Source organism: Arvicola amphibius, chromosome 2, assembly GCF_903992535.2.
Source record: "Arvicola amphibius chromosome 2, mArvAmp1.2, whole genome shotgun sequence".
Classification (NCBI taxonomy): domain Eukaryota; kingdom Metazoa; phylum Chordata; class Mammalia; order Rodentia; family Cricetidae; genus Arvicola; species Arvicola amphibius.
Window position 1 is genome coordinate 33,727,408 of NC_052048.2, and position 288,358 is coordinate 34,015,765.

General features: G+C 48.0%; 2 protein-coding genes and 1 non-coding gene across 3 annotated transcripts; all 3 read right to left on the minus strand.

Annotated features, from left to right (window-relative positions):
• Window positions 1–8,977: 8,977 nt before the first annotated feature.
• On the minus strand, window positions 8,978–21,983 carry Slc6a1 (solute carrier family 6 member 1). Its single transcript, XM_038319787.1, has 14 exons — window positions 21,746–21,983; window positions 21,306–21,437; window positions 21,094–21,194; window positions 20,022–20,131; window positions 18,896–19,028; window positions 16,197–16,331; window positions 15,941–16,044; window positions 15,360–15,484; window positions 13,556–13,668; window positions 13,210–13,341; window positions 12,181–12,283; window positions 10,124–10,224; window positions 9,542–9,709; window positions 8,978–9,082 (listed from the first exon to the last, which is right to left on the minus strand). Exons 1-14 carry the CDS (start codon window positions 21,981–21,983, stop codon window positions 8,978–8,980), a joined length of 1,800 nt encoding a protein of 599 aa, XP_038175715.1.
• A 53,069-nt stretch (window positions 21,984–75,052) lies between these two features.
• On the minus strand, window positions 75,053–198,002 carry Slc6a11 (solute carrier family 6 member 11). Its single transcript, XM_038319605.1, has 14 exons — window positions 197,759–198,002; window positions 194,559–194,693; window positions 194,298–194,438; window positions 191,650–191,740; window positions 165,128–165,260; window positions 130,030–130,164; window positions 97,318–97,421; window positions 92,822–92,946; window positions 85,620–85,732; window positions 82,966–83,103; window positions 78,780–78,882; window positions 77,846–77,946; window positions 76,943–77,113; window positions 75,053–75,205 (listed from the first exon to the last, which is right to left on the minus strand). The coding sequence occupies exons 1-14, from the start codon at window positions 198,000–198,002 to the stop codon at window positions 75,053–75,055; spliced, it is 1,887 nt and encodes a 628-aa protein (XP_038175533.1).
• A 7,764-nt stretch (window positions 198,003–205,766) lies between these two features.
• Window positions 205,767–205,839, minus strand: Trnak-cuu. Its single transcript has one exon. It is a non-coding gene; the product is annotated as a tRNA-Lys (tRNA).
• Between the last annotated feature and the right edge of the window lie 82,519 nt (window positions 205,840–288,358).

A 288,358-nucleotide genomic window follows, 5' to 3' on the forward strand; every position in this document is an offset into this window, starting at 1 on the left:
ACCCATCTATCTACCACACATCCATCCAGCTACCACACGTCTATCCACTCACCAACCATCTACTGTCCGTCCATCCATCCATCCACCCATGAACTACCAACTCACCATCCATCCATCCATCCATCCATCCACCACCCATCCATCCACCATTCATCCATATATCTATCCACCCACAAACTACCAACCTATCATCCATGCATCCATCATCTATCCATTTGTTGAGCTCCTTCCGTGTGTCAGGCATTCTGTGGATATTTAGGCCATGGTAGTAATTTTAAAAAGTTCTTATCCCTCCCCCCGAACCTCAACCTCCTTTATTGTATGTTGGCAGAGACAGGAAAAGAAAGATTATTAAGAAAAGTATTAGAGCTAGGCACTGGTGGCACACACCCTTAATCCCAGCACTCGGGAGGCAGAGGCAGGTGGATCTCTGTGAGCTTGAGGCCAGCTTGTTCTGTGATGTTTTTGCTCTTTTGACTTTTTGGGGGGTCCCGCCACCCAGTTCCCAATAAATCACACATGGAGGCTCATTCTTAGTTATGAATGCCCAACCTTAGCTTAACTTGTTTCTTGTCAACTTTTCTTAACTTAAATTATTAAGTTTACTTAAATTATTAAGTTTACCAGATTACTTTTTGCCTGTAGGCTTTTATCTTTCTCTATTTCTGTATACCTTTCTTTCCTCCTTACTCCATGACTGGCTGGGTGACTGGGTGACCAGCCCCTGACATCCTCTATTCCTTGTTCTTATTTCCTCCCAGGTTTCTCCTTCTATTTATACTTCCTGCCTGCTGGCTCCACCTATCCTTGCTCCTGCCTCGCTATTGTCTGTTCATCTCTTTATTAGGACCATCAGGCATTTTAGACAGGCACAGTAACACAGCTTCACAAAGTCAAACAAATGCAGCAGAAACAAAAGTCACACACCTGAAAACAATATTGCCTAATACCAGCCTGGTCTTTAGAGCTAGGTATAGGACAGTTGGGAATACACAAAGAAATGGTCTTGAAAAGCAGAAAACAAACCAACAAAAGAAAATAGGAAAAATAAAGGGGGTAGGGAATAAAGGCATTAGCCACCAACCCGACAACCTGATTTCTAGCCCCAGACCCCACATGGTGGAAGGAGAAGGCTTCTACAAGCTATTCTCTGTCCTCTGATCATGCATTGAGGGGTATACATGCCCCCAAATAAACAAGTAAACACATAAATATAATTTAACAACTTAAAAATAAAGAAAATACAAAGTGGAAAGTAGTGAGTTGGCACATATCTTTAATCCCAGCACATGGAAGGCTGAAGCAGGAGGATTTTGTGTTTGAGGTTTGAGGCCGGCCTTGGCTACATAGTATGAATCTATATCAACAAACTACAAAGAAAACTCAGGGAGATGAGAGAGTGAGAGTGAGTGCAATTGTTTTGGTTTCAGTGATCGTGGGAGGTGTCTGTGAATGAGATGACTTTGAACAAAGAGCAAATGAAGGGAAGGGGGCAGCTGTGGCTATCAAGGGCAAAGAAGATCAAGAGGGAGAATCGGCAAGTGCCAAGGCTCACAACCCCACTGATGTGGAAAGCAAACGTCTTACTGCCCCCGTGACTTTGTTCCATGCCCCTTTGACTCTCTTGCCATCCTTCTGCTTGGGGTGGGTGAGGAACCATAGTTGTTCTTCTGCAGCTAAGTCATCCCTTGGCTCCCAGATTAGGTGGTTATTTCTGTAAGTCACTCTGAAATTTCTGTCTAAATCAAGGCCTCCTTGGTTACCCTGCATCCTCCAAGCATAGAGAACCCTGAGTGTATGGGTATGGAAAGCTAATGGGATAAAGAGATGGTTTATTTGCAAAGTCACATGAACAAAGGTCTGAGTGATATGCATGGAATAGAGAAAGACAGAAGTCAGACCAGTCTGTGGGACAGAGGAGGGAAATGGATTTGTATTCTAGATGCGGCTTGAGAAGTCACTAGAGGCTGAAATAGGGGCACAACATGAGCCAGTCTATTTTAAACTTACTCTAGTGCTATTGCACATGTTCTATAGTGGATGTGATGGTTTGAATGAGAATGACCCCCACAGACTCATTTGTTTGTATAGGTGGTCCCCAGTTAGTGGAACTGTTTGGGAAGAATCAAGAGATGTGGCCTTGTTGGAATAGGTATGCCCTGGTTGAAGGAAGTGTGTTACTGGGTGGTGGGCTTTGAAGTTTTAAAACCTGCCCCAGCCCAGTCTCTCTTTCTCTGAATGCAACTTGTAGATCAGATGTGAACTCCCAGCAACTGCTCCATGGCCACATCTGACTGCCACCATGTTCCCTGTCATGATGGTCACAGATTCATCCTCTGGAACCATAAGCAAGCCTCTAATTAAATTCTTTATTTTAAAATTTGCCTTGGTCATGGTGTTTCTTCACAGTAATAGATCAGTAACTAGGACAGTGGTCAAGTCTAGAGAGAGTATGTGAACCAAGAAGTCTTTTGTTTGGGGTCCAAAGGAGCAATGATGACTGTCTGGGCCATATTGAGGTGGTGTTCTTAACCTCTGCCCTGAGCAGTCAAATAGACCTGCCTTGGATGGTCTCAGTCCATCTCATACATTCGGTACCTTTTCATGCGCCTCTGCTCCCCTACATGAAGGATTAATACTCAAAATGAGAGCAAGTAGGCACAACCATGGGAAGACCCATGCTTGGAAGGATGCTAAGATTACTTGATAAGCTGGTGGCCTGATCTGTGGCCTTTGCTGTTTGCCTGCCCCAGTGTCATGGGAACCCATCAGAGATGACCACTCAGCAGACAGAATTTATAGCCAATTGAAAGTCTTTTTTCTGGGTGACTGGGACGACACTCAGGTATTCTAGATCCAAGTGTAGCTCCAAGTGTTTAGAGTAAGGGCTTTGCTACAGGAGGTTTTGCACAAGCAAGCAGCTAAATAGAAGCTAAGTGATTAGCTGGAGGGGGAGGTTTCACAAGCGGACAATTTAATTAAGTAAGATAAATTAGCTAGGTTATCTTGACCTTGGGCTCCTAGAATAGAGTTGGGCAATTTTCCACAGAATCCTCCATTAATTCTAGTTAAACTTGAAATGCCCTCAGCAAGAATACAAGATGGAGGAACTTCTGCAACTATCTTTCCCTGTCCTGTTGGCAGAGGCTGCTTATTTGCTCCCAGCTGCCCAGACTCAAAATCACCACACAGAAACTGTATTAATGAAATCACTGTTTGGCCTATTAGCTCTAGCTTCTTATTGGCTAGTTCTTACATCTTAAATTAACCCATTTCTATTATTTTATATTTTACCATGAGGCTCATGGTTTACCGGCAAAATTCTGGTGCATCTGTCTCCTGCGGCAGCTCCATGGTATCTCCCTGACTCTGCCTACTCTCTCCTCCTCTATCTGCTTGGAATTCCTACTTTGCCCTATTTTGCTAAGCCAATGGAAGAAACACCTTTATTCATTAACCTATAAAAGCAACACGTAGACAGAAGGGCTTCCCACAGCACTACCCCACCAGCATCCAAGTTCTGACTTCTCTAGAAACTGGGCTCTCTTCTGACTCTTAGTTCATGTGTGTGGGTACTACTGATCCATTCCATTGCTTAAGAGGTGGCCAGATGGCCATTCAAACATTCTGTCTGCTCGGTCATATTTAACAAATGATATCTAGGATAGATGTGTATCCCAAATGGGCCTCAGAGCTGAGACACATAACTTAGGGACAAGATATACACTACAAGTAGTATGTAAACCTGCTCTTTCATCATTAACCATACAGATAGTCTGATAATCTTATAATTGGGGGGCAGGAGGCAGAGAGAGAGAGAGAGAGAGAGAGACTGAGGATGAGGAGATCGAGAGAGAGAGAGAGAGAGATGAGGAGAGAGAGAGAGAGAGAGAGAGAGAGAGAGAGAGAGAGGGAGGGAGGGAGAGACTGAGACTCTGATTTCTGATGTCACCCTTTGAGCCCCTGAATCCAGCTATGCCTGAGGTCATCTCTTTTGCTTTAGACAGTTTGCATGAAAGGTTCTGTCAGTTTCTTAGCAAGTAGCAAACTCCCTGTGAGCATTTCAGAAGAGGGGCCTGTTGCTTTTCTCCATGTTTTTTTTTTTTAAATCTTATCTTCATATTTAATGTTCAAGTAAACGGCCATCAGCAGTACCCAAGTGCTTGCATTCAGTCATTCAGACCAAATCCCAGGCCCAGTGAATGACTCTCTGCAGCAGCCAGGCTCCCCTATGGGACATCAATGCACACTCCAGGCTCCCCTAGGGGACATCAAAGTACACTGCATTCTCCTGAAATAATTCAAGCCTCCAATAGGATTTAGAAACCTTTGAAGGGTCTTCCCAACCCAGAGCCCTCCAACCTCTTTCCACCACCCCTCCCCCAGAAGTTGAAAGGAGAGAAGCTGCCAGAGTCAACCCAGACCACCGTGGTCAGGGAGACCCAGTTGAGGAAAGTCACTATGATCCTGCTTAAAGGCTGCAACTGATTTCCTCTGAAGTCTGAGCTGGTCTCACTGTGACTGGAGGGAAGTCAGAAACACTACAGTCAGCTGCAGACAAGCCCCAGGGTGGGGCAGGGGTGCCGGAAGCCCTCCCCTAAGTAGGTTGTTTCCTTAATTTAGTCCTTTCTTTGCTCTTCAAAAGGGAAATTCCATTCTCTTCTGAAGTGCCCACAAGGCTTGCCTCTCCATCACTTTGGAGAAGAACCAGGAGTAGCATCAAAAAGTCCTGATGCATTTCATGGAGATGGGGAGAGGGAGCTGAATTGACAGGTTAGTGCTCCATGGCCTTAGGCAGCCACCAGCCTCACCTCAGCCTGGCAGGTAACTGGTGCTCACAATTATTTGTGGAGAGACAAAACAACTCAGTGCAATGTGTGTCCCTAAACTGGATCCTAAAGTCACTATCAGGTACACTTTAGGGATGGTCAGGGAAGCCGGGTGTGAGCTAGGGATTAGACAATCTCATTATGGCCATGCATAGTTCCCTGCATGCCCTTGGTTTTAAGAGGGAAACCCAAACATCAGCAAGTCATTCTCAAATGGCTTAGCAATTGGTCACCTCATCCATGCCATGTTGCATGAGCTGGGGCTGCCTACCCAGAACGCCTCTGCCCACACTCTAGAGGGTGCCAGGCGGGAGCCCAGGCTTCTTTTCTGTCACCTGTTCTGGTATATAACAGCTCTGGCTCTCACCAGTGCCAGGCAACTCTGTCTGCTGTCTGTGAGTGACAGGAGGCTAGGTCTTCCTGTGTGGGTCAGCTCTCTGTGCTGGTGTGGAGCCCATGAGACCCCACCTGAAACCACATCCAAGAACGAAGGGGGAAAGTGCCTAGTGACTTCTAGCTCCTAAGGGGGCCGGCCTCAGACCAGCGCCATTTCATCCCACCTGTTGTGAGGGTGCTCACGGTGGGTAATCAAAGCCCCTCACCTCAGAGTGACCTGGAATAAGACAGGCAGGAACAGGACAGCAGAGGATAGGAAGGGGGATACGGAGGGAGGGAGGAGAGGAGAAGAGAGGAGCTTCCTAGGCAAAGGGAGGTGAATCCACAGGTGCAGGTGGGAGTAGGCAGGGGTCAGAGGTCAATTTGAAGGCACCAATTCTCTCATTTCATCATGTAGGTTTTGGAAACTGAATTCTGCATCTCATCAGCCCAATTCATGCGTCTTTGAGGGTCATCTTTTAGGGTTCAAAGCAGGTTCTTGGTTCCAATGGAGAGAAACCTTTCGTGGCTCTCAGAGACCGGGATGACAGAGGGCTGGATGCACTTGCCTGCCTTGTATGGTTTTTTGAGCCTCGTTCTGCACCCACCCATAGAGTGCAGTGACGTTATACGTTGGTGGGGCAGCTGGAGGCAGTATGCCAAGAGGTGACAAGGACTGTGGAGAATAGTCCCTCTGGTCACTCGAGCCCCCCCCCCCCCCATTTGAAGCTCTTATTTCCCAACCCTTCTCACAATTATCCAAGGACTATATCCCTTAGTAAGCCTCTTGTTCCGTGTTAGTCATAGACATTTCTCAGCCCAGACTGATTTGATTGACAGAAGGAGGGAAGAAGAAGGAAGCAGGGGTGGGGTGGAGTAGAGTCAGAGAATATGGCAAGCCTACAGCTGTTGCGCCTGCGCCCTGGGTGAAGCATGGCTGGGAGTCCAGTCTAGCTATTCTATTTTTTTTTTTTTTTGGTTTTTCGAGACAGGGTTTCCCTGTAGTTTCTAGAGCCTGTCCTGGAACTAGCTCTTGTAGACCAGGCTGGCCTCGAACTCAGAGATCTGCCTGCCTCTGCCTCCCGAGTGCTGGGATTAAAGGCGTGCGCCACCGCCGCCCGGCGCAGTCTAGCTATTCTTGCAACATCTCTGCCAAACTCACAGTTTTTTTCTAAATGCGATTTAAAAATTACAAGAAAGAAAGGAAGGAAGGAAGGAAGGAAGGAAGGAAGGAAGGAAGGAAGGAAGGAAAAGAAAGAAAGAATACACAAATTAAAAACAGAAAAAGAAAAGAGAACTATCTCCCAGAGTCTCTAGCATTTGAACTCTTGGTGCCCAGCTGGTAGTGCTGCTTGGGGAAGTTTAGGTGGTACAAACTTACTGGAGGAGGTGCTCACTGGGGGATGGCTCGCTGGAGGAGGTGCTCACTGGGGGATGGGCTTTGGGAGTAAACAGCCTTGCCTACTACAGTTTGCACCCTCTGCTTTGTGATTGTGGTTCAAGATGTCAGCCTTAGCTTCCCACTCCTGCACCCTGCCTGCTGCTTCCCCACCATGCTGGACTCGTATTCCTCTGAAACCATAAGTCCCATAACCCTTTTCTTCTGAAGTTGTCTTGGTCATGGCCACAGCGAAAGAAAAGTAACTAATACAGTGAATATCATAGAACCTTTATTATTTTTCTTCTAAATTCTTAGAAACTTACACAACGCCCGTGCTCTAGTTGTGATATCATTTATAGACATTTAAAACACATCTTCATGTATAAATATTTTACATTTGGTCCATAGAACAGATAATTTTACTAAATAATACTGTAAATTTTTTTAAAACAGGCTCTGTATATAGTCTGAATAGTCATATATTACATATACTTTTTATATAGAGATAAATTTACTTGGTGTCTGAGAATAAATCCTTATTGCAAAAAAGCATATATGATAATACAATTATCTTTTTCCCTCTGGGCAAAAACTAAAAAAGAAAAGTTACACATAGTCACAGTTCTCACAGTAATTGTACGATCTTTAATGTTGTGCTCTATAAGGTAAGTTTGGGTGGAAATCGGGGGATTTCTTGCCAAACATCTCAGAGGTGCTTACACACATGAAATATACTGCATTTATCTCAGAAAGACTCGTTCTCAGTTTCACATCTAAGAACAACAAGCAGCAAGAAGGAAATGTCCTGCCCTCATCCTAAAGGGCTTCATACACAGGCGGGGGAGGGACGGGGACACAAGACACAGTGGAGGGTCCTTGCATGCCACACCCTGGACTCCGAGGACAGACACCTGTTCAAGCAGAGTCTCCACCGGGCAGGCAGACTCCTTAATCACGTGACCCCTTTACAGGTGTCCTCGAGCTGGTCGATTGCCTACACAGTATCACACGGGACGCTAAATGCCACATGTGAGGAGGGGTGTGCATGTGTGTGCTTTTCTATGTGCACACGTGTTTGCATTCTCTACAGTGTGCTTAATGTTCTGAGGGAGACAGCTTATTGCAAGAAACTGGTGTGCTGGTCACTTTTGGATGAGAATGACAAGAGATTCAAAGAAAAACCCACGGTCACAGTTATTCACCAGAGTTATTAAGGGTTAGTCATAAACACAGTTTGTGAGCTATCGAGCTAAGGCGCTACAGGACAAGACATACGATTTGCTACATGGGAGCCCATCCTCTCGGCAGAGGGGAGAGGCTGAGCTGCTGGAGCTTTCCAGAAACTGTCTCCACTGGCTTCACCTACACAGAGCCCAAGGCCAGAAGGGGCGTGTGACCTTTCCCTTTGGAGCAGATTAACAAGGGAAGCTCAGTGTTGGGGTAGGGTGGGCAGAGCCTCTGGATAAACCCTCCTCCATCAGCGGTCATCGGCATCTGAGGAGTTTTCAGAAAGGTGAGGAGGGACGGCAGAACTGAGTGGCAGTGACAATCGAAGAGGGAAACCAGGGCCAGCTGGATCCGTCCTGATTTAGACAGAACCTTCACCTTGGTTTCCTTGGCCATTGTTTGTGCAAAACTGGGCAGCTCAGAAGGACCACAGTTCCCACTTGGGGAAAGTCCTGGAATGGTGACCAAAAAAAAAAAAAAAAAAGGGCAATTGTGCTTGTGGCTTTTTTTCTAAAATTCTCCTCAGCACACAGGGCCCTTCTGGGTAGGCTGCTGCTGTTAATGTCACCTGGGGAGGTGGGACAAAAGACACTGAGCTGCCCGGGTCACAGGGTCACAGGGACAGAGGACCCTCTCCGCATGGCTCCGAGGTGTCTGTCTAGGGGTGGATCTGTGAAGCTGCCTCGGGAAGGAGAAATTGAGAAGGAAAGAGACTGGCTCCCAGGGGGCACGAACAAAATGCCGTAGCCCTGGTCCATGACAAGTTCAGAGCCAAGGTGGACAGGAATGTCTGGATAACAGTCTATGGTTGGGGCATAGGACAACAGTCTGAATATGACTACAAGCCAGGAGTGTGTGACCTCAGCTGTCACCCTCTCTGGTAGCATAAAAATGAGCTACTGTGGCAGTTACAAAGGCCAGCCACCTGCTCCTGTTGTGGGGCCTGAGGGAAAAGTCACCAGGCCTCTGTGGAAGCCCCCAGGGGTGGATGGCCATGCAGGGTCCACCCAGGGCAGACTGTCCCCCATCTCCCCTCTCTGCATGGTGATGGTGTCTGGACCCGCCCCTTGAGGTAGGTGGAGACAGAGAGTATCTTCAGTCTTCAAGGGGTGTGGGTACTGCCAGGCCAGGGTGCCAGTGCTGGGGTGATGAGGGAGCTGCACCCCTAGATGTAGGCCTCCTTGCTGGCTGAGCTGCCAGCCTGCGGCTGCTCAGGACCATTCTCGGGGCGCACAATGTCTTCACTGGGCTGGATCATGACCTGGAGGCGCTGCGGGCAGGGTGGTGGTAAGGCTCCGTGCAGTGGGGACCAGCCCCTTCCACCTCTCTTCCTTCACTAAACCCAGCTCCAGTCTCCTCACTAGAGAGCCAAAAGTCCCACACCGGTGGAGGATATCTGGCTAGAACACCGTGCTCTCTTCTGCATGACCCAGAAGCTCCACACTGGTCCCCTGACGCCACACTGACCTCCCTCCAGCTTACCTCAGGGCATTTTGATCCCTTAACCTTTGTACAAACTTCCCAACCTATGCTCCTAAGAATATTCTTTCTGCTTCTACCACTTAGTCTGGCTTATCTTCAGGCTTCCAGGGGGCCACCCTAATCCTCCTCCACCCAGGCAGGTTCCCAGTGACTCAGAGGTGTACTCTGTCACTCTAAATGACATTGACTTGCTGACTTGAGTTTTCCCAAGTAGAGCCTGAGCCCCCCAAGTTGCAGAAGGGCTTACCTGCTTTAGAGAGCCCTTTAGGGTGAGGAACATGTAAGCCATGTACCCGGGGATGAGCACCATGGAGGACAGGGCCATGAGCCAGCCCACACCCTGGCCCCACTTGGGGAACACATAGCTCCCCATGGTAAGCGGTGTCATCTGGACAGCGCTGAAGAGAAACACGCCCTGTGGATGGGGAAGGGCATGACAGTCAGTCCCTAGGGCTGGACCCAGCAAGGCCCTACATCCACCCTAGCTATCCTGACACTGTAGGCGAGGCATTAAGGCAGAATCCCCTTTCTGGAAAAACCCTGGAGAGGGAACCCCTGCCTGCAGACTAGCAGTTAGTGTACTGAAGACCTCTCCAGGACACCATGAACTTATACAGGGCGCAATGGCTCAGTCCTTATCTCAAGGACCCGGGGTGCCCCTGCCAGGGCTCTCAGGACCTCAGTGTCCCTCCAGGAGGGAATGAGACTTTCTGAGGAAGAGAAGCTTCTGTGCGTTAGGAACCTGGACTCCTGGTTAGCCTGAGCTGGGTGAGCTCGGTTCTCTCTTGGTGACTCAGGGCGATGGTGGCTAGTCAAGCCCCATCCTTACCGCCACAATGATGGGTGTGAAAAAGGACCAGCACAGCTTCCACCAGATGCAGGGTCTGGAGCCCACCATCTCCTGGATGTTGTCGTAGAATCGGTTGACACCTGTGACATGGGAGTAAGAGCAGAAGTCAGGGGAGAGCTTCCAGGACCCTGTGGTCTAGGACCCCATTAGACCACCTCTTTCAGGTGTGGCCGTGAGCAAACCCCTCACTTCTTTAAACCCCAGTGTCCTTGTTTCTTATGTGGGACACATGCTTTGGTTTTATTCAATTGTATAGCACTGCAATATGAAATAGGAGGATACACAAAGACAGGCCTGACTGTTGCCCCACCCACAGACACCTGCTCCAACGATGCCCTCAGTGGCTTTGCCGGGGCACATTTACCCATGGTGGTCTTACTGTGAGAAACTGATTGTGAAGAAAGTCCAAATTTAGTAAATCAATGATAATAAAAATCCAGAGCCCTCAGAAGGGAGCAGGTCCCTGCTCACTGTGGAAATCCAAAGAGCAGAAAGACCCATCAGGAGGGAAGAGGGCAGAGTGTGGGGAGAGGGTGATGGGGGCAGGTGGAGGAGGGGGGGGGACAGTGCTGGGCTCTTCCAGAAGGCACATCCTGCTGAGAGAGTTGGCATTTGGGAAGGACATTCTTCGATTTCTGGGCTCCTAGACAGTCATTTGGAGAATTTTGGTCCCGCAAGAAACAAATAACTTAGATTTTTCCCTTTGTGTTTTGTCTTAAAATAGTTCACAGCTGGAATCATACATAGTCTTGCAGTCATTAAGCCCATGGCTTAAAAATTGTATAGTTTTTCAGATAAAATTTCTTTTTCTTTTTTTCCATATTTATTTATTTTGTTTGTGAGTCGTGAGGCACAGGTGGAGGTCAGAGGACAACTTGGGGGAGTCTCTTATCTCATCCCACAGGTGGGTTCCTGGGCTTGAACTCAGGTGGCCAGACTTGGTGGCAAGTGTTTTGAGGCATCTTGCCAGCCCGCTAATAAAATTTCGGACCAATCTTTTTATCCTCCAATTTATGAAATCATGATGACTTGCATTTTATTTTTTAAGATTTATTTATTTTTATCATATGTGTATTAGCGTTCGTCTACATGTATGCTGCACCATACTCGTGCCGTGTCCATACAGGCCAGAAGAAGAAACTGGGTTCCTGGAACAGGAGGTTGTGAGACTGCATGAGGGGAGGGTGCGGGAACTGAACCCAGATCCTCTGTAAGAGCAGCAAGTGCTTTGAACCTCTGAGCCATCTCTGCAGCCCCTGGCTTGCATTTTAAATGAGTGTATGCAGCTGTCCCAGTCACACTTCTAAACAGGGTAGCTAGCACCTGTGTTAACTAAGCTTGTGGAAGTGTTACAAAGGCAAAATAGAGGGTTAGTAGTCAACATATCATTAATGAACAATGATTGGATGGATGGATGATGGATGATGGATGGATGATGGATGATGGATGGATGATGGATGGTGAATGGATGGATGGATGGATGATGGGTGGATGGATGATGGATGGATGGATAGATGATGGATGGATGATGGATGATGGATGATGGATGGTGGGTGGATGGATGGATGGATGGATGGATAATGGATGGATGATGGATGGATGGATGATGGATGATGGATGAATGGATGATGGATGGATGGATGATGGGTGGATGATGGATGGATGGATGGATGGATGATGGGTGGATGGATGATGGATGAATGGATGATGGATGGATGGATGGATGATGGGTGGATGATGGAAGGATGGATGATGGATGATGGATGATGGGTGGATGGATGATGGGTGGATGATGGAAGGATGGATGATGGATGATGGATGATGGGTGGATGGATGATGGGTGGATGATGGAAGGATGGATGATGGGTGGATGGATGATGGGTGGATGATGGAAGGATGGATGATGGATGATGGATGATGGGTGGATGGATGATGGATGGATGGATGATGGGTGGATGATGGGTGGATGGTTGATGGATGGATGATGGGTGGATGGATGATGGGTGGATAAATCAATGAAGAGGGCTGGTTCTCACCATAAAACCAGGAAATGGAGACACACTCAAAGAAAACCAGGAACAGCAGGCTCATGCCACTGGCAGAGTAATAATCAAAAAGCTTGAAGACATAAATGCCCCCCTGAAAGAGACAAAGGGATGAAGTGCAGACATAGTTCCATCTCCGTACACACACACACACACACACACACACACACACACACACACACACACACCGCCCCAAGAGCCCAGAGAGGCAGGGATTAGGCACTGCAGCAAGGCAGCTTGAGGGCAAAGTAAAGCAAGCACCTAGGGTCTGTGGCTGCTCACTGTCTAGGTGGAAGGGGAAGATGCCCCATTGGACTTTCGGTATGTCTGGAAAGCAGCTGAGCCATCACCAGCATGCATCAGTGATTCTTCTTTCCTGCTTTAACCCTCTCCTGACTCACTCAACACAATAGGCAGAGCTATGCTTCAAATCAAATCTAATCGCAAAGCCTACTAGGTCTGGTTTGACAACCCTGTCCACCTTCCCACTGTCTGCCTCCACCACAAGAGCCTCCTCTTGTCCCTCCAGCTCCCCAGATGCATTCCTACTGCAGGGCCTTTGTGCCCATTCATCCTGTTTTCCTAAGATTCCCCTCCCCAACCCAGCACTGACCCTGCCTCATCTCTTAAGACTCAGCTCAAGGGTAACTTGTTTAGAGAGACCTCTCCCAGCTACCTTGTCTGAGGTAGACCCCCACCCCGACCCCTGCTGGCCACTCTTGATCCTACTATCCATTTCTCTTCTGCTCAGAAAGAAGCTAATGTCTGTTAGTTATGACTCATAAAAAACAACCCCCTAGAAAGCCAACATGACAACGTCCATCACGATAACAGCTGAATCCAGGGTTCATGCTATCCCACAGCAGGTGTGCACAGCATTTCTCTCTGAGATTAACAGAAGGGAGTTGGCACAGGTCCCTGTTAAAGTTCCACTTCCAACTTAACTCTGACTCCTTTCTGTGATCATTTGCAAGCTCATTCTCCCAAAATCTGAGGTATGTCAGATGCTGGTCAGCTTACCTGGGTGATGTTAGAGAGGCCAATCAGGTAGGACACGACACACACAGCAGCAATGAAGAGTTCACGGCGATTGCGGAGGAGCCTGGGGTACTCGTCCACCAGGGCGGTGATGAAGCCCTCCACGGTACAGAACTTGTTGGGGGAAGGATAAGGTCAGCCGCCTGCGGCATCCAGCCTCTACCCACCCACCCATTCAAAACCTGGCCTTGTAAGGGAAGACAGAAGGCCTATAGCCAGTCAGCAGGGCTAGGACTGTCTGGGGTCAGGCCCTCCAGGCACTGAGGGGGCTAACCAAGACCAGGCTGGTCCTGATGGGGAGTCCTTGTGGTGCTGTTGGGGGGCTCACCTGGCTGTCAATGCCCAGCATCAGCAGCATGGAGAAAAAGAGGATAGCCCAGAGGGGAGAGATGGGCAGCTGTGTCACAGCCTCGGGGTATGCCAAAAATGCCAGTCCAGGGCCTTATGAGGGCAAAACGGAGGGAAGAAAGAGAGACTGAGTGCCACCAGCACACCCAGCACACTGGGACACCTGGCACATCTGGCACACCTGACAATCCAGCACACACACCCAGCACACCCAGCACATTGGGACACCTGGCACACCTGGTAATCCAGCACACACACACAGCACACACACACACACACACAGCACACCTAGCACACTGGGACACCTGGCACACCTGGTAATCCAGCACACACACACACACACACACACACACAGCACACACAGCACACTGGGACACCTGGCACACCTGACAATCCAGCACACACACACACACACATACATACATACACAGCACACACAGCACACTGGGACACCTGGCACACCTGACAATCCAGCACACACACCCAGCACACACGCACAAACACACACAAACACACACAGCACACTGGGACACCTGGCACACCTGACAATCCAGCACACACACCCAGCACACACGCACAAACACACACAAACACACACAGCACACTGGGACACCTGGCACACCTGACAATCCAGCACACACACACACATACACACACACACACAGCACACTGGGACACCTGGCACACCTGACAATCCAGCACACACACACACACACAGCACACTGGGACACCTGGCACACCTGACAATCCAGCACACACACACACACACAGCACACTGGGACACCTGGCACACCTGACAATCCAGCACACACACAGCATATCAGGCACACGCCCTACACCATCATTTGCTCATTGTGATCTCAGCTCATCCTTTGGGTAACCCTTGTGTGTGCACTGTTCTCCCTTAGGAAGCAATGAGAGTCAGCACTGAGAGGGAAGATGGACAGGTGGTACAGAGCTGTGGACGACCTTCAGCGAGAGACCATGGGACCTGGCCAGTGGCAGGGACAGTGTGGGTGTGGAGAGGCTGAATGGAGACACATGAAGGAGGCAGGTGGAGGGCAGACGCTAGATGCATGAGCTTGTGGAGCATGGGAGAGGCTAGGAGGAGGCTGGGGCCGTGGGGAGTGGGGGAGGCTAGGAGGAGGCTGAGGCTGTGGAGAGTGGGGGAGGGTAGGAGGAGGCTGGGGCTTTTGTTTTGCGTAGGACAGCTGAACCCTTCATGAGGTGGGAAGCTATAGGGTGAAGCAGATGTGTGATGTCTGTCTGGGACCTGGGGGAGTGTAGGTCTGGAGACCTCGGAGGGGATGTCTGAGACTTCAGGAGCAACCTCCTGTGAGGTTACTGCGATCTTCCTAGGTGTGGTTCTGGGGTAGAGGGGAAGCCAAAGACTGGGAGTTCTAGGAAAGTGAGCATGGAGGAGGGGAGTTCCCTGTAGGTGAGACAGGAACCTCAGCAGAGAGCATGACCAACCCACTTCCCCAAGGGACAAGCCACATCGCCTCCCTGAACCTCAGGGGCTTTTGCCAGGTACACACTCCCTCCTGCTGTGGCTTGTCTTAGGCAAAAGGGAAAAGGCGCTGAGGGTCTTCCTGGCTTTGGCACTGGTGACCATGGGAGCAGAGTGGGTACAACCTACATAGTGCCAATGTTTTTAGATCAATGACCAAGTCTAGCCTGAAGAGCTTTGTATCCTGGAGGTGACCACGTCCCTGGTGGACCCGCAGGCATCCTCGTGACAACACACGCCGTCACGGCAAGCCCGGCCTTCCCCAAGGGCTAACCTGAAGCAGCCACATCAGCAATGGATCTCTTGGTGACGTGAGCCATGAAGCCCACGATGGAGAAGATGACGAAGCCGGCGAACATGCTGGTGCAGGAGTTGATGCAGCAAACGATGATGGAGTCCCTGAAGGGCAGGAGGGCCCGTGAGGTACGTGGTGGGGAAGCCCGTGAGGTGGGGGGGCTGACTACAGGATGATGGGACCAGAGGGCAGTGACCTCTGAGGGAAGGGAAGAAGGTTCTAGAAGAGAAACTACAAGGTCTGGTGGTCCTAGAAGGGCAATTTCAGAGCAAGACAGGAAGGACAGGGTAGGAAGGAAGCGGCCACCTAAGAGGGCAAGGAGGGACCTAATATGCAAAGAGCCAGGGCAAGTATGAAATACAGAAGGTATGGCCTCGGGTCTTGGGTTCCACAAGAAACGGCCTCCAATGTGTGACAAGAGTTCCCGGAGACAGGCCTGAATTACTAGGTTAGGCAAGGAGGCAGAGAGGTTGGGCCGTAGCCTCAATGTGCCTCTCTCCCAGGAAGGCGCAATGATGGGCGTGGTCAGGAAGGAAGCGTCTGGACCCGCCCCCTCACACCTGTACACATTGTTGTGGAAAGAGTTGTAGCTTCCGAGAGCGATCAGGGACCCCAGGCCCAGCCCGTAGGAGAAGAAGATCTGGGTGGCTGCGTCGAGCCACACCTGTGGGCAGAGGATCAGAACGTCAGAACCGATGAAGTACAGAATCACCATCGCTGCTCGCCTACCCAGGAGTTCTCAGCTCAGGTACTTAAGGGCTGCAGTGTGCTCTTGATCCCGCGGACCAGGTGGGGTCGGTGGGGCGAGGCGCTCACCTCCGAATCCGATAACTTGCGGAAATTGGGCGTGATGTAGAAGAGGATGCCCTCCTTGGCCCCAGGCAGCGTCACTCCGCGGAAGAACAGGATGATGAGCATGATGTAGGGGTACGTGGCAGAGAAGTAGACCACCTAGGAGCAAAACAGCACCAGATCGATAGATTCCTCCTCTGGGAGCCTCAACCTATCCGGATTCCTAGCCTGCGAGGCGTACCCGCCTTTCTGAAGCCCCTCCATGGAGTCTGCACCACTATCTCAGTGCCGGCTACCTGATTCCTGTCTTCTCTTCTTCCTCCCTCTGTCCCTCCTCCTCCTCTTAGGTGTACGAGGCTAGTACCTGTCTGTGGCTAAGAGTGAGATACCACCCTTCTGTGAGAGACACTTCTCCACCCTCCACCTCCTGCCAGAGGCCACACCCCATGCTTGGAATTCCCTGTGAAGCTCAGGGCTGGCTTCGAACTCACAGTGATCCCCCTGCCTCCTCGTTCTCAGTGTTTGGGTTACAGGAGTGAGCTCTAATTTTTAATCTTGTTGTTTGGGTTTTTTGTTTGCTTGTGTGATTGTTTTTCTTTGAGACAAGATCACATTATGTAGTCCTGGCTGGCCTGGAATTCTGAGAACCACCTACCTCTGCCACTGGAGTGCTGAGATTAGGGATGTGTGCCACCATATCCAGCCCCCTACCTCTATTTTTTTACTTTTTATTTCTACATTATCCAAGTTACACATATGATAGCAGGGAAAGTTTAAAGTCCATGTGGACACACACACAAGGTTCCATAGACAGCTCCTAGCAGTTACGCGAGGGACAGGTCACACATGGTTGACATCTCTGTTTTTCCAATGCTTAGAGCATTCAGTGGACTCTGTAGATGTCGGACAATTATGTAACATTGCAGTTCTTCACTTTTTCTGTGTGGCTGACCACATGTCCTTGCAAAAAGGGCTCAAATGACTGTGTCACCTCTTCGACGTGTGTGAAGCTAAAACACCTTCCAGCTCAGTTCCTAAAAACTGCCTCACTGTCTCAGGAAGAAGATGATCTTTAGTTACAGAAGGTCCTTTGGGCAGTGCCAGCCCCCTCTATGGCTTTCCAGCTATACAGGGATCTAAACACAACACTGAATCCGTCTATATACAATTTTTTTAATTTGAAAAAGTGTTATTTCATGCTTGGGGAAACTTCCAGACATGCAATTACTAAATCTAAATCAACTTTTCCTAGCTTGCAACTTACATTGCTTTAGAAACTTCTGGAAATGGAACTGCAGCTAGCAGGGCATGGTGGCCTCTATGCTGAGCAGAGATGTTTAAACTTTGTCTTCTGTCTAAGAAACTGGTTTGTGCACTGAGCTCTTTGCAATCTTGATTGCCCCCAAGTCTGATGTGATTCCCGCATTGGGGATGGTGAGTATGGGTAGATTCTGAGTTACCTTCGTCCCTCTTATTGGACTCTGAGATCCCTCAGTATTAGAAAAAGTAGCCACAAACCATGAAAACAAAAAAAAAAAAACCAACTTAAAAAAGAGCACCCATCATCACTAGAACCAGCAGGCTGTGTAACTTTGGGTAATTTCTTACCTTCTCTGAGCCTTGTTTTTGTTTGTCTAGCAAATGGGTGTGATTTTCAAACCCAGTGAGCAAAGGGACTGGTTGAATGAGGACACAGGCCATGCCTAATATATTTCCTGTCTGTACTTCTCTATTCTCCATGCTTAGCAGGAGGCTGAGCACACAGTAGGTGTTCAATAGAAACTTGCTGAAGGACAGACAGATGGGTCAACATCCCCAATTGATACAGTAAGGAGGCTCCCTACTCTATGTCCCTGATAAGTAACCAGAATTCTGAGCACCCCTCCCCACCACCAATGGTTATAACTGCTGTTAAACACGGAGTTTCCACATAGAAGGTATTGGCCGGCATTCTGCATAGATGGTCCCACAGCTACTAATGGATGAGGGGACGGAAGCTCAGAGGGGTCTTGGGACTTGTCCCACTCCACACAGCTGTTCCCTGGGGAGCTGAGGTTCTAACTCTTCTCCGAAGCCCTGAACAAAGCCCCCACTCTTCTGCTTCCTGGAGGTACCTGGAAGCACCTGAAAACCTGCCTCCTGGAGATAGATGATGAGTCTCCTGACTCCAGCACAGGATTTGAGGACCTGGTGAGTCCCAGGGCCTACAAGACTGCAGCACAAGTGTGCACCACCTCTGCTCCCTTTAGACCAAAATCAGGAGTAAGTCAGCTAGCCCTGTCTCCACATTCTCCAACAGGACTCGAGACCAGCTGTCCTCCTGAGCCAGCATCCAGATGGCTCCAGCCAGATGACCCAGCCTGATCCCCGTCTGCACTTGTGTAAATGAGAAGGACAGGACAAACACCCTCCACAATGTTGGAGATCCTGACAGGTGCCGATGAACCACCGGGTATGTGTTATTTCACAGGAGAAAAATGAGTTTCAGGGGGACAGACTGACACACCCATGGTCACAGAGCTAGCGATGGCTCCATCAAGCCCAGTGGCATCTATGACTCTGGTACTGGCTCGTCTCATTTCACAAGACTGTACTGAGGCACAGAGAGCTAAAGTTAGATGGAGCTTGTAGATGAGCCCTGGTCCAGCACACCTCCTCCTGTAGAACTGTCCCCTCTCCTGTGTGTCCCCATTATGCACACACACACACACACACTTTCCTACCTTTCCAGTCCAACCAACACCTTTCCAGATGCAGAAATACACAAGCACCCAGGCAATGGCCAGCGTGATGGCTAGTGGCCAGCGGATCTGTCCTGGTTTGTCCAGCCCATCCGTCATCTGGTGCATGTTGCGCCTGGGGACAGAGGAAGGAGGAAAGGGTCACACGAGGCCAGCAGGAGGTGAGTGACCAGGGCTCCGACACAGATCACACCTTCCCCAGGGGTTCTGGTGACACCAAAACCTTGTAATTTGGACAGGGACCTTGGAGCCATGACACTCACCCTGGAGACTGTCCAGCAGGAGCAGGACGACTTGGGTCAACTGTGATTCCTGGGCTACTGCTCCTTCACCTCTACTCTGCTCTACCCAGGTTCATGGGATCCTCCTCAATCCCAAGTAGGACCATGTGGTCACTCTCCTGCCTGAGACCTTGTAGCACACAGGTCTTGTCTGGAGAACAGATGACTGAGCCCTCTCAAGCTCCACAGCTTGTCCTTGCTTCTCAGCACGGTCCCTCACTGGCACCTTCTGCAGCTGCTCCCCTCACTGAGTCAGCACACACACGCCTTCTTTTGTCCCCCTGACTCCCCCATTCCACCTGTTATAGTGAGCAGCAACATCCTCCTGCGGGCTGGTCCAGGGCATCTCCCCTACCCTGTATATCCTCCTACCAGTACAGATCATCTGAGGTTGTCAATGCCTCTTGGCATGCTCAGGTCTTTAATTACCCTGGCACACAACAGGTGTTCAGGAAACATTCAGGGATGAATAGCTGAAGGAAAAGCCACATTACCTGCTGCCACGCTCTGGCACAATCTCCCCAGCCCTTTGCTGACATACACTAGCACACCCTCCCCAGTCCCCCGCTAACACCCACTGGCACACCCTCCCCAGCTCCCTGCAGACACCCACTGGCACACCCTCCCCAGCTCCCTGCTGACACCCACAGACACACCCTCCCCAGCTCCCTGCTGACACCCACAGACACACCCTCCCCAGGCCCCTGCTGCCACAACTGACACAACCTCCCCAGCCCCCTGCTGACACCCACTGCCACACCCTCCACAGCCCCCTGCAGACACCCACTGGCACACCCTCCCCAGCCCTGTGCCCAGTCCCCACTCACTCCCAGAACTCCACCACAGCGCTAGTCATGTTGGTGGTATTGACCAGGCTATAGTTGGAGAAGCAGCGGTCAGTGTTCCAGGGGTTGTCACACTGTTTCCATGGTAGGGTCTGTAAGGGCAGAGTCACAGACAGATCCCACTAAGCCCCTGGGGCCGGCCAGAGGGGACTCCCCTCCCCCTGCCCACCCACATCACCCCTTGTACCTGTGCACAGCCATTCCCCCCCTTCCTAACAGCTTTCAGAGGCAGGTGGACAAGATCACGCCACCCAAATGTGACCCCCCCACACCAAGAACAAGCTTCCAGGCTACACTGTGTCCACGGGGTGACCAGAGCAGACTGGGTCTGTCCCATGTGTAGCCTGGCTCTAGGCTCTTCACACAGGACTTATGGGGGTGAGTTTCCCTTTCTATATCCTTCCTCTTCCTAGTCAGACACAGACCATGTAAAATTCGCTGCTGTTCCTTGCACAGTTCAGCAGCATGAAACAACATGAAGCACACACAATTGTGCAGCACCACTTTCTAGAAACGCCATCTCCTCTGCTCACTAATTCCCCATCCTCCCGGCTCCCTCATGATGCCTCTGCCTCTTGGAGTCTGACCACTTGAAGGACCGCATGCCGGTAGAATCACACAGCATCTGTTCTCTGTGATGACCTTATTGTCTTACAAAACATGCTGCTCTAATAATATGGCATAGGCCCCAGAGTTTCTGAGACTGCTTTTGCTTCTTTGGACTCAGAGACAGAACTGCTGGATCACGTTTATAAACGAGAGCAGTGAGGGCTCAGAGAAGTGACAGCTCATTCATTCCTGAAGATGCACAGCTGGCAGAGAGTAGAGTCAGCATTCAGACCCATGCCTGAATCTGAGTCCATACAAAATGTGCCAGCGGATCCAACCGTGGGATGCCTGAGTGCTAGACTGAGGTTGTTAGTGTGGCTGGCCACGGATGATGCTATAGGAGACACGCCATACCCCTCATTTAAGGACTGACCCATGGAGCACACTGGGGACTCCCACAGCCTACGTAGGCCTTGAGCACTGTGATCAGCCTACAGCCACTCACTGTGGTGAAGGAGTTGTACAGGTAATAGATGGCCCAAGAGATGATGACAATGTAGTAGATGTTCAGCCAGAAGGACAGCACAGCCGCAGCGAGGCCCACGCCTGGGGTGGAACACACACAGCACATGCTCAGATATGGATTCAAGGCTTCCTCTTCCCTGAGGACCTTGGTTGAGGCCACTCCACCTGCCCAGCACCACCCCCCACACTCACCCTTGAACATGGGAGCCAGCTTCCACACGCCCAGGCCCCCAATGGAGGTGTACTGGCCTAGAGAGCATTCCAGAAGGAAGAGAGGAACACCCGCAAAGATGAGCGTCAGGAAATATGGGATCAAGAAGGCCCCTGGAGAAGAGACATAATTATGGCCCTGAGTCTCCCCCAGCAGCTTTAGGCTCCCACACACCATTCCCTTGTGTCCCACCCAGAAAGTATCACCCAGGGCCAAAGACATTCCTTCATTCCAAGTGCACCCCAGCCCTGCAAGAAACAGATGCTTCTGACATCACTGCCACAGACAACTGTAACTGGGGACTCTTAATTAGAGGACAAGAGGTGATAAACAGGATCTGTTCTAAAAGCTCCTCCCTTCCCTAAAGGCAGACCCAAAAGATGCAAAGACCTGGCCCCAAGGTCACCAGGCGGCCACCTACCACCACCATTTTTCCCGCAGAGGTAAGGGAACCTCCACACGTTGCCCAGCCCTATGGCGTAGCCCACGCAGGACATGAGGAAGTCGAAGCGACCCTTCCATGTGTCCCGGTCAGGGAGGTCCCCGGCCTTCTTCTGCACCTTGACCACCAAGGTTTTGGGCTTGTCGCTGGTCACAGGGGCCTCGCTGACCTCAGTAGAGATCTGCCCATCAGCCACCTTGCTGTTGTCAGACGCCATGTCTCGAAACACGAACTTGGCAGCAGGGGTCCTGGTTGGTGGGCGTGTGAAGTCAGCTCCGGTCCACGTGGACAGCAGCTTTGCAGCCTGGGGACATTGTAGGAGGACAGAGCGGGTTACAAAGAAAGGGCAGGGGACCCTGAAGGTGCTTTGAGTTCTAATCACCATCCACTTTACCATGTCGGGGCTGTGCAGCTTTATCTAATTGCTTTGATCTCTCTGTGCTCTGTTCTAGCTTTTTAAAGCAAGGACAGCAGCGCACCTCTCAATGGACTGTTGAGAGGGAGTGCAAAAGAAGCCATGTTTGGTGGAACACTAGACTGAGGGTGGAGGGTCACGATGAGGGCAGCCTGCGATATACAGTGAAGATCAAAAAAGCAAACAGAAAGAAAAAGAAACTTGTTTGTAACCAACTGAGTACATAGTGCTTAGTACTACGACAACACTCCAGTGTTAGTGTGGTGTGTGTGTGTGTGTGTTTGTGTGTGTGTGCAGGTATACATGTGCGTGTATGTGTGTTCCTTTGTGGGGCAGATGTCAACCTTGGGTCCATTTTTCCTGAGACAGTGTGTGTCTCTTGCTTGGGATTGAACTCAGGGATTCAGGCTGGTTCTGAGTCCAAGTACTTTACTGAGTCATCTCCATGATTGCTCTGAGCTTCAGTTTCCCCATCTGTAGAATGGGGCCCATCTCCTGTGCTCCAGAGGGTTGCTTATCTTACCTGATGGCTCTCTGCAGTGGGTCCTCTCCTGAAGGCTCCCTCTGCAGAGCCTGCAGAATAGAGTTGGGAGACAGTCAGGGAGGTGAATGGGCAGGCTAGGCCAAAGGGCTCTGGACTGTTGGCAGGGAGCAACAGGCAAGGGGGAAGCAGCTGAGACGCAGGCTGTGCGTGTGACTGCAGGGCGTCCCCAGCAGGGTGACCACAGTGAGTCCATGCAGCTCAAAACTGGCCCATAGATGCAGAGACATGCAGGGTAGGCTGTGTTAGGAGGACAGCTGTGGCGATGGGCAGGGTGTTCCATAATTTAATTGGGGGAAAAGAGGAATCAGGGTATGTCAATGCTCAGGGCCTCCTGAGTGTCAGGAACTGGGCTGTTAATTTCTTTTCTTTTTTTAATATACAAAATTACAGTTTACTCCAGCTGATACCTTTCTCCATCCTCCATATAAACTTGCAGAAGTGTTATAAAAATGATGCCAGAGCACAGGGAAGCAAACTGTATTTTTTTTTTTTAGTGTGAGGAAGTAGGCCTATTTAAGGTTCTGCCCCCTAAGCATACCAACAGACATCTATGGAATTTATTTTCTTCTTTGTGTGCTAACATTTTTTTCTAGAACATTCTATAGAAGCTGTCTAACAAAATGATGCCAACTAAACTTATGGAACCCACAGAACAAACTGGATCACAGGAAGGAAGTGCTGCTCTATGGCTCCCACATAGGAAATGAGCAAAAGCCGTGGGTAGGTAGCATGGGCGTTGTGCCTAGGGCCTGCCCCAGATGCCCTGTGTGCAGTGCGTGGCCTTCAACCCCTCACATGCAGCCTGTTACCCAGCACCACTGTGTCCTCCTCATGGGAACACTTCACGATCACCCCTGCTTCTCCTCAAGGTGGCCTGCTCAGTTTGAGCCTCCTGCATAGTGATAGGCTTGTTCTGAATTTTTATCTCCATTCTGGCCGGGTCTGGCCACATCAGGGAAGCTGTGGCCTCAGGTAGAGGCAGCCTGCACCTTCCAGGATAGAGAGAGCAGGAGGTTGAAGATGAGGCCTGCTCCAGCGTCAAGATATGCAGACAACTCGGGTGGGACAAACAAATAAGCTCGCTTTTTTTGTGACCACAGTGTCCTCAGTTGTCCCACTATCCCAGTAAGCTCCAGCTGCCATATTTATCTTGAATGATCATATCAACCTCAGGCCAGGTCTGACCATGTGATCTAAGCTAGCCAATCAGATTCCTTCCCTGGGATCTGAGCCATCCAGAGCTGCCCAGCCTAAACTCATGTGTGGCAGAGAGAGCCAGCTGTTGAGGAAAAGGGTATCTTGCTGATGTTCTAGTCTGCACTTCCAGGGTCTTTGTAAAGCCCAGCTACTCTACTCTGGGATGCCACAGTGTCCCTACTATGGCTTTTAATGAAGTGTCAGGTTGGTTGTGAGGCTTGGCTCCCACCAATGTCACCGTTGCTGGAGTGGTTGTCACAAAGGTGAATTCCACCTTCTCGGCCTCTCTCCGGCTGTGTCTCAGGAAGATTCAACAAGATTGCCACAGACTTCCAGTTTCCATAAGGCTGTTGTCATTATCCAACAGTGGCCTGTGGCATTCTGTGACTGCAGCACCGATGGGCAAGGATGGTTCTCATGGTCATATGTGGCTCAAAGACTCCTTGGCCCCTTGGGTCCTCAGGGAAGGCAATCCACAAGTCCTCAAGTCCACCCCAAGGGTCCCAGTCAGGGCTACTTGGAAGAGCTGGCCCTGAGAGAGCCAGGCTGCCATTTCTGTTTTCCGGAAATGTGTATCTGGATTCATGCAAACACCTGCAGCATCTGAGAAAGAGCTGCAGAGCCAAGAGCCGTGATTTCATGTCTGTGTCTGAACATAAACAAAGGAGGCTGGTGTGATGGAACTGGTGCCCGCGGGAGGACTCGGGATGCAGAGACTGACTTGCCTATTACAGAAGCCACCTTATTCCTGACTTTGACCTTGGCGCCCTCCAGGATCTGCCCATGCTGGGAGAGCTGCCTCGCCTCTCTGACCCCATCTGGATAAATGGGGGAGGGGGCAGAGATGAGAACAGAAAGGCCAGGCACAGAGACATGCAGGATAACTCCGGTACTGGCTGACAGGGGCTCAGGAAATCTCAGGCACTAGGTGGGATTCAACCTTTCACCTGGAGATAATCTGCACCCAGTACTCCCGACTGCACCCATGTGAGAATACACCAACAGGGGTAACACAGGGACGGAGGGCCAGGCACTCTGAGACTCTGGTCCCTCAGAGTCTCAGCACTTCAGAAGCCAGGTATCAGTCCTAGCGGGGAACACCAGCTGTAAACATGTGAATCTCTTTGCTGTGTGGGTCTTTATGTCAGTCGGAACAGGAAGAGGTCCAGCTCATCCCCGGCAGAGGCTGAGAGGGGAGCTGGGCTGGAGGAATGAGCACAGGGACTGGTTGTGAGGCAAACAGAAGACTCACTGAGAGGACGGAGTTAGTAAAAGAGACCAGAAGGGTGGTGAGCGATTCATTGATGGCCCAAGCCGCTTCAGTGTGGTTCTGGGACCAAGTCCTGAAGTCATTGACAAAAACACAGCTAAGCAGAAAGAGTTCTGTGGGTCCCTCTGCCGGAGACACTTTGCCAGGAAGGAGGGAGGAGGTGGAAGCCCTAGATCAGATGTGGCAAATGGGTCAGAAGTGGCCCTTGGGCTTGTTCTATTCGGCCAAAACAACAAAATTCATTTTGAATTATTAGTTGGAAACGTGACACTCTGGGACACAGTGTTTGAAGCAGTGCAAAGATCCCAAGGCTGGAAGGAGCTCTTGGTGTTAGCAGAGAGGCCAAGAAGGGCATGGGTCCAGGCAGAGGGCTGATGGGTCACGTCGCACAAGGTCTCAGAGGCTGCAGTTCAAATGATTTTTTTTATTATAAATGGGTGGGGCTCTCAGTCTGAGAGTCCAGGAGAGACATGGGGACTTGGTCTTGGCCACTAGGGCACTGGGCCTGCTGGTGGCCCAGAGATAGGCAGCCCAGTGCTGAACCAGTGGTCAGCTGTGTAAGAGGGGCATGCAGGGACACCCTGATGGACAATCTCCCTCTGTCTCCTGGCTTCAGAGGGCCCGGTGTGGGAGGAAGAAGGCAGAGGCCGGGAAGCCAGGGCTGGAGAGTCAGGGGTGCCATTGTCCCAGCTCATGAGTTGTGGGTCGGAGGAGGCAGAGCAACCAACTTGGCTTGAATGCTGCTCCGGCTTGCCTCTCTCCCTGCTTCCCTTTCCTTCCTCCCCTTTCCCCCCTTCTCTCACCCCTCCTCCTTTCTCCCTCCCTGGCTGGGCTCACTGCTGCTTCATCTTGCTCCCTCTCTTCTGCTCAGTAATTACTGGAATGGCAGAGGCTTGCAGCAGCTGTAATAGCCCCCACTTGCTTTTATCTCTTTCAGAACTGTGATGGTTCAAGAAAGAAATTAATATTGGGTTTGGCTTCATTCCAAGAGGAAACAATGCATTTTATTATCTGATTGAGAGAGAAATGCTAGGCCCACCCTTGGGACATCTGCTGTGTACTCAAGTCCCCATGCGTGGATCCTGTCACTGAAGTGCTGCATATATTAGGCACCTACTGTATTCCAGGCATGTCAGAGGAGTTCTAGTGCCCAGACTTACTGCTGCTACTTAGGTTGGATTACTATACGCCCCAGAGAGAGAAGGAAACTGAAAACTGCCAGCCTAGGGCTGCAGCCAGGGGGTTCTCAGGGGGCGGTTCCAGCCTTGCTCCACACAGTGCAGCTCTGGTAGCAGCAGTGTCCACTGGGACAAGGGAGTGTGACACAGGTGTGCTGGGCCTGGAAGCTGTGAAGGAGGGAACCCAGATTTTGTGGGGCTGGCTTCCCATCTGATCTCTGCAGGGTTCTTAATTGGGATATTTGGCTTGGGCTAGTTTGGGGCTTCAAGAATGTGGTGAGAATTGAAGACAGGACACACAGGATGTGCCAATAAGGGGCAGTTCCAGCAAAGAGATGATCAGCCATATACACATTCTCATAGAGAGCAACTCGCAACAACAGCAAGCCCAGGGGAGAGAGGTCAGAGGGATGTGTGGTCCTGGAGGACCACAAGTGTTCAGGGAAAACAGGCTGCTTCGGGCAAGATTGATGGGACTGTCCAGCTGCCCTAGTACTGGATGCTAGGCTTTCCCAGCATCCTCTGGGGAGTTTCAGGAAGCCACTTCTTTTCTCAGAGCTCAACGGAAAACCCTCATGGAGTGTTGTGGTTTCCAGCTTCGTGTCTGACCCAGAAAAGAGTAAGACACCGAAGCTACATGACCAATAGTCCCGTCTTGCAGTCGTGACGCCATATCTCAAGGAGGTCAAATGAGATGCCCCAGATCACCCACAACTTAACCTGGGCCCTGAAGTCAGAGCCGGGCCTACGCCTCCCTTAACTTGTGCATCTCGGGCCCAAGCCTGGGTAAATTCTCTGTGACTTTAGACTCTGGCTACAGAGTCCATCGCAGTTGGTATGGCCACAGTGGGAGGGCTGTGGCTGCTATGAGATGAAATTGCCCATGCAAGAGGAAGAGGAAGCTGAGGCTCTGGTCCTTCCAGGGAGAAGGCAGCTGAAGGTACCCTAATACCCTGGTGAGAACAACATCAAATGTACAATCTGTGCTGCTCTGAATAACTATTAAGCTATCAATTAGCAACAATCCCACTCCACAGAAGAGTAAACAGAGGCACAGAGGCAAAGCAACTTGTCAAGCTCTCCTAGCCAGAAGCTGGGTGTTGAGATTTGAATGAGAGGTAATGTGACAGCCTGGCCAGTACTCCTCATTCAGCTGTAAGACCCTGGCTCTCAGCTCAGGAACTCACCAGCCATGGGGAGGAGCACTGAGCTCACACCTCACTAGCTGGGTAGCCTCAAGCCAACAGCTTGCCCTCTGTGCCTTAGTTGTCTTCTGTGTGCAAGCAGAGGGACAAGGCTCTGCTTCCCAGTGACCTTAGCTTCCTCATTCCGATTTCATCCGTTTTCTCTCTCCATCACACCATCGGCATCCTGCCAAACCCCATTCTGATGCCTAATTATCTGGTGTCTGGTGGTGCACCTCATTTTGTTGAGGCAATTTTCAATCTAATCTGCCCAGCATCGAATGAGCCAGGTCCCATGCTGGGTACTGGGGGATGAGATTCGAGATGGAGTCTGCAACCTCCTTATGGAGCTCCCAGGACATTTGAGAGATGAACACAGATAGACCAGCACCACGGATTCCTTCCTGGGCATAGACAGTTGCTGTACAGGACCTGTGTGCAGGAAGGTGTGTTTATCCTACAGTGGGACTCCAGATCCAACCCATTGAAGCTTCCTGTGTCTTTAATATGTCTGTATATCTCCTATACCATGTCATTTGACCCCCATCACATGCCCATTGCACAGATATGGAAATGGAGGCCCAGATAAGGAAAACCAGCAAAAGTCCAGGAGAGGGTGGTTAGATTGGTTGCTCAAGCACCTAAGCATGAATCTCTGTGGGGACACAGGACCACCAGCACACAGGGGATTTGACACCACTGCCTGTGAGGGAGGTGCCAGATCTGTACAGATGGGACTTGGTGTCCCCTACAACTTTACACACAGCACCTGATGCATGTGTGTTCTCCTGACTTCCATCCTTAAGGTCAAGGACAGCGTATATCCTCAAGCCGGTGCTGGGCTGCCAAGTGTTTAAGAAGGGGCTTTCAGGAAACAAGGCAAAAGGCTGCATGGGTGGCAGCTGCTGCTATCCCTGGTATAAACACTTCCATGCCAGACCACTGGAGCCAGTTGGAGGAACCCCCAAGAAGTGGCAGGACTGTAGGGCTCTGTCTCTAGTTCTGTAGATAGCATTTCAGATGCTGTTTCGTATGCAGCCAGGATCCTACCCAGTGACCTCATGCTGGAGCCTTCTGATGCTTCCTATAAAGAAAGCCCTGAACCACCCCCCTCGCTGGCTCTCAGCATGCTCTGTAGCCCCCAAGTGTGCCAGCTTAGGATGCTTACTGCTCTCCCCACCCACCCCAGCATCAGCATCCCAGATCTAGAGAGGGCAGGGAGGCATGGAGGGTGGATGTGAAAGAGGAAGGAATGGAGAGGGTGGGATTAGGAAGATAAGGGGAAGGTGAGAAGGAAAAATAAGAGGAGGCAGAAGGCTGGGAGGTGATGGCTAGGAAAAAGAACAGAGGAAGGTGAGGAGGAAGGGGGAGGATGGGGAGAGGGAAAGGGGAGGGGGTGGTAGAATGGACTCCTGTTCTGCAGACCCAGACTGTATCCCTTCCTAAGTACTCAGGGAAGGAGGGAGCACACACTCACCAGACACAATCTGAGATTGGAGGAGCCCAAGGTCATTCATGAGAAATGATCTGAATTCAAATTTGGCCTCAGGACACGGGTCATTGATTTCTTTTGTGGATCCTAACTAGGTTCGGGGTGCTAAACCCCCTACACAGACTTCCATGCAGGCAGCTGCCTGCCCATCCAGTCCTGCACTGGACACAAGGCAACCTCACAGAGGAGAGCCAGGGGTGCTAGCCCCTCTCCTTTCCTGACCTCCTGTGGTGGCAAAGGCGGGTTCTTTGGAGGGCCTCTGTTCCAAGGCTGCCTCTGCAAAGACTCGGAGCTCAGCCCACCGGAAGGATTAACTGGGACCAGGAAAAGAATGACAGAGTGACCACTTGGCACTCTCTCACATGGCTCTCTGCCTTGTAAAAACACTGTGAGAGCCCATGGGGTTAAATAACCATTCTGCCTTTTCCAGAATGTTGGAAACTCCCACAGGAGTTAACAGAATGCAAATTTGGGGGAGTGGGGACTCTTGCCAGGGCTAGTTGAATTAATCACATCCCTAGTAAGTCACACGTAGAAGTGGGGCCAGGAGGAGGCCTGTCTGGGTGGCACAGAATAGCTCAGCAGTGAAGGTAACCAGGTTACCTTCAAGGTTCCTGGCCAAGCATCCATACTGGGGACACCCTCCCCAAAAGTATCACAGGCTTTATCCAGCCCTCTCAGAGGCTAATGGTCAGCAACAAGGTCACTGATTGCCCAAGAACCAGTGTTCTTTGGGATAAATATGTTTGTCTTATATGATGTCTGCTTAGAACTTCCAGATTTGAATTTGTATCCCCTGAAGAGGGGGCTGAGCCCCAACATACTGTCACCTTGTCCCTAACTCCCTTAGTCACGGTTGTGACCACTTGGCCCCAATGGCCTTTGGTTTGCAGTCATAAGGTACACAGTGTCACCATGGCTCCTCAGTGGAGTGCTTCTCTGGGTGTAGTCGAAGGGTGAGGGTAGAGGTGGCCCTTTCTAGGGGTGTCAGTGATGGAGTGGTGATGGAGTTCAGAAAAGCACGCAAGGCATTCTGCTTTCTATCGGGAAACAACAAATCCCATTCCTCTTTTCATAAGATCTCAGACAGGGTAAAAATACCCAGAGCAATGGTTCTCAACCTTCCTAATGTTGCATCCTTTAATATGGTTCCTCACATTCTGGTGGTCCTCAGCCATAAAATTATTTTGTTGCTATTTCATAACTGTAACTTTGCTACTGTTATGAATCCTAATGTAAATACGTGTGCTTTCTGATGGCCTTAGGCAACTGCCCTGAAAGGGTTGCTCCACCTTCTTCCCCAGGGGTCCAGGCCCACGGGTTAAGAAACACTGGCCTAGAGTACTTTACAAGGATGAGAGGGGGCTGTATTCTTAGAACTGACAAAGGGTAGGGTTCCGGGTCTAAGGCTGATTTTATGTTTATAAAGATGCACAGAGGCTCACTTTCACGTCTGCTGCTCACTCCTCTCCTTGGCTTTCCAGAGAGATTCCACACGATAACTCCCCACTCTCTCACACAAAGTGAAAAGGAAGAATCCCACAAGACGGTATAGAGACTGAACAAATTCCATAGTCTCCACCCTATGTATAGCTTCTGCTTGGGGTCAAAGGGTGATCAGATGTTTGTCACAAACTAAGATGGGAAGAGCAGAGCAGGACCCTGGTGCTTGGAGCAGGGCAACCTGCTTCTGAGTCACAGTCCAAGGGGAAAGGTTAGTAGCATAAGCTCTCCATGCAAACAGAGCGTCTCATTTAAGGACTCATGCTTGGAGAGTACAGTGAGGTGAGTGAGTACCTAGGACACAAGACATGCTTGACGGCTGACATCGCTTACGTTTTGAGGGAACCAGACAGAGGACTGATGTTGGGAGTTCTCAGCTACATGTAACAGATTACAGCAGCCGAGGAAATCCCAGGGAGAGGTTGATCATTTCAAACTCTTCTAGTGAACTCCTCAAAAATTAGAAGGTTGCCAAAAATCCTGACTAAATGTGAACCGTACTCAGCCACTGAGGGTGTCCCTTGTCCCTCTTCTGACTGCATTCGAAGGTTTGGGGAACCTGTTAGCCAACACTGTTGGCTGTGTGTAGGGGACACACAAGCAGGACACAACCTCATCTTCAGGACTGGGTCTGCCCAGACAGGTTCAGGAACAGGAACAAAATGGTCGCCTGCTTCCATCTCCATTGGCGCTTGCAATTCTCCCTCAGGGATGGCTGCATGCCCAAATCCAGCTCTCTCTCTCTTTCCCCTTCCAAGAAGGAATGGGGTGACAGCCAGCTCACATCCCTATCAGCATGCAAGCGATACACTCTGGGGTTCCTCAAGGTGTTACCCTCACATTCTCTGATCCAGGAGAGAAATGTATTTTACCAGCTGTCCGGGCGAGAGACATCAATGGTGCGGGTGAGAATATTTTCCAAAGAGGCCCATGGCCTGTGGTCATTTACACAGCTGGCAGAAGGAACCCGTCTCCTCCAGTGCGGTGTGCTTACAGGTTTTTAGGGATGCAGCACACACAGCATGCAGAGCATTGTGCCTGTTTCTGAGGATGGAGGCGTTTGTGTGTCTCCTGATGGATGTCCTAGCCTGGGGACAAGCATCTTGTGCCCCTGTACTGCCTTCAGCAACTTTCATTCTTGAAACTTCACGGGTGGCAGCAGCGACCCCTGCCCCTCATCTTTCTCCTTGGGCTAATGACAGATGGTGGCTGCTATAGAGGGAGCCAGTTGGGACTAGCTGGTGGCTTCAGCTACCATACCGTACATCGTCTTGTAATCTCCTGTGAGGCGGGGAATGGCATTCCTCCCATTTTCCAGCTGAGGATGCTGAGGCTCAAAGATGCATGACTTGCCCAGAGGCATGGAACAAAAGGGATGTGGGGGGGGGGGAGGATATTTGACTTTGCCTTCAAAGCTGATGCTCTGGCTCTGGCAATGTGCAGTGTCCTCTTCCTTTGGACTGACCTGTTCCAGGAGGTCCAGCAGAATCTGTACGTTCACTGTCCTCGTCACTGAGGAGGAACCAGAGCTCTGCAGGGCCCTGAGACAACCCCTCCTGAGACCCCAGCAGTTGGCTTCCACCCCCTAGGCTAGGCTTTCCCTGCAGCAATGAGAGGCACAGGGCCAGCTCTGCCGTTCCCTCTGCTCTACCTAATTCTATGGCAGGGAAGTGCCCCTTTCCGAGTGGGTTGAGAAAGGAAGGAACTCGACAGCAGTGAGCGTCTCGACAGTGACTCCATCCCTGCGCACCCATACATCCTGTTGGGGAGCCTAATGCTTCGACATAGTCCCCTCTGCTTTCTCACAGGCTCACTCACTCCAGAAGCTCCCGAATCAGCATTCCACACACATCACTCTCCTTGTGCAACGCCATTATCTCCCGAGGACACATGCTCCGTTGTCACGGCAACCAGAGTCCTTCCTCCAACTCTATTTAATAATTTCTCAACAGTCAAGCTGGGCCGGCTTGGGGCAGGGGAAAGAGCAGCGAGGCTGGGTGAGAAGTTCTGGGTCCTAGCATCTGTTGGGCCTAGGACAACTGTCTAGGCCTCAGTTTACCCATCTGTAACACAGGGCTGCCTGCAGTGGGTGTGCTTGTGCCTCCAGACACTGAACCATCTCTCCGATCCCCCAGCATTAGAGCTGGTTGGTTGGATTACACAGTTCCACCAGCAGTCATCATAGACCCCTCTCTTCCCATTCTGTGGATGGGCAAACTGAGGCAGAACAGTCTGGGTAAGTTCCGTGTTCTCCTCAGAAAACAGTGACATACTATCTAGGAAGCTGAATCAGTAGGACATGAAGAATGGCCTGTCTGCTGACTGCCTCTCTACCCACTTAGCCCTTAGCGCCTATTGCTATGGTCCCCAGCTGTGTGACTTCTGGCTGTCACTCACGGAACCATACAGATGATGGAGAAGGAAAGGGAATGATTATCTTGGTCCCTGAAGAGATACAGTTTCCACAATGAGAAGCTCTTCTTTCCCAGAACCTGGCACACAGTAGGTGCACAACATTCTATCTGGTGTGACCGAATGCCCACACCTGTCCTAATCAGTATCTAGCTTATTTAGGTCCCCGGAGGCCTCCAGGAGAGTCTCCCAAAGCTGCCATGGATTGATGTTCCGGAAACATTTGAGGACCCCAAGCCTAGGAAGGACACTGGCTGCCTCTGGGACCTGGTGAGCCTCCACGGCTGCAGAGGGGTGTTCTGCCCTGGCCCAGGTCGATGGCATCCTTTTTGAGCAGGCTGCTGGCAGCTCTGCACTGCCATTGAACTCTCTCGGCTTGGTGTTTCCATTGAATGCCATAGCAAAGGAGAGGTACCACATCTGCTCTGTCATTACTGCCATTCAGTGCCATTTGGAGAAAGAGCGCTCGTCTTACCCAGCCATTAGTCTCAGGAGGGTGTCATGGAAAAATTCAGGGGGTGGGGAGGAAGTGGGATGGGCAGCTTCCCTCCCCCAACGGAGCCTGGAGCCTGAGGAACGGGCAGCAGCAAAAGGATGACTATCCTGCTCAGCAGTCCTGAGGAGACCTGCAGCCTAAAGCCAGGCGGGAGGTGACTTTCCGCTTCCTTCTCAGGTATGCTAGCTCAGGTCTCATGGAGTCCCAGCTCTGCCATTGTCTGTGAACTAACTTGGGACACCCCTTCAATTCTGGTATCTCTGTTCCTTATGGAGGATCTTGGTACTGTGGCTGGCTCTGTATCATGTCACAGAGTCAGTATTAGAGGGATGACCCCATGTGTCATCTGCACTTTCTTTCTGAGAAAACCTGTTAAATGGCACACACCTGCCTTTAAACCCCATTTTTACAAACATACATATGTAAGACTGCTTCTCGCCTTTCTTCATGAATACTGTTTCTCGGTTTGTTTTTTTTTTTTTTACTTTTTTATTTTTTGCAAAGGTGGGAGGTGTTACGGTTTCCTATTTTTTCAAATTACACGCGAGTCCTTGGTCTCAAGCTCTGGAAGCAGTCACAGTAATTGCAAAGCATGAGCCCCATCTCCTCACAGCACCTCATGTCGCCTCTGCACAGCCTTCTCTCTGCTCGGGTGCTTTTCAAAGAAGTGAACAACATGGAAAAGCACGGGCTTTGGCGTCAGCAAAACTCCATCCGAACATAGCTGATAAGCAGGGCACCCACTCTCCGGGCCCCTGCCTCAGAGCTGGGGAGAGCATCCACCCCAGCACCAACATTGCAGTGGGTGAAGTGAGGGACTCAGCCTTGCCCAGGGCCTGGAGGTGGGGCACGCGGGCAGCAGTCAGATGACCTGTCAGGTTCTTTAGTTCACCTTACAACAGCTAGGGGACTGGAGAAGTCCTCTACTGCACCCAGAGGCAAGTGTCCCAAACAGGTAAGATGTCACAGCCATTAGCGCAGCAAGTGTTCAACATCAATTCTAAGCAGGTGATCTATTCTGTACCTATCCCCCATCTGTGTTAAGCACACTGGGAGCCTCGTGATGCTCCGACAGTGGTCTTCAGATAACCTGGCTTACACAGGAATGTCGCTCCACATCCCTCCTGGCTTCTGAGACCACAGACCCCTCTGTATAACCTAATAGAGGCTGGAGGGTTCGTGTCACCCCAGTTCCTTCAAATGAGCATGCCTGTGTCATGCAGGCCTGTTTGAGAACACACATCTCTCCCTCTTCCATATCTGGCTACTGCTGAGACCAAAGGATCACACTTTTGAACCCTAAACTCTGACCATGACCAAGACAATGACAGTTTTTGGTCAGAGCCCAGATAAGGCTCAAATAAGTAGATAGACAGTCCTTTACTCTGCAGTCTCTGGACTGAGCCCATCCTTGACATCTGCCACCTTAACCCGTGCTGTGGGTTCCTCTTCCTGCCAGTATGGTGCTACCCAGGCTCCCTCTCAGGAAGAAGGGCTCAGTAAAGAGGACCTGTGTTGACTGGGAAGCCAAGGTACAGACAAGGGCTTGGAGTCCTCTGAGCCTCAGTTTCCCCAAAAGATGAGGATAGTAATGGTAATAGTATCTTTGGAGTGGCTGGCTCAACTAAGAAAATGCTTTGAAAACTGAAATTCTACATATTAGATGAGTAAATATTCTCTCCCCGAGCCAAGAGAACTCATTTAGGTCAAGGTCAATCGGATTTAGGTTTATGAGAACAGCTATCTGAAAATAAGATTTTCTTTGGTTGATGGAAGACTCTCCTCCAGGATTCTTCTCTAATCTTTTCCTGGGTTACTTCCCCATCCCACCAGCAAGGGTGTGGTTTACAAACTATAAAGTGCTGCTCTGATAACCAGGAGTCCTGTGGTCAGCACCAGTTTGCAGACATTGGCTCCAAATGTCTACACTCCTCTCATGGCAACTGCGTGCTCTCTCTGCTCTTCTCCAGTAGGAAGGCCAGGGAGGCAACCTGCTGCCAGTGCCTCCCAGGGCATCTTTGACCTTGAACGTCCCTCTGTCTAGGGCTCAGCTAGCTCAAGAGCTGGTGCAAGACACTGGCCTTGCAGACATCAGGCAGCTGACAGGTGAGCAGTGTGGCAGGTCACTGTCTCAAACAGACACCAATTTCTGCCTTTCCCACCTTGCTTGTGTGTCAGGATTACACCCAGCCCCAGAAGCCCAGGGCCCCTTTGCCAGCTGAGGGGCCCAGCACCCTAATGCGCTCCGTTCCACCCAAGTTCCTATCTCCCCCACCTCCCGAGTGCCACCACCAATCATTCTCCAAGACCTGGTCTCCTTGTAATTTCCAATTTGTGAGAAATATAAAAATAGAAGGCTATTCGCTGCAGGCAGCTCACATCGAATCGGATGCCCCTTTCTGTGTCATGTCAGATCACTGGAAACGGAACTGATGGCTTCCTTGGGCTGCTCTCAATGGCTTCCTGAGCAGGGAGGTGGTGGGAACAAAAGATGAGAAACCCAGAAGTTTGGGAAAGGTGGCAGCCAGGTGCATGTCACCAATACCAGCTTTAAGTGACGTACTGGCCACAGCTTCCTTTGAATAGGATGGTGACCTCAGCTAGAATCTCAGTTCTGCATTATAACAGCAGAGGTCTCCAAACTTCAGCTTCCCCCACGGGCAAGAGCCATTAGGCAGATGCCCAGCCTAGAGATGAGGGGGCTCAGGTGCTGGAGGCAGACCCTGAGGTTTCTCTAGCAGGCTATGCCTGGGCTCCACAGCAGGAGGTATCTTCTGCAGGGGAGCTGACGGCTGAGTTTGGACTCAGGGTCATTTACTGTCCTCCTCTGTTACTCCCTCTGCACAGGGACAGTTATACACACCTCACAGGGGCTTGAGAAAATTAAACGCTTCCAGAAAAGTGCAGCGCGGCCACATTCCCTGGCATTTTGTCAGTGTGGCAGGCAAGGACAGCTGTCACTGTAGCTGCAATACTGTCCTGGGGATAAGGGTTCTTGAAACGGTGCCTTTGTTTATAGCCGAATTCCAGGTCACAGCTTGTGTTCACACCTACCCCTACCGCCCTGTACCTGGAAGGGTCTCTGCTCTGAGTGGGTTTCATTGGCCTTCCTTCCACAGCCGAGGGCTCAGGGTTGGTCTGGAGTTAACGACAGTGGGTGTCTAAGAAGTTCACAGACATCTCTCCCAGGAAGCCTTATTTTGAGATTCAAATATGGCCACCCAGCTTCTTTACTCTCAGGGGCCAAGTTCCCTTCCACTACTTCACAATGGCTTTCAGAGAATAGGGCAAAGCTGAGGAGAGAGAGGGGGGAAGGAAGGAAAGAAGGAAGGAAGGAAGGAAGGAAGGAAGGAAGAAAAGAAAAATAAGAAGGAAGAAAAGAAGGAAGGAAAATAAAAAAAGAAAAAGAAAAGGAAATTTAAAAAATCACCAAATTCTTGGAGCAGTGGCTGCTCAGTGACCTCACCACTGAGGGAGGAACTGCTTTCTTTAGCTCTGTGTGTGTGTGTGTGTGTGTGTGAGTGTGTGTAGGGGGGCTGCTTTTTGCAGTTGAAGTCATTTCAAGGTCATTTGAAGTCATTTTAAGGTCATTTCCATCCCAGCAAGGGCTGACCAGGTGAAGAATTGGTGACATTGTACAGCTGAGTGGAAGGGACAGCTCTTATTTAGGCAAAGACAGGCCTGTTGCCACATTTCCATTTCAGGACCAGGCAAGGTGACAAAGGCGCTCTCATTGGGTTTGGCTTCAGGAATTTATCTGAGGGAGAAGGAAGCTGGGTGAACACAGCTTGGGACCAAGGGGCTATCTGGCAAGCCATGGAACAGGACACAGGGAAAGGCATGGCTTCCAGCCTACTCGCATGGTCATGGGGAGCCTTTGGGATGCGGAGGGCTGCAAATTGTAGCCAAGGCTGGATTTGCTAAGATCGACCCTTGGCCGGGCATCAGACATCAACATAAGCAAGAGGCAGGGAGGAAAAGACAACTCTGAGTTCCAAGTGACCTGAGCAATCTCTCACAGCCTGTCCTAGGGACAGGATTTCTACAAGAGGGCAATTTATTTAATGTTGCTTTGGACCTGCCCCTTGCAGGAAAGGAAGAGAAGCAACCATTTTTCTGACAGCAGGTCCGGAGGAACTGTCTCAGTCCACCATGAAATCCTACTGTCAGCGACCTACACTTGAATATCCCATTTTACAGATGTGAAGATGTGAGGCCAGAGAAGCACAATAAGGCAGCCTAGGCTCGGGAATCAGAAGAGCAGGGCCAAATCTTTGCTGCGCCTTCTCCTCTCTGTGTGACCTTGGGCAAGTCACTTCCCCCTTTTGTCTCATTCTCCCTTGATTCTAAAGTGGGGCTTAGGGCAGTCCCCCCTTTTTTATGAGGTTAGGGTAGAAATTACAAGCTTGGCACACCAAAAGGCTTCAACATTCCATTTCTTCTTTCCAAGGGGGACTAGAACTTGGCCAAGGTCACCCAGCCAAGCAATGGCAGTGTTCAGCCCAAACTGAACCCTCACCCAGGGCGCATTCATTCGTTCCTGGCTGTGGATTCGAAGGAAGCATTTTACAGCCTTCCTGCCTCACCGACACAGGCAGATAAGGGCAGGTCCCTGCTAGCTGGACCATTAGGCAATCACCTTCCTCTCAGGTGGGCTTTATTCTGGAACACATTGAGTTCCTTCTCAGTGGATGAATTCACAGCCTTAGCTCCTGAGGTACCAGGAATATCAAATACTGTTCTGACAGAAGTGTGGAGGTTCTCTATCTTTCCTTAGCCTCATCTTTCCCCTCTGAGCTGCCTGTTCCTTGGCCTCTGAACCCCTCATTAGAGCCTCATTCCAGAGACCTTACTTCTCTATGAATGTGGGTCCAAGGAAGGAGGGTTCCACTGGGGAGTGACCATTACTGCTTTCTCCTTCGGTGGTAGCTGCCTGTCTTCTGTGCCTTCCTCGGGGAACCCCACTCTACAGAGGCTCTGGGGACAGGCCGGCCTGTGTCTTGCTGCCTGGGACTCACTGTTTGTCCTCTGTCACTGGCCACCAAGCCAGCACTTGGCTAGAGACAGAGCGCTTTCTTTGTTTGCCGCCTGCCTGGCGATTCCTTTCTGAAGCTCAAGGGAGGCTCAGCCATTTTGCCCTCCTGTTCTGGGGAAAACTCCCCCGTTTCTCCTCTCTCAGCAGGGAGGCAACCTTCCAGGGCCACTTTCTCACCTTCTCCTTTGCTTTGATGAGGGTCAGAGGATGCTTTGACTTGGACCTGCTAGGTCTGGTTCAGTCTCCCCAGAACTGGGGTGGGGGGAAGACTGCAGGACACTTTGAATTCCCACAGACCTCTTTTGTTTTGCAATTTGGAAGTTGGGGTATGCGGGCTCCACTATTTCCACCAAAGTTCACAACAACAGATATATAGAAATATAGGCAGGACCCAGAACATCATTTTTTTCTCTTGCCCAACACACACCCCGCATGCCATAGAAAAACTGGGGCTAGCATCAAGTTCCACTCAGCTGGACATAGCCCCTTCCCTGATGTGGTCACAATCCCGTTCACCCTGATCTTCATGGCCAGGAGGTTCAGTCCATGGACCTTATGTATCTTGGTCTTAACAACTGGCTTTCAAAAATCCAATTTTCTCCTTGAGACTCGGGTCTGATTTGAAAGGACATTGGCTCTGTACAGAGCTGGCCATTCTGAGTCTCTTGTTGGAAGCCCAGAGCAATCACAGAACTGGACCTCTGTGGATGTCACCCATGGGAACGGGGATGAGTGCGTACAGAGGGATTGGGCATGGAGAACCTATGGTCATTCACAAAAAGGAAGGTTTGCCACCCAAACCGCTGTAAGTCCTGGCCCGACCCACCTCTTGCACCGGGCAACTCTTCGGTGATCAGGGCAGCAGCGCCAGCTTGCGCGCGCTCGGCTCAGGCTGTTGTGCACTTTCTTGAAGCTAGGGTTTCCAGAGAGCTTGAGGTGCCCCAGAATGGAAAGGAGATGTCCCTATCCTCAGGTGGTCCCTAGCCTCTACATCCTTCCCGCCCCAGAGAGAATGAAGCATGCGGAAACTGGGGACGTGGCGCACGTTAGTTTAGCTCCCTCCTGGGTACCCCGTCGTCGACTGGGAAATCAACCAGGACATCGACGGCACCCAGCCTCTTGTGACCCTCCCGCATTCCTGCTGCAGCCGGCGCACGTCGGGGGCGAGGACGGGGGTCGCTGCAGCCTAGGAACCCACCCTCTACCCAGCGCCCCGACGCCAGTTCCCCTCCTACCTGCAGCCGGGGCTGCGCGGGCCGCTCCGGGCTCGGCCGCGCTAGGACGCGGGCGCCTGGGCTCCTGGGCTCGCACAGCTCGCCTGCAACCTCTCAGCTCACTAGGGCTTCGAGGGCGGGCGGAGGGGCGGGGCTATAGGGCACGCCCATTGGGCGGGGCTTGTCCGCGCCGTCTTGCCCGCCCCTACTCTGCTGACTCCACCTCGCCTTTTCCACCTTTTCCGCTTCTGCACCTCTCTCCCACTTACCTCTGTTCTACTCTCCTCCTCCTTCTACCCTGCACCCCTCCCCCCTCTGCCTTCGCCTCCCTCTACCAGCCCCCTCCTGCCTCTGCCTGGCTCCCCTACTTCCTCTGCTAGCACCCTCTTTCTCTCTGCCCCGCTCCTCTCTATCCTCGGCCCCCCTTCTCTCTGTCCCCTCCTTTCTTCCTCTCTCTCTGACCTCCTTCTCTCTCCCAGCCCTGCTCCCTCTCCATCTTCTTGTTGGCCTCCATCCTCCTTCAGTCTCCTGGCCTCAAAGGTTTGCTTCAGTTTGTCTCTTGGTTTCTCTGGCTCTGTCAGACCTTCTCTCTTGGGGGTACTGTGAGAACTGGTTTAGGACTCTTGACCTCTCCCTTCTTGCCTTGTCTGTTGCTGCCTTCTGTAGGAAACAAAGTTTCCACCTGGAGATACTAGGCTGGGAAAGACGGGTGGGCAGGGGTGTGTCATGAAGGTGTGTGTGTGTGTGTGTGTGTGTGTATGTGTGTGTGTGTGCATGTTTGTGTGTACAGAGGACTACAATCTGCGTGTGTGTGTGCATGTGTGTGTACAGCAGACTACAATCTGTATGTACAGCAGATTGCAATCTGCGCATGTGTGTTCATGTGTGTGTACAGCAGACTAATCTCTGTGTGGTGTGTGTGCGTGTACAGCAGACTAGTCTCTGTGTGTGTGCGCGCGTATATGCATGTGTGTGTGTACAGCAGACTACAATCTCTCTGTGTGTGTCTACACAGCAGACTATGATCTCTGTGTGCGTGTGTGTGTACAGCAGACTACAGTCTCTGTGTGTACGTGCGTGTATGCAAGACTACAATCTGTGTGTGTATATGCGCACCTGTGCGCTCACATGTGTGCGTGTACAGCAGACCACAATCTGGAAACCCCAGGGTTGGCTAAGACGCCTAGGTGCTCTGCTTCAAGCTCTTGAGGTGTGAGGGGTTGGTTGTCTAGAACATCCCTGCTTCTGTTCAGCCCCAGCACAGTGCCAGCTGCCTCTCTCCCCAAGACCAGACCTCCTGGCTCCTTCCATAGAGCCTTTGGGGGAATGGCCATGCCTGCATTTTCCACAGTCCCCCAAAACTCCAGGAAGAACTCCTTCTCTGCTGCTATGATACCCTCCCCGCTTCTGTCCCCAAGTTTGGCATTTAGTATTTGATTTTCCGTTCACTATTTTCATCCATCCTGGGGTCTCCAGCTTCAACTCCCAAAGGCCACCCAAACTCACTTTCTCCACGCCTCCACAAGAATGGAGGCTTAGTGCTCTCTGGAACCCCCTGACTGGTTACCAGGTGATGTCTGTACTTCAAACAAATCTTTCACGAGTTCCTTTAGTGCAACATATGCTGCTCCAGGCTTAGGGACACAACGGTAGACATAGACCATAGCTCTTATGGGGCCAGTGAGAGAAACAGGCTTTCCTGGAAAAAAACATTTGAGAGCCTAGGATGACAAAATCTGCCAGGACCATCATGAGAGTCTGTAGTGGTATAGTATTTGTATTTTGATAAATAAATCTTGCCTGAAGACTAGAGGCAAAGCTAAAGCCACTAGAGGTCAGGTAATGGTGACACACACCTTTAATCCTAGGATTTGGGAGACAGAGGCAGATGGATCTCTGTGAGTTCAAGGCTACTCTGGCCTACACAAAATCAGTGCAGAAACAAATCCAGGTGGTGGTGGCGGTGGTGGTGGCCTACACCTTTAACCCCAGTACTAGTAGAAATATAAAATGGGAGGAGAGAGAGGCTTAGTTTGCAGTCTCCTAGCTTTGGTAGAGGTAAGACTTCTCTGGTGGCTTGGCTGCTTTGCTGGTTTTTGGGCTGAACCGCAATTTCTGTCTCTGTGTTTTTATTATTTGTGCTGCAAGAGTCCTAGCCGAGGTTGGGATGAAGTTACATCCATTCAGGAAAGTGCCACTGGGGAGAGGGCATGATTAAATGTACAAAGCTGTCAGGGGAAATCCGGGTGTGGAAGCAAGGGGAAGGCTTGCTTTTGCAAGCCTGCTAACCCTTCCTATGTCTTCCTGTCTCAGGACCTCAGTTTTTACTGTGGGACCTTCTCCCAACTCCTCACCCTCATAAGACTGGATCGAGAGCCCACTTCCGCAAGTGGGAATGTGACCAGAGCCCTGCCAGTCAGGACATATCGCCTCAAAGCTAGGGCATGTGACAGATGTTAGGCTAATGACACCTCCATCTGGGACTTTTACCAAAAGTCTTGATCATCGACAGGTTTCTAAATCTGGACTGACTGACACACCTGGAAAAATCCTACCTGAATGTACGGGAACATAGAGGAAAACGGAAATGAGGCCAACAGAGCCCCAGTGAATGTAGTTCAAGCCCTCTGATCCAGCCGTGCCTCAAGGCAGAATGATTCTCTGAATAATCAAGATACTTTTTAAAAGGTTGATTCATTTTTATTTTGTGTATCTGTGTGGGTATGCTCGTGTGTGTGTATACCTGCTACCTGCAGACTTCAGAAGAGGATCTTGCATCCCTTGGAACTGGAGTTACAGATGGTTGTGAACCACCACGTGGGCACTGGGCATCTAATCCAGGTCCTCCAGAAAGCACAGCTAGTGCTCCTAACCACTGAACCATCTCATCTCTCCAGCCCCTCATTGGCTTTTATGTCCATCTTTCCACATCTCTACATCTGTTTGACCTCCCACTGAAAGCTGCCCCTGGCAGTCAAGACGGTTTCTTAGGCTTGCCTCTCGGATGGATATTAAATATTAAAATGTTCTTATAGCACCCTCCCCTCCACCTCAGCCCCTTGCCTCCCAGCCCAGCTGCATCGTTCAAGGCACGGCCTCCAAGCAGATGGTAGTGAACCACAAACTTGGCGTGATAGAGTTCTGAGTACTATCCCTGAAGCATGAAGAATGTGTGTGTGGGGGGGGGGGGCTACAGGAAAGGCAGGACCCCCAGCCCCTTATGAAACACCCAAGAGAATCTGTCAGGTACCTCACAGGCGTTTCATGAGTTCGTGGCAGCCTCTATAACACCTCATTTCCAAAATGTCAGCTGCCAGCCCCTGGCAGTGCTGGTAAGAATGTTCATGGAACAGGGTGAGCCTCAGGCTGGTGCTGGGCAGAGGTTAAAGCCTCTCAGGAGCAGGGCAAGCATGTATGAAAATCCTGCATCTCCATCTGTGGTGGGCAACAGTATAGAACACGTTGGATGTCTTTCTACTTTGACCTTGTGTTCATTTTCTCAGAGACCTATTTCTGGCAAGTAATATTGGTCTTTTACTTACAATGTGATTCGAAGTTTCCTTTTGAGATACACTTATTTAATCTAAAAAAGGAAATATTTAAGTAAATAAAAATAGACATGGCACACAGATTTTTGCCCAGCTCTTGTGGCTGGCTTGCCAATGACTTCAGTTTGTGTGGCCTAATTTAGAGAACTGCTTCCTTCGTCTGTGTATTCATCGGCTCAACAAATATTTATTGAACACCTACTGGGTGTGAGGCACTGGGGGAGGACTAAACCAAGAGACCTTAGAGTTGGGGAGATTCCTTTCAGAAATCCAGGGTCTGCGTGGACCGTTCACCCACACACGACACTAAAATAAAACATGAGACTTGATCCTGAGAGCACTGGGGAGCCATTGAATGACCTGGAGTTGAAACGTAAGGGAGAATTTAAGAAAGCTGAAACTGCCTGGTGTACAGGATGGAGTGAGGAAGAGAAGATATCCCAAAGCAGCTTTGCAATAGATGCTAGCTAGGGTTGGAGGGGCTGGCACCTTGCTGAGTTCCTAGAGCATAGTAGGTACTCAAGAAATAGCTGGATGTTTCTATTATGAACATCCTCTCTTTCTTAACTTAGGGAATTCACTGAGCCTCAGGCCCATGGATTATCAAACCAGAAGCAGTTTGTGAATTCTAGTCAGACCCTTGGATGGACTAGTTGAGTCCCCAAGAGGGAGCAGCAGCTTTTCATAAGACTCCAGTTATCTAGTGGCAAAACCAGAAAGTCTTGAGTACTAGCTACATTTCCAAGCACTTATCCCTGGCTAACTGCTGACACAGGGGCACACAGAGGCACACAGAGAGGTCAAGTGCTTGGCTCAGAGGCACACAGTGGGAGAGTTGCTGTGCTGGGATCCCACCTTAGGTCTGCCTGTCTCTAGGGCTAGTAACGCTTCCTCTTGTCCCTGGATTTTCTTGTAAACCTGACAGCCACTAAATGAGACCTGAAGTGGGAGTCAGAATGAGCTGTCACTCACCTGCTGTGTCACCTTGGACAAGTCCTTCCCCTCTCTGAGCCCATTTCCTCCCCTGTAAACAGAAGTAAGTCCAAGTCACTAGGCTACAGCATGTGGATGTGTGCTCAGGGGTCTGCTGGCCTTGCTTTTGTCCAGGCCTGCCGCTCACGACCCTATCTGCTGCTCAAGCTGACTTTGTCTCCATGACAACATCCAATTCCATCTCCCAGGCTCGCTGAAAGTGTGGCAAAATGGAGAATCTCCTTCCAATCCAATAAAATCACTGCTGTGTGCAAACAGGCCTTTGTCGGTTGTGTTTGATTTCCAGAGGGCGGGGATTACCTTACCCATAACCCCGCTCTGGGAACAGGATTTCTCTCCATCAGTGAGCAGTCCCCACAGTTACATGTGTTAGTACCTGAAGGCACGAGACACCAGAGTAGGGGGTATCTCATTTAAGAGACCAGGGTCTGAGTGGTTGACTCATCCACCACATTAGAGAAGTGAGACTTGGTCCTAACCACACAGCGAGGCCCCGAATGCTCAGGAGCTGAAAAGTAAGGTAGGATAACTGAGAAAAGTACAGGACAAGAGGCTACCTTGTCATCTTGTCCTCGAGTTACACTGGGGCACTGGCTGTGGCCCCACCGCAGAACATTTAAATATTTGTGCCTCTCTCAACTGCAGGGATCAGTAGGTGGACATTCCAGCATGCCAAGGTGACCAAAGGAGCAAATCTACAAGGATGGGTTGGGCAGCACCTCAGCACAAAGCATTGTGGTACTCTGCTGGCTGGAGCTCGCTGACCTTAGGCAAGGGGCCTAACCTTCCTGACCCTCAGTTTTCTCATGTATAAAACAGGAATGAGACTAGGATTTTTCTCACAAGTCACCAGGAGGGATCCAGAGAATGTCCTGGTTTGTGGCACATGGTTGGTCCCTATTTACCTAAACACTCTGCTGATGTTGACAAGTTCTGGCCTCCCAGGGGGGACCAAGGTGACGCCTGAAGTGCTACCACCTCCAAGGAGTCTGCCTGATTTTCCCGGAACTGTACTGATTTCCCCTATGCTAGAATTCCCAGACACAGCTCATTCCTGTTTTCTTTAGTACTCATTACTCTCCTCTGGGTGGGGAAAGAGACTGTGGTTCCTTGGAGCCCTAACACAGTGAGACCAGTGTTGTGGACCCTTATGCCACCTCCTGGGGCAAGGCAGCTGGGACCCTTGGGTTCCCTCCATACGGACTGCCTGAATCTGGTCTATGTATTAACTTCAAGGTCTTTAGAAAGATAGTTCCAGGCTCTTGCATGTGTGGTTTCTCTACTGAAGACACTGTTTCTGCATTGTGTTCTCCCCAGGAGCTCTCCTGTACGGTTGAGCTAGATGTGCCAGGTTCAGTCCCATCTCTTCCTCACTAGACGCTGAGCTCTGGGACAGAACTGAACTAGCAAGGTGGAAGGACTGGATTCTCATGCCCAGGAGACCATCCGGGAGCCACCCAGCCTTGGGTAAGCCCTACCTATGTGGAATAGGCACATCAGCTATTTACTGAGCAATCACTTAGTGCCGGAACATTGAAAGTCAATTGAGCTGTCTTAGTTAGGGTTTCTATTGTTATGCAGAGATCATGACCATGGCAACTCCTATAAAGGAAAACATTTAATTAGGCCTGGATTACAGTTCAGAGGTTTAGTCCATTATCATCATGGCAGGAAGCATGGTGGCATGCAGGCAGACATGGTGCTGGAGAAGGAACTGTGAGTTCTACATCTTGATCTGTAGGCAGCAGGAAGAAATCTTCTTCAGACAAGATTTTATTGGGCATGGCTTGAGCATCTGAGACTTCAAAGTCCCCCCTCCCAGTGACATACTTCCTCCAGAAAGCCACACACACTCCAACAAAGCCAAACCTTCTAATAGTGCCACTCCCAATGAGCCTATGGGGGTCATTTTTATCCTGTAAATACTTCAGCACAAGGGGAAACCAAGTACTTTATAGATCAAGCTAAGAGAAAAGGTGACCTGCCTAAAGTCACATGATTCATATGCCCTCCTTTGACCTTCCTGGAGCTGGTTATTCTATAGAGGGCCACTGTTTGGAAATGTCACTCATTTCTTGGTGTCTCTGTTTCATGGTCTGTGAAATAGGAATGAGATGAAGACTCTGGCAAAGGACTGAGGTACATTGCAGGGGAGATTGGCACACACTGGCTCCTGTTGACTCACAGAGAACAGGCATGGTGGAGAAGTTCCTGTGGGGAGACTGTTCCAGTAGCCACCCTGACAGGGTTGTGTTTGAGTCCTAACAAGCCAAGGAAGTAGGAATGATTCCTGTCCTCATTTTAGCCAAGGTATATTAAGGGAAGGTACTTTACCTGGGTGCACTGCTAGACATGTGGGAGTTGAGTGGGGTGCCTACCCATTCTGCTAATGCATCCTGAGTGGGTTCCTCATGTCTAGTGCCATGTCTAGGCAGAGAATGTGTGAGAAGATCATGCGCATGTTCGTGTGTGTAGCGTGAACCAGGAGAGGTAAGAAACTACGTGGTTCCTCCATCGCAGGGACCATCTCCACAGAATCTGAGTGTAGACCATTGTATTAGTTCTGTTGCTGTGACCGAATACACAACAAAAGCAACTTAAGAGTAGGAGGGGTGGGTTTTAGCTTGCAGTTAGGGGATGCAAGGATGTCACAGCGGTAGGAATGTAGCAGCTGGTCGCACTGTAGACCTCAGTCTAAGAAATGATACAGCCGCGTTTAGAGTGGATCGTTCCATTAACCTAATCTAGAGCTTCTCACAGATGTGCTAGAGGCTCGTCTCCTTTTTATCCAAGATCCTATGAAGTTGACAGTGAATGTTAACCGTCATACCCACACACCCGAATGGAGAGCCCAGGATTGTACCCAGTCACCTGCGGGTATACATGCATTCAACCCACACAGGACTGAGAGGTGCCCCCTTGCTGCCATTGTGTACAGCGGGCTGAGCTTCTTAGACTCTCTCTGCAGTCCAAGACATATAAAATAGGTATGCAAATCAGACGTTGACTAACAAATCCTAAAGAGATTTATGTTAAAGCAGTTCTTTGTTACACATAAGGCAAAAGCAAATCTGCATGCTAACGAGGTGAATTTGTTTATTTTTTTCCATAAAGATTAAATCTTGTCTGAATAATTGAAACCGCTGAGAATGCCCTAGCAGAAAAACGGTGTAAAAGACAGAAGTGTGTTTAAGGCCATTTCTGAAATCATTGGAAATTCTGTCCCAATCACAAGCCCGAAGTCACTGAACCAAATTTTGTGAGACTCAAGTCAGCAACTCAAATGGCAGTTTTAAAAATCAGACATTCTGTGCTGGAGAGATGGCTCAGTGGGTAAGAATGTTTTCTCTGTAAGATGAGGACCCAAGTCGGAATCTCCAACATCCACGGGAAAACAAAAAGGAGTATGGATTCATATGCCTATAGCCCCAGCATTGGGAGGTGGAGATATGCAGGGCCCAAGAGGCGCTTGGGCATTTGTGTGGCTACTCTCACAGACGTTGACCAAGAACTGCAGGGTTTGGGGAACATGGAAACGCTCCCAGATGCCCAGGTGACAATAATGGTAGGAGCAGGGCAGGCCAAACCACCTAGGACAGGTCAGGCTCAGGTTATGAATGACATGCTGTGTCCTTGCCAATGGAGACTAGGCTGTGCGTGCCTTAGCAGCCCGTGTGACAGCACCTGAGATGGTGGTTTCCAGGGAGGGAAGGGTGATTCTGCCTCCTGGATGCGGTCCACAGCCACCCGCCATCACTTGTCTTCCATGGCTTTTAGGTGAGACAGCTCATCATGGCGAGGTGTGTGCTGCGGAGTAAAGTTGCTCACTTCATGGCAGGGGGAAGGAGAGAGGAGAGGAAAGATAGGGGAAGGGAGAGTGAGAAGGAGAGAGGAGAGTGAGGGGAAGAGGAAAAGAGAGAGAGGGAGGGAAGGAGGGAGGTAGAGAAGAGAAGGGAACTGAGGGGAGGAAAGGGAAAGGGAAGGGAAGGCATGGAAAGGGAGGGGAAAGGAGGGAAGGGCAGAACCAGTGCACCACCCAATGATCCTCTCCCAGGGGACACTCCGCCCCAAGGGATGAAAGACCTTCTACTATAGGTCCACCTCTTAAAGCCTGCAGCACCGCCACAAAGCTCCCAGCTGGTCACCCAGCTTTAGCAAACAGTGGATCCAAACTACACCATGTTAGCACAAAGACAGCTGAGGAGTGAACTGGTCCATGCCTGCCACACCTCAGCCCTGTTCGCTTTCTACAGTCTCTGCCTTCCTCGAGTAGCAGGCTGTGGGGCACTGGGGTGAGAATTCAGACTTGGGAGTCTGGTTTGTTTCAGGGCCTTCCTAGGGGGACCTGCACTCCTCACTCTGTCAACATAGACACGGTCCTGACTGACCAGGTGAGATGATGACAGGAGGAAACCTGGTATGAAGAGGATGGGCACCAGGGATGTGGCCCCTAGCTCCCGTGTCTCAGGAAATCTGGAGGCAGCCAGCACTTCCCGCTCTCATTAGCTATTAGAGTGACAGCTAATCACAGCCTCCTTATTTATGAGATAAACCATGCGTTCAGCACATTTCTTCAAAGCGGAAGCTATTGACGGTCCTAGAATAGCTCCTGAGAGGGAAAGCCTACGGTTAATGGAGCCTTTAGGAACAATGTGCAATCAACAGGGCTGGGGCCAGTCACGTGGGCCTCCTGGTAGGGGGGCGAAGGGTCTGGGCTGGGGCGGCATCAGGAGAAGAGCAGCCATGTTTGTAGGGGAGAAGACCCCAGCACCCCAGATTTTGGAGGGATGGGGCTGGAGAGGTGTTGGCAGATGGAGAAGTGGGGAGGAGGAACCTTGCACCTGCTCATCCCCCTACACTGCTGCTGCTTCTCCCACCCCCACCCCTTGTTCCCTCTTCAGAGCTCTTTAATGCCCTTTCCTTCCCCTCTTCCCTTCTCCTTCATCTTCCCTCTTTAGGGGTCTCAGTTATTTATTACATAGATAGGAGTACAATGTTGAAGACAGACCTTGCTCTTTTTTGTGTGTTTGTGTGGTATAAGTGTGCTCATGCACGTGTGTGCACATGTGGAGGACAGAGGTTTCTGTGCTGTGACTTCTTCTACTGCTCTCTGCTTTTTTTTTTTGAGTCAGGGTCTCTCACTCAGTCTTCCTGTCTTTGCCTCCACCAGCACCAGAGTTAGACTCATGCCACCACACCCTGCTGGTGCTGGGGATCTGGACTCACGTCCCTATATTTGCTCAGCAACACTTTTCTTGCTGACCTGTCTCCCTGTGTTTTCTCCCCGTGGCCCTTCCTTTTGATCAGCACCCTTAATCTTTGTCCCCCTACTCCCTTCCCACAGATAGCCACCAGGAAGCTTTGCTGCATGCCCTTCTGGAATGTTCTTTCCATTTGCATATATCTCTATATTCCTAGAAACATGAAGGTTCCAACCTAAGGGAGGATGGGATAGTTTATCTTCTTGATCAACTTGACTGGACAGAAAGTCACCTAGGAGACAGGGCAGTTCCTTTGGGAATTTCCAGAAAGGCTTAACTAAGGAAGGAAAATCCACCTGGATACAGGTTGCACTGGACCATGAGCTGGGGTCTTCTGTTGAATGAGAGAAACACAGTTGCCTGAGCACCAGCCTTCACCTCTCTCCTTCCTGTGAATGCAATGCGACCAGCTGCTGCACACTCATGCAGCCATACCCCCCACCATGATTGTTGTACCCTTACACCACAAGCCTGAACAAACCCCTCAGTTCTTAAATTGCATTGTAGGGGCCCCCATTTGTTGTCCCAGCACTAAGAAAAGTCACCGATACAGGAATCGCTTGTTTTGGTTCACACTTCCAGAAGCTTCAGCCTGCCATTGTGGTAGAGCACATTGCATCCTTGTGTCCTTGTGACCAGGAAGGAGAGAGAGAGAGAGACAGAGAGAGAGAGAGAGAGAGAGAGAGAGAGAGAGAGAGAGAGAGAGAGAGAGAGAGAGAGAGAGAGAGAGACAGAGACAGAGAGAGAGACAGAGAGAGAGAGCCAGAGGAAGAAAGAAAAGAAGGAAGGAAGGAAGAAAAAGTAAGTAAGTAAGTAAGAAAGAAAGAAAAAATAAGAAGGAAGGAAGGACTTGGATTTTCTCCTTTTTCCTCCTTTATCTCATTCTGGTCCCCAGTCCATGGATGATGTTATTGTCCCACTCTAGCTGATCCCTCTGGAAACATCTGACACATCTAGAGTCATCTCTCCTGCCACCCCCCCCCCCCCGACCCTGTCCTGAAAGGCCCCGGGACTGCCTGCCAAAGCGCTTGATCCACCTGCAGCTGCCTCTCGCTCTGGAGCTCTGGACAAGTCTTTGTTGAGGTCTCACCATGAAGCTCCAGGGAAATTGGGATCTGTGAATACCAGACAGCCAGTCCAATCCGAGCTCCCCCGGGGCCTACTAAGCAGAGCTGGAGCCAGAGCTGATATGGAGACAAGTGTCCAGCCTGGGACTCTGGCCAAACCCCACAGATGGCCGCTGGCCGCAGAATCAGGCACTGGAGGGAGGCCCAGCTGCAAAAAGCTCACTCTATCTCCATGCAGGACAGAGCAGGGGTTTGGAGACCTCTCCAAAGGGGCTGAAGCAGGAGACACAGGCTTGAGAGCATCTTCCCTGGGAGTTCAGTTTGAAACTGGAAAGACTCCATCTCTGAAGTGGATGTCAGAGAAGGAGGCAGGGGTGGGGGTTCAAGGTGAAATAAATGCCATAAACTCTTCTCTGTCATGTCATAGATCCCCTCCCCTCTCCCAACCCTTTTCCTCCAGGTCCAAGGCACGCCCTGGATGTGCCAACCCACTCCTACCTCAGTGCTTTTGCACAGGCAGCCCCTACTCCATGAGATCCCTTCTCATTGCTCAGATCTTAGCATCCTTGTCCCTGGCCTTCTCTGATCACCCTTCATAAAACTGCCAACCAACCCCAGTCATTCTGTTCCACCATGGCTGGCGTCTAGAAGGGCAACCGAGTAACAGTCTGTGCTGTCTTAGTGGGGACTACGGTTCAGCAGGAAAGAAAAGAATCTCTGTGCCGTGAAGGCCATTGTTCTGGGGTTGGTAGGTTAGTGACTCTAGAGATGGCAGACAGGAGTCTGTAGGCTTGAGAAGGGGGAGGCTTCCCGGAGGAGTTCAGGTGGTCAGGAGTGAGTCAGGGGTGTGGGAAGGGGAAGGGGAAGGGTTCTGGTAGGTAACTCATCTCACACAAAAGGTTTAAGGAGAAGGGCGGGTGCCAGGAAGTTGAGGCAGGAGTATGGAGAGTGGGAAGCACCAGACTAGGGGCTTCTCAAGTAATGTGCTTGGAGCTGAAAGTGTGTGTGTGTGTGTGTGTGTGTGTGTGTGTGTGTGTGTGTGTGCATGCGCACACACATGTGTGTAAAAATCATGACAACCAACTGCTTTGGGTGGCCAATTTTGGAGACATGTCAGGGTTAGAAGGGAAGGCACAAGAGACCCTGTTCCAGGCACAAGCCCTTCCCCAGAGGCCAGGGAGGAAAACTAACCTGAGTTAACTGGGCCGCCTCTCCAGATTTTTTGCCTGGAGCTACTGTCTTGCCTTGGCCCCAGGCCTGGCCCCTCCCAGGCTGTGTGTGGAGAGGTTTCACAGAATAGGGCACCTACGTGGCCTGGTCTCATCCCACGTAGATTGCAGTCTCCTCACCTGTCCACAGGGAAAACTGCCTCCTGGGTGTATTATTGATGGACACAGACCAAGAAGAGGGAAGAGCTGCTGCTGGTTTGGAGTCCAGAGCGCCTGGAGAATCCATCCTCAAGTCTTCTCTAGAATGGATCTACCTACTCCCTTAGAGACTGCCCCCTGGAGCCTCCTCCCTCAGAGCAGGGGTCTCCCACAGAGCCACTTTTGAGGCCTGGACAGGGCCTATGCTGGACTCGGCAGCCAAAGACACAGTGCTCTGCAGCCACAACGCCAGGCCAGGTGGAGCCAGAGAAGTGTGGAAGCAGACAGATGGTCTCAAATGAAGGCCAAATGAAGCTGCTAAATGGCCCGCCGGGAGTGAGTGTCCGGCTTCCCATCTGTGAGGTGTTTTCTTCCCTGTGAAAGGGTCTGTACAGTTGGGGCTGTGCTGTGCTGGAGTGTGCCCTTTGTGACTTCACATACACACTTGCTCATGAACTCTCTGCCTGCCCAATTCTTGTTGAAAGACCAAGGCTTGGGGACAGTGCTGGCTGCACATCCATGCTAAATATCCACTCACAACAACTGCTGAAGGTGCATATGGTCTTGCTTGCGGCTCCCTTCCTAACCTGCAAAGCCTACACAGGGTGTGGGTGCAGGTAACACCATAGTGCCTCCTCCAGAACCCAGGACAAGAGGGGCCCACTGGATCATGGGGATGTCAAGAGCAAGAGGTCACCTCAAGGGAGATGGGAAAGGAGAGGGATAGAGAGAGAGATTTGGGTACATACTGTCTGTTCCTTCTGTCCCGGTCTCCAGGCACCTCCCTGGGCACACTGTGACATCCCCTTTACTGGGATTTTGCCCAACCATTCCGTTCCCAGGAATGCCCAGGCCTCTCTTCCTGGCTGGAGCAAACTCCCATCTATGCTTCAAAGCCCAGCCCGATGGCCACTCTGAGCTCTCTAACCAGCCCGTCTGCATTCCACTCAACCCTGAAAATATTTCCTCCGAATGTTTATCGCCTTTCCTGAGTCTATTGGGGGTACACACCCACCACCCCATCCACTCCTAGCCTGATTGAGAGCCCCGTAAAGGCCACATTCATCCTATATGCCCAGCCGCAGGCAACAGACACTCTGTACGACTTTCACATCTGCAAAGGGGCGCTGCCAATAGAGTCGGCTTCCTGGGCAGTGGCGGTGGGTCATGCGAGAGGACAACTGTCCAGGCGTCTTCCATTCTTTCCCGCTTCACCTTCTCTTCTGTGCTCCTTCCTTCCTTCCCTTGTCTCTTGGGCGGACGTGTGTGTGCAGCTCTGGGTCAGGGAGCAAGTGTTCTCAGCATCTGCAGTTGCTTTGCCGTCTCAGTCCCCTTTGGAGCTGGGCAAGAGCTCCCTCATGACATGCCATTGTTTTCGGCTTCTTGCTTTCTGTCCTGCTGGGTCAGAGCAGGAGGCCTGGCCCACTGCTGCGGGCTGGAGGAAGATGAGAAGGCCTCTGTGAGGCCCAGGCCTCTCGAAGCTGCACTGCAAAAGCCCCGGTCACTGGCCCCGCCTGGACACCCCGCCTGGCTGGCCTTTCAAGTCTGTGATTACACAAGCTCTCCTGGGCTATTCTGGCCCATGCTGGGAGTGTGAGGAGGGATATGGAGGGTGGCTGAGACGTTCAGTTTTCTACCAGGCCCAGCTGCCTGTGTGCTGGGTCCCTGAGTCCCCCTGGTCTCTTCCCCGCTCCTACCCCCTGACATCCCTATGCATGTAGATGGTTAAGACTTATCTGTGAGATGGGCGGCAGTGGTAGAACATGCCTTTAATCCCAGAACTCAGGAGGCAGAGGCAGGCTGATCTCTGTGAGTTTGAGACCAGCCTGGTCTACAAGTTCCAGGACTGGCTCCAAAGCTACACAGAGAAACCCAGTCTCAAAAAACAAAAACAAACAAAGAAAAAGAAAAGAAAAAAATACTTATCTGTGAAAGCAGTAAAGAGGCTCATCCATCCATCTATCCATTCACTTATTCTTCAATTTCCGCATTCATTCAGTCACATCGTTAGTTCATTAATTCCTTTCTTCGTCCATTCACTCTCCCCATTCATTCACTCCCTCATTGACACATTCATTTCTTCACCCATCGTTCACTGACTCATTCCTCCATTTACCCATCCATCCACTCATTCCCGCATTCATTCATCTACATGTTACTCTCTCCTCTCTTTACCTGGTTCCCCAGTGCACACAGGTCCCTCCTGTCTCATCGCCTCTAAGTCTAGACAAAAATGCTGCCATGTCTGGTGCCCCTTTTCTGACCCCTGTTGAATGGTGCCCCTTCACACTCCCAGCACCTTGTCTGCCTTTATACTCCTCTGTATAGTGCATCACCCTTCATTCTAAAGATGGGGTCTTACTGTGTAGCCGTGACTGGCCTAGAACTCACAGAGAGAGAGACTGGGCTCTGCCTCCTGAAGTGCTGGGATTAAAGGTAGGCAGCATGCCTGGCCATGTGGCAACCTTGGGGATGCTATATAATCTCTGTGCCTCAGTCTCCCAGTCTGTAAAATACACAACCTCCCAGGCTGTCCTGAAGACTGTCCAGGGAGTGCTGCATGCTGGCCATGCAGCTCACAGACATGGCTATGACCAACATGCATGCACCAAAAGCTCCAAGCTGGCATCAGGTAAGTAACAGGGCTCAGGCTGAGCAGTGTGACACATGCATCTGCAGAACCCTTGTGCTCCATGCATGGACTTTCTCCTGACTCTGGGGTCAGCTGAATGCTTTGGAGACACTACCCCCCCAAAAAAAATAAAAAACCAGGATTGACCCATAAGGGACAGGAGTTGAAGGGTCAGTCCCCAGCTCCAGAACTCTCTGTGTGGTAGCAGTGAAACCTGCTCAATGCTTCTGGGATCCAGACCCAGCTGCCCACACACTCAGCCCTGGCCTGGTTCCTGTGGTTCCTGTCTTCACTTTCCCCCAGCCCTGACCGGAGCTTTGGGTGTCTCCAACCAAAAATGCTGCTTGTCTTCACTTCACTTCAGGCTCTGTTTCTGGGATGAACCCGAGGCAGATTGATTCTTGGAGTGGAGCCTTCCTTCAACACCCCCTCTTTCCCAGTCCAGCCATGCCTTTCCTTCCCAGCAATTTCCTCTGTGGTCCTCCCGTGGTGTCTTTGGAGTGCTCCTTTAAAATCCTGCTTCTGCTGTATTCAACCACCTGGGACAGTGTGGGAAAAGAAGAAGTAATTGAGGTAGTGATGGCTTTTCTGCCCTCCAAATAGAATTGTGCTATATCAGGGTGTTTATTACATGAATCAAATTGCCTTGAGAAGACATGGCTCCTGCACATTTTTGAATGGGTCTTGTGTAGAACCACAGGTTAGGGTACCTTAACCCAGGGGTTCAGAAAGAGCCCTGCCAGTCCCTGCAGTAGCTTCCAGACTTGTGTTCACTCCTCCATTTATCACACTTTAAGAGGTCTCATCCCAGTATCAGCATTCAAGGGCACAGTAGGGAATGACACAGATGTGACCTTGGGACACTAAGGCCATCCATAGTCTAAAGCAGTCTCAGGAATTGGGGCTCTGTGGAGTTGGGGACCTTTTGGGTTAAGGTATCTGACTGCCTTTCCCTAAAGAGCCCTTAACATTGCTCCAAGTGGAGTCAGCATTGGGTACAGTTCGTAACTTTGGTTGGTGGCAGTGCTATCTTGGTGATGGCTATAGAGGTCTTTTTAGACTCTCTGGTCTTCCAGTTACCCAGTGGTTGAGGCTGTAGAATTGAGAGAGGCTGTGTGTGAATCTGTGCCTAGCCATGGAGAGCCTATATCTCTCAGAGAGGGTCAAGGCTGAGGTACCTGAGTTTTAGAGGCCTCTGAGCCAGCTGTTTGGCTGAATCTCTTTAGAGGTAGAGCGTCTAAGAGGGGGAATAAACTGGATGGAGAGAGAGATGGAGAGGGAGCTACAGTCCCACGATGAGAATCAGAGAGCAGCACAGAGTCCTTGGGTTGGAAACAAGAGGTCTTGAGGGACAAGTTAAATTCTAAGTTTTACTCTGAAAGCCGGAAGCTCCTAGCTACAGCTTGTCTAGTTGTCTAGGCAGCAGAAAAAGAAGCCCTAGTGTGGTGCTGGGCCATACCTAAGAGCCCTCTTTGGATGCAGATAAGCCAGGGGAAGAGAGCGCTCTGACTGTGTACTCACTGTGCTTCAGGGGCTAGGTTACTTCTGGGATTTTATTTAATCTTCCCTAGAATTATGTGAGACAGCATGCCAGGCAGGTCATGGTGGGAACAAAAAACACTCAGGTGGTAAAGTGGAGGTGCGTTTAAATATGTGGTTGGGGGAATCGATGAGGTGGGATGCACATCTGAGGCTGGCACCTGTGAGCCTAGCTGGACCCAGAGAAGGAGATGACACTACCAGAATATAGTGGGAATGGGGGTAGATCTAGAAACAGGAAGACTTAATGTCAAACCCAACAGAGCTAGGGTCTCCGAAAGATGTAGTCAGCGTAAAAGTGTTCAAATCTCTGGGATGGGGATTGCAGCAAGATGGGTAGATAGCTTTGAACTTGGGAATCATTCTTCTCTCAACCTCCCGACTCTTGCCAAGGTCCCATCAGCTAAGCCTAGTTGTATGTGTGAAAGGACAAGGGACCCTGAAGGTATGGCTCTCACCAGCTTTCTGAGCCATAGTTCGCAGAGACTCTCAGAAGGGAGAAGGTGTCACCTTGACCTCTTCAAATCCTGACTGAAATGTTTCTATTATCTGAAGGGCTGGACTTGAAGGTCCAGGGGAAATGAAAAATGAAAATGACAGCCTTTTGTCAAAAACCATTGTGAGGGGCTGGAGAGATGGTTCCGTGGTTTAGAGCACTGACTACTTTTCCAGAGGACCCGGGTTCAACTCCCAGCACCCACAACAATGGCAGCTCACAACTAAGGATCTGACACCCTCATACAGACATACCTACAGGCAAAACACCAGTAAATTAAAAATAAATAAAAAAACCAAAAAATTAAGAATTTCAAGATAAGAATAGGCATTGATTGTCACACGCCGTTGGGGCTGGCTGGTTCCCCAGACATGAGACTGAGGGTGGAATGGACCATCAGGCATCTCACCAAAGGTTCTTGCACCTGCACACAGCCCTGCCATTTCTCACTGTGGAGCCCCATAATTGCCACATTAATGACAAGCAAAATAGACTCAACACAACTAACATCGGTGGTGGAAGCAAGGTGAGGCTGGCTCTAGCTATGTTCCTTGTTGGGGTTTGTCTGAAGTGCTGATCCTGCACTATGCTCTCCAAACCTTGAGTCTCGCACATGCTGAAGTGGGTAAGGACACTTAACACCATCTGCCCCCTTCCTTAGTGTTGGTCTGAGAAGGACGGCATGAGCTCTGGAGTCTCTGGAATGTGCTGAAGAGAGTCTAGATATGGAGCCCTGCCAGGATGATGTGCCTGCCAGCTTACCCCAGAACCATCCACCACAGTGACCTCTTAGCTACACTTGCACAGGTTCCATTGAGCATTGGATAGACACCCCACAATTATACTATCATTGAGTCGGTCTAGCAATGCAGTATACAGACCAGCAAACAGGCTACGAGGGAAATGACAGCTGAGAAACTTAGAGTTCATGCCCTCCTGAGCAGTGGGCCCTCCATTCACAGGCAGGGGTCAGATGGGCAACCTCCCAGGCCTCTCAGCTCATCGATTGGTATAGCTGTGGGGCATGTTCTGGCTCTCAGAGCTCCCTGACACATTAGGAGACAGCCTGAGAAGCAACCACCAGCCAAGCCACTTACTGACTCCTGGTCCTCAGAAATGATTAGTTAATGAGTTGATAAGTGGTCGGGGTAATTTGTTGTACAGAATGTGATAAATTCACTCCACTATCTGTGTCCTGGAGTTGCTCCCCAAAAATACCGTTGAACCTTGAGTCTTTATTTTTAGAGACGACTTTTAGGGAAATCAAGACTTTGTCTTTGCCTAGGACTAACTGCCAATCCCATCAAATGGTGAAGGCAGGATCTGAATCCAGAACAATGAAATGTCTGCCCCAAAGCCTGGCTGGTTTTGTGTCTGCCCCTCCTGACTCCATGTTGTTGGTACCTTGGTTAGGTTTAGGTTCCTAAGCCCAGAGACTCCTCACTTGTGATGCTCTCTTCACTGTGGCTTCATTAACCAGAACTCTCCTGCTTAGACAGAGGCATGATCTCTTTAGTGTGAGGGTAAAGGAAGGCTGCCTTTGCATCCGTCTCGTGGGACCCTGGATCTGGGTGGAAGGCTGCCTTTGCATCCATCTCACGGGACCCTGGATCTGGGTGGAAGGCTGCCTTTGCATCCGTCTCGCGGGAACCTGGATCTGGCAGCCCTTGCCTGCTTGGATCTGAGTGGTGACAGGGAGAAGTGTGACAGATGATTCTTATCGATTCCCAGAGCCCTCTGGGTACTTGCCAGACCTGTGTGACTTAGAATTGAGGTGTCTTTTTTACTTTGACAACCCAGGCAGCTGACATCTTTGGGAATGGGAAGAGGGCTGAGGGGACAGGGTGGGGAGGGGCACGCTCTGACAATTTCAGATTCAACCCCCCTCCTTTTGGGAAGAATGACTGATTCCCTAGGCTGTCTTGCCAGCAGGTGTTCAGTAAATACACATCAAAGGGCCAGACTGGAAAACTGCCAATGCTGCATTTTACACAGAATAACATGTCCTGGGCTCTCACAGCAGGGACCCCCTCCCTAAAATGCACACATTTCCTGCCCTCCCCTCTTCCTCTGACCTGGTGACCCCAACCTCCCAACTTTGTATTACAGTTGATGTTCATTTCACCCCCACACCTCCCATCCGCTCAACATTGGTTTAGAAATCTTGGCCCATTTACTTTCTGATTATGCTAATTATCTAGGCTCTCTTTTTTTTTGTTTAAAGGAGACAATTATTACCTTCGGTTTGACAGTTTCTGACATCATTAGCAGTCACAGCTGCCAGAACCACAGCGGTATTAGTCACCTGAATTGCTCCAGAAAAACAATTCCTGTCTTCAGTCTGGGTCCCAGTGCTGTGCTATATGGGGACAAGAGGTGGCAGGGACAGGGGGCTTAGCAATCTCCGCAGTGAGCAGGAATCACTGGGGGAGCAGAGGGTGCCATATGCACAGGCTTTGGCTGCTACAGTTGGAGCAAGAGGTCACAAGAGAGCGGGTGGCTGTGACCACCACCCTGGAAAGCAGAGAGCCATGGAGGCAGGAGACACACAAGCTCACAGGAGGCCATGGCACTCCCTGTTTGGTCCCAAGAAGAGTGGGGACCTAGGCCAAGGCCAACCACCATGCCTATGGACCTCATTTCTCTGCCCATGTTGCTTCCATCATGCCTAGAAGCCATCTTTCCCTCTTTCCTTGGTTCCTGGGTTCTCAAGGCTAAGTATCTCCACAATTATAGACTATTTCTGTCCAGTTAGATGTAAACATCTCCCTTCTCTTCCTCCCTGTCCTGATTCTTTCTGAGATAACATAGTCCAGACTGTCCTAGCATTCACAGTCTTCCTGCCTCTGCCTCCTGAGTCCTGGGATCACAGGTGTGCACTACCATACCTGGCAAAATATCTTAACTCTTGACAAATATCTTTCTTTTTCCTAGTGTCACCTGTGACATTAATAACCCACAGAGGGAGTTCATACCTCTATAACTGATAGCCTCTCTTTCTGTCTTTGAGGGACTGGGAGGAGCCTTCCTCGATTGTCTGCTGTGAGTACGGGGTGCATGTGGAGCAGGATGTGGGAGATGCCCCGGGAGACTGCCTTCCACCTCACAGAACCAACTCAGAGAGCAGATGGCTACCACTTGATTGACAGCAATGAAGGGAGGCAGGACTCTGGGGAGCCCTGTGTCTCTGGACCCCATCTCAGTCATGGCTGTGATTAGTTTGGAACCAGATTCTCTAAGCTGAGGATTTGGCTGAAAACATTCAGCTTGCATTGTCCCCTGGCATCTGTAGAGTCCCCATGAGAGGGTTGCATTGTCCCTTGGTGTCTGCAGAGTCCCCATAGAAGGACTCACTATTCTGCTTCGAAGGTGATGAGATCAAGATGTGGCAACCTCAAGTTTCTTTCTCAGGCTTGCAGATCACAGACCTTAGCCTTGAGCTCCAGCAGCTCCACGAACTCTGTCTTCACTGCCTTGTCTATCACGTGGGTCCAGGAAGATGGCTCAGTAGTCAAGGGCTTGCTGGGCAAACGTGGATGCATGGAAATAGTGGGTGGGCATGGCGAAGACCAGGAATCTCCGGAGCAAGCCAGCTAGCTAGACTGCATGAATCAACAAGCCCTTGGTTCAAGTGAGAGAGCCTGTGTCATAAGGTATATAAGGTGGAGCGCAATCAGGAAGACTTGTTGCCAGTCCCTAGCCTCCATAAGCATGCACAGGCAACTGCACACACATGCCGCTCCCTCAGGGTGGTACCCAGGCCAGGATGCCTAGCAGGTGCAGGGTGCTCTCAGCTACTCACATAGGAGCACCTGACACCTTCTCCAGCTTGGGGGACTCAGGGTCTAGGACCTTCTTTAAAACCCATCAGAGACAGAAGGAATGAACTGAGCCATGCATCTTTAGGTGGGGTCCTGGCACGGAGTTCAGTTTTGGCCTATCATGGGGTTATCTGACTCTGTTGGTAAGCTCTCTTGGGGTCTGGAGCCCAAGCACCATCTTCCCTGCTAACCCCAGTGCTCAGTCACTCAAGCGCTCAGCTGATACACAGTGGGTGGCTTCCCATGTCATCCTAAGGGCTATCACTGTGAGCTCAACAATGAGGCTTCATGATAAACCTACAATAGGTCCAGGAGGTGAGGTTTTTCTCTCTCAGATGGCAAGTTTAGCCACTTGTTCCTCTATCACACATCTAGGAGGACCAGAGCCAGGATCCTAGGGAGGTCTGGCTGACTCTGAAGCAATTACCCAGGAAAATATGGCAGTTTCTAGCGGCTGTCAGCAAGCACAGGTGAAGGTCTTTACAGACTTTGTAAAAGCCCATATTGTGAACAAGGAAACAGGCTCAGAAAAAATGAAGCCAGTCCAGAAGCCACATAGCCCAGAGTGGGGGACATCCCCAAAACCTGCTTTTTATTTTACCCACTGCACTATGTCTCTGTCACCTGTAGTCCCCACACCAAATAATGTCAGGATGGGGATGGGGGTGGGGATAAGCCTGCTCAAACAGCCCCGTGCTGCAATGGCTTTCTCTGCAGCCCCTCAGGCCTCGCCAACCTTCCTCTGCCCACACTGGCAAGAGACCTGGATAAAACGGGGCAAGCAGGGGCAGAGTGAATTCAAGATGACATCCTGTGGCCGCGGGCCTGTGGGCAGCAGGGACTGGAAGTGGGTTGGCGTCCAGGGCAGTGATGACCCACTTTGGGGCTTGTTCCCTGTCTGAGTCTTCCTCGGGCTCCTCCCAGCTCCCACATGGACCTGGTGAGGGGCTTGTCTATCCCATCCCCCCTGTCACAGAGGAGCTGAGTACAGTGGTAGTCCCATCTCTTTCTGTCTCTGCCAGCGGGGAAGCACGTGCCTGGTCTCATCAGCTGTGTCAAAGAGACCTGTCCGAGAGATTCCAGTATGCCTGTCTGAGCAGGCACAAGGAGCTGCTCTGTCAGCCATTGGGGGGTGTGAGGGGGATGACTAGGAGCCAATGACAAGCCAGTGATTTGTTTTTGTTGTTTAAACACGCAGAAGGACATACCTCCAAGACAAGGACAACATGCCTGCCACTGGTTAAAACTTTGCTGTGCTCCAGGAGCCTGTTCTCTCTGGCAATGGCCACAGGGACTGGAGTTACATTCAATTTTCCCATAAAATATGAGGCTCAGAGAACATAAGAGACTTGGCCAAGGTCACACAGTGAGTCTGCTGGACTATAAACCTAGAACTTTCTGCTTCTGGGACCTAGTTTCTTGCTGTGTCTTAGAGAGAGGCTCAATCTCTTCTGAAGTGATGGTCCCCTAGCTTAAAAAGCTCCTCGGAAAAGAGGAATTCCCTGGGAGATTGGAACTAGTGGCAGGTTGGCCTACACAGCGGGAGCCTACTCTGAAGGAAGAAGCCACATTCTGAAGGTGGAAGGTAAATTCCAGGGAGGGATCCTTAGTAACGAGGTTAGGTGTCTTTCTATCCTGGGAGGGGGTGGTGATATGTTTCCTAGGCTGGGAAAAGAACACTAGACATTCTGAAACCCAAGGGAGTGGTTGTGTCCTGGAGACCCTGGACATCTTGAAAAACACTCTAGACCGAGTTTTCCAGGAGGCCCCAGATGACAGCCTGTGGTGACACGCGCTTAGGGAAGACGAGGGAGACATTCCCATGGCTGTCTGGAAGGTTCAGCCCTGGGGCCAGTGTTTCTGGCCATTGTGTCCCTACACCAACCTCCTGGGAGCTTGGTGATGCCTGTAGACCCCCTGCGTTCTGACTCCTGGATGCATTGCTAGACTGACCTGTTGCCCAAGGCAGAAATCAGCTTCTCCTCGACTCTCCTGCCTGCTCAGGTCCCGAGTGTCTGCAGCACCTGTCTCCTCCCTCATCCCCACGCCCCATTCTCTCTCTCCATGGCTTTGCTGCACTCCAGCACGGTTCTGTCTGCCTCTGTCCTTCCTCCAGGAAGGTGAGGCTCATCAGCTGCGGTCACCTGCTGTGAGTAAACACCCCAGCTTCACCACTTCAATCCCAGAACACTTCCATGTCATGGCTCCCTGCACACGTCAGTGGGCCCATGTCTGCCGTGCAGATCTTTGGGCTTGTACTCCACAGGGCAAGAGGCTGGGATATGGTGTGTGGTTAAATGCATCCGCCTTTCACAAGACTGTGTTCTGGGAGTTGCTGGAGAGTTTAAAATGATCTCAAATCCATGCTTCCTGGTGGGTCCTCACGCCCATCCTGGCACACGACCATTGCTGGGGCCTTTGAAAGGGATGATGAGAAGGGGCACCCTAACAATGACAGCATGAATGGCATGTGGAGAAATGGCAGAGGGTCCTTGTGACAGCCCCCAGCTACAGCCACACACATACACACACACACATACACACATCACACACACATGCACACTCACACACAGAGTCTGGAAGGCCTTTGTCCAAGAAGCCAGAGAGAGAGGCTGAGGAGAAAGAAAGCTACCAGAGGTCAGGCTACGAGGTCCCTGGTGCACCCAGCAAACTTGTAGGCCCTCTTTGCAGACTGAACACATTTGCTGAAGTCCTGGCCCCAGAGAATCAACAATGGTTGGCACCTGGCATCTGCTCCTGGGCTCCCAGCTGCTGCCACTCCTGGGTAATTGTATTGTCTCTAGGCCCCTTCAGAGGCCTGGTTTTCAGGTTCACTAAGAAGGGCCTGCATTCCTTAGCTGGGCTGGGGATGGCAGCACCTTCTGTGGGAAGATCACAACAATAAAAAGAGTTCGCAGACAGAATGAGCCCCAAAACTGTACAAGACAACTAGTGTGGATATACATAGCAAACAAGTATGTGATATGTGTGCAAGCAAGCCTGTGCACATGTATATATACATATATGTGCATGTGTATGCACATTGTATACATATATCTAACATGTACACATATGCCAATTCTCACACACATTCCACATCCCAACTTTCTCTTCAGTTTGAGTCTGTAGTAAGTTCTCTCACACCATCTTCCTCCTGGCAGCCCCCCTGACAGTCATCTCCTGTGACACAGGTCAGACAATGTCACAGCAACCTTTGGACTCAGCAGAGGACCTGTCACTAGCAAAGCATAGTCTCCAATGGGACCCAGAGGTTTAGAGCTATCTCTGCCCCCATACCCCTGTAGGGGCTTCCATAACCATCCTTGGCAAATCTGGGTCATATTTACAGCCACTGAGGTGAGGCCCTGGGCACCTGCTCTCGACTCCCAACTTGACAGATAAGGAAACTGAGGCTGGGGAAGGTGATGGCGAGGAATCTCCCCCACTTCCTAGACTGTTGTCAGAGAAGGGCTCCTGATCAGGTTCATTACTGGGTGTCCTTGGTCCACCTTCAGGTGATCTACACAGCCCCAGGCCATGGTATATTCCTTCCTTTCTGCCATTCTTCCACTCGGACACAGCAGTTCCCCAGAGACTAGCTCCGGACACTTTGGGGGAGCACCTTCTGGTTGGGCAGAGACTCCAAGCTGAGGTCCTGCCTCTAGAGAGCCCTAGTGTACTGTCAGTACTGATGAGGGCCCCCACCTTCTGTGACAAAGGTAGTCAAGGAGGGGAACCTTCAGGGTCAGTGTCTGGAGCACCGATAAGATGGTGCTTTGGGTACCCTGCACAGGGTACCTGAAGCTAGGGAAATCTGGTTCCAGGGTGCTGGGTCTCCCTGTTTTGTGGGGCTGAGCCAACAGTCATTAATGGAGTCTGTATATGCAGAGGGGAGCCCTTGTTAGTTCTGCTGGAGCATGTCTAGGGTCTGCATCGGGGAAACTGAAGGAAAGGAAGTTAGGGGAGGAGAAAGCTGCTGACTCCAGCCCTTCCTATAGTCAGCATCAGCCAACCCCAGCTGTTGCTAGGCAATAATTTATTCTGTAGTTTGATCCCACCCTTCAGACAACCATATTTTGCCTTTTCTTTATCTTATCAAGGGTCCTGTGCATTCTGCATCTGAGAACCCTCGCAGATAAAACCATTGCCCCTACATGAAGCCACTGGCCATTCTATGCCTAGTGACCAGGAGGGCCACACACAAACACACACACACACACACACACACACGCACGAACGCACACATGCACATGCATGCACACACATGTGCATACATGGACTTTACTTCAGAGAGGGACATGCTGACATCAAACCATTCCTACTCAGGTGGAGCCAGGTGAAGGGGCTTGCCTGAAGCAATGATGTCTCTGCTCCACTCCACACTCCACAGTGTGGCAATGTCTTCCTGGGCCCAGGAATTAAGGGTCCCAATGAGGTTCTCCCAGGGGTTGTCAGCTCTGACAATGCAGTGTTAGGATGTGTTCCCTCACAGCCTAGTGAGCTTGGGCAAGTCTCTGCTTATCATGGGGACTCTGATTCTCATTGTGTCTGACTTGGGGATAGCTTTCCCAGGCCTCTAATTGAAGAACAGAGCCAGCTGCTGCAGCCTCCCTCAGCTCATCCTCCACTGGTACCCTCAGCAATGAGCAGCTGTTGCCTAGCAACAAAAGTAGAGGGTAGGGGTCTGAAGAATCCTGGGATCTGTGTAAACCTCCTGCCTGAATCCCACATACCGGACATGGGCTTTGGAGACAGCGTACCAGTCACAGAGCTGACGCCCAGTGCCAGGAAATGGAGGGGGTCCTGCCCACCCTCGCTGGAGTGCTGTAAGGGGGTCCTGCCCACCCTCGCTGGAGTGCTGTAAGGCCGAGTCTGGCTTCTGATCATTGGTCTCTGTGTGCAGCAGAGCATTGTGTCATCTTGCCAGGCTCATGAACTGGGAAAGTTGTGAGGATACTAGATCCAAAGGCACCCGAGTGCCTTGACCTTGGAGCCCCTTCCTCCCACCACGTACCTACCTAAAAATAAAGGGAATGGTTCAGAAGTCCATTCTGTACCCCCAGATGTGAGATCTGGAACAAGGCTAGACATTAACATGAAAACTGAGATTTGGCTGGAAAAGAAGCACTTTGTATGCCTCTCCTTCTTAAATAATACAACCCTGAGAAGAAGGAACTGAGAACAGGGTGAAGGTGACCTGCCCAATATTACACAGCCAGGATGTATCAGAGTCAAGATTTGTAAACCAGGTCTCTGCGACTCCAGACCCTAAACTTTATAATACATCTCCCAGGTTCCTCCCTTAGGAAATTTAATGAGTGTGTGAGTGGTTGTACATGCATGTCTTCGTATGTGTGTCTGAATGTGTGCGTGGGTGTGCATGGGTGTGCATCCATGCATGCGTGTAAGTGTACCCCAATGCTAGGCGTAGAAAGCCAGCAGCTCCATACCAGGGACCGAAATTTGAGGGAGAGCAAGGTGTTAGATGTGGGGCCTTGTTGTAGCAGGAGGAAGAAGGAAAACTTGGTGGTTATACAATAGAAAGGGATCAGGTTGACAAGGACTGCCCAGGGCTCTTTGCCCTGGCCACTCTGTTCTGTCTCAGGATATTAAGGAAGGGCTCCTTGGTGTTCCTCTATCCTTCCTCAAGACAGAGGTGTTAGGGGTTCTGAAATGCCCGGATGACAGCCTAGGAGTGAGATGCATTCTGTTCGCAGGTGGAGCTGTGTTGCTGTGTGTTTGCAGCAAACCCCACAGGGTCGGCCCTTGCAGCCCTCTTAGGTCTGGTGAGCAGATAGGAAAGACCCATAACTGCCAAGAGGAAAAAGGCTGGGAGTAGTGGGAGAGAAGACTATGGGGAGTGGATAGAAGACGGAAGGCAGGGGAGAGAGAGGACAGGGAAGGGTGTTCACAGCTGGCAAGGAAAGGAGGGTGGCAGAGGAGGGGGCAAGGAGAGGGGATGGGAGCTAGGCATACAGGGTAACAGCAGCAGAGGGAGGGGAGAGGGTACCTTCATACCTCACGACCCACGAGCCCTGCCAAGTAGAAGGGACCAGCAATTGCTCCACCTCCCCACTCTGTCACCCAGATAGTACCTTACAAGGCAGACCTGGCCCCAGCCAAGACCTGTTAACACCAATCTCTAAGGAAAGAGCCCGAGGCTGATTTTATAATCAGGCCTCAGGGTTTGCCAAGAACTAGCATACCCACCAAAGACCTAGGATTCAGCTCCAAACCCCAAACCAGCTCCACCAGCCTCATTGTCCTCAGCTGCAAAGTGGGCACAAAAGGATCTGAAAACATGACTTTGGGGAAACTGTTCAGTCAGTACAGGGCTGGCAGAGCAGCATGAAGCCAGAGCTGGATCCCCAGAATCCATGGGAGAGTGGACCGAGGGTGGTAGTGTGCACCGGGGGGTCCAGTAATGGGAGGTGGAAACAGGTAGATCTGGGTCTCAAAGGTTGGATAGAGAGCAACGGAGGAAGAGGTTGGTCTGTAGCTTCCATACACATACATCCATGCACGCATGTACTCATGCACCTCACCCAACATAGGAACATGTGCATTCACATGTACACATGCAAAAGTGACCATGGGGTTTGCAAAGGACCATGTACTTGAGGTCTATGCCATTGTTCTGCAGAGGGAAGGAGAGATGTTTAAGGTTCAGCCCAATGAGCCAGGTGGCCTCAAGCACAGCCAGACATGTGAGTGGAGGGGTGTGTCTGCACATGTGTGTGTGTGTGTGTGTGTGTGTGTGTGTGTGACAGGAACAAAGGATAGAAGTTCTTCTTTCCCTGTCCAATAGCTCCCTGGATCTTAAAAACCCAGCATGCAAATCTCTCACTCTGTTCCCCATGCTCCTGCTCTGGAATCTAGAGGGTTTGGCAGACGGAGGAGACAGACTCTGGAGAGAAGTGACCCAATGAAGTATATTAGGAAGTAGATGTGTGCGAGGTGCCCTATACTATGTGTTATGTCCCTTCCTTGTCTCTTCAGGTGGCCCTTGGGTGACAGTGGGCCATGGTGGCAGAATGGGAGTGAGCACATCCCACTGAGGCTGGGGAGGGGGCTGGCCCCGGTGCCAGCTCGCTTGCTAGGCTTGCAGTAATCAAGGCTCAATCAGCGCTCATCAATGTGTTCTTGAAATAGACCCAACTGGATGGGGGAAGCGAGCAGCGTCTCGGTTTGTATAGCAGCAATCAGAGGGAGGCAATTTTAGATCCTTAGGAACAGCAGCTTTGCCCACACACGCAGGGACTCAGCCGAGCTGCGGTGCTGCTGTGGAACCTGCTGCACTCATGGGGATAAAAATGCCCCATTGGGGCTGCAGCTGCCCTGGCCAGGAGTGGGTATGGGAACATGAGTCCAGCTGCACCATGTTCTTCTGCACCTTGGTGGAGGTCCTACTGTGTGCTGGGAACAAGGGCGGCTGCTTTGTGTGAAGTGGGTACAGTTTTGCAGACCTGATGAAGATGCAAGAGGTAGGTGTCTGGTCCAAGGTCATTTAGCTAGGATCCTGTCTGTGTGACACCTGTACTGGGGCCCCTCAGTCTCTAGGAGACCTTGACGTTAGCTACTATAAACCACCATACTAATGGAGTGCCCAGGCCGTATAAAACTCTGAGAACAACGGCCTCCAGATTGCAGATGCAGCAAAGTGAGGTCCCAGGAGGTGAGCAGATTTGCTCAAGAGTTTGAATTCAGCCATGGCATGTGAAGTCAGCGGGCACTGACCTTCTAAGGTCCAGCTCCTGCCATTACGAAGACATGCTCCCTTTGGGCTATGGGTCCTGAGAACTGCTCAGCAGCCCCTCTCTCAACTGATCCTCATAGATGCCTCACTTCCAAACACCAAGAGATGCTAATCCAGTTTCAAGCCACATCCGGAATCTGTGTTCCCTTCGCTGCTCCTGCAGCTGACGCGATCCTTTTATTTTTTTCTCTTCTGGTTCTAGCAGTCAACTTACCCGAGTCCCCCAACAGCTGGGAGACACATCAACACATCCACACATAAACCAGAGTCTATGAGATGGTTCAACAGGTAAAGACATTTGACACAAAGTCTGAAGACCTGAGTTTGATCCTCAGAGTCAGGAAAGAGAGAACCAACTCCTGCAAGTTGCCCCCTGATGCCCACCACACACACGGGGCCTCGCACGTGCTGCTCCATCACAATCACATACAAAAGCAAATAAAGTGAAGAAAAATGAATGGATGAATGCAGACACACATGCCACAAACAAAATCATAACTTCTACTTCTCTCTCTCTCTCTCTCTCTCTCTCTCTCTCTCTCTCTCTCTCTCTCTCTCTTTTAATGCTCAACCTTCGCATGGCTCCTGGCTCCCTCATTTCACAGTTTTAGGAGTCTGCTAGGCTCTCCTTCTCTGCCCACCACCTCTCCCAGCTTGCCACTCACCATTTCCCCTAAGCACTTTGCTTCATCTGCTCTGGTCTCCTTGCAATCCTGGGAATGCTACTTACAAGTTCCTACCACAGGGCCTTTGCTCATGTTGTTTTCTCTTCCAGTAATGCTCTTTCCTATATGGTCATGGTTCTCTGTCTGTCTCTGTCTCTTTCAGGAAGACCCTCCCTGGATAGTCTACTTAGATTCTACCTACTCCCCCATACATAACCCCTTCTCTGCTCCCTGACCTTCCTATGCCCCTCCCCACTTGAGTCTCATGCTAATCACTTGCTTCTGCTCCTTCATTTGTACCTTATATGATGCTCATGATCCTGTCTCTGTCTACCAGGATGAAGTTGGTACAAAGTGGGCCCAAAAGTGACAAAGGTTGGATGTGAGTAGCAGCTGGATGGTGGATCTGAGATGGAGAGCAACAGACTGGGTTGGGAGCAGAGGCTACAAGGGTTGAATATACCTGAGAAATGAATTGGGAAAAGACATAAGAGAATACGACTGCAAGGCAATTGGTGATGCCAGCCTAAACCTCAGTTTACCCATCTATTCAATAGGCTAGTTACCCAATGCCCTCTGTGAGTGCGGGGGGGGGGGGGGCGGATGTTCACTTCATTTGCAAATGAAACAGGAAGGCCATCAACACTGGGCTAGCCATTGTGAGGGGTTCATCCCCCTCTTCTCCATTAACTGTGAGAAGTCACAATCTAGAAACAGCTACAATGTCCATAAATGCTGTCATCAGAGGAGGGGTCCTGCCCATGGCACAAAGTACAGGACCTGCTCAGTTGCTGGTTCCCCAGCATCTTAGGGTAGAAGTGAACTTCCTGGCTGAGGAGTTTGGTAAGGGTGAGCAGCCACCCTCCTGGCTCTCCCCAGCCCCCCACCCCCACTTCCTCTCGCCATCTCTTCCAACCACATGTCTGTCATTTTCTTTTCCTCAGAACGTGCATTTGTAACCAACTTCTCAGTGGCCAAGGAAGGATTTTTAAAAATAGCATCATTGATTTCGTGTTTTGGAATAAAAAAGCAATAGATGAGCTTTGTTTAGAAAAAATAATTAGATGGTACAGAAAAGAAAGCAAAAAAGGGAAATTGGCCTAAATCCTCTCCCTAGAAACTTCCATCATCCTTATTTGGTGTCCCACCCCACCCCCACCCCAGTCCTGTCCTCTGTGGCTGTCCAGATGGCATGGGGGCCTGACTTCGGGGCAGATGGAGCAGGGCCGGCCAGCAGGTGTGGTGAAGAGAGCCACAGGCCACCCTGGGCCCCACAGCCTAGCCGTCACTGCACAGACATCTCCCCACAGTCTGCCCAAAGTCATATCAACAATCGCCCTTCCTCCTATGGCACAAATGACAGCTAAGGTTCGCATCAGCTTTCTTCAGAGGGGCATCGTGACTTTGTCCAAGGCATAGCAAATTTGGAAATGAGGAAACCAGGTCTGGGACGGCAACTGGGCCCTTCTGAAGACAGTTGCATAGAAAGACTCAAGATGGATCAGAAGCCTGCACTCAGCTCCTTTGTGTAGTTGTGGAAACTGAACGAGACTAATAAAGTCACTTGTCCAAGGTCACACAGTCAGAGGAGAAGGTGACTGTTGTCAGGGTGGGGGTGGGGCAAGAGGATGATGAATTACACTTTCCCCCCCAAGGTCAGCCTTTCTGTTCCTGCAGCTGGGTACCTAGATAAGCTCTTGGGACATCCCCCACAGTCCTCTCAGTCTCCAGTGCACGTCCTACCTCCAGGTCCCACCACCAGGGTCTGAGGTTAATAGCAGCGCCCCCTAGTGGTTGGTTTGCTGCTGCTTGCCCTAGAAGGGATGGGAGGGCAATAAGGGGAGGGGACCCCCATTCCCCCCTTTCCTTAAGACCGTATCTGGCAGCTTGCTCCTTGGGGGTCAACCCATGTCTTCCTGCAGGCCTGTGGGTGGCTACAATACTTAGTAATGCCCCTGAACCCTGCTGGCCCCCAACCTCTCCTATTTTCCTGCCCCTCCCAAGGCTCCTGTCATTTGTCCCTCCCCCTTCCAATGCCCCCTCCCACATTCACTACTCAATGATGCAACCATCCTCTAGGAAACCCTTTCTTCAGGTCTTGGGGCACACGTCTCCTACCTTCAATGTCCCTTGGCAGTCTCCACAATGTCCCCATCCCTCCCAGTAAGTTCTGGTGACCTTCCATCATTTGGGGGAATGTGAGCCTTTGAGAGATGCATCATGTTAGCAGGTGGGTTTCAGCCTCGGACACCTATATGCTCTTGGTGACCAAGCATGCTCTTGGGTAACTCAGTGGTGCTGGTGGCTGTGGCACCTTCTGGAGCTCACAAAGGTTAATTTTGTGTGTGAGTTTAGCTGGACTAAGAAGGTGCCCAGGTGGCTGGTGGAACATGGCTTATCTGTGTGTGTCTGTGAGGATGGCAGTCCTTGCCTATGTGAGTGGACTCCATGCCCCTTGCAGAGGGCCTAGAGAGATGAGCCAGGTGGAGAAGGCGTGGACTTGCTCACTCTGCAGGGCCTGAGGACCCACACCAGCAGCTTCCCCCGGTCTCCAGCTCAAAGATGGCAGGTGCACTGCTGCACCTCCAGGATTCCCAACAGAATAGCCCTTTCTCAACAGCAAAGCAGAAAAGCTCCCTTCTCCCTGCTGAGTGACCATTGGCCAGACCGATGGCTCACCCGACTACTAACAGCCACGCTCCACCCCAGGGACTGCGAGAAGGGCTACGCGGGGCCTCTGGGGAAGTGTGGGCTAGCTACATGTCCTCCCTGAGTCTCACTGCTACACCGTTACAGATAACCGTGGGCAGGCTCACTCATTACACAGCACAGTCTTGCTGGAGAGGCCAGGGAGGCAGTTCCTCCCCAGAAAATCCCCATCCAGAAGGCTGTGGACACCATTCCTTTTGACTAAAAGCAGGAAGATTTGAGAAAGGGGGTTACCCTTAAATACTATTCCAAGGTTCTGGAATCAAAACCAGCAGGTGTTCCGGGACTGCCTCCTGGGTGAGTAGAAGGATCCAAGGAGACTGGACTTAAGCAGATCTCGTGTTCTGATGCTTGGACCCCTCCACCATCCACAGGAAACGTCTCAGGATTGACAGGGTCTGTGGCTTCACTTTCAGGCCTCCCTTCCCAGATTTTGGCTATTGGCATTGTGTCACAGAGCCAGGCTGCAGAGCACACTTGGCCAGGGGTCACTAGCTCACACAGCTGCCTGCGGGTGTGGCAGGCAAATTCACTCTTTTTTTTTTTTTTTTTTTTTTTTTTTTTTTTTTTTTTGGTTTTTCGAGACAGGGTTTCTCTGCAGCTTTTTTTAGAGCCTGTCCTGGAACTAGCTCTTGTAGAGCAGGCTGGCCTCGAACTCACAGAGATCCGCCTGCCTCTGCCTCCCGAGTGCTGGGATTAAAGGCGTGCGCCACCACCGCCCGGCTGCAAATTCACTCTTAAGTCATGTAGGTTCACAAGTCTGCAGATCAAATTTCTTGGGAAGGGAGGAGACATACATTTTTATGGGAACCTCTTACTGACTTGCTGCTGACATCCGATAAAACGAATATTCAGGCTGTCTGCCGGCAGAAGAGCCCTCGGCGGTGGGGGGTTACCCATATGCCTCAGCCAGGAGAGTGACAAGTGGCAGATTCTGTGAATTCTAAGTGGTGTGACTGGGAGGCAAATCGCTTGACTTCTCTGTGCATTGGTTTTCCTTACCTGTAGAACAGGCAGGTGGCTGCGAGAGTTAAAGAGAGGTCTGCTGAGCATTCGGTCCACATGGAGCTCCTGGGAAGCAGCCACCGTGTATGGCAGTCCGGTGACTACAGGGAGGGGGCAAAGGCATCAAAGGAGGCGGGGCTTGAAACACCACTGCTCTCCATGTTATCTGGTCTGTAATGCTGAGCGCAGATCACAGTCTCTAATTACAGAACCAAGACGGTTATGAAGGCATTCCCTGTGGATACCCAAAGACGGGAGGAAAACCCAATAAAGACTGCCTGCTGGGAACAGCCACGTGGGAGTTGATCCACATCTTTTAATTTTTAAAAAGAAGCAGACAGACAATCTTGTGCTCTTTGGGTTGCCAATAAAAAGTTTGTTATGCAAAACAGTCCAACCCTTTTCTTTTTTTTTAATAATTCTGTAAATATCTCAGAAAGGATATATTGTATCACTTCTAATGAATATCAAAAAAGTTGTCACAATGACATGTCCCCTTGCTCCCTCTTGCCCTCCCCTCCTCCCTACAGTTACCCAAATACTAGTATGAAATTACAAAACAAAACAAAACAACAAAAAAAAGACAACCCCCAAACCACAAGCCTCCCTCTGCCCTGCGCCATGAGTAGTGTTAAGAGTGTCAAGTGTTAAGGGCCACAAGTAGAACACGTGTGTCTGTGATGAAAGACATCAGGGATCTGTCTGTCCATCTGTCCATGAGGGAGTTGGTGGTGAGGAGCAATAGCAGCAATGGGCAGCCTCCCTCTCGGGGGGTGGGGTGGGGGTACAGCAGTCGAGGACCAACTCCACAGGTCATCTTCAGTATGATGCTGACCTTCCCAGAAGGAATATGTGGCCTGTTTGTGAGCAACTGGCGGGGGGTGGTTGTGCCCTGGATGAGTCCCCAATTAGCTGGGGGATGCTGGGCTGTCATCCCAGGCTTTAGGTGGAAGGTGGGAGAGGGGGGCGCTGGGCAGAACAGATAAGAGTCTGGAAGTTTGGGGTAAATAGAGAATTCCGGTCTTTAACAGGACACTGGGGCCTTAGTGTGAAGAAATATCACCTTTCCACCAGATCTAGGAAATTACAGGAAGAAGGAAAGGATGTCCCTCCCCCTACATGCCATTCCCCAACAGCTGCACAGACAAAGCAGCTGGAAAACTCAGCAGATGAGGAAGAGAGAGAGGTCAGTCCAAGAGGTCTGAACCAGGCAGGAGGGCACAGCACCAGCCTCCCCCTGGGGACCATGTTTGCTCTCCTTTTCTAAGAGCCTGAGGGACAAATGCCCAGTTCCTCCCTCTGATGAGTGTGAACAAAGGCTCCTCACACCTGGGCAGGTCGAATGCCTCTAGGATAATATGTCTGCCCATAGGATCTGCAGTGAATGGCAGGAAGGTAGAGAAGAGGGCAGGGGACAGGAGGGAGAGAAGGGGCCATGGGTGGAATCCAGCCCTGGGCCTCATTGTAGGTCCCTCTCCCCCGCCCCCCGCAGAGATAGATCTTAAGCCACAAATCCTGGCCAGGCAGCTGCAAGAAGAGGTGCTTGCCTTCTGATCATCCCTACCGAGGAAGGAGGGACAGACTGATAACCAAGAAAGCAGGATGGGTGGTGGGACCACCTGCCATAGGGGCTGGGGATGGGCTGGCCTCCAGGGATCAGGGCTAAGCCATACCATCAGTTGTTAGGGAAACACATTTCCCTAATATATCTTGTGATAGGTTTGACTTAAGAGAAGTGGGAGAGAGGTAGGGGGAGCTAGGATAGGTTGGTGGGGGGGGTTCATAGCAAAGACTGACAGAGAAGAGGCCTGCAAGTCAAGTCTATTCAGGCAAAGGTCAAAGCAGTCACTGCAAGGCAGTGAGTCAGGGGAAGACTCCGTTCTATTGCCTCCTGTAATCTGGGGGATGGAGAAACTGAGGCTCAGGGAGAGAAGAGAGTAGCCGCAGTCACCGGATGAGACTGTCATCAACTCCCGATTGCTCAGGAGCCCTGAGAATGATGGGATGTTTGCTTTGCCGTCTTACAGCTTTGACATGTGGAAGGTCTTGCCATTGGAAAAGGGAAGACCAAAAGAAAATAACAAAACACAACAAACTGTCGCTAGGGTGCAGAGGAGGGGGCCAGGAAAGGTCCGACACAAAGTCTGGGATTACTGAAAACCAGAGGCAAATGGGCACCACCCCATCACTCACTTGCCCACAGCATGGATGTTGACAGTATAATACAAGGACTCTAGGAGACATGGGTTGAACCACCCTAGGCCAGGATCTGCTAGTCACTGTACAGAATTATCTTGGTAAGGTGGATACAGCCATGATCACAGGAGTGAGGCGGGGGTACAGGGCACACAGTGGCCGGCTGGGAGTTAACTGGTTAATAGTCCTTTGCAGAAGAGCAAGCCCCTAACATTAGGTGAAGTACAAGATTCAGGATTCATTTACAAGCAGGGAAGGAATGGGGGAGAAGGATCCAGTGGCTGGTGGGACTCAGAAGTGTGTCTCCTTCTCTGTGATGGCAGAGATGGTGCCGTCGCCCTTGACCTTGGCCTCACAGTCATTAACGGTCACCGTCCGTGGGCTGGCCCCAAGCTTGCCCCGCATTTTCAGATCGGCGCTGGGGACTGTCAACTTCTGTAATTTCTAGATGGTTGGAGAGAAGGCTGTGTGAGCAATGCAGCTGGGGCCCGGGGTCGGTCCACCTCTGCGTCCCCAGCTGTACAGATGTTCCTTGGTGCTATGGAGCCACCAGACTGAGGGCTGGGCCCTGGCTCTGCCTTGCTCCTCAGTTCTTGGTGAGGAATTACCTCCTTGAGCTCCCATCACCAGAAATGGGGATGGCTGAGGTCCCACCCTGGGCAGTAGGTGAGAAGTAGGGAGATGGACATACTTAGCCCCTGCAGCCTGGCTGTGGGAGGTCAAGACTAGAGAGTCAGAATCAGGGCCCCATTCCTGCATTGGCGACAGGGGAGCTGCGCTTTGAAGTGGGCTGATGACCGTGCCAGCCCGTCTCCTGATCTCTGGCTGCACCCCTCTATCTGTGGGCCAGGATGGCAGGCACTGTCCAGAGGCTGAGCTTCTGATGTGAATGTTGGTTAATCAGAGTTCTACTCTACCTTGCACTGAGTTTGTCACCACAGCACTGCAGTGAGGGGAAACTCCAGGCACTGAGTATTTCAAGCTAGGCTTAGAGGCAGGCGCCATCCCCAGTTCAGCCTCCATGTGCAGCCTCAATCTCTCAGAATATTGAGCAAGGGCCCTACCTCGGCCCTACCTTTGCTCTGCCCATGGACCAGGACCAGGAAGCCCTCCTGAGCATGGGCCCTTACTTGAAAAAAGTGGCAAGGACTTTGGGATGGCTTAGTACTCAAGGGCAAGGTTGAGCCTCTTCTTTCAGGTGGAAGGCACACTGTCCAGGTAGGATTAACACAAAGACTCATGGGAACTGATTAACCATGCTCCTGTGTGCCAGGCTCAGCATGTGAATGGAGAGGTGGCAGTCCCAAGGTCCCAAGGCCCGAGGCTGGGCCAGATCAGAGGCTCACTCTATAACAAGCCCTGCTGTCTGGGTGGGCAGGGTATGAGCTGGGGTGACAGGAAGAAGCCAGGAAAAGGCTCACAACTGTCAGGAGGTTATTGGAGGGCTGAGTCAGGGGTCCTGAGGGTTAGATTTTAAAGTCCCAGGTCAGTTCCCTCTGGACAGTCTGGTCTCAATATCGTGACCAACTGCCCTTGACTAACATCTCGTATAAGCCACAAATGGGACCTTCTCCATCCATCAGCCTCTGCTGGAGCCCAGGCCCCTACAGGCAGGGAGCTGGAGGATTGCATTTTGGATGGTACTTGCATGCTGTAGGAAATCTTACAGCTAGTGGTAACCTACCCACTGGGGCGTGGCCTCTTATACTATATATGCTGATGTAGAGCCTGCATCTGCCCTCTTTTCCAGTCTCTCCCTCTGTTCCGGTTGTGGATTTCGGTTTCTGATCTCCGTTCCAGCAGAGGATTCCGATTTGTGAGTTACCCCTAAATAAATAGCCATCTATTTCTCAATTCTAAGCTAGAGTGGGATTTCTTTTAAGCTACTGTCTTCACTTGTGTCTCCCTGTGGCCTGTCAGAGCTGACATTTGGGCAAACCTCAGCTCAAATCCTGATTTAAATGCTTTCCCTGTAGGAACCCCCAGACTTCTCACACCTATCAACTAAGGGGTGCTGTCAACCTGTCTAGCAGGTGGGGAGGCTTTGGTAGAATTTACAGAATCTCACAGAGGAGCTTCTGGTATGTTTTAAGGATGAACATCTGCCAAAGAGGAGCTTGCCATAATTCCCCTTCTATCCAGCCCCGGCCTCTACCCCTGCTTAATCTACCACCTGCTCACCTCGGGAAGGGTGCCCTCTGTCTTCCACACCTTGATGCAGATCCAGAGCGGGATGCATAGCATGGAGGACAGAGCCATGAGCCAACCAATGCCGTAACCCCAAGCCGGGTATGTGTACACATTGTTGTACTTGAGAGGTTTGTACTTGACCAGAAAGAAGATGAAGATGCCCTGTGGAGAGGCAAACGGAAGTTCTTGGTGGTGCCTCTCAGCCCTGCCCTGCTCCAAAGGCCCAGGTACCTCAACTGTCCACAGTGAGCCTGAAGTAGAACCATGGGTGGAGGATGATTCAACTGACAGAGCACGGCCTTGGGGTGTCTTCCAATGCTGTGATATTTGTCTGTTCTCCCAGGATCCTTTTTTCTCAGCTTTTTTTTTCTACTCAGAGTTTATTTTAGGGCCATCTTGAATCTGTTCTTCCGGCCCCTTCAATTGGGAAGATAAGCTCAAATGCCCCGAGAACCAAGTACAGGACAAAGCATAATGCATGAGACCATTTTTCTATGTTTAAGTCTCCTTCTCACCAAGATTGGTCTGTGATCTGGTTCCAGGGACATAGCCTAAACTGTGACATTCTCCTCATCTCTGCCACCTTCTCAGTAACAAATCTCCTCACTCATGTTTGCATATCCCTGGTCCCAAGGCAGGTGGACTAGTGTCAGGTCGGTGTACCTGGAACCTAAGACCCTGATGGGGAGAAACAGGTTCAGGGTCCCTCAAGAGTGAGACCCTGCCTTGGCAGGCCCAGAGTCTCACCTGAGACATCAGCTCCACACAGTGTCAGGTGGCAAGGCTCTGGGCTATGTGACCCTCCTCAGGGCCAGCCTCAGCTGAGCCGGCTGGAGCGGAAGAGTGGCTAGTGAGGAAATCAAGGGGCTGGAGGTGGCTTTCTGCAGACCTTACCGCACAGATCCCAGGGGTCACAACTTTCCAGCACCACTTGATGAGTGACAGTGGCCGGTAGCCAATCATGTCCTCGATGTTGTCATAGAACCGGTTGCTTCCTGTCCGGAGGAAAGCAGACAGGCATAGTATTTCAGAGGTGAAGTGAACCTCCCTTCCCTAGCATGAGACGTAGAGTGCTTGGGCATGAGTGTCGATGGAGTCCCTGCATGGAGATCTAGGTCACTTGGGTGGCATTATCAGGTGTGAGAAGTGAGAAGTCCCACTGTGCTCTGGGAAATAGGGCCCTACCAAGGTCCTTAGGTCAGTGGCAGAGGTGGGTCTCTCTGTTCCTGGCTAGAGATATGATAGCTTTCTCCAATACATACTCCCACCATGAGAGGCCTTCGCCAGGACTGGAAGAAATGAAACCACCCTATCTTAGACCTGAACTCCAGAACCACGAGTTCTGCTGGCCTCTACTTCTTAAGTAGTTCATGTCAGGAATTTCTTTGTAGTGGTGCAAAACCAATTAACCCAACGGGCAAGGTGAGGCGAAGACATGGGTGATCCACAGGGTACTGAACTCTTGAGGTGAGGGCCTTCCAGGCTGCTTGTGTGACTAATGGATACTGCTCACAGGCTACATTCTTTTTGCCCTTGAGAAAGCAGCTCTCATCCTCATTTGTGCAAGGAACAGAAGGGGAAATGAATGAGGGTGTGGCTCATGCTAGTGGCTCTGCCTGGAGTCTCTCTCTGGGACACAAATTTCACAAAAGGGGAAACTGAGCCTAAGGGTAGGACTAGCCAGAGATCAGGGTGTCTGGGTCCTGAACATTCTATGCCAGTATAAAAACAAGAAGGTCTTGTGACAATGAGAAGGGACCTGAGTCCCCAGGGAAAGTGCCCAGACAGATACAGCTTACCAGGTTCCAGGGGTCCAGCCTCCACTTACCATACACCCAGCCGATGCAAACACACTCAAAGATGGCCACAAAAAGCAAGCACATGCCACTGGCAGCATAGGAGTCAAAAAGCTGGAAGATGTACATGCCTCCCTGTGGGTAAGAGGACAGACACACAGACAGACATGCAGGTGAACAGGGTTAGTAGCCAGCCCCCATGGGGTCCTTGCTCTGCTTTGGCAGCTGCCAACCATCAGTTTGCTCATCTCTAGTCTGAGCACTACACTCTCTGCATCTGGGTGTCGCAAGGACCTGTCCTGCAGAGACGGCAGGGCTGTAGTTGGCCGGTGGCATCAGAGGCTCCACTGAAACCAGAGTGGAGGGCAGACGGCTTCAACACCTCTCCCCAGATGGTGTTGATTGGTGTGGGATTCCCCTGTGCATGCTGCGAATGTGTTTTCTTTCCATTGGTTAATAAAGCAGCTGCTTTAGGCCTATGGCAGCGTAGAATAGAGCAAGGCGGGAATTCCAAGCAGAGATAGAGGAGAAAAGTAGGTGGAGTTGAGGAGATGCCATGTAGCTACCAAAGGAGACAGACACTAGAACTTTACCTGGTAGGCCACAGCCTTGTGGCAATACACAGAATAATGAAAATGGGTTAATTTAGGATATAAGAATTAATCAGGAATATGCCTAAGTCATTGGCTAGGTGTTGATGGTGCTCCTCAACTCCAGCAGTCTCCAGGCAGGCCTTTCTGCTGATAGTCTTACTGTCTCCCATCTTTTCAGAGGCCTAAACGTATCCTGGGCTCCCTCCAACCTACCCCACCATCCCACCCACTTTCTCTGAGAAGCCCTCCCTCCTCAGCCTTGCTCTTTCTTTAGGCTTCTAGATTTCATTGTTGGAACTCACAATTTAATCCTAAAAATAACCTGTCAGCCACTGAGAGCTCTGAGCTCTGTCTGGGAGGCCCCCACTTTGGCCCTTATTGTGCCTTGAGCCCTCAGCACAGGGCCCAGTGCACAGCAGATCCCCCAGCAGATGTAAATAAAATCACCTGGAGCATGGACTCTGTGGCATGCTACTGGCTGACTTGCCCAGAGCTCAGAAATGGACACACAGTAGGGGCATAGCTCATCTTTGGGATGAATTACTGATGATGGATTGCCGTTGGACCCACTCTATAACACATGGTTGGCCCTTCGATGGCTGACCTTAATGTCAACTTGACCAGAATCAGGATCAACCTGAGAGATCCACTTGCTTCTGGGCATGTCTGTGGGGACTGACCAAAGTGAAAAAAATCTGCCCACAGAGTGGTCAGATTAGAGGACCAGATAGAAAGAGATTTGAGGAAAAACATGTCTTCGCGCATTGCTGAATGAGTATCTCTATCATGGCCGCCATCACCATCCACGGATCCCAGCTTCTCTAGCCTTCCAACACAGACACAATGCTAATGATTTTCAAGTGATCTTCCTGGATCTTCTAGTCCCAGTTTACAACCATTGGGGTATCCAGCTTCATGGGCCAAGTAACTACCAGGTTCCCCTCTCTAGGGAGAAGTCCCAACCATGTAAACCATCCTAGGGAACCCCTTTTTATATTCTGTTCCCGTAGAGAGCCCTAACAGATCTCTGGCATTCTCCCTCAAACAGTACAATATCACTCTTCACATACTGTATGATGTTAGGCATTACGAATAATCCAGAGATGGTTGGCCGGCAGGAGGTATGCTGGTCCTATGAAAACAGGAGGGACCCAGGAAGCAGCAGATGGTTGCTTGTGGGGGTTCTGGCGTGAAGGGGCAACCATCAGATCCTCTGAGGATGAAGTTCGGTGGAATCATTGCCACTCAAAGTCTTCTTCATGAGGATTTGGGGGTGCTGAGAGCATGGGAGGGGCAGGGTGGTAATGCGGGAAGTCCTGCATATGTGTTGCTTTTATTGGTTAATGAATAAAGAAGCTGCTTTGGCCTGTGTTAGAACAGAGTAGAGCTAGGTGGGGAAACTAAACTGAATGGGAGGAAGAAGGCAGAGTCAGTGAAATGTCATGTAGCCACCACCAGAGGAGAAAGGCCTTAGAACCTTGACGGTGGGCCATGACCTCGTGGTGATGCACAGATTAATAGAGATGGGTTGATTTAAGATGTAAGAGTTAGCTAAAAATATGCTTAAGCTATTGGCCAAACAGTATTACAATTAATACAGATTTCTGTGTGATTATTTCAGGAGTTTGGGTGGCCAGGGATGAACGAGCAGCCTAAGTCAACAGAGAGGGAGAGGAGCAGCCAGGACTGGATTTGGGTAGAAATGACATTTGTAAGGAAAACCATCCTGATATATGAATGGTACTCAAAGAACCAACATGCAGGGAAATCAGCGTGAAAGAGCATAGAGGGGTCAGGCTGGGGAAGTCGGGGCAGTGGGCTAAAAAACCAGAGAGCAGTGGCAGGGCCTCTGGTGTCTACTGAGGGGTCTCTCTTGGAACAAGAGTCCCCCAAGGCACCTCCCTTGGGCTGTCTTCTGTGATGCATATTCCATAGCTTGAGACCATGTGTTCCCTCATTTGTCACCTCCAGAGATTGAGGTAAAGTAGCTGAGTAGAGGAGCTGAGAACTAAATGGCAGGGCCCATAGTCCTAGCCACAGGTCACACTGCTGTGGTGGAAGATAAGAAGCGGCTAGCCTGGATTTTCCTTAGACTCAAGCTTTAACCAAGTGTAAATGAGAGAGAGGGTAGGGGCTCTGACAGGCAATTACCAGAACAACTGAGGCTGGCATGGCTCACTGGGCCTACTGTGAACTTCTTCAGCACAATGGCTTAAAGATACCCCTCTGTGGGGGTGGAGGACTGGCATGTGAAGCCCAAATGCCTACTGATTAATAGTCTCCATTGGCTGGAGCACTGGCTCCCTGATGACCCGCTGGGAGTCACCGTGCACCCTTGAAGAGAGCTCTGCATACTGGGGGCAACCATGGCAGGCTGTGCTGGGAGTCAGCGATCTCCACACCAGCACCTTCCCACTAGCTTCTTCAAGGTGTCAGGTTAATCCCCTCCCCAATTTATATGCAACAAATGACTCCATTCTGTGTAATTAACCAGTGCTTAATGAGGCCCTACTCACTGTAGCCTGGCCTCCCCACACAGAGAAGCATGAAGCAGAACCACTGTAGGGAAAGCAGGAACCAGACCCTCACCCCATTCATTTGCTCAAACAGTGACTGCCACTCTCATTAACGTGATAATGAGTAAGAACAGCAATTATCCAGTCACTCACACTGAACACAAGATGCCTCCAGCATCCCCTGGCTGAACAGGGGAGGTTCCTGTTCTCCTGGACCTTTGGGCCTGGGGGATGACAGGGCAGATGAAAGGCTGATTGGGGATCTTTATAACAGCCAGAAGGAAAAGGAGTGAGCTGGGAACACAGTGACCCAGGATGGGGGAGATGACAGGAAGCCTGGTGGGAAGGAAAGCCAGGGAACTTCCCTGAGACTATGGTCTTGTAGGAAGATGTGGAAGAGGCTTCTGGAGATGGCTGGCCTCTGTTTCACCCCATCTGCCTGATGGATTCTAGTTCCCCACTTCTCCCTGCTTCTCTCACAACCTCTGTGTCTCTCAGCAATGGATCTCCCCATCCCCCTTTCCCTGCATTAATTATCTTTGTGCATTGTGGGGAGAGAGACACCTAGTCTCACCTTCCAAAGATACTTGACCCAAGACAGGGACAGAAAGGCTGTGGGGGTGGAATGAGCACATGGTTTAGAAGACCTCCTCACTTCAGGGCCAGGGAGAAGCCCACCTTACCTACGGGGACAGGAAAAAGGAGGAACACACAGGAGGCTGGGGATGAAACACACAGCAAATGTCGCCCAGGTGCCTATTCTGAGAGACGTTCCAGAAAAGCCAGTATTGAACTTGATGTCATGACATGGAGCTGGTTTTGGGCCTGGGAGCTGACATTGTGCTATTCACTGGAGGGTCACCCAAGGGATGAGCAGGGAAACACTGTCTGGCCTGACAGGTGCCCATGTGAGTTGTCCTGTCTAGCAGCAGCCGCCTGTAGCACTAACACAGTGGGGATCTTGTACACAGAGTTTGTATTCACTCTCACAGTGTCCCAAAAGGAAGAGCAGGCTCCCAAGTAGTGGAGAAGGTTCTGGATCTGCCCGCAGCCACAGGGTCTGAGGTCTGGGAGCTGGAGTGTGATGGAGCACAGGTGACATCACTTACCTCTGTCAGCATCACCAGGCCTAGGAAATAGGAGATGATGGACAGGGCCAGGATGAGCAGTTCTCGCCGGTAGCCCCGCCGGAAGACCTTGGGGTACATGTCTACCACGGCAGTTACGAGGCTCTCCACGCACACAAACTAGAGGGAGAGACACAATGTGCGAAGCCCGTGTAAAGGCCAGTCTTGACACCCTGGGTCCACATACCAAGGGCTTCCTTCTCACTGGCCTGCCCTGCACCTTCACATTCCATCCCACAGAGGCAACAGCAAACCCAGCCCTGACTAGTCCCAGTAGGTTCACTGAATGGACCAGGACAAAGATGCTGAGAGAGAGAAGCTACTGCCCAGGGTCACTCAGCACACCATCCAGACTGCGAACCGGCTCCTGCCCCCTCAGAGTTTGTGAGTTACAGAAGACCCAGCCTTTGCCCCGAGGTGGGAGTCTCAGAACTGTCCTGGGAGTTTGGTAATCTGCTCTCGCAGCAGTCTCTCTCTTTGCCATTGTCTTTGATTCTAGGACTCTGCCAGTCCCCGCCCTATGATTGGTGGAAAGCCACACATAGTTCTGTCACCTTTTGGTGGCAGAGCCCAGCTGTGAACCACCTGCTTCTGATGTGGTCTCCTACCTTTGTGCTATGGAGTGCACGTTTGTTAGTTACCATGTTGGGGGACCCTGAACCCCTATTCATCTCATTGACATCTATCTTCCCAGACAAGGTATTTCCATTATACAAAAAGGGTTGGGGCCCAGAGATGGGAGGTCAAAGGCACACAGCTGGGAGCTATTCGGAACTGATGCTCAACCCTGGTCCTCTGCACTGCCTCCACAACAAGGGCTGGTACTGCCAACCTTTCCGCCAGGGTCCTGTGGGTGGGAGATGGGAGTCAAAGAAGGCTGCTTACCCAGGAAGCTAAGGATGTGGACATGTAAGAGGCAAGCAGACATGGGTATCTGCCCCAGCAAGTCACTCAGCTCCTCTAAGCCTTGGCTTCTACCTTTAAACCCAGAGGGGCACGAGCAGAGTCCATGCTTCAGTCCCACCTCCTCCGTCAGGCAGCATCCTGTGTCTCCCTGTCACACACCAGCTGCAGAGCCCTGATTTCCAAAAGCCTTTGCGACAACAATGAAAGGGGAAGCTATCAGCAGAAACAGCCGGCGTGTCTGCAGCACAGCTTAGCGGATTCTGGGGAAGGATTCTGGCTCCAGAGAGAAATTGAATGTGGCTGGATTGACAGACACGCAGTCCATGGCTTGTATATTCAGTGACTCTTGCAAGGTCGTGAGTGGGAGCAGTGCTCACTGGGCTAACCTGGGCACCACCCTCCCTCCTAAGGCTGGAGGATCAGGGCCGCTTCCCTTGTCAACTGTAGCGTAGGATTGTCAGGATGCCCTACTGAGAGCCACCAACGTGGCTGTAAGCAGTTCTCTGGGCTCAGCAGCAGGCAGGGGGGGTTGTATTCTAGGCCTGTGGTAAGAGAGGCCATAGGCTTCGAGCTGGGAGGCCAAGGGGAGGGTGAGATTGGGCTTAGAGAGAAGCAGGGAGGGTGGGCAAGCTGGTGTAGGGGATGAGAATACAGGAGCACTCAATTCACTCCTAGAGCAAATGTACCTGCTCCAAAGACAACAGTGGCAGAGGGAGGGAGGGAAGGAGGGAAGGAGGGAAGGAGGGAGGGAGGAAGGAGGGAGGAAGGGAAGGAGGGATGGAGGGAAGGAGGGAGAGACGGACAGAGGTCGCTAGGACCTGGTGGGCATACAGCAGCTGGGTGAAGGGGATGAAGCACCCAGAGGATCACAAGAACAGGTCACGGAGACCTTGTCACAAGGCCAGAGGATGGAAACTGACTCTTCTGTGTTCCAAGTGCTCCATGGCTTGGTTAGAATGGGGACCCTTGTCCATAATTAGCTACAGTCCACCCTCTTTAGGACTTGTTTCTGCTTTTCCTGGAACTTCTGGCTGGGAGTCACTTATCAGAATGGAAGGACTTAGAGCATCATTTTAAAAACTTAATTGGGGGCCAGATGTGGTGGTATATGTCTTTAGTCCCAGCACTCTGGAGGCAGAGATGAACAGATCTACATGTGTTTGAGGCTAGCCTGGTCTACATAGCGAGTTCTAGGACAGTCAGAGCTACACAGAGAAACCCTGTCTTGAAAAACAAACAACACCTCCCAACGAAAAAATCGAATTGGGATCTGGGGACTTGAGTTCCATCCCCGGGACCCACATGGTTGATGAAGAGAAGTGATCTTCACAAGTTGATCTCTGACCTCTGCATGTGTACTGTAGCAGGTGTACACACACACACACACACACACACACACAATAAATACATGCAACAAATTAAAACAAAATGAAGCTAAAAGCAAACCCCAAACACTTAAATAGGATATTTGCGGTAAAATAGACAACAAGGAGTGGAGGGGCACCGAATAGACTAGACATGTCTATGACTAGAGTCTACCAATAAAGTGGCAAGGCTGCTTAGTGGCCTGATGTGGGAGGCCAGGAAAGGGCCCAGGGTCTAGAAGCTCTAGCACCTGGCCTGTCTAGTCCCTGTTCTTCTGTTCCTCCCTTCCCATCCCTTCCTCCTTCCCAATCTGCCTCTCCCCCCCTCCCCGTCCCACTATCTCCTTCCCTCTTTCTGCACCTCACCTGACTGTCCAGGCCCAGGAAGATGAGCATCATGAAGAACAAGGTGGCCCACAATGGGGAGAGGGGCATCATCGTGACAGCTTTGGGGTAGGCAATGAAAGCCAGTCCAGGACCTGGAGGGGAGGGAAAGAGGTCACTCTTCCAGTGTTTCCATCTACAGGGACATGGCAGCGTTGCAGGCCACTGGACCCAGGTCCCACTCGGATCTCCTGTCTGGACTGTGCTGATGGTGCAGTGTTAATATGTGCCTACAGAAAAGGGTGTCACTGTGCAGAGGGCAGGAATATCTGACCCACAGATCTGTGTCTACTGCCAGCTACTTTCACATTGTTCAAATATTCTCCCCGGGACCAGACAGCAGCTGAGCAAGAGTGGAACAGTCTCCCTACAAGTGGTTCTGAGAATAGTGAGACGCTGCCAAGCAAACAGAACAACCCATATACCATAAGAGCCCAGTGTAAGTGTGCATCGCAGATTCTGAAAACACATCCACATTACAGCCACCATCAGGATACAGAGCATTCCTGTTGCCTCTAGCTGCTCACCACCTCCACCCCTCCTCCATCAGCATCCTGGGCAACCACTGGTAGGGCTTTTTGTTTTTGGTTTTTGGTTTTTCAAGATAGGGTTTCTCTAGCTTTGGAGCCTGTCCTGGAACTAGCTCTTGTAGACCAGGCTGGCCTCAAACTCACAGAGATCCGCTTGTCTCTGCTTCCCGAGTGCTGGGATTAAAGGCATGCGCTATCACCGCCTGGCAGATTTTTTTAACGAGATTAATTTTAAGAGGTGTGTGTGTGTGTGTGTGTGTGTGTGTGTGTGTGTGTGTAAGTATGTATGTGTAAGTGTGTGTGTGTGTGTGTGTGTGTGTATCTGAAAGGCTGGAGGCCAGTAGGGGGTGTTAGATACCCTAAAGCTGGAGGCACAGGCAATTTTGCTAGCTGAGGAATAGTTCGTGTCCCTAACCTCTAAGCCACCTCTCCAACTTTTTTTTTTTTTTTTTTTTTTTTTTTTTTTTTTTTTAGATTTTGGTTGTTTGTGCTGCTTAGGATGGAATTGCTGGGGGTGGCAACTGCACACTTCACCTAAGAAATGCTGATTTCAAATGAAGCCATGCCATTTTGTCATCTTAGAACAGCGTTTGAGGCTCCATGTTCTTGCCAGCACTTGGTACTGTGATTCTTTCAGGTTCAACAGTGGCTTTGTCCAGTCACGTTGGCTTTAATCTGTGTTTCTGGGCACCTTTGGTGCTCATTATTCCCACAAATGTCCCCCTTTATTGGTCCATTTCCTTTTCATTGGGTTGGAGCAGGATTGTTGTTGTTGTTAGATGGGAGGAAAGTAGGCATTGAGGACATTTCCTCTCAGACTATTATTTTTTAAAAATATTTATTTTTATTCTGCACACAGGTGTTTTGCCTTCATGTCTGAGTGCAATGCCTACAGAGGCCAGTAGAGGGTGATGGATCTTCCAGAGCTGGAGTTACACAAGGGTTGTAATTAACCGCATGGGTGCTAGGAATTGAATTAGGGTCTTCTGCAAAGCAGTCAGTGCTCTAACCCATTGTGCCACCTCTCCAACCCTTTGGACTTTAATTTTTTTCAAGTATTTCATTTTTCCCAACTACTTACTGCTAGCAAATAAAAACGGAGGAATTTGTGTTTATAATAGTTTATGCTTGATCTCAGTGAAATCCAGCAATTCTCACAAAAAAAAAAAAATTCACAGAAGTGTCACGTGTCCTTCTCAGAGAAACACCAGGGTGGGCTGCTGATGTGACCCCATCCTTTAGGTAGGCTGGTGTTGGCATCATCTCCAGGGTGAAGCAGTGGCTTTCCTCTCCCAGGGGAGTAGCCCCTCTGGGTTACACAGGACCCTGCTCCTCTATCGGAGCTTTGCTTCTACAGTCATTGCTATGATGGTGCTCGCCTGAGGATGGATCTTCCTCTTTCCTTCCACACCCGTTCAGCAGGAGTCTGCAAAGTCACTCACAAGGTGATTTGTTCGTGCCCCTGTGGGCTCTTCAGTGTTCAGTCTTTTTCTCTGGGTTATGACACAGTAATGATCATTATTTCCTTTGCTGTTCAAGTTGTCCCAGCACAGGTCACTGCAGGCTCTTTCAGGTAGGTTCTGCGTCCTTGTGATACATCCCCAGGCTTCTCTGGAGTGCAGCCTTATCTTCTGGCTTCACTGTGTCTTGGTCTAGCCCTGGACCCGACTGCCTCTTCAAGGGGCCCTGACTGCAGACAGTGATGTTTAGTAAACCCAGGTCTGAACATGGGGTTGTCTGTTAACTGGAGTGTTATTGCAGATGACTCCCTCAGCAATTCCTCTCTTCTGTTCAAGTCTACATGTTTCTATCCACACATGGAAACGGGGAGTCTAAGCATACATGTCCCATGACTTCCAGTACAGTACATTCTAGTACCTGCTCCTCGGAAGAAAATAGCAACCTTGGGATTTACACACATTTATCAGTTTAGTCCACCCCAAAACACATATTCCAGTCAGCAGAATCTCTAGCTCGGATTCCTGTTCTGAACAAATATATACAGTTATTGTTTTGTTTTTTCATATTGAGCCTCCAGTACCCTCGCGGCACACCGTGTCTGTTCTCTGTGTTCCTTAGCACCCAGTGTGGCTACAGGACTCCCTGTAACTCCACAGCACAGTGAGGTCACTGTTACTAGCTTGTATTCCATTTTGTATCCCACCCTACTGTGGATGGGGTGTGAGAACATCACCCAGGGTCAAGGCCAATAAGGGAGACATTCTGGGAAGTATTATCCTTTCCTTCCTCAGCCTATCCTTGCCCTTCCATCCCTCCTCTCATTCTTTTCTGCCCTTCATGACAGCAGCCATTCTCTTTGATTTCCAGCCCTCTCTGTGCCTCTTTTTCATGGTTGACCATACACATTTTCTTGCACCTTTGTCTTTCCCCAGTGAGGGATATAGAAGAACACCCATATTTACTTTTTAAACTGTTAAATACATACCTTTTGGGGGAGCAAAGCCTCACTATGTTCGCCCAGGCTGGCATGGCCATCCTTCTGCCTCAGGCTTCCAAAGGTGAACCACCATGACCAGCTCTCTACACATAACATTTTAAAAATACCCTTTAACTGATATTTTCCTCATTACTTTTTTAAATTTAAGATCATTTGTGTGTGTGTGTGTGTGTCTGTGTGCACATATAGATGCGCTTATGTGAATTTATGTGACCACATGAGTTCAGCACTCATGGAGGCCAGAAGGGGGCATCAGATACTCTGGAGCTACTGGTACAGGTAGTTATGAGCTGCCTGGTGTGGGTACTGGAAATCAAACCTGGGTCCTCTGCAAGGACAGCAAGCACTCCTAACTGCTGAGCTATCTCTCCATCCCCTCCTGATAAGTTTTAAATATACATACATGGTATTATATTTTGTTAACATCATTTTTCTTGTATCCATGGAGATATTAGTTTTTTGCTAATCTATGAATACAGTGCATACTATTAATGGAGTTCCTAACAGTAAACCAACCTTGCATTATTCCTACAATGTTTCTTTTTGGTCAAGACACATAAATCAGTTTATTTCCATGTTTCCCCACAGTGTTTACTGCAGTGAGTTTTCTCTACTGGTTTGTTTCTATCCTTGTTATCTTGTATCTTCCTCTGGTTCAGTGTCAGGCACCATCACACCTAGGTGTCATATCCAAATGTGCTTGTCAGGGTAGCAGTGTTGGAAGGTAGGTTTTTAGGAGGCAATTAAGTCGTGAAGAGGTGAATAGGTCAAGAGGGATTAATATCTGCCTGGGCAGCTGGATTAGTTCTTTTGAGAATGGAGTGATTCTCACAGGCAAATGTTAGAGAGGATCAACTCCTTTGTACCCCGCCTCTTTCGGTGCTGCACCTGTCTATCTCTCTATGGGTTCTTGCTATGTGATGCCTCCATCATGTGGTGGAGCTGCGTAAGATATCACAACACCAGATCTTCCTTTCTCCAGAAACTATTATCAGCTTAAAAAAAAAAAAACCACTCTTTAGAAATTACCCAATCTTAGGTATTCTGTTATAGGAAAAAAAAATGACAACAACTGGAGAGTGTGGACTTGGAAGTTTTTATATTTCACAGCTGATATGTGGAGGAGCGTGATTCTTTACTAATTCGTGGGAAATTCCTATCCACCTTTTGTAGTAATGCTGTAAACCTTTCCCCCCTCTCTCTCTCTCTCTCTCTCTCTCTCTCTCTCTCTCTCTCTCCCTCTCCCCCCACTCATCTATCTATCTATCTATCTATCTATCTATCTATCTTTCTTTCTATCTATCTATCTATCTATCTATCTATCTATCTATCTAATCTATTATCTATCTACACTATATACACAATATACTTACATAGTATATTCATACACATAGGTGTGTGTATAATGTGTTAAGCATCTGCTTAAGTTTATGAGCATCATAGAAGTGCAGCAACTCTCAGGGGCCAGAAGACATATCAGATTTCCTGCATCTGACTGTGTGCACACATGTGTGCACGCCTGTATGTATCTCTCTCTGTGTGGGAGTATTGTATATGTATGGTACGTGCACGTGTGCATGTGTATGTGGAAGCCTGAAATGGATGCTGGGTGTCTTTGCTTCCACTTTCATCTTTAGGGTCCCTCACTGAACCTGAAACTCACAGATCTGGCTAGGCCTTCCAGCCAGGGAGCTTCATGGATCCGTGTGTCTTCTCTCTCCTCCATCCAAGGCTGCAGTTATAGGCTAGCTCCTCCACACTCAGCTTTTTTCACTCTTGGGGTCTTGTGCTTGGGTGGTAAGTGATTTACCAACTGAGCCATCCCAAAACATTTTAAGTAAAAAATTACTTTTTTAAAAGATACAGAACTATTCACTTTTCCCGTTTCTTCTGTGTCAGTCTGAGCTCACTGCCTTTTAAAAATATATTCACCCATATAACCTGTGGGATCAAATCCAGGCTGAAGCTATTCACAGTGGTCCCCAGTGTTCATTATAGTGCTGGGGTCTGTAGATCTGCCTCTTCCTTCACTGTTCAAAAAGAATTAAAACTTTTTTCTACTATTGGGTGTGCACATATGTATGTTGTGTGTGTGAGAATACATGTAGTGGTCAGAGGACATCTTTGTGGAGTTAGTTCTTGTCTATCTTTATGTGGGTTCTAGTGATGAAACTCAGGTCTTCAGATTGTGTGGCTAGTGCCTTTATCCACTGAGCTGCATTTGACTCTGTGTGCCAGAACTTTTTTTTTAAAACTTTTTCAAGCTTTATACAGCTGTATGTGGCCCTGGACATTGCGTATCAAGTGTAGACAGAAGTTTCCACCCCACCAGCCAGCTCCCAAATAACCACACAGAGACTTATTAATTATAAATGCTCAGCCAATAGCTTAGACTTATCACTAACTAGCTCTTATAACTTAATTAATCCATATTTCTTATCTACATTCTACCATGTGGCTCAGTCCCTTTCTTAACACCGCATGTTCATCTTCATTCTCTCTGCGTGTCCTGGTGACCCCTCCCTCTTTCATCCCAGTGTTACCTCAGTCTGGCTCTTCTGCCTAACCACTTCCTATCTAGCTATTGGCCGATTGGTTCTTTATTAAACCAATGAAAGCAGCACATCTTCACAGTGCACAAAGGATTATTACACAGCACTGGCCCCCCTTTCATTGTTGATGGGAGTTGTGGTTTTGAATGAGAATTGCACCCCTATGGACTCATGCATTTGTGCAGCTGGTTCCCAGCTGGTGGTGCTGCTATGGAGTGTTTTAGGAGGTGCAGTCTTACTAGAGGAAATGCATCACTGGGATGGGATCTGAGAGTTTATAGCCTTTCCCCCACTTCCTGCTGGCTTCTCTGCTTTCTAAAGGTGGTTAAAATGTGATCTCTCAGCTTCCTACTCCTAATACCACGCCATGCCTTCCTGCCATGATGGATTTTCTATCCCTTGAAATTATAAGCCAAATAAATAAACTCTTCCGTAAGCTGCTTTAGTAGCGGCATTTTATCCTAGCAATGGAAAAGTCACTAATATGTTAACGAATTGTATTTTAATTTTTTCCTTGGTAGTTTTGCCAAGGAATTATGACTTTTGTTCATCTTTTATATTTTCTTGGTTTTTAAAATATTCCCTATTAATTGTAGGAATTCTTGCTATTATTTCTCTGGTCCTACTTATCTTGGGTTTAATCTGTGTCCTGGTACATAGCCTATTCTTTTTTTTTTTTTTTTTTTTTTTTTTTTTTTTTTTTTTTTTTTTTTTTTTGGTTTTTCGAGACAGGGTTTCCCTGCAGTTTCTAGAGCCTGTCCTGGAACTAGCTCTTGTAGACCAGGCTGGCCTCGAACTCAGAGATCCGCCTGCCTCTGCCTCCCGAGTGCTGGGAGCCTATTCTTGTAAATATTTCATGTTTACTTGAAGAGAATTTTCCTTTGCAATTCTCTGGTACAAAGGCGTATAAATGCCCCTGCGATGGACTGAGGAGCTAAGCACACTGTGAGGTGGTGTGTAAGGCAGCGCTCACCTCTGATGCCATCTACTTTGACCCACCCTCCTCGAGGACCATCATATCTTCAATACTCAGGACCCACAGCACCTTCTCATTACAGTGTGCTTTCTTCAGAATCCAAGTGTCATGCAAGTCAAGGATGAGTTGTCATGGTGAACCATCACCCTGATCACAGCTTATTTGATTCAAACATAGCAACTATGCTTCGGGCTGTGACATGTGTCCATTCAATACGTAGAATGGAATAAAGGAGGGGAGGTTAGGTTCTCCAGGCACAGAAGCAGGGTGTGCAAAGGGCCTGTGGTGGGTGTGGCACAGAAGGAGACAGATCACAGTGGTAGGGAAGTGGCTGGGATGGCTCCAGCAGCCCAGGGCTGTCCAGGCTGTGCTGGGAGCCTGCTGTGTAAACAGGACACCTTGAGGCTGGGCGCAGAATGGAGCAAGACCAAAGTGAGTGATGACTGGGGGCGGCGGGGTGGGGGGGACAGGAAACAGAGTAGCCTGGAAAGTCATTGAAGGCTTTGGCTTCCCTATGAGGAAGGTCAGGGCTCCCCCTGCAGGTGAAGAGACTGGCCACGTCCTGAGAAACCAACCCAGGACAGGAAGACTGCAGTGGCCACATCGTCCTCACCCCTTGAGAACCCCCAGAAGCTTGGGCTTTCCACATCTCACCTCTGCAGACTTACCTGACTCTGCCACCTCAGCAATAGGCACTCCTTGCTCATACGCCATGAAGCCCAGGACGGAGAAGATGGCGAACCCAGCCACAAAGCTGGTGCCACTATTAAGACAGCAGAGCATGATACAGTCCCTGTGTGGAAGCAGTAAGAGGGGCCTGAGTCAGTGTGGGCAGAACAGGCAGCTGCCGCAACTTCCCCCACCTGAGACTGGGGCTTACTGCAGGGCGGGCAGAGAAGCATACGCTCTGACAGCCTCCCAGTTTACAAATGATGTGTCTGTGGTTCAGAGAGGGTGGATAGCTGGCCTACAGTCACACAGCTTCCCCTGCATTGCTAGAAGACGAGGTAGATCACAGGCAGATGGGTGTGACAGAAGGAGAGGAGTCTGGCTTTGTATGCCAGGAGAAGAAAGACTCAGGAGACAAACACTGCTCTGGCTACTGAGGAGAGAAAGACCAAAATAGCAGGAGGGGACTATGCTCCCAAGGCACAAAGCTCAGAGGGTGAGAGAAGCCAGGTAAGTGACTAAGGATCATAGGCCTACAGCCCTAGTAGCTTCCAGGGGAGAGGTTTTGTGATGACAGCCATCCTGGCTGAGCAGGGGAGAAGTTTTGTGGTAACACCCATTCTGGTGAGCAAGGGAGAAGTTTTGTGGTAGTGACACCTATTCTGGCTGAGCAGGGGAAAGGTTTTATGGTGACTCCCATCCTGGCTGAGCTCATTACCAAGCAATGCCCTGTATTCCGTTCTACTCAGGTTCTGCTCAATGAGCCAGCTCACAGAGGAGACCAATCAGAGAAGTTGCTTTGACTTGTTCTTGAGAGGTACTCACCAACTGGGAAGCACCAACATAAAGTCCCACTCAAGGAGAAACCAGACAACAAGTGATGAACTTTATGGAGATGAGGATGATGGCCCAGAGTCTTGGTCCACTCTACCACAGGCTCTAGAATTGAGTCTCTGTAGTGCAGGCTCACAACTCAGATCAGGGAGCATGTCAGCGCCTTGCTCTGTGTGGGAGGTGCACTTGGGTGATCCTGGCCAATGGTGTCCCAGAGAAGAGTGGCATCATGGCCTTAGCCCCTGGGCCAGGAGCTGGAGTTTAAAAGTCCCGTTCCTACTAGATACAGCCTCCTGCTGACACCACAGAGAATCTCCTTATATTCCATTAGACAAAAATCTGCCTTGGCCACCAACAGACTTGGCAGTGGGGCTTGAGGCTGTAATGGTCTGGAGGGTAAGCCTCAGAGCTCCTTAGGCCTTGCGTTCTCTCAGCTAACACCCTGGCTCTCTTCCCACTCTTGCATCCTGCACCCATCTCTAGTGCACTCTGACTTACCCAGAACCTCTGCATCTCTCATGGGCAGGACTGAGAACCCTCCTCTCTGCTTCTTGTGCCATGCTTTTTGTAATAGAATCAAAGGTAACGCTAATGTTGGTGACAAACCCACAATGGCCTTGGTAATGAAGGCACAGTGGGGAGAGCACTAGGCAAGGAGTTAGGAGCCTGGCTATGAATCTCCCTGCAGGTCTTTTCTTTGGGGCTGACCATGATAAAGCATTTGGTAGCAGGGCCTCATGGGCTGGGATTTTTGTTTGGTTTGGTTTTGTTTTTCAAGACAGGGTTTCTCTGTATAGTCCTGGCTGTCCTGGAACTCACTCTGTAGAGCAGATTGGCCTCAAACTCAGAGATCCACCTGCCTCTGCATCCTGAATGTTAGAATTAAAGTCAAGGAGTGCTACCATGCCCTGCTGTCATGAGCTGTTTCTAATCCCCGACCTGGGAGCCGAATGGAACCTCCAGGTCCACTCACTTGGACTTGGCCATGTGACCTATTTTCACACAGTAAGGACATTAGCTGACCTGATACAGACATTAGACTGGTATCTTCTTAACTGGGCTTGTCTTCTATCATTCTTGTGAAAATTATCCCCCCCCCCACGGGAAGAACTCCCAAGGGAATGACTCTTCCTCTGAGCCTGAACCACAGGATGCACACACACAGAGCAGATTTGAACCTGACCGGAAGCCAAGCCCACCCACTCACAGCCAGGACAGTTTCCCTAGCCAACCTCAGCCCGGAGTATGAACGGGAGTGCTCAGTCCCTGGGGTCGGGGCTATTTGTCATGAGCATTACCATGGCAGCAACGAGTGATCCAGGTCCCTTTAAAGACCGCTTCTGACACAATAAATGCCACCTGAACTGTTAACCCTTTCTACTATTGAAAGCCCCATTTGCTCGGGAAGAAACTCAGCCCAGTCCAGGAGGGGACCACATAATTCCTGAGGCAGCAGGGACCCACTTACATGTTAACTAGCATCGTCCTGTCCAAAATCCAGTTATGGTGCCATTGCATAGTCCCTTAAGCCTAAGCAGCCCTGACATATCCAGCTGCAAGAATGGAAAGATCTGGACAGGAAGGTATCTCTCCATGCTTGCTACCCTTCTGGATTTCTCCTGTCAGCCCTGCGTTAGGTCCTCCGAATCCCAAGACTGGAGGTGAGGTCCCGTTGTAAGTTCCCAGTGAAATTATAGTTGGGAATCCAGACCTCTCAGATTCCCTTACGGGGGCCTAAATGACACTTCCTAAGAATCAAGGCTTCCAAGACTAGATTGTGGGCAGTCACCTTCAGCCACCATGTGGCTGGGGAAGGCAGACATCCCTTTCTGCAAATCCCATCCCTCGCAGAGGCCTCTCAGATCAATTTCTTGTATTTGAGTTCTCAGGGATATCTGGCCCCTTCAGCTCTGTATTTGGATGCCAGCCTCCACCGGTGAGCACACTCAGCCCCCTTGAGGCTGGTCCCTGCCTGGCCGGGCTTTTCCAGCCCTCTCATGCCTTCCCCTACAGCTCCCTGCAACCTCTGGGGGAGGCTTATGTAACCAGGGCTTTGAAGTCAGCAGAGGCTGAGCTGGGCTTGCAGGAGCTCCAGAGGCAACTAAGCTGTCAGGAGAGGGGATTAACTGACTGCTGGGCAGACCTGTTTGCAGAACAATCTGGAAACAGATTTTTGCAGGCATCTGCTTTGTTCCACTGAGCGACAGGGAGAGGAGGGGAAATCCTCCCTGCTGAGCTCCCGCCAGCAGTGGTCAGGGACAGGTCCCTCTCTTAGCTCCATACCTGCCGCACACTCTTCATTTTCAGGTTGCTAGTTTGCTGGTTGGATAAAACTCCCCCACATTCAACTTTACATGTATGGTCTAAGCCTCTGAACATATTACATGCCACCATTATGGCTTCTAATTTAATAAATAATTTGTATATTTGATTTGGGGTTAAATAATACATAGATGATATCTGTACTAATTTGATTTTTCTTGCTGAGATGGGCCTGGGGGAGGGTTAGGATAGGGTCTCACTGTATCTTAGGCTGGCCTGGAACTCATTACGTAGCCCAGGCTAACCTCAAACTCACAGCAATCCTGTTTCAACCTCTTGCATGCTAGTGTTGTGTGCTAATATGCCTGACTCTTCTGACTCTATTTCCTTTCTTTTTAATCATAAAAACAACATCTATATAGAGTAAGTAAAGATACCTTTACTGTATAGGAATCCAGAGAGGGGAAGTCAGGCTTCTTAATGTGATTTTTAAATAGTTTTCTCTTTCCTCCCAGAAGAGTGAGACAGTATAGATTTTCACATGGAGCCACCAGTTACCCCCCTTCTCTAGGGACTTGATTTTAGTTTTCTACCGTCTTTTCACATGCCCAAATCAGCATTCAATCCCTTACTTTAGGATAGTTTCTCTTTGTGGCTAACTGGAATACAGGGTAGACACTTTCTCACCAGTTGTGCTCATGGTGGTACCCCATCACAACTCCAAAGTCTCCTTCCTACAGAGGGAGCTTCTGGGTCCTCACAGTGTGATACTCTGTCCATCCACCAGCAAGTATCCACCTATGTGTGCCAGGTACTGGGTTCTTAGGTGTAAGGAGTTCAACAGTCATTGCAGTCAGAGACCTCAGAGTGAGCTTATTCCCCCAACCCCACACGCACTACTGAGTGTCCCTGGCCCTCTGTGGGCCTCAGCCTCATGGTGGCACTCAGGCTACAGGTCTGCGAGGCTGCCTTGGTCACCTCCCTGCCTGGACCCTATGTAGTCAGGAGGTCAAGAGAACTGCGGGCCAAAGAGGGTCCAGCCACTCCAGGTGGGTCAAGAGAGGGTCCCATGGACCTGTGAAAATCAACAGGAGGCAGAAACAGAGTCCTTGGTGTGGAAACACTTGGGCTGAGCCAGTTGGGTTCCTTATTAGCTGTGTGACCACGCACAGCTTATTGTATATGAACCTATGCTGCACACGCTGGCACTGTGGTCCTGACTGGGGCTATGGGTGGATTTGCTGTGATTCAGGGCAGACTCTGCTTGCATGTGACAATTTCCCAGCTCTGTCCCTGTGATCCTAGGGGAAGGGCAGGGCTGACAAGCTCTCTGTGTTCTGGGCCCTGCACTATGGACAGCTATGAGGCTTTGGAAGCTGTGGCTGTCAGCTGGGCTCACCTGTAGCAGTTGTTGTTATAGTTGTTGTAACTCCCCAGAGCGGTCAGGCAGCCCAGGCAGATGGCGTAGGAGAAAAAGATCTGCGTCCCAGCGTCCACCCACACCTGGAGGAGGGCACAAAAATGTGGGCATTGAGAGTCAGATGTGGGGGGGGAGGGAGAGACCAATGGGGGAAGAGTGAGAATTAGATGTGAGAGGAGGGAGAGTCAGATGTGGGAGGAGGGAGAGTCAGATGTGGGAGGAGGGAGAGTCAGATGTGGGAGGAGGGAGAGTCAGATGTGGGAGGAGGGAGAGTCAGATGTAGAAGGAGGGAGAGTCAGATGTGGGAGGAGGGAGAGTCAGATGTGGGAGGAGGGAGAGTCAGATGTGGGAGGAGGGAGAGTCAGATGTAGAAGGAGGGAGAGTCAGATGTGGGAGGAGGGAGAGTCAGATGTGGGAGGAGGGAGAGTCAGATGTGGGAGGAGGGAGAGTCAGATGTAGAAGGAGGGAGAGTCAGATGTGGGAGGAGGGAGAGTCAGATGTGGGAGGAGGGAGAGTCAGATGTGGGAGGAGAGAAAGTCAGATATGGGAGGAGGGAGAGTCAGATGTGGGAGGAGGGAGAGTCAGATGTGGGAGGGGGGAGAGTCAGATGTGGGAGGAGGGAGAGTCAGATGTGGGAGGAGGGAGAGTCAGATGTGGGAGGAGGGAGAGTCAGATGTGGGAGGAGGGAGAGTCAGATGTGGGAGGAGGGAGAGTCAGATGTAGGAGGGAGAGTCAGATGTGGGAGGAGGGAGAGTCAGATGTGGGAGGAGGGAGAGTCAGATGTGGGAGGAGGGAGAGTCAGATGTAGAAGGAGGGAGAGCCAGATGTGGGAGGAGGGAGAGTCAGATGTGGGAGGAGGGAGAGTCAGATGTGGGAGGAGGGAAAGTCAGATATGGGAGGAGGGAGAGTCAGATGTGGGAGGAGGGAGAGTCAGATGTGGGAGGAGGGAGCTTGATCTCTGGGTACTCGTCCAAAAGAAATTCTGGGATGGGACTATCTAACTTCCTAACTTTTTTGGCAAATCCCAATAAAACATTTATATTTCTGGGACAACCTCATTAAAAAGAAATTTCCTTAATAAATTCTAGATTTTTCCAAAGGTTGTAGTTAATTATCCACTACATAACAAGAATTTGGATGTTGAGCTGGGCCCATGTGCACAGGCCTGTAAGCTTAGCACTAAGGAGGTTGAGGCAGGGGGGATCTCTGTAAGTTCAAGGTCAACCTGTCTACTTAGTGACTAGGCTGGCCAGAGATACACAGCAAGACCTTGTCTCTAAAAAATAAATAAGTAAACAAAACCAGGTGAAGTTGTGCACACCTTTAATCCCAGCACTTGGAAGGCAGAGAAAGGCAAATCTCTGAGTTCAAGGCCAGCCTGGTGTACAGACTGAGTTCCAGGCCAGCCAGAGCTACAGAGTGAGACCCTTGTCCCCTCCCCACCAAAACAATAAAAACAAAAACAAAAACAAAACCAACAAAAGCAAAACCAAAAAACAAAGCAAGCAATCAAACAAACAAAATTGTATTTGGATATTAAAGGCCCTGGTTCCAGCGGTATGATTTTGGAAAAATAACATCCTCAAAGATAAATTTCCTCATCAGCCAAGTAGGAAAGGAAAGACCCTGTCAGCCTGCTGTGAGGCTGAAGGTACCAGGAGTGAGCTCTGGGCTCAGGTCCTTCTTCTAATGCCACATAACACTTAAGTCCAGACACTCCCTTTTCTCGGTAATTGAAATTACCATGAAGACAAGGTCTCACAACTGTGCAGAGAAAGCGTTGACACAAGCTGACCCCAAGTACAGACCAGGGGTGTGTGTGCTCACATATCTGTGCATGTGTGTGGATTCACTAGCTTATAGAACGGATTCCCTAATACCTGCTTCCCTGGGGTCAGCCAGCCCCCAGCGTCTTAGTCATCAAAGTCCCCTCTGACTAAAATTTTTCTGGACAGCATGACCTCACTGTGGCAATCACATGGACTTTTCAAGTATCCTCTCTCCCCCAGGCTCAGTACCTAGAAGTCTCTAAGGAAAGCCACAGCTGAAACTCAAGCTGGTTTTGGGCTGAGCATCCAGCGCCACCTGGAGATGAGATTCGGCACTGAACACAGACAGCAGCAGCCTTTATTAGGCACTTCTGGTATGCAAGGCACCTTCTGAGCCTCTGCATTAAGACTTCCCTGGAATGTCAGCAGTCCTGGGCGCCCTATGCAGGGGACACTTTTAACCTGCTCCTAGAGCCAAGTAACCAAGAGGACAAGTGACCTGTCCAAGACCACAGAACTGGAGCGTGATGGGTAGAGCACACCCAGACCGACTTCTAGAGACACAGCTTCAGCCTCCATGAGGTTCAAAACCATCCCCTGCATCTTTGCTCTTTATCTCTACCTCAGAACAGGACTCTCTTCTAAGTCCTACGATGGACGTCTGCCTAGCTGCTGTCATTGATGGGGAGTGACATGTGTCTTTCTTCTTGAGACACCTCTGACTGGGAAGTCATTTCTGAAAGTGAGAACTCATCTTTTCTGGGGTTTGATTCTGGGTCCCTCAGACCATAGCTTTCTCTTATACACAGCAGTATTGCCCCATAGCCTTCCGACCCCCAAATCATCCCCATTCCAGGCATGATCCCTTCTTGAGGATTTGCACACATGGAACAGGGCACCCTGTCTGAGTCTGCTCATGTTTGTGAAAACATCCAATGGTAACATATGAGAATTGTTTCTGACCCTGACAGGAGTGTCTGCTGATCTCTTCTAACCCGGGCTGGCTGGCTTTAGAGTGAGAGCTAAGGAGAAATGCCAGGAGAACATTCATGTTGTGTGTGTGTGTGTGTGTGTGTGTGTGTGTGTGTGTGTAATTCTGGTATATGAGGGCATACTATGACATGGGTATTTGGAAATAGAACACAAGAATGTTTGAAAAAAAGTCATAGGAATCATTATTTTGTATTTACTTAAAATTACACACATGCACACATATACACACACACACACACACACACAGAGAGAGAGAGAGAGAGAGAGAGAGAGAGAGAGAGAGAGAGAGAGAGAGAGAGAGAGAGAGAGAGAGAGAGAGGAGAAACTATTTAGTTAAAGTTATACCACCACTTGGGGTAACCCCTCACTTGCCATAGACTATCTAATAACAACCCCAATGCAGGCATGGGAAGCCTCCTTTTGAGATGATGGTCAGATGAGTCCATGAAATTCCCCCCCAAATACAGAATATTGCCATAGCCCTTGGTGCCTTCTAGAAAGAGAAGGGACGACACCATTACTAAGGACACCACATAATTTGGACACGGGAGGAATTCATCTGGATCTGACCTGGAAGCCTGCATAAGGACCAGCAATCCTGGTCTCCTGGTATCAGAGGAGCCATGCAAGCTGCCAATGAGAAAAAACAGTCAATAATCCTACTCAGCTGTGACACCAATGAACACAAACAATGATGAGAATAATAAGATATTCTGAAAGACGCAATGACATGCATACCCTGGGGTGACCTACGGTTACCTAAGCGGACATAAGGCCTGCTCAACAGGAGAGAACTTGTGCCTGGCACTGCAAACCAAGTCAACTATGCACAGTTGGTGAGGCCATGGGGCCCTAGAGGAGCAGCCACCACAGTCACTGTAAAGTGGTGTGATTCCCAGCTCCTGTCAAAACACTTTTCCTTACTCCTACAGCTAAGCGCAGCTCTCACCCATCATCTGAGAAGCTTCTTTTTGTAGCAGAGACCATCGAAGAGCTGCAACAGAACAACTGACCATGGGTACCTAGCCCTAGCGGATGCATCTGCACAACATCCCTGCACCTAAGGCTCAGGAACGTCCTGGAAGAGGACATGGAAAGATTGTAAGAGCCAGAGGACCAAGACAGTGCTGTGAGATAGTGTCTTCTTCTTAAAAACAAAATGCAAAGTGGAGGTCGCAGGAAGAAAGGGGTGGATATGATTTAAAACATTGTATGAAGTTCTCAAAGAATAAAAACACATTCAAAACGATGAACCCCCATGAAGCTCAAGAATCACTGCTGTGAATGGGGAGGCAGAGAGAGTGGTCATGAAAAGGAAAATCAAACCCCAAGGGGGGGTCTTCAAAGCAGCAGGAGCTTGAGGCTGCCTATATATTGGCAGCAAGGGTTCAGCGAAGTAAAAATTGCTGAAGACTGAGGACAGAGAATATATTGTTAGTACTGCATTCTGCATCGGATTTCTCATGTGCCAATCTCTCCCTGGTGAATTCTTTCTATACAGAAAAGCACACAGACCCCAGGGAGAGGCAGAACATGGCCCAGATGCTGACTCGGGCACAAAGTGCCCGCTCCCAGCGCTGTCCTGTGAGATGCTTGGGGCTGACTGATACAAGGGACTCACGCCTGTGGTTAATGGTCCTGAAAGTTCAGCATCCCACAGAGCAGAGGGGAGAAGACCTCAGACTGGTGGGAAAGCCTGTTCAACCAGCCTTCTACCACACTCCTCAACTCTGAGTTAGAAAAGCTCACAGAACTTCTTGTCCACATACCCTGATGATGTGCACCCCCAAACCCATGCATGGGAGTTTCACTTGCAGACAACTTTCTTGGAAGTTCAGCCCCCATATCTTCCTGTTGAGCAGCTGCTCTTTGCAATCTCCTTGGGAACTTACTCCTTGTAGCTACAAATATACTCCATTCCACTGGTTCCCTGGACCAGTTTCTCTCCACCTACCAGGTCCCGCTCATTAGCTCCTGCAGCTTTCTGAGGCTTAATAATAATTACATACTCTTTGGCCTATTAGCTCAGACTTGTTATTAACTAACTCTTACATCTTAAGTTAACCCATTTCTATTATTTTATATTTTACCACAAAGCTCGTGGTTTGTTACCTCTTACTTCTCGGGCAGCTGCGTGGCATCTGCCTGACTCTGCCTTCTTTCCTCCTCTATCTCTGCTTAGACTTCCCACCTTGCTATATTCTGCCCTGCCATAGGCCAAAGAAGCTTCTTTATCAACCAATGGTAATAGAACATATTCACAGCATACAGAGGGGAATCCCACATCATTCCTTCCCAACTCAGGATGAGCCCATATCACAAACCTGACCATGCCGGCTTTAACGTGAATGTGGAACACTTTGAAACTCTGGACTAGAAAAGCAGTTGAATGTGGTAAGCAGAACTTAGTGGGTCATGCTAGGCAACACTTGGAAGACTGTGTGCTAAGAGTTATGTGGACTGTGGAGGCCCAGCTCAAGAGGTTTCATGGGGGAACAATATTTGCATCTGGGCTAGAGACCATTTTTATAATACTTTGGCAAAAAAATCTCATTTTTTTCTGCCCTTATCCTAAGAACTTGCCAGAAGCTAAATTTAAAAGCATTGGGCTAATTTCTTGGCAGGAAGATTTAAAGACAACTTAATATTGACTGTCATGTGGTTATTAGTTACTCGTATGCATGCTTCAATGAAAAAAAGCCAATGGGGCAGGGAAAAAATACAGTATAAGAGGAAAAGGACCCTGGCGAACTTGCTGTGACAGCCAAGGCATGTGTAGAAGAGAGGCTTGACTGCTGAGATTAGAACCATTAAGGAGATCTGATTTGGAAGAAAGGGGAAAGTGCCCTCAGTAGGAAAAAAATTTGCCTAGAGTACACAAGGCTTAGGGTCTCATCCCAGCACTGCAAAAACAAAACAAACAAAACCAGAAGATAGGAGTTTGAAAGTTTTTACCATAAAGAAATGATAAATATATTTGAGGAGATGGAGATGCTTGACCTGATTTAAACATTGTATAATTTATATGTATATTAGTTACACAATAAAATCCCCCATCAGCATACTAAATTTTTATACTTTATTTATCAGTTTAAAATATTCATTTTATTTTTGAGATAATGTCTCATGTATTCCAGGTTGACCTGGATCTCCCTATTGAGCAGAGGGTGACTTGAAGTCTGTGATCCTCCTGCCTCTACCTTCAAAGTGCTGGGACTACAGGTATCCAGCTAATGCAGTGGTGGACTCAAACCACTTGTGCATTTTAGGGCATTGTGCATTTTAGGCAAGCACTCTCCTAGCTGAACCACATTCCTAGTGCCAGCTGGAGATAAGTTTAACAAGATGCAAGTTCAAGTCTTCCACTCTAGTAGAAGACAGCCCTTCATTACAACTTTAGATGTGTCTGGTTAGGGACCTGTATTTATGTTGGGCCTTCTTTGCCTATTATTTATACATATTGATTTTTCTCACATTAAAAAAATTACAATTGTTTGTTGGTTTATGTATTATTTGTTGTGTATATGCATGTGTGGGGGTACACGTGTGCATTGTGTTCCTGTAGTCAGGAAACAACTTAAAGGAGGTGTGTGTGTGTGTGTGTGTGTGTGTGTGTGTGTGTGTGTGTATGGGAGAGATCCTATACTCTTCTCTTTCCACGTGAGTTCTGGGGATAAACCCAGGTTGTCAGGTTTGGTGTAAGTACCTTCCTGCACTAAGCCACCTTGCCGGACATTTCTTGCATTTTAACATATCTCTTTATTTCTGTGACTTGATCTTTATTTTCCTCCTTACTAGGCTCTGTTTACCTCCTGATTCTATCATGGCCACTCTCGGTTTCTTTCATTTCATTTAGTTAATTTTCTTTTGTGAGTGGCCAGCCCTTCCTGGTAAGCTGTCCCAGAATCTCTGTCTCTTTCAGTTGGTTCTGGGGTGCTGCAGGGTTGGGCTGTCCTGTGGCTCTGTTACAGCAAATTCTTCACCCATGGGAACCCCATTCTCATGGTTTTCTTATCACAGCCATTTGTGATGTGAGACCATAATCCTCTTCTGCTGCCCTGCTGTAGCGGAGAGGGGATGTCGCTGTGCAGAGGGATGGCAATGGCCCAGGGGATATTTTCTAGTCTTTGTAGTTCTAGGGTTTCCTCTCTGGTGGCTATCAGAGTCTTTAAAATGATGGCAGTACCACTGATGCTTTCTGCAGCCATCGTTCCTTATTCCTAGCCCCACTCTTCTCCAAGATGTCTCTGTTCCCTCTCTGTCCTAGTCTCCGCCTGCTCAGACCAGCTTCTTCTTAAGGTCATGACTCTTGCCATTGGACCTCACCTTCCCCTACCATAATCCTCCCCCATTACCAGAGACCTGCATCCTGCATGGACCCTCTTGAGTTAGTCTAATATCCTTGGATAGACCACAAATTATTTTTCCTAGTAAGGTCATCTCCTCAGGGCAAGCATTTGCGAGTTCCCTGGGCTTCCTGGTGATCAGCCTGTAACTTCCCTTTCCTCTTCTCCCCTGCTCACACAGAATTCCCATGCTATTGCTATTCTGGTTCATGCAAGTCAATTCATCAACTAGAAGACCCTGCCAATCACTTTTTCTCATACTTTTCTGGCTTCTCTGTTGGGGTTAGGGACTCTGGGCGATTTTAATTTAATTTGAATGTGTATTTGATTTATTTTCTTTTGCTGTCTTGTCTCCTTGGTTCTGAAGATCATCTTTAGAAAGCAGTTTTGAATGTGGAGGTCACAGAAGAGTACACAGATTTGAGCAGACGACCAAACTATGCAACACCCCAACTCAACATGGTTCTCTTCTAAGGGAGCTGGGGATTCTTGGGGTGATGGATGAAGTATTCATTTGGAAATGCAAGTTTGAGACATCAGGAGATGCTCAGGAGATTGCTGTAAAGTCTAGGGCTAAACACAGAAGTCTGAGCTGAAGGTATAGAACTGAAAAGTCCCTGGATTTCTGAGCTGAAGGTATAGAACTGAAAAGTCCCTGGATTTCTGAGCTGAAGGTATAGAACTGAAAAGTCCCTGGATTTTGCAGTAACTTAATGCTCTTGACTCTGAATCCCAAACCTCTCCATTGGTCTCCCCACCTCTCACATTTGGAAAACTCATGTTGACATTAACTATTCTAGAAAATTAAAATGTTTTACTCAATGATTAATTTTTATGTATGTGTACATGTGTACCTGCTTGTCTGTATGTTCATGACACACATGCAGTGCTCATGGAGGCAAGAAGAGGGTGCTGGAGCCTGGAACTACAGTTATAACTATAGTGAACAACCTGATGTGAGTGCTGGAAACCGAAGCCAGGTTCCGTGTAAGTGCAGTCAGTGTTCTTAATCAGTCTTCTCTACAGCCCCGACGTCAGCCTTCCTACTAAAGACACATGCATCTCGGGCATGGCAGAGCCCAGGCCAGGTTTCTTGAGAGGGTCCCAGAGAGAGTCATGCATGTCTTCACATGGAGTCTGTGACCTTTGTCACCTCAGTAAATGGGGAAAGCAGATATGCCTGTAGCTAAGAAGATGCTATTGTGCCTGGCCACCAGCCTGGCCACTCTGTGTAGACAGGAGCTAATGAGTTTGTCAGTGAGCTGTTGCCGTTGCCATGGTGAGGACTGCTGGACCACACACGCGCACTGACTTCTGGGGGTTCAGCTAGACACCAGTCTATTTGTCACCTCCACGGAGCCAGGTGCAGCCTGTGCAGGGGCTCTTTTCCACCATGACATGGTGACCCAAGCCTTTCCTGCCACCCCAATAACAGCTTCCTACAGTCTACAGGCAGAGAGACAAGAACCTAGAAGTTTCCTCAGGAAACTTTCTGGGACCTGTGGGGAATGGTTCCTATCACTTCTGCCCAGGCCATGAGGTTCCAACATAAAGGCAAGAGAGTCTGGGAAGTGTTACCAAGAAGAGGGAATAAATGGCCAGGAGGGGCCATATTAAATTATCTCTAAGGCATTATATCATGCCCGGACTTCTTATGCTACTAGGAAGCATATATATATATATATATATATATATATATATATATATGTATATATATATATGTATATATATATACATATATATATATATATATATATGGAAGGAAGGAAGGAAGGAGGAGGAAGGAAGGAAGGAAGGAAGGAAGGAAGGAAGGAAAACTTGACTTAACATGGATCAAAGCAGACCAAGTTCTCAAGGCCTCCATGCACAAATCTGAGGATTGGCAGGTTGTTCTTGATGGGTAAGTTCTGGCATCTCTGCTTCCACTGTAGAGGAAATGGACCTATTGCAGGTCAAACAGCTCTGAGCCTATGGCTTCCTGGGTCCATGTTTCAGAAAAAGGCAGGAGAGTCCGCTGAACTTCAGCATGCAGCTGACATCCAGAGTTCCACAAAACGGATGGCCCTAGGTAAGTGGGCACCACATGCATCAGCCCCCCTGCTGCATCTCCCAGGAGCAGCAGAGGTGGAGGCTCCTAGAAGAAATGGCTTCTGATCCCTGCCCCCTACACAAAATGAAGGGAAAAGAGTCTCACTAAACAAACCCAGAGGAAGCCGGGTCAGTGGAGGAGAGGATCCTCCCCATGTTCTGCAGGATGAATGGGGGGCGTGCTGGCCATGCTGCAAGGGCAGCCCACATTCAGAGATTTTAGGGCAGATTTGTGTGGGAACAGGAAAAGCCCTTCACAGCTTGTACAATTGGTTCCAAGGAGCCCTAACACTTGGGTCAGGGGGCTACCTACCTGAATCCCAGTGGGACCGTTGGGATTCAGGAAGGACAGCTAGAGTCATGAGGACAAAGTCTCTCCCCTACTCAGAGGCCGCACTGCCACAGTGTGTGACCTAGTCGGCAGGGATAGTACTCTACAGTTGACACTACAGCGCTGAGTCTTGTACATGCCCCTGGGGCTGGCACAGAGGGGTGATTGACCCAGGGCACTTGGTGGGCAGAGAACTGTGGACAGGGAGGGACCATGTCTTTCTTTTACTAATACACACAAAGGATGGAATCAGGGTCCATGCCTAGGGAGTCAGAAGTGGCATCCATAGGGGACACAGCAGCCTAGTAATAGTGTTAAATGAACCTAGGGGTTCAATGGACTTCACTCTTCCCCAGGACAGAGCAGCAAGAGCCAGAGGTCAAGATCAGGGCTCTCACTGTATTCCTTCTCCTATAACACAGACACACCAACTGAGCTCTGAGAGTGAGGACCACAGTATGGACCACAATTCACCCAGCTCCTCCAAGTAGAGACGAAGATGGAGAAGGAACAATATTTGGCAGAGACAGGCAGGTGAGGGAGCCAAGAGTGAGCTAAGAGCTAAAGAGGTGTGCTTTTTGAAGGCGTGGTGTGGGTCACCACAGAGAAACCCCCAGCCAGAATGGTCTAGGTCAGCAAAGGGCTCACTGCTGGTCAGCCAATGGCTGTGTTCAGAGTGGAATTTACGAAGGCACCAGTCATAACAGGTGTACACTGACGGTGATCCTCATCACCACAGTGGTTTCTAGGACACGAAGGCCTGGGAGAGTCATGTGGTGCATCCCAACTGATCTCCCATCTCACCCTCTGCAATGGAACTCTTCACGGGCAAGCCAGCAGCAAGCCACTAGAGAGAGGAATTCTGCCCACTCAGTTGTGGGGAGACAGACCCTGGAATATTTGGACTTGGGAACACATGGCTCTGGGGACAAAGCCTGGTGGGGAGCTTCTGTCAGGTCTCATTCTGAGCCTCACAGGGATTGGTGGACAGCGCAAAAGCTTTGGGTGGGCAAATGAGGCTCAGGTTCTCGCTCTTCTGTCTTTCTGTGTGACCACAGGTAAGGGTCTTCATGTCTCTGGGCATCAGTTTTACCATTCACGAATGGCAGAAGAACAGAAGGTGTGTAATGGGGGACCTGGACCCCTGCCCCTCACTCTGATGCTTTTTTGTCAACTAACATCCAACCTCCCTCCACACTGCCCAGGTTTCTGAGACGCATCAACACTACACAGATACACCTGTCGCCTTTGGTCATGAGTGCAGAATCCAGTGATGGGGGGGGGGTAAGAGCCAGCCTCTCTCTGTTCCCAGGCTCCCTGCCTTCCCAATGCCCAGTGAAGATGATATGCGGAAACCAGAAACCGCCAGACCCAACAGCACATGCGGCCTTTGGCTTTTGGGTCTGAGAGCCAGGACAGGGCTTAGTGACCCACAACTTTTCTTGAACATTTCCTTTTTAAGACAGACAGACAGACAGACAGACAGACAGACAGACACACACACACACACACACACACACACACACATGCTTGCATGCACGCACACAAACTTTTTCAGTGAAGCCCTCAATTGAAGCGAAAACGTAACTTATATAGCCTGGCAGAAAAGGGCTGAATCGAAGTCTTTCTTTCCACCTCTTCTATTGGGAAGGAAGGCCTCTGAAAGGATTAAAAGTAGGTTAGGGGAAGAATGAAACAGCTGTGTTTCCAGCGTGTACCTGACAAGGGCTTTTGTGGAAGTGAATAATTACATGAGAATCGCTTCCTTCCCACCTCTTTCTCAGCCTCCTCCGGGTTGCTAGGCTCCCTCGCTCCTTCTCTCTGCTAATGCCACATACAGAAGCAAGTGAATACAGTATGGCCATTATGAGGGGCCTGGAGTCCAGGAGAAGGATTCAAATGCTCCTCCCTGGTGGCTTCGATGGGGAAGAAGGTTTGGGGGTGCTGACTTCGGATATATTTAAATGCTAATGTGCTGGGCAGGCTGTCCCTGCAGAGCCAGCAGGATGGTGGTGGTGGGAAGGGACAGGGGATCTTGGCTTGGCACCCCACTGGAAACATGTTCTGTTGCTTCTCGAGTGGGTGCCAAGCCCTTTCCTGGGCTGCTGGCCTTGGTCACCTCAGGACCTGCCAGTAAAGTGTCAGCAGGCTGAAGGCTGAGCTGTGGGCAGTGAGGAGCTGGTTGGCTCGGTGTGTGGGGAGTTTGGGTGTGTAGGCTGACCCTGGTGGCCTGTGTGTGTGCAATGGTAGACAAGGGTCATTGTGGCTGGACCTTTGCCCAGGATGCTGAGCGGATGTGTCTGAGGCACAGAAAGAAGAGGGAGGAGTGGATGGGTGGTGGATGGCACCAGGTACATGGCAGTGGCCTTTAGTGCCTTATGTAGTAAAATCCTGGGATCTCTGTATGCCTCATGAGAGGTACTGATCCCTATTTTTCAAGGGCTCAGCAGAGAAGGTACAGAGACAGAACCCTTTCTCAGTTGGGCCTCCCCTAAGCCAAGATCTTCCCCATCAGGACGTCTTCAGGGGATAATTCCTAGCATTCTAGACATCACTTTCCCATGCAGGACTTGGTATGCATACATAAGTCCCACTGGCTCCCACTAAAAGCTACAGGTGTCCCCTACCACTGTGGACACCAAGCTAAATGACCTGCATCAAAGGTCCTTGGCAGGGGTCTGGGTTGGCAGCAGTAGCCCTCACCCACAGACAGCACAAGGCCAGTGTGCCCTGGACCAAGCCAAACTCTAGCTCCCAAGTCCAGCCCTGAGCTGGCATACTCTCTTGTGTCAGCCAAGCTGGCCCTGGGATGAAATTTTAGCCCCTCCCCCTATGACCACATTCTTTCCTCTAATAACTGTGGAACTGATTCAAAGTCAGGGCTGTTTTGTGCTCTCTGAGGGCCATGGGCAGTATGGGGTCTAGTCTACAGAAAAGGCTCACTTGGGGTTGGAGGAGAGACAGCTATCCAGTGAAAGAGAGCCCACTTCGCTCTGTCTGCCTGCACACAGAGCAGAGACCTCCCAGTATGTCATTGTCTGTCTGCCTGAGGAAGGACCGAGTTCCATGAGCACATCCAGCCCTTCGTGCCTGTCTGGACAGTTTTCAAGAGTAGTAGCCACCACTGCTTGAGACTCGGCACACAGGAACACAGTCCTTGAGGTCTATGCAGAATCCTAACTATAGGCCACGTGGGGAACCTGTTGGACTGGAAAGGCAGGGCATCTGGGTTCCATTCCAGATAGTCCCTGAAGTTCTTGTGTATTATCCCAAAGCTCTTTTCCCCCCATTAGTCTTGGTTTTCTAATCCATAAAATGAAGAAACTAGACAGCAATGAAGATGACCAGAATGTGACAAGCGTATCTCACTCTCACTGCTGCCCATGACAGACATTACTAATCAACCATACTCTCTTCTGTCCTTAGTGTAGCTATGATGAGGAGTATCTGCCACTAGCTAGAGCTGGCAATGGAGTAAAATTCAGTAGATAATTGTCCAGCTCTGACATCTTAGGTAAGGAAGTGATAGATAATTCCTTGGGTCCATTACAGAAACAATGGTATGCTCCCAGAAATACACATTTTTAGTGGGTCACTAGTGTATGCATGGCCTGGAAGGCAGGAAGAAAGCAAGATGGCAAAGATGCAAAGGTCCAGAGATTGGGAAAGCCAGAATGGGACTGGAATTGCCCAGCAGGGGGACTTCCAAGCCAGGGGGCAAACGTGGGGTCACGTAGGTCTGCTAGAGTCCCCTGGAGTCCACGGAGTGGGTACCAACTTATCAATGCATTTTTGGTTGAAAGTTGTTCAAAGTTACCAGTCAGGAATGTGCCCATGGGACAGACTGCTCAATCCCGTGATGAATAGATTTCTGAGGCTGAGCGGGAACACACTCAAGTCCCTAAGGAGCCTCCTACAGATGACCCACGTTGGCTGGGGACTGCAAATAGTCACAGGAGCCAGTAAGCCTCCTCCCTGCCTGAGAGTCTAGACCAGGATGAGGTCCCCCCGTAATTGGGTCCGATGAGACCTCTACACTGCTCTCTAAGTCTGGGCAGATGATCTCCGAGCTTCTCTGCTGCCGAGAAGCTGAATGGCTGCAGAGACTTTCTCAGTCATGTGTTCTGGCCATTATCTAAGGGGCTTCCACGTAAGAGCATTCAGATTCTCTGCTCAGGGTAGCAGGTGTACAAGGACAAAGGAACTCAGGCAAGCACCGGGCCTGGTGGACACAGGCTCTGTTAGACTGGGTGGGAACCTCAGCTCTTCTGGGAGACCTTGGAGAGGTCAGTTCTTGGAGCCTCAGTTTCTCTGTGTGTGTGAGACGATACAGCCGTAAGACGAGGTTGCCCTCACGGTTCATGGCAGTGATCACACAAAGGGCTCACAGGAAACACCAAGCAGCCAGAAAAGGTCACGACTATGTATCTTTAAAAAGGGCTGTTGAAGGGTCCAGGCCTGAGTGTGTAATCTTGAGCTGAGGTAGCAGAAGAAAGTGTGTTCTAAGCCCTGCATGGAGCTGTCCCTGTTCCCACCTCAGCCCTAGTTGTGGATACTTCAACCAGGGAAGCAGGCCGGGCATCCAACTACCACCCCTGCCCTGACTTCTTTGGAGGCCAACATCTCTTCTCTCAAGGGCAGTGAATATTTCTCAGCAAGTCAGCTGCTAAGGCTTCCCTCAGGGACCCTGAGTCTCCCTGGAGCCTGGTCTCTCAGGCAGCAGGCAGCTCTTAGGAGTATGAATGGCCAGATCAAACTAATTAACACACATACTCCCTCACACACTGGGAAGCCTGAGGTGAGAACATTTTAATCTTCTCTCTCAGTGTTTTTCAAGTTGACCATCTCTTGGATTTTACTGGGTACCAGTAGCAGGACCCTCCCCCTATACCAAAATGCCAGGATGCGTAGCCCTTAAATTAAACAGTACACCTCCTACTTGTCTCTCACTAACTGGAAACACCTAATGCAACTCGACTCCCATGGAAGAGTTGCTGTATAATGTTTGGAGAAGAATAAGGGAAAGAGGGCCTTCGTGCTCAGTGAAAATGCAGTTTTGCTTATTGAACCGAGATTGGTTTAACTTGCAGACTCATGCCTTCTATGAGTCTAACCTCTTCAGAGTCTACACAGAAGTTGGACCTGTCCTTTGGCGCCTTCTCTGAGATCTTCAACCTTCCAGGGAATTACTGCCATCTCTACCCAGAGCAGGGTCCAGAGTCCTCAAGTGGACTACCCAGCCTCTGTTTCCCCAAATTCTGTGTTCCCATGGTTCTTGAAGTCCAGTCTCCAGCAACCCACCCACCTCCTCCCATAGTACACTTTCAGCTCTCAAAATCCTTGCCAAATTGCAAGGCCACCTTGTCACCTGCTCACATGGCCTGTCCCTGGCTCACCTGATGAGAAGGGCAACAGCTTTAAAAGTTCTGGATACCTTGGAGTCTGACTGACATGGCAGTCCACGAGACATGCACAGGGTTGAGGATGCAGCCTTCGTGGGGCTGGGAACGATAGCTCAGTGCAGCTGGCTGCCATTGGCTCAGAGCCTTGGGGAAGGAACACTGCTGCCAGTCACAACAATGTCTGGAGGTAAGCATGCAGGAGAGCTGACTTCTTCAGGAAGACAAATAGGAGACAGGGCAGCTTTGGCTACTCACCCTCCCCAAAGATTCTCTGTAGCAGTGTCCCGGGCCTTGGGGCAAAGGCGGAGAGAGTGAGCCGAGATCCACTCATGGCTCCGTAGGTGAGTTCCCAGCCCTATAGCATGGACAGCAAAACTAAGAATGGTCATTAAGAAGATAAATCAAGAGATGAAGGCTGATGTGTCCCGGGAGAAGAGCGCACAGGTCTACGACTCACTTTAAACTGCAAAGGAGATAAATCGGATGATGGAGGGGCCAGAGAGGTCCAGGCTGCATGGAACACAGTGAACGCCGTGACAGAATCTCAGGGAGAGGGGTGCTCCCCGTAGTGATGGCAGAGGGGACACTCCCTGGAAGAGATGGGTCAGGACTACAAAAGGAAGTGGAGACATTCCCCAGGATACTCTGGACTCCTGCTTACAGCACTGCCATGTAGCTGCCCCCTCCCCCAGTGGAAACATCCTGCAGAGGGAGGCTGACAAGACTCTGGAAACCTGGAATGACATAAGACACCCAAGGTCACTCCCAAGGCTACCAAAGCAGCAGTGGTACCAAGGGAGAGGAGACTCTCCAGTGGAAAGCCAAGGAGGCAGCTTTCCTGTCACTCATGCTATGGGGGGGGGGGGTGGGCATTCTGCGATGCAGTTGCTGCTGAACTCACTGGTTTCTCACCTAGATTTAGTTGGGATCTGTCTCCTGATCAAGCACTGTGGCCTGTCAGGGTAAAGAGACAATACATTCTGGACACCAGCGCAGGGAGTGGTCCAAACCACTGTTAAGATGGCTTCCCATATCAATTAGCTTTATTAAGATAATCTCTCATAGGCATGCCCAGCGGCCAAACACTCAAAGACAGGTGTGCCCGGAGGCTTGCCTCCTATGAGAGTCTAGATCCTTCTATTTTGACAATGAGCATCTTAGGTGATAGGCCTCCCTGAGGAGTGGCATCCACTGCATGAACATGAGGATACCCTCATGCCAGGACTAGAGACTATATTGCTATTCCCAAGAGTAGCATCACAGACTAGGATCACATACAGGCTGTGCTGGCTGTTGAGTAGCCTTTGCCGTGGGTTGTAAGACACACAATTGAGGCTCAATGGCCTGTCCAGAAAGAACCTGCCTAAGTAGGAGGAATTACAATAAGGAGACATGGATGCTACCCTTCTTCATTATTATATTGACTGGCAGGAAAAGTATGTTTCCGTGTGTGTGTGTGTGTGTGTGTGTGTGTGTGTGTGTGTAAGGAGAGAAGGAAAGGTGCTGGTCTGCCATTTCTTACAGCTAGCAGGGTCTAGGAAAAAGAGAGAACAGTTAAGTCTGCTGAAAATTCTTTACTGGGACACAGACATTCGGCAATCAAGAGAAGAATCAGATTTTGTGTGTGTGTGTGTGTGTGTGTGTGTGTGTGTACAGAGAGAGACAGAGAGAGAGAGACAGAGAGAGACAGAGACAGAGGCAGAGACAAGGCAGAGGCAGAAGTGATAGGGGAGAGCCCACAAGTCTGATTTTTAACACAGAAGAAATGAAAACCCCTTAATGATGACTCAGTACAGGACATGGATAATCAGAAATGCTCATTGGATTGCTTTGACTTTGAAACAAGAACCAGAAGAGCTCTCACAGCCTGGCTTGTGAGGTTGTAGGATGTGGGAATACGGGTCAGTCTGCGTGCTGAGGACGTGGACCCATCCTCCCTAGAGACTAAGGCTGCAGAATCTGGCACAACACAAAGGAAATCAGTTCCTGATGCACTGCCTCATAGAACCACGTGTGACACTTGGCCATTGTCATCTAACTTCTCCCAGAATATCGGGGGCTGAGAGAGAACAGAGGAAGGGCAGATATGACTGAGAGAATCGGGCATGAGCGAGGTGGTGCTTGATGCCCAGCTCACCAGCCTGCGAAGACTGCGTTCACGGAAGAGCTAAGAAAGAAGCTACTTCAGCAGGGCCCTTGGGGCTGTTACAGGGCTCCAGTGGCTTCTCTGGGGTGAAGTGTGTTCTTTATAAACTTCACAAGAGGTTCTTGTGCACCTGTGATTTAGACTGGCATGCAAATTAGGTTTGCAAAGTGCTGAACCAATCAAGAGACGACAGAATAGAAAACAGAGGGGTATGTCTGGGTCACTCAAAGGTGACTGTGGCGAAATTTATATAAAGCTAATCTTCCCAGGAAAAAATCCTGACAGCTAAATACTTTACTGGAGGGAACCTGGATGCTTTGAAAGGCCGAGAAAATGTTCACAGAAGACATAACTGGTAAAATAGCTCAGGTGACAGAGATTAAGCTTGTTCTAGCGGTAGGCAGCTATATCTTCAGAGTATATGATGTACACTGGGGGTAAAGGTCCTTCACCCAGCCCAGGGCCCCTTCTATACTCAGGTGTGGCCAACGGAGAGGCAAGAGCTACTGCACTGACCTGGAGTCTGTCTAACCCCGGAATTAGTTCCAGCAGCAGGCACAGTAGGGCACAACATGGCCCGGCACGCTGGCCTTCCTTGCCATGTAAGCAGTAGTATCTGGCCCCACCAAGCCTATGGCAGGCGGGGAGACCCACAGCAGCTTTGAATCAGGGTGAGAAAGCTGGACATTCTGTAGATGAGAAAGAGCTAGATAAGGTAGTGCCTGTACCTGAGCTGCAGCACCTAACATTGTTCTCTTGATGGAACAGTCGCCACAGTGACATCATCCTTTCATGATGGATTTGACATATTTCTTTTTTCTCTTTAGTATCCTCCCAGTTGCTCAATCACAAGACCAACTGGCACTGCCTTGGAAGGTAGCTGGCCCTCAGGGCTCCTGCCAACCCTCTATGTATGTGTTTCATAAAGGATGCTAAGCCTCGAGTGCCTTGCACATTTACAACAGCAAGAAACAGCAGTTAAAGAGTTTGAATAAAGACACCCTGAACAGGTGGGAGAAGATGCTCCCAGGAGCCATAACGTTTTTGCGTAAAAGTCTCAGTGTCAGCAATGGGTTGCCACTTTATGAGTTGCTGGCCAGTGGGGTCACCCCAATAGCTCCCCTACACCAATTCAGGTTGTTGCCACTTCTCTTGGCTATATGTCAGAACTAGATGGGAAACTCTATTGCTGAAGATCTAGGACACAAAGGGTTCAAGCTCGCGCTGAGCTGGAAGCCCCTTCTCTATTGGCTGGCTTTTGTACTTAGGCTGTGGCAGGAAAAATTGTTACTGACATTACTATTCAGATATGGACCTGTTACCTTAACAACATGCCAGGTAAGATGTGCCCTCGGGTGTACATGCCTGCTAGGACTATGTTCACAGGAGAGCTAAGCTATTCAGGGTGCAACCAACTGATTTCCAATTAGACATACAACCCACTCCCTAGTCAGGAACTTAAGTCTAACACTATGAGCCAGAGACAAGTTCATAGCTGGTACAGTCAGAGGCTCCCATGAGGATTGTTTTGTTAAACGAATGTACCTGTCAAGTTGCTTTTAAACATTTTTGATTTTTGCCATGGCATACTGCTGCTGCTACCCTGAGTCACAGAAAGAAACTTTTGTTTTTCAGAGTGGATTGAAGATTGCTAATTATTTAAGTCACTGAGAGTGGTTGTTGCTGGGGCACAGGGCCTCAGTGCTCAGACAGAAATGTAAGACACTAAGCACCCACTCCAGTCTCAGGAAACAACTCAGAAGAGGTGAGAGCCAGGGGAAGGGGTGGGCTGTCTTGTAGCTATTGCCTCTAAATCGAAGCATTCTCTCCTAGAGGGATAAGGAGGCTCAAAAGACTCAGGAAGCTAAGGAAACTCATAAGGTTCAGAAGGCACAGAGGTCTACAAGACTCACAAAGACCCTCCCCCAGGTTGCATAAGCGAAAAAGAATTGCTGGAGCAAAGGACTTTTTGGTAGAGCCGCTGGTGAGACTTCCTGTGCTGAGAAGACTTCTTAGTGCTGTTCCTGACTTGGAGCTACACCAGTAACCTCATTGGTTCACCAAGCAAGGTTTGGGTGAGATCAGGACTTTTGGTCTGTGGTCGGTGCCCTATCTGGGACGAACAGACATTTGCTCACATCTCCCTGGGAAAAGCCATGCAACACACACGCATGTACCAGTGGTGGCAAACTGTGAATCTCTGCTCTTTTTGGCAACGGTAAGAACAAAGATCAGAGTTCAGTCTGTGACCAGAAAACCAAAGTGGTCTGGGGACTCTGCCATCTCTGCCCTGACATCATCTCACAGGCTAATGACACTTTTAAACTCCTAATATCTTCCATCTGTATGTCTCGTGTCTGCCTGGGTGGTTCTTACCCCTCACTTCCAGCCACACATCCCTCCTGAATGAGGTGAAGCAGTCTCCCAGGGATCCAGAAGAAGAAAAGGACAAACCAAGTGCAAGTAGGAGTTTGTTTCCCTGGTCCCATTTTACCCTATGTCTGAGATCTCTGTCTTGGACACAGTTACTAACGAAGCCTGTGGCTGTTGCTATTTCCTCCATCTGGCTTTCTTAGGGACACTCCTGTCCTTTTAAAAATAATGTTTTGTTCATCTGTGGAAAGTTGTATACATTTATCCAATATATTTTGACTATACTCATGCACTACTCCCTGACCCCAACTCTCCTTAGGGTCCCCACCCCACAATCCTCCCAACTCCATGTCTTCCTGTTTTGTTCTTAATAAATCCTAAGTCTACTGAGTGATTCCGATATGCACATGTATGTGGGGCCATCCACCAAGGCAGAGGTTACCAGCCACATCGCCCCAAAAAGAGTGACACTTTTCCCTCAGCTGTTCGTAATGCTACTGCTGAAGGCAGGTTCTCAGGCCCTGCCCGCATTCACGCTGGGTTGTTTTGACGGAGTAGATCTTGAGCAGATAACCACAGGCGTTGACAGTATAAAGACCATGTCCTGTCCAGAGGGAGCTCTTTGCTTCTTGTCTCCTCTGTGGCTTTCCCACCATCTCTGTCACCTGTGTAGAGGTCTAAAGGAATGCCAGGCACTCTCTATGCCAGGAAAGAGCACAATTTTGAGATTCTGCAAAAGGCAATCAGTGCACACCTACTATGTGCTGGGCAGCCCACAAGCCACCTCAAGGAGAGCTGAGTAAGATGCTGTCCACATGTGGGAAGGGTTTGCAGTGCGGGCAGCGGCTGAGTAAAACCTGGTTTAATCACGTGCTCTCTTAGAGCAACATTCATCTGCCCATTTCAGATGCTGTGTAAAGTAAAAACACTCACAGGACCACAGGTAAATCACCTCTCTTCTCCAGGCCGTGTACTTCCCCAGGAGACACCCTGAAAATCTCTATGGACTTTGCCAGGGGATTTTTTTTTGTTTTATGACTCAGACCCATGGGGCTATTAAGAGGAATTTCCACTTGGCATGAAGCAGTCCAAGGGAGAGTCAGAAGTGGAGAATTAAAGAGCTATTGCTGGTGAAAAGGTAACAGCCAGCAATTACTCTGTGCCCTTCTTTTCTAGGTGAGGGAATTCTGGCACGGAGAGAGACAGTGGCTTGTTTAAGGTTAGTGATAGTGCTGGCTCCCCAGAGTCTGAGTGGGGAGTTTCCCATCATGCAGCATAGCTTCTTTAGGTGAAGTGTGCAAGACAATGACATAAGCCTCTGTGGGGCTGGAGGAGGGGCTGTGTTCCCTTGCCTGTGTCTGACCGAATGTCACTAAGGTTCTAATCAAAGAGTGGAGCCAGGCTCGAGCGCTTTGTGAGCAAAAGCAGGGCGGTGCTTGCCCTGTGGGTGCTCCAGAGCTCAGCTTGCATATGAGAAGTGAAAGAAATGGGACAGGAGATTCACACACCAGTGCATCTGCACAGAGAAGGACGTCAGCTGTCACAATTCCAGTCACCCAGGACCTATCAATGCCCCATTACCTTGCTGTTCATGGGCAAAAGAGAACTCAGTTGCTCATGAAGCCGCGCTGGGTCAGAAATCATCAGAAGTCACTGTGTCCATGAGGTACTCATTGAAACTGTGGGGCTGGTGAGAGCCTCTTCTGTCCCCCTCCCTGTGACCTCTGCAAATCTCAGGCATTTTCCTTCATGCGACTCTACCAGTATATCTGATATTCTCTATCCCCAACAGAAGTAGAAAGGATGGGGACAATTAATATGGAAATCTAGAGACGTCAAGCTCTTTGCCTGAGGTCACAAAGATAGTGAGTCGGGACTCAATTCCATGTCAGTCTAGACTCATTATTTCACAGGTGGGGGGACAGACTCAGAAAACTGGAAAGGTGACAGGTGTTTCAAATGGGGTCCTACGTTCTAGTCCACTTCTTTCTGGTCTTAGGTGAGCCACATCCTCTCTCCGGGACTCCGGTGCTCTCCATCAAGGAAGTAGTTGCTCCCAGATGCTGTTTCCCCAGCTTGTTAATGAAGGAGAGGGGTTAACTGCATTGCAATCTTTATCATACACCTTAATAAATATAATTGCACCTGTATAAGAAGGAAATTGACAGGCAAAATATGGCTTTTAGGGATCATCAACCAAGAAATAGGACCTTTTGCTTGGTAATATTTGAATTAAGAGTGAGTAGGGAGCACTTCATTGAGCACTCATTTCTGGCTCAAAGAATTAGCATGCCAGATTTAAGAACAGTAGATAAAGAGAGACAAATGCCAACGACCAAGGATGTTGTCATGAGAGATACAGACAACACAGAAGAATGAAACATAGTTGGCCTTTTAGATTCATAGTCTGTCTTGGGAGGAAGAAAGAAATGCCTCTCTATTGATAGAAATGAGAGAAGTCAATGATGAAAGTTGAGGAGGAAAAAATGATCCAGCAACCCATGAGGATATCTGAACAAACAGATGCCCAAGAGCCTGGGCTTTAGACATTTTCCTGAAGATAGAGTTAAAATGTTGAGCTCTAGGCATGACTAGAAGTTAAGGTGAATTACTGTGAAGAACTGGGAGGCAGAAAATAAATTTCCTGTAGTGAATTAGAAGTTACAAGATTATTTTTCAGCATAGGACCCAACATGCAACTGCCACTTATATGCATAACCACACACTGCTACTTCAATACAGACACCAAAGCTCAATAGTAACTGAGAAGTTACCACCCTAGAATTCCGTACCCATCTAAACTATCACTCAAGAGAAAGAAAGTGAAATCAGTCCCTTTTGGACACACATAGATTGAAAGGATTATGTTCTTCTAAAAACTCTTGTGAAAAGAGTGAGTAAAGGGTATACTTTAGCAAGAAAAATGCAGTCCGATAGAAAGGAATGAAAGCCAGGCAGTGGTGGCGCACGCCTTTAATCCTAGCACTAGGGAGGCAGAGGCAGGTGGATCTCAGTGAGTTCGAGGCCAGCCTGGTCTACAAGAGCTAGTTCCAGGACAGGCTCCAAAGCTACAGAGAAACCCTGTCTTGAAAAACCAAAAAATGATAGGGAGTAAAGAACTCACTAAATCATGGCATAGAATCCAACTATTGACTCCTAAAAAGGAATACAGCAGAATTTAAAAGTTGATAAGAATAACGGAGAAGATGCATGTGGTATTTAGAGGGAATTCTGTGTTCTACCATGTATTGTTCAGGCAGAGGATGAGGCTGGGTGATTGCCATGCTGGCTAATTAATACCCACATCTTCCACGGTCTCCTTTATGCTCAGGAAAGACCCTGTCTTCCCAGACTGGTGTCATTGCAGTTTCCTGCAGGGCTCATGGGGGAACCTTCTTCATGGTTCTTCTTGTCCAGATAAGCAGTGGCCACAATTCTGGTCGTGACAATTCAATGGCATCCTCTGAACTCTGCTAGAGATCAGTGGGCCCCTGAAGCTAGAGGAAGGGCATCCACAGAGTTGACAGCATGGCTTCCGGAAGACAAGGTGACAGCTCCATGTTTAGACCGCCAGGGAACTTGAGTGCCAATTTCTACAGACTCTCCTGCTTTGGGGCCTTTAGCCCTAAACATTGTTACTACCCAACAGACATTTCTACAAAGACAAAAACCTCCCATAACCATGCTCTTTGTGATAGCTATTCATGGTTATCAACTTGACTGAATCCAGAATTGATTAAAAGGCAAGACACTGGACATCCTTTTATGGAATATTCTTTTTACTTTCTTTAGATTTATATACTTTCTGTATATATGTGCTACAATATCTGTGTACCAGAAGAGGGCATAAGATCTTTTACAGATGGTTGTGAGTCACCATGAGGTTACTGGGAATTGAACTCAAGACCTCTGGAAGAGCAGCCCGTGATTTTAACCACTGGGTCCTATGTGGAATATTCCTGATGAGGTTATTTGAAATGGGAAGCCCCACCCTATATGTGGGCAGCACATTCTGCTGGAAGCACAGGTAAACAAAGAAATAAGCTTTGCTCTTTTCTGCATGCCTTCATGATTTCTGCATGCTTGGTGCTTCCATGACTGCCGACTCCTTCACTGGTAAGAAACAAAAGACCAGAAGCTCTTCAGGGCTCCTCAAGGCCATCAGCACAAGACTGGGACTGCTGAGATGCCCATCATTGTGGGCTGAACCACTATCGGGCTGCTGGCCTCTCCGGTGTGAGATTGCCATTATTGGACTATGCTAATGCATCCTGTAAACCAACCTAACGAGTGTCATTTTAACACACAGTCCTGCTTTTAATTCTGTTGCTCTAGAGAACCCTGACCAATATACTCCTTACTTTAGTGACCACTGCTCACAGGTGACAGTTCTCTAGACTGAAACTTGTCCAGAGAAACTGAGGCACTGAACTGTGTATGTAATTTAGTTTCTGTCCATCAAAGCAAACATGGCTTGTGGCTACTTTACTAGATAGCACAGCTTTAGGGGGTGTAGTCCCCTGGGGGGCACATTGCATCCTACCTTCAGGAAGCCTGGGGTGCTTCTCTACTGCCTCCCACCCTAGAGTGGGCAGGGAGGCTCCAAGAAATGCTTTCTTGGATTACCTGTCCCTGGGACCATGGCCTAATCAGACATGAGCCCTTCCTGATTTATGTGACAGGTCTCACTTGCCCAGGATGTTCTCTCAGACATGACTGTTTCTCTTAGACCAGGCTGTTTCAAATTTCTACCTGTGTGCCAGTCACTTGAGGGCACTGCTGAAATGTGGGCTCTGACAGAACAGGTTCATGATGGAACCCGAGTGCCAGCACCTCTGATGAGCTCCCCGAGATGGGCAGTGTGGCTGGCCTGAAAGCAGTTTGTGTAGTAAGGTGTGAGCAAAAGAAGCCAGTATGAAAAGCCTACATTTGTACCATTCCAACTACAGATCATTCTGGAAAAGACAAAATTATGGATACAGGGAAACTGTTATAAGGATAGTGGGTGTGAACAGGCAGAATACAAGAATTTCAGGGCAATGGTCTTACTGCATGATACTTATATGATACTATAAAGTGTTGGGTACATGTTATACACCGCTGCCTAACCCCACACAATATCCAACACAGGGTGCAGGCACGTGCTGCTAAGCATGATGACCTGATTTTGATCCCAGGACCACATGGTGGAAAGAGCGAACTGACACCTATCGGTTGTCCTCTGACTCCTACAAGTGTGCTGTGCATGTGTACACACACACACACACACACACACACACACACACTCACACACACACACACACGCATGCACACAAATAAACTTAAAATATAAATAATAACGGGCTTCAGTGAATACAAGGCATCAATACTGGCTCTGTAATTTTGGGGAATGAACCACTGCAACAACGACAGAAAACTTTGGGTATTAGGGAAACAAGTCCTTTGAATTTTCTAATTTCTATTTCTGTAAGCTTAACTCTCAAAAAAATAAAATAAAACATATTAATCAGAGACCTTCCCCAAATAAAAACCACTGTCCCAGAAAATAGAAACTATATCTACCCACCTGGTCTTCCACCCATTCTCTCAGTTGCCAGCCAGTGGCTAGCAGGTTTGTTTTATGAAAGCAGAATCAGGGACAATACTCCATAAATATGGTTTTGTCTGAATTAGCTCAGGGAGGATCCAACCAGAGGGCAGTCTGGGGTCTAGGCCATTCTCGGGCTGATATACTTCTCTTGATACAACTCTAGCTCGGCTTGTCAGTTATACCACTGAGCACCTGTCATGGGGGGCTTTGGGTTCTTATGGAAGTGACCGTGCTACTCTTTCCTGTCAAGCCTTCTGAGCTTCAGCCACAGCCACCTATAATTTTATAGCTGGTGTGTGTGTGTGTGTGTGTGTGTGTGTGTGTGTGTGTGTGTGTGTGTGTGTGTGTGTGTGTGTGTGTGTGTGTATGTGTGTGTGTGTGTGTGTGACCGACCCTATGGCACTCCAAGCCCCCGCTCCATCCTCAGCAGACAGATGCCTACTTTGCTAAGGCCCCAACAGCTGCTCGGCTATGTGGCTCCACTTCTTCCCCTCCTGACTGTCCTCCCATCTTTTCTAGACACTGGAAGAGGCTCACACTCGCTGTCTCATCTAGTTTGACAATATCCACATGGGGACAGGAGACGAGTAAAGGGGGTCCCTGCCCACTAGGAGCACACAAGGGGACATCTTGAAGGGCAGAGGGGGCATAAGCCATAGCCCCACAGGACAAGCAAGAACAGATTGAGAAGCAGTCGCGTCCCTAACCCACTTTGCTTGGCTTCACTCCGTCTGCCCTGAGCTGGACGGCCTTCTGAAACTACAGCTCTCTTCTCAGCAATCAACCGCTCATTCAGGAACACTCCACAGCCACCCACAGACCACCAAAGGAAGTCTGAATGCTTTGGCTTGACAGCCACCATTTCTGGAGAGGGTAACACGACCCTTCATTCTTTAAAGCCATCTCAGATATGGTTGCTGGTCACCAATCACTGCCTGTAATCATGGCTCTCGGGCTACTTCCTGTATGTATGCAGACATTCATTCTTTTTGTTCCATGCTTGTTTTCAAACAACCTTTCTTTCCTCTTGCTGTTTGTTTCCTTCAAACAGCAAGTCAAAGCTCCCTGAAGTCTCTAGGACAGACAGAAAGAAAGAATGTTTTTATTCACCTCTGTTGGTATTCCTTAAGATAAGTTACCAATGGCAACCGTTCATCTGCTTCTAGCCACCCATCCTCCCATCTGTCCACCCATCCGCTTACCCACCATCTATCCAGCCATCCAGCCATCTACTGACCTACCCACCCATTCATTTATTTTCCTTCTGCTCACCCTCCTGCTAGCCGTCTACCCACTATATTATCTACTTATCTGTCCTCCCGAACAGCATCTATCCAACTACCCATATACATACCATCCATCTATTAATCTGTTTATCCATTTATCTGCTCACCTATCCAGCCACTCAGCCACTCAACCACCTAGCTATTCACTTACCATTCATCCATGTGACCACCTACCCACCTACCATCCATTCATTTAACTGCCCCTTCTACATCCATCAGTCCATCCATCCATCTGGTCAACTACCCCCATCATCCATTTTTCCACCTAGCCACCACCCATTCATCCATCTTCTGACCATCCACAGTCATCTAACACCCATCCACTCATCCATTTATCCATCCGTCTGTCCATCTATTCATCTGCCCATCTATCCACCATTTCACAGTGAGTAGGATCTTCTCATGTCCTTGGCTCTGGCTCAGGTACCAGGGAAGTCAAAGTGGATAACACACAAACATCCTTTGCTTACATAGAGCTGAAGTTCTAACTGATAATACTAAGCATGAATACACTGATTAATAAGCATGAGATTATGCCACCGGCAACCACCGGCTCCATGAATTAAAACAACAACAACAACAACAACAACAACAACAACAACAACAACAACAGGGTTTTGTTTAGGTCATGGGGTTGAGTGGGTCCTGACATGGGAACATAATGACCAGCAACATGTGAGGGGCCAGCGATGGGATGGTGCAGAGAAAGAACAACTGAGACAGAATCTGGGATGATGACGCCCTGGCAGCTGGAGCCAGGCCCACTGTGGTCTGGGAATAGGGGCCATGTGAGATAGGACTAGGCCCAATGCGGTGACTGAATAGATTTGCAGAGACTGCCAAATGTCTTCTAGGAAGCAGAACTTCCCAGCTGAGCAACACCACCCTAGAACAAGGAAATCGATACATTTGCCTTCTTCAGGCTTAAAGCCAAGCTTTGAGGAGACCTGTAGGAGAAGCATACCTCAGAAGCCCATCACTTCCTACCGAGTCCTATGATGTCAGAGTGTCTTTTGGGGTCAGCATGGGCTTCCATCGATCTGAACTGAGAAAACGTGAGGGTGAGCCCACTTGAGGTTCAGGTAACTGTCCATACCTGGACTAGAATGCACATTAAGACAAAAGCCAGCATGCTTCAAAGGCCGATAACATAATCTAGTGTTTATACCAATTCTGTAACACTCAGTGTTCAATCAGAAACTACCAGCTCACAAGCAAACATAGGCTTTCCTCTAGACCAGAGGCTTTGTGTTTAATAGACTTCAGTGACCCTAGATACAGTCAGAACTAAAGAAGACACCAGAGCACTGATCTGGTGACCCAGGCTCCCCACTGAGCTCCTTGAGAATGCTGCAGGGCCCGTGAGGGAAGGGTGGAACGTGACAAGAAGGAGCCCACTGTGGAGATGGTTTTGTCTTCACTGTTTAGGCTGAACTTAAATCCGCCCAATGAGTACCCTCAAAGTGTGACACTGGCAACACAGAGTAGTAAAGCAAAAAGAAAATGGAAGGAAGGAAGATATGTCTGTCTGTCTGTCTGTCTGTCTGTCTGTCTAATACTGGGAAGGGAGTGACTGGAGAACTTCTCCAAATTGCAGGCAAGGAGCCTCCTGGCACAGGACGGGAAGTGGCTTCTTGCTGGGGACAAAACCTACCTGATGTGAAGCATTTAGAATTTTAGCAAAGAGTGACTTTAGAATCAAGAAGGGCAGCTGGGACTGGGAAGACAGAGCAGCGAGATGGTCAGATATGGTGGCTCTGGCACTGTGTCCTTTGCTCAGCGGAGTCACAGGCCACTGGACTCAGAGATAGATATAAAACCTCAAGCCCCAGCTCCCTCATTTGTGAAATCGGGTTTTATGCTTACACCCCATGTGAACTTTGCTCGTACATAGAACAAGATGGTTTTCAGTAATGATTTGGTGGCTGGGTGACTTCGAGAGACAAGACATCTGTGGGGACTGGCAGAAGGTCAGCCCTCAGTAGAAAACCATCCGTAGTTACATTTTAGGTGGCGAGCTAAGCGTGTGCTATGTGATCAGGGCCATGCTCCAGCCTCCAGTATCATTTCTTGGATGGCCATGGCAGCAGCTCTCCTACCCCAACACTGCTGAATGGGCTAAGAGACTATAGAACTTCACGCTGAGAAGACCTGGGGCTCAACGCTTTAATGGCATCTCTATGGTACACAAACCCCAAGGAGGAGTCCAGCAATTCTGACTCCGTGAGCCAAGAAAAGGGAAGATTTGTTGTCTTTGGACAGAAGATGAGGTAAGACATGTGCCCATAGGCCAGTTCCAATCCGTAGTAATGTCCCCTCATTGTTATTACTGACCTAATCATGTCTCTCCCAGGAGACAGGAACCTCCCTGAAGGTAAGAGCCTTGTGTGAGGGGTTGGCTAGACCTGACAAAGACGACAAACCACGTGCTACAGAAACACTTAATACAGAACCACACGTACACAAAGAAAACTTTGCAGGACTTCCAGTCCCAGGGAGTGGCCTACACACCAGGGATGTTTCATTTTTAAAAAAATCTGCTATCTCTAAATCAGTGGAGACATGGATACTTTGGTTTGAAAGTGTTTCAGGCCAGAGGCCATTTTTTATTCTGGGTCCTGACGTGGAATCAGAGAACATTACCACCAGGTGGCAGTGATCTCATAGAGTCTTCCTCAGGGTTCAGAAGGTTTCCAACCAGGGTCTTGTCTTCCTCCTGTGGTCTGGTTTGTCCTCCTGTGGGATGGGGAGCTGGGGAGATGCCTTGTTCTGAGGCCCAGAATTTTAAACACCTTGTCCTCAGGTTCTGTTTCCTCCATAGAGGAGGCTGTACAGGGAAGTGGTGTTTCAGGGCCCTTCCTGGGAAAGCAGACCCGTGAGTTGGATCTGTGACAAGCCTTTCTGTTCTCGCCCTGAAAACACACACTTGAAATACAATGACCAGCGAGAGCAGCAGAAATCTGGGGCAGGGACAATGCAAGATCCCTTTGGCTCTCCAAAGACGGAAAAGACAGAAAGTGAAAATGTAAGGGGGGAAAATGGACTTGGAGCACATCATACTTCAGAGAAAACACAGGGCTGGCAGTGAAGACAGACATATGACCATGAAGTGCAAGTCACAGGCACACAGTGAGCGAGCTGCTACATCCCTTCAAGTTCCTCACAAGAAACTGAATTTCCTGGATCCACAATAAAAGCCTTGGTTTCTAGTTCAAAGCCACCCTCCTCTTGGGCTGTGGGGTTCTGACTTGTCCTACTCAGAAGCAGATATAGGCCAACATGACCCAGGGTCCTACTATGTGCCATGCCTGATGCTGGGCAGCAGACGAGAAAGGCAAGGGCTCGGGTACATGTATGTACTGTGCCTGCAGCAACCCTGCATGGCAGACAAACATTCTGACACTAATAGACAGGTGAGAACCGTGAGCCAAGAGGAAAAGGCACAGGATGAAGGTCTCTGATCTCACCATATCCTGACCTGACAGTCCTCTCTCCCAAGCTGAGGACTCCAGGGACCAGGATCTAGTACAATGCACACTGCGGTGCACAGGCCTGCAGCCTCTGCGAGAAAACTCTCAGCAATCATTCAGCCGCTCATGGGACTGCCGTGATTCCTAACCAGGAGAGACATTCCCATCTGTGGGTCATTTCACCCAATAGCCCAGCCCCCACATCCTGATGCTCTGGATGGACAGCCTGGGGCCAAGGCTCAGAGACTAGAAACTTGACCTGACAATGACCTGGAGCTCTAGGCTCTCCCTGCCCTCCTAAGGTCTCTTCCTTGGCTCTCAGAAAAAGTAGATAGCCATGGAACGATCTTTTATTGTCTTGTGACTATAGGAGGTTACAACTCAGCCTTTCAGGCCATTGGTGGAGCAACTAAAGCGTAGAAGGAGACCTGGGAAGACAGTGAGAATCTGAGACGGTCAGAGAAGAGCTGAGCAGATTCCTAGGTCTCTGGTTCGTCTGTGTTTTCAGACTGTGTGTGTGCTGATTCATCCATGTTCTCAGAGTGTGTGTCCATGCGTACTCATCTGTGAACATGTCCATCTGTACATAAGTGTGTGCATCTGTATACAAGTTCTGTGTGTGCATCAGTGTGCACATGCATGTGTTTCTCTCTGCATGTGCAGTTGTGTATAGGTACATGTGTTTCCTTTGTCTGCATGTGTGTACACTTGTGCATCTGTATGGGCATATGTGTATTTGTATGCATGTTTATCTGTGTACATATGAGTTTTTCTCTGTGTCTGTATGTCTCTGTGCATTTATATTTGTGTTCTACATCTCTGTGTATGTATGTGTGTTTATGTATATGTATGTATGTTGGTATATGTATATCTCTGTGTTTCTGTGTGTGAATGTAGGGCTCTGAGGAAGTGGCAACTGGATTTCCCCAACCTTTTCTGGCTATCAGAATCATCTCTGAGGCTCCTTACCTACCTGGTTGTCCTGTAGCCACCCCAGACTCACTGAAAGTAACCCCCCAGGAGCCTGCATCTTTAACAAGCTCCAGGCCCCCTGATGATTGTCAAGGTCTAGATACGTCATGTTGAGGATGCTCATGGTCATGGCTCATGGATGGTAAGGCCCAAGGGGGAAGAAGGGAGTGGTCAGAGGACACAGGCAGGAACCTGTCTTCTATTGATACCAAAAGTGTAGACCAAACAAGAGAAGATGGACCCATGATGGGATATGTGTAGCCCCAAATTGCTGCTTCAGTAGAGACCCTGCTGTCAGAGTGATGGTTGACCAGGCCAGCAGTCAGGAGCCAATTCCTTTCTTCCTGGGGATCTTGCCTGTGATTTGGGATGTGCTACAGGAGGCCAGTACAAACTGGTAAAACCCAAGGCAGGGCAAACTGGTAAAGATGAGCACGTGTCCCACTCCACTGGCCCCATCACTCACTGTCACAGGCACCTCTGAGTTGCATTGAACAACCAGTGCTCGGCAAAGCCTTCCATCCACACTGCCCAGACAGAGGGAGCCAAAAGTCTCAGGCTTGAAATCTCTTGGAAGCTTCAAACTCTGGAAGTTAGACACCAATTCTGTGTGATCCATGTGTTTGTTTCTATATTAAGTTGGCACTTCTTGGTGGACACAGCCAACCCTGAGCGAGTAGCTTTATATGCTGGAATTACTGTGGACCTGGGCCCAGTAGAGAGTGGGAAACTCCCTGAAGGCTTCTGGCATGGAGTGGAGACTAAGGACTTGGCTGATGAGGGGTCTCTCTTTAACACACTCCCAGACACTTCACTATGAGCCCACTCAGAGGGGCTCAGGCATAAACACGTGTTACTTATGACTGGGATAATCTATACCTGACTAAAGACTAGAGATAAATGAATCAGTTTCTCCAATTCTTTGTATGGGGGTGGGGGTGGGTTTGGTGTGAATTTTTCAACAAATACAGTTAATCACAGTGAGGACCTACTTTTTCACCAAGATCCTCTGTGGCAGGTCTGTAACATCAGGCAGGGAAAAAAGTTTGTTAAATCGAGTTCTAACTGGAGTTTAGCATGTCCTTCATTTGTGACCATGAGTACTGTCAACAAACCACAGACCCCTCAGGAAAGAAAGCCTAGATACAATGGTGGTATAGCTAGCTAAAATATCTATGGAGATGGCTAGAGAGATATCTGGCTTAGTGGTTAAGAGCATATATTGCTTTTCCAGGGACCAAAATTCAATTCCCACAGCCACCTGTAATTCTAGCTTCCAGAAGATCTGACGCCTCTGTCTTCCTCCAACCTACACATGTGTGCACACAGCGTGATTAAAAATAAATTAATTCAAAATTAAAAACAAACAAATAAATAAAAGAAAAACATGAATGCTGTTTTGAAATCATGGTACTGGATGAGAGTATCTCTGATCCCACAAACCAAATTCTGAAACTTCCAGCCTGTCAACATATCATGGCAAGAGATTTTATTTTACATGCAAAACAACCAAAAGCACATATTATGCAAGGCATACATGAAATAATAAACTTTATGCTTACTATGCTTACAACTGGGTACCATTTCCAAGATGTTTATCAAATATATGTGAATATCCCAATACTCAGAAAAGTCTCAGATCCAAAATGCCCAATCCTAAGCATAGCAGGTGACTTGACATGCAGTTCTCAATCCTGTGCGGGATGCCGCATTGAAGGCACTAACTAAGAACCGTCCATGTCACTAGGTCACACAGCTACCTTTAAATGTTCTCCAGCTGTATTTTACCACATCTGCTTTCCTATGTGTTTAATTGATGCGTTAACAATTATTATCCCAAGGAGGCCACAGGCTTCCACCTACTCACCTGGCCATTGAGCCTCAGTGACTGATGGTGACATTGTGTTTTAAGCTACAACCCTTACCTGTGGATCAGAGAGCCGGGAGAGGTCCGGGTACAGATAGAACTTGATGCCTTCAGAGGCACCTGGCAATGTGACACCTCGGATCAGGAGGATCAGCAGCATGATGTAGGGGAAGGTTGCAGTGACATACACGACCTGCCCAGGAGGAGAGAGAAAAGAATTAGGCAAGAGTGGGAATTATGGGCTTCTTTCTCTCCGCACAGCTCCCTCTCCAAGCTGCTGCACTCTGCAGACTGTCCTTTAGGAATGCTGCCCTGAATTTGATTAGATGCATGGGTATCCATCTACACAGCCCAGGCTCAGCAAGGCAGTTGATTCTGAGCATCTACAGGGTCTTGTTTTCATAGCTGCCAGTAACTATGGATGCTCATGTCTCTCACAGCAAATGACACCATGTCTGCAGAGAGCCCCACAATCCTCTGTGTATAGCAACCCATCTCTTATGACTGACAATACCTGCTACAGTGCAGGCACCATGCAAACAGCACTCTACATTATCTGGGGAAGAGTGACGAGGAAAACGTCTACACATTCAATTCCAACGCAAACCTCCATTCAGTATTTTCTGAGTTTCTTTCAATTCGCGGATGTGGCTCCTATATGGCTTTACTGACAGGAAGCACCTAAACTAGACTCACAGAAGCAAAGCGTGGGATGATGGTGCCGCCCTTGTCATCTTTGTCATAGTGAATGTGACATTCCTATCCATCAAGACGAACATGAGAAGGAGATGCATCATCCAAGGTTGTACGTGGTCAGCAACAATGTGTCCTGAATTTAAACATTACTGGGAGGGGAGATTTCATGTTAATATTCTTACTACAATAAATAGAATTAGAAAAAGAAGAAGTGACCGTGGCGGGCCTCACCAGGAGCCAAGGAGAGAGGGGCCACCAGCCCACATATACCCATTTGTCTCCCTCTACCTACTCCTCAGGGGAGTGTATAATGAGGGCATATGAGGAGCTGGATAGTAGTGGGTGCCAAATTCACCGAAAAAAATAGAAATCACAACCCCATTCATTGAGCTCTGGAGAGGAAGTTTCTCAGATCACTTCCACATGGGACACTTGCTAATGTTGTCTATCAGACTCTGTCATTTGAAGCCTGATACACTTACTGTGTGTGGCTGTGTGCATGGCATGGCACATGTGTGGAGGTCAGAGGACAATTCCCAAGAATCAGTGCTCTCTTTTACCATGTGGATCCCAGGGATCAAACCCAGTTTGTCAGGCTGACAACGAGCACCCTTTCCTGAGCCATCTTGCGGGTCCTCTATTTCATCTTTTTAAACCTGGCCAGGACTCTTAAATCTATTTCACAAGTTATTAATGGGCCAAGACCTGAAATTTTGAAAAGAACTTCTCTCAATAAAAATAAAATTTTGTCGGGTAATGGTGACACATGTCTTTAATCCCAGTACTTAGGAGGCAGAGGCAAGTGGATCTCTGTGAGTTTGAGACCAGATTGGTCTACAGAGTGAGTTCCAGAACAGCCGGGACTGCATCACAGAGAAACCCTGTCTCAAAAACTAAAAACTAAACAAATAAATAAACAAATAATAGTGTTTTAATAACCAAAGATAGGCTGGGACGTGGGGGGAGATGGCCGTATGGGCAGGGATGGGGTGGGGGTAGGAAGTTGAAGGAGTGTAAAGGATGCAGCACTGTTTGGAACTCCCTTGGCCTGGTCTGCTTGGAGGCAGATGACTGGACCCAGAGAAGTTAACAGAGACTGAACCATAGATTCATGTGGGAACAGAGACAGTGCACTTAAGAGCAGACACACAACCCTCCTGGAGCCCCCGTTCTGAATTCTGCTCATGTAGAGATGACCAACCCATCACACATTCCCAACTTCACAGACCCCATCATAGGTGCCAGCCACTCTTCCCACTGAAGGGCCCTGCAGGACCCAGTGTCTGCCAGGTTAGACTCTTTTTTTCTTTTGTCAGTTTCTCTTCTCCAATCACTTGCACTGTCTTTCTTGAGACCTCCCCAGTCCTGTGTAGAAGGGAGCTTATCAGGATTCAAGGGCCAGGGACATTCTTAGATCCCAGTTTAGCTCTGCATAGCCCTCAGTGCGCACAGATGCAGCACAGGCTTGCTGGTATCACAGGGAGAGTGTGTGCTCTGAGCAGGCTGCCTCTGCTACCACCTCCCGCTCTGGGCAGGCTGGGTCTGACTTGGCCAGGGCTCCAGTCCTTCACATCATTCCTTTGTTCACCTTCTCACTTATTCTTTATCCACTCACTCAGCACTAAAGCCATTCCTGTGCAGTCAGTACTGAGTTATGCCCAGGTGAGGAAGAGTCACGCAGCAGGTCTTTCTGCTCTAAGAGGCTTCCAGCTAGAGGAAAAGACAGACACAGAGACAGATAATGTACTCTGTGGTAGACAGAGAGGCAGCAGTCCATTAAAGGTGAAGTCAGTATGGGCTTCTCCAAGAAAGTTGATGGGGGAGCTGACCAATCCCTTTTCTGAGGGGCGTGACCCCTCCGGGGCTCCAAATACCTTTAAAAGATCTGTGTTTGTTTGTTTTGGGTCTCTTGGTTTCCTGCTCTTCGCTGGAACTCTGGTTTTGTAAGTTTCCCCTTTTTCATCTTTTTATTAAAGCTGAATATTTAGCCTGGTTAATTCTGTTTGTCGTTCGTTTACGCCACTACAGAAAGTGACCCAGACATTGAGCCCCAAAAGAGTAGGAGCTTAGGACATGGAGACCAGGAATGGAGAGAAGGGGGAAATGGAATTTCTACTGCATGTTAGGCATGCACAGCACATGCACACACAGGCACATATGCAAATATACATACATGCACATACACATGCCTTCACAGACACACACACACTCATGACTGCACACACACTGTACACACATACATACATGCACATGATAGAAGTACTGGCTTTGCTCACCACACATAGCTGCACACTGGGCAAGTGCAGATGGTGCTCTGAGCATGGAGAGTTATCATCTTTTATATACGAGAAAGGACAGAGAGCTCAGCAACCTGCCCAAATCACCCAGCCAATAAATCAAGGCTGGGTGTGGATTCATAGCCACATCAGCTTGTTCCCAAGGTCACTTATCTGAACATCCCATTATACATGAGATCATCATGACATTCCTAAAAATTCCACATTAATTCCTCCATCTGAGAGAAGCCCAGTCATTTGGTTAACACAAAGCACAGGTTTAAATACAGCCCTCAAACAACAGGACATGAGGATCAGCAGGGGACAGAAATAATGCATCTTATGGACACATCTGGAAAGTTGGGTCACTTTATGTGGATGTTATCTCTGGTCTTCAATGATACTGCTGCCTGTAGCCCAGCCCTCAGCCCACCAATGCCTGCATCACAGCTACCAACAAACCATGTGCTCCCAGGCATGTCACATGACCAGTGCATTCTCTTACTGTCATATACAGTGCCACATACTGTAATCCAGAGAAAGAGTATGCGAGTCAGACACACAATTGGAGTGGACAGTGGATATTAACAGTAAGAAAAAAGTCAGCAGTCAACCAACAGGGTGGCTGGTTGCTGGCCAGTGAGTTGATTGCTGAAAACAAAAAACAAACAAACAAAAAAAAAACCAAAAAAACCCCTCCTTTTCCACATAGCTTTCTAGACCTTGTCGATGACAGACATTCAGCATTGCCTATTCTCTAAAACATTATTTGTGAGGGCTGGAGCAATGGCTCAGTGCTTAAGAGTACTTGCCCTTGCTGCTCTTCCAGGTGGCTCAAGTCTGGTTCCCAGAACCTACATCAGATGGTTCACAACTGTATATGTCTCCAGCTCCTAGGGAACTGACCCGTCTGTCCTCTGAGGGCTCCTGCACTCGTGTTCATGTATCCATATGCTTGTGTGTGTGTGTGTGTGTGTATGCGCACACGCATGCGTGTGCATGCATACACATATCTATACATAATTTAAAACATAAGCAAAACTAAATATTTTAAAATCCTGATTTATTCATTTATTTTATGTGGATGTGGGTATGGGTATATGTTGAGGGTGGGGTATAAGTCATAGGACAATCTACAGGAGCTGGTTTTCTATCATCACATGGATCCCAGGGATTGGACTCAGGTTGTCAGGCTTGGCAGCAAGCGCCCTTACTACTAAAGCCATCTCACTGGCTCCTGTATATATGTAAGTACACACACACACACACACACACACACACACACATACACACACGATTCTTTTGGGTTCTACTCAGTGAGCTTAAATCTACAGGTCAGGTAGAGAGTGACAACCTAGCTGCTCATTTAGTAACACCCACGTGTCGATCAGATGCAGTGGCCAGGGGCCGCTGTGTTCCAGGCTCCCCATAGTTTCTTCCTCCAGCTCAGCCGCCATGAGTCCTTGCTCACACAGTTAAAGGATGAGAATGTAAACCATAAGGATGACTCACATTCATAGGAATTTACCCTTAGTCTGTGAGGCCACTTTGGCGAGGCTGAATTTGTCAGTTTTCCTCTGATGTCTCTATAGAGTAGATAGAGTTATTGGAATACTGACTCCTTAAGACCTGACCAAATGTACTACCCTCACTGTGCCCAGGCAGTATGGACAGTAGCTTGAGCCTCAAAATGGTGGTGGTGTGACCATTAAATGCCGATGGTTCTGAAGCAATGCCACAGTTTGCAGCTCCCAGTAGGTGTTCTGTTTCTGTATTACATTAGGACAGCCATGCTCCCCAAATGATGTCCATACCTTTATTTTTACACCTTTTTTTTTTTTTTTTTTTTGGTTTTTCGAGACAGGGTTTCTCTGTGGCTTTGGAGCCTGTCCTGGAACTAGCTCTTGTAGACCAGGCTGGTCTCGAACTCACAGAGATCCGCCTGCCTCTGCCTCCCGAGTGCTGGGATTAAAGGCGTGCGCCACCACCGCCCGGCTCACTTTTTTGTTTTTTTTTAAGTCCTTTATATTTATCTTTTTATTCCACCAATTGTTAGAACAAACTCCTGTTAATGACACTATTTCTCTTCAGGATACATTATGTCTTGTTAAGGTACAGAATCACTCTTAAAATTCTTCATTTTTATATCACTGTGTAATACTCAGTAATGCTTCCATGGCTGATTTTACTCCAAATGCTACATATAGCAAGGCTATGGGACTAAGAAATATTTGGTATTCCATGAATAAGGAGGATTTAAAAAGTAATATGACACATGATCATGGACCTATCCCAGCTTCCCATTGCTGGCCTACAGCAGCCAACTTTGATCTGCAAGGAACTTTGCTTTGGGGAGAGTGTATCAGCCAAAGTCCAGATTTGTTAAGAGGTGGTATTAACATGTGGTGGTACGGCCATGGGCCTGCTAACTTTGGAATAGTACTTTTGGGGAGAGAGATGTTGTTCTTGATTGTTCTTCCAGAGACTGCAGCCTGAGCAGTTTCAGGGATGGAAGCTCCTCAGCTGCCCTGTTAGTTTGTGTACCAACGATCATTCCTTTTCTGGTCTGAGAGAAGGCCATTCGAGCAGAAGTGACCCTGTATTGAGAAAAATGTGATATCGGAATAATAGCTGCTGTGGTTGCGGTCATCACGGTCTCTGCTGCCACTGCGACAGTTGCTGGACTGGCAATGGCCCAAATGTCTCTTGTGGTGGACACTGTCTGGATCCTCTCAGCACCCATTTTTACACTTTTAATAAAACCATAAAGGAAAGATAATGTGAAAATGAGCTGCCCATAGACCACAAGTAGGCAAGTTTATGGCCAGAAAGAAACTACTGGCTGATATGTATTACCCAAGATTAACGCATAAGCCAAAGTTTGACAGTATCAATAGGGATACAAAAGGTGGTTTGGGAACATTATTATACAATATACACAAGGTGTGAGTGGGATCTGATGTGGGATTTCCCTCTGCTACAAATATGTTTTATTGCCATTGGTTAATAAAGAAGCTGCTTGGGCCTATGACAGGGCAGAATAGAATTAGGTGGGAAAACTAAACTGAATGCTGGGAGAAAGAAGGTGGAGTCAGGCAGATGCCATGTAGCTGCCAAAGGAGAAAGATGCTGGAAACTTAATGGCCACAGCTTCATGGTGATACATAGATTAATAGAAATAGGTTAATTTAAGATGTTAGGGTTAGCTAGAAAGACACCTAAGTTATTGGCCAAACAGTATTATGGTTAATATAATTTCTGTTTGATCATTCAGGTATGAGTGGCCGAGAAATGAAAAAGTAGCCTCCATTTACAAACTGATGCCTACCATCTGGCATAGATTCACATAAGACCAAAAAAAGCTTTTAAAAAATGAGGGCCACAAAAACAGGAGCCAAGCACAGCTTCTTAGTAGCTGCATGTTTTTTCAGATAGGCTCTGTTTGTGTCTGTAAGCACAAGCACAGCTCCTTTAAGAAATGGCTTCCTGGTTTGTACTGGTGGCATGAATGACATTTGGGGTTTGTGCACAGAGTGCTATAAGTTGTTTAATGGTGACATAGATCTGCTGCATCCCTGGAGCTGGGGCAATGAGCATGGATCACAGAGCTGGTAGTAAACAAATCTCTGCCATATAAAAAGGCCAAGAGAGGTGGAGCCAGCATTCAAGGCCACTGCGACCAAACTGCTTGCCATTTTCAAAGTGCTCTTGGTCAGAAAATGATTACAGATACACAATAAGACAGATTAAGACAAAAAATACCTTTGAATGAGTCACAGTGTTAGATAAATGTACATGGGCTTTTGAGAGAGAAGGAGTACAGAGAATAAGAGATTAAAGGAGTAAAAATAATTAAAAATCAATAGAGTAAAAAAATTAAACCACATAAAGATGGAAAATACACAGAGAGTCTGGATTATTTATATTATTGCATTTTCCTTGAATTTTTTGATTGTGAATGAGCTAAGTACAGAGATAAATTGCATTGTATAGGCTGTTAAACCAATACATATATATTTTAAAGGTATCTTGACTTCAAAATTTGAGTCTAAGGATATGCTACTTTGGAAAAGAGATTCTGCATTTGCTTACACATAGGATGAGGATTTACAGATTCCTTCCAGACTAATATGGTTTGATGGGACAAGACACCCCCAAAAGGTCTCCATGTACCCTAAAAATACTTCACCCAACAAACAGCAGGAAGAAATTAGGAGAAAACTATGCCCAAATTCCCAAAATGACTGTTTATTTATATTTATTTTCATTTTAAAAGGGATAGTTATAAATGATTAATGGGCAAAGTGAATGTCTAACAAAAATAAGGGGGATATGATATAGAGATAAATACTTTGCATTGGTATGGATCTTGGTCTATTGATACAAATTTAAGGTTGATTTTGTTATGCTGTGTATATGTATTTCTGCTCTTGTTAAAGGTATTGTGCATCTCATTTAAAATGTAATATATAACTAAAAATTACAGATTAATAGTCATTTATAATAATTAAATTTTAATCACATTAGGTAGGCATTTAGGTATACAGAGACATATTTCAGTTAGATAGATAATTTTCAACACCAAAGACTTACAGAATATGGCATTTTAAACGTTTTAAAAACATACTTTTCTTGACAGTGAGACATGTTTACTTCTTGCAGTATCGATTACTTCAAAGAGGTTGATAAACATTGAAGAAGCTTGTTATGAAATTTGCCTTCCATGTGACAAGGCTTGCCATTTGGGCAAGAAACTGTTCTTTCCTGGACTGCTTGATGGTATGCTGTATAAACTGAACATGCAGGACCCACAAAAAATGACTTCTGAACTTGCCTAAAGAAGGTGAGATAGCCCTTCAGGGTTTCTGCTTCATAAAAGAGTCTTCCAGACATTCTGAGGATACAGAGGAAAGTGACTGACAAACTGCCAATAAAGGCAAAACAGTCTTTCAAATTTCCTGCTTCATGGAAAAATTTCCTGACACTATGGGTATGTAGGCTAAATATGGATACCCCAATGGTATAGAAGAACTTTGGGTGACTGTTCAAGTAGCGAAATGTCCTGTCATTTCTCAAACTTTGAAAGTTGCTTACAATGCATTTCCTGTTTACTTAGGTAATATTATATCCAGCTGGGGTCTTTGATGGAGTTGAAGACAGCTATAGGTTTCCTTGGTTATAATAATAGATAAATTAGATACAAAACTTTAGGCTCACAAAGATAGATGATAGAATATTTTCTTTAATTTTTGCTAATACAAATAGATTAAATATTGTAATTGCAACTCTTGCTTGATACCTGTTTTGTTATATGTAATTTTACCATGCTAAAGTTAAAACCTTACTTTTTAGTTAGACAGAAAAGGGCAGATAATATGGGATTCCCCTCTGTATGCTATGAATATGTTTTATTTCCATTGGTAATAAAGAAGCTGCTTTGGTCAATAGCAGAGCAGAATATAGCTAGGCAGGAAAACTAAACTAAATGCTGGAAGAAAGAAGGCAGAGTCAAGCAGAATGCCATGTAGCTGCTGAAGAAGCAAGGTGCCAGAACCTTACAAGTAGGCCACAGCCTCATGGTGATACATAGATTAAAAGAAATGAGTTAATTTAAGATGTAAGAGCTAGCTAGAAATTTGCCTGAACCATTGGCAAAATGGTGTTGTAATTAATATAGTTTTGTCTGATTATTCGGGCCTGAGTAGTCAGGAAACATAAGAGCAATCTCCACTTAACAGAGGTCAAAGTTGGAAATGTAATATCTCCCCAAATCCCTTCTGATGTGCTTCTATTTTTGGTTACTCCAGGTATTTATGTTGTCTTTGACTTTTTTCCCCTGAGAGCATCTGTTTTTGTTAGCACATAAATCTGGCAGTCAAGAGATTGCCCACAAACAACACGTGATGGCACCCACTTGTGCTCTTGTCAGACACTACTAATCAATCACAGCATTCCTTGCAGCTGAGCCTGCCCACAGCCTCAGAGCAACCTATGCAGTACTCCAGCTGTGTTGCAACTCATCTGTTATGCCTGATCTACTCCATGTCTCACTGTGCATTTCCAGTTTCCTGCAGGTCCACGGATGTATAAGACCCAGGTCGAGTCCTTAATGAAAGACTTGTGTGCATGTGGGTTTGAGTCCCCAGTGTCTGGATACTGTGCTGCAGGGTCAAACAGGAAAAGAAGGCTGCTGAGAGAAGCACTTCCCAAATCTCTGAGAAGTATCTGTTAAAGTAGTTTGGAGCTGGGCATTCCTGGGCAAGTAGGAGTGGCAGAGGCCAGGGATATGGGATAGACACCAAATATGCCTTCTGAACATCTAGAAGCTTCCAGGTGGTCACTGGGGTGATGAGGAAGTTACACTCTTTCCTCAGCTGTCCGCATATGCCATTACAGGCAATTCCTACCATTTGGCCCATTCACTGTATTCTGAGTTCACAGCAAGGGTCCCTCACTTCCTTCCTTCTAGGTCACTGTGACAGTCCAGTGCTGTCCACACTGCTGCCTAGGTTCAGCAACAAAGATCTGGTTCATCTCTGTCCTGTGAGTCTCAGCCAGCAGACTATGCTCAAGGTGGGGTGCAGTGAAAGGGTCGAGTCTTGGTGGCGAGTGTGAGCATCCAATCCTGCTTCTTGCTGTGTGACTTGGCAAGTCTTCACCCATCCCCACCGCCAGTTCCTCACTGCTAGGGAGCATGCCAGGCTCTTCCAAGTCCCCTGCCTTTTCCCAGCCTCCCTTTGTTCACAGAGTCCATCGCCAGCTCAAGGCCACCCACAGTGTTCACCCTCTGTGTGTCTGAGTCCCCACACAGCTGGCGGAGCTTCCTCTAGGTCACATGTTCTGCCCTCCACCAGGATGTCCTTGTACCATCTCACAGTTCTCGTATAAATGTTAACTTGATTCGTGAAATAACCAGGCCAGCTTGAAGATAAAGAATTATATTTTTACTTATTATAAGGGGAAACTCACGCCATGAGAATGGAAATTCCAAGCTCCTCTGTGTCCCGCAGGAATCACCCAGAGAGAGCGAGCACCTGGCTAGTCCCAGTTTTTCTTCCTGGGCTCCAGGTAGCCATGCCTTAATTGGGTTCCACTTCTTAGAGGTGACTGGTTAGCAAAGTTTCCCCCATCACTCTGGAAGCAGATGCTCACAGTGGTTGACTTAAAATATCCCTGCCCACCTCAGAAGTGACCTCTCACCCCACAAACAAAAACTGCCATCCAAGACGTTGTTATAAGGACTGCCATGTCCTCACTCCTGTGCAATGGCTTGAGCCAACCCAGCTCTCTCTAGCAACAAATACTAGGCTTGCCTTGCCTAACAAGGTGATGACTTCTAAAATGGAAGAATGGACTTTTATGTGTGATTTCTGCTACACCCACAGGTCCCGGAGTATTGGGGGCATGTGAGATGGACACAGTCCCTCTTTGTTGGCTGGAAGAGCAGAACCACGAACTTAGTCTAGAATGCTGATCATTTAAAATATGGCTTTTGCACTAGGTCCATGTGAAACGCTGGAGCCACATAAACTGGGTTTGGTGAGTGTTGGATTTTAGGTGTGTTTATAAGGAAAGTTATCAAGGGATTCCTTTGTAACAGACCCCCCAGACTCTGAGAGTCAGATGTTTCATGATCAAGGTACTCCCTGGTAAAGAGTAGGATTCCTCCAAAAGCATCTGGGAACCCAAGATATGTCTGGAAGAGGCAGGAGGTGGTCACAACACTTGGGCCTATGCTAGATGATGGGGTGTCTCAGACAGGCACAGTAAGTTCTTTGACAAGGTAGTCCCAGCCAGGCTGTTCCTTGCTATTGCCAGCAGTGGCTCAGACCCAGGGAGGAGGGTCCCATTTGTCAGCCTCCTTAGGCCTAGGCCATGAGGCCTCTGTGCCCCAAGCACACCCCTAGGTTAATGAAGAGTTTCACTATTATTTAAACCCCTTGTATCAGGTCACCTCCTTCTGCACAGAAAGGTCGCATAATTGTGGTAATTACACTGTATCCTGTCTTAATTGACTCTAATTGCTCATTTGCATCCCAATACTGGGATCCTGGGGTGCCTTTCCCCCCTACTTCCAGGACACAGCTATTTATTCCATAGCAGGGAGACTGTCTGGTCACTGGGAATGCCACAGAGTTTGTAGAAAGGCCTCCCCTCCCTATGCTTTTCAGGACAATGGGGTGAGTTATAAAATGGAGAGCTGTTCAAAAGACATTTGGAAATTGGTGTGGGGACAGAGGCCTGGGTCCACAGGGTCAGCAGATGCAGAATGTGGGGCTTCTCAGGCTGATTCCATTCTGCACTGGGGGAGAGGGAATGATGCAGAGAAGACGGGGACAGACTAATTCAAGCTTCAGTCACTCCCACACTATATTCCACAACTGGACTCCCATGTGTGTGCTAATCTTTGCTATTTACCTGAATCTTCTAGACGTCGGTGTGTCTTTTATGTTAGCAGACAAGGTAACTGAACTGCTGCCATGGGCAGCAAGTTATCTCTGAGTCCAACAGGATGGTAACTGTAAAATTAAATATGGTTAAACAAGAGGAGAATTCTGGCCCAAGACTGTCTTGGGGTGCTCTGTCTGTGTCTAAAGAAAGGGAAACAGGTTTGAGAGACACTAACCTTAAGTCAACCCCTCCTGGACTCAGCCAAGGAAGCGACTGTCTCACAATGTGACTGGATGCCCTTATTTGTGTATAAGATCACTCTGAGGCTCGCCATCAGTAGAGTTCCTTCCATGTTTGTGGTGAAAGATCAGATGGATTCTATGTGAGATCCTCCTTAGGTCTCAGCATTTCTAAGAGACTAGTCCTTTGTCAAGTGTGAGCCTTCCCTAAGAGCCAGGACTCCATGGCGCTCTCCAGGGTCCTGACATTGATTTGGGTTCCGATAACTGCACAGAGCCTTGGGCAATGCCTGTAGTTAGCTAGGATCGGCAGAGTGCCAGAGATGGTTCACACTGTCATCTCTAACCTTCTTCAACACTGATTATGTGGGTTTCTCTCTATACTTTGCAGACCGACTCCCTCAACGATTATGGAGGTGGCTTGTCTTGGGACACAGCAAGAAGCTCTAGGAAGTTTGACCTGTCTATGCTGCAGTTTCTGCATGCCTTCCATCCCTGCCCTTAGGCACCATGCTTCAGCCTCTGCATACCTTTCATGCCTGGCCTTAACCTTCATGCTGCAGATTCTGCATGCTTTCCACGCTTGCCTTTAACCCAGAGCCTCTGACTTGACTGTATTTTGACAGAAACTCATCATTACCCACTACCTCTGTTAGAGAAAGCCTATACAATGCCCTGCCCATTTCCCTCTCCAGATGGTCATGCAGCCCATCTGCATGTCCTGTAAGTTAGAAAGCACAGCACTAAACACCCAGTCATTAGACAACCATTCTTCTAACTGTAACTAGATCTCTGATAGTCCTCCTACCTGGATTTCTAAGAACCACTCCCAGAATTCCCATGGAATAATATTCTAACAGTCACCAAGTAGTCAGACATACCTGCCACTAAGGACTTATTAGACCTTGAGAAGAAGTGAAGAAGATGAGAATCTGAAGAGTGGAGGCTGTCATAAACATAGTTGGCTTCCCACCCTTTTATTACTTTTAGAGCTATTTCCCAAGAATATTACAACAAAATTTGTGTATGTTGGGGAAAACATACTTCTAAGTAACTAAATCTGAAATAGATACTGTCATGTTCTCACAAGACAATAAGGGTATTTCCCTATGGAAGCAATGTATTTTAACAAGAGTCGTATTTCCTTGGGCAGTTGGAGAGAGAATTGTTAAGCAACAACCAACTAGTGGTGTTTTAATAATGATTGTCACTAAACACTGGGCCACTTCAGGATGCAAACTGGACTGGCATCCCTGGAGTGGGTGAAGGAGGAAGAGAGGAAGGTGTTGTGGGACAGCATCAGAGAAGGGCTCAGATGAGTGTAGTGATCAGACCTTGGAACTCATTGCAATGCCATGAGGGACCCCTAATATCTACTATCTACTTTCTCTTCTGTAGTAATGAGACCTCTCTTAAGAGTGTGCATGTCTGTGTGTGTGTGTGTGTGTGTGTGTGTGGTGGGTGTGCTGACACATCTTCTTCAGTCACTGCCTGTCTTATTTTTTAAGGTAGGGTCACTCACTATAAAGATCAGTGATTTGGCTAGACTGGTTGGCCAGCAAGTCTTTGACATCCTTTTCTACCTTCCCGCTGCAAGGATTGTAGCATAAATTGTGACACCAAGATTTTTATCTGGTTGCTGGGATCCAAATTCTTAATTGCCTAAAAAAAATCTCCCCAGACCAAGACTCCTCATTTTCAACAGACCCCGTGGCTGCCTAATCCTAAAGCTCTGCCCCCCACAGCGAGGTGGCCATGTGATAACAACTGGCCAAGAAGACACAAATGAAAGTACTGTGTACCACTTCCAAGAGATGCCCATGAAGGGAAGGGCAAGATAGTATGATGGGGCTAACTCCACTTAAAAACCTTGCCCGCTTGGGATCGGAAAGAAAGTACTCTGAGACCATGCCAATGGCTCACTGCTCCCTGCCTGCACCTGGGCAGATGGCGGAATCAGGCTTAGGCGAGCGGGACAGCATTTGCGGATTCCTGCCGCCATAGAGAGAGATGTTTTCAGACTGCGTGGTGCTCTGCGCGTCAGATTCGGCTGTGACTTGGATTAAAAGAGTTTCTGTGCTGCACGCTCAGTATCAAAATTAAACTGCTGAGTGCAGCTCCAATGTGGACTGCTGTGTACCTTTAACTGTGTGCAGCTCAGGGACACCAAATGACTGAGGCAGTAGCAGCTCTGGCTCTGCTCCGCCATGCTGAATTGTGCTGAGCTCAGACAGGTCTATCGCAATTACCATAATAACAGCGCAGTTAAGGTTTAGACTTGGCTGTAAACAGGCGGTACCGTATTACCTCTACCTGGCACAACTTAAGATTTTAAGAAGTGGTTAACCTTTTAAGAAGTGCTCCTGGATATTAAAAAATTACAGATTCACAATAGGACAGATTCAGACATATAAATGTACGTAGGCTTGAGAGAAGAAAAAAAATATAAAAAATAAAGTTAATGCCTTAAAACAAAAGGTTAAAGTCTTTAAAGAGACAGAGTACAGATAGTTATAGATTAAAAGAAGTAAAGTGATAGAGTAAAAATAAGCCACGTAAAAATGGAAAATTCACAGAGAGTCTGGATTATGTATTTTGTTGTGTTTTCTTTGATTTTTTTGACTGTAAAGGAGCTAAATACAGAGAGACATTTCATTATATGGGCTGCCAGTCTAGACCAGAATGGACATTTTAATGGTATGACTTCAGGATTTGGATCTAAGAACATGATGCTTTGGAAAAGAGTTTCTTCTTTTGTTTTCACAGAGGACGAGACTCTGTGGATTGCTTCTATCCCAATATGGTATGATAGACCACGCCCTCCTGAAAGGTTGCTATGAACATCTTCAAAAAATTACTTCACTCAACTGCCAACTGAGAGGAACCTAGCACACAGGTTACACCATGAAACACCTAAATAACAGCGCCCCCATTCAGCAGGAAGCAGTTTGGAGAGAAAAAGCTGCGCCCATTTTCCCAAATGTTGCTTATAAATGTTCTTTTACATTTAAAGGGGAAGATGATATAGATATGAATTTGCATTGGTATAGATTTTAAGGTCAATTTTGTTATATGTATATGTATTTCTGATCTTGATTAAGCTATTGTGATTGTAGTTCATTTTAAAAACTGTAATGTATAATTAGGAAATATAGGTTAATGGATAATCATTGATAATAGTTAAGCTTGTAGTCATGTTATTAGATTTTCTAGATATGTAGAGATATATTTCAGTTAGATAGACATTCTTCATATCTTTCAAAGACTGCAGAATATGGCATTTAATGTTTTAATAACTTAGGGTTTTTCATGACAATGAGACACGTCTGCTCCTGGCAGCACCAATCTACTTCGAGAGGAAGATGGGCATCGAAGAGGCTACTTATGGAGTTTGTTAGCCATTTGGGCAAGAAACTGCTCTTGGCTGGACTGTTCCATAAACTGGACACAAAGAACCCGCAGAGAGAGGACTGCTGAACTTGCCTAAAGGTGAGATGGTCTTTCAGGGTTCCTGATTCATTAAAGAGTCTGCGAGACGTTCTGCAGGACACAGCAGAAAGTGACTGAACTGTTTTTGGAATTTCCTGCTTCATGAAAAAGTCTGCTGGACACTATGGGCCTGAAGGCTGAAGATGGATGCCCCAACGGTACAGAGGAACTTTGGGTGACTGTCTAGGCAGCGAGTTGTCTCTGTCATTTCTAGAGTTTGAAAGTTACAAATGACTTGTTTACTTAGGTAATATTATATCCTTCTGGAGTCTTTGATGGAGTTGAAGAATAAATAGATAGTTATAGATTTCCTTAGTTATGATAAAAGATAAAATAGATTTAAATATTGTAACTGTAATACTTGCTTGATAACTGTTTTGTTATATGTAATTTTGCTATGTTAAAGTTGAAGCCTTTCTTTTTTGTTTAAACAGAAAAAGAGGAAATGATGGAGGAGAGTTATCTGTCTATGTTTCTTTCATTGGTTAATTAATAAAGAAAACTGCCTTGGCCCTTTAAGAGACAGAAAATTAGGTAGGTGGAGTAGACAGAACAGAATTGTGGGAACAAGGAAGTAGAGTTGGGGAGACGCTTCAGGCAGTCTCCATAGGGAGTCTCCATGCTGCTCCTCTCCGAGATGGACGCAGGTTAAGATCTCTCCTGGTAAGCCATACCTCGTGGTGCTACCCAGATTACTAAATATGGGTTAAAGGAAGATGTGAGAATTAACCAATAAGAGGCTGAAACTATGGGCCAGGCAGTGTTTTAAAAGAATACAGTTTCCGTGTAATTATTTCGGGTGTAAAGCTAGCCGGCGGCCGGGTGGCCGGACGCAGCCCCGCCGCTTCACACTACAATAGTACCCTTCCACCTCGCCTTTGTGTAGGCTGGAATAAAGACAAGGTCTCTTAGGCTATGAAACTGTGGGACATACCCTAAGTTAGGCAAGAGGAAGAATAGAAGGCTGGACCCCTGTGGCTGGTCCATCCCATGAGAGGGAAGGTATGAGCCTTAGTCCAATACAGAAGGTAACCAGCCACCAGCTACCTCTCTGACCTTGGGAAGGTGTTGCTATTCCCACTCTGGGTCATTTTTTGTTATTAAATGAAGGCACTGGCTAAGAAGATCCATACGCCCCATTCACAGACACATAGAGATGTTGAAGATGACCTGAGAATCCCAGAAGTAGGCCACTGAGAGTGACCATCTGCTACCTCTGGAGTCAACCATGAATATCAACTGATAGGAAGGGCTCAGCTATAAAATTAAAGCTTCAAGCTTCTCTGCCATGGTTCAAGAGCAGTGCTGATGGGGACCTGCTCTTAGGGTGCCTCACCATGCACAAGGTGTGTGCATGGTTCTCTGAGCTTACATCTTCCCAGTTTGCAAGGAGAGGTCAATTCCTACACAAATGATGAAGGCGGATCAGAGGTTACCGTCACTCCATCATGAGAAAGGCTGGAGTGACCTCTCATCCTAGCAAATGAGTAGCCTTTGTGTGTAGGGAACCATGTAGCAGGGTTCTAGACTTCAGGCAGAGGCTGCATTAGTCTCATTTCAGCTCTGAGAGGGTCAGGACAGTGGTCCTGGAAAATCCTTAGGAGACCACCTCACTAATAGACTTGGGGTGGGACTGGAAAGAGGGGCTAATTCACTGGCTGGGAAAGCCTGGGGGCAAAGGGTCAGGAGAGAAGATGACCCACAGCACAGAGATGCATGCATGGCCATCACTCCCTGACTCCATAAGGAAGCAGAGGTGGGGCATGAGAAATCAGCCCAAGCAGTCTGCCAGTGAGAATCATCAGCTGTAGCAGGTGACAGGGCTTCCAGGCTGAATCTCAGGGCCTGGGAAAGAGTGGGCAAGAAGCCCAGGCCCTTAGAAGCTTGGGGAATGCTGTCTTCTTTATGATGGCTGGGACCATAAAAATTGTCTCCACCTGTGATTCATTCTAACCCCAAACTCCATGAACCCACATTTCAGCAATCAAGGCCATTCTGGGCAGAAGTAGAGGGCTGAGAAGGGAATGTGCTAAGTTCAAGAGATGCCACTCACGATGGCACTAACCTCCTCAGCCACTCTATCTACATTGTTGCCATGTGGTCTAATTGCATAAAACAAAACCTATGGCCATGTCCAGAAGGAAACACACTTGCACAACCAGGAAAGGACAGGATTTCAGGCCACCACCTGACTTTAAAGCCTGTTCCCTGACCACCACATGTACAAGTGTGGGAGTCTCTCCCTGTGATCCAATTAGAATCTTTAAACCCATGCTTTCTGGTGCTTCCCTGCCAGAGGCCTTTGCTTCTGACCTACCCTTTCTTATGGTCTCTTTCATCATGGCCACCTTCACCCAGGCTATATGAACTGCCCTCACACAGCACACAACACTGAGCACAGTAATACAACACACACACACACAGCCAACGTCTGGTTGTGTGTGTGTGCATGCATGTGTGTGTGCATGTGTGTGCGTGTGTGCATGTGCGTGTGCATGTGTGTGTGTGTCCATCAGCTGGACTCCTGCCAGTCACTGTCGTACTGGGTTTCCATCCTTTTTTGACAGTGAGGACAGCATCCCAGCTCATTAGGTCTGTCCTTTGAGCCTCAGGTTCTTGCCCTGACAGTGCCCACCTCTATGCCATCTCTGGTAGTTAACCCAATCTGTACACAGCACCAGACCGTGGCACATCAGCTACGGTAGATGGCAACTTTCTTTTATTCAGCTCTGCTTCATCTTGCTTCATAACGCAGTTGGCTGATGTGTGAGTCAGTTTTCCACCTCTATGATCTAACACTCAAGACAGACAGGAGGGAAGGTTTATTTTGACTCATGGGTTCAGAAGGTCTGGCCTGTGGTGGTTTGGTCTGGTTATATGGGGTCGGCAGAGACATCATGAGGGAGGATGAGGAGACATGTTTACACCGTCATTGTGGTCAGGGAGCGGAAGAAAGAGTACAAGGGAGTCAGGGAAGAGGAGGAGGGAGGGAGGACAAAGAGTGAAAGTGAAGAGAAGGAAGATGGAGGGGTACAGGGAGAGGAGGGAGAGAAGTCTAGATCCCCAAATCATTTTCAAAGACACACCCCAATGATCCAATTTCCTTCCACTAGGCCCCACCTACTAAAGGCTCCACTATGTCCCTGCATTGCCACAGGAGATAACTGGGCCTTTAACATGCAGGCCTTTGGGGGCCCTTTAAGGTATAAACTGCAGCAGCTGTTGACGTAGCTGGCCGTGCCTTTCCTCAGAGCTGCTCAGCTGCGAGGACTGTATGCATCCTCACAGGCTCTGACGCTGTTCTTGCTAAGTCCTTTACACACTGTAAATACTAGACTAATATGAAATTCAGATCTTGACTCAGGACAGGTGAGCACCATGCACATAACCATACAAGTCTGTAGCGGACCTTTGGCATAGGACTGAGGCTGTTCTACACCCGCTTGAGACTGTTCTACTGAATTCTACCTACAGATTTGCTGGCACACTGTGGTCAAACCCTGTGTTTGCTTCTAAGAGCTTGTTTCTGAGGCTGAGTTTCAATCCCGAGCTTGGGGTACCCCCATCCTTGAGAGACTCTAGAATAGACACAGCCATGTTGGGAAGGTAGCTGTGGGGATCCACAGCATTGTGGGAGTGTGGTTCAGGGCTCCTGGAGGTGGGCTTTGAGGGTCACAGGAAGCCTCTGTGGCTCTAGTCCTGATCTAGAAACCACTGGGAGCAAATCCCTGCAAGGCAGACTGTGTCAGACTGGGAAAACGTCACCTCCAAGGACAGAAGCGAGCCCTGCATGCTGGGTGACACGGTCCTGAAGCAGCAGGCATTTCTGCACGCTCATTAGGATAGCTGAGTCCAATTGAAATCCTTGTCCACAGGGTATCGAAAGATGACCAGATTCAGGAGCCAAGGGTTTAAGCCTATTTCATGGCAAATTAAGATTAGCTAGAGAGACAGTGCTATTGATTTTTACATCTCCACCATAAAGGCTACAGAAATGGAAACAATCTCAAAACAAGCCTGAGTGACATAAATATGCCATGCTGTGCCCAGCCAAGCTTACTCTGGCATTAAGAGCTATTGCTTACTGCCTGAAAAACATGCCTAGTACCTTGACTAATAATGATTTAAGCCCTATCCATCTTCTTGGACTAGAAGGCTTCTGTCACCATAGCAACCAAGTGCACCAAGAAAGAGCACACATTCCCTTGAGTGGATTTACCAGTGTGTGTGTGTGTGTGTGTGTGTGTGTGTGTGTGTGTGTATGTGTGTGTGTACCTGTCTGTCAGTGCCGTGTGTGTCATTCTGTGTGTCCTGGCTCTCTTGAGCACACTTGTAAAGATGGAGACGTGGAGAAGAGCAAAAGCTTGGTCAGGGACCATAGCTACGGCCAGGTTCCTGAAAACAGCCCTCACCTCAGACAAACAGATCCATGGCAGAGAAGAATGGCATCTCACGTACCACTCTTGTCTCAGTTGGTTTTCTGCCCCACTGCTACTCAGCGATCATCTCAGAAGACACCAGGCTCATCTTTAAAAGTCCAGCCTGACAGTTTCTTAGTTCTGATTCTATTCTGTCTTGACAGACTTAAAACTTCCCTTCATTACCCTTCCGTTTTGCTTCTCCCCCCATTTGAAAAGTGTCTGGCCCCACTTCATTTTATAATGTCTTTTCTTAAGCGACTAAATAATCAATGGACCAATCAACCAGTTCTGATGAGCAAAATCTCTGTAAGGTGCTCAGTCTCAGGTCTGGGGAGACAGCTCAGCCGTCAGAGTACTTATGTGCAAACACGAGGACCTGAGTTTAATTCCCAGAACCCAAGGCAAAGGCTGGCACAGTGGAGTCATCTTCTAATCCAAGGTCAGGGAAGGTGGAGACAACTGGACCACTGAGGCTGGCTGGTCAACCAGCCCACCCTCAAAACATTGAAGCACGAGGCCAGAGAGACACCCTGGCTCAGAAAGGTAGACAACTCCTAAAGAGAAACACATGAGGTTGACCTCTGGCATCTACACACACGCACACATGTGTATCCACACACACGAACATCCTCACCAACAAATACAAATAAATAAATAAACAAACGACAGCCTCGGGTGTTTAATTACAGCAATGGAAAATAGAGTAAGATGCCCCCACTTTCTTCTTTCCCTGCACCCCTTCCTTATAGTCCTGGAGGGAGTGGAACTCTTTAGGTAAACCAGGCTGGCCTTGAACTCACAGATAATCTACTTGCTTATGGCTCTGGACTGCTGGGATTAAAGGTGTGTGCCACCATACCCAGATCGTGTGTGTGTGTGTGTGTGTGTGTGTGTGTGTGTGTGTATGTGTGTGTTACTATCGAGTCAAGGCCTCACTCACACCAAGCAAATGCTCCCTCCATGAGCCACACCCAAGCTCTTTTTCTTCCTATGGTCTCTGAGGCTGTGGATAGGCTAGTACTGCCTAATCCCACTCACCAGCTGGTGGGAGCCCCAGAGTTTAAGACCCATATTTTCAAATCCTTTATGATTGCATCTTCCTGGGTTTTGCACAAGTCCACAGGGATCTACAAATCTGTATGTTCCGACTTGCAGTCCTCACACTCTCCCCTAAGCCTACACCCCCTTCCATCTTCTCCTTGGACCATGGTGTCTACCTGCCCCTTGTGTCTCCTTTGACTGGACTATGGTGTCTACCTGCCCCCTTGTGTCTCCTTTGACTGCAGCTTCCTTTTCTCTCCCGCAACTTAAATTAAACTTTGGAAACGGACAAAGCACAACCTGTTACTTTTAGAAGTTCCAGAGCTCCACACTCTGGTTCTTGCCCTCACCAGACTCGCCAGCCCCAGTGTGCACCCACAGCTTGGTCTTCTGGGCCTCACTCTCTTTCTCCTTCAAATCTCATAACTCTTGGTGCTTCCCAAGGCTCCCCGCCACTCCTCCACCTCTTCCTGCATGTTCCTCCTGAGCAACTCTTGCGCACATAGCTTCCCGCCCACCTCCTATAACACATGGTTTTGAATTGCTGCATTTGCCCGTTCTCTATTACTATCATCAAACACTAACTTCATAAAGAGAAGAGGCTAATTTAGGTAGCAGTTCAGGAGATACCAAGGCAATGATTCTTGCATCAGCTTGGCCCTGGTCAACACCTCATGACGTCATGGCAGGATGCGTATGGAAGTGAGAATCCTCTACCAAACTATTAGACTGCAAGGCACCAAAACCATTGCCACCCCTATAACTATACATGAGCCACACATTTCCTTAATTAAAATAGCTAAATTTTTAAATTTTATTTTTTTATGTGGATACCTACAATTACATATGTCTGCCTAGCATACACATGGCTGGTGCCTCTGGAGGCCAGAAGAGGACATTAGATCTTCTGGAACTGGAGTTAGGGGTGTTTGTGAGCCACTGTGTGGGTGCTGGGAACGTAACCTGAGTCCTCTGGAAGAGCAGCCAGTGCTTATAATCACTGAACCATCTGCTCAGTGCCTGGTTAAAATAATTTAACATAACTTAGGCCACTTGTTTAACATTTAGAATGTCTCCAGTCAGTGAGACGGCTCAGTGGATAAAGGCACTGAATGCCAAGCCTGATGATCTAAGTTCAATTCCCAGAAGCCACTGACAGAAAGAGAGAATGGGTTCCATTAAATTGTCCTCTGACCCCACATACAAGCCATGGCACATCACACACTAAATCTACAATAAAGTACTTCAAATGTCTTTAAAAGATGGCACTATGTTTTTCTACAGAAAGGTATCAAAATAGGCTGGTGGAATTTGATGCTGAAAAACAAACTTTAGAAGTATGATCTTGAGTCCATGTTTAAAATTCAACATTTTCCTGAGGCAACCCAGTACTTTACAGATCCAAGCAAAGAAGATATCCACAGGCAGAGAAGAATGTAACATGGTCTGTTACTGTGGCCTAAGTATGCTCATTGCCTGAAAACATCGCATGATGTTTCCACAGGCCCTGGATAAAGAATCCTAACATGTATGAGGTGATTCCACTGTGCATGCCTCTCCGGAGCCCAGACACTTCAGTGACATCCCAGACATGTCCCCGTATAGTCTCATGGGCAACTGCAATTTTAATAGGAACTCAGAGGAATGAATTATCACCTCCAGCCTCCATTCCTAGTGTATTTCACCTTTTTCCCAGTGCTACCACACCTGGCTCTGACCATAGGGCTTGCAGCCCGGGTTTCATCATCAATTTCTCTACCTCCCAAACCCACCACTAAGAGATGGGAGGGTTCACACTCTGGGCCCTTCCCAACCTCGCCCTCTCCTCTCCACCTCAAGCGACCTATCATCTCTGAGCTGCACTCCCTCCATCATAACCCGCACCTACTCACACGCTATAACTTCCAGACATGTCTTAGCTGCGTTACCTAGGCCACACGTGTATAAATGTTACCCAGTCTATTTGTAAATGACAGCCTTGTGCCACAAAGCCAAAAGACCTTTCAGTGATTGGCTGCATTCTCAACTTCTCGCCAGGCTTCCCCACCCCTTTACTGTCGCGAGGTCTAAACAGGTGTTTAACACTTGTTGATGGATTCCGTTTCAAGGCAGTCAGCTGCATAAAACAACGAAACAACCCCACGAGCTTTGTTTCCATCGTGAGACCCAAATGAAGCATATCTTCCGGCTGGCACCTCATAGCATGCAGATGTGCACATCTATACATGCTAAAGAATTCTTGGGAAGGTTGAGTAGTACAGTTCAAGTTGGTGGTTACAAAACATGAGTCCTGCCTCCTAAGGGCCAAATCAGAGACCAAATCACTGCATTAAATCCAAGGACTAGGGATCCCTACAGTGCATACCAATCCATGACAAAAAGCCAAGCTTCCCAAGGTTTCCAAACGGCCCAGCAACCATATAGGCAGGGAAGTTCTAGCCACTGGGCTTAAAGTTTGTTTGAAATGAAACTGAAAGATTTTATTTGGGGCTGCTGACGATTGAAGCCAGGGCCTCACACAGCCAAGTTTTTAGTTTAGTTTAGTTTAGTTTTGTTTTTTTTTTATTTTTGTTTTTTTGCTTTTCATTTTGTTGTTGTTTTTGTTGTTGTTGTTTTCTTTCTCATTTTAATTAAGAACTCAAGGTTTGCAAAGATGTAATCACCACTCAAGGTGGGTTAAGGCAGGCCATCCAAACACCATACCTCCTTTCAGGTAAGTCATGTTGCAGCGTCAACATCCCCAAACCCTCCTGACCAGGGCACCACTCCTGCGCAGCATGCTTATGGCATGGCAGCCGTAGGGACTCTAAATTAATGTCTGTGCTCACTTGAAGCCCTTCCTCCATGATTGACGATCCAGAGCAGTAGTCCCGGGCATTCCGGGCTGCCATTCTGCCTCAATTCTATGCGTGGCCCTCACAGCTGGAGTCACTTCTGGTGGGCCTCATTGTGTTGTCTTGCCCGCTCGAGAATTTTGACATCTTTACAGATGTGCTGGACGTACAAGCCTTTGTCTTTGGCTTTTCCTGTAACACAACTAGGTTTTCTGGAACTGAGTCAAGCAGGCTGACTATGTGTGACTGGCATCTCAGGCAGGGTAAGGTGTGCTATTAAACCCCTGCTACAGGCAGGAGGCACTGGCAGCTCTGAGACGGTTAAGGCGCCCTGAGCATCTGGGCTGACCTGGCGTGGAGCAAGAGCTTCCTGGGACTACGATCAGCACACTGGGCCAAACACAAATGATTTATTGGGGGAGACTTTGCTGGCTTCTGGAGAGTGAATTGTCATGTACCCCAATGTTCTCACTAGGGGCTCTCATTCATTACACACCTGAGGTTGTCACACGGGAAGGAAGACAGCTGCTGTCACAGTACAGGGCACAGCGTGAGGCCTATCCACGTCACCTCCACTGTCTGAAAACACATGTCTGCTTAACAGCCATTATCTGTTATTTTTTGCTAAAGGGCTCTGTGAATATTCACAGGTGAGGGGCTCAAATTTACCTATATGGAGCCAGAGAATGAGCTCAGCAAGGCAGAGAGAATTCACAGTTCCAGCGAACCTAGACATCACGCCTGCTACGCAAGCCTAGAGCATTTTTACATGAAGCACCTTCTAGAAACCTCATGACAAGGTAGGTTTCCTTACATCTCAAGAGGCAAAGAAGGGTCAGTGGTCACCCTGGAGGGCAGAGTTACATTTAAAACCCCATCTGCCAGGGGCCAGGGGCAAAGCACTTGGGTTTCTGCTTTCCTCGTGTGCTGATGAGCAATGCGATTTTGTACGGTGCACTAGCTAGCCAGGCATCATGGCAGATGGGTTGAACCCTGAGTCATCTGCTGGCTGTGTGACTTTATATGTGGTTGACCTCTCTGGACCTCAGTGCCATTCCTAAAGTGGGATTGCCTACACACACACACCTGCTGTGAAGGCTGAATCGCAGGACAGCAGAGTGTCACGCTTCCATGTCAGGAGCACTGTAGGTGTCTAGAATGATGATCCTTAGCTCTGTTGGCCTGAACCTGGATCCTAGGCCTATGTGAATGCTGTCAGATGGGTCTGTTTCCCCCTTATTCAGTGGTCACCCTCCACTAAGAGCTGGTTCTCAGACAACGGTCTCACACACGTTCTTACCCACTCCACATTTTCACCCACTTTTGCCCACGTTCATCCTCTTCCCCAGAACAGCATTTCCCACCACTGTTTCCCAGGAAACGCTGTGGCTTGTCACCTTGTCACAGCAGGTCTTTGCACACAATAGGCATCCCATGCTCTCTGGACCACTCAATCAGTCCGTATTATTTGGTGCCTCTGTGTGACTTCCTTTGCGGTCAAAGACATGGCTGCTCTCAGCATCCCTGACCTGCATGTGGTGGATCTTTCTCACTGTCTACAAGGAGGAAGGAAAGAGGAGGAAGGCTGTTAGCCTGGTTCTGTGTACAGGAAAACACCCGAAAGTCACTATCAAACGTGCAGTATAGGAAACCATAAAGCAGCCGTGTATATCCTCATCACTAGTGAAACATGCTAGACGTTATTCAGCTAGGGCCACCAGCATCAGCATGGAGAGACCACCTGGGCTGTGACATGACAGTGCCTCTGGTATAACCGACAGGAACCTACAGCTCACCGTTAATCTCCAGCACTGCTGTGGTGTGAATTCCTCATTGACTAAAGCATCAAAGTGCGCACACAGCTCTGTTCTCTGAGCGGGTGCAGGCTAACCCCGGTGGTGGCAGTGAGGCTGAAACAGGGGGATACGGCAGTTCCCTAAATGGAGCAGGTCCCATTCATCACAGAGTGAGCTAGCCGATGGTCTGCAGGTGACAGTGTGTGGGGACACCCACAGCATGACAGTTGTGACTTGGTCACCCATCTGTAGCTCCCTAGCAAGCATCTCGACACACCCTGTGTGTCCCCATGACATTTCCTTACTATGGTTCTGCCATAGCCACAGAGCTGGCCCACAACCTTGTCCTCCTACCCTGCACTACTCGCTAGAGAATACACTTCCACGACTCTGCACTTGTTAAACTCACCTTGACAGAGGAGGAAACTGAGACTGGAGTAACAACATGGTTAAAGTGAAGGGGCAGGACTCCTGACATCTGCTTGCTACATGTAGACTGTCACCTCTACCATCACAGGGATCTCCGACAGTGCTAACACCGTGTGCGCACAGAGCAAAAGCTCCCTTCATTTCTGGCTTGGTTTCCCAAGTGCCTGTCTCTGCTGGGAGAAGTCTTTCTGGTTATTCTGTGTCCACCTTGCAGGATGCATGGTGCCCTATGTCCCTAGGAGACCACCAATCCACACAGGGTTGAGACTCCACACAGTGCCCAGTGCCAAGGAAGGACTGGAAAGGGTTAACAGTGCCTACCTCCCCTCAGGCCCCACTTGAGCTCCTGCAGGCTTTCTCCAGAGCTGGCTGGGCCTGCAGAACACCCTCCCCACAGCAATCACTCGGACTTTGGGGGGCCTTTGTGCTTTAATAAAGACGGTATTACTGAGTAGCAAAGCTTCCTCTCTTCCAAGTCCCCTTGCTGCCAGCCTCCCGCTAAAGGTGAAGCCCAGCTATTCAACACCAGAGAAAGGGCTGAATTGGATGCTAGACTCTTTTGACTTAATGTCACAATCTACCCCTCTCCCGAACTGCAGCAGTGTGAGTAGCACCCCGACATTGTGGTGTGGCTTCTGGACCCTCGAGTTTGGAGGACCCTGGCTGGAATCTTCACATGGCAGCTGCTGGGGTGCTCTGCATGCTTCTCATGATCGCTCCAGTTTCCTCTCTGAAAGCAGACATCACCCGCCACTGGGGCAGCCCCAACGCCAAGCAAGGCTGCTTGAGGACTGGCAGGCAGGGCTGTCCAGGTCTTGGTCTGGGCTTGTCCTTTGCTCTCTTACATTTCTCTCTCTTTAACTCCCCTGCTCCATTCACTCCCCCTTCATGCCCCACTAAATCTATTAGGCACTTTACATGGCGTTCCTGATGCATAGACCACTCATGTGAGACTTCCTGTCTTCGCTGTCAGCTATGCTTCAGTGTTGATGGGGAGGGCAGAGTCCTCTGAGCCCCTCAGGCTGTCTCCATTGGCAGCTCCATCTACAAAACCTGCGTCCGCAGGCCTCCATACGCCAGTTTTTCCCAGAGCCCCAGGGACTCTGATGCTGACAGCATCCTCCAGGACCTGCAGGCTCCAGCCTGTGAGACTGTCTTCTGATTGACACAATGTGGACAATGGCAGCGCCCTCCTTGCAGATTTGTGTGGGGACAGAATGGGTTAAGAGTCAAGATGAAGGAGGCGCCCTTCAGTTATCTGCCTCACTACTTCTAACATCCAGACGAGACGGATGACAAGGTCTGTTTGGGAGTCCTTGTGTCACCCCCAGTTCCTCTCCTTGTGGGTGAATGAGGGAAAGAAAACAAACTCAATTCAAGGCTGTTTGCAGCTGTTCTGGGTGAGGGTGTCTGTCTGTGAGTGTGTGTGTGTGTCTGTCTGTGTGTGTGGCTTTTATTTATCTTTTTTTTTTTTAACTTTTTTCCCCCTGCCTTGGTGTCCTGGGGCTTTGAAAAGAATAACAACAGAGCCCCAGAGCCATGAAAAGACAGGCTTCTTCTTCAAACCCCAGCTAATCCTGCAGCTTCCTCTGAAGGGACAGCAGGGGGAGGTGGGAAGGGACCAGAATTGTTTTTATAGGTCCTCCCCTCCCAACCACTGCTCCTGGAGACCAGGAAACGAGGGGGAAAAATCCATAAATCATCCACGGTGAAGGACAGAAGAAACAGGGAAGGAGAGGATGCCAGCTGAAGAGGAGGCATTGGGACAGCCGGAGGGTGCTTTGTATCTGCTGGGTGGGACAGCTCTCGACTGAAAACCAAGTGTCTAAGCCAGAAGCTGGGCTGGCCACCCCTGCTCAAAAGGTGGAAGACAGCAGAGGCTCAAGTATCCTATGCATGCAGAGCAAGAACGCCACCCTAAAGGGGTTTCCGATGGAATCTGTGTGCCCCATGCATCTGTCACCACCTCCCTGCTCATCTGTGAGCAGTGATGGCCTCAGTCTCTCCTCCACCAACCCCTTAACAACAGGCAGAAAGTCAGCCATGTTCCTCTGCCCCAAAGGTCTCCTCGTCCCACCCCTTTGCACAGAGCAGGAAGTCAGATTCAAGTCTCTGCTCATCTCCCTGTCTGTCAGTCATCAACTCTTGCCCTTGCTTTGCAATGTTCCTGACTTCATCAGGGCCTCCCCACTTGGGGAGTTGCAACATGTGGCTTAAACCTCAGCCGTGGTTCCATGCTGTCTCTGGGGAGGCCCTTCCACATCCTTCTACCAGACCCTATCACCCATCAAACAAAATTCCTGTCACTTAGTTCCCCCCTTTGCAAGAAATCAAAGGTTCCATAGACTGCCACTTGCTACTGAAAAGAGCCCCCACCTAGTGTGCAGTGCACAGTGGCTGCTCAGCCAACACCTGCTGGGTTATGAAGGCATGAACAGAAGGATCAGGCCCCCTAAAAATAAGTACTGGGCTGGGCTGGGAGCTCTATGGTAGAATAGCTTGCATACCATGCCTAAGGCTCTGGGCTGTATCCCAGCATTGACAAAATAGCAAACTAAATGTCAACCATGTTGAAGAGCTTCTAGACTTGGGAGCTATTGTATGAGGAGCCAAAACAAGCAGTGTGTGTTTATCAATGTAGGTGTGGGGACATGGGTGTGTGTGTATATGTTTATATGTGTGTATATGTGTGTGCATAAGTGTGTATGTGATTGTATCTATGTGTACATGTGTGCATGTGTCTGTGTGTATGTATGCATATGTATACAGGTGTGTCTGTGTATATAGTGCACGTGTATGCCTGTATATACATTTGTATATATGTTTATGTGTATGTATATGTATGTGTGCTTGCACATATATATGATTGTATATATCTACATGTATGTATCTGTGTGCATTTGGGTATGTGCACATGGGCATATATGTGTGTCTATGTCTGTATATGAGTATGCACATGTGTGCATATGTGTATTGTGTGCATGTTTATATGTATATATTTACATGTATGTATATGAGTTTATATGTGTGGACATGTGCATATTTGTCTGTATGTGTATGTATGTGTATGTGCTTATCTGAATGTTTATGTGCACATGTATATATGTGACTTGGGTATATGTGCCTATATGTATATATATATGTTTTTCATGTGTGTTGTGTATGTGCACATATGCATATAGCAGTCACGTGTGTGTGTGTGTGTGTGTGTGAAGGATCCTTCACAGTCACTGTTGCGTCTCAGTGGTTGAAATGGCCCATGCATTAGGTGACAGCAGCTTTCAGTCACCTTTTATTAAAAGGGAAATTGTTCACAGAATCAGTTTAGATTGGACTATCCTATTGAACTTATCAAAGCTATTAAAATGTTTGCAACCAGAACTGTTTGTGACTTCATATTTTTAGGTTGGGTTATTTGTACATATTTTGGATGATTATACATATAATAACTTGGCTATGGGTTCAAGACTAAACAAAAAAATTCAACTATACTCTTACACATCTTAAATACACAGCCTAAGGGAACTTTTATATATTTCAATAAATCTGTGTATGAAACAAAGTTGCAAAATATGGAATTTCTTTAGGTGTCACATCAGTCTTCTGGGGAGGCTTTGGATTTTGGAATATTTTTGGATTTCATATGTTTGGATAAGGGATGCTCAGCCTACAAGTGAAGTCTTTGTGGGCCACTTGTGGTTCCTCAGTCCCGCTACATGCAGCAGCTGGCTAACACTGGAGTGATCAGGTGCAGCTTCAAGATTCAGGCAGTGGGTCAGATCTGCTGAAGCCACAGTGGGCCAACTGCTGGGTTAGATGAAGGCCTAGCAAAGCCACGCCAGGAGAATGCAGACAGAAAGCTTTGGAATACACAGAGCTACAAGCAAAAGAACAGCAAGCCACTGCACCAACATGCACACAGTGTTCCACTTGGACGGCATGAAAGAAGGGCTTCAAGAGTTCACTTGCAATTTGTGCTTCATTGACACACGGCACTTGAGTGTGTTGGTCTACGCACAAAAGTGTTTTTGTCTGTACAAAGGTTTTCAGCAGACTTGGCCGATAACTGGGTGAGAGGCTAGTAGAGTTGACCAAAATGACTTAGTGGTTTTGTGCCTCTTGGACTAGGAAGGGGAGTTGAGAGGAAAGGCAGGCATGGTAAGTTTGGTAGATTTCTAAAACATGGACACAAAAAAACCACAAAGTCACATCAATGATCTGGGTCCTTGGTACTAAGACCACAGTGACACTTTATCACCTGGGAGGTAATGAGTCTGATTCAGCCTTGTTCATCCAGGACTTACAAGATGATTAACAAACTGTTTAGTTTTCCTTTTAATCCATATGAAACTTCTGGAGCTCCCACAGTATCAATAGAGAAGATGGAAACCTATTTTTCTGAGGCAGGAAAGGAGAGTGATGAATGAGCAGCGCCCATGGCTCAGATTCAAGGTGTTGTCCTTGATTCTGTTGCACACTGTTCCTCACTAGGGCACAGAACAGGTAAAGACATGAATTTGAATATTAGTGATGTTCTTGGTCAGTGAATGGCCTTGGACCAACTTTATGGTCATCCATAACTTGGAAGAGTTTTGCCTTAAAAACAGAGATGCCCCCAGAGGTGAACGAAGCGAATTCTAGAGGCTCTAGAAGGCCTTAGGAGCTGACTTGTTGAGGATCAGCATCCGGGCACTCAATTACAATTGCTTATATTAGCATGCACACTCTCCCAGGCTGCATATTACCTGCCCTTGAGGACTGCACACTGCATGCTCACTGAGGACCACACTATTCACTGTCTTCACTGGCACAGAGTGGGATCCGGGCACTCCACCAGGCTTATAAAGCAACAAGTGGGCGACAGCCCTTTCCTGCATCCCTTCCACTGGGAGAAGTTTCTTCTGAGGTTGGGTTTATTCACTGAACTCCAGAAGATATGGAGGGCTGGCCTCTGTGCTGTCAGGTATCTTCTAGGGGAGATATCAATGCCAGAGAAGCCTTGTGGCTCATCCTGGCCATCTTGAACACTGTCTCTGTTGTACAGTGATGGAGACTTGGCCTGTGGTATGCCACAGCTTCCCCTGGGATCTGTATGCTGGTGATCTGTTCCTAAATCCATTGATTATGAGGCCATGCCAGTAGTATCTGCCTCCCTCACTATGGGAAGAACTGAAAAAATTGTGCTAAACTCAGGAGCAGTTTTTAGCTTGTAGAAAGGAGGGAGCAGGAACTTTACTCACATTAATGAGCATGTCAGCTAGACATGTCTGCTGAGCTCTGCTTCTGGGAGGCATGCTGGATTCTCAGGAAGGTGACGAAGAGGAGATACCAACCTATCCAGAGACCTTAACAGTCCAGAGAAGATGGATGCCTCCTTCCTTTGGAGAATGTCTTGTGAATGGCTCTGGCCAGGATCCCCATACTGGGTCCAGGGGCAACCACTGCCCTACATAGGACATCTCAGATGACCCCATGTTTTATTTCCAGATGCTTTTGTACAGAATCCAAAAGACTTCTAGGTTCCAGATTCATATCCAAGATGCAGTGGGTAAAATACAGAAGCTAGTCCATGCCATATACCCCACCCAACACACACTAAGTGTACCCAACAACACAGGGCTTCTCATTCTCCGTAAGTTGCTAGGTGTGACCTTGGAATGCCACCATTCATAAAAAGCTGAGGGCCTGGCCTGACACACTCAGTCTGTGACACTGGACAGGTCCCACCTTTGTTTCCATGCCTCAGCTTTTTCATGCATAAAGTCAGGGTAGTGTGGGTTTGGTGCAAAATAGCTCTCACTCTGCATGTCACTGTGGCCTTGGGGACACAGAGAGTTCCTATGGACCCCAGCCTGCAAGAGTATGGACCATCCGCTCACAAGATTTAGCATCGGTACTGCTTTGAAAAGCATTTGTTCAGACATATGCAGCAACTGCATATTACCTACTACGTGCTAAGCAGTCTCTTTAACCTCTTCCTAATTAGGTCACAAGAAAGCCATCATTGTTCTCAGGATGCTGCAGATGGTGTAACTGTGCCCTTATGCAGAACATGGGCTATACGGTCACCAGTGCTAGGATTTCAGCCCCATCTGCTGCTTCCTGCTTGAGGGTACTTGAGTTAGCTAATCCATCTGCTGTCTCTGCAAACAGGGCTACCGAGCTCCCGTCTTGCAGGGATATTCCAAGGCCTGAGTGGAATAGCCACAAGACCCAGCACAGTGAATGGCATTGCTTCGCCAAGAACTCTGGTTATGACTGTAGCTGTGGTTGTCATTTCTATCAAAGATGTGGCAAAGGGGGCCAAGGAAGCTATGCCCTCGTGATGTTAAAATAGTCTACATGTCAGTCAAGGGTATGCCAATGGGTGTCGTGGCACACATCTGCAATCCCAACACTCAGGAGGTGGAGGCCGGAGGATCAAGAGTTCAGGGTCATCTTCAACTACACAGAAAGTTCCAGGCTACAGGGGGGAAAAGAAGAGTCCTAGAGAAGCAGAGGCCAAAGTTCTGAGGGGAGGCTGAGTCACAGTCACAAGACACCTATAGCCAGGCTGGTTGATCATTCCGTCTTGGTTCTCCACCTGTGAATCAGGACACTAATTCCCCAAAGGAGGAGTGAGGTGTCCAAGGCAGGTGTACCATCCCCCACCAAGCGAAGGGCCAGGAGGGAAGACATGGCTACAGATGTGCTTGCTTCTCCTCCTCCTCTTTCTTGGCAGCTTCATCTGAAATTCCCCAGCCTGCGCCTGCCCTTCCTAGAGCCCAGTCATGCAGTAGGGGTTCTCCGACACCTGGGCTGCCCACCACCTCAGACCACAGCACACAGTCTGTGCAAGAGTTGAAGGCAAATGTATCTTGCTGTGGCCGCATGCTGGGCTCTTACCGGCAGCTCATGTACATAAACCAACCCCACGTGGCTCAGCTCTCCTTGTGCCACACATCACTGCTGCCCAGCCAAGCCCACTGAGCCAGGCACAACCTCCAAGAGGCAGTATCTGTGGCCGTCCTGAGGCATTTCCATCAGCTTACTGGGCATGGTGCAGGGTGCACTGTCTTCACTTCTAGAAACCTACTGAGGGCTGGGAAGATGGTTCAGCAGGGAAAGCACTGGCTGAGAAGCCTGACAGTGTACCTTTGATCCCTTAGACCCACACTGTTAAAAGTTGAAACAGAAATAACCCCAGCAATCTGTCCTCTGATGCCCCATCCCCCAATGCATACATACAACACATAGATAAGGAAAAAAATGCAATGGAAACATGAAACCCACTGAATTATTCTAGTCTATAATGGGACTCAGACACTGTTTTTAACATTTTTCTTCTATTTGTTTCCCCTGTCTTCCTGTTCTCACTCCCCCTCCTCTTCTTTTAAATAGGGTCTTGCTGGGCAGCCCAGGCAGACTCTGAACCCAGTTCTCCTAATTGAGCTCCTAAGCACTGAGGTAAATGTGTGCACGCATGACCACTCCCAGCTCAGAAACCACTCCTTAAATAATAGTCTATCTTTATATAGGATTCTTGAAAACCTCTGCTCCCTCAGCACTTCCTGCAAATGATCACACTGTTAAGCCCTAACATGAACCTTGCACCCTGTGGTCTCATCATGCAGCCAACCCACCTTATCTTCATCTATAGAAGGGAAACTGGGACTCAGAGACGTGAACCCAGGCGCCCTAGAACAGAGCCAGTGAACGACAGACATGATGATTGAGTCCTGATTCCAGGCGATTGATTCATGGTGATTGAGTGAGTCCTGATTCCAGGCGATTGATTCATGGTGATTGAGTTCTGAGTTTTTGTTGTTGTTGTCCTTAAGATTTATGTTCAAAAGCGTGTTTGTGCATGTGCACATGTGTAAACATTGGTGCATACACAGGTGCCTGCTGAGGCCAGAGGCACCAGATTCCACGGAACTGGAGTTACAGGAGGCTGTCAACTACTCAACATGGATGCTGGTAGCTGAACTCTGGTTCCCTGGAAGAGCACCACGTACTCTCAACTGCTTAGCCAGCTCTCTGGCCACTGAGGCTGGCTCTTAACCATCCAGTTATCCTCCTCTTCAGCTAAAGGAGGGGCACAGGGGAGAGCAAGGGGACAGTCTAAAGTACAGCAAACGTATCAGCAATCTTTAGTTGCAAAAACAGAGGAATTCTATTGTCTTCATGGCATCATAATCCACAGAAGGCAAAGTCTAGCTGATCACCATGGCTTCATGGACACAAGCGTCCTAAATGTCCTTGTTCTTCTTGCTGGGATTCCCTGGTGCCTCTGTGATAGCCGCTCAGCACACACTGTTTTTCTCATGTGTCAGTCTCCTGCCTGAGTTCTCTCTGTGTTCTCCCGACTTCCCTCCTGTGGGCCGCCTTGCCTCCCACGCCCTAGCAGGTTCTTTATCCCACCCAACCCTGAGGAGCTTCAGGGGAGATGCTTTCACAGAGGAACTCAGAGTTGCTGACCCCTCTGTCCTTGGAGGTGTCACCTCTAGCTCTTGTCCCATTTAAAAACTTTAAACACACACGTCACCTACATCCATTAAGAGTGATGGAGTCAGGCAGGCTCAGGTACAAGGAATATTTCTTTTCCTATTTCTCATAAGAACATAAAATGAGTTACAGACAAGAGACCAATGGCTCGATGCTCAGCCACAGGAATAGGAGCAGCGGGGGGTGGGGGTGGGGGGAGGACGGACAGTGAGTTCTAAACATTGCCAATGTTTTTCTTTTCTTTCCTTCCTTCCTTAATTCCTTCCTTCCTTCCTTCCTTCCTTCCTTCCTTCCTTCCTTCCTTCCTTTTTTTACTTTTTGGAAAACATAAAAGCAAGCTGGACATGGCCACAAATGTCACACTTCTCGCCCTCTGTCAATCTTGCAATAGCACAGTCTGTGTTGCACTCTGACCCAAGGCCCCTGTGCTTTCCAGCTCCCCTGTGGTTGGAAGAGGCTGTGGCGCAGATTCTGCAGAACAGCCTTCAAGTGGAGGGGACTCATAAAATTCCCAGACAGCTCAGAATTGACCTCCATCTCCCTTTCATCCTCGCCTGTGACCCTGGATGCCACCTGGTATATATGGCACAGCAGGGCTACCAGACAGAAGTCATTGTTCCCCCTCCACACTGCAGAAACATGAGACATAGACATCTAGGGTGGTTGGTGGGAAAGCCAGCATTGTCTGCCTGGTATATAACCAGAGTCAGGCTCAGCAGCGTAAGAATTACAGTCCTAGCTGATGGGCATATTCCAGTTTTTAACACATCTTATCCTACCGTACCTTATGTGACTCTTGACTCACTCAGAGAGGTGGGATAAGGCTTTGTTATTCTACAGAGGAGAAAACCAAAGCAGAATAGCCCTGAAGTGTGCAAGACCTATGTGAAGAATTCGGCTCTTGGCTCTCGGGTGGACTCATTGTCCAAAGATCTTCCTACCTCTCAACTTAGAGCCGCTGTTTCCAACGTGAGTTTCTTGGTGATTAGGTCACTCGGTAGCTTGTGTTAAAACCATCTTCTGCATGCGGCTAGCTGCGCGACGGTTAACCTCTTACCTTTCCAGTCGACTTGGTTCCCTTCCAGATGCAGAAGTAGCAGATGGTCCAAGCCGCCAGGAGACATAATGCCAGCTCCCAACGGAGGTTCCCAATGTGCTCAATACCATCAGATATAGCCAAGACCCGGCGTCTGTGGAGAAAGGGTGGGAGTCACCTGACTGAAGATGTTCTATTGTGCCCCTACCTGGAGCAGAGCCAGAGCAATAGCGGAACAAGGATGGGTTATCCTCCAATACTGCCACCCAGCACCCACTGTCATTCACTAACTGTGAGACACGGGGCTGGGTAGGAGGCCTCTAAGAAAGACAAAACCCAACTGGTGGTTTTGTGGAACCGTGCTATGGTTAAAAAAATAGGGAAAAAAATCTGTGGTACAATGGACTTAGGAATTACCCCATCAAGTCTGGTATATCTAGGAGACATCCCTGCTATGTAAATAGTCTTTAAGTGGAGATTCCATATTACTTCCCTGCTGAACTCAAGGGTGGCCACAGCACTATAGAACACGTGTCAAATCAGAGAGAAGCGTCCAGAGTCAGGTGCCATGGCTCTCCAGCTCCCTGTTCTCTCTTTGCTGTGATTATGAAAGAGTGTCATGGAGAGGCTTCTAGTGGCCCTGTTCCTAAGGGAGCGCCCAAGACACAGTGCAGGCAGTAAGTGATTTGTGTACTCCGATCTCTGGACTGCTTGTTACTGCAACATAGCTCAACCAATTCTTGCTGCTGCGGGAGCCCCTGGAAGCTTCCTGGGAGAAGAAGTGTAGGGTCTACACTCTGAAGGGAGGAGTGGAGATGTTCTAGGTCAAGTGAAACCTTTAAACCTATAGAGACACAAGTGTGGTGCATTTGTGGAACAGAGACACAGGGCACAGAGAGCAGATGGAATAGTGGGAGCAGACAGAAGAGGGATCCGTGGCAAGGGAGAAGAGGACCCGTGTTAAGGGGGAGGGGTGCCCATACCAAAATGTCACAAAGCAGTGAGGATAACAGATATGCCATAAATGTCTCTACCATGGCCTTCTCCAAGGGCCCATCAATTCTTCAGAGCTGACGCATGCCTGGCTCCCAGAGCCCACTCCGGGGCTGAGTTTCTTTAAAGTCAAACTTGCCACGCTCCATATTGTGTTCAACCATGGCACCAGCACAAACCCCCTCTACACTTGCTCCACGAACCCAATTCTGGCTGCCAAGCCACCCCCAGCAGACGGTGCCAGTCGCCTTTAGTGCTCTGAGAATGTCCCCAGAGAAAGGAACTCCCATCCCACCAAGCATGAAAGCCACCCTCAGTGTCTGTCTCCCTGGGAATCAGTTCGGGTCTGATTCTGCATTAATTACTCAATGACACCAATTAGCACTGGTCAGCAGGCTCCCTACAGCCCCAGCCCCTGCTGGAAAGATCAGGCAGGCCCCCAAACAAAATCAGACTGTGGGCAGCCATGGGGTTACTAGAAATCAGCTCACGGCTGGAAGAAACAGGAGCAACCCTCAGCACACTTCTACTAGGGGCCTACTATGTGTTGGGCACTACCTTCGGTTCTAAGAATAGAAGGTCAGTATGTTAACTAAGCTGGGCAAAGGAAGAGTGCAAGCTAAGTAAGAAGAAAGGAGCTGACTGGCCAGTCCCAACAACCATGGTTCTTGTTTCTAATGTTTTAGCAGTCTTCAACTTGAATTCATTGGAAGATGTCACAAAGGCCTTAAAGAAAGTCTAGCGTGGAAACTAAGAAGCATCTTTGCCCAGTAGATCCCTTAGAGTACTGGACCAGGCCCTCTGCGAACTTCTTAGCAAATGAAAGGTTTGGACTCAGAGAAGCAGAACCCCAGCAATGGAGAAGAAAGTGACAGTTGATATCTGAGTCATTTTTAACTTTGCCATTTTTTTTTTTACAGGAATTGGGGGGATGAAATCTCCTCTCCCTTCTTCTCCTGGCTCAGTTCTATTTACCCTTCAAAGTATGTCTTACACATAATTTCCTATAGGAAGTTTTTTTTGGCTCCTGTAGTAGTCAGGACAGGCTGAGTTTTGCCACAGTAACGAGCATCTCCCCCAAAGATCTCAAAAGTGGAAAGCAACAATATTCTTTCCTTGCTCCTTTGAGTTGTTACTGCAGGGATAGAATTTCTCACTAGAAATATCATCACTCCCTAAGTTGTGTATGTAATTTCGGGGTGCCCAATGCTTCTCCTGTGTGCATATTAGGAACCCTGTAGCAGGTGTACATCTATTGTCATATAAATTGTTACTCTAAACACCCCAAAGGGCAACCCACTAATTGAAGAGGAGAAAACATCTATACAATACCCTGGGTCTCTGTGCATGGCTATACCATGGCACGCTCTTCCTCTGACTATTCAAGGTTTGGGACAGCTCATGAAAATACATACAGTTTACCCAGCTAGTAGGTGTGTGTGTGTGTGTGTGTGTGTGTGTGTGTGTGTGTGTGTGTGTGTTTTCCTATTAGTGGACTTATCTGATGAACTGGGGATCTGAAGTTTGAAAACACACAGGGACAGAGAGAGGAAAGAGAGCGTAGACTTGCTGGAGTGACCTGGCGGAACACCCCTCTTCACATTGTGGAAGCTGCAAGCCTCGGAGGCCTCTGGCGCCTCCTTACTTAACTGAACAATCTCATTTCCCAACTGGGAAGCAAGCACACAAAAAGCCACAGTGGATGAACTGCTCTTTTGTTCCATCAGACTCTATTTGAAAACATCTTCAAACTATTTTCTTTACATTGAACCAGTGCTGATTGTCACCCAGAAGGTTCTGGAGAAAAGTGGGCTCAGTAGATGGGGTTCTCAGCTTGCTGGGCTGTGGGGCTGTTTTGAAACCCACAAGGGCAGCTTTTGAGAGTGTGGGGGCTGGGGCACCCACAGCAGAGACTCGGCGAAGGCACAGCTCTTCCTGGGAAAAAGCTTTCTTAATGACCCTCCCCCATAAGCGCTGGAGCACAAGAGGCAGCTGAATGAGGAAGAGCTTGCTGCCAACATGCTGGCCGGCAAGGACCCAGGACCGGACCTCTGGACACTGTGCCCGGAGTGGATGCATTCAGCACTCAGGACTAGCCAGAGCTGCTTGGGGAGATGAGTGTATGCAAGTCACACTAACTGAGGACTAGGCAATGGCACTGGAGACGATCCAGAGAGCTCCTGTTAGCATCTTTCTGGAGACTTCCACCTGGAGGCTGAGAGCTCAGCCTAGAGGGATAGGGACAGGTGTCTCCAGCCCTTGGCACATACCAAACAGCTGGACTCAAGCCCAGCTCTGTTTCCAGCCAGGTGCTCCACCTTGATTGGAGAGAATCACCTCTATGGGCCTCGGCTTTCTCATCTGTAAAAAGGCATTGATGGTACCTCCCTCTGAAGGCTGCTCAGGCATGAAAGCATCTAACCCATCCCATGAGCCTTGAGGCAGGGACACATTATTATAAGCTGAGGTACAGCTAGGTTAAGGAACTTGACTAGAATCACATCAGCAAGTGATGGAGCTTGGGTAGGAACCTGGAAGCCACCATGCTACCCCTTGGGTCTCCCAGAACCCCAACATCACAACTACATTCATTCTAGCCTTACTAATGCCAGCTCCCATCCAGAGCTACTGCAAGGATCACTACATTCAAGTGCTTACTGAGCACCATTGGGATGGTGGGTGTTGCGTCAAGTCTAGGGGTCCCATAAGAGCTCAGGACCCAGTGGGAAAGAGAGATAAGAAAACCGCCCGCCATGGAGAAAACAGTAGAGCCTCAAGGTGCAGTGGGACACTATCACTAAGGTCAATGCCAGTGTCAGAATGTGGGGGTAGGTGGGGGTACCAAAAGGTAGGAAGAAAGCAAAAAAGGCAGAGAGAGAGAGAGAGAGAGAGAGAGAGAGAGAGAGAGAGAGAGAGAGAGAGAGAGAGCCTGTGTCGCCAGTGTGGAAGCAGAGCTGCAGGTGAGGCAGAGCATGTGCCTTGCAGTGTGTGGGGCTGCATCCCACAGGGTGGTAGGAGCTGAGAATAGTCTAAAGAGGGGTGGTTCCCTCTTAGGTAAGACAGCTCTTAGGTGCTTCTGGAAACCCAGCTCCAGCTGTACCAGGAAGAACGGATTATAAAGACGGGGCCACGTGGGGTGCCCGGTGCAGACTTCACCTTAGTTAGGGAAGCAAATGGATGCTGTTGGGATCACGGTAGGAAGCGTTAGGAGTGATGGGTGAATGAGTTCGAAAGTGGCTGCCTGAAATACGCAGGCCATGGACACCTCAGATGAGGAGGGAAGAAGACCCAGAGGAAGGGCAGCGAGACAAGGGAGGCCGACCAGGGGGAAAACAGTGGGTGGCCATCATTCTTTAAGACAAGACAGTGTCCTAGATTTCTTTCTATTTCTGTGATGAAACACTATGACCAAAAGCAACTTGGAGAAGAAAGGGTTTATTTCATCTTACAGTTTGTAGTCCACCATGGAAGGAAGACAGGAACTAAAGCAGGGGCCATGAAGGGGTGCTGTTTCCTGGTTTGCTTCTCATGGCTTGCTCAGCCTGCCTTCTTATACAACCCAGGTCCACCTACCCAGCGTTGGCCCCACTCACAGTGGGCCGGGCCCTCCCCCATTAATCATCCATCAAGAAGATGTCCCACAGAAATTGCCTTCAAGCCACCATCAAGGCCTAGAGCCTCACTCTGCGGGTAGATGGATAGGAGAAGGGCCCTCAGTGAGGCAGCTCCTTCAGGGAGCAAAGCTCTTGGCTTAGAGGAGCACAGGAGCTAAAGGGACACACAGCATAAAGGGCTGTCGGAAAAGAGGCCATGAGGGAGGAAAGAGTTCCAGACACAGGAGGGCAAGGCAGGGGCAGGAGCGTGAGAGGAGGGATGGGTAGGACCTCTCCACAGAGAGAAGGGAGGTGAGAAGAACCAGACCCGGAGATCACAGTGTGCTTCCCTACTAGAGACTGAGGGAAAGGGTGGGAGGAACTGACAGTGGAGGGGGCTGCGACAGGTGTTATGGCTAGGGGCACCCAGCTCACTTCATTTCGTCTTCACAGCAAACAACTCCTGCCAGGGAGCTAGCGCCATCATCCTCTATGTTCATGGAGCATCGACTCTTGACCCTGCAGATGCCAGGCCCTTCCGTAAAGCATGGTGAAGTATTTGCACAGAACCTGGCACGGCCTGTGCCTGCTCTGAACCATCTCTCAAGTACAGATAGCGCCTCATTGGGCACAGGGCTCTTCGAACAGATGATCTATGCTGCTTAGGGACTAATGACCGGGAGATAAATCGATACTTTCAGGACCAAAGCAATTCTCTTTTTCTCTTCTTTTCTCAAGTTCTTTGGCTGACGCCAGCTACCTGGTGGAGACCTACCAAGGGTAGGGTGTCTTGGGCTTTGATAGTCTGTCTTTAAGGGTCTAAAGGAATTATCTGGAATTCCAAATGGGTTTCTCCAGCATCCCTCTCCTGTACCTCTAGATGGTTCACCTACCCAGTGTGTTGGCTCTGGGAAGAAGGCAACAGTCTCTGAGGATGAGGTGGATGTGACCAGAGGCTGCAGAGTTGGAGACCAGCACTTGCCCCCTTCTTTCTTTCTGTCCCTCCCTCCATTAGAGCCTGAGCAAGGCCATGCAAGGGACAGCTCCCACCCTCCCCTGGGATGCCTCATCTTCATGTTCCGCACGGAGCCTGGAAACAGATCACCTTTCTTTAACCTACCATGGGGGAAAATGCTGGCAGGGACCTGGAGACAGCCTTAAAAACTGGCACAAAGGGCTAGGCTATAAATAGCAGTGCTGGTCTCCCAAAGCAACCAACTACAACAACAAAAAAAGGCCTATCACCAAAACAAGTGTGCTTCTCTGGCCCTTTTGGGGAGCCAGGGCTGCCTCCTGGATTCTACTGCCCAGATTCTGCTCACACTCTTCCGGGAATGAACTCAGCTCTCCCACTCTTTCCATGCCTGCGGGCTGTTACAGTGTCCACAGCCCAGCTCCCCACAATCAAGCTGGAATAGAAAGTGAGACGCTCCCTCCATGTGATTGCCTTGTCATGGGGGGCAGCCAGATCAGAAGTACATCTTGTAGGTGGCATTAGAACCCTCAGAATCCAAGAGAAAGTACACAATCAAGGAAAGAACTTGGTATGGAGTATCTGGGGCTGCCTCTAGTTTCTTCGGTCTCCACAGAACCTTGCTGATAGCTAAACAAGTCTTCCATCAGCTCTCTGCTTGTCTTCACTCCGCTGTTTCCTCTTAGGAAAGTCTTCTTCTCAATTCCCCCAAGCTCACAAAGCTCTACTCACCCCACACACTCCAGTTCAGACAGCACAGACCACCCTCCATGACTCCTTGTTTCCATTCCCACGGCAGGGCCATACACATACGGTGCTGACATGTAGCACTGTGTGCCAGGTGTGTGCACAGCTCCATGGAGGGTCAGAGAGCAAATGCCTGAGGCTTTGCAAGGCGTCTATCTCCATTCCAGACACCAACTCTGTCCCTGCAGTGTGGGTGCTGCCAGGGGCAATCTGCAAATGAGTGAACGTGGCTCTCTTCCAATAAAACTTTATTTACAGAAACAGGGACTTGGCCAGTAGTTTGCTGACCCCTGTGACTTCTCCAAGACACTCTGAGTTCTCAACCCACAGTGGAACTTCATTCAGGAAAACACTGCCCACTCCAGACTTCCCGAGCAACTCTCTTAGAAGGCCTGAAATAAAGACCCCAATCACTGTCCAGATGCCTTTAAAGGAATCCTTCAAGGGGATGCTGAGCCAAACCACAGTAAGTCCCACTCCCCAGCCAGCAGGATGGCTGCAATGCAAAGGCCGAAAATAACAAACATCACCAGAAGCAATAGAGTCTCATAAATCATAGAGATGTGGCATAGATCTCTGGGGAGCAGAGTGGCACTTTTGTAAAAAGTTAGACACAAAACCTTAACAATTCAGGTTAGCAAAGTGGTCCAGCAGGTGAAAGTACTTGCCATGCAAACCTGATGGGTCAAGTTCAATCTCTGGAACCACGGTGTGATGAGAGAATGATTTTTTTGTTTGTTTTGGTTTTGTTTTTTTTTCTGATAGGGTTTTTTGTTTAACAGCCTTGACTGTCCTAGAACTCACTCTATAGACCAGGCTGGCCCTGAACTCAAAGAAATCCACCTGCCTCTGCTTCCCGAGTACTGGGATTAAAGGTGTGTGCCACCACCACCCAGTGAGAACTGACTTTTGAAAGCTGTACTCTGACCTCCATTCATACATGCCCATACTCACTCTCTCACACACATGGGCACATGCACACACGAGCGCACATGCACACACTCACACATACACGCACACACTAAGATTTAAATTGAAAAGAGCCCATCTAGCAATTCTACTCCTGAGTACCTATTGCCCAGAAGTAGAAAACAGAAAACATAGGCACAACCACAAACACAATTTTTCCAACGGCATTTCTATCAACTTTACCAAGAGCACTTAGTCCTCACAGCCCCACGGAGAAGCCGCTCAAACACTCGTCAACTTACAGACACCAACAAAATGCACTGTGTTCATATCACATAGATTTTATTATTTTAAAAAACGAATGAGGTTCAGGGTGAGGATTCTTAACCCCAAACCCAAAGTGCTCCAAAATCAGAACCCTTTGGTGTGGCAATTTGACATTGGATGTAGAAAGCTTCCCACCTGGCCTTACAGAAACAGGTCCATGTAAAATCCAGACATACTAGGAGCGTTGTGCAAAGTTACCTTCACTCTGTCTGCATCAGCCGTGTAGGAAACATAAATGATTTTGTGTTTAACTTGGAACAGATATTCCAAAAGTTAGGGGGGGGGGGAGAATTAAAAAGTCTGAAACACTTCTGTTTCGCTGTCTAGACAGTGCAGGTTAAGGACATCCCTCCTGCACCGAGTCTGGATGTAGCTTCACTGATAAACCCTCAAGACAGTTACATGAAAGAAGCTAATTACCAAAGATCCAACTCCATTACTATCCTCTGTCTAGACGAGGTAAGTTCACAGAGACAAAGCAGATGAGAAGCAGCTTGGAGGCAGGAGCAGACACAGAGTAGACAGCAGTGACTTGCCTGGAAATGGGAGCGGTCTAAACCAGTGTTGTGATGTTTCCCTCTGGAAGTTTACTCAAGCCAACTGAACTGTGTGCTTAAATTGGGCTCATCTTATAGCATGTAAATCGTACCTCAACAAATCTGCTGAACTGTTCAGGAGGAAGCACTCTCCCAGCATGGTTCTGCTTTTCCAAGGCTGTCCCAAACTGTCTGAGGTTATCCCCAACTGTCTTGAGGTTTCAGTTACCTATGGCTTGCCACAGTCTGAAAATATTAAATGGAAAAATCCCAGAAATAAACAACTTGTAAGTCTTAAATGGTATGTCATTCTGAGTAGCATGACAAAACCTCTCACTGCACAGCTACCATCTGGTCTAAGACGGCCCCTTTGATCAACGCAGCCACAGTCCATATGCTACCCACCTTAGATGCTACCCTTATTTTCCTTAACAAGGATCACAAAGTGCAAGAATGGGGATTTGGTGACTTTGTCCCGGTGTTATTGTTTGATGTTACTATTAGTTATTGCTGTTAGTTACTGTTCCAAATTTATTGATTAAACTTTATCACAGGTCTATAGGAAAAAACACAGTATTTGTAGGATTCAAATTTCCTGTAGTTTTGGAACTCTGTGGTTTAGAGAATGTTCTTTAAGAATAAGGGGGCTACTACAATCTAGCTTTGGGTATGACATGGACAGAAGCCCAGAAACTTATGCTTGTCATCTGTTTTACAACCATCATTCAGAAGAAGTTCGGGCACCACACACACGTTTGACTTGCTGTGGGGGTTTGAATGAGAATGTTGCCCGCAAGCTCCTGTGTTTGAAAACTTGTGAGATGGGGATAGTTAGTTTAGAAGTGAGTGCATTCGAGACAGTAAGGACACAGGGACAGGCCCCCAAAGCCTGCTCCTCCTTGGGATAAGTGGATAGAGTTCTAAAGGCCAGAGACAAGGATACTCAGCGAAGATGGAGAAGCAGAGGACTGCATAGATTCTGGGGGCTCACTGTAGCTTCGTGACGAAATCTGTTCTCATGCATGGGATCTCAAGGTTGTTTTTCTGGAACCAGGATCCTTCTCCCACCTCTTCAGCAGGACTAGGGGAGCTCGAGGCACTGTCCAAGCCACAGTTATGCCCAGAATTGCTCTACACTAGTGAGCAACTATAAGCTCAGGGATACTCAGCCTCCTGTGCTCGCCTCACTCATAGAGCAGGGTTGTACATAGAGGCTGGCTGAGAGCCACAGTTGTGGTGTCCAGACAGTAGTCAAGAGACACACAGTCAATGGCAATGAGGAGTGGGGTCTGCCAGAGGCCACCTCTGCCCTGTTCCTTCATGCCTTTGACAGTTAAATAGAAAATGAGGGTGGAAAGGCTGCTGGGAACGACAGGAGCAGATGAACCAAGAGGAGCCACCATGCCAGCTTCCATACCTCACTGAATACAAACACTGTTCCAGGGACAACTGGCTGCATCTGATAAACCCACTGACGGCCAGGAACACCCAGAGAGAAAGGAGGGCTAGGCACAGTTACCGAGCATCCTGGAGCTGTGTGTGACACAGCTCACTTACCCCCGAGACTGCAGGCTGACTTCAAGCTGTAGCCCCTGTCCTGTTCCGTGTAGAGACGGGATAGGACACACATCTCTAAGCTGGGAACAAACCTCAGGCCCCAAGTCAAAGCACAGTTTATGAATGTTCACTATTTCCACACCCTGTAAAGCTGAGCACGGTAAGCAAAACAGTCATGAAACCTGGGGCGTCTCCACAGACACCATGTTATGGAGGAAGAACCTGAGGGTCTGAACTACTTCCTCAAGGTCTATGAAGGAGCCTTGGGTGGCTCAAGCTCTGAGGACCCCTCCCTATTCTGGATGTCATTCATCTGCCCACTCAGTGGGAGGATCGTAGAGCACAAGGGAAGAGAGGTAGGGGTGTGTGTGTGTGTGTCTGTGTGTCTGTGTGTGTGTGTATATACATGCAAATCTTGATAGTGTAATATGCTTTTGTAACTGTTAAAAAACTATCTGAAGAGCCGGGCAGTGGTGGCGCACGCCTTTACTCCCAGCACTCGGGAGGCAGAGGCAGGCAGATCTCTGTGAGTTCGAGGCCAGCCTGGTCTACAAGAGCTAGTTCCAGGACAGGCTCAAAAAAAAAAAAAGCTGCAGAGAAACCCTGTCTCGAAAAAACAAACAAACAAACAAACAAACAAACAAACAAAAAACAAAAAAACCTATCTGAAGTCATGATGGAATAGACATCTAAGCCACTCTGCTGCTGACCCTGCAGTGAAGTCATTTATTCCCTGTTGCTTCCTGCCACCAGTGAGAGGGCCACGAAAGGCACGGCAGAGTTGGCATTAATTCACCAGCTCCCATCTTCCCAACGGGTAACACTTCGGACTACCCTCATACTCTACTTCTGGCCCAGTTGGACACTGAGGTACTTCTTCAAGTCGCTTCCTACAGGAGCCCCTTAGAATCCAAGAAAGACAAATCACAGACGTCAGGTGTGTTTGCTCAGTACAGATGCTGGAGCCCTTTGTGAGTTTCATCCTGCCTCCCTCTCTCCCTTTCCTATCAGGAACATGTCCTACTTAACAAAAATCTCCCAGGGCTACCGGCACAGGGTTGCTGTCAGACTCTATGTGGGAAGCATAAGCCGGTCAGACACCGTGCTGAGACGCGGTGGGAAGCTGACGATGCTTCAGGTGCAGCAGAGAAGAGTGAGCAATTGCAGGAGGACAGAAGTGGTGATCAGATGCTCTGGCCTAACTTAGAGGTGCTGCAGACAAGCTCCTTAACCTCTGACCTCTCTCTGACCTCTCTATTCCCCGAGACATGCTGGCAGTTGTCAGCATTGCAACAATTCTCTGATCAGGTGGTGGAAGGAAGGATCAAGGTTCTATAGCTCTATGGTAGTAGTAGGGTACACAGTTGGGGCTATCTAAAAGTGACCCCTCTTTTCCTACTATAGCCATCAGGATAAAAAAGGGACCAACGTGGGATTGCCCTCTGTATGCTACAGATATGTTTTATTACCATTGATTAATAAAGAACCTGTTTGGACTGATGGCTTAGTAGAGTAAAGCCTGTTGGGAGAAATGGACAGAGATATAGAGAGTAGAGAGAAAGTAGGTGGAGTCAGGAGACGCCATGTAGCTGCTGAAGGAGAAAGACTCCAGCCACCAGTCAGAAACTTACTGGTAGGCCACAGTCTTGTGGTGATTCACAGATTAATTGAAATGGGTTAATTTAATATATAAGAGTTAGCTAGAAATATGCCTAAGCTATTGGCCAAACAGTGTTGTAATTAGTATAGTTTCTGTGTTATTATTCGGATCTGGGTGGCTGGAAAATGAATGAGCAGTCTCTGCCTACATAATGGTATGCCAACGTGAGCCAACTATATCCACATAAAACACACACACACACACACACACACAGAGAGATAGATAGATAGAGAGAGAGAGAGAGAGAGAGAGAGAGAGAGAGAGAGAGAGAGAGAGAGAGAGAGTACAGTTTTTGGTAGCAGCATTTTCTCCATTGGGCTCTGTTTGCTAGAAATAAGCAGAGGCATAATTCCTTTAAGAGAAGGCTTCCTGACTCAGCAGTAGCAGCAAAACCTGTGTGGCTCCTTTAAAAAGGCTTCCTGGTCCATGCTAGTTGCACAAACTGCTCTGGCTCTTTCATCAGGTGGAGCACTTGAATGGGGTTTGTGGGCAGCATCCTGCAAGTTACTTGGTGGCAGCCATGGGCCAACTGCTTACCAGAGTTGAAATGGTGAGTGAGGGTCCCAGAACTGGTGGTAAAGGTACCACTGCCATAGTGGAAGACTGAGAGAGGTGGAGCCAGCATTCAGGGCCGCTGAGACCAAACTGATTACCATTTTAAAAGCACTCCTGGTCATAAAATGATTATGGATATACAATAAAGACAGGTTTAGACAGAAATAAATCTCTGAACAGGTCACAGCATATTTTAAAAAATGTATGTAGGTGTGTGTGTGTGTGTGTGTGTGTGTGTGTGTGAGAGAGAGAGAGAGAGAGAGAGAGAGAGAGAAGGAGAAGAAGAAGAAGAGCATAGAGAGTTATAAAAAGAAATAAATAATTTTAAAAATAAAAGTCTTTAAAGAGAGAGTATGGAAGTCATACATTAAAGGAGTAAAGAAAAATAAGAGACATAAAGATAGAAAATACACAGAGAGTATGGATTATGTTTGTTATTGTGTCTTTTTAAATTTTTTTAACTGTGAATGAGCTAAGTACAGAGAGACATTTCATTGTATGGGCTGCTATGCTAAACCAACATATATATCTTAAAGGTATCTTGATTTCAAAATTTGGGTCTAAGGATATGTTGCTTTGCAAAAGAAGTTTTGCTTTTTTTCACAGAGAATAGAAAACTTTGGGTTCCTTACCAGCTAATATGGTTTGATCAGACAATAGCCCCTGAAGCAATGGCCCAGATGGTCCAACATCCATGACAGCTTCAGGACTGCTGGCTGAGATGAACCTATCACACAGGATACCCCATGAAAGACCTGATTAACAGTGCCCCCAATCAGCAGGAAGTTGTCTAGAAAACAACACCCAAATTTCCTAAATTATTGTTTATAAATGTTTGTTTACATTTAAAGGGGGATGTACTATAGAGATGAATATTTTGTATTGGTATGGATCTTGGTTTATTGATACAAATTTAACATCAATTTTGTTATAGGTTTATTTATGCTCTTGATTAAGGTATTGTGTTTGTGCAGCTCATTTAAAAATGTATGTATAAGTAAGAAATACAGGTTAATAATAGTCATCTATAATAGTCAAGCTTGTAGCCATTTCAGTTAGGCTTTCTAGATGTACAGACATAAATTTCAGATGGATAGGTATTCTTCAAACCTTTCAAAGGCTTATAGATATGGTACTTAAATGTTTTAAGAACAGGTTTTTCACAACAATGAGACATGTCTGTTTCTGGCAGCACCAATTACTTCAAGAGGATGATGGGTATCAAAAAGGCTTCTTAAGGAGATTGTTAGCCATTTGGGCAAGAAACTGCTCTTGTGTGGATTGTTTGATGGTATGCTGTATGAACTGGACATGCAGGACACATAGAAAAGCAACTGCTGAACATTCTAAAGAAGGTGAGATGATGCCTTGGGGTTCCTGCTTCATGAAAGAACTGCCAGACATTTTGCAGGACACAGAAGAAGCATCTGATGAACTCTGCCATCACAAGGCAAAACAGATCTTCAAATTTCCTGTGTCATGGGAAAGTCTGCTGGATACTATGGGCCTGTAGGCTGAAGATGGATGCCCCAGTATTACTGAATAACTTTGGGTGACTGTCCAGGCAGCAAGATGTCTCTGTCAATTCTGAAGTTTTGGAATTTGCTTACAGTGCTCTTCCTGTTTACTTAATATATCCTTCTGATGTCTTTGAAGACTTGAAAGCAGATATAGTTTTCCTTAGATATGATAAAAGATAAAGTAGATTATAAATATTGTAACTGTAATTCTTGCTTGATACCTGTTTTTATATATAATTTTACTATGTTAATGTTAAAACCTTCCTTTTTATTTAGACAGTAAAAGGGAGATTATGTGGGATTCCCCTCTGTATGCTAGGAATTTTTGTTATCATTGGTTAATAAGGGACCTGTTTTGACCAGTGGCTTAGTGGAGTAAATCCAGGCAGGAAATCTGAACAGAGATATAGAGAGAAAGCAGGCGGAGTCAGGAGATGCCATGTAGCTGCTGAAGTAGATAAATGGCCAGAACTTTACCCAGTAAGCCACATCATTGTGGTGACGCACAGATTAATAGAAATGGGTTAATTTAAGTTGTAAGAGGTAACTAGAAATATGCCTAAGCTAACGGTCAAACAGTGTTGTAATTAATATAATTTCTGTGTTATTATTCGGGTCTGGGCAGCTGAGAAACAAAAGAGCAGTCTCTGCCTATAGGAGACCTATGCAGCAACTGGCTCCTTCCCATTATATAGGGTAAGGTGTCAGTTAAAATTGCTAGTGCCCTCTTGGCTAATTTAAGATATGAATATTTTTGCCTGAATAGTCACAAATATACAAGAATAGGCCCCAACTATACAGTTTACTAAGGTCAGTTTCTACACAAAAGTTGGGACAGCAGCTATAAGTAGCAAGCCTAAGGCAACAGCACAGCGATTCTCCAGATCCCAATATCACACCGTGGCATTAAACAGTTTCTCACAATGTTTGACCCTCAGTAAGTCTTTCAGTGTGGGGCTCAGACCATGTCAGAACACAAATTAGCCCTTCCTGAGTCAGCGCTTTGGGTCATGAGACAATCCTGGCGGAGATGGTTTAGGGCAGATGACTTAGACTTAGCTTCTTATTGTACACAAGAGCAAGCAGAGGTCCCCCATGGGCCCTTTCTGGTCCTCAAATGCCACTGGCAGTAGAATGGAGGGCTGGCTCCACTGGGAGATTTGTGGGGGCCATCAGGGAGGTTCTGCTGGGTATGAGGAATCCAGAACAGCTTCAGCAGCACAGACACCAGGAAGAGTGGATTGTTAGTGGTGTGATCTCTCAGGGGCTGAGGAGCAGTATGTGATCTACAGTCTACTATAGAAATACAGACCTACTGTATTTTAGTCACTAAAATCTCCATTTGCTATTGTTGCCACCAGTTAAATATTCAGCTGTTAGAGTAAAAAGGCAACCCTGCTGGAACAACAAAGAGTGACTTTGGTTTGAACTGGCAAATGTCTTGACCCCTTCCCTGGTATCCTCAGCTGCATCCAAGGGTCCCCAGTGCCTCACTGAGGGGGCAATGACAAGCAGAGACCTTCCTAGAACAGGTGAGTCTTCTGCACACACATGGCCTATACCAGCAGAGACCAGGTGCTTGTGGGTGAGAGTCAACCCGGCTTTGGGTTGGGCATGAGTTGGGGCAATGGGAAGATAGAGATTTGTCTTCTGCCTACCTCTTGGGGCTGACTGTGATTTAAATGAGTTAATATTAACAGGAATGAGATAATAAGTAAGTATTAGCATGATGGGGCTTGAGATCTAAGTGGGGCTGTCACTCAAGCAAAGAGGATCATGACTGACAGCTTAGTCGCCAGTACCACAAGTCCTGCTTTTATTATAAGATAATCATGCTGCTTGTTGTGCTTGAACATTTAAACACTAGGGGAGAGCACAGAGCAGGGAAGGAAAACTGTTACTATCCACTCCATTTCTCCACATTCTACTTCTGGGAGGTCTACAGGTAAATGGCATCTTGTGTACCCTCCCAGATATGTCTATGGGGAAAATAAATGCAGGTGGAGCAACCCCTAATTTGAAAACTAATTTAAAATACTAAATGCTCTTAAATCATAAACTCTCTCTTGCTCCTCATGCATATGCATGCACGTGTGTGGTGTGTGTGTGTGTGTGTGTGTGGTGTGTGTGCAGGTACTCATGAACATGTGTTTGCATGTATGTAGAATCCATAGGTTGATATCTGGTGATCATTCTCCAATTTATTTACTGAGGTAGTGTCTCTGGCTGAACCCAGAACTAATCTATTAAATGTAGCTACCCTGCTTACCCAGGGATCCCATCTCAACTTCCCAAGTGTTAAGACTACAGGTGGGCTACCATGCCCACCCAATTTTATGCGCCTTGAAGCTAAGGCCCTTGGCATTTTATGCACTAAGCTATCTCCCTGGGCCCATATGAAACTTTCTGAGCCCCAGCATTCCCCAGTAGACCTCACGTGACAAGTTGTGATTGAAAGGCCAGCACCCAAAAGAACAACATCAGATTCACACAACCTTTAGGTTGTGTACTAAGTACATCTTCATAATAAATAATTTCATATCTAGATGCTGGTCCCATTACTAACCAACATGGCTATTTCAGAAGCCAAGGAAAGGGGACATTAAGATGACAGCACCTCAGCCTGAATATGCCTCTCCCCATACCTCACCCTCCCACAGCCCAAGAGTAGCTCCTCTCTGTGCCAACACATTTCCTGCCCTGCTCCTGTTTTATAGTTGCTGCATAGTTTCACTCGTGGGACATTTCACAAGTGGTTTTGTTGTCTCTTTGCTTTGTTTTTTACCATCACAAAGGGTGCTTCCACGGGCATGCTTGGGCTATGTGTAACTAGTATGGACATACCCCAGAGAAGGCTTTCAGAAATGGGACAAAGCATATGTACAGCCCCCAAACTGGATCCTGTAAGAACCGGCTCCTGTTGCTGTCAAACAAACAAAAGAAACAAACCTTGAGTCCTGGCCAATTTGTAACCTCCCATGAGTCTTTATTGGGAAGGACCCACCCAGAATGTAAAGGATGAGGTGAGAAGACGTCTTACAACATGGGGGGCCCTAGTGGGGCCTTCGTCTGGGCACAGGTCTGTCATTTGCATCCGCGAGCAGCACAGCTGAGCAGCATAAACCACCACATTCCAAGACTGCTTCTATTGCTGTTTTCCCAACGGTTAAGGACAGTTCTGCCCCAGCCTCCTGCCTGGGCAGAAATCAGTTTCCTGTACCCAGGCCACACCCCACACCCCCAGGATGCAGGGCAGAGCTCTATCTTGTTTCCAGAGCTACAAAGCAGGCTCTTTCAGGGCAATCTACAGAATCATTCCCAATCATTCATAAAGGCCCTAGGTCCAGACAAACTTAGGAACTGTAATGGGGAGGTATTTTGTCAACTGGACACAAGCTAACTGGACACTGGAGAAGAAGAAACCTCAATTGAGAAAACAGTCCCCAAAAATTGGCCTGTAGGCAAGTCTGGAGGGGAATTTCCTTGATTAATGATTGTTGTAAGGGGCCCAGATCACTATGGGTGGGCAGGTGGCTCTGGGTTGTATGGAAAAGCAGACTGAGCAAGCCATGAGAACAGGCCAGTAAGTCACACTCCTCCATGGTCTAGTCTCTCTTCCTGCTTGAGTACCTGCCCCAAATTCCCTCAGAGATGGGCTGTGATCAGGACACACGGTCTAAGCAAACCCTTTCCTCCCCAGGTAGTTTTTAGCCATGGTCTTTATTATAGCAATAGAAGGCAGACTGAGCAGGGCCTCTCTCAGATGTCTATCCGGAAAGGTCCAGCTTGCATTTGAGGTCTCTGGGTCAGTCTCAGAACACAGCGCACGTCCTCCACATTGAGGCCACAGCCTCTGCTACTCCTCTGGCCTCAGAATTTTCCTCTGACGTATAAAGTTGTCACCCCACTTCTTTCAGATCCATGCTCAAATGCCATCCACTCAGAGGGGCTCCACTGTGACCCAGACACTCTCAATTCCTTTAGCCTGATACTGTTTTCCTTGATTTACTAGGACACTTTCTCCTCTGGCTTGGTTCATGATGTATCCCAGGCCATTCACCTAGACCTGGTGTAGAGCAAGCTTTCTCTGAAGACATGCATAGCAGCTCCCCTGATCCTGAGACCAGATGCTTCAAGATCCCCAGTAGCTGCCTGAAACCTTTATATGCACCATGCTTTTGCTATACACCTACATGCACAATAAAGTCAATTTATAAAGCAGGCACAGGGAGACACTGCAAAGGTCTTGGCCACCTGAGTGTATATTTTGTCCTTTGGGAGGCTGAAGCAGGAGGACTGTGAATTCCAAGTCAACCTGGAATTCAACAACTTCCAACAAATAAGAAATTTGATGCCAGCCTAGGCTAAAGAGAGAAACTGTCCCCTAACACACACACACACACACACACACACACAGGGTGAAGGGGTTTGATTTACTCTTTATGTAAAATAAAGCATTTTCTGGCTTCTCTTTGGTATATCTTAAAACTCCAACATCCTCTCCTTGCACACTTGGGCCTATTTTAATAAAATAAATGGTCACCTAAACAGAAACATTTCACCACCATAGCATCTGACCAAGATGCCATGATGATTGGCTGGCATGCACCTGTGCAATCTCTCTCTCTCTCTCTCTCTCTCTCTCTCTCTCTCTCTCTCTCTCTCTCTCCCTCTCTTCCTCTCTCCCTCCCTCCCTCCCTCCCTCTCTCCCTCCCTCCCCCTCTCTCTCCCTCCCTCCCTCCTCTCTCTTCATCTCTCTCCATATTTTTTTGTGGTCCCCTCCCTCCAACCTCCCCCTCCACCCCAGGATAAATGACATCTCAGTCAGAAGAAGCAGTATAAGATTTCACCTTACTATCTTGATAGGGGGTGGCATTTTGGGGTTAGCAAGAAATCTGGTGCCAGGGAAACTCCCAGGAATCCACAAGAATGACCATAGACTCTGAGCAATAGTGGAGAGGGTGCCTAAACTGGCCATCTCCTGTAAACAGATTGGTGACTACCCTAATTGTCATCAGAGAGCCTTTATCTGGTAACTGATGGAAGCAGATGCAGGAATCCACACTCAAACACTGGGCTGAGCTCTGGGGGTCAGTTAAAGTGAGGGAGGAGGTATTGTATGATCAAGGGGGGTCAAGACCATGAAGATGAACCCACAGAGACAGCTGACCTAAGCTCGTGGTAGCTCACACTCTAGGCTGACAGCCAGGGAGCCTGCATGGGACTGACCTAAGCCTTCTGCATATATGTGTCAGTTTTTCTGTTTGGTGGGCTCTCAGCAGTGGGGTCAGGACCTGTCCCTGGCACTTGGGCTGACTTCTGGGACCTGTTCCCCATGGTGGGTTGCCTTGCTCAGCCTTGATGCAGGGGCGGAGCTTGGTCCTGCCTCAACCTGGTACGCCATGCTTTGTTCACGCCCATGGGAGGCCTGCTCCTTTCTGAATGGAGACAGAGAAGTGGATGGGGGGCGGGGAGTGGAAGGCAGGAACAGGAGGAGGAAGGGGAAATTATGTGTTTTACATACTATGTGGTCAGTATGTAAAACATGTTTTAAAAATTAATAAAAAGATATTCTCACTCAAAAAAATTCATCTTACTACTCAGAACGGTATGAAATTGAAAACACATGAACATGAATTGTTTTATTTCTGGAACTTCCCATGTAATATTTTTGATCAGCTGACCACGGGCAGGTGGGAACTACTATAAATGAACTGATGCTTCATAACCCTCAGCCTTTCTTTCTTCACACGTACTATGGCATTGCAGCAAGTCCACAAAGCCTCTACACATAGTTAGTAACTATGCTCCAGCCTGTTACTAGCACTACAGACAACCATGTGGACTTCTCATCATCCTTCAAAGCCCAGCTTAGCTCAGGGCCAGCACCTTCGGGAAGCCTGCCCCACAGCTGGAGAGGCGGGCTCCCTGTTCTCAGCTCTGTGCCAGGATCCCACAGCTCCATTGTCAGGTACTTCAGAAACTTCACCCCCCCACACACACACTTCCTGGCTTCCTCCTCTAGGCTGGGTGCTTCTCATGTCTCTGGGTACAGGTGTGGTGAGCACACCCAGGAGAAGTTTGGAAAACATTTAAGTTGTGTATTGAGCGTGTGCCACTTGCTTGGGCTCTGTAAACATTGCCTCATTCGACGCGAACATGACACATTCAGCTGTGTTCAGAGGGGCACACAGGCTTCCAGAGGCCACACAAGTCGTGCAGGGGCACGGCCTTCATGGGAAGAGAGAGCAATGACACCAGGTGGGCACAGCACCTACCCACCGAGATCTATACTGCAGCCACAGGCAGAGCGCTGGGTGGGGGTAGAACAGGGTCAGATGGTACCACAGAGTTCAGTTCTGACCTAGGGAAATGGACAATCTCCACGATGACTTGGATCTTAAATGCCCCCTGTAACGGCTTAACACCCAGTAATGGCACCCAGGGGAGGTCACGGGACTCTTAGGAGGGTGACTAAGAGGACAAGGAGGTTAGAACACAGGGGGTGTGCCTGTGAGGCTGATACTGTAACCTAGTCCCCTTCCAGTCTCTGACCACTTCCCAGTTGCCATGAGGTGAGCCGCCTCTCCCATCATTTGCTCTCTGCCACCATGGACCCAAACAGGACCAAGTGAACAAAGACTGAAACTTGGGAAGCCATGAGCAGAAATAGATCATTCCCCTCCTTGAAGCTCTTTATCTGGGGGTGTTTTGACATACACACCAAGGAACGCTGACTAGCTCAAGTACCCATTTCACAGGCAAAAGAGCCACTCGCAAATATGCCATCAGTGCAGCAGACCTGTCCACAGAGCTCAGTGTAGGGGAGGTGTCACTGCCTCCTATATTACCAGGAGGAGTTACCTACTTCCAACTTGCAGCTGGAATGGGAGGGGCTAGGTAACATGCACACATTCGTCCACTCGCTATGGCGTCCATTGATTTTGACAATGTTTTCTAAGCACCTCAGATGTGCAGGCAAACGACAGTGAAAAAAGGACACAGGCTTCATTAGCGTGGAGCTTTATTTACCTACACTGAAGGCAGAGGAGAACGAGCCAGTTCACAGATGCAGAAGGTCAGAAAAGAGCTATGCAGAGAGAAAGCTGAGGGAATTGGCATCTCATTCCACTGTGCAACTCAGGAGGAAGCTGACATCTGAATTAAGACTCAGAGCCAGACACAGACCAAGGGAGGGCAAAAGCCAGGCGAGTGAGTGACCCTGGAACAAGCCAGGGCACATATGGCTGGGCTGGAACAAAAGCCAGCAAGAGGCGGAGCAGAGAAGAGGAAGATAATGGAGGGAGGCCAGTGAGTTGCAGGAGAAGAGGAAGAAGAAAGGAGGAGGAAAGAAAATAGAGGGAGGGGAGGGAAGCCAGTAGGGGGAAGGAGGAGGAAGAGAAAGAGGAGGAGGAAGAAAAGGAGGAGAATATGGGGGGGGGGCAATAAGGCAGCAAGCGAGAAGCCCATTCTCACAGTAAGAACAGGATTTGTTCCTCTTAGCCTTGATTTCTGCCCAAAGATGAAGAATTAAGATATCTGTGGGGCTTTGCAAAATACAAAGGAAACACACCTGCAGTAAAAGATAATCCAGAAAGACAAGGCTGGGTCCTAATAAAGAAACAGCTGAAAACCCTCAGAGCCCAACTCCAGCTCAGCACAAAGCATGCACTAGGACACGCTCTCACATGGGCTCCTGCGCAGTGACTGTAATTATACCCAAGGTGAATCTGAGGTTGCTCCTAAAACCCAGGGACTGGGAAGAGTGAGGGGACTGCGAAAGAGAAGTGAACATGCGATCCATCTAACGTTGTCAAGCTCAATCCCACCAGAGGACGCGGGCTCAAGATTTAGAAATGCAGACATATTTAGATAAGCATACGGACTTGATGCATAATGGTTACTAAGGGAAACCACCATGGCCCGATTTTGAAATGTGACATTAGAAAGACAAGCTGTCCCGCCCTACAAGCCCCTGCCAGAGTCAGAACCAGGACAGATGCAGGGTCTGGCTTGTCTTGTTGGCTGAATCATTTCAAGTACATTCTGAAAAGGAAAAGTAAATTTTAAAATGGATTTGATGTGGTTGGGCTGGGTGCCCTCAGCAGTCAGATTTGATGGTCATCTGTGGGTTTGTTTCACTTGTGTATTAGAGATGGGCACCTGTCATCCTGCCTCCCTTACAGTGTCTCTCTTACATGCAACAAGAGGCAGGCATTTGTGGAATGAATGAATCAGCAGGCAGCCCAAGCCGATGCTTTGACCAAGCATGGTGGCCCTGATGTGAAGAACAGGGACACAATGGGGATCTGGGCACAAGTGGGGAAACTGTGAACAGGGCACAAAAAGAAAAAGTCCAGGAAGCATGGTGGAGGGACAGTTCTGGGGAAACTGAACCAATAAGCAAGGACTTCCAGGTGGAGAACTAAAAGGTTCTTCCCAGAGCCTCAGGATCAACTACCAACTCAAAGCAAGAAATAACCACAGCCCAGCATTGGTTAGGCGGAATGTTCATGATGTCCAGGTTATGTTGTGGAAGAGGTGAGTCTAAATGATTCTAGTCAATACAGGATGATTGGGAAGCTGGGTTGATCAAAGGTATACAGATGGTCCCTGCAAAAGGTATACAGAGAGCCATCAGCTCTCCTCAAATGTCTTGGCTTTTCTCAAATCCTCACAGGATGATGTGAGCCCTCACCCAGTCTCTGTGCACTCTGAGCTCTCTTCTGAGAGAATGAATTGTTGGAGGACCAGACACCTGAGGAAGTAGTCAGTGTACAGCAGTCAAGACTGCGTAAATAATACAGACCCACTACAGAGATGCTGTCTCGCACGGCCCTTCACCTGGAGTGACCAGGCAGTTGGAAAAGGCTGGTGTTCGATGCACAGTAAAGACTTAGTGCGGTGGTGCTGGAAGTGATGGGTGTTGGTGATGGGAGGCTCAGTGCAGGGCGGGCTCCTTCCCCTTATCATGTAGGGTTTTCTTGAGTTTACCAACTGTCTGCCTTTCTCCTCCATCTGCTCATATTCTCAATACTCACTGACAGCCTTTCCCAAGCCTGCCAATGACCATACTGACTGAGAAACAGAGACAGTGGGCAAATACATTACACACACAGTGACTTGGGCTGACAAGGTGTCTCCGTGGGCACCTGCCACCAAGCCTGAAGACAGGAGTGCAATCTTTAAGACCCATATGGTAGAAAGAGAGAACCAGTTCCCCAAAGTTGTCCCCTGACCTCTCCACATGCATCGTGTCATGCATGTATCCTCTCAAAACGAAGAATAATACAATAAAAACACAAACAAGCAACAAAACCCCTAAGGATTACACAAATGTTGCAAAGGGGATGAATGGTGTGTGGAGAAAACACTCAGGGCCTCACATAGATGTTGTGTCTTGTTTCAGGTTGGGTTCCCTAAAAAATACTTTTTTTCACAGACCTACAATGTTTGTGTCCAACATAAGCAATTGGACACTTTTTCAGGGAACCCCAGCCCAGTATGATTGGAGAAAACCCTGCTGTCCCTCCCAGAACCGAAGCCTCCTCCCTAGCACGTACCTTTCAGAGGCTCCTTTTTGAGACTGACTAGGAAGATGCCATTGCTTCTGATGCTGACTGCTCCAAAGGCCACAATCGAAAGAACAGCTAGCTGAAGCATGTTCATAAATGGACCGAAAACTCAATACAGGAGAGGTAATTGTCTTCAAATTAAGCTAACAGAAAAACAGACTTTCAGCCTAATGATGGAGGATTCCCATTGGCTAATAAAGAAACTGCCTGGCCCATTTGATTGGCCAACATTTAGGTGGGCGGAGTAGACATAACAGGAAAAAGGAAGTGAGGTAGATGGCTCAGAAAATTGCCCTGCCTCTACAGCCAGATGCAAGGAAGCTCCAGCCCAAGATGGATGTACTCTAGAAACTTCCTGGTAAGGCACCACTTTGTGGTGCTACACAGATTATTAGATATGTGTTAATCAAGATGTGAGTAAGAGGCAGAAAATAATGGGCCAGGCAGTATTTAAAAGAATACAATTTGTGTGTTGTTATTTCGGGTGTAAAGCTAACCATGCGTGAGCTGGGCAGGATGAAAAGCAGGCCGGCCCGCAGCCCCTCACTACAGCCTAATCCCCACTAGGTTGTTTTCACTTATTTTTTTATTGCTTAAGCTAAACAAGTTGATTCTAAAATTCATTTGAAACAGTAACACAACAGCAACACCAGGACAACATCTATAGAGAGACAAGAAGATCAACTAGATGGGCAAAGAGCATCAAAACAGACCAGTGCTTTTAGGAAAACCATGTCTAGTTGAGAAGACACTGCAAATTGGCTGAGAAGGGGAAAGGAATAGGTAACTGCTGAAGAAATGCAGTATCCACATAAAACAAAAGCTGCATTTCCGCCTGCACCATACATAGTGTTCATAAATGTGAGAAAACTGAAACTTTAAAACTCTTGGGAGAAAATTCAGAAACTGTTTGTACAACTTTGGGGGAGGAAAATCATCCTAAATAAGAGGCCAACTGTACCAGGCACAAAGGAGAAACTGGCACATACAATACCATTAAAATGGAAAATTCTGTACACCATAAGAAAACCCACACACTGAGTAAAGATCCTACAACAAAGAAAATCATGCATTTAAAAGTATTAAGAATGTTTATCCAAAAGAAAACACAAACCAGAGAAAGACAGGAGTTTGAAGTTTATGGGCAATGCATCAAAATTATGAAAAGATGCTCACCTCACCAGTAATTAGAAAAATGCAAGTTTAAGTTAGTGAAATACCATTTCACACTCATTACGCAGAAAAAATAAAACTTGACTGGAGAAGCAGAGGCAGGAGGATTGCTACAAGTTCAAGTTCAGTGTGGTCTACATAGCAAGTGTCAGGCCACCAGAGTTACACAGCAAGGCCCTGTATTGAGAAAACAAGATGAAGCAAACAAAAACCACTTGCTCAGACGAAGTGCTGTATAGAAAGCAGAGCACTCACTTGGGGCTGGAGAGATGACTCAGTGGTTAAGAGCACCTATTGCTCTTGTAGAGGACCTGGGTTTGATTCCTAGGACCCACATGGCAGCTCACAGGGATCTGTAACTCCAGTTCCAGAGGATCTGACACCCTCTTCTGGCCTCTGCAGGCACTGCATGCATGTGATACACTGACATACAAGCAGGCAAAGTAACCACAAACAAAATAAAATAATCTTTAAAAAATAAAAAGCATCACTGGGGGAAAAGTGGAACAGCAGAAATTCTTACAAGCTAATATTTAGAATACACATAAGAGCAATCTCCATATTATCTGATAAAACAGATGCCACATGTGGCCCACAGCCTACCAGTTACACTCTAATGCATGATTTTGATGTGTTCCCTTACAGTATGGGTTGGAGAGTCAAACTCCAATGCAACAGCAGTTAAAGATGGCTTATGGGAATGGGTTTGAAATGTTACCAGGGGCCCAACAGAGATTCCTAAGGAAAAGCTGAATTTGGATCTCTTGCTCCTCTCTTTTTTTTTTTAAAAAAAAATATTTTTATTTCATGTGCATGTGTCTGTATGGGGGTGTCGGATCCCCTGGAACTGGAGTTACAGACAGTTGTGAGCTGCCATGTGGGTGCTGGGTATTGAAACCTGGCCCTACTGGAAGAACAGCCAGGTGCTCTTAACCACTGAGCCATCTCCCCAGCAACCCCTAACCCTGCTCATCCCTTGCTCTTCTGCTTTCCACAAAAGGATGGTGCAGGAGCCAACTCTTGTCAAGCACCAGTCTCTCCATCCTGAACTTCCAAACTCTACAAGTATAGGAAAGATAATAAACCTCTGTTCTTTAGGAGCCACCCAGTTCCAGGTATTTTGTAGAGGTAACATAAAACAGACTAAGATGCGCATGCAGACTAGGAACCATCAAGGAAACGCAGCTAGTTCAACTCCTGTGGCGATGGACAACAGTCTAACCCCATAAAGAAGATTTGTAACTACAAGGTAACCATTCACACATTGCAACACTATTAAGGAGGTGTGTATAAGGAAGCCAGGATTGTTGAATCGATATAGACTCATCTTAGAACCACCGCTGAGAAAGGAAACAAAGTAGAAACAAAACATAAGGCTTGGACTAACTAGTCCTGGAAATGTTTACAATAAGTAATCCAGCACATTTGTAAGCAGAACAAATTCAAAGATGGACAGGAGAATTATGAATCTAATTTCAGCCAGACTTCTAGAGGAAAGGAAACAAATGGTATCTGGAAAACAAATTAAAATCACTCATCTTATCATAAAATCATAAAATTATAAAATCAACCCACCATTCGTGCCCATATGTTACTATTACTAATTAGCCCTAAGGTAGGGGAGACTTCATCCATAAACTCAGGTCTTGGCAAACTGAGAAACTTCAGGGAGCATTTGGTTTAGCCTTTAACATGTACAGAAAAACTAACTATCTATACCTGGGTGGGGGACAATCCTGCAGCAGAAGTTGAGGCAACTGTATACTTCCCGCAGGTTGTGTACCACACACTTCTACAGTGCATGCTTCACAAGGCACCTCAGGATGATGCTCCCCAGGCGTGCATACAGCTTCTACGACTGCATTCCTCTGCCTTGTGAGGATCCCATCACTTTAGAACTCTGGTAAAATTGTACTCTGGGATGAGGGGTGCTCACCACCTTCCGGGTCCTTTCAACCTCACATCCTTCTTAAATACATTTGAAAGCGGCCTCTCCTTTAAAGTGGATCAACTTTTTCACACACTACTTCAGTACCGAGAGCAAGCTAGCCCCCACCCCAACCCCCAGAGACTTCAGTTTTCTAAGGCTAAATATACTCCTGGCTTTGCTTACAGCAAGCAAGAACTAGCTTCTCCACTGTTCAGAATGAATTTTTAAACTGTTCTTTTACCAAGCACTTCCCACCCTAATAAGCACTAGGCATGCTGACATGTTTTCAAGGAACCAGAATGAGTTCCTCTCAGCTGCTCCTATGGGATGCCCTGAAGGACCCCCACATATGCCTGCTTCTATAGCAGTCAGATGGCCATGGGAGCCAAGAAGCACGGGCTGGAGGGAGTTGGGCTAGGTTTTTCCAGAAGGGGTGGAGGGTGGGAGGGGATGGGGGACAGGGATGAGGACAGGGTCAACTGATTCTTCACTTACTCCCAGAATTCCATGACCGGGGAGGTGGCATTCTGCAGGGACACATGACTGTAGTTGCTGACATTCAGCTTCTGGAACTCCACACATTTCTCTGAGTGAGAACAAGACAAGACACATGCGGAAATTAAGCTTTACAGGGCTGAACCTGGAGAGGACAAGGAGCTGATGGTGCAAGCAGGTGGCGTTGGCAAAAGGGTCAGAGCACAGGAGAATGCAAGCTTTGACAAGCTTCCCTGGTGGCCTGGCCTGGTTCTAACAGAAGTGGGAGGAGCAGGGCCAGACTCTAGCCCTTCCCAGAACTTTCCCACATGTTGCCCCTGGCCTCACACCCACACCATCTCCTAGTCTTTGTTTTCTCTGCTTAGCCCTGTCCATGACCTTGGCCTCTCTTGCCCAGTGGCCCTCTCTAGAAGAAACAGAACAGGTCACTCATGCCCAGTAGCTCTCATGGAGGTGGCATTCTCATTCATGTAGCAAGAGGGGACTACTGTAGCAGTCTGGTGAACTGAGGGCTGCAGGAACCGGCAAGAACACACACCAAGGAAGCCCTTGGTTCCTTCATCCTCTCACTCAGGTGAGTCAAAAAGTTAGTCATTCTCAAAACTTTGGTCATCAAGGAACTCTACAGCAGAACCATCTTCACATCCAGGTACAGAGCAATCCTGAGCTGTCTCCTCCTCCAGGAAGCCTTCCCTGATCTCCCTCTCCCGAATTCTAAGTAAATAAGACACTCCAAGGAATCACCTTCTCTATTTCTTGGCTATGAAGAAAAAGAATCCAAGGTATACCTTCTCCCTCTCTAAAGCTCACAGCCCACTAAAGACAGAACCAAGAATAACTCCAGGCAGGGCTCCATTGCTGGCTGTCATTGACTTGGAATCTGTTGGCCACCACGGATCCTGTATCTGCAGACACAGCTGCCTGGGCCAGTAGGCTTCAGGTTCCCTGGGGGCAGAGCCTCCTGCACCAGCTCCTTTAGGACCCAGGCATTCTTGCATCTCAGGGGCAGTGAGGAGAGAGCTCTGCAACATCTGGTGTGCCTTCTTCTCACCGATGAACCCCAGTTACACCTGCCATAGGAGCAGGGGCATCTTAGGCACAACAGGGGTTCACATCACAGGCTTTGAAGAAAGGGGATGACAAGCCACGGAGGTCTTTGCTCCACTGGGAACAAGTGATCTGACTGTTTGCTTTCTCCTCGCTCCTCTTGGCTAGCCCGAGCTTGTGCAGAAAGCAGGTGGGTCTGGGTGCTCCAGGGAGTCTGTAGTGGAGTCTAGAACCTGACATTGTTAGCAAATATACTCCTGTCTGTTTCTGCAATGACAGTGTCCTTGGCTTGTATCAGACTCTAAAATGGTGCTTCCTAAATACTTTTCCTAAGAGTAATAATAAATTGGGTGTGGTAGTTCATTCTTGAAGGCTCAGCTGATGGATCTTTATGAGTGTGAGGCCAGCTTGAGCTACAGAGCAAGTCCTTGTCTCAAAACTAAAAAACTAAACCCAAGCAAAATAAAACAAACCAGGCAGGCAGGCAGGCAGGCAGGCAGGCAGGCAGGCAGGCAGGCAGACAGGCAGACAGGCAGATAGGCAGACAGACAAACACAGACACACACACCACACACTTCTTCAGACATTCAATACTTGTCTTGGAAAGCAAAAAGTGATACAATCCATTGGTGATGCCTGCTCTGAGCACAGCAATTTCCAAAAAGGGTTAGATGAATATTCTCTTCAAGGTTGTCAAAGAAGTTCTAATAGGATAACAGATGAAAAGCAAACGGTGTATCAAAGTCAAGGGTGACCTATGAGACTCCCCACTGTGTGGGGCTGGGTGGGGGGGTGGCTGCCTTCAGATGTTTAGCTGCTTTGAACAAGTAAAGCAAACCAAGTAACTTGGGTGTGGTGGTGGCAACTATGTCACCCGTAACAAGAGCTGTTCCCCAGTCAGCGGCTGTGCCTGCTGCTGTCAAGTAGGGAGGCTTCCAGAGAAGAAATTCTTTAAGAGAAGTTGGGTGGCTAAGGAGTTGGCTCAGCAGTTAGGAGCACTGACTCCTCTTCCAGAGGACTCAAATTCGATTCCTAGCATCCACGTGGTGGCTCATAAGCATCTGTAACTCCAGCCCCAATGGATCTGACACCCCCCCTTCTGGCCTTCATGGGCACTGCATGAATATGTTCACACATATACAAGCAGACACTCTCTCACACACAAAAAAATAAGATTAAGTGAATCTTTAAAAAGAAGGAGACTAAAAATAAGATTTCTATACAATGTCTTCTGACTTTCAAATTCCAGCAACCAAATGCATTTTTTTAGTTTATATTTGTTACCATAAATGCAGTCATCTTAACAGCCTTTAATTTAGTCTAACTCCTTCATCCTATGGAAGAAGATGAATGGCTCAGAGAAGTAGGCTAGAGAGGAACTCCTGATCCCCAAGTTGCAGCCTAGAGCTTTGCCCTACCCTAACTCTGTCTATAGGGCTCCGCCTTACCTGTAACTGCTGAATATACCCTGGGTACGAGGCCACTGTTCCAGAGGCCACTCCCAGGAAACTGAACTTGTGACAGGGCCCAGAGAGTCAGGATGGATCACCAAACCCAACCCCCTCCACAGGACCAAGAGAGACACAGCCTGGAGACAATACCTGTGTTCCACTCGTGCCCACAGGTGGCCCAGGGGAGCTCGGTGGTGAAGCAATTGCTTAGGTAGAAGATGGCCCACGCCAGGATGATGATGTAATAGACATTGAGGTGCGCCTCGATCACCTGTGTTGCGTAGCCAATGCCTGTGAGGACCAAGGGAAAAGAGCAGCTGGGGTCTTTGTCCTTTGAATCAGTCTTCACGACTCCGGGAAACTTGTCATCGATGAGGCAAAGTTGTCTTTGCTCACGAAATCAACACTTACCTTCAAATAAAGGGCAGACTTTCCTCCAGCAGGTAATGCCTCCTTCACTTGTGAACTGCCCCAGAGCCGTTTCCAGGAAGAAGACGGGAATTCCACAGCAGATGAAGAACACCACATAGGGAATCAGGAATGCCCCTGTGTGGGTGCAGAAGGGTAACATGGAAGCTGGCCTGCCGTTTCTCCATCCGCACCAGGGCTCTGCAGTGGGCATCAACTACAGAGCAGCACCACAGTGCTCTTCCAGCTGCAATTCCAATCTGGCTGGGAGGGCTGGACCCAGAAAACATGGAGGGGGGCTTTGTGCCCTCTGCCACCTTTTTACCTTATTCAACTCTCCTTTGTATCTCTGAACCTCAACTTCTCCAGCCATCAAATGGGCTTTAATAATTAATATCTGCCCCTGATCACTTCTCAGGAGGACTAAAATGGGAATGTTAAAAATTGCTTTGTTTGATCAATTCTTTTTGTGTGCGATTTATTTTCTGTGAGTGTGTGCATACATACATGTTTGTGCACACGTATGTAGAAGCCAGGGGCCATTGTCAAGCATCCTCCTCTATAATCTTGACCCCATTTTTGAAACAGGGACTCTCGCTGCACCTGGGGCTCACTGGACTGGCTGGCCAGCGAGCCCCAGGAATCCTCCTGCCTCCTCCTTCGCAGTGCTTGCATGACAGATGTGTGCTCCATGCCTGGCTGTTTATACAGTGCTGGGGATTCCAACTCAGTCTTCATGCCTGAAGAAAAAGCCCTTTGCCAGCCGAGCCATGTCTCCAGCCCCACCCTGCTCTTTCCATCTGCTCCATCCTCCAGCACAGATTAAGCGTGTTTCTAGCAAGTGTGTTCTTCCCTAAACTCTAATCTCAAGGATGGGTGAAGGAGACCACCCTTATTATTTTATTATATAGTCCCAAAGAGATTTTTCTCATAACGAAAAAAAAAAAAAAACCTTCTCAGGGAATTGTATAATAAGAAGCACCAGGCTTCAAGGGGTTAAACATCCCTGCACATATGACTCAAGAAAGGAGCTGAGTCCTAAGGAATTTGTAGCAAGGATCCTTCTGCTAAGCTGGTTTAGGGTTAGCCTAGGTAAGGACCACCCTAAACACAATGTCCATGGGCTGGGCCTTCCTGAAAAATAAAGAAAATAAGCGAAGGGAGCATGAGCTCTTAGGACAGATGGGGACACCCCCCAAATCCCTCATTTTCTTTCTCCCATCTAATAACAAAGCATGAAAACAGAGTGTTCTTCATCTGATGTCATGAATGGAGGCTTTACCTGAAATTGCTTTTGCTAAATGAAGCCTCTTTAACCGCTGGATTAGCAACTGAATCAACAACCTTGATTAATCCCCATAGTGTGGACCTATCAACTCATCTTTGAAAGGGGCTTAGCCTTTTCTGGGCAAGGGACTAATTTAATTTAAGATTTTTACCCTGTGAACGAGATACTTTCAAGTACGGTGAGGATCTGTAAATCCAGCCTGTGGATACGTTATTTCAAAAAGAAAGCACAGCCCAGCTAGATTGAAGGCAGCAACTTGTGTAACAGGGTAAATGGTATCTGGGGCCTGAGTCCAAATCTATTTGATTAAAAAGCTGAAGTGGTTTTCTTAAGACCTCGTCATTCACCTGGGAGCCTCCAAGAACCCAACAGATGACTCTGGGTGAAAGCCAGCTGGCCTGTGCGCTCACAAAGCTAGTACTGTAATTCCTAAAATAACCAACAACCAAACTGGGGTGTCTGCACGGATGGAGGTTCTTGGCAAATCAAAGAGAGGGGGAAAAAACCAACAATGAGTCATTTTTCAACTTTACTCACTACAACCTTACAAACAGTTTGTAGCAGGATTTGTGATTAATCCAATTTATCTCCATTTTTGAATTTGCAGAACACTTCTTTTTTAACATTTCCCAGATGAATAAAAATGCTAATATAGTTTCTGCCTCATGCCAACCTAAAGGGATCCCATAGCTTTCTAAGCAGACACAGCAGCTTCTAAAGGATCCGTCTGCACAGCGAGTCTGGGCCTGCTGCCTCCCCTTGCCAAGCCACGGGCACTATTGGCCACTTCATTACCAGTGCAGGGCAGGCCTGGAGCAGCCTGTGCCTTCGGGGTGAATGTCCCCAAAGAAAGGGCTTGGCCCAGGAAGTATGGTCCACAGGCTCCTCAGCTGTTTGCACAGGAAGGCCCTGCTCTGTCTGCATCAGACACCTTCTCCACCACCTTTTTAGGTCTGGAAGATTTTTATTGAAGATTGGGGTATCAAGATAGGTGAGGAAATGCCAAGACAGGCCTTTTCTGAGAGGAACTATGCCACCACAGAAGGTTTTATTGGGATCTCTTGCTACTCTGCCATCCTATGGCAATATGAGGGGTGTGGGAGCATGAGGGGGTCCAAGCCTGGTCTTAGCTACGCGTGCTGGGGACCACAGCTTCCACTCTCCCCAGTGGCACTCTGAGATGCTTCCACTGCACTGGAAGGGCTTCTGGTCTCCCTCCAATATCTAAGCCTCTTCCACATACAAAATCAGCGTGGTTACAGTTGTTGTGGGTGAGTCTGAGCCCAGTAAAAGAAACTGCTTGGTGCCAGTTTCTCCTCCAGGGAGGCCTAAAATACTTTCCCTAGAAATGGCCTGAAGGGAAATTTAAAAGCCCACAGAGAAGAGCACACGGCAAAGCCTTTCCAAAAGTTGTTCCTTGAGTTAGCTCAAGCCTGCACGAAAACGAGGCCTTTGGGGTCAGAATCCCACTGTCGGCAGTAGTAAAACAGACCGCTTCTTGGACCCTTAGCCTCATCATCTTTGAGATCAGTAAAATCACTGATTTCCAAGGCAACCATGAGGCCAAAAGAAAAAAAAAAGTACGAAGTCACAGCCAAAGCTGGGCCCCTACTCCTGGCACTTCAGTGAGAACAGCTGAGCCTCCGAGGCTAAATTAAAGGGCTTCTGCCTAAAATGCCAGCCAGTTGCCTAGGCCAGGTCTATCCCTCATGCAGGTGACAGACGCTGCACTGGGCCTGGTGGCAGGTGGCAGGTGGTGGCACGCTCAGGTGCGAAGCGGATCCGTGCACGCAGGCACAGAGAAACAGGTGGGCCACCGCGCAACCCCTCAGTTCACGGGGATTGGGAGGGGGGATTGGGACCGTGCACGAGGGGTGTCCCCCCAGGTGTCGCCCCGCATCCCCACCGTACTCACCTCCGCCGTTCTTGTAGCACAGGTAGGGGAAGCGCCACACGTTGCCTAGCCCGATGATCTCGCCAGCTACGCTCAGCACGAACTCCACCTTGTTGTTCCAGTGGCCGCGCTCGTGGACCGCCTTGTCGCGCGCCTCGCGCGTCCCCGCCGCGCCCCCGCCGCCGCCGCCGCCCAGCGCCTCGGACCCCCGCGCCTCCTCGGCCGCTTTCCCGTTGCCCAGGGGCAGCGCCTGCTCCGCAGTCATGGCCGCCCTGCCGCCTCGTGCGCCGGCCCCGGCTCTGCGCCGCCGCCCCGGGCGCCCGGGCTTTTGAGAGGCTCGAGCGGCGGGCGGGGGAGCCGGGGGTGGAGCCGAGGGAGCCGCCCGGCCGGGCCGCACGGGACCGGGACGCGGTACCCAGGCCACCTTCTGGCCCGCCTGAATCTCAGCGCGGGAGCGATGCTGCTAGTCTGGTGACTTAACCTTGCACACCAGGCACCTCGACCTTGCGTGTCCAGCACTTTGCAGTGCACTCAGCCCCTGCCCTCGCACGCACCTGGTTTGCTCAGTGCACGGGGTTTGTCCCCACACACCCCACTCACTGCCCTCCGAGTGCAGACACCAGGGGAATCCTCCATCCAAGTCTAAGTGGGCTAATGAATGCTACACTTGAAGTTCTGCCTCCTCTCTGTGGTCTCTCGAAGCTTGGGCCTCAGTTTTCCCATCTCTACTCAGGGATGGATGGGGAGCTCTAACTTTTGAAAGGCCAACAGCTACTTCGGTCAGGGTCAGCTGCAGGGGCCTTGCTGGGGTAGGAATGGGGCATGAAGATGAAAAGTACTGTGGAAGTTCCCGGATGACACTGATGGCGATGAGCCTTCAGTTCCACCCTCTACCCTGCCCCTACACTGGAGTCTCAGTCGTGAAGGTGTGGCATTGAGTGGGGACATCCAGAGAAGGGAGCAGGCAAATTTAAGTTGAATGTCTTGTTTCACCTATATGAGCTGTGTGACATTTGTCAGTCTCCTGACGGCTTGGTCCTCAGTTTCCTGGTCTGCAAATGGTGTTTCCGACAATTCCATCTTCGATTTGTTTCAGTTTTTTGTGGAAAAGTTTTGGGGAAAGGTTAATGACAAGATGCGGATAAAGTACTCCTACAGTAGAAATGGTCAATGACCCTTAGCGGTTATTGTCACTGTGCAGTGCGTACATGTGTACATCCATGCATACATCTTGCTCAACATGTCCCTCCAATCGGTTATACAAACAGCAGACAAGACCCTGTGACGATGGCAGAGAACTTAGCATAACACGCAACACCTGTGTCTAGAAAATATTCGCAGATTAAAGGCAGAGGTGGGCATGTAACTCAGTGGAACAGTACTCGCTAAGCTTGTGTCAAGCCCTGACTTTCACCGGCAGGACCAGGCTGGAGTGGGGTGGGGAGGGGGGATGGATAATGAGGACAACTGGAGAGTTGACAGCTTGGTCCCCTGCCTGTGGTGCCATCAGCTGAACCTCTAAGAGACGAGGCCTTACAGAAAGATCTCCAGGTTATTGGGGACATATGTTTGCTGGGAACGTGAGGGACCACCATCCTCAGGATCGTCTCTCCTGTCATCCTGAAGTAAGCCTTCACTGCCCCTATGATACACTACTTCAGCGTGACTCCAAAGTGCAGGAGCCTCTAGAAGCCCAGTGCCTGATTCGCTTTGGAAGCTGGTTCTTGAGCTCTTTGTTACAGGACTGAAAAGCGGACTGACTGACAAGGGGAGGAAGGAGAGGCTGTCATGATGGGACCTTCAGAGATGGGCAGGCTTCTTGCACACCTCCAGAGCAGACTCCCTGTGTAGTCCTGGGTCCCTCTGGTCCCAGGGCTCCTGAGTACCCTGCCTTGAGGCCCCCAGACACAATCTAGATGCCCTTTTCCTGGCTCACAGCATTTCTTGAAAGAATAAATGGAGTGCTAGGGTTGCCCTCTGAGGACCAGGCTGCAAACTCCCAGCCCTGCTCAGACTGATTTGTAGGTGCCTCCATCCACAGCCTGACTGAGCTCTAGGTGACTTTGTGCACCTCATTTCCTCCCTCTCTCCTTCCCTCCCTGCAGTCCCCACTCACCTGGTCTTTGCTGCCCCACCCCATATCCCTGGTTGCTTGTTCTGATCTTCCCTTTCCCACCCAGCTAAATACTGGTGGCTGCCATACCTACACTTCTGTCAGATGTTAGAAAGCTACGATCCTGCAGGTTGCTCAGTGTGAAAGTCTGGCTTCATACCCATCTCTGCTGGCTGTGTTTTGTCAACTGGACACAAGTCAGGGTTATTTGTGAAGAAGAAGCTTCCTTTCAGAAGATGCCACCATCAGAATGCCTGCGGGCAAGCCTGTGGCATATTTTCTTCATTGATGGATGTGGGAAGGTCTGGGCCACTGTTGGACGTTATCACCCCTGGACTAGAAGAAAGCAGTCTGGGCAAACCATGGGGAGCAAGCCAGTTAGCTCTGTTACTTTGGCTTCAGTTCCTGCCTCGAGTTCCTGCCCAGCTTCCCTCAGTGAAGGGCTCTAATCTGTAAAATGAAGCAAACCCTGTCCTTCCCAAGTTGCATTCAGTCGCAGTGTCTCTCACAGCAATGGAAACCCCAACTATGATACAGGTTCTGTGCCTTTGAACTGTCCCTCCATTGCTTCGGGCTCCATCTGCTAAACGGGTTCATATTACTTCTCACCTCAGAGTGACTTGAGGAGATGACAGGCCTTGGCTTGTTTCTGAACAGCGGTTGTTACTTGGAATGTTAGGAGGAAGAGGAGAGCGGCTACAGTGTCTTTCTCTTGCTGACAGCCCTCAGTGATTCTCCTTTGCCTACCAGAGAAACCCAAACTGTCTGCCTTGATATCAAGTCCTCTCACCTTCTGGTTGTCCCACAATTCCCTTCTAAATCAAAGCTACTTTTCTCACATGCTTAGACCAGTATTTTCTTTCCTTCTGACGATTGCTAGTACTTCGGATAAAATAACAATTTTGGAAGGAATTCATTTTCAACTCGCGCCCTTGTGTCCGGAAGTGCATGGTAACTAGGACTCAATCTGTTCTCTGAGCAGCTACATCAAAAGTTAGAGCTTATTCCTGTCTTCATGGTGGAGAGCTTGTTGTACCCTAGAGCCCTGCAAAAGCTCCTTCAAAACTGAAGTAAAACCCCCCATTTCCCATGGAGCTCAATAGGGTGAGCTCCAGGGGCTGAGTTCTCTGAGCTATTTATGATTCATTCCTTTTCTCATCACCGTGACAAAATACCTGACCAAAGCAATTTATTTGGTGTTGGAGGAGGCTGCTTGTTGGTTCCCAATTGCCCAGCCCAAAAATAATCACACAAAACTATATTAATTAAATCACTGCTTGGCTCATTAGATCTAACTTCTTATTGGCTAACTCTTACATATTAATTTAACCCATTTCTATTAATGTGTATCACCATGTGACTGTGGATTATTGGGGGGGGAGTTCCGGCATCTATCTCCAACAGGGCTACATGGCTTCTCTCTGACTCTGCCCTTCTTTCTCCCAGCATTCAGTCAAGTCCTCCCCACCTACCTCTGCTCTGCCCTGTCCTGCTCTGCTATAGGCTCAAAGCAGTTCTTTATTCATTAACAGTAATCACAGCATACAGAGGGAAATCCCACATGAATCTGGCTCACATTTAGAAGGTATAATCTCCGTGAGGGGAAATCACGAGGGCAGAGTGTGTGGCAGCTGGTCGCTTCAAAACCAAAGTCAGGAATCAGAGAGATGAAGGCTGGTGCTCAGCTCAGCTTCTCCTTTTTGTTCAGTCAGGACCCACAGATAAAGAAGACTCTGGGCTGTCATCAATGACACAGAGATCCCCGGAGGTGACTTCCCAGCCAAAAGAGTCTAGGATAGAATTTACTAAGCACACAAATCTGAGGTCACAGTTTTCTGCAAAACTTTGTTTTGCTGATACCAACAGCTGGTTTTCAGATAGATTTGCAATAGCCCCAGTTTCTCCCCCTTCTCTGTAGCTGTGGAATTTTCTGGATGTCTTTGCAGATCCCCGCAGCAGAAGAGTTCCACCGTGAGCTTGCTTTGGCCCTGGTTCTAAGTCTTCTGTTTCTGTCAATGCTATGGGAACCGTCTTTCTCAGGTGGCTCAGGAAGAAAATAAGTCCCATCTTTGCTGCGGTGTCCAGGACAAACAGAGACCCCAAAGAGGGCTCATTCCACCTACCCCCCCAGACCTCCCAGCTAGCCCAGCTCAGATCCCCACCATCAGCAGTCCAATCTACTGACCTTATTACTTACAACTCTAGAATAGTCTACTGTTGTTGGGGTTTCTGTCCTGCCCAGTTCCCACAATTGTTAAGTCCCAAAGAAATCACACAGTGGTCTATGTTAGTTATAAACTGATTATCCCATTATCTCAGACTTCTTATTAACTCTTAAACTTTTATTAGTCCATTATTCTTGCCTATGTTAGCCATGTGGCTTGGTACCTTGTTCAGCGAGGCAGTCACATCTTACTTCTTCTGTGGCTGGGACAGAACTCTGGAAAGAGCTTCCGTCTTCCCAGAATTCTCCTGTTCTCATTGACCTGCCTCTACTTCCTGTCTGGTTGTCCGGCCTATACTTCCTGCTTGACTACTGGCCTATCAGCGTTTATTTAAAATATAATTGACAAAATACAGACCATTGTCCCACACCACTCTATGTGCTATTCTGAGCCACCAAGTATTAGCTTAGCCCACACACTTCTTAGATCACCCCCCGAATTTGCCCACAAGATACAAGTCATCATTGTAAGCCCAGTTTAACATGCCCTTCTTCATTCATCCTAAAATTCTTGGTGTACTCTCAGGACTCAGGGCACCTCTCAGGAGGAAGTCATGCTTTGTAGAATTTTATACATCACATTTTGGAGGTATCTTGGTCATGTAAATAGAGAAATACTTGTTACTTTGATGCTGTTTATTCAGCCTCAGGAAGCCATCTTTATAATTGGACCAGAACAAACATGGAAGGATAGGCAGGCTTTCCTGGTAATGCCTCCTTCCCCTGCCCCTTGGTAATCTAATTTTTATTGAAAGTGATTACCTTGTGCCACCTTACCTAGGATAGCCTTCTGGAAGAAGAATATGCTAAAAATGACCTGGATTTCCAGTGAATAATTAGATGAATGGCTGTGTGGGTGGTGATTCTGATTTTGTACCATAGTGGATTGAATTGGTGGTCCTGCCTCTTCACCTCATCTTCATCTTGCTCTTCATCCTTCTTCTTGCTGTGGCCCCCATGATGGGCACATTTCTCTCACCCTTTACTTTGGCTTTGATCGATGTGTTGAATCTGATGATATTACCTTGTAAAAAAACTTGCCTCGTACCTGCTGCCCTACCAGCCTGGGTTCCGAAAGGAGGTCACAGAGCATGCACACCTGTGCCAAACCCCAAATCCAAAGCCTGAAGGCAGGCTGTCCGAGTCAACTGAGTCACGGGATGACAGACCATGCTCACTGTGGTGCACTAGTGGGATTCTGAGGTTGCTGCACAGCAGATGATGACAGCACACAGCAGGCTCTGCATGAACTGTCACCCATGCCTCTGTGCTGTTGCACACACACTGAGGGCTAATAAACATAGCAATATCTTTCTTCTCTGAATGAATAAATTGTGGCTTAGAGAGGTTGAGTGACTTACTCAGAATCACTCAACGCACCTTTCTGTCTTGGGTTTTACAGTTTGAAGTCTGGCCTCAGCTGTTTTCTAAGCAGTGATTTTAGCCATGTAAACTTGTTGCTACAGATTGTAGTGATGAGACAAGCAGGCCTGCTTTTTATCCTGCCTGGATCCCACACGGCTAGCTTTACACCCAAAATAACAACACACAAATTGTATTCATTTAAACACTGCCTGGCCCATTATCTCTAGCCTCTTACTGGCTAACTCTCACATCTTGCTTAACCCATTTCTAATAATCTGTGTAGCACCACAAGGTGGTGGCTTACCAGGAAAGATTCAGCATGTCTGACCTGGTGGCTGGCTTCATGGCGACTGTCCCAGAGAGGAGAGGCATGGAGATTGCCTCACTTCCGTCTTCCTCCCAGCATTGTGTTCTGTCTACTCCACCCACCTAAGGGCTGGCCTATCAAATGGCCAAGGCAGTTTCTTTATTAACCAATGAAATCAACACAAAACAGAAGACCCTTCCACATCAATAGATGGAAAAGGTTGAGGGTGAATGAGGCTTATTGTCTTCTTCATCTAAGGGGAACAAGCCCATTCGCACTAGCTCAGAGCTCAGCCATTGCATCCTGGGTGGAATGTCACCTTTGGAGGAGCCCCCTTACGGACCCTGTGTATATGGATGTGTGGTTTTTAAATTCCAGGTCTGTAGTCTTGCCTGTGAGTGCAGGCTCTCTGGATCTGCCCAGCACCTAGTGTGTGAGCGCACGTGGTTCCTTCTAGACTGAGAATTCCCCAGTTTTCACCTGCACTCTTCAGTAATGGAGCTCAGATCTTTAATGACAGTGAGTGACACACAAGGGACATTTGCATTTACCTGAGGTAAGGCTTCTGGGAACATAGAATCCATCACTCAGGATGTACTTGGTCCTTCTGCAGAGGCCCCTGAAATTACACAACAGGATGACCCTGAGCCCCTTAGGACAGGTCATATCTGATCCCGGGTTTTAGGTGGTAAAATGCCATGTTCCCTCTTGTCAAATTTGTTCATGTCCTTCCTGATGATGACATGTCCTGTAGCCCCAGACAGACATTGCCTTGTAGCTGTGCTCTGACAGTTCTGAGCCCTACATGGAGTTTGTTTTTCATAGCTTAAAATTTATAAAGTAGGCCCTGGTAGAGATGAATAATAATAAAATTGTAAAATCAAGTTACAGCTGCAAAAACAATACTTAAAACTTAGAATTTAAAAGCCAGGCATGATGGGTGCACTCCTTTAATCCCAGTACTCAGGAGGCAGGTGGATCTCTGTAAGTTCAAGGACAGCCTGGTCTACAAAGTGAACCCACCTCCCATCTCAACAAATAACTAGATAAAATTAAGAACTTATTTCCAGAATTTTCCACTTAATACTATCAGACTGTGACTCACCGTAACTGGAACATGGAAAGTTAATTAGAGGGACCCTGTGTATTCAGGTGCTCAAATATTTCTTAGAGAGCAGTGAGGACCAAGAATGGATTCATTGTTCAGTGTCATGGAGCAACAAAGTATCACTCTCAGGGTCACAACAGGAGTCAGTAAGTTCAGATGGGAACCCTTCGCTGGGCAAGCCTGCAGGACATTACAAGGGAGTTGCCGACATAAGTCACAGGTGGACAAGCATTTCGTCAATGTTGCCCTTCAGAAGAAGCTCTTCCCACGAGGAAGGGAAGATGTTTGGTGGCCATAGCACTCCCTCTAGGACTCTTAGTGGCGTCACTGACTACCTATATGACCCAGACCTCACCCCCAACCCCTGTAATCCTCCTCCATTGCAGCTCTCTCTTGTCTCAACTTCCCCACCACCATGTAAAGTACAGTCAGAGGCTGAGTCAACCCCATGTGAAGTGCAGAGTCTGGGGACGGGCTCTCTGAAGCATGTAGCCTTTCTCTTCAGAGCCCTGTGATGGAGGACTCTCATTGTTCAATAAAGAAACTGCCTTGGCTTTTTGATAGGGCAGGATTTAGGTGGGTGGAGTAGACAGAACAGGATGCTGGGAGTGAGGCAGACACCCCAGGCAGTCGTCATGCCTCTCCTCTCTGAGACAGTCGCCATGAAGCTAGCCACCAGGTCAGACATGCTGAATCTTTCCCGGTAAGATACCACTTCGTGGTGCTACACAGATTATTAGAAATAGGTTAATCAAGATATGAGAATTAGACAATAAGAGGCTGGAACTAATGGGCCAGGCAGTGTTTAAAAGAATACAGTTTGTGTGTTGTTATTTCTGGGGCTAAGCTAGCTATGTGGGAGCTGGATGGGATGGAAAGCAGGCCTGCCCACAGCCCCTCACTACAGAATGGCGCCCAACATGGGGCTCAAACCCACGACCCTGAGATTAAGAGTCTCATGCTCTACCGACTGAGCTAGCCAGGCGGGAGCCAGGCAGGATGAAAAGCAGGCCTGCTCACAGCTCATCACTACAGCCCTGGTTTTGCAGCCATCTGAAGTCAGGTTAAAAACTAGAATCCTCTGCCCATGGAGAGCTTATTCCTGGAGGCTGACTGTTCTGAAAACAAGAAAAACATAAACCCTCTCTAAAGGTTGTTAGACTGTTGATGGAGTGTTTCACAGATTTGTCCTATCTAGCTGCTTGAATTGGTTTTTATTTCATGTACCAACTGTAGTCATATCTAGTATTTTCTGCAAGTATTTTAAAGCAGCTTTATTGATATTTATTCACATGCACTGTAGCCCATCCATTTAAAGTGGACGACATAGATGGCCAACCATGAGCGTAAACAATTCCCAAACACTCCAGTTTCTGTTACCTCTGTGAGGATAAGAAATGCTGTTCCTTTGAGCTATGCCTCATGCCTCCCTTCAGCCCTAGACTATTCTGTCTTCTGTCTTTGTGCTTTCCCTTATTCTGAGCATTTGCATGACCAGACCAGAAACATGCATGATTTTCCCAACCAGCTCCTTTCCTGTAACAGTCCTTTGGAGATGCGTCCCTGAAGGAGCATTCACCCTCTCCTTGGTTGCAGAATGCTCCGCCAGATTTTATCCACTCATCAGTGGAAATTTGGGTTGCTTGCAGGTCGGCCTGTTACTTTGCTGAGCATCCCTGTAAGAACCTTTTTGCATGGACATTTGTCCTCACTTCTCTTGGGTATAGACTTGGAAGAGAATTGCTAGGTCATAGATAACTGTTTAGCCTTTTGAGGTGCCTCTAGCCTTTTTTTCCTGAAGCAGCTGACCTGTTGAACCTTTTCCCCAGGTTTGCATGAAAGTTCTAGCTGCATCTAGCTGCAGCACATCCCTGCCAACATCTGTTAGCATCTGTGACTATATATATGTATATGTGTGTGTGTGTGTGTGTGTGTGTGTATGAAGCCATTCTAATGGGTGCAGCTTGGTTGACTGTGGCTCTGGTATCTGCTCTCTTTCCTCATTTTATAGGATTCATTTTTGAGGCTGGGTTCTGCTTTGTAGCTCATGTTGACCTAGAACAGTCTAGCCTCAAACTTGACATTCTTCTGCATCTGCCTTCCAAGCTCTGGGATTACAGATGTATACCACCATGCCTAGTTCCTTCGTCACAAGACTTTGCCTTGTAACTTGAAGTGACAGCATTATTGCTGCAATAGAAGGCAGCCTATATATCATGGAAGCACAGATTAGCCATCCACGATCTAAAGGTTCAAAAGATATAATATTCCCCAATCCAAAACTTCTCAGGAGTTGCCAAGATACCACGGTATGGGGTCCAAAGCAAGAGAGCTCACTGTGTATGCTCAGCATGAGTATATGTCCATGTGGGTACTCTGTGTGTGTGTGTGTGTGTGTGTGTGTTGTGTAGGCCAAAGGTCAACCTCAGTGTTATCTTCAGGAGTCATTTACCTTGTTTTGTGGGTCAAAGTCTCTCATTGGGCTGGAGTTCACAAGCTATACTACATAGCCTTTTTTGGTTTTGGTTCTCTCAGCCTGACATTACAAGTATGCTTTCTATGCCTGGCTTTTTACGTGGGTTCTGAGAATCAAATACAAGTCTCCATGCCTACAGATGCAAATACTTTATTGTTCTCTCTCTCTCTCTCTCTCTCTCTCTCTCTCTCTCTCTCTCTCTCTCTGTCTCTCTCTCTCTCTCACACACACACAAACACACAAACACACACACACACTGTGCTAGTTTTGAGTCAACTTGACCTGAGCTTTGTTCATCTAAGACGGGGGAACCCCAATTAAGAAAATGCCTCCATAAGACTGGCTGTAGGCGAACCTATAGGGTATTTCCTCAGTCATTGATGGGAGAGGGCATAGCCCATCATTGGTGGTGCCATCCCTGGGCTGGTGGTCCTGGCGTCTATAAGAAAGCAGGTTGAGCTAACCATGAGGAGCAAGACAGTAAATAGGATTCCTCAGTGGTCTCTGGATCAGCACCTGCCTTCAGATTTCTGCCCTGTTTGAGTTCCTGTCCCGACTCCCTTTGATGATGAACTGTGATATGGAAGCATAAGCCAAATAAGCCCTTTCCTCCCTAACTTGATTTTGGTCATGGTGTTTCATCCCAGCAATAGTAGCCCCCCCCACACACACACAGACGTGCCTGCACACATGTGCGCCCACACATGCATGCACGCCTCTCTCTCAAATCCAAAACATCATTTTCTAGCAGCAGGCATTGCAGACTGTGCTGCGGTAGCACCTGTTTGTGCTGCATGCTCTGATTGACATTTCCTGTGTTTTGGAAAACAGCAGTCTAATTCACACAAGGGTTTTAGCAAGGTGTGGCACACAGGTGGTGCATAATAAATGTCTAGCTGTCACTCTATTAATGACAAGCATGTAAAATCACGAGCTTGTCTTTGGAGAAAATCAGGTACAAGTGGAGATCAGAAGACTTTTATTAAAGAGAGTGGTGCATCTGGGTGCAGAGCAGGGGGAGCAGGAGGCTCTGGCTTCCATCCCCAGCAGTCGGGGGTGAGGAAGAAGGAGTATCCAGCTGGTTAGAAACAGATATCTGTACTGGTTGTTCCTTGTCAAGCTGACACAAACCTAACTGGGAAGAGGGAATCTTAATTGAGAAAATGCCTTGTAAGTTTGGTCTGTAGGCATCTGTAGGGCATTTTCTTGAGTAATGACTGATTGGGAGGGTCCAGCCCGCTGTGGGTGGCATTATCCCTGGGCATCTGATCCTGAGTTGTGTAGGAAATCAGGCTGAGCAAGTCCTGAGGGAAGCCAGCAAGCATCACTTCTCCATGGCCTCCATGTTTGTGATTGGATTCCTGCCCTGACTTCCCTGGATGACCGGCTGCAACTGCGAGCTGAAACAAACCCTTCCCTCCCCAGGGCAAAGCTCTCATCGTGTTTAATCACAGCAATAGAAACCCTAAGACAACATCTGGAGAGAAGTGAAAGCTGGACCACAGAGTTCACCAAGTAGGATTAACTAGAAATCCGAGGTCAGCATTCGGGCGGCAGATGTTGAGCCTGGGCCTTAAGTCTTCTTTTCATTTTCTGTGTAAAGCCCTCAAGCTTGTCTGGCGCTGTGATACCTAGGCTGGCCATTGATGCTGTCCCTCCTGGCCCCAGATCTTGCTGTGGCAACTCACACACTAAGAGGACAGCACAGAAAAGGACTCATGACCTCATGGCTTTCATCAGAGCTCATAGAGGCACAGAAACCTCAGTGTTCACCATCTCCTAGGTGATACCTAGGTACCCATTTTCTTATTGAGAACTCTTCTTGGCTCTTCATGTCACCTCTTTGCACAGATGTCCACAAGCTCTCCCTCAGTAGACAGATTACCTCATCGAAATGGGTTCACACCACCACTAGTAACAAAGAGCTTGTGAGAGATGCAGAATCCGAGGCCCCATCCTGGGCTTGCTCAGTCAGGACCCGCATCTTGAGATGCTCAGGTATTTCAAGCACCTGCTAACATTTCTGAAAGCCAAAGACTGAATATTCATCTAAAGCCCCAATGTGAGCAACTGTCTTTCCGCAGCCTCTGCTAAGTGCTGAGCATATAGAATCGAACCAGACCCCCACTACTGCCACTAGGAAGGTTCTATGTAGCCAGGGAGACAGATGAGAAACCAAAGAATCCAGACCTTCCACTGACCTTGGGGTTTTCTTCCGATTGAGAAAGTAATTGCCTTATTGATTTTTCTAAAAATGAATTGCTTTGGACTCCATGGTAGGCTGCCACGGGTGGCAGGGTCTGACAAGTGTGCTGTTTCTTTCCTGTTTGTCATCTTCCTGGTCCTTTGGGAAGCATCTCCTCCATTCACTTTTAAAGCTTCTTTTCTGGGGTATGACGGGCAATCAGTGCATACTTATATAAGCTGATGAGCTTGGAGAAAAGTATGTGCCACAAACACGCCACCACCTGCCTGATGATGGTGATGATGGCTAGTGATATAGAATAGCAGTGGTTGGTAACAGTGACAGTGGTGGTCCTGGTGATGATGGTGGTGATAGTGATGAAGATGACGATGGTAAGGATAATGGTAGTGATGATGATGATGGTAAGGGATTATGGTAGCAGTGGTGGTGGTGATAGTGGTGATAATAATAATGATGGTGGTGGTGATAATGGTGATGATGGTGGTGATTAAAGACACTCAAAGTAACATTTACTCTCTTAGATTTCTGAGTCTTATGCTCTGTTTTGCATCTCCAAAGTTTATTCACCTTGCAGAACTGAAACATTTATCTTTAACTAACACTTTTCCCACTGCAGTGGCAAAATATCTGACAGAATCAACATGAAGGAGGAAGGATTTATTTTGGTCATTGTTCCAGAAGTTGAGTCCATCATAGCAAGGAAGGCTTGGTGGAGATGGCATGGAAGGGGAGGCATGGCAGGGATACCCTGTGGGGTATCGTGAAAGGCACTTTGGGACTGGCACAGTGGGGAAGGCATGGTGGGGATGGCCCATTGGGGAAGGCATGGTGAGGGTGGTCTATTGGGGAAGGCATGGTGGGGGTTGCCCACTGGGGAAGGCATGGTAAAGAAGGTGGCCCATTGGGAAAGGCCCAGTGGGAATAACATGGTAGGAATCGTGGTGGGGCAGTTCTATTCTAATAGAATGTTAGGATGGTAGGAATTGTGGTGGGGCAGTTCTATTCTAATAGAATGTTAGGATGGTAGGAATCGTGGTGGGGCAGTTCTATTCTAATAGAATGTTAGGATGGTAGGAATCGTGGTGGGGCAGTTCTATTCTAATAGAATGTTAGGATGGTAGGAATCGTGGTGGGGCAGTTCTATTGTAATAGAATGTTTGTTAGGATGGTAGGAATCGTGGTGGGGCAGTTCTATTGTAATAGAATGTTAGGATGGTTTCTCACTGGACAGTGAAAGGAAGCAGAGAGTTTGGATTTGGAGTGGGGTCAGGCTGTGACCCTGATCGCCTCCCCAACCAGTTTCACTAGTGATTGCTCCTGCTCCAAAGTTTCCAATCTTCCAAAGCATGGCTATCTGGGGACCAGGTGTCCACCCATGTGAGGGAACATTTCACATTCCAACTTGGATAGCTGCTGTGTCTTCCTCCCTGGTCGGCTATACTCTCCTTCCATGAGCATAACTACGTTTACATTCCTAATGTGCACGTCATCTCATATTTGCTCCTATGCACTGGTCTGTTTCATCTCACATAATAGTCTCCAGGTTCATTTGTGTTGTCACAAATAGCAGGATTTCTGCTTCTTTGAAGGTTGGGTGACATTCCATTTAATGAATATACCACAACATTTTGCTTTATCCATTGCTCACTGATAAATATTTGCTTTGTTTCCATGCCTCAGATGTCATGAGCAAAGCTATGGTAGGCATGTAGATAAATTGTCAAGATCCTGGTTTCAGTTCCTGGGATCTGTAACCCAAAATGAGATTGCTGGATTGTAAGGTAGTTGTAGTTTTAGCTCTAGAGATGTCTCTGTATTGTTTTCCAGAGCAGTGATCCAGTTCCCTGCCCATACACAGCATACATGTCTCCGTTTCCACACATTACTCTTTGCTAACAGTTACCTTAATTGTGTTTGCTTTGTATTTCTCCAAAGATTAATCATGGTGATCTCCTTTGTGTCTCTTGGTTTCTTTGCATAAATGTCTGTTCTGCTCCTCTGCTCTGTTTTTTAAAAGCTAGGTTGGGTTAGAATGGTTTTGACTACTAAGTTGTAGGAGATTTTTGAGACAGGGTCTCTCGCTAGAGCCCTGGCTGACCAGCAGCTTGCTGTGTAGACCAAGCTGGCATCTGCCACCCAACTCTTGGAATTCCAGACTTGCACTACCTTTCCTGGATGAGTTCTCTGTATATCTCAAATTGAAACGGAATACATGCAGGTTGCAGGGCCTGTAATTTATTCTGTTCCATGGGTTGGTCTTCCATTTTTCTGTGGTTTCCTTTGCTGTGCTGTAGAGCTCTGATGGATACAAGTGATATCCTACATGTAGCCCTTTGCCCCAGAGTCTGGCTTGTGGGTCAGTCTGCCTTCCCCACTAGACGGTACCCATCATGGAGCATATATAATAAACTGGACAGACCTTTACCCACAATGCCTTTGTCCTTCATTATTGCTTATTGTTTCCACAGAGAAAAAAGTTACTCTTGATTCTTTCTTTTTTACAGACCTTTACCAATGCACTACAAGATTCTAGAATGACAGGTGTAACATTGGTGCTCTCGTGGGTCCTGAGTGAAGGGTCTGGCTTGGTATGATGGCAGTGGAAAAATAAGTGAGGTGCTAACTTCTGCTTAGCAGCTCCCCAATGCCAGGTACCACACCCCAGAGGCATGGGTGTGGCTTTATCCTCACACTCCACAGAAGGGACAGGAAACCCAGAGAAGCTAAGGAAGGTACCCAGGATCACACAGATCACACTGAAAGCAGCCTGGCTCCATGGGCAAACCCCTCATGTCTTTAACGTGTTATTCTTGGGGATGGGGGCATGGCTCAGACAGTGAAGAGCTTTCCTTGAACATACAAGACCCATGTTCAAGGCCCAGAATTCACATAAAAAGTCCATAATAATTGTACCACCATATAATCCCAGCACTGGGGAGGCAGAGACAGGCAGATCCCTGGGACTCAGTGGCCACTCTCTAAACTTGTTTTTGCACTTCAGGTCAGCTAGGGACTTGTAACAAATTGGACCTCTCCTGAGGAACAACACCTGAGCCTGTCCTATGGTGTCCATATGCATGCATGCATGCACATCCACACACATACACACACACACACATGCACACACTCAGGCATGCACACCGATAATGAAGATGTCTCTTAAAATCTTTTACCCCAAAATATATCACAAGATTTTTATGAGTTTTTTTTTCCAATTTCCCTTTGATTTTGGCTGATCTATAAAAATATAATTATTTCTTGTTTACAAATTCTTTTTTATTTTCAGGTATGTATATGTGTCTATGTGTGGGCATGTGCATGCATGTTCAGGTACCCATGGAGGTTAGAACAGGGCATCAGATCCATGGAGCTAGAGTTACAGATGATTAAAAACTCAGGGTCAGAAATTGGGGTTCAACCTGAAGATCAAAAAAAGCAAAATCACCAGCCACTGGCTCTTACCTCGACCTCAGTTCAAAAATGGTGATCCTGCCTTCAGGAATCTCAGAAGAAGACTATGTGTTGAGAGCTGTTTCCTCCCATTATATAATCCTCTCTAGGGCTGGGATTAAAGGTGTGCACCACCCAATTTCTAAGGTAACAAGTGTGGCTACTGGGATTAAAGGTGCATATCATTCTGGCTACTGGGATTAAAGGTGTGTGTTACCATGACCTGATCTCTTAGGCTGACCAGTGGGACTGTTTTACTCATAGATCTTCAGGCAGGCTTTATTTATTAAAATACAATTGAAATACCACTACAGTTAGGAGCCTCCTGATGTGGGCCACTGGGAACCAAACCCTACCCTCTACAAGAACAGCAAAGTGATGAGCTGCGGGCCACTTCCCACTGCCCAGCTCTCGGCCGCCCAGCTAGCTCAGTCGGTAGAGCATGAGACTCTTAATCTTAGGGTCAAGGGTTCAAGCCCCACATTGGACGCCATTCTGTAGTGATGGGCTGCGGGCAGGCCTGCTTTTCGTCCCGCCCAGCTCCCGGCCGCCTGGCTAGCTTATTCCCCGAAATAACAACACACAAATTGTGTTCATTTAAACACTGCCTGGCCCATTAGTTCCAGCCTCTTATTAGCTAATTCTCACATCTCTTGCTTTAACCCATATCTAATAATCTATGTAATACCACACCCATATCTAATAATCTATGTAATACCACGAGTGGTGTCTTACCAGGAAAAATTCAGCATGTCTGAACTGATGGCTGGCTTCATGGCGACTGGCTCAGAGAGGAGAGGCATGGTGATTGCCCGAGGCATCTGCCTCACTTTCCTCTTCCCAGCATTCTGTTCTGTCTACTCCACCCACTTATGTTCTAACCTATTAGGCCAAACAGTTTTTTATTAATTAATCAATGAAATCATCAGATAGATAGAAGACACACCTACATCAGCAAAGCACTCTCAACTGCCATGCCATATCTCCAGTCCCTAGTGTTCTTGTATATTAATGTTGTACTCTGTAACCTTTCTAAGTCCACTTATTAGTTCCTGGGCCTTTTATTTTATATTATTTTTTGATTATTGATCCTATAAGAATCTTCTATGTAGACTGATGCTACCTGCTCTTGAAGTTAGTTTCTGAATTCTGTGCTTCTTTTCAAGATGGCTGCCTCTTCTTTCCTTTTCTAGTCTTACCTTTGGGGAAAAGTGATTCGGCCTTTCTCTCCTGGACTACTATGAAGATTGTGGGGTGTTTTTATAGATGTTTAGCAAATAGGGGGCACCTCTTCTATTTCAAGCTTGCCTAGAGTTTCTGCCACAAATGGCCAATGGATTCTGCAAATGCTTCTTTTAGCATGAGTGTGTTTTGATGGGATTCTGTGTGTCTACTCTTTTTCTTAATCTAAAAATATAGTGAATTTCATTATGATTTTAGCTGTAGAAACAACATTGCTTTCCTGGAACAAGCTCTACCTGATCACAATCTTTTTACATGATGTCGTTGTGAGTTACTAAGATGCTGTGTTTTTACATCAAGATTTACAAAAGACATTGGTCTGGATATTTTTATTATTGTTTTTCAAATTACCTTTAGTTTTTGCTCTCAGGTTAATTCTTGTCTCAGAATTTGTTGAGAGGTACTTGTTCTTCTTTAGTTTTCTGAGTTTTGTATAAAACTAGTATTATCTTTCTTAACATGTTACTGGATTTTTCAGTAAAGACATATGAGCTTAGCCTTCTTTGTGAGGAGGATTTTGGCTATAAATTCAAATTATTTGCTTTATGACTATTATGGACACATATTTATTGTTGCACAATCTTTTATAATTTATGTCTTGCAAATAAGATTTTTTATCACACCTAAGTGTTAAATTTGTCATTGTATTAATATTCCTTGTTGGCCACTGACTGCAGGTAGACTGGATGACAGCCATTCACTTATCCATATTGGCAGCTATGTCTTCCTGCTTTTTCTTTTCCCATTTATTGATGTTATTGATTTACTGATAATCTTTAAAGATCCAGCATGAAGTTTTCATATTTTTTTCCTGTTTTTTCTCCTACCTATTTTTTTCTGTTTATTTGTTTAAGTTTTCTGTTCTTGTTCTAGGTTTTGAAGTTTAAAATCCAGGACATAAAACCTTCATTCTGAGAGAGAGAGAGAGAGAGAGAGAGAGAGAGAGAGAGAGAGAGAGAGAGAGAGAGACTGTGTGTGTAATGTGTTTGTGAGTCAGAGAACAACTTGAAGAAATTGGGTCTCTTGGTTCTGGGGATTGATGGAGGAGGATCATCTGTCTATGTGTTACTTTCATTGGTTAATAAAGAAACTGCCTTGGCCCTTTAATAGGACAGAAAATTAAGTGGGAGGAGTAGACAGAACAGAATTGTGGGAGAAAGAAAGCAGAGTCAGGCAGATGCCTCAGGCAGTCGCCATGCCTCTCCTCTCTGAGATGGATGCAGGTTAAGATCCTTCCAGGTAAGCCACCACCTTGTGGTGCTATACAGATTATTAAATATGGGTAAAAGCAAGATATGAGAATTAGCCAATAAGAGGCTGAAACTAATGGTCCAGGCAGTGTTTAAATGAATACAATTTGTGTGTTGTTATTTTGGGTGTAAAGCTAGCCGTGTGGAAGCCAGGCAGAACACAGCCCACTGCTCCTTCTACAGTGGATCAAACTCAGGTTGTCAGGATTATTGTCAAGGACCTTTACCCACTGAGCTATACCACTGGCCTTTTGCGTATTTATTTTTCTTTCTTTCTATTTAAGTATATATGTGTATGCTTGTGTGGGTACATGCCAACGTGTGCAGGTACAGGTGCGGTAGAGAAGAGAGTTGTCAGATTCCCTGGGGCTGGAGTTACAGGAGGTTTGCTAGTCGCTTGATGTGGCTGCTGGGAACTGAACTCGGGTCCTCTGGAAGAGCAGCAGATGGTCTTAACACGAGGGCCCTCTCGCTGACCCTCTATTCTTGTCGAATGTCAGCTTTTATCAGAGTTTGCTCTCGTGTAGAGGCTGGCACAGCTGCTGCTCATAAATCCTGACATGCTGTGTTTCATTTCCATTCAGCTCATAATGTTTTTAACCTTTATAGCCTCTCCTTTGATCCACAGATTAAATATAGACTCGTTCTTTCAATTCCTAATTAATACTTGAGAGTTTCCAAGCATCCCTCTTTTATTAACTTCAAATTTAGTTCTATTGTAGCTTAAGAACGTAGTTTATGTTACATAAATGTGTTTACATTTGTTGACTTTATGCTGGTGCTGGTCCTGTATTGAGTGATTTGTCTCTATTGCGTTTATTTGCATTGTTTGCTTTGACTCTCAGGTTGTGAAGTAGGCTGTGGACACATTATCTTTTTTCTAGATCATGGGATAAGAGCGTGTCATTTCCCCATGAACTGTGCCATTTGCAATGGGTTCTTAACAGTCTTCTATCTAAAGAAGTTCCTTATATTCTTTTGTTTTGTAGGCAGTTTGGGGGAGGTGAGATTAAGACAGTCTCCTATGTAACCTGAACTGACCTAGAGCTTGCTCTGTGGACCAGGTGAGCCTTGAACTCACAGTGATCCTCCTGTTTCACCTTCACAGTACTGGGATCATAGGTCTCTATCACCATGTGTTATACTATGCAGTGCTGGGAATGAAAGCCGGGCTTCCTGCATGTTAGGCAAGCTCTCTACCATCTGAGCCACATCCCCCAGACCTAAGAAGTCCCTTCTAGTTTTAATGCTGATCTTCTTATTATGACTAAGTATTGGTTGTATTAAATGCTTTTTTATTAATATGTTGGGGGTTGTTTCTACTAATATAGTCAGTGATTCTTTTTGAATGTTAAATGGCATATTTTGAAGTTAAACCTTACTTACTTAGTTACACATTTTATTGCCTGCTAATGTTTTGTTCGGGATTTTTGTGTCAGTTTCCACGAGCGTTACTAGCTTTTCCATGTTCTTTGCTTGTAATATTCTTGTCCGTTTGCTCTCATCACAAACAGGGAGCATCCCTTTCAAATATCTTTAATCAACAGATCATAGCCATGCCCATCGGTGGAGTAATGTATGGTCTTTTGCTAGATTTACCGATTATAGAAGGGTTAAGCCAAGCTGGTTAGTACATGTTAATTTTACCCTCTGAAAGGCCTTGCTCTATGTTGCCACTCAGTGGTCCAGCAGATGCTCAGTCTTAGTCTGTCTGAAACTTTGTATCCTTTGCTGGCAACTCTCTACTCCCTCCCTTCTTATGCCCACCTTCTCTCCAATTTCTGCTAGCCATCCCTCTAAACGAGTGGTTCTCAATATGTGGGTCATGACCCTTTCATAGGAGTTGCACATCAGATATTGTGCATATCCGAATATTTACATTATGACTTATAACAGTAAGAAAATTACCGCTATGAAGTAGCAACAAAAATATTTTTGTGGTTGGGGGGTCACTACACCATGAGGAACTGCATTAGAGGGTTGCAGCATTGGGAAGGCTGAGAACCACAGCTAAGCTCTACTTCTGTAAGAAAGCCTTCCTTTTGACTGCCTATGTAAGTGAGGACAGTGACATTTGTATTTCTATGCCCAGTAGATTTCATGAAGCATAGTGCCCTCCAGTCCAAGTCCATCCATGTTTTCAAGAATGATGCATCTCCCTCTTTGTTGTGGATGGATACTATTCTCTTTGTGTGTGTGCGTGTGCGTGTGTGTGCGTGTGTGTGTGTATGTGCTTTTAAGATTACTTCATTTGTTGACAGGGGTGAAGGGGTGAAGTTAAGTCCTTGTCTTGGGTGTTGTGGATGGTGCTGCAGAGAGCTTGGGAACTCAGATGTCCCTTCAACATGCTGGTTTTGGTTCCCCTAGATAATTACCCAGGAGTGGGCCATACAGCTTTTTGCTGACATGCAAGAGGATTTAACTGTATTTTATTTTTTTAAAAAAAAAAAAAAAACTATAGGACTGTTCAGGTTTTCTGTTTCACTTTACTTCAGTTTTTTGTAGGGAGGGTGAAACCAAAATTCCCCATTCAGAGTGGCAGTACTTGGTAGCTGCAATGCTGAGGGTCCTGAGCCAGGCTTTCTTTTAGCCCACCCGTGGCCATTAGACAAGTCTAGAAAGGTATCTTGATAGTTTAGTGTTCACATGTGTGGGCCTTTCACTTTGTATACATTCTGTTATCAGAGCTGTGTATGTGTGAGGTGGGCTGTGTGCTACAGTGCCTGCTACAGCGTCCTTTGGTTAAAAGCCCACTATTGAATTAAATTGGGTTGGAAATAAAGTTTGCCTGAGGTCTCCCAATAGCCTTCTCCCAATAGGGAAAGCTATATGTTGTCGTTACTAGATTCACAGTGCTGGGATTACCCTGCAGCTAAGATATCTTCCTAGAAATTACTGTGATCTCCCAAAAAAGAACTCAGACCAAGAACTTTCTGAAAGCTGAAACCATTGAAAATAGCAGATGACTCAGAACCCAGAGGATTTCCCAAGAGTCCGGATAAGGGACTAGCAACATCAAAATCAAACAGAAGGAAGGCCAGTCCTGAGTCCCTGAGCTAAAGCCATCTCCTAAGGGAGGATGCTTTACACCCTGAGCAGCACCCTGCCTGGCTATTGCTCCAGGGGCCAATCAGAGCATCTCTTGCTGCTCAGTCAATAGGTGAGCTACCTCTGGTTGGGTTCATACCCAAATATTGGGGTATGAACTCTAGACACTTGATGGTCTTTGGGACTACCAAAGTGTTGGCTCTGATAGGTGACTCCTAGCCTAAGGGACACAGACTATGTCTTTCGTACCTGCCATTTCTCTCTCATCTGGCATCTCTTGTTTCCTTCTTCTTCCTCTCTTCATTACAGTCTCCTCTGCTCTCTTTTCTCACTGTCCCCCTTCTCCATTCTCTCCGTTTCCCTCTCCTTCCCCCTCTCCCACAGTCTTCCTTACTCTGCTCATGCATATTCTGATCCCCAGCCACTCCAGACCTTCCTCCCCACTCCTCCAGCTTCCTTTCTTGTCATGAAACAGGACCTTGGAGAAGGTTGCCAGGATACTGGGATAAAATAGCCATAGAAATGGGAATCCTGCATTCTGGAAGAAGGGACAGAATTGAAACAGACTATTAGATGTCAAACCAGACCCTTCAGGTACAGGCAGCTCTTCTGATTTTGGAAGAAATTACCAAGGGTCTGTGTCCACACTGCTTAAGCAGGAATAGTCCTAAAACTGCCTTCCTGCATAGTAAATTTACCAGATACCTTTGCCAAGTACAATCTACAATGCAGGATGCAGGCCTGCAGTTACAGAGACAGCCACTGGGGGAAGCAGTGTATTTGGGGTAGCTAAAAACATTTGTGTTTGTGTGTGTGTGTGTGTGTGTGTGTGTGTGTGTGTGTGTGTGTGTGTGTTATACATATCTATGGATGGATGGATGGATGGATGGATGATAGATTTTTCTTCCTTTTAGGAACACTTCACCAAAGTACAACTATCATTCAGCTGCTCCAAAATCAAGCCTTCAGATTCAGAACAGAACAATGGGGACCCCAGCCCCCCTTACATCTTCCCTCAGATTAAGATTTTGGTGGACTCTGTACTATACACCAGGCTTACTCCTCTGGTAATGATAGGAAGAAAACTTGCCTTCAGAGCCTCCTGGGTTCCTGGCTCTGCTGCTTCCTTCTCTGAGCAGGGACTTCAAACTGGTTCCTTTGGGAGATTTTTACTCATTGGCTGTTAGCAGAAAAAACAACATACCTAAATGCCCTTTTTGGACCATATACATATGTATAAACTTTACATGCTAACAACCTCTCACCACATTTTTCTCCCACTCAGATACAAGAACCCGAGCTGCAATTATGTTCATAGCAACAGTAGTTGTCATAGTCAGATCCTGGAAACAATCTAAATGCCCCTTGACTGAAGAATGGATACAGAAGATGTGGTACATTTACATGATGGAGTACTACACAGTGGGAAAAATGATTATCCTGAAATTTGCAGGCAAATAGATGGATCTAGAAAACATCATATTGAGTGAGATAACTCAGAAAGACAATTATCATATGTACTCACTCATAAGTGACTTTTAAACATAAAGCAAAGAAAACCCAGCCTACAATTCACAATCCCAGATAACATAGACAACAAAGAGGACCCTAAGAGAGACATACATGGATCTACATGGAAAGTAGAAAAAGAGAAGATCTCCTGAGTAAGCTGGGAGCATGCGGATTATGGGAGAGGGTAGAAGCAGAGGAAGGAGGAAGGGAGGGGAATATAGAAAAATATGTAGCTCAGTAAAAATAATTTAAAAAAAAAGAACCCAAGCTGTATAGTGGTGACGCGGGCCTGGATTCCCTGCTCTTGAGAGGATGGCATAGGAGGATTGTGAGCCAGCTGCAGCTACACAGACCTAGACTTCAAAACATTGTGTGGGGGCTGGAGAGATGGCTCAGTGGTTAAGAGCATTGCCTGCTCTTCCAAAGGTCCTGAGTTCAATTCCTGGCAACCACATGGTGGCTCACAACTATCTGTAATGAGGTCTGGTGCCCTCTTCTGGCCTGCAGACATATACACAGACAGGATACTGTATACATAATAAATAAATAAATAAATTAATTAATTAAATGTGTGTGTGTGCGCGCGCGCTCGTGTGTGTGTGTGTGTGTGTGTGTGTGTGTGTGTGCATGTGTTTGTGGAAAGAGAGGACCAATGCCCAGAGGTTGTCCTCTGGTCGTAACACCCACCCTATGCCATACAGAAGCCCACGCACACACACACAGACAAATAAATGAAATTTAGTTTTTAAAAAGGTGAGGACTGATACCCAAGATTGACTTCCAGCTTCCAGACACAGCCAAGCTTCTCTGGCACGGTGGCAGGCGCCTTCTCCCAACGCCCAACGAGCCATCTCACTGAGCCACTTTATTTAGAGAAAACACTTCTACTCATACTTCAAGCCTTTAGCATGTCTACTTTTATCTTATTGTCTATGTAAAAACCATAGCTCTAATATTAAAAGGACTAGGAGACAGTTTATTCTGCAGCCCTTTTGAGTGATTATGGACTGGGAACACAGATTTAGGTTACCCCAACTTCCATGCTTCAACATGGAAGCAGTTTCATGAAGTTTTATAGTTTTACATAACAAAGAGAAGGCATAAATCAAGGCAAATTTAAAATGCATTGGTGGGTATATCATGGAGGCCACTCCAGCAAGACGGGGAAGGTTTTTCTATAAGCCTAAGATGCCACCGTCTCCACCGCTCTGTTTTTATACTTTTTCTCCAGTCATCAGAATGGCCCCCTCCTTCCTTTACTGATTTTAAATTTCTGACTCACAGTTGGTGTGACTCGCAGCACAGAGACGGATTGAATTCTTCATAAAAGCTCTATTATCAGGGGGGACTAGAGAGATGCCTCATCTGATGCTCTTGCAGAGGATCGAAGTTCAGTCCCCAGCATCCACAGGTACTCACAACCATCTGTAACTCCAGTACAAGGGGATCTGGTGCCTTCTTCTGATCTCCACAAGCACCAGGAAGATACACAGGGCACTTAAAAACATGAGGCAAAACACTTCTACACATAACGTAAAAACAAATATTATGCTGGGCAGTGGTAGTTCACACCCTTATTCCAGCACTTGGGAGGCAGAGTCAGGTAGATCCCTGTGAATTCAGAACTAGGCTACAGAGCTAGTTCTAGTACACCAGAGCTGTTACACAGAGAACCCCTTCTCAAAACAAAACAAATAAAAAACTATAAAAGAAAAGAAACCTTTTATCAGTGGGCCGGGGAGATAGAGCATCAGGTAAAGATGGTTGCCCCACAAACTTGAGGACCTCCATTTGATGACTATAGCCTACCATACGAGACAATTAAGTTCTGAAAGTAACCCGCTCACCACTACCCCCTCTCTCTCACCCTCTCTCCCCCACCCTCTCACCCCACCCCTCACTCCCACCCTCTCACCCACCCCACCCCCTTACCCTCACCCTATCACCCCCACCCTCACCTCCACCTGCTCACCCCACCCTCTCAACCCCACTGCTCACCCCCACTCTCTCTTCTCTACCCACTCACCCCCACATACTTGTACTTACAAACATACACCTACACACTAACACGTAAGAATCCTTGTAAAAATTTTATTACCAAGATCTTATACCTTAGGCCTAAAATTTCGGATTTTCCCTCTGAATGTTTAAAATATTAAGAGCACTTGGCTAGGTGAGACTTTAACAGGTGAATCAATAGTGAGTTTTTCCAAGGACCACAGGTTTCTGGGAACAGAATTGCTGCAAAGGCCCTGGGCAGCTCCGACCTGCTCTTCCTCTGAGCCAGCTTGTTTGTTTGTCTGGACATCAAATTGTCTCATCACAGCACACTGGGCTTCCTTTGTGACACCAAAATTCCTAAAGTGTCTTTGGCCACCGTCCAGCCTTCCAAATATTAGTCACACAGCAGATACTCAGACAGTCCCCAAGTCAGCACTCTGAGACCTTTGCTATTTGCATAGAAATTAGATTTCACAAACCATCAAAGTGAAAACAAGTTTCATAGCCCATGTCCACAAATGCCTCTCCACCATAAGTAGATGTAAACTTAGCCTCCAAACACTGCCTTTTAATGCCATCAGTGTACGATGCCCAGGACACCAAGGAAGGAATTACATACAACCTGGCATCCTTCACTGCCATAATGGAGACTTTTCCCTTGATGGCAGCTTCCCTAAGCATGACTTTGCTTAGGTCTGAATTGAAGGTCTTTTACATTGTTGCATCATCCAAATTAGATTGGCTTTGGATTTTGAGTCTGTAATCTATTTTTAAACACCAGCAGGTATGAAAACCCACACCACTTTTGGTGACAGGAAAACGCATTGCCACCAACACAAGCGTCAGGAATGATCACAGTTCATAATTCTGTCCTGTCACTTTTAATTTGCTTACTAGTTTATGTTTAACCAGGTAACTAATATGTGCTACAAACTGGGAATATTGAAGTCTGATGGTTTGCCTGAGGACAGGGGCAGAAAATAAGGAAAAGCAGAGGTCACCAGGAAGCTCGTGGGAACAGAGTGACTGTCATCTGAACTGGGTCTCAGCAGGAGGAAGCAGTATTCTGGCATCCCAGCTAGAGGTTGTGCATTGTGCTTATAGAAAAGGAGTTTAATCCAAGGGAACTTGAAGTGACAGGGCACAACGCCAGAATGCCACCTTCTTCATGTGTGTGCGGAAACACTGATTTCTTTGGGTTATCTGAGAGGTTACCATGAGGCCAGGAATGTGTTAGTGTGCCTAGATCTTCCATTGACTCCTTCCTGCCCACTACCTTCCTCTGTTTTGTTCTGGGCCCAGAACATTGACCCTGGAGGGTGACTGTAGCTGCAGGCACCATGACACTAGCTCTTTGACAGTATGGAGAAATGGAGGCCCCAGCAAAACCAAAGGCAAAGGAGAGGCTTGTCACCATACCTAGTAGAAACTATTGCCTTTCTCATGGTTGAGGATGCCACTTCCTCTCCTGACCTGCCAAGCTAGGCTGACTGTGCCTTCTTCTATTGCCCCTCATCCCAGGTGCTGGGGTCTCTGTGTTGCCCCTGTGCTGGTTTGAATGAAAATGATCCCTATAGTCCCATACATAAATAAATATGCATGCTTAGTCATCAGTTGGTGAACTGTTTGGGAAGTATTAGGAGGTGTGGCCTTGTTGGAGGAGGTGTGTCACTGGGGATGGACTTAGAGCCCACATGAAGCCCAGTGTCTCTCTGCCTGCTGCTTGAAGATCAGAATATGAAGCTCTCAGCTACTGCTCCAGTGCCATGTATAACTGCTTCCCACCATGTTGATTATGGACTAACCCTCTGAAACTGCAAGCAAACCAATTAAATGCTTTCTTTTATAAGAGTTGCTTTGGTCATAGCATCTCTCTTCACAGCAATAAAACAATAACTAAGATACTGTCCTTGAATTCTCTGTACTCCTTCATTGCCGGTTTCTTTCAGAAGGTCCTCAGTGTCCGGAGTGGCCTATAAATCATCTATATCCTTCTAGACTTCAACCCTGGAAACTATAAAGGGGTCTCAGCTCTCATGTGGCCCATCATCCAGTCACCTTGAACTTGATGAAGCTAGAGAATGACTGGATTCACTTTTAGAAGAATTATTATCTCTCTCTCTCTCTCTCTCTCTCTCTCTCTCTCTCTCTCTCTCTCTCTCTTTCTCTCTCTCTCTTTCTCTCTCTCTCTCTGTGTGTGTGTGTGTACAAGTATACAGATGTTTTGTAACCCTGGAATTTAATTTACAGGTGGTTATGAACTGGGGACAGGAATGGTGCTCTGAAGTTACCAGGTCCTCTGAAGTGGAAGTCAATGCTTTTAACACTTGGCCATCTCTCTGAGCCAAGATTTGGATGGAGGGACAGATGCCGAGAAAGAGGCTGTTGCTGTAGTCCTGGTAACAGGTACAGCAGTGAAAGAGTCACCCAGAGAACAATGTGAGAGGTCAGACATGGTGAATGGGAAAGAACCATGCAGGTTGGTACTCACATCCTGGTCACCATTCCTGAGCTGCTGTGGGAAAATGTTTTTGTACACTGTAAGATTTGTCACTTGTATTGGTTTAATAAAATGCTGATTGCCCAGTAGCCAGGCAGGAAGTATAGGCAGGATGACCAGAGAAGAGAAATCTGGGAAGAGGAAAGGCTCAGTCTGAAGTTGTCACCCAGACACAGAGGAAGCAAGATAAGAATGCCTCACTGATGGCTAACATAAACAGTAATTATGTGCTAATTTAAGTTTTAAGAGCTAGTTAATAATGAGCCTGAGCTTATAGGTCAAACAGTTTATAATCAGTATAGTTTCTGTGTGTTTCGTTGGGACTGAACAGCTGTGGGACTAGGCAGGACAGAAACTCTGTCAACACTGAGCTCGTAATCCAGAAGAAATTTGACAATAAGAAGAAATACTGATTTAGGTATTGACCACATTTGGTATGTCCTGCTTGAGAGTCATCTGGTGGGGTATCTAGGTGGTTTGGGGTGTCTGGGGAGACTTCAGGGTAAGAATTATAGGTAGGCATCATTGGGCATGAAGCTGAGCATATGGTTGAGATAGCTAATAAAGAAGGTATTACATTGGGTATCAAACAAGTCCCCCTGGGGATACTACCAGAACAATGGCATATATGCATGGTCCTTGAAAATGTTTAGGGTAGATCTACATAAGCCCATCATAAGCTGAACATATCTGAGTTCTAGAAATGTTTAATATACCTACCCTACTAGACAGTCTGGCTTAGCCCAGCTACCTCCAGTATTCTCGGGATGCTGACAGTAGCCTATTGTGAGACTGTCTGACCAATCCTACTCCAAAGTAAAACACTGTACATCTGGGCAGCTTAGGAAATGGTGTTGAATAACAGTGACCATACGAACACACTTTTACCATAATGTAAAAACTGTGATATCTTAATTTTGTAAGTAGGGTTTGTACATACAGGACATGCAGTAAGAGGGCCCATACACCACCACTCACCTCAGACAAAGAAAGCAGTTGAAATTTTTAAATAAAAATTGTTTTATATTTATTTTATTTTACATGTACAAATGTGTGCCTGCATGTGCCTGTATACCATGTGTGTGCTTGGTGCCTTCAGAGGCCAGAAGAGGGCATTAGATCTCCTGGAACTGGAGTTACTAACAGTTGTGAGCCACCATGTGGGTGCTAGAAACAAAACCCAGGCTCTACAGAAGTGCACCCAGTGCTCTTAACTGCTGAGCCATTTCTTCAACCCCAGCAGTAGGGATCTTGTGCCACTCACATATCCAAGAAATCTCACAGAATCTGTCTTGTCATTTGTGTACATGTTTGGGAGCAAGGATAGTTCATTATCTATTCATTTCCAATGTGAGTTGTTTTAAGTCCACAACTAAGCAGTGTTGCCTAAGAGATTGTTAGATGAAATGTGGAATCTGGGATGTTGGAGGAGGCTCCATCCAAAAATTCCTCCAGTGCAGAATCATCACTAGCCTGCCATTGCTCTATTGGGTATTCTCTGCTGTAGCTCTCCTGTCCTTCTCTGCTCTCTCTGTATTGATTAGTTCCCCTGGCCTTGGCTTCCAAACATACTCTACCACTTCCCCAGTCTCCCTCTGAAATTGGTATTTTGAGATACTGAAAGAGGAATAACATTGTTTAACATCTGCATTGCCATCTGTGGTGGGGTGAGAAATGGGGTGCCCATCACACCTGTGTCTTCTGCATCTGTCTTTGGGGATAAAGGTTTGCCAAGCAGCCCAGTTACTTACTGCAGTGGGACACAGAGCTGAGGGAGGACACTGAATATATATCCTCACAGTGGCTTCAAAACTATAGTATGTTTTGATAAGGTAGCCAGGGCCACCCACCTGGATGCTATGGGGGTTGGATCTATGTCTCTTCCTGTGCTAAGGGAGCAGGGCAGGGAAGGGAAGGGATCGTTATTCAGATAGATGTTATTACTGCTGAGCAAGAACACAGAGGCATAGGTGGCTTGCATACTGCAGAGGATCACAGGAGTTTTGGAAGAAGGTTGGAACTAAGCATACAGGGCCACCATTCACTTCTTACTTCCTGAATTTCATTTTTACACTGAAAGAAGTGACCTGGAGGTTGAGAACACTTACCATTTCCCTGAGCCCAGAATGTCTCAGATAATTTAAGAAAAGCATTTGGTGGCTAGGGATAGAGCTCAGTGGAGAGCATATGGGGGAGAGAGGTCCCAGGTTCAATACCCAGCACTGCAAAAGTAAAGGGAGTGATGAGAATGGAGGGAAGAAGAAGGATGAAGGAATGAAGGGAAGGAGGGCATAAATGGAGATCGCACTTTCGTTTTCTGGCTGCCCAGACTGGAATAATCACCCCCAAACTATATTAATTACTATACTATTTGGGCAATGGTTCAGGCATATTCTTAGCTAACTCTTAAATTAACCCATTTATATTACATCTTAAATTAACCCATTTATATTAACCTGTGTATCGCCACAAGGAAGTGGCTTACAGGTAAGGTTCTGGTGTCCTTCTTCGGCAGCTACATGGCATCTGCCTGACTCTGCCGTCTTTCTCCCTACCTATATTCTGCTCTACCATAGGCCAAAATAGCTTCTTTATTAACCAATGGTAATAAAAAAAATATTCACAGCATACAGAGGGGAATCCCACATCAGAGGGAGCAGCAGGGAGGCAGTTCACATGTGCGGTGTGTGCTCCAGGTACCTTCTGGCTTACAGACAGTCTCATTCAGTCCTAAGAGCTGCAGTGCTTGGGTCCACGGGGCGCAGGAAATTTGGTCCCTTGCTCTAAGTCACAACCATCAGTAGTAAGGCTGGGACTCAAATCCAGTCGGCCACCTCTAAGGTCACCGTTAGCCCTCACCTTCCTCTGTGCTTAGCCCCACTCTCCCCACCTCACAGTCTAGCACAGAAGCTGAACCTGCACAGAAAAAGATTATAACATGTCAGGCCATGCTTTACTGGTCCTAGGAGTGTGTTTTACTCTCAGAACACCTGTGTAAGCATCTTGCTGTGGAGCTCCATGGTGAACTTTGGCCTCAGTAAGCTGTCAGTGCAGGGCCCAGTCTTACCTTAGCAATTGACTGCTGGTCTCCGTCACCCTGCATCTAACTCCGCTGACTATTTCTGCCCCCTGGACCTTGATCTCTAGTCCCTCTGGGTTTTTTTTTTTTTTTTTTTTTTGGTTTTTTCGAGACAGGGTTTCTCTGTAGCTTTGGAGCCTGTCCTGGAACTAGCTCTTGTAGACCAGGCTGGTCTCGAACTCACAGAGATCCGCCTGCCTCTGCCTCCCGAGTGCTGGGATTAAAGGCGTGCGCCACCACCGCCCGGCCCTCTGTTTTTTTAATATTTACTTATTATGTATACAATATTCTGTCTGTGTGTCTGCCTGCAGGCCAGAAGAGGGCATCAGATCTCATTACAGATGGTTGTGAGCCACCATGTGGTTGCTGGGAATTGAACTCAGGACCTTTGGAAGAGCAAGCAATGCTCTTAACCGCTGAGCCATCTCTCCAGCTCCATAGTCCCTCTGTTTTTTTTTATAGCTGTGGCCTGCCAACCCCTCTCCTCCACCCTGCTGGCCCTGGTTCTTCCAGCTTTACCATAAGTGCAGCTGGCCTTGCTTCTTCACACGTCTGAACCTCCAGGTATGGTCAAATTCATTCCCTGACCCATCTATAAGAAGGCATCCACACACAAGACCTGCACAGTGCACTCAGAGGGCAGAAGAGCCATGGGCTGCGATTGTACCCCACCTCCCTGAACTGAGGAAACTCAGATGAGAGCAAGGGAAAGACACAAATGACCCGCATGATGACACAAGGGGAGGGCAGACACCAGTAGAGCTTAAAACGGTAATACCGGTCTGGAAGCTTCTGGTTCTCCCCACGTCTTGCTGATGGTGGTGGGAGGCAGAGGCACCTGCTGACTTGTTAATTGCATGATGGAATCAGGAAACAACTAAAATAAACAGTCACTCTTGAAGGAGGAGAAGGGGCATGATAGGGGGTAGGAGGACTAAAAGTGCCACATGGGCCTGATGGAGCCGACTCTTTGACTTTGGGGCTTCCAACCCTGACTCTTGCTTCTTGCCGGGGTGAAGCACCTTGAGGACTACACTTACCTGTGAGCCCTTTGCCATAAATTCTTGTAGCAGAGCTCGTCACATTGCTTTTAGGAGAGTAAGGCTGTTTGGCTCATGTTCCAAATAGGCAAACTTCACCTTTATTGGCCAGGACTGACATATGGGGAAGCATAAGATTAGGTGTACAAAGCGCTGACTCTCACTGGAATATGGAGGCTGTACCTGGTGTAAGGTCTGTTTTCCCTCTCCACCCATAGCACGCTTCTCGATGGAGGACTCCCATCTCCACCTGCCCCTCTTCTGGTGGTTCAACCAGGAGTACAAAGGCAACAGATTCACTTAACTTCACTGGCAGCTCTTAGTGAGGACTTGGAGACATCCAGGAGGGACACGCTGTGGCGGCTGGGGCACATCAGCCAGAATGTGATTTGGATGCCTAGAATGGTGGCATCCAAATCTCATGTCCACCAATCCCATGAAGCCATGTTCACTACCTGCTAGATGCCAGGCCCTGGCCTGCTGTCTCACCCACAGAACTGGCCTTCCTCCAACACGGATCCTTGCCATACCTCAGCCCCAGTGCGCCGTGACTGGTGTCCTCTATTAAGGCCCCTATGTGCCTGACTAGCTTGTCTAATGCCCACTGTACCTTGATCCCAGCTGCCTCTGGAGTAAATGGGCAAATGCCTGGGGAACTCTTGGCAGCGTCTGCATGCTGTGGACACTGTCACCTGCATGGGTTTTAAACCACGCCTGTCATTAGGCTTCCTTAGTCATTTACGGTGAGTGTCCACTCTGTCTCGAGTGCTCCCATGTCGTCTGCCCACCTGAAGAGTAGCCACCAAACCATCACTCCTTCCTCTCTTACAAACAGGGGAACCGATTTCTGCCCTCAGTTTGATTATTTCCAGTCTTCTACTGAGAAGCAAAGGACAATGGCGCTGGGCTCTGATTCTTCTGCATGGACGGGCTCTGTGGGAGCCTTCTCAGCTTGGTCGATCACCTTCCTGGACCTGGGGGGAGTTGGGAGGACCTTGGTCTTAGCATAGAGTAGGGAACCCTGATGGCTCCTTGGCCTTGAGAGGGAGGGGAGGCATGGTTGGAGGGGAGGGGAGGGAAGGGGGAGAAGGAGGGGAGGGAAGGGGGAGGAGGAGGGGAGGGAAGGCAGAGGAGGAGGGGAGGAGATGGAAATTTTTAAATATAAAAAAATAAACCATGAGGAAAAAAAATAAAAAACAAAAAAACAAAAAAACAAAAACAAAAACAAACAAACAGGGGAACCGACGCTGAAGAAGCTAGCCCTTTGATCAGCATCAGATAACTTGTGATGAACCAGGGATTTGACTTGTCAAGTCTGGTCCAGAGCTCACTCTCTCATCAGCATTTCCCGAGGGGGACACGTCCCCTTGTGATGCTTTCCTGGGGCTTTCCAAGCTGACCCTCCAGCCCAGTGTCCTTCTCCTCTTAGTCACTCTAGACAGGCTAAGGGGCTTCAATTCTCTTACTGCTGGGTGTCAGCCCGTACTGCCTGCCTGTAGAACGTCCTTTTGTACTCTGCAGGAACTTTCTGGATGTGTTTGTGCCAGGCCCATGCCCACTGTCTTTAACTCAACTCCCACTAGCTCTGCAAAACTCTCTGGTCACAAATCTGGGACCCTGAAAGCAGGCTGGAAGTGTGGCTCTGTTCCCGAGTTATTTCCGGAGGAGAAATTACACTTCATTGCCTTTAAATGTATTTAATTGAGCATTCGTTCTGGCTGAATCCACCACAGAACCGTGTGAAATAGGAGAGAAAAGACCTCTGAGTGCCCCCTGCTTGCCTTGAAAGGAGCCAGCCCTGCTCACCCACCCTGATGGCTGTGCAGGTATCTTCTTCCAGTTGCTGCTGAGTTGAGGCAGGAGGGAGGTAGTGTGGCTGGAGATGAGGGTCACACAGAGACTCAGAGGCAGCACAGCTGAGTGAGTTCTGATGGCAGGCATTCTAGGGGTGCTGGGATCTTCAGGCCTCACCCATCTCAGGACACATTTCCTTCCAATATTATAATACTTAGCTGCCCCCCCCACACTACCCAGGATTGCCCAGCCTCTAAGTCCACCCAGAATGGAATATAGAAGCAGCCTGATCACTGACATCAGCCCTCACCACATCCCTGGGCCCTGAATGATAAGCAGAGAGCAGATGCTGTTAGCCCCACTTCCTGGTCTGACTGTTGCTCATCTCGTTCCTCACCTTGGGGCCAAGCTACTATTGGCATTTTGGCCAAGGCTTCCTGCTTTCTCTAAGAGCCTTTGTCTTAGGTAGCAGACGGGTGGGGCAAGGGCACCCTCTCTGGTGGGTTATCTATCTTGCCTGTGCCTTCCATGTGGTCCACACAACTGATTACTGATAAAGATGCTTCATCCACATCACCATCCATTCATCCTCTGGTCCCTCTGCTGTCAGAACCTGAAGTGAAACTTACTATCCTGAGATTTTTCAGAAGGGTGTGCACCCCCTTTTTTACAGTTTCCTGCAGCTGGCCAGCTCTGCTTCCCTTGAAGAGGCCTCTCTGAGGTCCTCCTGGGATGGCTTCTCGGCCCTTGGCTCCAGTTCAGCTTCCCCCAGGGCAATTTCTGGCCAGGAGGGTAATAGATTCCTGTCTCCCTTTTGAGAGCCTTTTGTGTGCCCTCATACTCAGAGCCAAATGCCCCCTACCTTCTGAAAAATAGAAAAAAATAGCCGTATTTCTGGCCCCTGCATGAGGAGACTAGGGGAGCTGGAGACCCTGGGGACGCGCTGGCCCGAGCTTGCCTCTGGTGACTGCCCACCCTCCTCGCTGCGCTGTGTCTCACAAAGCTCGCTTGTGGGGCACCAATGAAGCAGCTAATGTGGTGTACATCGGCTCAGGGGCACCCACCCTGCGTTTCCTGGCCTGTGATTTATTAGGTGGGTTGGGCTAGGCTGCCTCCACCCCTGACTTGTCCAGGAGCCACAGGGCCTGGAATCCTCCCTGCAGGGCCGGGGACTGAGCACTCTGCCTCAGGCTCCAGAGGATGCACGAGGCTGTGATTTCCACATCAGGTATAAAGAAATGGAGACTTATTCAAACCAGCAGTTCCAACTGGGTCCCCTTAATGGAACATGGGCTGGCAGAAACAGCCTCAGCAGGAGCCAGTGCGCCTCACAACTGGATATACGAGTCTCCTGGGAGGTGTCTGAAAATACTGATAGCCACTCAAAATCTTGTGTGTGTGTGTGTGTGTGTGTGTGTGTCTGTGTCTGTGTCTGTGTGTGGGTGTGTGTGAGCCCTTGTGCACGCATGTGCATACACACATGTGCTTGTATATGTTATGTGCACATATTTGTGTATGTGCACATGAGTGTGTAAGTACATGCACCTACATGTTCATATGTGAAGGTCAGCAGTCAATGTCTAATGTCGTCCTCGGCCACCCTTTCTCTTACTCCTGTGAGACTGGGTCTCTCACTTAACTGGAGCTTTCTGGTTGGGCTAGGCTGATGGTTAATGAGCCCCAGGTGCCCTCTTGTCTCTGCCTCCCTAGGACTCGGATCGCAGGTCTGTGCTCCCATGCCCAGTTGTTTACAGTAGGTGCTGGTGAGCCAGAGCTGCGACCTCATGCTTGTGCAGCCAGCAAGTTACTGACTGCGCCATATCCCGTGCCCTGACTGCCACTAAAAAGCCTCCCTTCTGGTTGTTGTGAGATGAACGCTGCCACAGCCACTAAGACAGAAGTGCGCAGTGGACAACCGAACAGCTGGTTTGACAGCAGCGATCTCTCTAAGACTCTCGGGGCACCATATTATTTAATAAACACGCACAGTTCTCATGAACCAGAGAGAAACAGAAATGCTCACAGAGACACCCACTGAGACACATTTTCTTGAGGTCTGTAGAGAAGGTCAACCTTCGGAATCCTTCTGAGACCAAAGAAGACTCAGCCCCCACTCTGTATCATCAGCGTAGGGGGCGTGGCTCCCGGTGGAGTCTATGAAATTTTTGAATATGAACACCAACAGGACCACAAAGTTTTTCTAGACTGAATGGCCCATCTTCTGAATGAGAACAATGGGGTTCAGAAGGAAATGGGTTCACGCAGCAGAGTGGTGGACATTTCATAGATTCTTGGGGGAGAGGAGTCAGGAGACCCCAGGCATCCGGAGAAGGTTAGAGAGGGGAAGGAAGGTCTCTAACTACTTTAATGCAGATACGAACTAACTAGAAGTGATTGTGTCCTACAGCGTATGTTTCATGTCTGACTTTTGTTCTTTGTCAGGGCTGTGGTTCTGATTGACCTATCGCTGCCTATGGTGAGGTTGACCCTCCTTTTATAGATCTAGTGGTCATGTAGACATTGCCTCTGTGAAGCACCTCTTTGGGTCTATCCCCTAGGCACCTGCTGAGCCACCTCTCCTTTTGTTGGTACGGAGATGCTGCTTGTATATGATGGGCACTCTATTTGTGGTATTTTTGAAGGCTCCACACTACTCACTCAGGAGGTTCAGCTTGAGTATTTTGGGAGCTCTGGACCCGACAGAAGCCCATCACATATGAGCATATGAGAGACTCCATCCTCCCAGCTGCTTTACCGTACCAAGAGTGTTCTTGGCTCCTCTGGCCTGGAGATGTACAACTTTGTCCCCGTCCCCTTTACCTCCCTCCCCTGCCTCGGTTCTATTCCTAAGGTCCTTCCTTGCAGCAGATTGTAAAAAGTCACTTTAAGGTACATGTTACACATGTGGTTTCACTCCCTATGGCTTCTGGAGAGAGGGAAGTCTTGGAAGGCTGAGGTGAGAGCTGTCACACTTGTGCTTTTGACTATGGTCTCCGCAGGAAATCTGCGGCCCTCCCCAAGGAACTGGCACCATGCTGTCACTTCAGGTGTCTGTGCTCTGAAGGCCTGTCACCCCTGTGCACAGCCCCTGAGCAGGTCTGCCGTGCCCACTCAAGGGTTACACCCTCATTTTTGCTTGTCCAGAGCAACCATGTTTGCAGATTTTTCAGAATCACTTGTGCCCCATAATATCAACCTGAGATCAGTCTCACATTCCTATTTCCAAGGCAACAGGCCACCTCATTTCTCATGGCTCCCTCTTGGCACAGTGCCAACTTAGCGTCCTGAGGGAGGGTATGGCAGAGGGCTCCAGGAAAGAAGTTCAGTGGGGCCACAGGCACAGTGACAGGTGATAGAAGATGTTTTCCATCAGGGGTCAAACCAGGAAGTCCAAATGGCTTTTGTGAACACATGAGAAAATGGGCTCCGGCCATTGTCGAACGCCTCTTCTGGGGCTGGCCATATGTAATTCTGCCGTCTAATTGTCCACAGAGAGAGTAGACATAAAAAGATCTCATGGAAGCTATCGCTGTGGCATTTTGACTGAGATGTTTTGCCTTCAGGTGGGCGACCCAGAGCGCAGACCAAAAATAACATCCAAGGACGTTCAAGTCCGAGCCCCCAGAGCATTTCCGTTGTGCATCCCAGTTCCGAGACGATGGTTTAAAGGTTAGGTGTCTCCTCCAGGAAAGGCAGCTGGTTGTCTTGCCTGAGCAAAAATGGATGCGCTTATAGCTTCCGATAGGCTCTGCCAGCTGGAGCGGAAGGGAGAACTCATGTGCAAAGGTCAAACTTAAAACATGCCTCAACACTGCTGCAAAGGAAAGTGAAACACAAGAGGAAAGCTCCAAATGCGAATGGACAGCTTGGACTCACAGCCTGGAAGGAAAGCTTAGCCATTTGAGACGTGTTCCTACCGGCAGCGTCAGTCAGCAAACTGCTTTGTGCTGAGGTAACGAGCATCCCCTACATCTCCATGCCTTGCAAGCACACAGATTCTTTTCCAGTGGTCTTGTTTGTCTGCGTTGACAGCTTCTTCCTGTCACACCACTTCACTCTGGGATCCAGGCTACTGAGCAGGCACGTGGAATGTTGGCCATTTAGATGACTCAGCGAGTAAAGGCACTTGCTACCAAGCCTGATGACTTGAGTTTGGTCATAGGGACACACGCGGTAGAAGGAGGGAGTCAGCTCTAAAAAGCCATGCTCCCCATCTGCCGGATACACACGCACCCCATCAACATACACACATAAATAAATGATAGTGGTTGAGAAAGACACCTTACGTCAACTCGTGACCTTCACAGACACCTGTGCACACATACCCTTGTATCCACACCCATATGTACACCTTTGCATTTGTAAACACATGTATATGTGTACTACACACGTGTCAAAGAAAGAGTTGGCCATCTGGGCCACTTCCTAGCCATTCCACATCAGGGCTTATATTTTAAACCAAGCATTAGAGCCACCCAGGGACCATTTTTACAACTCTGGATTCTCGGGCTAGTAGACCAATACTTCAGCATCGTTGAGGGTGGGACTCGGTGTGGATGTTTTCCACAGCTTATCTGATTTTTCCAACAGGTAGCCAGGTTTGGGGACCACTGCTGGGGGATGATAAATCTGGGTCTTCTGTAGGCTCGCTCCTGGAGTATAACCGATGAGTCTCAGGAAGGGGCTGGGGTCGGTTGGCAGCCTTTCCCACACCTGCTCAGCTGGTGAGATGCCAGCAGAAGCCCTGTGCCACACAGGTGCTGACCCAGTGACGCCATGTCTTGTGAAGACTGGGAAGCGCTGGAGACCTGAGCCCCCACCAGGGGTGCACACTGTGCTTCCTTCCATCAGATTTGTCACCGCGCAAACAAAGGGGCCTTAACCTTGCACGCCTTTGCCTGCTAACATTGGGGTGTCTGCCATTCTCTTCTGCATCCTTCTGAGGCTCTTGAGGAATGGGCTGGGTCTCAGATTTTTCACACCATGAACTTTTTCCTAAATAGCCTCCAGGATAGCTTTTCCTCAGACCCCTTTGCCTCCTCAAATGGATTCTCTTTTCCAAATCCAGTGTCCTGCAGACCCTGTGCTCAGACCTGCCATGAGCACCGAGCACCCTACTTAGCAAGGCGCTCTTCACCCCCACATCAAGTAAGAGACTGGTGATAAGCAAAGCCATGGCCCTGATCTGAAGACACTTCCCAGTGTCCCCTGCCGTGGCCAGAGATGATCTTCTCACGTAGCAGAATACTAAGTTTGAAATAACTTCGAAATTTGGATGGTTATCTCCACATCATATCCAAATGTCCTGGGTGTGCTGTGGAGACTCATAAGCACAAGTTCTTAGGAACTGGCCCAGACTTTTCTCTTTGGGGTCTTTGATGGGGTTTGGAAGAAATGAGGAGGAGGCTCCTGACTGGTTCCATAGAGGAACTGGGAGGGGTCTCCTGACTGCCTCCTAAGGGAAGGAGAGCCTGGTGGCTGTATCACTTGGTACAGCAGCCAGGGCCATAGCTGCACCTACCTTCCCCACTTACCAGAGTGTACAGAATGATCTGTAGCTCCATTTGTCCCCCCAAAGCTGGGCCAGTGCTCCCTCACCTCGGCATTCCTGTGACCCACTGTCGTAGCAGGCATGTGGCAGGTCCTTAATGTCACAGTGCAGACTGCAGCTGTGTTCCCCATCAACAGCTGACCCTAGTAGCTTCCAGGCTTCAGCTGCCCGCCCTGTTTGCTGGGGTGTGGAAGCAGGTTAGCTTTCAGATTCCCTCAACAGCCAAGATGAGGTCAGGGACATTGGCATGGGCATAACAAATGTCTGCTTTACTGTGGCTACCGAAGAAAAAGAAAATTAAAACTTACCTTTTGGATTACAAAAGGGAATTGGTTTTCTTTATGCCTCCTGGTGGGAGAAACATTTCCATTATCTCAGTTTATAAGATGCCATTTTGAGGCCAAGAGAGATAAGTAAGTAATTTCAGAGGCCCTCAATTTGGACAGTTTCTAAAATCCCTTGGGTCTGAAATTGCTGTAAATGACTTTCCTGTAACCCTTGCCTTTCTGGGGCCAGTTCTTCAGCAGACCGTATGGAGGAGCTTGAGGGAGCCATGGCCCAGGGCATGGTCAAGGACAAAGACAGGGAAGGGAAGGTGCAGAGTGTGACAGCAACTTGAAAGGCTCTCTCTCTCCCTTCCTCTCTCCCTCTCTTCCCCTCTCTCTTTCCCTCTCCCTCCCTCCCTCTCCCTCTCCCTCTCCCTCCCTCTCTCCCTCTCTTCCTCTCCCTCCCTCCCTCTCCCTCTCCCTCTCCCTCCCTCTCTCTCTCTCTCTCTGTCTCTCTCTCTCCCTCCCTCTCCCTCCCTCTCTCCCTCTCTCCTCCTCCTCTCTCTCTCCCTTTCCCCCCTCTTCCTCTCCGCCCTCTCTCTCCCTGAGGCCTTTGGATCTAGACCACCTATGTGTCAGGATTGCTGGGGCTGTGCTGCAAGCATCATGACCTAGACCTTCTCCGCTGCTATGCCAGGTTTTTGTTTCAGTAGCTGATCAGGAACAATCGGGCAGAGCTGGCCTGTGCTCCCCAGCTTCCCCATCAGGATGTAATTGCAATTGCCTATAAAAGCTCCTCACCATGTGCTATGATATTTAAGTATGTATGTCAGCCCCACCAGATTAAGTTAGGATAGCCACACAGTTGCTAATGGCATTTCTGGGTGCTCTGTGGGAGTGATTCCAGGGGGGACTGAAATATGACTGCACAAGTGAGGAGCATCTCTACTCAAGGCAGACAGCACCAGTCAATCTGTCAAGGCCCCTGTAGCATGATTAATAAAAGCCCAGAGACAGAAATTGGGGTTCATCTTTAAGGTCAGAAAAGCAAAAACAGTCAGCCACTGGCTCTTACCTCTACCTCAGTCCGAAATGGCAATCCTGTCTCCAGGAATCTCAGGATGAGACTGTGTCTGAGAGCTGTCTCCTCCCATTTTATAATCCTCTCTGATGCTGGGATTAAAGGCATGCACTACTATCGCCTGTTTTGTTTTTTTTTATGGCAAACAAGTGTGGCTACTGGGATTAAAGGTGCGTCACCACTGCCTGGTCTGCAAGGCTGATCAGTGCGGCTGTTTTATTCTCTGAACTTCAGGTAAGCTTTGTTTATTAAAATACAAATGAAATATCACTACAGAATGGGAGAGGCTATCAGGGGAGTAGGTTGACCTTTCTCTTGGAGCAGAGGCTTGCCTGTTCACAGACACCACAGCTCCAAGTTTTCTGGGCTTTGGACTTCAGTGCTCACGCCAGCACCCTTGGGTGCTCAGGCACTCTACCGTGGGATGCTGAGGCTCAGGGCTTATGCTGGTCTACGTACTAACACCCAGGTTCTCTAGCCTTCTGGCTGCCCTTGGTGGGACTTCTCGGCCTCCATGATCACAAGAGTCAATGCCCCCAAGCAGCATTCTTTCCTGCCTCTATTTGGGTATCTTTCCTCTATGTCTCTGGAGTCCCCTGACCAGTATACTTGTAACATGGTTCATGTGGGTCCATTCTCTTTCTTGGCTTGCTTCCTACCTGTCTTTGTCCTCGAACCCATGTTTCAGTCCTTGGTTCTAGGAGGACCTGTGCCCAGCAGTGGGTGAGAGCTTTGTGACCTTGGATAGGTATTTGACCCTGAAAGTCTGAGTTTTCTCATTGGATGTTACTTGGGTCACAGACATAATGCTAGAGACAAGTAGCCTGGGAACCAGGTGTTATTTGTAGATGGCATTACCCAGTTTCCAAATAGTCTCGAAATAATTTTTTGTGGGGTCTGCATCATGCATCCCAGAGAGGAATGTTTAATGTCCATATAACACTTAAGATTGTAAATACCCACATAGCCCTTCCAGGTGAGGTCACCTCTCTCTCTGTGGACACCTGTGCTCAGGAATCCTTTGAGGACCCACAGGAGGCCCCTGACTGGGAGCCTTCCCTGTGACCAGAACTCAGCAGCTATGCCTTATTGCCAAGGTTGATGATTGCTGCTCCCCCTGTCCTCCAGGCAGTGAATTCAGCATCTGGGAGATTAACAGGAGGCCACAGTGAGGCCAGGTCCCCTTCTGAGCTGCATAGTTAGGACTGGCCCGGGCTCAGCACTAGGTGTAGATTCCCTGGACCTTGGCTGCAGGGAGGATGAGCTGCCACCCCCTGTGGATCCTCCCCGTCCCTACTTAAGCGCCATTCATGCGGCTGTCCAGCCCAGGACCACCCGTTTCCTACCCAGTTCCCCCTGTGCAGTCTGAAGCAGAGCAGGAACCAGTAAAGGGCAGGTGAGGGAAGACCCTGGGGAGGGGGGACTTCCGGAGAAGGGGGAACAAAGGGATGGCCCAGAGTTCCACCCTCTGGGCAGTCCTCTCCTCTCCGGGGTGGAGGTGGATCTTGGGCCCATGAATCGTGGCCAGCGGATGAGGCTTTGTTCAACTTGCGTGTCCCCAGCCCAGGGCCCGGCGGAGAGAGGCTCTTTCCTGAGAGGCCGGACTTTCCCACAGGAACAAAGTGTGGCTTGTTTGCCGGGCATGAATCTTGGCGTGGGGTAGCCAGGCCAGGCTTGGCGCTGCCCGGCGGCGGCCCGGCGATATCAGTCAGGCACATTCCGCCTTCCCCACAGCTGGGGCTGACAGCAGGAAGCCGCGGGGAGCCTCAGGACAAAGGCAGAAAAATGGGCCACGTTTATTCATTCACTGACCAGCCTGGGCCTCGTTGGCCCATGGGCCCGTCTCCATGGTAATGGGCGGCCTTGGTGCTCTTGGTTGGCTCCCCTGTGACCACGGCCCCCCGTGGCCACACCCCCAACACAGGCCGAGCATCATGGAGGCAGAAGATGCCTGAAGCCTCTACTTCATGGCTCGGAAGCCTGGGGGAGAGGCTCTGCCAAAGTGGAGAGCTAGCGTTGGGTTCCAAAATCCATCTGAGAAAGTGAGGTGAAGGCAAGAGGCTCCGGTCCTCACATGAGCTGAGCACCTACCTACAAGGTGCTGGCTTATAGATGCATGTATCATGCCTACTCAGCTTGCTCACACAAATTTCATTCTCACAAAGCTTTCCAAAATGTATTCCTGAGGTGTTTGGTATCCCACAAACCTCACAGTCAGTGGGGAGATCTTAGCAGGCTCTGGGAGAAAAACTTCCAGAGACTGGCCTCGTGGCTTATTCTTCTTACATATTTAAGCAGAATAAAACTTTGGGAAGGGCTTTCCATATGACAATTATCACAACAAAGTTTTAGACATAGCTACATACATAGACACTCCCTAGCAGGTAGCTGAGCACCTGTGACCTTTACAATAAGAAGGAGTTCTATTGGCTGATGAACAGAGCTTGGGGCTAGGACCTAGAGGAAGGAGCAGTGATAAGGATAGATTCTAAGGTGGAGGATGCAAAGTACATGAGGCCTTTGTAAGGATGGCTTCTATTCACTGAGAGAGGAAGCTCAGGACTAGGACCTAAACAATGCTCAGGATATTGGGGGACTCAGGTGGATGCTGACTGCTAATAGAGCGGCGAAGGGTCACCAGGTTGTTCGGCCCATTTCACTACGGCATTGCAGGAGTCTATTCATTTCCATCCTCTGAAGAAGATAGGTCCCAGTGACTGGCAGTTCTGGTTTCTCCAAGGCTCACTCTAAGCTGTGCTTCCTACACAGGGGGAAGACATGACAGGGAGGCCTCCCAGGGGGACTGCTGTGGGCACTGGGTCTTGAAGCACACACAATGAGCAGAGGCCTGGAATATGGAACGCTGAAGTCAAGCATCCCCAAAGGATCTGTGCCCACAGCCACCTCTCCACAGCCACCTATATGCTGGCTTGATGCCACAGACAACAGCCCTCTGTGCCCCGACTCCAGGCTCCTCTCACCCTGCATCTGGCCTGAGTCCTCCTCACATGGTTGTGGCACTGAGAAATGAAGGAGAAAGGAGGAGAAGGAAAAGAAGTCGTTGTTAGAAGGAGGGATGGGTGCAGGAAGAGGAGACAAAGGATGGGTGAGGCTCACAGCAAAGTCCTAGAGCAAAGCTGAATGGGGAACACTAAACATGTAGCGGCAGCAGCAATGACAACTTAGAACCATTTAGAACAGTGGTTCTCAACCTGTGGGCCAAGACCTCTTTGGCAAGCCTCTATCACCAAAAATATTTATGTTGTAATTCATAAGAGTAGTAAAATTAGCTCTGAAATAGAAACAAAAATAATTTTATGCTTGGGGGGTCACCACAACATGAGGAAATGTATTAAAGGGTCTCAGCATTAGGAAGGTTGAGAACCACTGGTTTAGAACATAAACGGCCAATATATAGTATATGTCACCGTTAAGTCCTGTACCCTCATAGCCACAGCTCATAGCCCACTGGCTCCTCTGGCATCAGAGTCCTCAACATAGACGACACAGACATCAGCTAGCAGAGCCAGCATCTGAGAGGACACTGCACCCCTGGCCTCAACTTCTTGCTCACTCCATTGGCCAGGGCAGATGTGACTGCCCTGATTCCAAAGGTGAGGGGCTAGGGCCAAACTCTCAGTCACTTAATACCAGCAAGAAGGAGACAGAGGGCAGAAGTCCCACTGTGAAGGAGATGCTGGCACGGCATATGGGCACAGTCCTCCTTCTGTTTTCTGTTTTGTTTTCTTCCACTGCTGTTTTCTGCTTCCTGGGTGAAGGAGAGCCAGCCTCACTGATGTCTTCTGCAAACATTGGGCCTCACCAAGCCCACTCCCCGCTCAAGCCCCCAGCCTCCTCTGCAACCTCTTGAAGCATGAATGAATGCTGCTGTCACAAATGCGCCCTGACAGCTGCTGCCAAGGAGAGGCCAGTGATGTTCATTCAGCCCTGCTGGGCAGAGGGGACTGGAGAGCCTGGTGAGCCACTGTACCAAGAGATCTACTAGGGAAGCACAGAAGGGGTGCATGCCCCTCCAGATGACTTGGGGTTGCAGGGCACAGTTGACCCAGCTCTCTGACCTTGTATTTTCTTTCACTGCTAAGTCACACGGAGCTTCATTATGAGACCCAGACTCCTTCTGGGTGCCTCTCTCTCTTGTTCTTTGCAGATTCCAAGCCTGGAATCTTCTGCCTTACCTTTACTGTCAATGGGTGCCAACAGTCCACTCCCAACCTGCCTAGACCCTTGCCTGGATGTGTTCCTCATAACCATGGACCTTCCTCCCACCTTGCTGGCACTATAAACAGACATTGGTAGTGGATTGCTGAACCGCCCCCTCCATTCCTCATCAGATCTTACGTCTGTGGCAGCCCCCAAGCCCACCAGTTAGGCTCGCTCTCCTCCCCATCACTCACAGACAGGCACTGCCCTGGAGTACCTGGCTAGGTGCATATAGCAGGATTTCCTCCTTCCTTCCCAGGTACCACTTGTTCTGCAGAAAAAGTCAGTTGAGCATTTATCAGTCCATCTCTGTCCCAGAAAACTCCCCTCTGCAGTAACAAACCCCTATATCACACCACAGAGTGTCAGGGGCTGACCAGGCACACATGGGTCTTTTTCATTCAGGGTTAGGCTCCAGTGAGAGGCTCTGGTGTTATTTCAAAGATTTAGCTTATATTGTCCTGTCCAATAAGCATGCTAATGTCACACAGGAAGTTGTGGCACCTGCTGTTGGTCAGACACCGCCTGGAGCTGCAGTAGCAGCACAGGCTCAAGGAACCACTGTGCATCTCTAAGAGAGATCCTGCCAGGCTGTTACATAGATGGAGAAACTGAGGTAGAAGGTCTATTTTGCCACAGGCTGAGTCAGCCATCTAACAAAGCAGTGAACTCAATGAGAAAAGCTCCACAATCCATTATTAATGTCTGTGTAGGGCACAAGAATGGATGGTAAAGGTACATGTGACATGAATTTTATTTATCTATCTTTACATAGTAGAAAACATAACATTTATAGTAAGTTCTTAATTATGTTGAAAAGACAAGGTGGGAAGGAGACTGGCATGCCTAAAAGCAGCTGAGGAGGTTAGGGAGAGGTAAGGAGTCTCATGAGGTTCACCTCCCACTCTGGGTCTGAGGCATCGTGGGCCAGGGTCAGTTATTGATTGACTCACATTATGCTTTGTTTCTCATCTTGAAAATGATGAATTCTGTCAATTTAAGATTTGGAAGGTCATGTCTGACCTCATGGTTCCTAAATAATGTCAGGAAACTCAGTATTCTCCCCCTCCTCTCACCCTGCAGCCACTTTCACTTCGCAAGCTCTGGATGCAGCCATTTGAAAGATGGGCCCTGAGAGCTCAAATGACCTCTTCTTAAAGCTTTTGTTGTTGTTGCTTTGTTTGAGGTTTTTCTTCAATGATGAGAATGGAGCCCAGGGTCTCACACACTGGGCAAAGTGTTCTGCCCCTGAGCTACATCCAGTCCATGAGGGATGCATCTTCTCTATCTGCTCAGTCTGCGGTATATCACCTGAACCCATCTCTTCCAGTTCCTGTCAGTCTCCAATCAGAAAGTCGATTTACCCATTCGTAATCCCAGAAATGCCAGGGAAGGTTCCAAAGCTCCTCAGATGATTGTTATGGTCAGTCAGGGTTAAGACCATGGGTAAAAAGTAATATATACAGTTTTTTCAAGGGAAGAGACTGCCCAACAACTACACTGATGGCTGGGAGATCCATTAATGCCTGTTTAGGGACAGGAATGGGGAGTGAGATTGTCACTCAAGGCTGGCTGACTATGTGACCCACTATATGACCTTGGCATCTACCGTGCTCCAGTCGTATATTATCTTGTTTCATTTACTCAACAACTTTATTACATTAAAAACCCAAACAACAACCAAAACAAACAAACAAACAAACTTGGAAACCAAGATACAAGCATTAAATAATTAGCCTGAAGTTCCTGAACTAACCAGACAGCTAATATTTCCTGACTTGATGAATCTGGTAGCACGGTTTTTGTTAAAACTCATTTGGTAGCTCCCTTACGAGCTATGGCATTTGTGGAAGGTCAGCTTTACCTTTGAAATAAATCCTGACCTGCAGGTAATGACATGGGGCAGAGCTGCAGGGAAGCCCACAGCTTACCTGGAAATGCACAGGGAAGCAGGCTGGATGGCCAGAGGGAGCAGTAACCACACTAATGTTAATGGTGGGCAGTGAGGCTCTGGGTCCTCACTTGATTCTGCCCTCATGCCTGCTGCTAAAACATGAAATCAAGTGATGTGTGGGTGTGTTCTGCCATCAGGTGGCCAATACTAGCATTGCAGATTTGGGATGAGCTCAGATACCACAATCTGGTCTGGATCCAGACTGTGTCTTGGGATCAGGGGTTTCATGCTGCCCATTATTTGGTCATGTTTATAATTCTTTCTGCTCTATATTAGCTAACATTATATGATGTGTGACATCCCTGCAGTCCTACAGCTCCCTGAGATGCAGAAGTGACTAGCGTGGATGGTTTCCCTTGCCTGTCATGTGGAGGATGAGATTCTCAGGTGAGGAAGCAGAAAGATGGGGTCCCCCAAGTTACGCAGAAAACTGATGATGCTAGGTTTAACAGAAAGGCTGAGGAAAGTGTGCACCTTGTGCCCTCCCGTGGACACTGGATCACCGAGACACCTTAGCTAGTAGACATACATTTTAGATTCTGCCAGGCATAGCTGTGTGAGGCTGAGGAAAGTTGCCCCACATCTCTGAGCCTTGCCTCCATGTGGCAAAGGGAATGACGGCACGCTCACCTTTGAGGGGTGCTATATACACATGAACGGCTGCCTCGAACAAAGCACTTGCAGAGATTCCTCCCCTCCACCTACAAGTGTGCTCTGAAAGCCAAGTGTGTTCGGAGGAACCAGTTCTCTCAGAGGAGCAAGGGGAGAGCAGAACATGGAATCTTGAAGTCAGATTCCTGAACCCGAGTCCTGGCCCTGACTCTTCAACCTAAGTGACTTTGATCAAGATACCTGACTCAGTTTTTCACCTGGAAAATGGGGGTAGGGACCATCTGCACCATGAAGGTTGTGCACAGGGCAGACACAGTATAAGAGTGAACTGGGGGGTGGCTGCTGCAGGGGGATGCTGGGCATCATGTCATTGCTGGTGTTCTGAGCACCAGTGAGTTCTTTAACTGACTCCTCTCAAGATAACACCAGACACAGATCTTACTTCATGCGTTGGGTGGAAGAAGAGAGATAGTAATGGGTATGCCCTCCTGGTCCCCTAGTGATGCAGGGCCACCAGCACAAGGTCACACTGTCTTATGTGGTTGTTGAACTTCCACTGAAGGGATACTGGCTGTGGACAACTTCCCTGAGCTGACCTTACATGCTTGAAGTGCAGAGCTTATATGGGGAGCACTTTTCTCTTGGGCAGATCTGGGAACTATACAGAACTAACTGGGGTATAGAGAAGGAAAGTGGCATGTGTATGGTGACTCTAAAGGGCACCATAGGCTTTGAATGTGCAGGTGGCTTCCTGGGTGCATGCAAGGCTAAAATGCAGGGTTTAACTCTACAGGTCCAACTCAAGCCGGAAGTCTCTAGAGCTCCGAGTATCTCTCCCCACAATGTTATATGTTCAAGTATCCTCAAGTACTTGAGCAGAGAGCTTCAGTGACCTCACAGGTATTCTGAGAGTCTGTCCTCAGTACAGGTCATTTGCTGAGGTCAGAGATGAACCCACACTATCCATACATGCACACTCACATGTATATGCACATATTCACGCACACATAAAGACATGTATGTGCAAATACACATGCACACTTGAACATGTACATACACAAACACCCATCAAGGCAAAGAATGTTGGTTTGTGACCACCATGTGCCCAGGCAGGCTTTGACTTGAAGCGGCGAAGATTGGAAATAACCAAAAATAGTCCTTTTATAATTACTCAATTTTAATACAAGGGGAGACAAGGGAACTTACAGAACCAAGGGTCCAGCGAAGCCGAAGGTGAGCGCGCGTGGGGCAGCGCAACGAACGGGCCCGCCTTCCGGCTCCCCAATCCTATTTAAGGGGAATGCTACCCCGCTGGAGCAGCCACGCCCCTGAACGCAGGGATTGGGCCAGCTGCCCCAACATTGACTGGCTTCTGCACAGATAATGGTGAGTCTGAGGACCTCCACCTGAGTCATTGAGGCCCTTGGAGACTCTGCTGTGGGAGCTGACTGCACACCAAGTTGACCTACATGGCCAGCGGGTATTAAAACCCCTGGTTTGATCTATTTTGTGCTTCTGCATCCTGATATTGCAAGTACGGATATGGAGTGGCTTAGCCCCTGCACATCCCAGGATGAGTACTGTTCACATTTTTCTCTCTTTTCTACAGTAAACCTTAGGACTGGTCAACAGCGCCCTTCTCCCAGGAGAAATTTCCTGTGCTGAGGACAGTGGCCCAGAGGGCAATCTCTGTCTGCCATCAGGGCTGCAACTCTCTACCTGTCACAGTGGCATGGGCTGGGGAGATGGAGAAACTGTCAAATCTTTGCTCTCTCTGAGATCCCAAAAAGAAGTGGTCTGGGCTTTGGTTTGGGTTCCCCCACTCCCCACTACAAACCCCTTTCTAATTAATATGCTGCCAAAGGGAAGGCAGGAGCCACCCTAACAGATGCAGCAACATTAGAAGAAGGGGTTGAGGACAGTGAGGGGAGAGGCAGCTCTGAGTGTGAGGCAGGAGAGGAGGGACCACTACAAGCCCCATTCCCAGGTACATCTGGGAAACACCCACAGAATCTCCAGCTTTGGGAGTCCTAATGAGGACAGGGAGGACTGTCCGAACCAAAAGCAAGTCTATCACCTGCAAGGCTGGGTTTTCTGACTTCACTGTGCTGAGGAGGAAGCTTCTTGATGAGCAGAAGCCACATTTCCGTGCCCCTTAGAACATCTTAAGGGTAAAACTCAAGTTTTGATCTTTTGAAAGTCAGGAAAGGAGCCATTTTGCCTTCCAAGTTGGCAAGCAAAGCTGACTGGGAACTCTCCAGGGTGCTGAACTTCTGTCTTCTCTCTGTCTCCAGCACCCCAGGCCCTAATCCCAACCTTGACTTTTCTGGAGCCACCTCGGGATCAGGACAGCTTCGATGATACATTGTCCTGGAAAACACCTCAAAATCTATTTCTGGTATGCTTCGAAGATAGCTACCACACACACACACACACACACACACACACACCCATGCTGTAAATGAGTTTTGAACAAATGGCTTCAGCCACATTTAGGAAGTTTCTTTCGTTCTGTAACTGTCTTTGTCTTTCAGGCCACATGTCATGTCTTCCTCTTCTCTCTCTTTCTCCTCTACCCTTCACCTCTCTCTTTTCTTTCCTTTCCCCTTTTCTATTTTTCTTTCTTCCTCTGTTTCTATCCCTTCCCTGTTTCTATTTCTTTCCTCCAGGGAATGCAAGTTCCAAGTTCTAGTTAGTTTTTAGAAACAATGATTCTCATCGACTTTGGTTTATTCACATTCTAAATCTGAGCTGGAATAATCCTGCTGTCTTCTAGGGTAGAAAACATCTTTGTCCATAATCTGCCACACTGTTGGCCGCTTGATTTTTCTTGTGCATTGAAGCAGAAAATTTGACTTGAAGATACTTTCCTGTGTCAATGAGCTTCCCATTATTATAACAAACATCTCAGATAATGAGCTTAAAAAGACAGGGCTGGAGATGGTTCGGTGGGTAAGAGGGCTTGCCAACAAGCCTGATGTCCTGAGTTCAATCCCTGGGACCCATGTAGTGGAAGAAGAGAACCAACTCCCATGACTCGTCCTCTGGCCTCCACATGTGCACCTTGGTACGCATGTGCACTCACATACATAACAGCACATTACACACAAAAATGCATAAACTCATGTTTGGAAAAGAGAGTATCAGCTGCTTTTCTCTCACTATGATAAACAGCAAGACCAAAAGCAACTGATAAGGTTTATTTGGCCTTATAGTTTCAGATAAGGGCAGTCCATGATGGCTGGGGAAAGCAGGAGCAAGCAAGAAGCTGAGAGACCATGTCTCCATCTACATGAGGGAAGCAGAGAAAAAACTGAAAGTGGGGTGAAGCCATAAATTCCTCAGCCTCCCCCCAGTGCCATACTTCCTCCCACAAAGCTCAACATCCCAAAGATTCACTATCTCCCCAAACAGCACCACCTATAGGAGGCCATGTGTTCAAATGCATTAGTCTATAAGGGACATTTCATTCAAACTTTGAGAGGAAAGAGATGAGAGGGGGAAGCAGGGAGGAGAGAGAAATTGCTTTGGTGCATGGTGATAGAGGGTCTTGTCTACTATGGGTTATTATGGCAGGGAGCAGAGAGAAGACAGCAGAGCAAAGCCATAGCCAGGAAGCAAAGGGTGATCATAAAGGGCCATGGCTCCACTATCTCTCTTGAAGGGCTCATCACCAGTGACCTAAAGACTGCCCCTGAAACCCTACATCTTTTTAAATTATGTAGTTGTTTTATGTTTATGAGTGTTTGCCTACATGTATGCTATACAGTGATGTGGGACAATGGTCTTGTACCCTGTAAAAATTTGTCACTTGTATTCGTTTTATAAAATGCTGATTGGCCAGTAGCCAGGCAGGAAATATAGGAGGGGTGACCAGAATAGGAGAACTCTGGGAAGAGGAAAGGCTCAGTCTGCTGTCATCACCCAGACCTAGAAGAAGCAAGATAAGAATGCCTCACTGGTAAAGAGTACCAAGCCATGTGACTAACACAGACAAGAATTATGGGTTAATGTTGATGTAAGAGTTAGTTAATAAGAAAGCCTGAGCTAATAGGCCAACCAGTTTATAATTAATGTAGGCTTCTTTGTGTTTCTTTGGGATTGAATGACTGCAGGACCAGTTCTAGGACAGAAACCTCTGTCAACAAATGGTGCCAATGTGGACAACTACATCCACATAAAACCTGAGAGAGCTTGGGGAGTAATTCTAGACACAAAAGAACATGGTCAAGCATGGCTTCCTAGTAGCAGAATTTTCTCAGGTGAGCTCTGTTTGCTAGAGGCAAGCACATCTCATTTAAGAGAGGCTTCCTAGCTCAGTAATACAGACATTGAAGGACACTCTATGTCTCAACTATAACAACACACCCTGTGGATAAAGTGGAGGGGGTTTGTTGAAATGGTAAGTTGTTCAACAAACAGGTGCTAAGCCATAAGGTGTGTTGGGCACACATTTTATTGCTTGTTCATTGGTTTCCTTATTTATTATAGAGATGGAGACCAAGAACTTACACATGACAGGTTAGCACTCTGCCACTAGGCTACATCCACAACCTGCTTTAATTTTTATTGTGAGGCATGATTTTGCTGAGTTTTCCAACCTGGGTTTAAACTTGCGGTCCTCCCTCTTCAGCCTCCAAAGTAACTAAGATGACACTGTTACTCACTAAGTGGCTTGAAGCAGCTCATGAATGCAGTTACCTGGCCCAAGTGCAGCTCTCACCCATTGGGAGATGTGGGGCTGGGAATGTTCTTAGTTTTAGTGAATCTGGGTTTAGGCAAAGCGGTTGCTCTCCTTAAGTTGAATCCAGCAAAATGTCCCAGAGAGAGAGAGGTTGTTTATATGATGTGGGATTCCCCTCTGTATGCTATGAATATCATTGGTTAATAAAGGAACTGCTTTGGGCCTATAGCAGAGCTATAAGGGAACAGAGTTAGGCAGTGGGGGGGGGGCTAAACTGAATGCTGGGAGAAAGACGGGCAGAGTCAGAGAAAAGCCATGTAGCCACTGCTAAAGACAGACGCTGGGAACTTTACCCAGTAAACCACAACCATGTGACAATACAGATTAATGGAGATGGGTTAAATTAATATGTAAGAGTTGTCCAATAAGAAGCTGGCACTAATGGGCCAAGCAGTGTTTTAATTAATACAGTTTCTGTGTGATTATTTCGAGGCGAAGCATCTGGGAACAAACTAGCAGCCTCCTTACTGCATTTATACTCAGAGGCTGGTGGCCATGTCAGAGGAGCAGCAGACAGCAGTTGACTTCATGGTGTCATCCCCAGGAGTTAAATCCCTCAGATAGGCAAGCTCCTGTGACCACAGACTCTACAATGTCTTTTGCTTCTTCTGTGCCCTCACATGTTTGCTGCTGCCATCTTTCTCTGGTATCTGTCATGGTGTGGATGGGTGTGGGGAGACCCCACTGCCTGTAATGTAGTGTGTTTATCTCATGGAAACATCCTGTCCTACTGGGCATTTTTACCCATGGTCTATGATGAAGATAATTTTTTCTTAAGCTGTACTATCTAACTGATAATAATAATAATGTTAGTTTAAATAGCGTTTTGATGATAAAAATAAAACAAGGAAGTATCACACAGCTAGATAGTTGAGTTTCTATTGAGGAACCATATAGACTGCGGCTAGGTTAATGATTAAGTAGTCCAGCTAGTTTAAATTCTTTTCATCTTAATGTTTGGAGATGTGTTTACAGCTTTCAGGGTGCATCATAGCTAAAATAAAGCTTTGAGCATAATTTAAAGTTAGACTAGATGCTTTTGTCAAATAGTTTTGAGGTGGAAAGCCCAAGAGGACAATCTAAAGTTTTGGAAAGGCACATAGTTGAATGAGGGACTCATTAAGGTCAGGGAACAAGAACAAAGCAGCCCAATTATCATTAGCTGACACACCTTTCTTGCTAAGATTGGTTTATAACTAAAGGTGATGATTAAATTCCTTATACCCATTTTTGCCTTCAGTTTCCTGATCTAAAAAATTATTGATGAGTGGGTATGCACCCTAAAGATTTAAAGTAGAACTGACTAATTCTTTTTCATATATAAAAGTTTAGATTTGTCATTCTTTTAAGATTATCTTTCAAGATAAATAATAAAGTAAATTGGCCCTTCCTTTGCAACTGCAAAATGCAGCTTTCCAGTAAAAGACCTAACTGAGAAGAATATCTTGCTTGCCCACACAGTTAACCCATAAGTGGTTTGGGTATGAATGTACGTGGGCTCTTAGGGGAATTTGTTTTCACCTGTAATATGTAAAATGTTTAATCATTCAATGGATATGAAAAACATGTTGTTTTTCATCTGTATTCACTGTAACCATTCACTTGAAAAATAAAATGTAACCACACTGTGATTTTCATATTTCCTGAAAGATTCTGCTGAGGTATATAAGTTGTAATGGAAAGAATAAAGATGAAGTTAAAATGAGTTAGAAGGAAAACACCAAGAATAAGAAAAGGAAATCACAGGAAAATAAAGAATAGAGAATACAAAAGAAGAATAAGATAAAGGTCTGAAGGAAACTGTCAAGAGAGTGTGTGAGTGTCTTTCCCTAACCGCCTCAGATAAAAAAAAAATCATAGTGTGTGCCAACTTTATGGCTTACCTTTGAGGCCTGCACTGCTGGAGGCTGGTCCCCAGGCAGCAAAACTCAGATTTTGATTATTTGAGACAGGGTCTCACTATGTAGTACAGGCTAGCTTAGAGCTACTAAGTCAAGTAATATCCCCAGTGCTGAGATTCCAGGAATATGCTGTCATGCCAAACTGAGCAGCCAGGCCAATCTTAAAGGCTAACCAAGCTAGGTGGTCAGACCGATCTTATAGGCTGACCAAGCTGGGCGGTCACTGTGGAATCAGCCATTCCACTGTCTTCATCCTCACGCAGGAAGCAGTTTGACCACAGTGGACTAAGCAGTGGGTCAACGACAGTGGTTCAGCAGGGATGACACTATGGCTGAGTGTGGAAGAACAGGTGTGAGTGCGTGCCAGAAGGAAAGGGAACCCTGGAAGAGGGGACCCCAGAAGAGGAAACCCTGAGAGAGGGAACTTCAGGTAAGGAAGGGTGTGAACTACCGTGTATATTCTGGGCTCTTCCGGGAGTTCTTGGTTCCCTGGGGCTGAGCTGAGGCATGGAAGCTGGTGAGGCTGGACAGGTGAGCAGCCTTGTGTACTGGGTAGCAGAATTCTGACATAATCCTGTAAGATGTGGGAAAGCTGGTGAGGAATTTGGAGCCTCTGACCTGAGGCAGTAAAGGAAAGGAGTGTGAGGGAAAAGGTACCATAGAAGTTTAAAGCAAGGACTCTGAAGCCGCACTAAGTTTTCAAATCCTGCCTTAGACACTCACACTGCGTTATCTCTGGGAAGATGTTTCACCTCTCTGGGCCTTGGCTCCCATCTGTAAACTTGAACCTTCCCTCAAAGGTTATTGCAATGATAGCTGTTCCATGACCATTGAGAATCTTAGTACATACTAAGTGCCATGTGTGGTCACTGCAGCTGTCACGCTGCACCTTGGTGATTGGTTGTTGCTACATGGATCAGGGTTGCACATTGACTGTAGCCTTTAATCCAAAAGTTCTCTTTTGGGTTTCCACATTATCCATAATGATGATTTCATAAATGTGTCTTTATTGTGTTCACTATGTTCCTCCCACATCCACCAAGTACCTCCCACGTCTAATATGTACCTCCCACGCCCACCATGTACCTCCCATGTCCACCGTGTACCTCCCACATCCACCTCCCACGTCCACCGTGTACCTTCCACATCCACCATGTACCTCCCACATCCACTGTGTACCTCCCACATCCACAAAGTACTTCCCACGTCCACCATGTACCTTCCATTCCACCATGTACCTCCCACATCCACAAAGTACTTCCCACATTCACAATATACCTCCCACATCCACCATGTGCCTCCCATATTCACCATGTATCCCCCATATCCAGTTTCCTCTCTCTTCCTCCTCCCACTAGGCTCCTTTATTCCTCAACTACTCCTGCTTTCATGACATATTTGCACATGGACACACATACAAAAACACATGTGCACACACATCCACAAAACAGGCATGCAAATATATACATATACACATACAGACACATTCATCCATACATGAATGCATATATTCACACAAATACATATACAGAAATGCACAGACACACATGCATTCACACACATATATACAAACAAATGCATATACATATGTACACAAATACATACACAGGGATACAGACACATAGAAGTACACACATTCACACATAAACACAAATACATACACAGAGACATACACAGGCACACATATTCACACATACATGCATATATAAACACACACACATTGGCACACATGTGTAGGAGGAGAGAGCTGCTTGTTTGTCCCAGCTGCCCAGAACTGAAATAATCACACAGAAACTGTATTAATTAAAACACTGCTTGGCCCATTAGCTCTAACTTCTTATTCCTAACTCTTACATCTTAGTTTAACCCATTTCTATTAATCTGTGTATTGCACATGGCAGTAGCTTACCAGCTAAGTTTTGGCAGCATGTCTAACTCTGGCAAAGGATCCATGGCGTTTCTCTGACTGCTTCCTTCCTCCCAGAATTCAGTTTCATCTTCCCTGCCTACCTAAGTTCTGCCCTATCAACAGGCCAGGGCAGTTTCTATTCATTAACCAATGAAAGCTGCACATAGACAGAAGGACCTCCCATACCACACATGCACACACACATACACACATATGCACATATACATACAAATAGACACAGGCACAGATATTTACACATACACACAAATGTATGCACTTGCACATATATATATACAGATACACATTCATTCACACAATACTTATCACATACTCATACATTTACACACATGCATACATACATACACCTGCAAACATTCATACATGCACATATATACACATATATATCAGACACCTAGATGCACACATACATTTATGAAAATGCACACACATACACAAATGCACACATATATTCATTCATACATTATACAATACATGGATGAGCACACATATAAATATGTACACATATATTTCCATACACATATATGCATGCCCTCACACACATACACATACGCACATATTTTCACACATTTTTATCTATCTGCATACTCTAAGATCTACAAATGAGAGAGGATATGCTATCTGTCCATCTGGCTTATTTCACTCAACGTCATGATTTCCATTCCATTAATTTTCTTGAAAAATAGCAGGATTCATTCTTTGCCACTGGATAGATGTGCTGTGAGCATGTAGCCCGTTTTGTCGGCTCCTCTGTTGACAGACACCCGGCTGATGCTGTGATTCCGCTGTTTCCACTGGTGCTGCAGGAAGCATGAACATACAAGTGTCTCTGTGGAGCGGATTTAGAGTCCACATGCTGTGCCCGGGAGAGGTGGTGTCACCATTTCATTCTCATTTGGGAGAGGAGTCTCCCTTTTGACTTCCATGCTCACCAGCGTTAATAGTTCTCTTGGTGACAGCCACTCTGACTGAGAGAGGTGGTATCCCACTGTGGCTCTAATTTGCACTCCCTTGGTGGCTACTGACCTTAACACTTTTCGTATATTTCTTGGCCCTTTGTTCTTCATCTTTGAGAACTGTCTGCTTATTTCATTAATTCATTTGTTGGACTGGCTCATTCTTGGTAGTTGTTCTTTGGAGTTCTTTGTGTGGCGCCCAACGTGGGACTCGAACCCACGACCCTGAGATTAAGAGTCGCATGCTCTATATTGTGAGTTTCTGTGCCACACACTCAGTCTCAGAGTTAAAATGCTATGTGCAGCTCCTACCTGGTGGCCCCAGAGCTAGCAGAAAATGGTACGTCCTCCATTTTGAAACTGGAGAGAGGTGGAGCCAACATCCAAAACAGCCCGTGACTCTGCTGCTCAGAGGCACAAGCACCTCTGCCATGCTGAACTGTTCTGATCTCAGGTAGGAACTATCATAATTACCATAATAACAGCGCAGTTAAAGTTTAGACTGGGCAGGACACAGGCAATACCGTATTACCTCTACATGGTGCAACTTAACTTTTTAAGAAGTGTTAATCATTTTAAGAAGTGCTCCTGGACAGTAAAAATATTACAGATTCACAATAGGACAGATTCAGACATAAAAGACCTTTAAATGGGTCACAATGTTGGATGAGTGTACATAGGCTTGGGAGAGAGAAGAAAAAGAATATAGAGAATAAAGTTAATACCTTTTTAAAAGGGTAAAGTCTTTAAAGAGACAGAGACAGAGTACAGATAGTTATAGATTAAAAGAAGTAAAGAAAAATAAGTCACGTAAAAATGGAAAATTCACAGAGAGTCTGGATTATGTATTTTGTTGTGTTTTCTTTGAATTTTTTGACTGTAAAGGAGCTAAGTACAGAGAGACATTTCATTATATGGGCTGCCAGACTAGACCAGAATGGACATCTTAATGGTATGACTTCAGAATTTGGATCTAAGAACATGATGCTTTGTAAAAGAGTTTCTTCTTTTGTTTTCACAGAGGTTGAGACTCTGTGGATTGCTTCTATCCCAATATGGTATGATAGACCACGCCCTCCTGAAAGGTTTCTGTGAACACACTCAAGAAATTACTTTGCTCAACTGTCAAGTGAGATGAATCTAGCAAACAGGTTATACCATGAAAGACCTAAATAACTGTGCCCCTATTCAGCAGGAAGCAGTTTGGAGAGAAATAACTGGGCCCATATTCCCAAATATTGTTTATAAATGTTCTTTTACATTTAAAGGGGGATATGATATATATAGGAATAATTTGCATTGGTATAAATTTTGCCTTATTGATAGAAATTTAAGGTCAATTTTGTTATATGTATATGTATTTTTGATCTTGATTAAGGTATTGTAATTGTGTAGTTCACTTAAAAATGTAATGTATAATTAGGAAATATAGGTTGTTAATGGATAATCATCAATAATAGTAAAGCTTGTACTCATGTTAGTTAGATTTTCTAGATATATAGAGATATATTTCAGTTAGACATTCTTCATATCTTTCAAAGACTGCAGAATATGGCATTTAATGTTTTAATAACTTAGGGCTTTTCATGAAAATGAGACACGTCTGCTCCTGGCAGCACCAGCTACTTCAAGAGGAAGATGGGTATCAAAGAGGCTCCTTATGGAGTTTGGTAGCCATTTGGAGAAAAACTGCTCTTGCCTGGACTATTGCATAAGCTAGACACAATGAACCCACAGAGAGAGGACTGCTGAACTTGCCTAAAGGTGAGATGATCTTTCGGGGTTCCTGACTCATGAAAGAGTCTATGAGACATTCTACGGGACACAGAAAAAAGTGACTGAACTGTCTTTGAAATTTCCTGCTTTATGGAAATATCTGTTGGATACAATGGGCCTGTAGGCCGAAGATGGATGCCCCAATGATACAGAGGAACTTTGGGTGACTGTCCAGGCAGCAAAATGTCTCTGTCATTTCTAGAGTTTGGAAGTTGCTCATTTCTTGCTTGCTTAGGTAATATTATATCCTTCTGGAGTCTTATGGAGTTGAAGAATATATAGATAGTTATTGTTTTCCTTAGTTATGATAAAAGATAAAGTAGATAGAAATATTGTAACTGTAATTCTTGCTTGATAGCTGTTTTGTTATATGTAATTTTACTATGTTAAAATGAAAGCCTTTCTTTTTTGTTTAAACAGAAAAAGAGGAAATGATGGAGGATAGTCATCTGTCTATGTGTTACTTTCATTGGTTAATAAAGAAACTTCCTCGGCCCTTTGATAGGGCAGAAAATTAGGTAGGCGGAGTAGACAGAACAGAATTCTGGGAGAGAAAAGGTGGATGCTTCAGGCAGTTACCATAGGTAGTCGCCATGACTCTCCTCTCTGAGACAGATGCAGGCTAAGATCCTTCCCGGTAAGCCATCACCTTGTGGTGCTACACAGATTATTAAAAATGGGTTAGTCAAGATGTGAGAGTTAGCCAGTAAGAGGCTAGAACTAATGGGCCAAGCAGTATTTAAAAGAATACAGTTTTCGTGTGATTATTTCGGGTAAAGCTAGCCGGGTGGTGGGAAGCAGCCCGCACCTATCAACACTACATTTGTGTTCTAGATACTAGTCCCTTTGGGTGTACAGCTAGTGGGAGTCTTCTCCCATTCTGCAGTCATCACTCTGGTTTACTGTGGTTTCCTTTGTGTTGGATTTCATGAGAACCCACTGTCAATTCTTGCTGTTATTTTCTGAGCTCTTGGAGTTTCTCCACATCCTCGCCTCTGGGTACATCTTGAAGTGTCTTCTCCATGCTGCCCTCTAGCGGTTTCAGAGTTTCAAGTCTCACACTCAGGCCTTTGATGCCTTTGAATTGATCTTTGTACAAAATGAGAGGTAGGGACATAGTGTCATTCTTCTGCCAGGGGATGCCCAGTTTCCCCAGCACTGTCGAATGCCTTTTCTTCAGTGAATGTTTTAGACATTGTTGCCAAAAACAGTGGTTCTCAACCTGTGGATCGTGACCCTTCTGGTGTGTGTGTGGAGGGCTAATGACCTTTTTACAGGGGTCATATATCAGATATCATGCATATCATATGTTTACACTATAACTCATAACAGTAGCAAAATTGCAGTTAAGTAGCAACAAAAAATTATTTTATGATTGGGGGTCACCACAACATGAGGAATTTTATTAAAGGGTCCCAGTGTTAGGAAGGTTGAGGACCACTGCACTAAAATCAAGTCTGTGGCTCATTCCTTGGCTTTCCTACACTCCCTAGAGGAAGTGCTTGCAGGGCTGCAAAGGGGAAGCCCGGATAGGAGCCACGGGGTTATCTTAGGAGGACAGAGAAAGCTGTGGCACCCTTATTTGTATAAAGTTTTATTTTATTAGAACCATGCCCTCTCATTTACATAGTGTCTGTCACCCCACAGCAATAGGAAAAGGCAGTTACTTCAGAGACTGTTTACTGTCCAGGCCTGTGCAGGAAACACTTCACCAGCCCCAAAGACAAGGTTGGTCTACTCTTGGCAGGGGGATGCTCTGCCCATAAAAGAAAGGGACTGCCTACTCTCTGGAGCCCCAAGACGTGTCTGGCTCTGGATTTTCCCGCTGGAATCCTCAAGAACACAGGAATGAATCCTATAGCTCCTCCAACTCTTCAAACTCCAAGCTTTTCTGACTAGTTGGGGCCTTTATGGGTCTTTTACAAAATAATCCTTGAATCTTCGAATCTGGAAAGGCAAAATTATCGAGAGCAGCCAGTGACCTTTCTGGTGGTTCTCAATGTCTCTCCTCTACGTTTTTAGCTTTCGTTACCCCCAGGACAGCGAGTGCCTAATTATTTCTTGACTAATCGTGTCTCCAGGGTTCTGAGGAAATCTAGAAGCTTGTCCTCCATTACAGCTTCCAAATTAGTTTCTCTTTAGTTGGATGTGCTTTCTTTGTCTTTCCGTCTGAGTTCGGCCAAAAATAGTCTCTCAAACAGAGAGCTAAATTCTCTGAGATTTCGTTCACTCCAATTAACTTTTCTTAGGAGTCTGACTGTGTTAATGAGGTCTTTGCTCCTCAGGATCAGGGTCCTAGATTGCTGGGCTGATGTTTTTTTATGCCAAGCTACAACTTTACCTTTTGTCCCCTATCAGTTTGGGGGAGGGGCAGATATAGCCGGTGACAGAATGGGGTGAACCCAGACCCTGTAACTAATAAACCTTGGACATGTTCAGCTTCCATGAAAGCTGGTTTTTGTTTGTTCATTGGTTGGTTTTGTGTGTGTGTGTGTGTGTGTGTGTTGTAAATATGTTTGTGCTAGTGCACATGAGTGTACACATATAGAGGGCAGGTGTCAATCTTGGGTTGTTCCCTGCGAATGCTGTCCACCTTGTTTTTTGAGATAAGGTCTCTCTCTGGCCTAGAACTTGCTGATTAGGCTAGGCTGGCTGCCTAGCCGGGCCCAGGAATCTGCCTGTCTCTACTTCCCTATACCTGGTAGGTATTACATGGGTGCTGAGGATTGGCCTTGGGGTCTGGCTGGCTGTACTGACTGAGCCATCTCCCAAGCCAAGTGCTAAGAGTTTAATGATGATGATTAGGAGACAGAAATGCGAGTATCTTCCCTCTTCCCTACTTCTGTGTTCCCAGGAAAGTCAGCTGTGACCAGAACTGGTTCTGGTTGTCAAGTCCAGCGATAGACTTGCTCACCTTAGACCACTGTGTAGAGGACATTGGTCCAATGAGCTGTTTTCACTTTTGCAAACTGCATGCACACGTCTCAGGTTATTTCACAGCCTGCTGGACAAATGGGAAAACTGAAACCCAGAGAAATTTAGCCACAGGCCTGAGGTCACACAGCTGAACAGAGTCAGAGACACTGCAGACACCACATCTCACTTTATAAAAGAAAAATTTTGACCCCATTGATGGCTTTGTAATAGTCTTACAGCCCAAAGGTCGGGCTTGGCCCAGCCTGAGCCAGGAGTCTGGTTACATGAGCCTCATTGGACTTGAGGCCAGGAGCTGGGCAAGCTCATCCTCTGGCCTCCTACAGGGACTACAGAGAATCAAAGGCTTGAGTTCCCTTCAAGCCTTGGTATAGCATGAGTCCCTGTCACCTCCTACTTCAAGTCAGGGAAATCATGTCCACTCACAGGTGGTGCCGAGGGTCCTTGGTTCGGGCCTCCAGAAGCACCAGCACCCTCCTTTCTCCTTCCCTCCCTCTTTCTCCTCCTCTCCCTCCCCTTCACTCCCCCCTCTTTTGCTTTCTTCTTCCCACTTGCCCCTCCTGCCTCAATCCTGTTTGATCCAGTCGCCTGCAACCCTACTAGTCAAACCTCAGTGCCTGAAGCACCTTTAGAGGCGCTGTAGTCACAGGAGAGGGAACTTCAGACATCTGAGAGTCACGCTGAGGATGAGCACACTGGGCTGCCATTCACTGTGACAGGGGTTGAGAAACTGACTTCTGAAGAAAAGTGTTCTCTTGGTCGGTGGTTGTAGGGTTATCAGTCTGTGCCGAGCACTCCTGTGGCTTTCAGGCCTCATTTGGGCACTCCAGATGGCTATGATGGGAGTGTGTGGGAAGTTAAACAGCTCACAGCATGATTGGCAAGTAAAAGAGGCAGAGGAGTCAGGGTCCCACAGTCCCCTTCCCAGGCACATGCTTGATGATGGGGGTTTTCTCCTAGCCCTCGCCTCTTAAGGGTTCAGTCTCCTTCCAGTATCCCCATACTGGAAACTAGGCCTTTAGCACGCAGGCCTCCAGGGGGCACTGAAGATCCAAACCACAGCCCTGGGAAGAGGATGTTGTGAGGGAGCAAGTGGTTAGCAATTGTTTAAAGATGGTCTGAGAGATGGTTCAGGGTTAAGAGCACTTGCTGCTCTTGCTGAGACCTGGGTTCAAACCCAGAACACATGTTTAGTGACTCACACCAATTATAACTCTGGCTCCAGGGAATCTCTCTCTCTCTCTCTCTCTCTCTCTCTCTCTCTCTCTCTCTCTCTCTCACACACACACACACACACACACACAATTTTAAAAAAACTTTACGATGAGAGTCACAGACTCCCTGTGAACTAACCATAGTAGAGATAAGCTCTCTCTCTCTCTCTCTCTCTCTCTCTCTCTCTCTCTCTCTCTCTCTCTCTCTCTCTAAATACAAAACTCCTTTATAAAGCATGACTTCAGGGGTGAGAGTGGGGTCTGTCTCGAGGTGGCCTTGCTGACACTCCTTTCCCAGGACTCTTTCAAAGGCTTTCTGCTGGTTATAGGGAGAATCTGTGACAGAGCATCTTGGGAGCTGGGCCCAGGGACTCTTGTCTTCCTGGAACCTAAATGCAGATCCCAGCTCTAACTGGTCCTAAATGCAGATCCCAGCTCTAACTGATCCCGCTCTGACCATGGATCTCTCTGTGTTTCAGAGATGACATCCGTGAGGTGAGGTGATGGGGGCTCCTTGGTCATGAGGCTGTGTGAAGATTTTGTCTTAATCATAGTCACATGGCTCAGTGAAGACAATGAATACATTTTAAGACATGCATTATGAAAGCATCCTGGAATATACATGTGCCGACTAAAATGTGTATGATGTCATTAGTTGGTGATACAGTGTCATGGAGGTACTGCCATATATATGGTTCCCTATCTACAGAATCGTTGTTATGCAAGGCATGGCCCATGCTTGTTGTATCATATTTTTATACTTCGCTATGTTATAATATGAATAACATATATAATACATAATATATAATATATGACATATATACATATATATTAGAATAAACCAGGAATAACTGTATTCTCAGCACGTGGGAAACTGAAACAGAAGGACTGTGAGCTTATTAAGGCCAGCCCAGGATGTTTACTAAGACCCCACTCAACATCAAAAACAAAACCATAAAAGAAAGTTAACAAAATGTATTTTATACAGCACTCTAGAATACACAGTAATCATAAGAATAACACCTTAAAGTCTGGGCAGGCACAATCCGCCTAATGGAATGCCACCTGCCTCCAGAGCTGGCAGGACCAGGTAGAATGTCTTTCATTTAGGATAGCTCTGAGTTGATGGAGTGGTGAATTGGGGTAAGGACAAGCTGTGGAGAGGGAATGGTTGGTAACCTAGGTCATCCCAGGGTCTTCAGTGCATGGCTGGACTCCAAGGCCAGGCACAGTGTGGCAGCCACACTGCAGGTTGCCGTGGTGATCCAGAATAGCACTGGGTGGCAGGCTTGTACTGGTTTTAAGGACACCAAGTTCCTGAATTGTGGAGGAGGGACTGCTGGCTGAGCGCCCTGTGTCTTCCCACGTCCTGGGCTATCCCGGAGTGACCCCAGTTACCTGGAATGCAGACTTGCCGACCACCCTCCTCCCAGCCCTTGGCTCCCACTAGAGTCAGAGTGCCCAAGGCTTTCCAGAGGGCTCTTTACAGTATGCAGATGTGTCCCGCCCCTTGGGATCCTGCCACAGCAGGCCAGACACTCCCTGATCGTTTCTTACATCAGCCCTGCCTGGTCTGTCCCAGCATCAGGACAAAGGCAGCCACCAGCCCTATAAAGCCTGTGGGGTGGCGGGTCACTGAAGACTATGCTTCTTGGCCAGCTCTGTCCATGATCTCTCAGGGTCTCTCCCCAAATCTGAAAGCTAAACATTTTCTCCTAGTCTTTCCCCAAGGCCAGTCTAGGACCCTAGGACCCTTCATCTCCCTCTAGAGATGCTGAGGCCTCTCTCAATCATCACCCCATACTGCTTGACCCCCAAGTCTAGGCTCCTAGCATACCCCATTATCATAAATCATTTCTTCCCAGGATCCTTCTCCCTACAGTGCTTTGGGTCTGAGCTGTCAGCAGAAAAGACGACCTTCCCTGTAGGCCTGTACTCACGCAGACTAGAGTATCTGACCCACACCCTACTATTGTGTGACCTTGAGCAAAATAGTCTCCTCTCAGGTAAAAGTCATCTTGACATTAAAAAGTTGCCGGTAGCTCCTGTCCTACAGTGGGCAAGAGGATAGTGACGAAGTTCCCAGCTAGTTAATACTGTCTCTGCCATAAAAGGAAGCATGTATTCATTCATTCATTCATTCATTCATTCATTCATTCAATGTATACTGAACATATTCTATGAGGCTAAACCCCGGGACACAATGGTTTCCAAAGTCCAAGACTGGACCAGCCTTCCTGAGAGAGCCATTTGATATAATCCACACATACAACAAGCATGTCAGAACACTGGCTGACTCACAGTTTTAAAGTCTCATATGAGTGACCTAGTGTAGGGGTCAGTGGTGGCTGTATCTGGCCACCAGAGATACCACATCACGATCGCAGCAGGAAGCAGGCCTCTGTGTCTGGAGCCTGCATCTGGAATAGGGCCTTTACACTGCAGGAGGGAAAGTCAAAAGAAGGTCATTGATGGAACACTTTCTCAGACTTTGACCTCAGGCCCCGCCCCCTGCAGCCTAGCGGGACAGCACAGATGCCACCAGAAATGCTGACATGATGGCGAGAGTGGATGTTACCTGTCCTGGTGACCCGTGGTCCCCATGCTTTCACTCCGGGAGTAACTCAGTTTTCGTGGGAGAACCTAGTTAAAGGGGAGGGTAGGACTCAGGGACACTACAGCCTCTATCTTGTTGGAACAAAGTTACAAATTCTCCGCACTGCTTCTGCTTGGGGGAAACTGTGTCAGACCCCTTCTGGACCTGTCAGTATTAGCCGCCCACAACTTTTCTGAGTTGGGAACTGAGTGGTTCAGAGAGAGAAAAAAAATGCCCTAGTTTTGTAATTGGCTCCCATGGTGCTGCTCAACGATTATTAAAATACGGACACAAAACCTCCCAGAGAAATCGCTCTGGGCCTCTATTTATCATGTGTGTCGCAAGACAAGCAAAGGCCATTCTGCGGAGTGTCAGCTACCGGATGCTTCAAGGTCAGATAATTAACTTTATCAGAAAGAGTCAAATCTGTGCAGGGGACCGGAAGGAGGACTCGGGAGCCGCTCACTTGATGGAGCCCACTGCATAGCACCGGCTTCAGCAGGTGCTGCTCTCATTCACATCTGAGAAGGCCACTGTCTCTCCCATCCCCAAAGCCTGCACAGAGGTGGCAGGAGGTCAGCAAACACCTGGGACAATAGACTAAGTTCTCTCTTCGAGCCTGTGCTGTGTATTTTTCTAGGGCAGTGGTTTTTGCAGCTGTGAGGCCAGCAGCAATAGCCTGTCCTAGGAACATTCTAGAAATCCCCATTCTCAGGCCCATCCCCCAGAGACAATGGGGTGCAACCCAGCCCTTTGTGGGTTTGCGGGTACTCTGTGGCCACGTATGGTGCCCATGAAAGTCATGCTCTGTAGAAGACAGCAGGAGAGTGGGGGTTGGGATGCCACTCCGATGGGACTCCTGTCATGAGGGGGCTCTAGATGATGGCTCTTGAAGCTCTCAGGACCACAGTCAGCAGCCGGCATGATAGCACTCAGGAGGGTGAGGAGGAGATGGGAAGGAGGCAGGATCAGGTGAGCAGTCAGGGCCAGAGGGCAAGCTAACATTTGCCAAGCTCCTGTTATGTGAGTTAAATGTCTGTCCCTAGATTCACATCGTGGAAGGTCACATAATCTTTGTGTTCGGAAGTGAGGCCTCTGGGAGACTCATGGGTCCTAAGGGCTCAGCCCTCACAGAGTAATAAATAGTCTTGTGGGTCACCAGGGATGGCTTTGTAATGAGAGCAAGCCCTATTGGCAAGTTTGCTGTCTCACCCTGCAGTGTTCTGTGTCACCTCTGGATCTTGCAGAAGGTCCCTTGTCACCCCAGCCTCCAAAACTACCAGGCAAAGGATTTTTATTTGTTTTGTTGTTATTTTGTTTTTAATAAATGACCTACTCTTGGGTACTCTGCTCTATTCTATTTTTAATTTAATTTTTATTTATGTGTATATGTGTGTGCTTGCACATGTGTGTGCAGGTGCCCTCTAGGGTCAAAAGACAATGTATGGCCCTTTGGTTGTGCGCTAACCAAAGTGGGTACTGGGAAAATTGGGTCCTCTGCAAGCAACAGCAAGTGCTTTTAACCACTGAGCCATCTCTTCAGCCCAGACTCTGTTCTGGACACTGGGAACAAGGGCAGCAGAGTATCAGAGCTCCTGCCCTTAGGAAGGGTGTGCACTTGCAGAATGAAGGGGCCTTACGTTGTTCAAGGCAATGATGGTGGTCACAAGAGGCAAGAAGGTGCTAGCTCAGAGGAAATGGCAGGAATGCCATGCAAGACTAGAGGAGGCCGTGCATACATGATGTATGGCACATGGGGTGGGAGAGCTGGCTGACTCTACTTCTCCAGGTCAGGTAGGGTCCACCCTGAAATAATATTCACCACTGCCTCCAGTATCAGCTCCCTTGGTGTAATAGGCAGGTCCTAACCATACATGAAAACCAAAATTAGTCTAGGCTCTGGAAGGGCAGCTATGAGACATCATTGGGCCAGGCATTGTGAAGGGAGACGACATAATGTAGTTGGGCATGACCTAGGGGTGGGGCCCTTGGGGAATGAGGGTAAAGGGATGACCCTTATCCTTGGACTACAGCCAAGTCTATGTTTATCAGTTTCGTGACTTAGGGAAACCCTGGCTCCCAAACACAGCATCTCTCCTAAAGGGAAGTGGGATTGCTGTTCTGGTATGAATGTCCCTCTCAAACCCTTCATAAAATTCAGTTGCCATAGGGGAGGTTTTGAGAGGTAGGGTAGGGTCCTTAATTGATGCCCCTGAGGGTTCTGCACTGTGAAGAGAGGATGCTGACTACAGGTGTGGCTTCCTGATCTAAGCCCCTTGGCTTCACTGCTTCTTACCCTCGCCTGCCCTTCTGCCTTCTTCCATGTGATGATGGCAGCACAGAGCTCCCGCTAGAAGCCTTCACCATGTTAGGGCTTCTCAGCCTCCAAAATGGTGAGTCAGACAAACCTCTGATGTTTAGGAATTACCCAGTCTAGGGTGTTCTGTTATAGCCAAAGTAGAGCTGAGACAATGTCCACTGTAGGAAACATGTATGGGGTCTAGCCTCTGGAATAAGTCAGGTAACAGGGTCCAGAGTTGACCTTAGGTGGACAGTGAGAGACATGTGGATCACAAGCCACCATCGACTGAGTGACTGGCCACAGTCTTTCCACCCTCTCTTTACCAAGCATCGGTATTTCCCCCTGTACGATGAATAGGATAGCCATCCGTGTCTAAGGACAGACATAACGATTAACGGCAGACTCTTGTACACGTGCATATAGGATGCCAATATCCAATGTCTTCCTCAGTTGCTTTCCACCTTTTATTCTGCGACAGGCCTAGCCATTGAACCAAAAGTTTACTGATATGTTGGGATTGTTGGCCAGCAAGCCTAGGAATCCATCTCTCTCCAGTTTCCCAAGCCTGGAATTACAAGCATGTGCCATCACAGCTGGCTTTGTACACAGTGCTGGGGATTCAAACTCAGGGCCTCATGCTTGCACAGCAAGTGCCCCGCCCACAGAACCATCTCTCTAGCCCCTGGAATGTGCAGTTCTTAGCACAGCGTCTGGCAGAAGCTAAGCCATCACTAAATGGTTGCTGCTGTTATGGTTGTCACTATTGTCATTGATACTTGAGGGCACGGAGTGACGTCTCAGGACTGCTTGAGGGATGTCCTGAGTGGTAATGCCTGTGTGGTCAGCTGTCCCCTGAGAAGCAGGAGGGATCGAGACGGCATCAGCTGTAAAGAGAGTAGCAGAGGTTTGGAAAACACTGTTCTGGGGCAGACAGGAGATGAATTATGGTCAGCTCTTCCCAGAAGCCTTCCTAGGTTTTTATGAAAGTTCCTTGCACTAATTTAGGGGTCACAAATCCTGACTGTGGTGTGATAGCCTGATAGCCTGTCCCTCTGTTGAAGTGAATGCCCCTGGATGCTAAAGCCTGGGAATGGTCCAGCCTTATACTTTTGATGTGTGCAGCAGTTACTTAAATGGGGGGAAAAGAGTGACTGTAACCAAGAAGGAATTCTTAAATGAGTAAGAGTTGATTCACTGGCTAGTCCAAGAAGAAATAAGCTAAACTTGGAGGCAAGGTACCGTAGACCCCTGAAGCCTCTTGACTGCACACCTCCCATCTGGACACAAGGTGGCGTCACTACCACCATGAAGCCCTGCATGCAGGGACTGAAGCAAAGGAGACCATCTGGTTCTTCAAGGGCAGGGACCTGTTTCTCTTGCCTCCAGGTTACCAGAGGAGCTTGCTGATGGTGGCAGCAGCTCACAGCACAGTGTAGAGCTGAAACTTGCTGAGCTCTGGAATCCACCCAGGACCTTCCCTGAGATGTGTGTGGCTCTCCTTTGGTAGATGGAGCCGTGAAATCCTTTCTCCATAGTGAGATCAGCCCTCCGGGTCCAAGCAGCCGCTACCTGGAAAAGGAAAGGGACTTTGCTGTCCTCCTCAATTCCCCTCCTTCAGTAGATACTAGGTGGGAAATCTTACCAAACAAGACCCATCTTCCCCATTTTGGAGCCTTCCTCTTTGCTTTTGAACCATTCCAGATGTTCAGAGGGCCACAGCTGTTGTACTTTTGGAGAACTTACAATGATGTCTCAGCAGTTTGGTGCAGTCAAAATATTTCCAGGACAGAGGCAGCTCTCCAGCCCACTCTCCTTGGGTCTGCCAATCCATACAAACCCCCAGACTTTATTGCATTCCCTCATCTGCTCCCCCATGTCTTTACTCCTTCACCGGTGCATCTCTGTTTTCTAGAAAACTGCTCTTCTAGAGACTACAGGTCACACATGGTATAGCATGTTCTGGAACTGCAGGTTGACTGCTGTTTTTGACTTACTAGATTCAGGTTGCTCTTTTTTTTTCCAGAAGGAAAAATCTCACAAATGAGCCAGAGGTACTGCATACCTGTAGTCCCAATGCCTCGCAGGCTTACTAAGAAAATTATGAGTTCAAGGCCAGCTCAGACATCATAATGAGACCGTACCCCCAGGCACAGCACAGTTCCTCTTTGTTCAGTTAATGGTAATATGGAACTGATTTGATACTTGAGGAAGCACTGGCTGCTGAGCAGGCTATTCAATGCCGTGTGTGTGTGTGTGTGTGTGTGTGTGTGTGTGTGTGTGTGTCCTTCCCCTCTGGCTGATGTGACTATAGACCATGACAGGATCCGAGGCTGGGGAGCTGTGCCCTCTATGCCTTTGCGGAGGTTCCTCTCCAAGCCTTAGGAAGTTACCTCACATGCTGCGCTAACCAGCAGCTGGCTCAGGATTGGAAGGTTGGTTGCCTCTTGCTCTGGAGCAATTGTCTGGCCCTCTGGTTTACTGCCTGTAAGCGCTAACCTCCTCAAGCCCTGAAAGTCTCCCTTCTGCCTCCTCAGCTCAGGAGACTGAACCACCGGTCTGCGTTTTCTGTGGCCAGGAAACTTCCACAAAAAGGAAGCCCAACATCAAAAGCTCCCTTGGGCTCACTGCACGGTGCCCCTGTTATCTTGGAGATGAAAGCCAGTATTTCACATGATTTTGTCTTTTCTTTTCAGTCGGTAGTTGTGATACTGGTGTTGTTGGTTGGGGTATTGGTGGTGGTGCTGCTGGTGGTGGTGATGGCATGTTGTTGCTGTTGTTGTTGCTGATGGTCATGATGCTGTTGTGATACTGGTGGTGCTGTTGGTGGTGGGGTGACAACGGTGCTGGTGGTGATGGGGATGAAAGTGGTAGTGTTGTTGTTGGCAGTGGTGGCGGCAGTGGTGGTGGCAGTATTGCTGTGTGTAATCTGGTCCCTGTCACCAGGAGTCGAAGCCTCCATTATTTGTTACTGAGTCCATCAGAAGGGAAATTGGCCTTTCATGGTTTTAAATTCTTAGTACCAAGCACCTGTGTCATCGAGACTTCCCATTGCTGTAGCAAGCAGCAGCAAGAAATAGGAAGAAAGTTTTTGTTTGGTTATGAGAGGATGGCCTTCCAACTCCATTTTTTTTCTAGGCTTGGGTGAATCAGGGCATCATGGCTGTCAGGAAGCAGAGAGGAAGTAGGAGGAGCAGGTACACCCTTCAAAGTCACATCCCAGAGAGGGGGTGGAAGGGCAGGTATAGCCTTCAAAGTCATACCTCAGGGATTCCCCTTCCCCAGTGAGGTACACCTCTGATGTTTCTACCAACCTCCAGAATAGTGCCACCATCTGTACCAGCCTTGTCTTGGCACTTACCATCATGCTATTGAGTCACTAAAGTCCTCAAGAACAGAGGGTCTACAGGAAAAATCCCTTCTTGTTACTAATTCCCATAAACCCAACACAGAGCCTGCCCCAGAGAAGCTCTTAATGCTTAATAAATGCATGGATTGATGGATGGATGGTTGAATGGATGGATGTATGAATGGATGGGTGGATGGATGGATGGGTGGGTGGATGGGTGGGTGGGTGGATGGGTGGGTGGATGGATGGGTGGGTGGGTGGATGAATGGGTGGATTTATGGATGAATGGATGAATGGGTGGGTGGATGGATGGGTGGATAGGTGAGTGGATGGGTGGGTGGATGGATAGATGGATGAATAGATGGATGGACTGATGTATAAGTGTTTATATGGATGTATGGGTGGATGTATGGATGGATGGACAGAAAGATGGATGAATGGGTGTTTACATTGCATGGGGACTTGAGGTTCAGACTCCAAACCTATGGCCGAGTTTCTTTTTAAATTTTGTAATCCATCTGGGGTGTGTTTTGGGGGATGATATTTGGTGTATGCAGGCACACATGTCAAGGTACCCAAGTGGAGGTCACTGGACAGCTTTCAGGAATCTGTTCTCTCCTTTTACTGTGCATTCCAGGGATGGAACTCAGGCCATCAAGCCTGCACAGCAAGCGCTTCTCCCACTAAGCAGCCTGCTGACCCGATGGCTGAGCTTCTTCACCCAGGGTCACAAGTTTCTTTTCTCTGCTCAGAATAAAACACAGTGTGAGTCTCGAGAAGTGCTGACCAGGACTTCCCTCTTTCTGCACAGGGAATTCTGCCTTGTTTATCCTCTGCTTCACTTTGCTGAGCTCTATAGAGTCTGTGTGATCAATAAAGCTCCTTGCAAGAAGTTTTCTGAAATAGAATGAGTAGAATCCGATCTTGTGCGCGGGGGACTGGAGAAATCTGCTTGGGGTGGGGGCTTCTGCAGAAGTTGCTGGGTTGTCTCCCGCCTCCTGGAGCGAAGCAACCACACTGTGATCATTAGTCTCTATTAAATGTGCTAAGTTGGAGCTAAGCACTTGCTTTTTATGTTGTCTGTGGGAGGATGTATGCATATGTGTGCAGGTGTGTTCATCCATGCATGCATCTGTGGAAGCCAGACGCCTCCACTGGGTGTCCTCCCTCACTCTCTACCCTCTGAGATAGAGTTTCTCATTGTTTGACCTAGAGCCCATCATTCATTACAGTGGCTTTGCCAGCAAGCCTGGGAAGTCCGCCTGTACACACCTCCTCTACGACTTCGGTGTGGAGCCATACCTAGCTTTTACATGTGTGATGGGGATCTGAACTCTGGTGTTCACAATTGTGTGACCAGCCATCTCTTCATCCCCAAAAGTTCTTGGGGTTTTGTTAAATTTACCTTATTTTTTTGTGTGTATGAATATTTTGCCTGCATGTATGACTTTGCAAATCTCTATGCCTTTTGCCCACAGACACCAGAGAGGGAATCAAATTCCCTGAAACTAGTGTTGGAGATGGTTGTGAACTGTCATGTGAGTTCTGGGAATCGAACCTGAGTCCTCTGGAAGAGTAGCCAGTGCTCTTAACTGCTACTGCTCTAGTTTTGAGTTTTTGTTTTGTTTGGTTTTAATTTGTTTTTTTTCTCTTAAATAAAAACATAAAGACTGGAGAGATGGTTTGACAGGAAAATGATTGCCTTACAAGTGTAAGGGACCTGACTTTGGATCTCCAGCCTGGACATAGTGGCGCACACTAGTAATCCCAGAGTGGGGAGTGGCAAGTTCAGAGACAGGACGGTGTCTGCCACTCACTGGCCAACTAATTATGCCAAATCTGTGAGTTCCAAATTTAGTGAGAGACTCTCAGAAGGTAAGGTGGAGAGCTATGGAAGATACCACATTGACCTTTGGCCATACACACATGTTCACACATGTGCATGCACACACACACAAACTAAAACTAAAGCAATGAAATATTTCCAGTTGTGAATATATTGCCTGGAAAGTCAGTTATTACCCAGTGTGCAGTTTGCTGGGAGCTGTCACTAGAGTTAGCTTTGTAACTATTAAAGATGAAAAATTAATTGCTCTTCAAATTTTAGCACCTTAAAATAGTAACTTTATTCTCGTGTGGTTTCAGTGGGTCAGGGACCTCACAGAAACCTCAGCTACATGATTCTATTTGAGATGTGTCCTATGTGGCAGAGTAAACCAGAGGCTGAGCAGGGTAGGGGTGGGGCTAGCAGGGCTCCCAGTGTCTTCACCAGTTCCCAGCCCTCTCTCCGTATGGCCTCTCTGCAGAGACCTGTTTGGAGTTTCTCACAGCCCAGCAGCCAGAGCACTGACTGGCACCGTGGCTTAGAGGTCTGAAGGAGAATGTCTGAACAGCCCCAGGGGAGACAAAATTGCCTTTAATGGTTTAGCTTTAGAAGTCAAATAATGTTACTCTTGCTAGTCTGTGCAGATGGAAACAGAAAAGCCCTCCCAGTTTAGGGGAGGAGACATGGACATTACCTCCCAATGGAAGGAAGATACAGTCATATTAACAGCATTTGTAGGGGGCTAGGGAGATGGATCAACAGATAAAACACTTACTCGAAACAGACATGAGGACTGGCGTTTGATCCCCAGCACCCTCATACGAGAGCTTAGAGGGACCAGTGAGATGGCTCAGCAGGTAAAGGCATTTGAGACGCAAGCCCATTTACCTGAATTTGCTCCCCAGGGGACGTGTAAAAATCGAAGGAGAGAACTAACTCCACAAAGCTGCCATTTGACCTCCACACATGCTCCATGGCATGTAAACTACCCCTTTAATTATGCACCCACACAATAACCAATTTTTAAAGTAAAACAGACATGGCGGCTTGCCTATAATCTCAGCACTTAGGAGACGAAGACAGAGGATCCCCAGAAGAAACTAAATCAGCAAACCCTACATTCAGTGAGAGACCCTGCTGTAGTAATGAAGTGAGAAGCAGTCAAGTAAGACACTGAGTGCTGGCTTCCACATGCATGTGCAAATGTGTACCCACACACATATGTGAACACACGTACACATGAACAGACACAAAACAAAGGAGCGTGTTGAGTAAGGGGCTTTCTTCCCTCCGTCTTGACAAGCAGGCGTGTCACAGCCAGCCTGGGAGACATGCTCAGGGCCATGTCTACTATACCAAGGGGATCTACAGAGGACTCTGATGAACTGCAGGGGTGCGAGGGGCAGAGCATTGGGAGCAGTGCATGCAGCCCAGGCAGGGAGCACCAGGAGAGGGAAGGTTTGTGGCTCAAGAGTGAGATAAGGTTTGTTAGCGCTCAGGGAAAGGATGAAGGAAGGAGGTCAGCACAATCACACGCTTGGCTTAGCTTGTGAGCATCTGGGAACCCCAGGGTCTTTTTCTTTTACATATGAGGACTTTCTCATACCGCTTTCACCATGGTATTTTCTGATAGAAATTATAGTTGAAGTTTGTTCTTTTCCATCTTGAAGAATTTTATGTGGTTAAAAACAAAACCAACAAAAGCAAAAAAAAAAAAAAAAAAAAAAAAAAAAAAAAAAAAAAAAAAAAAAAAAAAAAAAAAAAAACCTACACAAACAAAAAGCCCTCCACACACATAGGTTTCCCACCAAGTGGGGATACATGCTAGCTACTCTCTTCCTTTTTCCCAAGTGCTAGCAGCTGCCGCTGATGCAAAAGCATGTGTAATATGTTACCATTGGCTAAAACAGTGAGATGTGTGCACAGGCCATTGTATTTTCCTGTGAACATATAATTACTTCAAGTAAAAGTTTTCAAAAATCCATAGTAATTTTATTTTCTGGAAGTTCTAGGTGGCTATTTTTATCCCGCTCCCCCCCATTGCAGCAAGCAGCATTTACACTGATTCCCTGATGAATCTTATTTCTCTAGTTGTATTTTGAGTGTGTGTACGCATGCACCAACTTGGATATAGTTCCTCGAGCCCACCACTCATCTTTTGAGACAGTCTGTCACTAGCCTAGGGTCCACTACCTGGGCTAGACTGTCCATCCAGTGAGCCCCAGGAATCTGTCTGTCTCTACCTTCCCAGTGCTGGCTGGGGTTACGGGTGTGGCCACTGCACTGACCTTCCTGAGTAGTCCAGGGGTTGACTCAACTCTTCATACTGTTAGCAAGGACTTTATCAACTAGCCCATCTCCCCAGGTCACCAGTGTTTGTGTGTGTGTGAGTGTGTGTGTGTGTGTGTATTTGTATGTATATGTGTGTTCATGTGTACATGTATATATGTGTGTGTTTGTATGTGTGAATATGTGTTTATGTGTGTTTCTGTATACATGTATATGTTTATGTGTGTATGTATATGTATATTTGATGTATATATTTTGTGGATGCATGGGTGTATACATGTATGTGTGTATGTGTATATATGTTAAGGTGTGTATGTATATGTATACAAGTATATGTGTATGTGTGGATGTAATGCTTCTGCATGTACATATATGTGTGTATATTTGTGTTTGCACACGTATGTGTGTATAAGTATGTGTGTTTATGTGTGTGCACACGTATGTGTGCATGTGTATATATGTGAGTGCATATGTGTATGTATGTTTATGTGTGCATATATATGTGTGTATGTATATGTGTGTGTGCGTGTGTGTGTGTGCTTGTGTGTATTTGTGTATGTCTGTGTGTCTGTGTCTGGCCTGTTAGGTTTTCTAGCTCTTGCCTGTGATAGTTGGTTTCTGGTATAGTTTGTGATTTTCACTCTGAAGTATCTGTTTTCCTTATAACTTTATTTCTGGCCATTCTTTGAAGTCTACAATAGAGCCAGATTCTTCCATAATAGTTCTGCTTGCTTCTGCAGTCTGGTGGGAGCAGTGCCAGACCTGGACTTTGTTAATTTAATTTTCCACTTTTGGTTTGGGGACTGTGTTAGTCTGAATTCTTAGAGGCTGTCTCAATTCTTGTCATCTGGTCCAGGGTCAAGATGAGCAGACTTGCTTTCTGTCTGCTCCTACGTGGGCTGTGCTTTTGAGGAGCACATCCCGGTCACTTGCCTGCACTCTGAGGTGAGGTCAGTGAGTGTCAGCTCTGGTCTCAACATGCTTGGTCTGATAGTGGACTCTAACCAGCTTCCTACTGAGGGGGCTTCAGTGCTGCCTTCTAGCCACAAGACTTCTCAGTCAGCACCTGTGGCTCATTTCCTAGAGTAATGCAGAATCTACCAGCACCATTCCTGTAGGCTCTGCTGAGGATTCAGCCATGCTAAGCCAGGAGACACACTCAGGCCAGAGGCAGGCCTCAGATGGCCTCTCGGGGAGCCAGGGCTCTGCTGTTACTGAGATCTGGAGAATGCCATCTGGTGCAAGGTCAAAAGCCCTATATAGTGGGATAGAAAGAGTGCAGGATTCCAGCGCAGACCCCAGGGCAAAGTCTGGCTGGGCCACTAGTTATCCGTATAGCTAGACTTCATACAGGCTGTCATGCTTCTACCCACCCACCCTCCTACCCACCTATACATTCATCCATGTATCTACCCATCCGTCCACTTATCTATCTTGCTGCACATCTTCCCATCATCCATTTATGTGCTACCCACCCACTCATCCATCCATCCATTCATTCATTTATCCATCCACTCACCTACCCATCCATCTCTGCATCCATTTGTCCAATCACCCATATACCCACACGGAACTTTCCATGTGGATACCCATCCACCCACCTAACCACTCATCTATGCCTATCTGACCACTCAGCCATCTAGCCATCTTCCCATCCATCCACCCATTCATGTGCCTACCTACCCGCTCATTCAAGCACACACACATCTATCCATCATATAACCATCAGTACATCCAGCCCGGCTAATCAGAGCTCTGTCACACTGCACTATAAATGTGTGTAAAAACTGGGTTGTCAGTTAAAGCACGTAAAATACATGCTTAGAAAAGCATCCACTGGTGGGGTGGGGCACATTATCTCACTAAATTCGGGTTCATTGAAAACTGTCTGTGGCCTGAGGGATGTGATTTGGTTGAGTTCACTTTACTGGATTGGGAAAGAACATACCTTGCCAGGCCCTGCCTGTGCCTTTCTTTCTTTCTTTCTTTCTTTCTTTCTTTCTTTCTTTCTTTCTTTCTTTCTTTCTTTCTTTCTTTCCCGAGTCATTGGTCACAAGAAAGGCCCATGGAGGTTACCCATGAGTTGATGAATCAGTGTGGTCCCAAACCCATGTGAACAAGAAGAGTCAGGAAGGGGTGTTGGTGGAGGGCAAAGGTACCAGAGACTAGTGTCTTCTGTGCAGGGATTAATGCTCTGAAAAGTCTCCTGCAAAGCTACTTGCACCAGGAAGCTGAGTGATAGCTCTAAACTGGCCTGTGAACATGGGAGCTTTGCTTAGCAGCTGAGAATGAGCCCTTTGAGGGATATGATGCCTCCAGAAACCCATGCTTGGGCTCTAGCAGACTGGCATAGAGCAGGGAGCCCAGGCAGCATTGAGGGCTCTGGGATGAGTGGATGAATCTGGAGTTCTGTGTGTGACTCCAAGTTTGGCCCTGCCCCCTCTGAACTCAGTTACCTGCATGATGACCAATGTGATCTTTAGTGTAACGCTTTAAGGTCAGAAACAATGAGGCTGAAATAGACTAGATGCTTAATAAACATGTCCTAGGAAGTAGATTTTTGTTTGCATGGTTCCCCTCCCCTCTTACTGGGACTGAGAAATGCATAGTGCACAGCTTTTTCATCTCATTCGGTCCCAGGCACCCTTCAGAGCCTGCTCTGTCACAGCGCTTTCTCTAGCCACTGCCATTATTCCCGTGCGACCCTCCATCTTCCAGTACACCATCAGCCCACTGCCCACCTCTCACTGCCCCTCCCTCCCTATTGCCTTCAGTCTTGCCCATCTAATTCACTTCTGCATGGCCAGCAGAGACTTCCCAACATACCCCTGGTACAGCCTTCCCCTCCCAAGCATCATCTCTCACCCCCTGCCCAGAGCAAAGGGGCAGGTAAAACCTTAGTGCCATAGGTGAACATGGGTAAGAGCTGAGGGGGCACAGGTGCCAAGAAGAATAACCCAAAGGCCGCAGCAGCATAGATCAGAGGCAAGGGCAGCCGGTGGGAGCTAAACGCTTGCCTGTCACTGTGACTGAGCCCCAGCCTCGTTGAACCTTCAAATGAGACTGATGGTGACCTCTCCTCCTAAGACTGCAGGAGGCCTCTGCAGATGACGGGCTGGAAGGAACAGCACAGCCGTTGTGCATCCAGGACACCATTATCTATTATAAACATCACCATCCCGAGGGCCGTTCCTGGGGCAGAGCCTGCCATCTCAGAGTCTTTCCCTTTCTGCCGCTCCATCTCCATGTAATGGCCTGCCCCGTGAGACTGGCTGTGTTTCCCATTTTGGCTCTGAGGCGAGCACCGGTCTGCAGTGTGCTTTTTGAGGATGGATGAGTGGACGCCCAGCCACTCTGCAAACTGGCTCTCGGTTCTAAATGATTCATGGGTCAGGTTACAAATAGTACCTTAGGCTCCAGTGCCTTAGGATGCCTGGGGAGGGATATAGATCCCTGAGCACTCTGGACCACAGTGCTGAGGCAAGATGGGGTCCTGTGTGTATTGAAGTTAGGTCTAGCCACTCCTGGGTAGAACAGGGCACTTCAGGAGCAGGGCAGAGCTCACGTCTCTCTTCTCTGGGCTCTGGAAGCAAGCCTGGGGTGCACGTTTAGTAGCTCATAGCATTCTCTCACGCTGCTGGTGGGACCTCTGTCTTTCCCCTTCCCATTCATAAGACATGGATAGCAATCTCAAAAGCAAGTACTGGGCAGGCTCTGGATTTGCCACTGGACTCTGTAGGCTGAAGAGATATTATAGGAAGCCTGCAGTAGCTTTCAGGCTCGCTGTGGGCCATGGTGCCCATCAGCTCCATTACCATCATCAGACATCTCCTCTTTGCTGCTTAGCACCCTGGGAAGCCCTCAGATGCTTCTTGCTGGAGACACAAGGTCACCTCTAGACAAGCACAGACCAGATCAGCCAGTCTGCCCCACAAAGAGGGTGAACTGGAAGGAAACACCCCCCCAATCCTATTTTTGCCTGGTGGTATCCACCACGCTGTGGTCCCATGAAAATGGGAACAAAGATCTACAGTCTAATTGTGATGATACGTTTAGATACCAGCTTTTGAGTTTCACCCTAGTTCCACCTGTCACATGAAATACATAGAAACCTGTGAGAGTAGCCAAGCTCATGAAGTCTTCATGTTAGAACGCATACCAGGTAAAACTCTGTAGCTTTCTCTGTCATTAGGAATACCTGAAGACTGCAAACCACCAGAGTTCCAGGCATAGACTCTTCTCTGTGTTTACGTAGTATGCCAGACCTGACTGTGCTCAGAAATAACACCATGATGCTATGGTCACTGAGCCTCTGCAGCATAGAGCATCTTCGAGGGTAGAGCTGACAGCCCTGTCTTTATCTCCTGCCCATCTCAGTGCCTGTCTCCCTGCACCATAGGGCATCCATCTGTATCACTGTCGAGATATTGGCATCCAGAACAGACTTTGGCAGCGCTAAGTCACATGCCACATCATGATGTTCGTACAATGGTCCCGTAATATTGTAACAGCTGAGAAGTTCATGCTTCCTAGTGACAGTGTAGCTGTCGTAGCCTCATGACTGACATGTCTTCAGTCAAGCTGTGCTCATAAATCTGTGCCAGTTGTGTGACAGCAGGGCACATTCAGTGACGTCAGGCACATAGTGCTGAGGGTTATGGGTGACTGCTGTGGGGTTTTGTACATTGTGATTTCAGCGTTTCCTCCTGGTTACGAGAGTTGACTGTAGTGAGCTGTACTCCGCTGCCAGCAGCCTCATGTGTCCTATGTTGACTGCCTGTCTTGAATGAGTCACTTTTTCTTGTGCTCTATTTAATCTGGGGCTGTTTGGTGCATCAGTGCCCTAAGAACGCCAATAGAATGTGTTCCTGTGCGTACACACACATATGCATGTACGTGCGATAAAATGGACCGACGAGGGTTGGGTAAATATACGCTCAATGATGTTTGCACAGTGGGAGGGTTGCCTGATGATGCACATGACAGAAGATGCCCCCAGTGTGTACTGAGGCGTGACTGCCTATGCAGCAGCAGCTCCGTAAGCGCTTGTAGCTTGGTTTACCTGGAGCATTCATTAAGGAGCAGATGTAGCTGAGAAGCCCCATAGCTGTGTGTACAAAACGTGTCTTTCTTGTTTTTCCAAAGCCTCTTCTGTTTGGTGACTCGGGCACTTTCTGATTCTGTCATCATCACTCCATGGAGATGGCATGTCAGCTTTTCTCTGCATTAGCTTGGAAATGACACATACGTGCACCCTTGACTTGTCTGCGAGTCACATGACTGACTCAAGGCTAGACACGTAGAGGTCTACATGTAGCTCCCTAAGAGCTCTTCCATATATATATATATATATATATATATATATATATATATATATATATATATATATTTGACTAGGGCTAGACTAGGGGACAGACCTATGGCGTCCACTGGGACCCACCAAGCATCCCTATGGACCAGGGAATGCCTGAGGGCTTGCAAGTTTCCCTTGTATGTCTTTTCCCAGCATTTCAGAGAGGTGGAAATAGAAATTCCATAGGCCAGGAAGAAGGTTCAGTCAGTAAAGTGCTCATCTTGCAAACATGAGGATCCAAGTTCAACCCCCAGAACCCACATGAAAATGCCAAGCATGGTCGTGAACTCTTAGAACCTCAACCTTGGGAAGGCAGACAGGAGGATCCACGGAGTTCATTGGCCAGGCAGTCTAGTCTGTTTGGGTGAGCTACAAGCCACTGAAAGACCCTATTACAAATGAGGGGAACACTGCTCCTAAGAATGGTACACAAGGTTGTCCTCCTACCTCCACAACAGGCATACACTTGTGCACTTTCACACACACACACACACACACACACACACACACGCACACACACACTAACTCTAGGGAGCAGACAAGTAAACCGAAGCTCAGTGTGGATGACCCCTTGCCTACTTTCACAAGGCCAGCCACAAAGACAAGCCCGATGAAAAGGCTTGCTTTCTCTCTCCAACACCCCCTCACACACAGAGAACTCCAGAGCGCTGAAGCTGCTTTCATCAGGGAGGGGGCGACACTATGCAGAAAAACTCTGTAGGGACGGAAGGGGGAAAAGGTCACAGGCTGGCAGCAACCAGAGGAAGCCCTGTGCCTGTCATCTTCAAAGGTAGGAATCACTGTGCTGGGAGAAATCACCGCTGAGAGGATCAGAGGCGAAGTGCAGAGACAAATTGGAAATATGGCCCAACCTGTAGCTCAGGAGCAGAATGTGTGCTTAGAACATGCCAGGTCTGGAGTTCAACCCCAGCAGTGCAAACATACACACACAAACATCCATGCATACATAAAAACTACACATATCCGTGCGCATGTCCACACCGTGACTTGAAGTATTGGCTACTCAGTCCACAACCCCCTGGACCCTCCTTCAAGTCGCTTGGGCTTTGCCTCCTCTTGGAGAGATGATGACTCCCCCACCCCCACCCCAAATTTTCTGGTTATTTTTGAAAAGAACATTTTCGCTACCCCATGGAGAACTCATTATTCAGAGCTCTTTTCGCCCCATCATCTTCTTTTTTAAGCAGAGTTGAGTCCTAGAGGGGATAATAAATATGTGCATACAGTCAGGAGCCAGGCAGAAAGGAAGAGGTGAAAGTAAACTGTCAACAAACCAGCCCCGCAAATGGGCAAGGGCTGGACAATGGCCCCAGGGGAGCCGCTAACCTCCACAGGGTCTCTAGGAGATCTGCCTGGACTGAGGGGTCAAGGAGAGACATCAGCCACCGGGATCTTTTGCCCATGAGAACGCTGACTTTGGTGCACACTCCATGGCTGCCTTCCTGGTCCTGGCCCCCTTTGCCCTAATTCTGCCCATTTCCCTTTCCTGGGACAATCCACAGGGGCACTTCTTTGATCACATTTCTCACTCAGCCCATGAAAAGTAGGTCATAGGTTTGTCTCGCAGAACCCAGAGCTCTGAGTGTCGTCAAGACTGCTGCATCAGGTAGGTGGCAGTCACCTGGGGTCAGGGGTGGAGGACCTGGGAATCTGGAGGAGAGGACTTGAGGGTAAGGCCCTTGAAGGTAAGGTCTGCCTTGCAGAGGGGTGCAGGATTTTCCAAGCTCTCCCAGAAAGGTGTCTCTGCCACCCAATTACGCATGGCTTCCTGTCACCTGCACGAGGGATCCAGCCACCGCGTGGATCCCAAGGCCTGCGGTGTTCTGGCCTCCACTGCTTATCCATGCTTCAGGGCAGAAATGCCTCTGTTCTCTCCCTGCCCCTCCCTTCCCACCTCACTGTGCTGCTCTTCTGTGACTGCCGCCAGGTTCACCTCCCTCCCACTCCAGTCCCCAGGCACACATGCGTGTACACGCGTGCTCTTTTGCGCAGCACACAGTACTCTAGAACCATAGAGCAGACAGTAGCATCCTCAGATTCCTTCTTAAAATCTTCACACCCAAGATGACCTTCAGAGGTGGAACTCTGGGGAGGTGACAAGGGGTGGTGGAGGAGCCCTCACAAATGAGATTAGTGCCCTTAGAACAGAGGCTACCGAGGCCCCTTGACTCTTCTGCCTTGTGAGAATGAAACGGAATGGTGATCATGAACCAGGAAGTGGGGCCTCTAGATACTGAATCTGTAGGCCCCTTGACCGTGGACCACCCCATCTTCCAGAAGTGTGGGTAGCAAATCTTTGCTGTTTGTAAGTTACTTGGACTATAGTATTTTATTCTAGCAGCCAACATAGACTGAGACACATGAACACACATGTACTTCCTGAAAGTGAGCACATGCAAGCATATGTACACACATATAAAACATAGAATACATGTGCACACACATGTGTATATACATACACACAAATGCATTTACACACATGTACACACCTGAAACAGGCACTCATACATGAACACAAATATGCATATATATGTGTACACATGCCTGCTTTTACACACACAATCACAAACAGACATGTTCATGAATCTACAGACAGATACACACATGCAAATGCATCCAAGCACAAAGGTACACATGTACACACCTACAGATGTGTACAAATACCCACCAGCAAACATGAGTGCAGGTACACAAATAAACACACAATAGTGCATGTATGTACATAAACAGATACACATGTGTACAGGTACATGCAAATGCATAGCACATATTTATGAATGCACCCACATGTATGCAAATACACATAAATGCACACAATCACCCACATGCACACCCGCATACGGCATCTTATAGCTGCTTACATTTATTTCTTAAGGCAATTCTAGATCCTGCCATGTTGATAACAGAAACCACCACAAGGACTGAAAACAAACTGATCAGCACACACATAAACAGATTGTGGGTAAGATCAGAAGTGGCTTTAGAAAAGACAGATGTGTTGGCTGTTCTAAGATGAGACTTGAGCTGAGCTCCTGATAAAGAGAAGAGATTGCCATGTCAAGACCAGGGAACGGCATTCCGTGGAAGTGCAAAGGTCCCTAGGCCCAAGCAAATTAGGCAAATTAGGGGGACAGAGAGGATGGAGGCAGGAGCTGGTCGGGTTGGGGTGTAAGGGATGAGAATGGAGGCTTGGCTTGTCCCTGTGAAGACTCTCAGTCATATTATAAATGGAGACACCCCGAAGACTTGTCCTCATATGCCATGAGCTGATTAGCTTCTAGTAGCTTCTCCACCTTGCCCTTAAAATCCCTCCACCCATGTTCTGCCCAAACTCCAAACTTTTCAAACTAGAACTGCTGAGTCACCCTCATTCCCTCCAAAACCTTCTCAAGCCATCCTTGGCCACAGGGGACCTGCCATCTACGTCAATTCCTCTGGGAGACATCGCTAATCTCACCTCTTCAGTTGTCTTAAACATTCTCTTAAGCTCCGGAAACTAAAACCTGGCTGTGTTGCTCCCACCTTTGAACCCTAGTTCTCTATAGCCAGTGAGTGTTGTACCATCCAGGTCCAGGACAGTAGCCATTAACTATACCAGGCTACTTAAAGGCAGATTGAGTAGCTGCATAAGGTTTAAAACACAGTTCCTTGGCTACACAAACCATATCCTGTGGTCTCAGTAGACACTTGTGACCTGAGCTACCTTACCGGACAACATAGATATGGAATATTCTTTTACCATGGAATTTCTATGAACAACATAAGACTCTGGGGTGAATCTAAGCTCTTTGGCCAGGTATGTAAGGCCTCAAGTGATCTGGGCTTTCCAAGTCAGGCCTGGCTTATTTGCCACCAATCATTCCCTTGCTCTCTCAGTTCTGGTGCCATCCACACCTGACAATCCCCCAAAATATATGTCTCCCTCATAGCTTCTCATGCTAGTGTGTGTACACATGGACACGCTCCTGTGTATGTGCCTGTGCCAATGCCCAAGTGCACATCCATGTGGCATTTCACCCTTCCCTACTCTGTCTTTGGGCAGGGGCAGAATATAATAAGATTAGGTTATGGTTGCAACTCTAAATACCCTAAAAGCTTTGATTTGCCATTCAAAGAAAGTGAATAGTATATTACTAATGTAAATTATGATTCTGTGAATTCATTAAAGCACACAGCAACCAGGGATGAGCAAATGGTTCAGCCGTTGACGTTTTTGTCCCACAAGCGTGTGGACTGGAGTTTGGGTCCCCGGGAAGCCCTGTAAATGCCAGGTTGGTATGGCGACCTACCCCTGATCCCAGGATTGGAAGCCAGAGACAGGGCTCCGCAGAGCAAGTTGGCTAGGAAGACTAGGAAGACTAGCCCTATGGCAAGATCTGGATTTGACTGAGAGACCCTGCCTCACTGTATAGGGTGGAGAGTGACTGGCATCAGCCTCAGGCATATGTGCCCACATGTATGGGAAAAACGCATAAACACACGTGAAACAGCATTTTAGGGAGAGACGAGAAAGCAAGGCAGAGGCCTCACACCTGCATGCATGGGCACTGCCTCACCCTCTGCTCTTCCAACCCACAGTCCAGCCTGTTTCCGGTCTAGCCTGCTGCCCCCTGCTAATCCACACATTCTCTCTACAGCTCCGCAATATCCCATCATGTGAACTTGCCAGCCTTGATTTATCGTGTCCCCTGCTGATGGACACTTGGGGAATGATTCCCAGCCCTTGGCTGTTGCAGACAATAGTATCTTCGCATAGGTTTCTCCAGGTGGGGCTGCTGGGTCAGAGTAGTGGTCCTGTGACTTCTAACAGGTGTCGCAAAGCTTGCTCTGTGCTCCATGCTGGTTTCCACGCTTGCTCCTGCAGCAGTGTGTGGGAATGGGCTCCCCAGGCCTCACTGGTGTATCAGTGTGGCTTCAAATATGCTTCTCTCAACTGGGAATGGCGATGCCCACTGTGATCCCAAAACTTGGGAAGCCGAGACAGAAAGATTGCTGCAAGCTTGAGGCTTTCCTAGGATGCATAGCAAGGCCCTTCATCAATAAACCAAAACAAGGACAGAATCTGAGGGTGTGTATCAGTGAGGTGGAGTAGCTGCCAAGTGGGTGTGTGTTTGGGGACCTGCTTGCTCGTGTCCTTTGCCCATGTTCTGTTTGGTGGCTCATCTCTTCCATCTAGTCTTCTAGAACAACAACTGTATTTCGAGAATCAAAGCCTTATGACCCCAGCCCAGCCTGACATTTGTCCTCACTGATTTGTTTATGGTGTTCTCTTTTGTCTCGCCTGCCACATAGAATGTTAAGAGGTTTTTTTCTCACTGTACTGAATTCATCCATCTTTCTTTTCCTGCCTTTTAGATTCTCAGTGAGAAAAATGACCTCACCCAAATGCAGAGGCTGAAAGGAGATTCCCATGCTTTTTGGGTTTGGGTTTTTCATTTAGATTAAAACTGGGATCCGTGGGCTCCATTGTTTCTTTCAGAGGCTCCCCCTTTGTCTCAGTACTGTACACTTAAAAATGACAAACCTATTTATCTTTATTTTATCTGTGTGAGTGTTTGCATGTATGTATGTATGTAGACCACAAGCTTGCTGTGTCAGAAGAGGGTGTCAGATGCCCCGGACCTGGAGGGGTGGCTGTGAGTCATCATGTGAGCACTGGGAACCGAACCTGGATCCCCTGCAAGAGCAGCCAGTGCCCTTAACGGATGAGCCATCTCTCCAGCTCAGCAGTGTTCATTAACAATTTCTTTTGTGGCACACTGGTCTGAGGCCTTGCCCTTATCTTCCACGGATTTCCTATGAATTAAAACTTGTTTCTGCCTGTTTGCTTCTGTGTACCCATCTCTTCAGTTTCTCATATCTGCGGGTTTGATTATGAAGAATTTATAGTGAAATCTTTCCAGACATCCGTAGACAGCCTTCCTCCCTCCCATCTCTCAGCATCCCGTATGGTGTCTCTGTAGAGAACTTCAGTGTTCTGCCAGTGCTGGAGGTACTCTTGAGACCCAGCACCCTCCCAGGGTGCATTGTCCATGCCTCATGGAGGCTAAACCCCACAGAGCCAGCCCATCTGGTTCCACCAGGTTTGCTCTGCAGCAGAAGGGCTGGAGTCTGCTTGCTCTTTCTCCCATCACTGTGACAAGGGCCTCTGGCCCTGCTGTGGGTGGCCATGCCTCACTGAAGATGCCACAGTGGAAAGGCTCTTCCGTCTACCCCGAGACGTCTCAGCAGACCGTGACTGCCACTTTGTTTAAACTGTACAGTGCTGCATAAGGGGCTGCACTGCAAGTGTCTGTCCCCGGATTCTGTTTCCCTTAGATGACACCAAAACAGCGTTGCTCTGTCCCTGGAACACCTCCCTTCCACTATATACTAAACAAATTTAAAACCTTAAACTGAGGCAGTTCATACCATGGGGTATTATTTCTGGTCCTTGCTAGGCCCCTGTTCTCCCCCTTGGACAGAGAATGCGGCAGTCTCCAGCAGGATGACCCTAGCCTGGAGGGACAACCCTCCGCCCATTTTCCCAATCACCACACTGATTCTTGGGAGGTCAAGGTTCCGGTGAGGTTGGCCTCTGAGCTCCCATCAGCACACCTGCCATCTCCTATTCCTCCCTCCAATCAGGCCAACCAGTCACCCCAGCCTAGACCAGCATCTTTTCTCCTTTGCATCATCCCACTGTCCCATCTGGTCCTCGGGAAAGCCCGGGGGATCTTTTCAACTCTTAGTGGATCTTCGTTGCTCTTTTCTTGTTATCACTGCAAGCTTTATTTAGAAAGAACTCTATAGGTTTAAGAGCAGTGTAGAGGCCCTGGGTACCTTTCACTGTTTCCCCCAGTGGCAATGTTCTGCAGCTCGGCTCTCTGTTGCTTTAGAGATAAAGATAGAGAATTGTATTGTGGTTCTGACTTGGATCCAGAGATCTAGGTTTAAATCCTGACTGCAGATCACAGAACTTGGCAGCTTTCAGAGCTCCAGTTTCTTTGAATGTAAAATGTATAATGAAGGCACTCCCCATGAAGAGTCATTTGATATATATAGATATAGATATATAAATATATAGATATATAGATATAGATATATGAGATAATACACAGTTCTCAAAAAAGAGCTGACATATGATTAGCATTCAATAAGTAATAATAACTTGTAATGGTCTAGCCTTGGCACTCAACAGATAATAGTGACCTGGATGGTCCAGGGCCTGCCTGCCCTTTTCTGTCTGGAGTCTTCTTTGCTCTTTCTTTACCAGTCACACTGACTCTCTTCTAATTTTTCTTGTACTCCCCCCTCACCCCAGGACCTTTGCATGTGATGCCCGTCCCCACCCTTTCCTTGGGACTTCTTATCACTGAACCTTGCTACCTCTATTTTTACTCTTTGGTCTTTAGCCTACACATTGCTCTGTCTCCTTTATCTGAAAAGCCTCCACTGGCCACACACGGACCTGCTGGGGTTTCTTCTCATAGTGCTATGTATGTTTTAGCGTTCCTTCATGGAGAATCATTTCAAGATACAAATATCTAACACAGCTGTATCTTAATTCTCACCTCCACAGACTGTGAGTCCATGAAAAGCAAAAATGTACTTATTTTGCTCGTCAGAGTATTCCTAGAACCTGGCAAAGAGTTTGAGATGAAACCATTGAATGTTTGTCAACATTCAATGACAATTTGAAACATTGAATCGGTAAACAAACGGCAGAGGAGAAGGTGGAGAGGAAGGGGAATAATAAGGACAGCAGTGAATATTTGATCAGAAAACATTTACTGAGCACTTACTGTATGCACCATCTCATTAGCCTGCCAAAGCCCTTCTTCATCCAGCTTTATGTTTTTCTCGCAGCTTTTCATCTCTGACCGGTGTTATAGGTTTGTTTTGTGTCTGATTTTCTCATCCAGGTAAATGCAGGAACTTGGAACTCTTATCTTCTCCCTTCTCCTTCTCTAGGGAGGCTATCAATGCCTGGAACATCATCGGTGCTCAGTGGAGAGAAGAGGAAATGCATAAATGGATGGGTTATCACAAGGAAGATGTAAGGTCTGTGGAGCCTTAAAATAACAAATTTCTCCCCTCCCTCTTCCCCTCCAGCTTCTCCCCTTCTCTTCTCCTACTCTCTCTTAAACTGTTGCTCTCTCCTTCATTTGGTATGGTATGGTATGGTATGGTATGGTATGGTATGGTATGGTATGGTATGGTATGTATGTATGCATGCATGTATGTGTCTTAGTCAGGGTTACTATTGCTGTGATGAAAAACTATGACCAAAGGCAACTTATGGGAGAAAGGGTTCATTTCCACTCACAGTACCATCTTATAGCTCACCGTCAAAAGCAGTGAGAGCAGGAACCCAAGCAGAGGAGGAACCCGGAGGCCACAGCTGATGCAGAGGTCAGGGAGGGGTGTTACTGACTTACCCACCCTGGCTTGCTCAGCCTGCCTTCTTACAGCCCACAATGGGCTGGGCCCTCTCCCATCTATCATTAAGAAAATGCCCTACAAGCTTGCCTATAGCCTGATCTTATAGAGACATTTCCCAATTGAGGCTCCTCTACAGTGGCTCTAGTTGGTGTCAACTTGACATAAAACTAGCTAGCATCCTTAGTTAGGGTTTCTATTGCTGTGAAGACACCATGATCATGACAAGTCTTATAAAGGAAAATATTTAATTGGGGTGACTTACGGTTCAGAGGTTTAGTCCATTATCATCATGGTGGGAAACAAGGCAGCATGCAGGCAGACATGGTGCTAGAGAAGGCGCTGAGAGCTCTTACATCTTGACTCCCATGCAACAAGAAGTGGTCTGTCTCCCTGGGCATGGCTTGAACATATAAGAGACCTCCAAGCCTGCCTCCATAGTGACATACTTCCTCCAACAAGGCCACACCTCCTAATGCCATTCCCTTTGGTGGCCGTTTTCTTTTAAGCCACCATAGTATGTATGTGTAAACACAACAACCTGAGTCCATTTAGTGTTCTCATATGTGTATGTGTTTCGGGCTGACCACTTGGGACTAGATAACTATCAGGGGAGGGGGTTCATCGCTAGAGAAAACTGATTCTCACTCTCTTAGTAACCTTTAACTGTCTATAGCTCTTCATCTATGGGTGTGGTCTTGTGTGAGTTCCTCATCCACACAGCTGTACTAGCTGCTGTTGCCATTGTTCAGGTCTCCTTTGGGTGACCATATTGCCTTTGTTGGAATCCCATGGGAGCAGCTGCCCTGTCTTACAGCAAAGACAAGATCTTGCAGCAGAGGCCCTGGACCTCTGGCTCCCAGTCTTTCTGTTGTTTCCAGAACCTTGTGTAATAGTTGTATTATAGATATACCAGTTGGGGTGTGGCACCCCATGGTCATTTGCTTTGCATTTATGGCCAGCTGTAGATTTCTATGATGGTCTCTGTCTACTACACAATGAAACTTCTTTGATGAGGGCTGATAGCTGCTCTTCCCTGCAGCTAGAAGGATACAGTTAGAGATTATGCTGGTTTAGGAAAGGGGCAGTAGTGGGTTCTTCTCTAAGATCCATGACCTCATGAGACGCTGGTAGCTGGCTGGGTTTACAGTATCATTTTCCTCCTCTGGAGTGGGCCTTAAGTCCAATCAGACAATGTTGGTTTCCCCCAAGATGTGAATGCCATTATTGCACCCTTGGGGCCATTGTTGTGGTTTATTATCTTTACATCTGGGTAGAACTTTTGATTGCTTTTCTTACTTGGCAGTTTGTACAGCTCCTTCGGATTCTGTGAGAGCCAGTCCTCAGGGAGGAGGCTTCCAGGGCAGTTCCAGCTCGGTTCCTCCCAATCCTTTTTCTCAAGTGCATGGTGTCTTGAGCAATAGGACCTTGCTTTCAAGTCCTGGGGGGAAGAGACCAGCTGGAGAGCAGAGAAAGAAGAACTGAGGGTTGCATGAGACTTAAGAAAGTGCTAAAAGACAGAGGGGCAATGACTGGCATGCAATAAAAAAACAGTGTCCTGGGATGGTCTATCCCTGCCGACCTCTTCTTCTCTATGGTAGCCTCCTGTTTCCCTAATGGCCTAAAGTCTTCCTGATCCTAGTGGCTCCATAACCTCCAAGGAGCACCATAGCCTAGGACCAAAGTCTGCAGTGCATGGACCTCAGAAATACGGGAGATTCAAACCAATCAGAGGAAATTGAAAGTTGGAGAAACTGAGCTAAGGGTATGGATGGATCTGGGCCTTGAACCTAAACCTTCACCCCTAAGCCCAAGTTCTTAACTGAGCTGATCTCCTGAGTTGGATTTTCCCCAGAAATAGAGGTGATAGGAAATACAATGAGTTTATTTGGTAGATGATTCCAGGAAATTCCACAGGAGAGGGGAAAGTGAGGCAGGGACAGCATCGTGGGTCTCCAGTGGGAACCAATGGAAAACCCTGTCTCCGAATTACCATGGGGGTGGGGGTTACAGATGCACACATCTTCTCCATAGGTCACCATAAGGGTTGTTCATGGTGTACCAACTCCTTGAAGGTCTTCTTTGCCCTATCCTCAACATTGGCTGGGGACACACTCAAACAAAAGGCCCCCATCAAAGAACTGTTGCACTTTTGCCAAGAGGACACAGAGGGACTGTTCTGGAATGCCACACAGTCGCACTCGGAGAAACTACTGCATCTTCACCAAAATGACATTTAAAGGTCACATACCTACTAGAGAGAAACCTTTTCCTCTTGGCAGCCCTCCACCTCCACACCCCACCCACCTCCTCACACTTCTTGTGACTTAAGATTCTTCAAGGCTCAGTCTCACCACACATGCTAGATCTGGCCTGGCCCAGGCTTACCACACCTCCATTGCATTTAGTCTTCTCCAAGTGTGAAAGTTTGAAACTAGTTGATGACATTTAAACATCAAAGTGGTCACACGAAACTCCAAATGTCCAGTTTCTCCTACAACAGGAAAAGATCAACAACCCAGGCTTCTATCCCTGCTTGGCCGCAGCCTCAGGGAGCTTTATGGTTATCCTCGTTCAACAGAGCAGGTGACACGGCCCATTCCCTCAACCTCTCAC

What these genes read in the sequence shown, in the direction of transcription:
- Slc6a11 (XM_038319605.1), bottom strand. Translation starts at nt 198,002, where the DNA reads ATGACTGCGGAGCAGGCGCTGCCCCTGGGCAACGGGAAAGCGGCCGAG. An exon ending in TGCTGAGGTGGCAGAGTCAG is followed by an intron (nt 85,733 to 92,821) that starts GTAAGTCTGCAG and finishes CCTCCCCTCCAG; the next exon opens with GTCCTGGACTGGCTTTCATT. An exon ending in CAGAGGGCACCCTTCCCGAG is followed by an intron (nt 75,206 to 76,942) that starts GTGAGCAGGTGG and finishes CCAACCATCTAG; the next exon opens with AAATTACAGAAGTTGACAGT.
- Slc6a1 (XM_038319787.1), bottom strand. Translation starts at nt 21,983, where the DNA reads ATGGCGTCTGACAACAGCAAGGTGGCTGATGGGCAGATCTCTACTGAG. An exon ending in GCCTCTCTAACATCACCCAG is followed by an intron (nt 12,284 to 13,209) that starts GTAAGCTGACCA and finishes TGTCTCTTTCAG; the next exon opens with GGGGGCATTTATGTCTTCAA. An exon ending in TCACACCCATCATTGTGGCG is followed by an intron (nt 9,710 to 10,123) that starts GTAAGGATGGGG and finishes CCCCATCCACAG; the next exon opens with GGCGTGTTTCTCTTCAGCGC.